This window comes from Hemicordylus capensis, chromosome 1 (assembly GCF_027244095.1).
Source record: "Hemicordylus capensis ecotype Gifberg chromosome 1, rHemCap1.1.pri, whole genome shotgun sequence".
In the NCBI taxonomy this organism is placed as follows: Eukaryota; Metazoa; Chordata; class Lepidosauria; order Squamata; family Cordylidae; genus Hemicordylus; species Hemicordylus capensis.
In genome coordinates, this window is record NC_069657.1 from 30,525,178 (window position 1) to 30,813,535 (window position 288,358).

General features: G+C 46.2%; 2 protein-coding genes, 2 long non-coding RNA genes and 1 other non-coding gene across 10 annotated transcripts; 4 read left to right on the forward strand and 1 right to left on the reverse strand.

Moving 5' to 3' along the window:
• The first annotated feature begins 31,440 nt into the window (after positions 1-31,440).
• On the forward strand, positions 31,441-52,992 carry LOC128339643 (uncharacterized). Its single transcript, XR_008313144.1, has 4 exons — positions 31,441-31,556; positions 49,546-49,716; positions 50,417-50,586; positions 52,524-52,992. It is a non-coding gene; the product is annotated as an uncharacterized LOC128339643 (long non-coding RNA).
• A 13,821-nt stretch (positions 52,993-66,813) lies between these two features.
• On the reverse strand, positions 66,814-73,642 carry GLRX5 (glutaredoxin 5). Its single transcript, XM_053283380.1, has 2 exons — positions 73,106-73,642; positions 66,814-69,669 (listed from the first exon to the last, which is right to left on the reverse strand). The coding sequence occupies exons 1-2, from the start codon at positions 73,398-73,400 to the stop codon at positions 69,491-69,493; spliced, it is 474 nt and encodes a 157-aa protein (XP_053139355.1). The 5' UTR covers positions 73,401-73,642; the 3' UTR covers positions 66,814-69,490.
• Positions 73,643-73,760: 118 nt separating this feature from the next.
• LOC128339446 (uncharacterized) lies at positions 73,761-80,434 on the forward strand. 4 transcript variants are annotated; one of them, XR_008313037.1, is made up of 5 exons: positions 73,762-74,099; positions 74,547-74,716; positions 74,828-74,916; positions 78,650-78,905; positions 80,223-80,434. It is a non-coding gene; the product is annotated as an uncharacterized LOC128339446 (long non-coding RNA). The 4 variants fall into 4 exon arrangements; XR_008313038.1 differs by having other exon boundaries at positions 73,765-74,099; positions 78,714-78,905; XR_008313035.1 differs by having other exon boundaries at positions 73,761-74,099; positions 74,547-74,916.
• LOC128341361 (small Cajal body-specific RNA 13) lies at positions 79,850-80,121 on the forward strand. Its single transcript, XR_008314370.1, has one exon. It is a non-coding gene; the product is annotated as a small Cajal body-specific RNA 13 (non-coding RNA).
• Positions 80,435-98,431: 17,997 nt separating the features above from the next.
• On the forward strand, positions 98,432-233,002 carry SYNE3 (spectrin repeat containing nuclear envelope family member 3). 3 transcript variants are annotated; one of them, XM_053285998.1, is made up of 19 exons: positions 98,432-98,716; positions 147,719-147,796; positions 160,680-160,837; positions 165,799-165,971; positions 168,833-169,142; positions 177,365-177,526; positions 178,955-179,299; positions 180,827-180,963; positions 184,301-184,475; positions 188,371-188,553; positions 188,741-188,884; positions 189,234-189,368; positions 193,262-193,423; positions 194,331-194,494; positions 198,694-198,817; positions 210,816-210,968; positions 212,072-212,221; positions 213,960-213,998; positions 232,566-233,002. In XM_053285998.1, exons 3-19 carry the CDS (start codon positions 160,694-160,696, stop codon positions 232,761-232,763), a joined length of 2,898 nt encoding a protein of 965 aa, XP_053141973.1. In that variant the 5' UTR covers positions 98,432-98,716; positions 147,719-147,796; positions 160,680-160,693; the 3' UTR covers positions 232,764-233,002. The 3 variants fall into 3 exon arrangements, with proteins under 3 accessions (XP_053141973.1, XP_053141976.1, XP_053141974.1); XM_053286001.1 differs by lacking the exons at positions 98,432-98,716; positions 147,719-147,796; positions 160,680-160,837; positions 165,799-165,971; positions 168,833-169,142 and adding an exon at positions 171,028-171,268; XM_053285999.1 differs by lacking the exons at positions 98,432-98,716; positions 147,719-147,796; positions 160,680-160,837; positions 165,799-165,971; positions 168,833-169,142 and adding an exon at positions 171,032-171,134.
• The last annotated feature ends 55,356 nt before the right edge of the window (positions 233,003-288,358 follow it).

Below are 288,358 nucleotides of genomic sequence, written 5' to 3' on the forward strand. Positions count from 1 at the left end.
TAGCAACATGGTTGCCACTTTGCCATGAGAGCTTCGTATGTTCAAAAGGATCTCTCCAAACTGGGTGAGTGGGTGACAAAATGGAGTTCAGTGTAAGGAAGAGTAAAGGGATGCATATTGGGACAAAAAACCCAACAACTTCACATATAGATTGATGGGGTCTGAGCTGTCAGTGAGTGACCAGGAGAGAGATCTTGGGGTCATGGTGGACAGCTTGTTGAAAGTTAGGACTCTGTGTGCACCAGCTGTCAAAAATGCAAATTCCATTCTAGGGATCATTTAGAAGGGGACTGAAAATAAAAACAATGCTAATATTATAATGCCTTTATCCAAATCGATGGTGCAGCCACATTTGGAGAACTGTGTACATTTCTGGTCACTGTATCTTAAGGACATTGTAGAACTGGAAAAGGTACATACAAGGGCAACCAAGATGATCAGGGGACTGGAGCAGCTGCCTTTCTTATGTGGCAAGGCTACAGCATCTGGGGCTCTTTCGTTTGGAAAAGAGGTTACTACAGGGAGTCATGACAGAGGTGTATACAATTATGCCTCGAGTAGAGAGAGTGGACAGAGAAATTTTTCTCCTTCTCTCACAACACTAAAACCAGTTGTCATCCCATGAAACTGAAGGCCAGGATGTTTAGGACCAACAAAAGAAAGTACATCTTCACACAGCGCATCATTAATCTATGGGATTCTCTGCCATGGAATGTAGTGAGGGCTACTAGCTTAGATGACTTTATAAGGGGCTTAGACAAATTCATGGAGGACAGCTCTTTCAATGGCTACTAGTCTGGTGGCTATAGGCCACCTCCAGCCTCAGAGGCAAGATGCCTCCAAATACCAGTTGCAGGGGAGCCACAGCAGGAGAGAGGGCTATTGCTTTGATGTCCCATTTCTGGAATTCCTGGAAGCATGTGATTCATTGCTATGGGAAACAGGATGTTGTACTTGATGGATTTTTGGCCTGATGCAGTTGGGCTCTCCTATTGTTATGTCAATACCTGACTATTGTCCTGATTGCACTACTGTCCTATTTGCCTAATGCAGCTAGGCTCTCCTGTTTCTAAGTCAGTACCTGACTATTTTTATGTCTGCCTGTGGGCTTCTCAGGGGCATCTGGTGGGCCACTGTGTGAAAGAGGATTCTGGACGAGATAGGCCTTGGTCCTGGCCCAGCAGGGCTGCTCTTATGTTCTTATGTAACTTCAATAGCATAAGAAATAAGGAAGCCACATAGGAGGGGCAGAGGACATAACGTCAGAACCGTCCTCTATGTGTTGAATCAAAGCATTCATCTTTCAATGAGCTGGGTTAGAGCCCTGCTCATTGAACACCTACATCGTTTTGCAAAGATGGAGGCAAGAGGGAGACTTCTTGAAAACATTATCCTGGAGGGTTAGCCTGGAATCCCCATGAAACCCCATCAATCTCTAGTTGATTACAGAAAACCATCCTGGAAAATTTAATGGCTTGATAAATATATCAATATGGCTCGGGGAGGAAATTGAACAAAAACTCCAGGAACATCTTCAGACACTGATGGCAAGGGCATTCCTAGCTTGCACTGTGGGGGATGGAGGGAGAGGAAAGAAGTGCACTCCAGTGGGATGAGGAGGGGAAGTGGGGCAGCATGCATCAATGGGGTGAGAGAGTGCAGTGGCAGAAAGGCCTGTGGGGCAGCACACATGATGGCAGTGGGATGGTGTTTGCTGCTCCCAGCACCTCTCCTCACATCCCCACCTGAGGCAACCACATTACCCTGCCTCATAGAAGAACTATCCCTGTCAGCCCATTACACAAGATACCAAGGGGCCAGGTTTAGACTCACCAATGTGAGTTGAAACTAATTATGGGAGTTGTAGTGTAGGAATCCCTATTAAAGGGATTTAACAGGGATTCCCACACTACAACTCCCATAATCCCCAGTCAAAGGCCAATGCAGTGGGTATGTTGAGAGTTGTAGCGAACATCATCTGGGAATCCTTGTTACAGGGAACACTGCTTTTCACCCCACTGAGATCCCTGACAATCTCAGTGGTATTCCTTTCCTGTCTCCCACATGTGCATGACTGCCATTCACTCCGATGGTAAAAAAGAAAGTGAGGAATTTGGGAATTATTTTGCAGTGCAGACAAAAGCCACCCACCACCCCAATAGTGGTTGACTTAACTTCCACAAGTAGGCACTTCCTTCAAGGGACCCCTTCATACTGGTTTGTGTCCCCCGCGCAGGATCTCTCATTCCGACAGGCATATTGCTAGTTTTGCAACAGGAGGGTGAGAGATGTGCATAGAATGGAAATACTGTCACAAATGCCTCACAATAATAGGGAAACAATTCAGGACAAATGCTGTGAAGAGTTATTCTCTTATTCTCTTATTCCAATATCCTGCTACTCTACCAAAGCATGCTTCTAGGATGTATTTATATACTTTTTTCAGTTCCTCCGAAGACATTTGTTGCTGCTGATGTTCTGCTCGATAATAACAGTCATCCTCAATAATATACTGGAGATGGTTTGAAAGGAGTAATTATTGTGAGCAGTTTGATACATTGTAGTATTGCTTTCCATATTATTAGCCTGCTTCCTGCTTTGAAATCATCAGGCAAAGCTGTCAGACCATCCAAATGTATCTGGCGTCAGTCACATCTCCCTGGGTCAAAGCTTCATATATGCTATTGCAAAATTATTGTTTTCAGTAATGAAATGCAGATAATTTATAAGCACTACTTTTGTTGGGTTTTGTGGTGTTTTAATCAAATTTCAGATATCTTGTTTATACTAGAGACTTTCTGAATTTAAGTAGAAAAATTCTACTTAAAAACAGAGGCCAACATTCAGAGTGAGGTAGTGAGAGAGCAGCCCAACAAACTAACTGCAAACTAAGTGCAGCGGTTTCGGTTTACCACAGAAGGCGCAATTTTTGCTGCCCTCCCTCTTCCAGGAAGTGTGTTTTATAGCTGCTGCCCTCACAAACACAAAGTATTCTTATACAGATTTAACTACATGTTTATTCAGGAACAATTCAATTTTCTCCTTCTCCTTTTCCTCTCTTTTCCTTCCTGACTCCACTCCCCACACTCTCTACAGGATCCCCACTGGGACAAACTTCTAAACAACAAAACGTAAAAGATACTGGGTAGAATACAACAAAGTGCACTGTGCCACACACACACACAAATGTCCTCAAGGGCTATACAACTCTCAGGGACATATTTTCAGGTGGCACAGAGGACTTCTTGGGGAAGGAGTGAAAAATTGCCACTTCCCCACTGCACCAGTGCGTTAGTTGGGAAGCTCTGTTTGGTTGCTTTCTTGCTGTACCAGTGCTTCCTTGCTCCGAACATCAACAAGGGACTCGAACTAAAACAAACAGTGCCCTGTGCAATAGTGGAAGGCACTTCCACACAGACATGGGGAACACTTGCCAATCTCCCTCCTTGACTGCACTCCTCAATACATTTCACAGCTTTCTGGAGGACTGGCATTTCAGAGGGGATACAGGGATGTAGCAGGAATAGGGGAAGGATAAGCTTGAATGGTTTTCTCCATAGAACTGTTTGGATTCCTGCGAGTAAAGTGTTTTTTTTCCTTCAACCATACAGAGTGATTCTCCACACATGCATATATTTCTTCCCACATTTCTACCAAATTATATCTCTACCAATGAGCTAATGAATTTGCATGGGTTCATAAAATGCTTCGAGTGCACTCAATTTTAATTGAGCTGAGAAAAAGATTTTCTTCAATCAGACTGGGACAGTGTATATCTTTATCCCATAAACTATTATTACCCATGCTTCCTCATGCATTGATTTCTTTTTCTTCAGTATCTACCTTTTCTAAGCTCTACTAATTGGGTCCCAAAAGCCACTGTTGGTCTCTTAAAATTCATGATATTGGAGATAATGGTTCATATTTGCCACTAACAGCTTGAGCCTATCCTCCAGGCAGACCATGTGAGCAGAATACGACTTGTGCTCTTGTACCAAAGCAATGCAGTTAATCACTGTATTGTCTCTGGCTGGTCACACAGATCTATTGCATGGCCATGCAAATGGCCTCTGTACATGCACAGAGGTCACACAAATGGCCTATGTGCATCTGCATAGGCTGGAACCAGCCTGCCAGCCCACACTGCTGGGGGAAGCACTGGCGCGGCTTAGAAGACCCACCACTGCCCCACTACAGCAGAATCCAGTAAGCTGTCCTCTCGCCACTGGCCACTCTTATAAGACTTTTTAAAGGATTCCCCCACAATCCCTTTGCTTGTAAAGGGGAATCCTCGTAGGATTCCTCTTTATAAGCACAGCCCTCGAACTGAGTTAAATTGAGTCGAACCGGATTGACCCGGTTCAGCTGAATGGACCGGACTGCCAGTCACTTCAATCAAGCCAGCTCATGTACTGGCAGTTGGGTTCTAATTCAGTTCAAATTCAAACCAAACTGCCTGAACTGGTTCTGTGCACACACCCTAGCATCAGCACAACTAGAGGGCTCAAATGTTGTGCCAACTCACATTTGACTCCTCCATCTAGAACTTCCCAGGTTTGCTTACATCGGGTGTGGTCACTATTCATGAGTAAACTAAATGTCAGGCTGGGACGATCATTGACCCTTACAGGAGAACTTTCAGATTTTTTCTGGTCTGTTGGAGCAGATTTTGACCTTATATATGTGGTGTGCTGATTCATTTCAACCCTGAATTTGGTTGGCTAAGTCCATTTTGCATTGTATCCACACATATCCTGGCAAGTTTAGAAATAAGACATTGGTGCAGTAGCATTATGGATAGTGAAATAAAATCACCCCGTCTTTCCTTATTTTATTTGATTCAGCTCTGACCTAGCAAATAATGACCTACACCTCTTCACTTGAAACTTCATCTTTGTGTTTCAGAATGTTTGCAAATTTTCTAAAAGTTCATTATTCCAGTTTATGTATCTGTTTGCTCTTCTTAAATATAAGGATTAGTAAGAGGAGTTACTGTAAATCTACATTTAATTATAAAATTTGAGTTACAGTAAATATGTCTACATGACTACTATTTAGGAACATAGGAAGCTGCCTTATACCAAGTCAGACCATTGGTCCATCTTAAGGATGTGCATAATACACCAAGCTCTGAATGTTCCAGCTTGAAATAAGCCATTTTGAGTGTTCCAAGTTTGAAACAGAACACGCTTCAAATAAAGGGCCTGTTTCGAGCTCAGAATGAAACAACTCTGTTCTGAGTCAGAATGTTCCAAGTGTTCCAAGAGCCATTTTGCCAGGCTGTTTTTCTCTTGCTTCCTGTTTTTGGCACTGGCTTCTGACTGGCTTTTGATCTCCTTGCTCATGCTTGGCTTGTTATCATACAAGTCAATGTTCTGATGGAAGGTTTCGAGGATTTGCATTCAATTCCAAGTTCAGAATGGAACATAAATCCCGTTCCATGCACATCCCTAGTCCATCTAGCTCAGCATTGTCTACACATATTGGCAGTGGCTTCTCCAAGGTTGCAGGGAGGAGTCTCTCTCAACCCTACCTGGAGGTGCCAGGGAGGGAAATAGGAATCCTCTGCATACAAGTATGCTGGTGCTCTTCCCAGAGCGGCCCCATCCCCTGAGGAGATACCTTCCAGTGCTCACATGTAGTCTACCATTCAGTGCAAACCAAGGTGAACCCTGCTTAGCAAAGGAGACAATTCATGCTTGCTACCACAAGACCGGCTCTCCTCCTTGTCTTTAAGATTGAATGTTGACTATTTCTCTTAGAATTTTCAGCTAGCTCATGAGAAGTTTCAGGATAAAAAGGTGGAATCGTTGACACACATATTAGTTGCCTTTGGGCTTCCTCAGTAACACTTTCTTATTCTACAGTTTGTAGCTAAGTATTAAGTTCCTTGAACTATGCTCCTTGAAATTATTTTTCATAACATACTATGTCAATATTTTAAGCGCTATCTGTGTTATACTATCTAAATATGCTGAACTAGAAGCTATATAAGTAAACAGAAACCTATTCTCTTGAGTACTTCTCTTTAATTATTGTCTGTACAGTACCTTTGTGAATATGAATCCATATGCTTTGAATGGGAGCCTTGCACTTTACAGTTTCCTGATAAAGCTTACAACTAATCTAAGTGAGACACAATCCATGAGAGTAGAGAAGCATGTTCATTCATTATAGGAAAATACTGAACAATGTATTACACTAAAATATGAAATATGAATACACACACACACAGTAGTGCGTGTAGTAGTACAGTAGTACAGTAGTGTAGTAGTACAGTAGTGCACCAAAGACTTATTTATGAAAATAGCAGCTTCAGGAGGCAGTTCACATTTTATTTTATTTTATTTTATTTTATTTTATTTAAAATATGTATACCTTGCCCCTCCAGTACACTATTGCTCGGCGCAGCTCACAACATTTATAAAATAGTTACAATATAAACGCAGACTAATAAAATTAACCAAATTAAACAAGTTAAAAATCCAAGCTAAAACCACAATCAGAATTAGCTTTTAAAATTTCAAAGTAAGTTATTTAAAAAGCTAAAAATGAAGAATGATAAAAACTAAAGACCAAAGAACCTACCAGATGTAAGCAACAGGTGAAACATTAAAAAGTGTCTTTAAAAAGATGTGTTTTTAGTTGGGGTTTTTTAAAACACCGAGAAAGGGTGTATGGCGAAGCTCTTCAGGGAGAGCGTTCCAAAGCCGAGGGGCCACAACTGAAAAAGCCCTGTCTCTAGTCCCCGCTGACTGGATTTCTTTTAGTGACGGAGCCATGAGCAGAGCCTGAGATAATAAGCAAAGGGCCCTGGCAAGTTCATATGGGCAAATGGTTTCCAACAGGTACCCCGTCCCCAAGCTATATACAGCTTTAAAGGTCAAGACCAGCACCTTGAATCTAGCCTGGAAGTAGACTGGTAACCAATGAAGCTGCCACAGGATGGGTGTGATACTAGTGAAGTGACTTGTGCCCACAAGCATCCTTGCGGCTGCATTCTAGACCAGCTGAAGCTTCCAAACCATCTTCAAGGGCAGCCCCATGTAGAGTCCATTGCAGTAGTCCAATCTGGATGTTACCAAAGCATTAGTGACTGAGGTCAGATCTGACTTTTTCAAGCAGGGTTGCATCTGGATCATCAGCCATAACTGGTAAAAGGCACTTCTGCACATCACCACCACCTGTGCCTCCAAGGACAGTGTTGGGTCCAAAAGCACCCCCAAGCTGCAGACTTTGTCTTTCAGAGGGAGTGTGACCCTGTCCAAGATCAGATTTACCTCGCTACTCAGATAATCAGTTTTACGTACCCAGAGACTTCCATCTTATCTGGATTAACTTTCAGTTTGTTTGCCCCCATCCAGTCTAGAACAGCCTCCAAGCCATGGTTGAAAGCATCCATTGTCTCCCTGGTGTCTGCTGACTTAAAAGATAGGTAGAGCTGGGTGTCATCAACATACTGATGGCACCGCAGCCCACACCTATGGATGACTTCTTCCAGAGGTTTCATGTAGATGTTAAAAAGCATGGGGGTCAGAATAGATCCCTGTGGCATCCCATAGGCCAAAAGCCAGGGGGTGGAGTAGGCATTCCCCAGCACCACCTTCTGAGTACGACCCTCAAGATAGAAGCGGAGCCACCATATAACCGTGCCCCCAAGTCCCAACCCAGAGAGACATCCCAGAAGGATATCATGGTCAATAGTATCAAAAGCAGCTGAGAAGTCCAGGAGAATCAATAGTCACGCTCCCTGTCTATCTCCCGGTGTAGGTACAATAGGCACATACAATACTCCAAAAGAAGGCTCAGGCAGCTTGCAAAATAAATAAATAATAAAATAATAGTACATGATATCACAAGCAGCCTAGAGCATGGGTCCCAGAGCATGGTCTAAGGACACACAATACAGTCACCTTGCTGGAACTAAGTAGGTTTTGGTGTGATCAGTGCCTTGATGGGAGATATTATGTCACCTTTGGGGATGGAGCCATAGCTCAGTGATAGTGTATTTGCTTTGCATGCAGGAGTTCCCAGGTTCAATTCTTGGCATCTCCAGGGTTGGAAAAGACTCCTGCCTGGAATTTTGGAGAAATCTCTGCCAGTCAGTGTAGACAATACTGAGCTATGGACCAATGATCTCGCTTGATATAAGGCAGATTCCTATGTCACTATGTTTTTTCATAGTACTATCCAGTACTACATTAGTGCTGCAGATCCAAATGCCTCTCCTTTTCCACTGTATTATCAGGCAGTGAAAATGGAGGACCTTCATTGGCAACTTCTCAGGTGGGACTGGAAATTTCAGAAGTTCCTCAGCCTAGTGGCAGCTGCCATTTTTGGTCCAGAATTCCCCTCCAAATAACACTACATCATGGCAATTACTGCCACCACTGCCATGTTGAATATCATGCTTAGTTAGACACTTAGTTAGAATATCATGCTTAGTTAGACACTTAGTTACAAACTGAAGAAGGGGGGGGGTTGCACAAAAAGAAGTCATCGTCATTATTTTTTTTAGATTTTTAAATGCTTTTATTAGTAGTATAAGTAAAAACAGAAAATGTTATATCTCTGAGATTCCAGCAAATGTACATGTTTACAAACAAGATCTTATCCATTAAAAAAACCAAAACCATTCATAAGAAAGGTACAAAACTATATATGTGTGTGTGTGTGTGTGTGTGTGTGTGTGTGTGTGTGTGTGTGTGTGTGTAGTAAGAGAAAGTCATCGTTATTTAATTTCTTCTTACATATCCAGAATCTACCTCTTACTTTCCTGGAAGTGAGCATGAGTAGTTTAACTAAGTAATAATGGAACAATACATGCAGGCTTAGAAAATAAAAACTGGCGACAATATCAACAATGCCAGGTTCCCAAGATTAGATGAAAATGCCAATTACAGCCAGCAGCTATTAAGACACAATTGGAAATCCCAGAGAAAGCAAAATTCCTGGCATTGATTACTGTTAGAACCAAAACACAAAGCCAATTGAACACTTCTGATGGTGTGGATAGATAGATAGATAGATAGATAGATAGATAGATAGATAGATAGATAGATAGATAGATAGATCTTGTTATAATCAAGCAACAATCCATTCCCAAATCTGCAGGAGTTGAGAGGAAAGTGGAGGTGTCAGAGAAACACAAAGATGAATATCTTTCTAACATTTATAGCGTAGCAACCAGAGCAGTCACAAGAGGGAGGGTTGTGTTGTTGACTGCAGACACTACCATATGTGCATTAGAGTCAGCATGTGAACAAAATACTCCTCCCATTCTGCCTCTGGACATTTGTTGCACTAAGCAAAGCAATGAATGGGTCCCTTTAAACAGCCTAATTAGTCCCTCATTGTGTCCTCCAGTAATTCTGTACATCAGAAATTCAAAGCCTTGGTTGTTCCTTTTCTGAGAGGCAGCTCTGAGGCCTGTTCACCACCAATTGCATGCTAATTTACCTAGGGCTCTGCAATCATTTGTACACTGCCTCAGTAGTGATGCTGGCTGACAGCCAGATTAAGTTTTTATTTATTTTATTTATTTATTGTTAAATTTATATACCGCTTTTCATTAAAACAATCCCAAGGCGGTTTACAGTAAAATTTAAAAAGTTGGTAAAAAAGACACAATTTAAAAAATAGGAAGTGAAAAATATTAAACAAATCTAATTAAAAATTTAAAACAAAAGCATAAAAGCAATACAGAGTACAAAGAGTAGCAGCAGAGAATCAAATAAATGCCTGGGCAAAAAGCCAAGATTTTACACTCTTTCTAAAAGCTGTAATGGAGACCGAGGAGCGAGTAGCCACCGGGAGAGCATTCCAGAGTCTGGGGGCAGCAACAGAGAAGGCCCTGTCCCACATGCATGACAACCAAGCCTCCCTCATTGTCAGCACCCGGAGCAGAGCCACATCAGATGACCTCGTCAAGTGGGCAGTAACCCTTGGGAGCAGGTGGTCCCTCAGGTAACCCGAGCCCAAACCGTTAAGAGCTTTAAAGGTCAAAATCAGCACCTTGAAATGGACCCAGAAACAAACTGGTAGCCAGTGCAGCTTTTTCAAAATGGGTGTGATGTGCTCCCACCGGGCAGCTCCAGATAAAACCCTAGCTGCCGCATTTTGCAAAAGTTGCAGTTTCCTGATATTCTTCAAGGGCAGCCCCACGTAGAGCACATTACAGTAATCCAGCTGTGACGTGACTAAGGCATGGGTAACTGTACCTGTGGGAAGGCTAAAGCCTATTGGGATATGATATATAATGAATTAAAGAAAATATTTAAAATGACATTTCCTAAGAAGCCAGAATCCTTCCTGCTGGGAATAATACAAGATATAATCTCTACAACTAATTTAACATTTTTTATGTATGCTTCTACGGCGGCCAGAATTATATATCCACAGAAATGGAAGAGTAATGAACTGCCTTCAAAAGAAGACTGGCTGATAAAAATTTTGGAATATGCGGAGATGGCAAAACTTACAGCACTATTAAGAGACCAAAACTTTGAATGTTTTAAAGAAGATTGGAAACCATTCTTGTTGTATCTAAAGAACTACTTTCCTACTATGGACTTTACAGCAGGGTTTGAAATTTAGCAAAAAACTGCAGGTTGGGTAGATTAGCTATGTTTGTAAGGGTTTGAATTTATGCTTTGAATTATTATTATAGCAAGGGTAAACTTTATAGCTGAAGATTCACTGAGAGATGTGTGCGGGAAGTCCACCTTTTTGTGTGTATTTGTAATGAATGACAATATTACTACTGTTAAAATTAATAAAAATTGAATTTGAAAAAAAAAAGGCATGGGTAACTGTAGCCAGATCAGCCTTCTCAAGAAAGGGACGCAGCTGGCGCACTAGCAAAAGCCATGCAAAGGCACCCCTGGCCACCGCCTCCAACTGAGCTTCCAAAAGCAGAGCTGGGTCCAGTAATACCCCCAAGCTGCATACTTGCTCCTTCAAGGGGAGTGCAACCCCATCCAGGACCAGTAAAATCTCCTCATGCTGATTGGCTCTCCTACTGACCAACATTACCTCCATCTTGCCCGGATTCAATTTCAGTTTATTAACCCACATCCAACCCATCACGGCCTCCAGCCCCCAATTCAGGACATCCACTGCCTCCCTAGGATCAGATGACAAGGAGAGATAGAGCTGAGTGTCATCCACATATTGCTGACAACTCAGTCCAAGTCCACGGATGACCTCTCCCAGAGGTTTCATGTAGATGTTAAAACAGCATGGGGGACAAGACTGAACCCTGTGGGACCCCACAGGCCAACGGCCACGGAGCCGAGCAGTAGTCCCCCAGCACCACCTTCTGGACCCTCCAGCCAAGAATGGACCGGAACCACTGCAACGCAGTACCTCCGATTCCCATACTCGAGAGGCGGCCCAGAAGGATACCATAGTCGATGGTATCGAACTCCACTGAGAGGTCCAGCAGAACCAACAGGGACACACTCCACTTGTCTAGTTCCCGGCATAGGTCATCCACTAGAGCGACCAAGGCAGTTTCAGTCCCATATCCAGGGCGGAAGCTAGATTGAAAAGGGTCCAGATAATCCATATCATCCAAGACCCTCTGCAGACCCTCTTTATCACCTTGCCCCAAAAGGGCAGGGTAGAGAGCTGTCTATAGTTGTCTGGGTTTGAGGAATCAAGGGAGGGCTTTTTTAATAATGGTCTTACCATCGCCTCCTTGAGGCACGATGGCATCCTGCCCTCCCTTAATGAGGCATTAATAATCACCTCCAACCATCTACCTGTCCCCTCCCTGGCAGTTTTTATTAGCCATGAAGGACAAGGGTCAAGAGCACACGATGTCGCCCGTACACTGCCCAGGATCTTGTCCACATCCTCAGGCTGCACCAACTGAAAAATATGCAACACAACATTTCTTCACCCCACACACCGCCACGGAGTAGTCCCTAAAATGGGTTCTAACCCGTCTTCGGTTGGATTCGTCACAACTCTTCCTCCAGTGTCGTTCCAGCTGTCACCCAAGTTGTTTCATCGCCCTAAGCTCCAAGGAAAACCAAGGAGCCAAACGGACTCCACCAAGCTGGAGAGTGTGTTTAGGAGCAACAGTGTCAACAGCCCGGGCCGTCTCTCCATTCCGGAGATCAGGCAGGGCTTCTACAGGGTCACCAGCTCTGGACACTGGAAACTCCCCAAGGGCTGTCTGGAATCCAAGTGGATCCATAAGCCTCTGGGGGCGGACCATTCTAATCAGTCCACCACCCCTGCAGAGGGCAGACGGAGCAGTCAAACTAAGCCCCACCAAATGATGATCTGTCCATGACAAGAAAGTTATCTCAAACTGCCCCACCTCCAGATCACTTATTCCCCGGTCGGCAAAAACCAGATCCAGATTATGTCCTGCCATGTGGGTAGGGCCCGATATCAATTGAGACAGGCACATGGTTGCCATGGAGGCCATGAAATCCTGAGCCGCACCCACTAGGGGGGCCTCAGCGTGGACATTGAAATCTCCCAAAACAATAAGCTTGGGGGGACCCAAAGCCACCTCCAAGACCACCCCCGCCAGCCCAGGAAAGGAGACTGAAGTGCAGTGGGGTGGTTGGTACACCAACAGAATCCCCAGCCTATCTCGGAGGCCCACCCTCAAGGACAAACATTCGAAATTCTGAGATTGCCTGACCGGGCATCTGAAAATGGGGAGGATCTCTCGATAGATGACCACAATGCCCCATCCCCGACCCTCCAGGCGGGGCTGCTGCACAGTCAGGAAACCTGGAGGACAGAGCTGAGAGAGACCAACTCCACCCAGCTCATCCAACCATGTCTCTGTTACACATACCAGGTCAGCATGCTCATCCACAATCAAATCGTGCATGAGAGATGTTTTAACATTAGCTGACCTGGCATTCAGCAGCAGCACCCTAATCCTCAAGGGAGTGTTCTCAGAGCTCCCAGAGGTCTTAGGGCTGGGAGAACAGCTGGAAAATAGAAGAGGCCTCAGTTGCCTGGACCGTTTCCCACTGTAACAGCCTGCCCAATTCCCACCGCCATACCTCCCTCTGCCCACTACCAGTGATATTGCTGCCCCCACACCAACCCCACTTTCCTGCTCTCCCAGACACATCCCTCAGTCCAAACAACCACAGCTCCACTACTTAACAAAACCAGGAGTCAAACAGACTTATGCTGACTTCTGACCCCAGGTAACTCGCCCCAAGGCTGAGCGCCACAAGGAGAGAGCGCCAAGAGGATTGTGCCCATGGCCCAGGCTGAGCTTTAAAGCAGCCCCATAGTTGATATACAACTGGAAAAGGTGGGGCAGAGGCAAAAAGCACAACCAATGCCCTGCCAAAGATGTTCCCTCTTCTCTATAACAAACTATAAAACTCTTTCCTATTAGAACAGGGCAGTGCTTTAGCTGGTCTGGTAGGTTTTATGCTGCTGTGGCGGGGAAAGAAATAGAAAAAGAAGAAAATAGAGAAAGTGAGGGGGGGGAATCCAGGGAGGTATGCAGGGACTGTTGTCATCTGTACTCCTGCTCAGAAGTCCACCAAACTTGCTGGGACTCTTCAAGCCTCTGGCTACAGCAGTCCACCGGCTGTTCTCCACTCGGCTGAGAGCCCTTTTGCTTTCGCCCTTCGGCTCGCGCCAAGAGGCTCATGCCCCTGGCTCAGCTGGATCTTAAATGGCTCTTAAGATAGATAGATAGATAGATAGATAGATAGATAGATAGATAGATAGATAGATAGACAGACAGGGTTGTGCATGAACCAGTTTGGGGTGAACTGGTTTGCCTCAAACCAGGCTGGTTCGATGGTTTGATTGTGGACCGAACCAGAGGTGGTTCAGTCTACAATCGAAATGCACCCAGCCCAAGGCAGACTGGGTCAAACCGGTTCAGTGGTTTGAGGGGGCTATGCTTGTAGGCTATCCAATGAGGATTCCCCTTTACAAGCAAAGGGCTAGGGGAATCCTTAAAATTACCTTACCGATCTGGCGGAGGCCATACCGCCACTCCTAGAAGGTCCCCAGTGGTCCCCAGCAGCTCGCCTATGTGGTGAAGTTCCCATATTTACTGGCTTCCATAGTCCCTGGAATATCCAGGTAGAGTTGTGAAAAATTCCTGCCTGAAGCCCTGGGGAACCTCTGCCACTCAGAGTAGACAATATTAAGACAGATGGGCCAATGGTCTGACTCAGTAGACAGCAGCTTCCTATGTTCCTATGTTCATCACTGAAAACAATCAATATAATAAAGCTACATTCAACAAAACTCAGCATCAGCTGCATGATCAAAACATAGCTGAAACAGCAGCATTTAAAAGAGCAAAGATATATCATCATTGCCCAAGAAAAATTGCAGTCCTATTTCTGCATTTGTTATCAGCTTCTGTAAGGCACTGATGATGGGGTGAGAAAGGTCCCAAAATGGATCTCCCCATAGACAGTCTAGAAACACAGGAAGCTGCTTATACCAAGTCAGAACATGGGTCCATGTAGTTCAGTATTGTCTCTACACTAATTGATAGTGGTTCTCCAAAATCTCAGGAAGATGCAATGTCTTTCTGAGCCCTATTTGGAGATGCCAGGGATTGAACCTGGGAAACTCTGCATGCAAAGCAATGCTTCACCATTGAGCTACAGTACCACTCCCATACTATAAGTTATATAAGAATCCAGTTCCAGGTTGGCTGGAGCCCAGAACAAGAGCAGACCTGTTAGCAGCTAAATACACTGGATGACAGACACACCAAAAATGTGCCAGTGCAGTGAGAGAGCAGCCTAATAAAACTTCACAGTTAACTGCACTGTGCCAGAGGAGAAGTGGCAATTTATGACACTCTCTCCTTCCCCCAGAAGCCCTCTGTGCCACTTGAAAATATGTCCCTGAGGGCTAAATAATCATCAGGGGCATGTTTTTGTGTGACACAGAGGGCTTCCTAGGGAAGGGGAGGGTGTCAAAAATTGTTGCTTCCCTCTTGCACTGATGCAGTTAGTAGGGAAGGCTGCTCTCTCTCTTGGCTGAACTGCTGCATCCTTGTCTGTATGTTGTGCCATCGAGTCGGTGTCGACTCCTGGCGACCACAGAGCCATGTGCTTTGCTTTGGTAGAATACGGGAGGGGTTTACCACTGCCATCTCCCACACAGTATGAGATGGTGCCTTTCCTCTGGTGCCTTAGACCTCTGCTAATATAGCTGTTTCCCATAGTCTGGGAAACAGAGCAGTGGTGATTCGAACCAACAACCTCTTGCTCCCTAGTCAAGTTACTTCCATGCTGCGCCATTAGGTGGCTGTCTGTATGTTAGGCTGTAACATTTTGTTGTGACTCTTGAGTTGAAATAATAATAATTTAAAATTGTTAGGGTAGCCAGGCACTTGAGATGTTTGCATCCGAAGTGCCTTACTGGGCCCTGGTAAACGGTTGCCATTAACTAAATAAAAGTTCAGTAATAGTGGGATGAGCTGAGGCAGTACCCAGAGAAACCCCTTCTGTCTGTCTTCCTAACAAGCCGCTGCTTGCTTAGCTGCGCCGTGTTCCGCCACCCACGTTGCTACCTGAGAATGCTGATGCCAAACGGCTCAGGTGCCATGCAGCAGCTTGGCTTTGTTTTCGACATTAAGCCCCACTCTGGGATCTGCCACTGGGTACACTGAACTGTCATTCTTCAAAGGGCTTTGGTTGTATAATCAGTCCAAGGGAATCATTAAAGTGAAGACAATGAAAACAAACTTTAAATGAGACGCTAAACAAAGGGAAAAGAAAGAAGTCGTCAACATGTCAAGGTTAATGTTTTCATAAAACTAACCAGGGGGATGGCGAGACAAGAGGAACCGTTGTGCTGAAACTCTGCAAAAACTTTTAAACTGTCAACACAAAACTTTACCCTAGACAGCCAGGAAAACAATTCTTTCTTTTTCTGCTAGATCAGGGGTAGGCAACATTGGCTCTCCAGCTGTTGTCAAACTACAACTCCCATCATCCCCAGCCACAATAAATTGTGGAGAGCCTGGAGAGCCAACATCGCCTACCCCTATGCTACCTTTTGTTAGAGGTTGTTAATTTTTGCCCTCAATAGGTAAAACTAAGGAATGAGCACCCACTCCAGCTCTAAGGAATGAGCACACACTCCAGTTACAGAGTAGGTAGCAGAGGAAGGTGTAATTGTTGCAGCTTTTTAGAGAAAACACATGGAGATCCTTGTAGAACTAAATACTAAGTATTTGTTGGTTAAGTACACTTGGATAGGAAAGACCTAAACCTAATCTAAAGGACTACATAGTGGATAGGTAAGGAGAGAGAGAGAGATGTTTCCATCTGCTCTCTAGGAGGAAAGGAAGGATTGTGACTCAGTACAGGAAGTGCGGAAGAGTCAGATCAGGGGTCATAGAGTAGAGACAGGTAGAACAGCTAGGGAGACCCTTACTCACTATCTCTACTCCCAATGTCCCTAGTGGTCATTAGGATAGTTGGTGCAAAAGATCGATGCACTGGAAGTCCATCTCCAACAGCTTTTACTTTCCAGCTGTAACCACTTCATGAGTCAGTGACAGCACAGTTCAGAGCCATAAGGTGTCATGGATCCCATGGTGTGATTAGGAAGTTAGTGGTTGCTTTCACTTCAGGCCTTTGCTCTAGAAATGCTATCCACTCTCTTTTTATTCTGAAATCCAGACAATGCTGTTGTCCAATCTGGGTTGTCCTGCCCCCCCCCCCGAGCTGATTTGTGATTTTCCCTCCTTTCCCCCCTCACCCCCCTCCTTTTTTGGGCTATAAAATGCAGTTGCAGCAACAGCCTGTTCAGTGTGGACATGCAAGGTGTTATTAGGCTTTTAAAAGGAAACTACTCCTTTAAAGAAGGAGGAGGTGCAGAAAAAGGCAGTCAAATTTATCAGGGAACTAGAACACCTTGCTTATGACGCAAGGCTACAACATCTGGGGCTTTTTGGTTTAGAAAAAAGGCTATTAAGGGAAGACAGGATAGAGACATATACAATTATGCATGGAGTGGAGAGAAATATTTTCCTCTCCCTCTCTCACAATACTAGAACCAGGGGTCATCTCATGAAACTGATTCCCAGGAAATTTAGGACCAACAAAAAGAAGTACTTTTTCACACAGCACATAATCTATAGAATTGTCTGCCATGAATTGTGGTGATGGCCATCAACTTGGATTTAAAAGGGCCTTACACAAATTCATGGAGGACAGGTCTATCAATGGCTACTCGTCTGAGGGCTATAGGCCACCTCCAATTGAAGAGGCAAGTTGCTTCTTAATAACAGTTGTGAGAGGCAACAGCAGGAGAGATGGAATGCCCACACCCCTTGCCTATGGGCTTCCCAGAGGCATCTGGTGGGCCACTGTATGAAACAGGATGCTGTACTAGATGGGCCTTGGGCCTCATCCCGAGAGCTGTTCTGATATTCATATGTAAATTAAAAGCTTCCTGTTTACAGGTTCAGCCAATGTCATTGCTTTATTGAGCACAGATAGGCAATTAGTGCAGAACTCCACCTTACGTTTCCTTTATTTAGTCAGCTACTGTCCCGCACCAGGAAGACATTAAATTTTTGTTTCTATCCATCATCATCATCTCTCTCTCTCTCTTTATTTCTATTATATAAAAATGATGCCATTAGGAAGCTTACAAGAATGGAAGAATAATCATTGGCAAGGCAAACAGAGCTGAATTCAGTGAGGGCTAGAAGCTAATAATTAAACTTCTTCACCTGGTGCCACCCACTCTGGCTCTAAGCCAACAGGAGAAAGAGGGTGTAGCACAGTGATTTAAAAAAAAAATCATTATGGGGCCATAGCTCGGTAGAAGAGTATCTGCTTGCAGAAGGTCACAGGTTCAATCCCTGTCATCTCCAAGTATGACTGGGAAAGACTCCTGCCTGAAATCTTGAAGAAACCTCAGTAGATTTATTTATTGTTCAATTTTTATACCGCTTTTCATAAGACATTAATAAATGTTAAAATACAATAAAACTCCATTTAAAAAATCACACTTAAAACCTTAAAACCAGTTAAACAGTAAAAACCATTTTTAAAAGATAACCAGGCCCTTCACAAAATAGCCAAGTCACACTTTATATACATTTGAGCCCAGGAAGGAAGAGCAGCAGCATAAGAGTACATGGTTTTGATCCCTGCTATTATACTGCATGAGAGAAGGCAATGGTAAACCCTAAAGACAACGACAGAGCTCTGTGGGCGCCGGGAGTCAACACCGACTCGGCGGCACACTTTACCTTTATTATGAATTCAAGAGGCATCCTCCTGTTCCAGGAGAGATGACAACTCTTCTATTTCTCCCTCAAAAGACTGTAGCTGCTCTAGGGAGTTCTTGCTTCCATTTTAGTTTTGTGTTCTGAAGATTCTCCTTTTGCTCTTTAACCAGCTGGTTAAACAGTTCATGGTCAGCGTTCAGCCCCTCTGTCAAAACCATTATCTCATTCCTCATGGTTTGTTTGTTTATACAGATTATACTGTGCTAGATCAGGGGCAGCCCCGGTATTGTGGTGACTGAGGTGAGATGTCAAATATTGCCTTATCCCACACCTGCATGGAGGCCAGCTTCTCTTCAAAACCGACCTTTGTAAGCTTTGCAAGTGACACAGAGGCAGCAGGGAAGGGAAGGTTGCTAGCAGTCTCCCCCCCTTCTCTCCTCGTGCTTCTTGCAGGCTTTGCAAGGAGTACGAGGAGAGACGCTCCTCAAAAAGCTTGTAGGGGTCAGATGGGTCCCCAAAAGCTGCTCTGATTACAGGGGCAAGGGCATTTTGCCACCCTTCTGGTGGCCCAGTAATCTGCCACCTGAAGTGGCCACCTCACCTTGCCTTATGAAAGAGCCACCCCTGAGCTAAATTGACCAATGGTCTGACTTGGTATAAGGCAGTTTCCCAACCTGTAATACTCCAGATGTTGCTGAAATACAACTCACACCATCTCCAGCCACAATACATTGGAGTACCACCTGGAGGTACACCTGTGGTACAACTGGAGTACCACAGGTTGGGAACCCTTGTCTTATAGGAATGTAGGAAGCTGCCTTATACCATTGTTCCAACTAGCTCAGTATTGTCTACACTGACTGTCAGTGGCTTTCAGTCAGAAGACCTTCCTGGCCCTACCCGGAGATGCCAGGGAGTGAACCTGGGACCTTCTGCATGCTCTTTCATTGACCTATGACCCCATCTCCTAAGGAGAACATCTTACAGCACTCATATGTTGGCTCTCATCCAAATGCAAAACAAGGCAGATCCTGCTTAGCAAAGAGGGCAATTCATGCCCGCTAACCACAAGACCAGATCCCCTCCCCTTTCCACTGGCAGATTGGAATACTATTTGCAGCCATTGGTGTGGCTGCAGCTTCTGAAGACGGCAGTAAGGACTGCCAAAGCTGGGTAATAAGATAAGACAGAGTCCTGGGACCACAGAACAGGAACCTGGCTCTCCAAAGCTTTTATGGAGCTCCTATGTATCATATAAGCCTCTGTGGTTCTTTTGTGAAATATCTCCATATATGTATTTTTACACACACACACACACACACACACACACACACACACACACACACACACACACATTAACTTGCTGTAAAAAATATATAATGTTTGCTGCACTGCTGGGACATTGTATGGCAACTTTCACCCTGGATCAAACTGACATTAGTAGAGTTATTAAAGCCTTGAAAAATGAGAGTTATAGAAAGGAAAGCTTTACCAGACCCCTCAGCTATAGCAGGGCTGTCAGTGTGTTACAATAATAGACGGCTGGTGGGCAGGAGTGGGAGATGTGTTGTTCCAAGGAGCCGATCACATACTTGGTCTGAATTCTTTCCTGCTCTTATTTGTGATGATGATCACCTGAGGGCGCACTCAGTTTACGAGGTAAAAATGGCATGCAAGGCTGAATAAGCGGATACCACACGAGATGGGGAAGATTAGTCTAGCTGCAAACTGACAGAAAGAGCCCTCAAGATATTTCTGTCATTTAGATCATCTGGAGAGGTTCGTCTGCAGTTGCCACCGGCTCATCTGGTGGCTACTCAGGGAAGGGCCTTCTCCATTACTGCTCTGAAGCTTTGGCATGCTCTCCCTGTTGAAATAAGAGCCTCTCCTGCTCTGATAACTTTAAAGAAGGCAGTTAAGACACATTTGTTCACATTGTGTTGAGTTTTAAATTATTTTAATGTTTTAAACTTTTGATTTTGTTTTAATTTGTACTGTTTTATTGTAAACCAGCCAGAGAGACATACGTTTTGGGTGGTGTGACAGAACAAAGCCTAAACTCCTGCTAACTTGGCAAAGAGGCACCTTTTAATGTGGTGATTCTCTTTTATTTAGCAGGGGGAGAGTAACTGGCCCTATCCACCCACAGCACAGTACCTCCAGTGACTGTTGCTGGTGTCCATCTTATGTTTCTTTTTAGATGGTGAGCCTTTTGGGGCAGGGATCCATCTTATTTATTTGTTATTTCTCTGTAAACCACCCTGAACCATTTTTGGAAAGGCGGTAGAGAAATCAAACAAACAAACAAACAAACAAACAAACAAACAAACAAACCTCTTCTTTTAGTATATAAGAGTTTATTTTTCAATTGCCTTGCTTATTCCCTTTGAAGAAAGCTGTGCAAGGGGTTGAAAGCTCACCAACTCTGGTACTACAGTTTGGTTTTAGAGGGAGATGAATTGAACTGGTTTGATTTTGGAGGGAAGAGAGGGTTTGATTTTATTGGGTATGTTTATAAAAATGGAGGGAACTTGAGTTGTATTGATTGATGGTTTGGAAAAATGGGAGGGAAGTTAGAGAATATAAGTAGGCTGCCTTCAGCAGAGTTTTAGTACAGTTAAGAATATAAGAACAGCCCTGCTGTTCAAGGCCTATCTAGTCCAGAATCCTGTTTCACAAAGCAGTCCACCAGATATCTCTTGGAAGCCCACAGGCAAGAGCTGAGGGCATGCCCTACTGTTACTTCCCTGCAACAGGCATTTAGAGGCTAGAGTTCAGACTGGAGAACTGAAGAGTCCAATGAAGAGGCAGTACAAGTTGGAGAACCAAAGAGTAGGGATGTGCATAAAACCGGTTCTCCCGGTTCGGTTCGGGTCCGGACCGGGTCCGGACCGGACCGGGGAGGTTCGGTTCTGGTTTTGCCGGACCACCCCCCGGTCCGGTTCGGTTTTGAACCGGTTCGGATCCGAACCGAACCGGTTCGGATCACAAAAAGTGGCTGGTTTTGAAGGGGACATTGTGTTCTACCTGCCACCCAAATTTCAAGTCGATTGGACCTTCCTCTGATTTTTTACAAATTTTTTTTAAAAAATTAATTCTTGCCCATAACTCGCAATGTGGAGCCCTTAGGGGCAAAAAAGCTGGGGTGGGTGGTAGCCACCCATGGGTGTCCTCCACCCCAAAAATCCCAAGGCAATTGGTTGCTCCTAGTATTATTGGTGAATTTTTGAAGAAATTTTTTTTCCATTGCCTAGAATGGGGGTTTGGGGCTGCCCCAGACCCGCCTCTGTGGGGTGGCAGCACCCCCAAAGTGGGTCCGGGGCCATGGCAAAAATGCCCTCAGTCCCTCCCTGCAATCCCCGTAGAGATAGGAGTGATGGTTCTGTTGTTTTTCTGAGGTGTTCTGAGTGTAGATTCTATGATAGCTAATGAGATTTCCAATGAGACACCATGAATCCACTCTCATTTGCTATCACAGAATCCACACTCACTCAGAACACCTCAGAAAAACAACAGAACCATCACTCCTATCTCTACGGGGATTGCTGGGAGGGACTGAGGGCATTTTTGCCATGGCCCCGGACCCACTTTGGCGGTGCTGCCACCCCACAGAGGCGGGTCTGGGGCAGCCCCGAACCCCCATTCTAGCCAATGGGGAAAAAAATTTCTTCAGAAATTCACCAATAATACTAGGAGCAACCCAACAATTGCCACCCCATCTTTTTGGCCCCTCTCTCTGGGCGCCCTAACACGTAACACCTAGTCAGTCCATCTTAATGCCTACCTACTACCACCACTCCTATCCAAGCAAGTAAGAGGAGGACACTCAGAGAGACAACACCCACTCTCTGATCTAACAAAAAGGCCACTGCTGTGCTGCCTGCCAGCACAGCAGCAGCAGCGGAGCAGCACACTAAGCACAAGAGCAGCATACACAGAGAAGAAGCAGGAGGCGGAGCAGCAGAGCAGCAGACCTGCCGCTCTGCATGATGGGTGACGTGATGCCCAAAGAAACCACCGCCTCACTCAGTGCCTGCCACTGACTAGGCCCGACAGACAGAAGCCAGCCAACCTGCTCTGCTCTGCTCTGATGCTCCCCATGGATGATGCACACACACCCTACATCTGCATCCCAATGACCAGACCAGACCAGACCAAGTGCGCAGAGTCAGCACAGGCCAGCAGCCACCAGCCCAGAAACAACAACAGCTACTACTGCTACCACCACAACCAGTGTTGCCGCTACAATAACATTCCCAGTCCAGTCACGCGCGCCACAGCCTGAGCCTAGCACACAGCCAACAGCTGCTGCCAGCCAGTGCCTGGCAAGCCCAGCCAACATGAGGAGGAGAGAGCTAACAAGTAGACGGCGCACGCACATCACCAACCCATCACGACGGCGCAACTGCAAGGGGAGAGGGCACAATTACAGGCAGGAGGAAGAGGAGGAGGCAAGGCAATCCTAGCACAGATTTGAAAGTTTAGAATCCACCAGGACATCTTCTAGAATCTAGACTTCTGTTTTTTCTACCACCAGCTGTAGTGTCTAGTTAGTCAGTGTGCTGTGCAGCTGAGCTGAGCTGAGCTGAGCTGCGTGTGAGGAAGGGTGATTGTAGCTAGTTCTTCAGTTTCAGCAGACTGAGCATTGAGCATGGGCAGTGGCCTTGGGAAGCAACACAATTACACGACACTCACCTGCTGGTGGTGGTCCTAGAAGTTGCCTCTTCTCGTCTTCACCTCTTCGTGTGTGTGTGTGTGTGTGTGTGTGTGTGTGTGTGTGTGTGTGCAGTGAGTGCATGCCTTTTGCCTTGCTGGAAAGAAATGCTTCTCTGGTCCACCACCACATATCTGCTCAAGGACACAGAGGCCCAAGGCAGAGGTGGTGGTGGCACCAGTGTGAGTGCATGTGTGCTGGTGGTGTTTGCCACCACAGGTGTTTTGTGTGTGTATGTGTGCGCTGCTAGCTAGGAGGGGGGAGGGAGGCAGGGAGGGAGGCAGGGAGGCAGGGGGGAGGAAAGGGGAGGGGGAGAGGGATGTAGAGGGGATTGAAGGGGGGAGGGTCCGGCTCAGAGTTGGTCAGCCACATATTTGTGCACACACGTGCTCACGTGTGTGCTTCGGTGGGAGAGACCAGACTCTCATCATCTGCCAGACGATTGGGGGCAGGTGAGGCGGTGGTGGGCTGGAAGGGAGGGAGGATGGAAGGTGGTGAAGAGGAAGGGGAGAGGATGAGAGGGGAAGGATGGAGGGAGGCATGGGGGGGAGGAAAAAAAACATGTAGACAGACACACACCAGAAAGCATCCACACACAGAGACAGTGCTAGGCATCCATTCACACAGACAGACAGACAGACAGACAGACAGACACACAACAGGAAGAGACAGACTGAGCCTGCACCACACACACACACACAGACCCGATTCCCCCCCTGCACAGTTATCAATCAATATGTTGTGTTGGCAGCCAGTTCATTGCTATTCTGATGGTTTTGGGTTTTTTGCCATCAGCCAACATCAACAGTGACCACAATCAAGATGAACATAAGATGATAATAATTCATTCGTTTCATTTCAAAAAATCAACCAATCATTTTCTCCATGTAAACCAAGCCCCCCACACATGATTTCTGGTGACATTTTCAATAAAATCAATTCATTTGGCATTCATCATTTTGTTCTCCCTTTGTCACCTTTTTTTCTTTCTTTTGCATAATTTTGAGGCTTGATTTTGACATGGGGTTTTTAAAGAAAAAATTATTTACATGTTTATTTACTAGTATTTACATATCTACACTGCATTTTTGAACGTATACCCGCCGCTGCCGCTAAGTCTAGTACTCCGTGGGCTGTGCTACTTTGGGGGGGTGTGCCGTGCCCACGCCAGGTCCCCAAATGCTGACAGGTGGATAGATAAAGGGCCTGTGCTGGTCAGCATTGGGTTTCTTTTTAGGTGGGCGTGGGCATTGTAAACATCTGGCCAGTCGCAGCACTACAACTACTACTACAACTGCATCTCTGTGTGGGCACACTACACGCTGCGACTGGCTGGCACGGCTCAGCATCTGTCACGTCAGCTCAGCTAGAGGTGGAAGGGGGGAGGGTAGGGATAAGCAGAGGTCGAGCCAGGCAGGTGACCAACCATGGGGCAACCCACGGTAATCACTCGCCCGTCTCAAACTGCAGCTTGGGGTAGCCCAACAGGGGGAGGTTCACCTTAAGGAAGACCAGCTGCTCCACCAGACCAGGGTCCAAGCGGGAGCGAGAGGGTGTCACCACGTCCCCGGCACGTGAAAACACCCGCTCGCTCTGGACACTGGTTGGGGGGCAGGAGAGGAGGCGCACAGCCACCACCGCCAGGTCCGGCCAGACTTGGCGGCGGCTCGCCCAGAACTGTGCGCAGTCCACGCCGTCTCCCTCCACAGGCTCCTCCAAGTACTGCGCAACGCATTGCTCAGCACTGGAGGGGGGCCTGGCAGGTCGAGCCTCCCGCATACCAGGCATGGCGCCATAGCAGAACCGCTGAAACCACTGGGCGGATCTCGAGTCGGTAGCAAATGGCTGCTGCGATGGCGCCGCCTGGGATGCCGCGCTGCTGGACTGGGAAGAGGGAGGGGAAGGGGAAGCTGACGCCGGCTGGCCGCCCATGCTGCTGCTGGGTGCGGGTTGGGCCGCGAGGGCTGCCCCCGCACCACCACCAACACCCTGGTCTCTGCGGGCCCTAGCGGCCTCCTCCTCCCTAACCTTCTCGACCAGGATGCCCTTCCACCTGGGCAAGTCGTCGGCACTCACGGCATTGCCCTTGAGGGCTGGGTGACAGAGACAAGCGAGGACATACTCCTCCCTGTCTCCCAGCACATCAACGAGCCGCTTGTCAACCCCAGACCTCAGCCTCCCAGCCAGAGCACGACCCTCTGGCGTGGTCAGAGAGATATGGAGTCCACCCATCAGCTTCTCGAGACCAACAGCTGTGGGCAGCGCCTGGCTCAAGGGAGTGGTGTCGCCACACAAGCCCTTCGTGGCAAGCTGGAAGGGCTCGAGTGCCGACACCGCCTCGGACATCTGCTTCCACTCTGCGTTCGAGAAGTCGCAGACATCCAAGGACTCGTCCCTCGCCAGGGCGACAAGGGCTCTCTCCTGCTCCAACAGGCGCTGGAACAGGAGGAAGGTGGAGTTCCACCGCGTCTCCACATCCGTAGGGATGAGATGGCGAGGAAGGCCAAGGTCATCCTGCTTCTGGCGAAGCAGTCTCCTGGACTTCTCGCTGCGGTGGAAGTGGGCGGCCAGCTTGCGGGACTTATCCACAAGCGTGGCCGTGGCAGCAACAGCAGCTGCGATGGGGCGGGCCCCCTTCTCCTGGGACGCCTTCAGCTCCTTAAGGCCAAGGGCGTCCCTGACGGTCAGATGGAGCGTGTGTGCCATACACCGTATGTTCACACAGTCCATGACTGTCTCGACAGCGGCGGTAACGTTGGCTCCATTGTCGGTGACAATGAAGCCGCGGGAGAGGTGTGGACACCCGCCAATCCACTCCTCTATCTGGCGGTCGAGTACGGCCGCCACCTCCTCCGCGGTGTGCCTCGTGTCCATCGTCTCCACGTGCAGGACGGCCCACCTGTGCCGTAGTGCAGCGGGAGCCGCGCCGGACCCGGAAGCATTGCCTGCGGAGGTCCCCTCACTCTCCGGTCCCCACCAGTGGGCAGTGAGGGCCAGGAAAGAAGCGTGCATCCCACTGACACTGGTCCAGAGGTCAGTCGTGAAATGCACGCTTGTCCCGGCCGGAGCTGCACGCAGCTCGGCCGACACGAGCTCCCTGCACCGGCGGTACAGGGAGGGGACCACGTTCCGGCTGAACGTCGTCCTTGAGGGGATGACGTATTCGGGAGCCAGGTATTGGAGAATACGGCGGAAGCCGTTGTTCTCGACCACCTGAAACGGCTGGTCATCGGTGGAAATCATCTCCCCTATGAGGCGGGTGAGGTGATGATGGTCCACGCGAACAATATGCTGGCTGCCCGAGGACTGCGTCCACCGCTGGACGGGCAGTGTAGCCTGCCTGCTGGCTGGCACACTGCCGCTGCCCACCCTAGTGGCAGATGCACAAGGCGCACTAGCGCTGCCAGCCTGTCCCCTGAGACCTGGGTGGTGACGCTCTAGGTGTCTCCACATAGGCGTCGTACCCAGGTGCGCAGGGTCCCTTCCACGGCTGACAAGCATCCTGCAGTGGACACAGCGGGCGTGGAATGGGTCATCTTGAGGGACCTCAAAATGCACCCATACACCACTGCCCTTGGCCTCCTGCGCCCTGGGCGCCCTCCTAGGCCGTTTCTCGCAGGGTGGCTGCAGTCCTAGGGGGGGGCGGCCGCCGCTGCCTGCCCACTGCTGCCACCCAACCCGCCCCTTCCGCCCTCCACAGCGGAGGAAGGGCCCGGCTCAACTGGCATCGGAGAGGCAGGCCTCTCCTCCACCACCTCGCCAGACCGCTCCCCACCAGAGTGTCGGGCTTCACGAGGGGGGGCCCCACTGAGCGGCGAAAGGATAGGGGGAAGGGGCCCCAGAGGGAGGGAGAACCTGGCTGCATCGCTGCCAGCCGCACGGTCCTCACCGCCCTCTACCTGCTCTTCCAACTCCACAGTCTCCTCCACCTCAACAACTGGTGGTAGCTCAGCAGCACCTGGTGCCGCCGGCGAGGAGGGACCCGCCACAGCCCTAACGGTGCCTCTGCCTCTGCCGCGATTGGCGGCAGCAGGCGTGGGGAACTGAATCCTGCGCACCAAAGATGGGGCCGGAGCAAAGAATTCTCCAATGGGGAGAACTGGGGTGTCCTCAGGCTCCCCGCGTCCTCTCCCTCCCCGTGCCGCAGGCGCACCCCGCACCTGGCCTCTCCCACCTCTGCCTGCCAGCCTTGAGCGAGCCCTGCCCGCCACACGGCGCTCAGACATGCTGCTAGGTCAGAAGGAGGGAGACTTTAGGAGGAAGGCCAGAGAGGGTCAGAAAAATAATTTGGAGGGGCTTAGGGGCCAAAAAAAAGGCAGCTGATTTGGAGGTGGCGGGGGGGAAGTTTGTTTTCAAAAAAGGAAGCCAATTGGGGGGAAAGGAAGACTTTTTGATATGGGGGGGGAAGCCAATCGAAGTGAGGGGGAGGGTGTCCTTTTTGAATTTGGGAGTCAACCACCAAGCCAATTGGGGAGATGGGTCTGGGAGGGTTTTTTTTTAGAAAAATAGGGGGTTAAAGGGTGGAACCCCGGTGTGGGAGGGTGGCACGGGCAGTTGGGTGGAGTAGTTGTGGTGTATGTGGCAAGTTTTTAGCTTTTTTGGGGGGGGGAGTGGATGGGGGGAGGGCACAGCACCTACCGGGGGTGGGGGAGGGATGCAGTCAACGCTTGGGAACCTGCAGATCAAAGGAGGAAACCCTTATTTAGTGAACTGGAACACAAAGTGTGGGTTCTGGGGGGTGGTTCTCAAGTAATGCTCCTGTGGGGGGAGCATCAAACTCAATGCAGCCTATTTAGTGACTCTGAATTGCACACAACCAAAACCAGAACCCAGTCACACCAACACAGAGGTTGAACCCACCCACTCTGTGACTCTGCCCGCCCAATGCCATGGCAAGCAAGCAGCAGCAAACACTTGATGGCAGCCTCATGGATTGAACATCATGATCATCATCATACGTGTGTATTGGCCCAGCATGTAGTGGCAGCATCAGAGCCCAGCCAGGACCCCACTCAGACTGCCCCAGAGGCAAGGAAGCACTCTGGAAGGCACCTGTTCAAAAACCACCTGCAAGACACATGCAATGCAACGCAACACACAGCAGCAATTTCTTTACTGGGCATGGGCATGAAGACACAAGTTTTACAACAGTACATCTCCTCTCCAAGGTTCCCTCCCTCCTCCCCACACCCAAATGCATTTCAGAATAGGGGTGTCCCTATTTAAAACCGCCAGCTAGGGAGAGAAAGGGGCAACAAAAGGTGCACAATCGCACACGCACTAACCCCTCTTCTTCCGGTCCTTCTCCTGCCGCTCACTGCTGGTCACGGATTTGCCGCCGCCAGCCAGCCACCCTGGGCTGAGACACAGCAGGGCGGCCGCACGAGGCACACAGGCAACCGGGGTAGTTCAACAACGATGGAGGGGCAGAAGTGAGGAGACAACACTATTTGTGTCGCTCAACTCACCCCCAAGCAGAGACAAAATCAACCAAAAACTATAAAAAGAAAAAAACAACGATGGCAGCCGCCAGGTGGGTAGGCTACTGTGTGCGGCTGCAGCTGTGGGAGAGGAGGTGGAAAGTGAAGGGGAGCAGAGAGAGAAAAGACTAAGAGAGAGAGAAAAGAGAGGGGGGGCAGGGACAAAGAGAAAGAGAGGAGAGAGAGAGAAAAGAAAGAGAGAGAGAGGAGAAAGAGAGATGATAGAGAGAAAGAGGAGAGAGGAGAAGCGCAGCGCAGCAGGGAGGGGGGATTCAGGTGTGGGGGGAGGACACAGCAGTAGCAGCGGTCCAAAGAGGTGGGGGGAGCAGAGAGGGTGTGTGTGGTTGGGGGCTAGTGTGTGGCAGGGGGCCTGGGGTAAGTGGAGAGAGTCGGGGGCAAGGAGGAAAAGAGGTGGGGTGGGGGGAGCAGAGAGGGTGTGTGTGGTTGGGGCTAGTGTGTGGTAGGGGGCCTGGGGTAAGTGGAGAGAGTCAGAGGCAAGGAGGAAAAGAGGTGGGGTGGGGGGAGCAGAGAGGGTGTGTGTGGTTGGGGCTAGTGTGTGGCAGGGGGCCTGGGGTAAGTGGAGAGAGTCGGGGGCAAGGAGAAAAAGAGGTGGGGTGGGGGGAGCAGAGAGGGTGTGTGTGGTTGGGGCTAGTGTGTGGCAGGGGGCCTGGGGTAAGTGGAGAGAGTCGGGGGCAAGGAGAAAAAGAGGTGGGGTGGGGGGAGCAGAGAGGGTGTGTGTGGTTGGGGCTAGTGTGTGGCAGGGGGCCTGGGGTAAGTGGAGAGAGTCAGGGGCAAGGAGGAAAAGAGAAGGGGTGGGGGGAGCAGAGAGGGTGTGTGTGGTTGGGGGCTAGTGTGTGGCAGAGGGGTGTTGGGGGGATGGGGAGGGGGCAACAACAAACAGCAAAGGAGAAACTGGAACAACTCGGGCAGCAGCAGCGATTAGGCTGGATGGGGTGGTTGGGGGAGGAGCTGGGCCTGGGCTAGGGTCTGGGAGGAGGGAGGGTGGGGGGGGCAGGCAGGGGGGAGGAGGAGGAGGAGGGTAGCAAAATATATAAAGCAATATATATCAAGAGAACACAAGCCAGAAGTTTAAAAAAAAAATGAAAAGAAAGACTATAACCAGCAGAAAAAACTTGGGGGTGGGGGTGTGGTGAGGGGGAACCAAACACAGACTCTGAGGGGGGCCACTAAGTGAACAGAGACAATGAAACCACAATTGCTGCAAATTAATAATAGCAAATGAATAAGTGGAACTGCAAGCAAAGAAAACTGGACTCTGTTTGGCAGCAGCAAACTTGGGAGAAGGCTGGATGGGGTGGGGTTGGGGTGGGGTGTGGTTGGACTTGGAGGGGCAAGTTTGGAGCAGGGAACCAAAACTGATTATATGGGACAACAAGAAACAACAACAGAATCCTCTGGGGGTGGGGGGGAGGGATTCAGGGAACCAACTCGCAGGGCAGCAGCAGTCAGCAGAAACAAACAAAATGGTACAATTTAAGCAAAACCAGCAAGCAATATATAAATGAAACCAATGGAATGCAATGTGAAAATCAAAAAGTTGGACAAAAACAAGGCAGGACAAAGAGCAATAATTAATGGAAGAAGATTTAAAGCAATGAGGATGCAGTGGGTGGGAGTGGGGGAGGGGGGGAGAAAAGCAGACAGACAAGGAACAGGGAAAATTGGGGGAAATTAAGAAGAAAGTAAAGTGAAGTAACACACAGTATACAGACAAGAGACAGACAGAGAGAGGAGACACACAGAGAGTCACAAAGGGCAGGTGGACAAAGGATTAGACAGAGCACACACAGAGAGACACAGGACACAGTCAGGACTCACAGAGACACCAGAGCAGCCAGCAAAGGGCAAGCAGGTCTCAGAGATGATCCCACAACTGCAGCCAAGAGAAGTTTCCAGAGAAGAGGCTTGGGTTTATATAGGTTTGAAATTCCCTCCTTTGGGAGCCCCCACCTTTGCACTCCCCCCACGGCCAACAGGGTGCCAGCTCTCAACAGTGCAACAGCCAAGCAGCCTACCAGACCAAAGGACTCATTCTGGCCAATCAAGGATCAATAGCGCAGCCAATACAATGCCTGGAAATAGCATCACAAAATGGATGCAAGGAGGAGCAAAAGTTTCGGGAAGGAGACACAAAATGGAGGACACACTTGGAACTTTAAAGAGACACTCCAGAGACTCAATTTCGTTCCCGAACCGGTTCGGGAAACCCGAGCCGGTTCGGTACCGAACCGGCTCGAATTCGGTCCGGCTCGGTCCCCAGAACGGCCCGATTCGGTCCGGGATCGAGCCGCCGGATCCGGACCGGTTCGGACGAACCGGTCCGGATCCGAACCGAACCGCACATCCCTACCAAAGAGTCAGAAGGAGTCAGAGTGAAAATCAAGTGTAGATCAGAGCTGGAAAGAGTTGCAGAGCTGGAGTGAGAGAGAAGAACTGAAAAGAGTTGCTGATAAAGAGAGCTGAAAAATCACTAGGAGAGAGTCAATCTCTCTGGAGAGCTGAATCACTCATCAGCAGTCTGGGGTTGAAACCCCAGAACTGTGAAGTGAGAGCAGGACCTAAAGCTAAACAATGGACAAACCGGGTTTGCTGGAGAAGCTGAAATGATTGAAGAAGACTCTGGGTAAAGACTCTGAAGTTAAGGCCCAGTGTTAGAAAGCTCAGTTTGGATGCATTTTGATCACATTTTATTTCTTCCTTGTGCTCATATGATTGCTTTTGTGGTACTAAATTTTCCAAAGGAACTACTATTTTAAATTGAACTGTTTTCAAAGTAAAATTTCTTGTTTGTATTTAAAAATCTTTAGCTTCTGTCTGTTTTCTCCACCCCATGCCTAAAGCCTTTATCACACAACTTAACTTTTAATACAACAGAAGTTGGAATGGGATGTTAACAATAGCCTAGGGATGTGCAGAATGCTCAAGCTCAGAATGTTCACACTTGAAACAGGTTGTTGCGAGTGTTCCATTCTGAGCTCGACCGGTTGTTCCAATGGAACGAGCTTTTATTTGAAGGGTGTTCCATTTCAGAACAAAACACTTGCAACAACTCGTTTCAAGTGAGAACGTTCCAAGCTTGAGTGTTCTGCACATCCTTATAATAGCCCTATTCAGATATCAGGTATCTGTAGATTTGGACATGTATTTGTGTGAAGGACTGTACCTGCATTCGTTTTAAAAGTGAGCCTGGATACAGGCCTCTAAAATGCACAGTATGATAGGAAGTGCACTGCTGTACCTGTTTTGAACATGTGTGAATAGCTCTACCTTTGTACAGATCTGTACCTGTGTACACTGTACACTCTTTGGAAGAGTTCTGGAAATAATGTGTGAATAAGGCTAATAGCGAAATCTGATTGGATATACAACATTATGTCATCCCATTCACAACATAATCCCTGACCTGATGGGATTACACATATGACTAATCTGATTGACTGATGTTTGATTAAGTGCTGTCAAGTCGGTGTCGACTCTTAGTGACCACATAGATAGATTCTCTCCAGGATGATCTGTCTTCAACTTGGCCTTTAAGGTCTCTCAGTGGTACATTCATTGCTGTCATAATCGAGTCCATCCACCTTGCTGCTGGTCCTCCTCTTCTCTTCTTTCCTTCAACTTTCCCCAGAATTATGGAATTCTCAAGGGAGCTGGATCTTCACATAATGTGTCCAGAATATGATAGTTTGAGCCTGGTCATTTGTGCCTCGAGTGAAGATTCTGGATTGATTTGTTCTATGATTCATTTGTTTGTTTTCCTGGCTGTCCATGGTATCCTCAGAAGTCTTCTCCAGCACAAAGTTCAAAAGCATCAATGCTTTTTCTATCTTGCTTCTTCAAAGTCCAGCTTTTGCATCCATCGAGTGTCACAGGGAAAACCATAGTCCGAACGATTCTAATCTTTGTAGGTGTAGACACATCATGGCATCTAAATATCCTTTCCAAGGCCTTCATTGCAACCCTACCAAGTGCCTAATGATGACTAATCTGGGAAGGAGGAAAAGGTCCAGAGGGTTGGTAACACTGAAGTAGTGGTAACCAAGAGAATAAGACCGGGAAAAGGAAAAGAAACCAAATATTTGTACAGTCTAAGTATTTGGGTGGCAAAGATGTGTACCCCACCAAAATGAAATGGCTAGTTAGCTGAAAACTGAATGTGTAGGATCTGTTACAGTCTAGTTCAATGCAGATTGGCTGAAAGATGTGGAATGAAAACTGAAAAGCAGAAAAGCATATACGGAATCCCCAAATTTGTGCAAGAGAACTTCACAGAGCAACACCATTGTGCATATTTGCAACATTTGAGGTTTTTCGGAAGAAAAACAAGCCAATAGAAAGACAGGGAAACAGAGTAGTCTCATACTACCTATTATAAAAGACAGTAACTTAGTCAGAGAATTGCCTCCCTCCCTAAGGAATTGTGTCAGCTGTATTAAGTCGATAACCTCTGCATCCTCTTTTCAAGCAGTAGGATGATTTAGGGCTGGTGTTAGCAGATCCTCACATCTGTCTGTCTAATGATGCTCTGGGCATCTTTTTCTGCCAGGAATGATTGTAGCCCAGTTCAGAGCATCTTTTCCCACCTTCGCTCCTGTCCCACTTCCCAAAAAAGAGGCCCTGTGCTCCACAGCATAGCATCCTAAGCACTCCACACCGCAACACTTGTCCCACCACTGACACACTGAGAAGCTTCATGTTGCCATGCCCTCCACAATTATGGTGTTTCTCTGAAGAGGCAAACACATGCATGATGGTGAGCATTTAGGTGATTGGAAGACTGGGGTGCCCCAGCCTTCTGATCACAGAAATGCCCACAGTCTCACGGGTGGCATTTGCCTCTTCAGACAGATGTCGTTAAGTGTGAGAATATCAGTGCCAGTGGCATGGCAGTAGCCTGTATCTACAATTTTTGGTGGTGAAGCCTCACCCACCTCCTGTCACTTGTGGGAGATACAAATCCAGGAGCATCAACTTGTTACAACTGCTATCCTAGTGACCACTAGGGGCATTGGGAATAGAGATGGTAAGCAAGGGTCTAACTCTTTCTTTTCTTACTCTTGTTCTCTCTCTCTCTGCTCTGGCTTCTGATTGGTAGACTGATACTCTCAGGTCTCCCCCTCCTCTTTATATCAGCTTGTTGCCTTTTTCCTTCCTTCCTTCCTTCCTTCCTTCCTTCCTTCCTTCCTTCCTTCCTTCCTTCCTTCCTTTTTCTGCTCTCCCACTATGAAGACATTACACTCAGGGGCACAGGCTTGCTGTCCAAGTATGTAACTTCCTTAATAAACTTTATAAAGTATTTGGACCTTAAATGTCTGCCTTAAGGGCTCTTAATGGGCTTGGTTCTTCTCACATATGCTTGCTCTGTTCTAGTTGGGGTCACTGGAATCCCTTCCCTATATCACTACTGGCCTCCATGGGCCCAGATCACCCACTTCCTTTTTCCCCTTCCTTTTTTTTTTTTTTTGTAAATCATTTTTGTTTATTAAAAAATAAAAATAGCATGTATACAGTACATCTCTTGAACTTCCAGAAATTATAAGTAACAATCCAAATATAAGTAACAGTCCAAAAATTATAAATAAAGTTCCAAGATTCAACTTCCCTCCCTTACCAACTTGCCCCCAACTCTCCCCCTCTCATCAGATATTGCAGAGAACGAAGAACAATGAATTAATCAATCTCATACTCAAGAAAAACCAAATCTTGGGATTGGATGTTGACCAGATGCTGTATTAAAAATTATAAAAGGTTCCCAAGCTAGAGCAAATAATTCATCTGAATTGTTCCTTAAGTAAGCTGTAATCTTAGCCATGGAGGCATATTCGCACTTCCATCTGCCTGCCACAGGTCTGTGCAGCACTGCTCAGCACCACTGTCACAGCCAGCTTGCTTAGCACATAAGGACATAAGAACAGCCCTGCTGGATCAGGCTCAAGGCCCATCTAGTCCAGCATTCTTTTTTATACAATGGCCCCACTGAGAAGCTCACAGGAAGAGGTGAGGGCATGCCCTCGCTCCTGCTGTTGCTCCCCTGCAACTGGTATTCAGAGGCATCTTGCCTCTGATGCCAGAGGTGGCCTTTAGTCACCAGACTAGTAGCTGTTGATAGACCTGTCCACCATGAATTTGTCTAAGCCCCTTTTAAAGCCACCCAAGCTAGTGATCATTGCCACATCCTGTGGCACAGAATTCCCATAATTATTTATGCGCTGTGTGGAAAAGTAATTCCTGTTGTTTGTCCTAAATTACCTGGCCTTCAGTTTCATGGGATGACCCCTGGTTCTAGTGTTGTAAGGGAGGGAGATAAATTTCTCTCTGTCTACTCTCTCTGCTCCATGCATAATTTCATACTCCTATCATGTCTCTCCATAATTGCCACTTTCCCAAACTAAAAAGCCCTAGATACTGTAGCCTTGCCCCAAGCAAGGTGCTCCAGGCCACTGATCATCTTGGTTGCCCTCTTCTGCACATTTCCCAGTTCAAAATGTCCCTCTTAAGACACAGTGACCAGAACTGTATGCAATACTCCAAATGTGGCCACACCATAGATTTGTATAAGGGCATTATAGTATTAGCATTTTGATTTTCAGTCTCCTTCCTAATGATCCCTAGCATGGAATGTGCCTTTTTTCACAGCTGCCTCACGCTGAGTTGACACTTTCAACGAGCTGTCCACCAGGATCCCAAGATCTCTTTCCTAGTCAGTCATCAACAGCTCAGACCCCATCAGTGTATATGTGAAGTTGGGGTTTTTTGCCCCAATATGCATCACTTTACACTTGCTTACACTGACCCGCATTTGCCATTTTGTTGCCCACTCACCCAGTTTGGAGAGATCCTTTTGGAGCTCCTCATTTCACTACCCTCAATAGTTTCGTGTCATCTGCAAATTGGGGCACTTTTCTGCTTACCCCAACTTTTAGGTCATTTATGAGCAAGTTAAAGAGCACTGGTCCCAGTACAAATCCCTGGGCGGGCCCACTTCTTCCTTGTACTGTGAAAACTGTGAAAACTGTCCATTTATGCTTCCCTTTGCCAACCACAATAGTGTGTAATCAATTCACTGCTCCAACACAAGCCCATCACAGCTGCCAGGCAGTGACATTGTTATACTGCATCTGGGCTAGCGAACAGAAGAAAGCTGGCCTCAGTGGCAGCGGGGGGCAGATCTAGCAGAGGCCAGCAGCAGGTGAATGGGGGAGGCTGTGGTGAAGGTGAATGGCAGGTGAGTGTGGCGTTTCCCCTTGGTGGCTCCTGCACAGCCTCCCTCCTGGCATCCCGTGTGCAGAGCACACGATCACTCAGTGGTAGATCCATCCCTGCATGGTGTGTCAGTGTTAGAGTGGGACTTCCGGGCAGAGGTGTAAGTGGAAGGGGGACGTGCCGGGACAGAGTGCCAGTACTTTTTGGCATCTATGGCTGTTGGGGTGGGCAAGGCCATGGCCATGGCAGCTGTCATGGAGAGTGCCTGCATTTCTGAATCTGCAACTACATCACTGCTTCCGGGCATGCTCTGAAGACACCATACATGATTACAGGCCCTTCTTTGCATGTCTGAACAGAACAGGGCTTCTGCCAAACTGCTGTTTCTTCTTCTTCTTCTTCTTCTTCTTCTTCTTCTTCTTCTTCTTCTTCTTCTTCTTCTTCTTCTTCTTTCCTGCTGTTTCTTCACACACACTTTACATCAGCTCCTTCTCCCTCCTGGGAGGATGGGGTGTGTCTGCTTCCCCAAGCTCCAGTGATGCCTTCTTGCCAACACTCAAGGGATATCTCCAGGTATCTCCCAACCATTCGTTCCCATTGAGGAAACCACACTCCAGCATCTTGGAGTATTAACCAATAGTCTAGCTAAGGGAAGGAATGGCCACCTGGCAGCCATAAGAGATTGCACTGATATGCCACAAGTTGATAAACAGGACTTTGATATATGATAAAAAGTGCACTTTGGGCCAACAGAATAGTACCCCACTGCTGCAGGACCCAACTGCTACCCACAGGCCTGGAAACACAAAACTTTTCATTTAATTATAGATTCTATGCCATAACTTAGGTAGACTTTGTAGTCTAATCTACTGAATGTTGGATGGAACAGTAGCATCCGCAGGGGCTGGCTTTGATCAATATTTCACTGAGTAAGGTGCTCTGAACAAACTGAGCACCCTTCAGGTTTCAAGAAAGCCATGGCTAGCCAGGCATGCTTTAAGTAAGGTTTTGGGGGGAAGATCTCATGGCAGCTATCCAATAAATTTCCTAGTAGGTTCACTGTTATCAGTGTCACTCAATGCTATCCTCAAAATCAACATTTTTGGGTCCATTATGAATGCAGAAAGCTGAACAATAATTTTCCATTGCTTTTGTTTTTTGTTCATTTGGTAATTTTTTTAAAATGAATTTATTAGTGCTGTCATCCTTTCTGACCAGTGTCAGGGCTGCATTCCTATTCTGCAGTAGCCCCGGGTTGCAAGGCTAAGGAGTGATAATGCTGCCCATCATGTGGGCCACTGTAAGACAGTTTCATATGATCACATCCTTTGCATGTGCCAAGAGACAATATCATTAATGAGGTAGTCCCTTAAGCAAAAGGGAACGGAGTTTTTAAGAAGTTTAGTGGCACCTTGCCCTAGCAATGAAGTTCTAGGATGTCAGTGGCATACATACCGCGCAGCACGCTACTCATGGAAGGGAGAGGCATGCACTGACATGGACGGCAGTAGGTTTAAATCAAATTAAATCCTTGCTCTCGAGTACAATTGCAGGGGTTATTTTTTTGGGGGGGGATTGGTTGTTTTTTTTACATTTTTTATCCCGCTCTTCCTCCAAGGAGCCCAGAGTACTACATACTTGAGTTTCTCCTCACAGCAACCCTGTGAAGTAGGTTAGGCTGAGAGAGAAGTGACTGGCCCAGAGTCACCCAGCAAGTATCATGGCTGAAAGGGGATTTGAACTCGGGTCTCCTTGGTCCTAGTCCAGCACTCTAACCACTACACTCGCTGCCCCAAGACTCTGGAATGCACTCCCTTTTGAGATAAGAGCTTCCCTATCTCTTTTAAAAGTCCCCACAGATTTAAATTTTCACCCAAGCTTTTTAATTTAACTGTGTTTTAACTTGTTTTGAGGTTTTTACTTTTGTGTTTTAACTTGTTTTATGTTGTTGTAAACTGCCCAGAGATATAAGTTTGGGGTGGTAGACAAATTAGATAGATAGATAGATAGATAGATAGATAGATAGATAGATAGATAGGAACATAGAACATAGGAACATAGGAAGCTGCCGTATACTGAGTCAGACCATAGGTCCATCTCGCTTAGTATTGTCTACACAGACTGGCAGCGGCTTCTCCAAGGTTTCAGGCCGGAATCTCTCTCAGCCCTATCTTGGAGATGCTAGGGAGGGAACTTGGAACCTAAATGCTCCTCCCAGAGCGGCTCCATCTTCTGAGGGGATTATCTTATGGTGCTCACACATCAAGTCTCCCATTCATATGCAACCAGGGCAGACCCTGCTTAGTTAAGGGGACAAGTCCTGCTTGCTACCACAAGACCAGCTCTCCTCTCCACTAGATAGATAGATAGATAGATACTTATTCACCTATTGGGAATAATGGCAGGAGCAACACAGGAGTGAAGATACACAGTTTAAAGAGCACACAGCAGCCCCCATCCTCTGGCTAGGAGAGCTGGTCTTGTGGTAAGTAAGAAAAGTAAGTAAAGTGTGCCATCAAGTCAGTGTCAACTCCTGGTGACCACAGAGCTCTGTCGTTGTCTTTGGTAGAATACAGGAGGGGTTTGGCATTGCCTCCTCACGCACAGTATGAGATGTTGCCTTTCAGCATCTTCCTATATTGCTGCTGCCCAATATAGGCGTTTCTCATAGTCTGGGAAACATATTCTGGGAAACATACCAGGGAGGATTCAAACCAGCAACCTCTTGCTCGCTAGGCAAATCATTTCCCCGCTGCTCCATTAGTTGGTAGCAAGCATTAATTTGCCAAGCATTAATTTGTCCCCTTTGCCAAGCAAGGTCCACCGTGGTTTGCATTTGGGTGGGAGACTACATATGAGTGATGTAAAACAGGGTTTCTTAACCTTGAGCCCCCAGATGTTGTTGGACTACAACTCCCAGAATCCCCAGACATGGCCTTTGTGGCTGGGGATTCTGGGAGTTGTAGTCCAACAACATCTGGGGGCCCAAGGTTAAGAACCCCTGATGTAAGATATTCCCCTTAAGGGGTGGAGTCAAAACTCAGTGGAAGAGCATCTGCATACTTGCATGCAGAGGGTCTCGGGTTCATTCCCTGGCATCCCTAGGTAGGGCTAAGATAAATTCCTTGGACCTTGGAGAGCTGCTGCCAGTCACTGCAGGCCATAGTCAGCTAAATGGCTCAGTGGTCTGACTCGGTATAAGAGCTTCCTATATTCCACTAGCAGCAGGGACAGGATCTTGGCTGTTGAAGAAGCCACATGCCTGCATTCCCCTTAGGGGATGGAGCCACTCTGGGAAGAGAAGGTCCCTGCATGTTAAGTGTCCACATGGCCTAGATTTTCCATAGAGGCAGATTTTCCTATTGGCAGAAAAGCCAAAGAGCTGAGAGTGCTATCAGTCCTACTACACCTAATTAAGCATCTCTCCTGTATTAACTGCAATCATGAGCAAATCATTTAGGAGAATAGCCGAGTGCTCATCAATGACACTCAGCAAACGCAAGCCCCTGGCAAGATTTATTTTGCTAACAGCCCCGCAATTTCAGCAGATCCTGTACCTGAATATTAGAGTCTTGGACTTGGACAGCTTTAGGTTTAAATCAAATTAAAACTTTGCTCTGGGGTATGATTATGCCTCTTAGTCTTTTAGAGCTGTCTTATTATTACTGCCTTCACATGGGAAAAAGAGAAGTTTTATGTACCTCTACACCTTTTTTTAAAAATCCAATATGAAAAGGCGTGCTCATTTGCATCATAGGATGGCTTTCCGCTATGGATTTGATGCCCTCCAGAAATCTTTCAGGTTAGAACTATTGTACTTTTAAAGTGGATTTTGCAGCCCCCACCAACCTACAGCTAACATAATGGGGGTGGGGGGTGGGAGGGGAAGCGATAGAAATTTCTGAAAGGCTGAACAAGACAATGTCTTGAATAGGCCCATCAGTATATGTTCCACCTAAGATAAGATGGTTCCTACATCCCGGAATTACAATGGCATTGTTTGGGGATGTGGAAGCAAATTTAAATTCTCGGGGATGAAGATGGATTGATAGGCCAAGCATAAACCTTTCTGAAAAAGAAAGGAAAAAAGCTCAAAACTGTAGCCACCTAGTGGTGAGAAACAGACACTACCGGCTGAACTGACTGCCCATTTGATTTTCATAATATAGGGGTAGTGGGAGCTAGTTAGATGCTTTATGAGAGATTTTTGAAATTTAGGGAAAGGACTGTACATTGGCAATTTCTGTTGTAACACTTTTGGCTCTGCCTAAACTCTCAGAGGAAGAAATTCCAAAGCACAGCTTGCTTTAGCTTCCACCCTCCCTGTCGGAAAGAACAGTGGCTGGCATCCTGAAGCCCCTGTGCTTCTGAAAAGTTCAACTAATTCGGCTCCACTTCTGGATCAGTGGTGGGGGCAAATTTTGACAATCTCCCCTTCCCTAGAATGCACTCTGAGCCACCGAAAAATATGTCCCTGAGGGTCACACAGTCCTTGGGGACAAATTTTTGGGTGGCAGAGAAGGCTTCCTGGGGAAGAGGAGTTTGTTGAAATTACATACACACAAAAACACAGACTAGCATTGGTGCAGCATTAATCTGGAACTCTTAAGAAGCACTGCTATTTCTTCTGTACCACTTGTTCTTGGTTAATCAGGATGTCAGCCACTATTCAGCTTCCCATTGCCTTAAGGACTTCAGAAATGAAGGGTGTGTATCCTAATCAAAGATGGATTTGCACTCATCTTTAATGGGCAGGCTGTTAGAGGGGGAAACAGTCCAGGCAACTGAGGACATTTTCCAGCTCTTCTCCCAACCCTGTGGCCCCAGGGAGCTCCGAGAACACTCCCTCAAGGATTAGGGTGCTGCTGTTGAATGCCAGGTTGGTTAACGCTAAAACGTCTCTCATCCACAATTTGATTGTGGATGAGCATGCTGACCTGGTATGTGTGACAGAGACCTGGTTGGATGATCTGGGTGGGGTTGGTCTCTCTCAGCTCTGTCCTCCAGCTCTGTCCTCTGATCATGCAGCAAACTTGCCTGGAGAGTCGGGGAGGAGGCATTGCAGTCATCTATCGAGAGATCCTCCCCATTTCCAGATGCCCGGTCAGGCAGTCTCAGAATTTCGAATGTTTGTCCTTGAGGGTGGGCCTCCGAGATAGGCTGGGGATTCTGTTGGTCTACCAACCACCCCGCTGCACTTCAGTCTCCCTACCTGAGCTGGCGGGGGTGATCTCGGAGATGGCCTTGGGTTCTCCCAAACTTATTGTCTTGGGGGATTTCAATGTCCATGCTGAGGCCCCCTAGTAGGTGCAGCTCAGGATTTCATGGCCTGCATGGCAACCATGGGCCTGTTTCAGCTGGTATCGCGCCCTACCCACATGGCAGGACATACTCTGGATCTGGTTTTTGCCGACCAGGGAATAAATGATCTGGAGGTGGGAGAGTTTGAGACAACTCCCTTGTCATGGACAGATCATCATCTGGTGGGGCTTAGTTTGACTGCTCCGTCTGCCCTCTGCAGGGGAGGTGGGCTGATTAGAATGGTCTGCCCCTGAAGGCTTATGGATCCACTTGGTTTCAAGATGGCCCTCAGGGAGTTTCCAGTGTCCAGAGCTGGTGACTCTGTTGAGGCCCTGGTGAATCTCTGGAATGGAGAGACAGCTCAGGCTGTTGACATGGTTGCTCCTAAACTCCCTCTCTGGCTTGGTGGAGCCCATTCTGCTCCTTGGTTTTCTTTGGAGCTTAGGGTGATGAAACAACTCAGGCGACAGCTGGAACAACGCTGGAGAAAGAGTCGTGATGAATCTGACCACACAAGGTCTACAGTCCATTTCGGGTCTGCTCCGTGACGGTGGGGGCAGAGAAGAAACGCTTTTTCACTGCCTCCTTTGCATCTGCTCAGTGCAGACCAGCAGAGCTGTTTCGTGTAGCAAAGACATTGCTCCACACATCCCCCCAGGTAGTGGGGGATGAATAATCTACAGCCCGCTGTGATCAGTTTGCGTGTCAATTTGCGGATAAAGTTGCTCGCATCCGTGCTGATTTGGACTCCAGAGTTTTCGCAGCTCCGGCAGACATGCCTCTGGTACCATCTGGTCCTATTGTGTTGGATTCTTTTCAGTTGTTGCAGCCTGAGGATGTGGACAAGATCCTGGGCAGTGTGTGGGCGACAGCGTGTGCTCTTGACCCTTGCCCTTCATGGCTAATAAAAGCTGCCAAGGAGGGTACAGGCAGATGGTTAGAGGTGATTATTAATGCTTCATTAATAAGGGAGGGTAGGATGCCATCGTGCCTCAAGGAGCAATGGTAAGGCCATTATTAAATAAGCCCTCCCTTGATCCCTCCAACCCAGACAACTATTGACCTGTTCCTAACCTTCCATTTTTGGGCAAGGTGATAGAGCGTGTGGTGGCGTCCCAGCTGCAGAGGGATGATTTGGATTATCTGTACCGTTTTCAATCTGGCTCCCGCCCCAGATATGGGACTGAAACTGCCTTGGCCACACTAGTGGATGACCTGCCTTGGTCGCTCTAGTGGGTGACCTATGCCGGGAACTAGACAAGGGGAGTGTGTCCCTGTTGGTTCTGCTGGACCTCCCAGTGGTGTTCGATACCATTGACCATGATATCCTTCTGGGCCACCTCTCAAGTATGAGAATCGGAGGTACTGCTTTGGAGTGGCTCCGGTACTTTCTTGGGTGGAGGGTCCAGAAGGTGGTGCTGGGGGACAATTACTTCGCTCCTTAGCCATTGGCCTGTGTGGTCCCACAGGGTTAGGTTTTGCCCACCATGCTGTTTAACATCTACATGAAACCACTGGGAGAGGTGATCCGGGGACTTGGACTGAGTTGTCAGCAATATGCAGATGACACTCAGCTCTATTTCTCCTTGTCACCTGATCCTAGGGAGGCAGTGGATGTCCTGAATGGGGGCTGGAGGCCATGATGGGTTGGATGTGGGCTAATAAACTGAGACTGAATCCAGACAAGATGGAGGTAATGTTGGTCAGTAGGAGAGCTAATCGAGATGAAGAGATTTTAGTGGTTCTGGAGGAGGTTGCACTCCCCTTGAAGGAGCAAGCTTGGGGGTATTGCTGGACCCGGCTCTGCTTTTGGAAGCTCAGGTGGAGGCAGTGGCCAGGGGTGCCTTTGTACGGCTTCAGCTACTGCGCCAGGCTGCTACACCATGGAAGCAGGAGTGAACTTATGAATGTATGAAGATGAGTCCTGAGCAGATGGTAAACAAAGCAGGCACGCAGCTCTAAACCATGGTTTGCCTGTTGGATGTCCAGAAGCTGTGGTGGCTGGTGGACATTGGGTCAGGGGGCAGAGTGGAAGGTAGAATATAACTTTAATGATAGATAAACATTCCTGCCACTGCTGCCTGGCATCCCACATAGACAACCCGACATGTGCCCTGCCCCTGCTGCTCAACTGGCCACCATGCAGGCTCATTGGCCAGCTGTGTGGCAGGGACGGGATGTGTGGTGGATTGCCCGTACAAGATGCTGGGCAGTGGCAGAACCTTTTTCTGATGAATAAAGGTATACTTCACCTTCCATTCCACCCCTCCGCCCCGCCCCAGCTCCCACTCTGCCCACAGACACCTGACTGCTTAGAGGCAACAGAGGAAACCTAATTGTGGGTTCCACGGGCCACAGACAACACGTGGCTAAATTAAACAGCCCTTGCATGTAGATGTGCTTTAGGACTTCGAATGACATTTTGCTGGCACTCATTGGCTGAATGATCTTGGAACCATTCACAGGAATATTTGCCGCCTATAAGACAGGATGATGCCCATAATGCTTTGATTCTTGAGATTTATAGTGCTTGACAATTCTTCTGATAGTGATGTATGCATAAGACAAATGACTCTTCTCTTTTTTCTTTTTGCTTGACTGCAGAGAAACATAATTAGTAAACAAATGAAACCTGGTCAAAAATTTTAATTAGCCTCATAAAATGCCTCAGTCTGAGAGGAGTAGCTGAGCAGGACTATGAAGACTTCAGAAGGAGTGGCATTCTCACCCAGACCGGATATAAGAGAGGCTAGCAGATTCATCCGATAGGTGCCTGTAAAATGACCACTACACAGCCATTTCTTCCAGCACCATCTAGTTGGCATTATCATCTCCATGGGCTGCATTCGCATGTAACGTGGAACCACAGGTCCCACGGACCCACCATGCTGTGCCCCCTCCCTCCGCTCTCCCGTCCAAATTCGGGTGTACAGGAGAGCAATCTCTCTGCTGACAGTGAGACTGCAGAGAGGCAGGGGAGCTGGCTGTGCAGGCTTCCTTCTTTACTGAAGGACAGCCCTCACAGCCAATCACGCTGGAGTTCAGGGAGGAGCTTCCTCCCTCAACTCTGGTTCCAGGGCCTAGGGGTGTGCACAAAACCGGTGTTCGGTTTTGTGCCCCCAAACTAGAACCCCGGCTCAGCTTGAATTTTAGCCAGTTCAGAGATCTAAACATCAGAGAGAGAGAGAGAGAGAGAGAGAGAGAGAGAGAGAGAGAGAGAGAGAGAGAGAGAGAGAGAGATTACTCAGGGCGGTTATATATGTTGTGTGTGCGTGTGTAAAAATTATACTTACTATATATAGATTTAATGCCTCTTCTAATGCTAACCTGTCCAAGTGTCTCGCCATTGATTGTTAACTGTGTACTCCACATGCTCATTGCTTTTTTTGTAAATACCTGAATGTTTTTGCTGACACCAGTTGTTTCTAAACATTTTAGTATCCATGTGTGAGGCAATGAATCGAAGGCTTTCTTGTAGTCAATCCATGCAACACTTAGATTGGTTTTTCTTCTCTTGCAGTATTCTAAAATCATTTTGTCAATCAGCAGCTGGTCTTTTGTGCCTCTGGTGTTGGGGCAATTTCCTTTCTGTTCAACTGGAAGCTGTTTGTTAGTTAATACGTGTTGCATCACTTCATCTGCAATTATTCCAGTTAACAATTTGAACATGGTTGGCAGGCAGGTGATCGTCTATAATTACTTGGAACTGCACCTTTTGCTGGGTCTTTCATGATGAGATGAGTTTTCCCAGTTGTTAGCCATTGTTCAATATCACCTCCTTGCAAAATGTGATTGAACTGTTTTGATAGTTGTTTATGAAGGCTTGTTAGGTGTTTAAGCCAAAAGCCATGCAGTTCATCGTCGCCTGGCGCAGTCCAATTTTTAATTTTCTTTGCTCTTTCACTTATTAATTCTGTTGTTGTTGTTGTTGTTGTTGTTGTTGTTATTTCTTGTTTACACAGTCAGACATGTGTTATTGACTGGTTTGTTTTATCCAGACATCGAGTCCTTCCCAAGGACCTGGGATGCCAGAATTTTATTTTCAATGGTTATAGATATCGTCGCAGAATATAGGCTGTTCCCAGTAAAGCTGCTTTTTGTAATTGGCTGATGGTGATTTCTGTGGCCCCTATGGTGTTGAGGTGCTCTTCAAGGTCTTTTGGAACTGCACCCAGGGCACCTATTTTTTATTATTATTATTATTATTATTATTATTATTATTATTATTATTATTAGCAAAGGATTGAGCCTGGGTCTCCCTGCTCCAAGTCCAGCACTTTATTACACCAGCTGGGTTTCTGCCATCTTTTTCTTCTTAATTTTGCTGTGTTTCCTTTTTGAGCCGTGCTATTTTATTTCTGCTGATTGCTTGTTAGTACTGCGAGTTGTTTTATGCTGCTTTTATTGCTGCCTTTGAAAATGCTATGATGATTATGGGGTTTTTTTAAATTAGGTTTTTCTTCTTGAACTACTTGAAATTATTTTTAAGAAAAGCAGGTGTGAGCAGGCTTTAGGGGACAGCATAGAGTTTCCTTCACCTTCACCTAGGACACCCGCAAGGCTGGGCTGTGGGTGGTCACTCACTGCAGGATAGTTAAAGTCCAATGTCAAGGCAGAGAGGCCCAAGAAGTGAACCAGGAGTGGAGGGAACAGGCCAGGAACTGGGAGCTAGAAGCAAATTCAGTCACAGCAAGGAGTCAAGCTGAGCAGACAAACTAGAAACGGGTACCAGGAAGCAAGCCAAGAGTCAGAGGCAAAGCCAGGGGACAAAGCCAAGCAGAAAAACTGGGAATTGTAGGCACTAGGACCAAGACTAGGGGCTTTTTGGTTTAGGGGAAAAGCCAACTAAGGGGAGACAGGATAGAGGTTTACAAAATTATGCACAGTGTGGAGAGAGTAGAGAGAGAAAGAAAGAAATTTCTCCCGCTCTCACAATACAAGAACCAGGGGTTCCCAGGGCCAATCCACAAGAACAAAATGCCAGGCCACGCAGAGGCCCTTTGTACAGGCATGTCGGCCCCCAAAATGGCCGCCGAACTGGGGGGGAAAGCTCAAACATGCTGAAGAACGGCTGAATGGGCCGGTTTTGGAAGCAAGGGAGGCCAGTGGGGGGAGAGGGAACCTCCACGGACACACACACACCACCGCCTTGGAGAAACCCCACCGAAGAGGGGATAAGTTTGAAAAAAGTAAAAACATATTTAAAAAAGCTTGTGAACCAACTGAACCAAGGGGGTGCCAGGCCGAACTGGCCCAGTCTGGTTCGGGTCCAGTTCAGCCACGAACTGAACTGGACCAGCCGGTTCCATGCACACCCCTAATGGCGATAGGCTACCTCCAGGTCAAAGGTGGGATACCTCCAAATACCAGCTGCCGGTGAGCAATGGCAAGAGAGGGGACACATCTTATTGCAGGCTTCCCAGAGGCAGGCATCTGGTGGGCCATTGTGGGAAACAAGGTTCTGGCCTAGATAGACCTTGGGCCTGCTCCAGCAGGGCTGTTGTCAGGTTCTTAAGAAGACCTTGATACTAAAGAAAACGCTTAATCCAAACAGGATGCTTTTTGTAAACAAGAAGACCTCGATGTTCTAGAAGCACCCAATAGTTAACTTGGGCAGAGCCAGTCCAGGCCCTGAGAGCTCTGCGTCCTAGTAAGGTCATTGCAGTTCAGCAGTCTGCCACATGGGGCAGCTGTATGTAGTGTCCATGGCTCTCATCCGCAAGCCCAGAAGCTGCTGACATACAGGCCGCCTCTGCGCATAATGGCAAACAGCGGGTCCAGTGGACCCACAGTTTGCCTCCATTCCACCCCACCACCACCCCATGAGCTCCTAGATGATCCAATATGCAGCCAGGGAGACTGCAAAGGGGGAGGCACTGACAACAGGGGTGGCATGATAGACAGCTGTGGCAGCCAATTCATTCGGAGTGGGGAGGAGCTTCCTACCCTCAACCCCGGGATTCAGATGAGACGATGCTGCCTTCAAACATGAGGACTCGGTGGTGAAACTCCCTACAGACCTAAGGTATAAATTAAGGTCTGAGGGCTAAAACTGACCCATAGTTCAGCAATGAAACTGACAAACACAATTTGTAACCTCTGGCACATTTGCCTCTGATTTGCCGTTATGTCCAAAGGCAGCCGGAGAGTTTTCACATGATCAATCTAATGTTGGCTCCATGGGAATCTAGAAATTCCCACAGTGCACATACTGCTTTAGTGTGTGAGCTCAGAACCTCTCCCAATCTCTGGTTGGCAACGCACTGACCCAACATGAAGCCAAGATCCATAATCTTAAATTTGAACTTGGCTTGACGATGTTGGCTTCATGTGGAGTGAGTGGATTGCCAACTGGAAATTGGGGGAAAGTTCTCAGGATTGCTCTACAGCAGGCCTGCTCAACTTTGGCCCTCCTGCAGACATTGACCTACAACTCCCATAATCTTTGGCTATTGGCCACAGCTACTGGGGATTATGGGAGTTGTAGTCTAGAAATAGCTGGGGGGAGGGACAAAGTTGAGCAGGCCTGCTCTGCAAGAATGCATGCACCATGGAAATTTCTTCTAGATTGCTGTGGAGCTGACATTAGCTCAATTGTGCAAAGATCCCCAGAGTCGGAGTTCCTTTCACCCATTGTCCTGTTCCTGGAATGCTGATCTCTTCATACCAGTGACTCTCTGGCACAGGTGTCCAGAGGGTGGCAAAGGGAGGCACCCTCCCCCCCACACATTGAGCCAGTCCCACTGAATTCAATGGGAATAAGATTGTAGCCTTTGCCCACCCCCTCACCCACCATCAGTCTGCCGTCTTTCAGATCCACCATCAGATCCTCCTCTTTCAACAGGTGCCGACACTCCCAGCATGCTGGTTTCAGGGCAGAGCCTGACTCATCAGACCAGTGTGTCTGTTGCTGGTCCTCCTCTCATGTTTCTGCCCTGACCATATATCTGTTTTCTCAGCAATAGATCTGCAGCCAATCTGATTCCTGGCAGGTGATGGCTCCACCCCTTCCTTCTCCCTGCTGAGTAGCTTATCAGTCATTTGTGGCTGCCACTATCCCACTGTCTCATCGGCTCAAATCCAATGGGGCATGGCCACCCATCTCTCTGGGTGCTAGCATCACAATGGGAAGTGATCCCACAGGCAGACAGTAGATAAAGCTTTTATTTATTTATTTATTATTTTAAGTGAAATACATAATTTCATGGAGGACAGGTCTATCAATGGCTATTAGTCTGGTGGCTATAGGCCACCTCCAGCCTCAGAGGCAGGATGCCACTAAATACCCATTGCAGTGGAGCAACAGTAGGAGAGAGAGGGCATGCCCTCAGCCCTTGTCTGTGGGCTTCTCAGAGGCATCTGATGGGCTACTCTGTGAAACAGGATGCTGGACTAGATAGGCCTTGGGCCGGATCCAGCAGGGCTATTCTTATGTTCCTAAGTGAAACCTTGTTTCTGTTTCCTGTCGTAAAGATAAGCTTACAGCCTGCTGGGACCAGCCTCAGTTTCTCAGTCTCTGGCTGGCTATCGAATCCAGGGGTAGCCATAAGTTTAGGTCAGCCACTGGAGCTGGCTGAATCAAAGATTCTCAAGCCTGGGTCTCCAGATGCTGTTAGACTACAGCTCCCATCATCCTCAGCCACAATGGTAGGTATTGTGGCTGGGAGTGATGGGTGCTGTAATCTAGCAATATCTGGGAACCCAGGTTTGAGAACCCCTGGGCTAGATCATGATAGTTATAGAGGCAAGTGGGCTCAACCTCTAGAAAGAGCCGGTCTTGTGCCAGCAAGCATGACTCATCCCCTTTGTTAAGCAGGGTCCACCCTGGTTTGCATTTGCATGGGAGATTCCATGTGTGAGCACTGGAAGGGATTCCCCTTACAGTGTGGAGCCGCTTTGGGAAAAGGATCTGCATACATGCATGCAAAAGGTTCCAAATATTCCCTCCTTGGCATCTCCAAGATAGGGCTGAGAGAGATTCCTGCCTGCAGCCTTGGAGAAGCCACTGCCAGTCTGTGTAGACAATACTGAGCTAGATAGACCAATGGTCTAACTCAGTATTCCCAAAGAGAGTAATTACAGAGATGTCCAGTTAAAAGCAAAGTGACTCTTCCCTTTCCCTAACACTACCTGCATCTTGCTTAGAGATCGTCACCCTAAAAACTGTCCCTCACAATGAACTACCTGCAGTTCCAGAAGCCAAGTTAAACTAATCTGTGCATCTCAGGATCAGAGTATTCTTGCCCTTTGGCCCAGGCCTCCCCAGCCAAAGACCTTTGCAGATGGGGATGATGGGAGTTGTAGTCCAACAACATCTGGGGACCCAGGTTTAAGAACCCCTGCAGTTCAAAGGAGAATGAGCTACTTTTCAACCATTCATTACCTGAAGAATATCCATGCATGCTCTCTCCTTCCTTGACCTCTCTCAATCCAGATAGGGATGCTTTTTGTAAAGACAATGCAAAATCCTTTGATCCCTCTGCTCTCCTCACAGCTAGGTTTTTATTCTTGCCAATAAAGCAACCTTCACTTCCTCATCAGTTTTAATCACTTTTCATAATTCACGGGCCCTTTCCCTCCCCTTGTCATTGTGTTCTCCATTTCAGTCACAGATTTCAACCAACATCAAAGAGCTGCAACCATTTGATCAGCCCCATTATTCATCTTGCTCCAGGGCAGCGAGGTCAATACGTGGCGTTCTTTGCTGAGGCAAGAGATTTCTTTAGCTTGAAGATGAGAGAGGCAGGACGTAGAACAGTCCTAATTCCAGGATAGAGGTACGCCCTGTGCAGGCATGTACAGAAGCCACTGGGGGAATTCCATTTTTCAACTCTTTTGCTTGATCTTGAGCAGATGATTTCCACAGTTTCCAACTGTGTGTTAGTTTGCTCACTGTTAGTCATAAATGGCATTGTATCAGGGTTCCCAGCCTATGGTCAATGTGGCTGGGTATTATGGGGATTGTAGTCCAGCAACATCCGGTGAACCAAGGTCAAGCACCCCAGCTTTATATAAAGTCACCAGATTTTTCACATGCACATACTACTTTTTCAGAAGTCTCTTGGATTATCTGCTGCTTAAAGAAAATATGCTTTTAATTGCCCTCTTAATTGGTGTTCTTATTTGCTGTGATTTATTTCGTTTGTTTTATTGTGATGTTGATTGCTCTTACTACTACTACTATGAATATTTATGTACCACTTTTCAACAAAAATTCTCAAAGCAGTTCACATAGAATATATATATATATATATATATATATCCCCCTGCTTTATTGCAATAACATTACAGTACATAAACATGATCAAGGATAATAATAATAATACATGTGAATATAACTGAGGGCGGAAGGCAGTGTAATCTGTATGAGGGTACAATTACACATATGTTTGGTCCTGTCTGGTTATTGTGCATCTTAGCTTGAAATTCATAAGGTAGCTAACATGATGTTCACGTTTTATTGGGGTACATCGCCAGCATATGGAATCTAGCACTATATCAAGAATTGTGGATTCTTCACACTTCGGGTGTTGCCAAAAAGATTATAATACAATACTGGAAGGACAAATTCACTCCTGAATTGCAACTTTGGATTCCTGATAAGTGCTCCCTGTCAGCATTTGAACTGTTCTTTTTTCGTCGGCAAGGTAAAGAAGAGGAATTTTCCGCTATCTGTTCAAACTTTAATAACTGTATATGCTTTGAAATATAAGATATCTATCTATCTTTGGAAAAGGTGTTTTTTTCCCTTTTTTTTCTTTTCCTCACTTTGTCTCCTATGTTGGCTATATGTTATTATGTTTAAACTATATTTACATAGAAAAATAAATAATAAATACGTTTCCCCTGTCTCAAGAGGACCCACAGTCTAAGAAGCAATATAAGTCCTTTCAGATGTAATGTGGTTCTGCGCTCCCACCGCCCAATGTCTCGTCCAAATTCGGACATAACAGAGAGCTCCCTCTTTGCAGTCTCACTGACTGTAAAGACTAGCGGGAAGTGGCTGCACAGGCTTCCTTCTTTCATGAAGGACAGCCCACACAGCCAATAGGAGCTGGAGCAAGGGAGGAGCTTCCTCCTCAACTCCAGTTTCAGAGGGGTGAAACTTCGGTGCCAGCATTCAGATGTGACATTGGCACCATGTAACCAGAGTTGGGGGGCAGTGAAACCATATGATTATTGAAGGTTCATTTCAGAGTTTGGAGAGGGAAACCACAGGTTCTTTTTGGGGGTCCAAACTGTGGTTGCACACATGCAGACATAAAGCTTCGGAAACCAGAGGTGAAGGGACTTCCAGTTTTGTGTTATGTGCAAATGTGGCCATAAGCTAGACACCAGCAACAGCCATTGGAAGGATGTTGTGCTGGGGTTCGGACAGTTGCTCTCCCCTTGCTAAATAGAAGTTCAGTTCTCTTGAATTGTGTAAGCCACATTGAATGCTTCTGTCTTGAAATGAAAAGGTGAGATAACATTTTTCTCATAAATAGGTGAAATAAAATTTTAATAGTAACACGTTACTTGATCTTATGCATTAGTATTTCCTTCAGTCATGCTGCATCATTGATTTTATAGTCTTAAAGCTGCATATGCTGAATATATGAAACTGCCTTATTCTAAGTCAGACCATCGGTCCAACTTGCTCAGTATAGGGGTGGGTGAGCCAGCTCGAAACTGAGCCAGCTTGGCTTTGAGCCAGTTTGGTTTGAAGGCGCAACCTCAGACTGAACCTGACCAGCTTCGGTTCGAAGTTGAGTGGAACCAGGCCGGCCAGTATGGAACCGGCTTGAAGACGTACCAGCAGAGGGGAATCCTCAGCAGATTCCCCTTAACCAGTGAAGGGGTGGGGAGGGCTTCCCTAAGCATTGAGTGGGGAGTAAGCATTGGGGGGGGGAGTAAAACTGTGTACTTATGAGTCCCCTCCCAACGCTTAGGGAAGCCTCCCCACTCCTTTACTGGTAAAGTGGAATCCTCACTGGCAAATCCCCTTCGCCGCCAGGTCTTTGAGTCGGTTCTGAACCAATTCAACCTCGAACCAAACCGAGGGGGCCGGCTCGAAGAGCCAAAATTGAGCCAGTCCAGTCCAGTTCAAATCCGGTTTGGATTTGAACTGAACTGGGAAGCCAGTTTTGTGCACATCCCTAGTTCAGTATCATCTGCACTGACTGGCAGCAGCTTTCCAAAGTTTCTGATAGGGGCCAGCCTACCCAGAGATGCCCAGGATTGGACCTGAGACCTGCATACAAAGCATGTGCTCTACCACTGAGCCACAACCCCCCATTTCCCTAGGATCTCACTGCAGCCTGAGCTTGGTTGCCATAACCAAAGAGTCATTCTTGAGCAAGCATATTTTACTTGGATGCAAAAGGTGCTATGGCAGGATTGATTGAAACTGTAAGAGATGTGGAAGGATTCAACCTTGAAAAGAAAATGTGTATATATCAATGTTAACCACTGAAGCTGTTGGTGGTACTGCATTCCCAACTTGTGATCAATTTTATAAATAAATGATTAAAACCTGAAATAAGCAGCAGGGCGGAAACTATAATGCAGGATTTTGCTCACTCTGCCCCTGCTTTTTTTGCAGATTACGATGCAAAATATGACATGTGCTTCTCACAAAGAGAGGTGTGTTTTCCATACTTGTGCACCTCCTATTTTTCTACACATGTGGACGGACCTGAAGGCTCTGTGTCTCTAGTGACTCCCAACTGGGGTTATCGACCCAAGAACAAAGAGTGGTTTCTTCCATCTTGTGAAAAGCACCTCTGAGAAGTAAGAAAGCAAAACAAATGAAAAGGAAATATGAAAACTGTTTAGGCTGGACAATCAACCTTATACAAGCATGTAATAGGAACCAGAATGGTGTTTCAAACAGAGAAGAGGAAAGAAAAAGAAAGTCACCTTGCCACAGGAGAGAGATTGAACAAAGAGGAGGTGATAGCTTGGAGAATGATAGAGTCATCTAATATATTCTAGCAGTAAAAGGGATCTTAGTTCAAAGAATAAAAGGGCTGTGCCAGTGTTCTTCATTGTAAGACCCGAGTTCAGTGGTGGCCCCCATTAACCCTAAGTGTGGCTTCCTAATTGTTTATTGGACCTCTGCATGAGCATGGATTGTCCCCTCTGCTAAGCAGGGTCTGCCTTAGTTTGCAATTGGATGGGGGCTAAGATATTCCTTTTGCGGGGGGAGGGGAGCCATAGCTCAGTGGAAGAGCAGGCTTGGCAAGCAGAAGGTCCCAGGTTCACTCCCTGGCATCTGAAGGTGGGAAAGACTCCTGCCTGAAACCTTGGAGAGCCACCACCAGTAAGCCTAGACTAGGGGTATGCACGGAACCACTCCAGGCAGTTCGGTTCAAGTTCAAACCAAACTCGAACCAAACTGCCCGGCCTGCGAACCGGTTCTAACAAACTGGCTGGCAGTTCATTTCGTGCCTAGAACTGGGTCAAATTGATTTGACCCAGTGCAACCCAGTCCTAGTGCTTGCAAAGGGGAATCTGGTAAGGATTCCCCTTTACAAGAATTGGGGGAACCCTACAGGTTTGGGAACAGGTGGGCAGGGGGCTGGGCAGGAGGTTACCTTATGTGTGGTAGTTGTGCGGCTCCTCATCGGTCATGGGCCACCGGTGGCTCCCCTAGGCCCCACCAGCACTCCCCCCCCCATCACTACGAGCCAGCAGGGGCCCGGTTTGGGCATCCATGCAAGCATAGAGGTCGTTAGAGTGACCTCCACACATGCATGGAGGCCACTTGGGTCACCACGCAAATTTGGTGGTGATACAAAAACGTGGTAACACAAATGGCCTTCACGCATGTACAGAGGTCACTCTAATGGTCTCTGCATTTGCATGGAGGCCCGAACCAGGCCCCTGCCAGTCCGTGCTGAAGGGGGGGCATACCAGCAAGACCTGGGGAATCCCCACAGGCCTGTCACCGCCAAGGAGCTGCACCGCCACCATAGTACTTAAGGTTACTTCCTCCCAGCCACCCTTTTTCAACCCTGTAGGGTTCTCCAATGCTTGTAATGGGGAATCCTTACTCCCCCGCCCCCACAAGTGTAAGATTATATCAGAGTGGAACCTACATGTGTGAAGAGGTGGATGTGGCGGCTGTGGTGGTGGCTGAGCAGCAGGGGCAGGGCAGCCTACCCCAGGCTGTTCTTTTAGAGAGGATGCTGCTGTCACCACCCCTACCATGAGTGAAGGTACATATGTGGACATATGTACCGAGAGAAAGCAGATTATGCAAGCACACCCAAGAGTCAGCAAGGGATGGGTATGTGCAATGCACAGATCCCATGTGCATGCCGGCACCACACACAGGTACTTGGGGCAGTGCCATTGCAGCAAGAAGTGCCAATCCCCTCCCCATGACGCCGAACCAGTTCTGACCTCATCCAAACCAGTACGGTGCCAAACCACTTCGTGAACCTTGAATCGTGCACATCCCTAGCTTCTACACCATGCTGCTTCCATACATTGTGTTGGTTTGGAGTTCAAGTCCATCATCAGGAAGATGGCAGGGAGATGTAGTATAGAGGGCTCTTAGGTGTGTGTAGGTGAGTGCCTGCTAAGGAGGTCAAATGTTAGGAACCTAAGATTTGGCTTGTTAGATAGGAGCAAGCTCCATCAAGTTTGGCATCCTAGATGCTACAGTTCAGAAGGAAGGCAGAAAAGGGATCGTCCTTCCCTATTCTTTGTACCTAATATTTCTGATCCCAAGGTTTACTACCTCTGCATAAGGAAGTTAGTGACAGAGCTACTCTGGTGGAAGAACAGTCAGAGTTACAAGTATTTTAAAATTATGAACACTTTCCTTTTCTGCACTTTTTAGAACTTTTTTGAACTTTATATTGATTGATGGTTTTTTTAAAAAAACAAAACCCTCACTGAGTAAAATAGTGCCAAATAAACAATATGGCATATAAATATAAGTAACGTTTCTCTTCGTCTACCTTGAACCCTAGGGTTTTCCAGCTGCACTTTAAGACACGGTCAGGTGGAGTAAATAGATAGCTGCCCATTAAGCTCGAGCTTATATTCATTCTTTTAGCTGCCAGAGGGAAAATGACAGGAACTACTGAAAATATAGAGAGGCAAGCAAGGGCTATTTAATCTCATGAGCCAATCTAAATTTAAGTAGTGTGGAACTCTCAGTTACAGTCTGCTAATAAGGGGAGTAAATCAACGCTGGGAAACCAATTATAGTCACATAACTGCAGCTGCTACAACCAGAACTTGCAGTCAAGTATGCCCACAGGATTTGGTTTCTGGATGTCTCTCTGTGCATTGTGCATGACCTAGGACTGTAAACTGGTTTGGAGAAGGCCCAGTATTGAAAGCAAGTAGTAGCACACTGGCAAAGAAATAGGATGCCGAAGGTGAAAAACATCTAGAAGTAGAGATGATGAATTAGGGTTGCCAGCTAGAGACTTTGACAGAGGATATGCAAGTATTTGGGTGACCAAACAATGTTTTCTGCATGAGGAGGAACAGAGACTATTTGGGGGACCAAATAACTTTTTTTTTTTTTGGCATGTGTTGTGGTGTCCGAAGTTCTGGGGAGCAGCTGGAACATTTTGTTCACCCGGAACCCTTTGCTCTCACGAGCAGCTTCTCTTCCTCCGTCTCCTTCCCCTTCCTACTGACCATCCATCCAATGAGGAAGCCAGAGAGGAGGTTCTGCTTCAGTGGCAGGTTGCAGAGTCACATGATGCAGGAGCACACGGCGAGGGGGCGGGGGCTGGCAGGTGCGGCTTGCTTCCTTCATGCGGTAGTGGTAGTCGTGGCTGTGAGAAGTTAGCAGTTAGCTAACTAACTTTACTCAATTAGCAGCTACCCCTGCTAACTGATTAAAAAGGCACATTTTAGAGTGATGAATGTCTTCTGTTTATCAGGGGGAGAGCAACTGGCCCTATCCAACCCCAGCACAGCATCCCTTCAGTGGCTGATGCGGGTGTTACCTTGCGTTTCATTTTAGATGGTGAGCCCTGTGGGGACAGAGGATCATCTTATTTATTTTCTTTGAAAACCACTGTGAAACCTTCTGTTGAAAAGTGGTCGATAAATGTTTGTACTACTACTATGATGAATATTAATATACTGCTCTTCAACAAAATTCTCAAAGCGGTTTTCATAGAAAAATACAGAAATAGGGTGGTTTCCTGTCCCCAAAGGGCTCACAGTCTAAAAAGAAACATAAGGTGGACACCAGCAACAGCCACTGGGAGGGATGCTGTGCTGGGGTTGGATAGGGCCAGTTGCTCTCCCCCTGCTAAATGTAAGACGCACCTTGAATTGGACGTGGAAACGAACTGGCAGCCAGGGCAACTCTTTCAGAATGGGTGTGATGTGCTCCCATCGGGCAGCTCTGGATAAAATCCTAGCTGCTGTGTTTTGTACTAGCTGCAGTTTCCAGATATTCTTCAAGAGCAGCCTTACATAGAGCGTGTTACAGTAATCTAGCCGCGACGTGACTAAGGCATGGGTAACTGTGGCCAGATCTGCCTTCTCAAGAAAGGGACGCAGCTGGCGCACTAGCCAAAGCCATGCAAGGGCACCCCTGGCCACCGCCTCCACCTGAGCTTCCAAAAGCAGTGCCGGGTCCAGTAGTACCCCCAAGCTGCGTACTTGCTCTTCAAGGGGAATGCAACCCCATCCATAACCGGTAAAATCTCCTCATCTCCATTGGCTCTCCTACTGACCAACAGTACCTCCGTCTTGTCCGGATTCAATTTCAGTTTATTAGCCCACATCCAACCCATCACGGCCTCCAGCCCCCGATTCAGGACATCCATTGCCTCCCTAGGATCAGGTGACAAGGAGAGATAGTGTCATCCGCATATTGCTGACAACTCAGTCTAAGGCCCTGGATGACCTCTCCCAGCAGTTTCATGTAGATGTTAAACAGCATGGAGGACAAGACTGAACGCTGCGGGACTCCACAGGCCAATGGCCACGGAGCCGAGCAATAGTCCCCTGGCACCACCTTCTGGACCCTCCACCCAAGAAAGGACCGGAACCACTGCAACGCAGTACCTCCGACTCCCATACTTGAGAGGCAACCCAGAAGGATACCATGGTCGATGGTATCGAACACCACCGAGAGGTCCAGCAGAACCAACAGGGACGCACTCCCCGTGTCTAGTTCCCGGCATATGTCATCCACTGGAGCGACCAAGGCAGTCTCAGTCCCATACCCAGGGCGGAAGCCAGATTGAAAAGTGTCCAGATAATCCGTATCATCCAAGACCCTCTGCAGCTGGGACACCACCACACGCTCTATCACCTTGCCCAAAAAGGGCCGGTTAGAGACTGGTCTATAATTGTCCAGGTTGGAGGAATCAAGGGAGGGCTTTTTTAATAATGGTCTTACCACCGCCTCCTTGAGGCACTATGGCATCCTGCCCTCCCTTAATGAGGCATTAATAATCACCTCCAACCATCTACCTGTACCCTCCCTGGCAGCTTTTATTAGCCATGAAGGGCAAGGGTCAAGAGCACAAGATGTCGCCCGTACACTGCCCAGGATCTTGTCCACATCCTCAGGCCGCACCAACTGAAAAGAATCCAGCACAACGGAACCAGATGGTACCAAAGACACATCTGCTGGAACTGCCAAAACTCTGGAGTCCAAATTGGCACAGATGCGAGCAACTTTATCTGCAAACTGATCACAACAGGTTGTAGATTATTCCTCCCCCAAAGTGCCAGGGGGCTGTGTTGAGTCTTCCCCTTCCGCTGGATTTTTGCATAGGCCTAGTAAACAATTAGTCAGGCAAATACACGTCAGGTTGGTGGGAGCTGGCCCTGGTTCCTGAGCCTTGCACGGGGGTAATGCACTGGGGTAATGCACAGAAATGCTCTGAAACTGCTGGGCCCAGCCAGATGCCACTTTAAAACACATTTGCCCTCCATGTTTTCTTTCTGTTTTGAAATGAATAGCCAGAGGGGTGGGGCATGGTAGATAGGAAGCTGCCTCACTCTGAGTCAGGACCTCAGTCTTGTCTACACTGACTGGCAGCAGCTCTCAGACGTTTCAGGCAGAAGTCTTTCCCAGCCCTACCTGGAGACGCTGCCAGGGAGTGAATCTTCTTCATGCAAAACAGACGCTCTACCACTGAGCTATGGCCCCACTCTTTATCCTTATCCCCTCTCCACTTGATCCCCCTTTCTCTCTGTTGTGCTGTCCTCTCAATATAATTGTCCTGCAGCTGCTATTTAGCTCAGGAGGGAAGTTGCTAGCTTCTTTCCTGGGGCAAATCATTTTGTCGATTTGTTTGTCAGGGCTGCAGTTTAGGGGAGAGAAGGCCAGTGATCCCCTGGGGTGGGGCTTGCTCAGAGTTTCAGAAGCTTGCAATACAGCAGGCTGCCACAAGGGGCACCAAGGGGCAGGACTTCCAAGCAGGCAGGGTGTGTGCATGGGTGTGTGGGATGTGTGTATAAATACACACGAAGGAATGGAAAGTGTGAGAGAAATTGGTGGAGAAAACTTTAGCTACGCTTGGCCCACTGTGGGATTAGGCAGTATATTGCTCCCCTGCCTCAGGTGCCACAGGGGCTTGGGTCATGACTGGGTATGTGTGTGTGTGTCTGCAGCACTCAAAGGGCACAATATGTGTGCTCTGTTCCTGCAAATGTTTCCCTCCTTGCAGAAGAAAGGTCACAAGAATGAATACGGTGGTTGCACCCTCTATACGGAACAGCCTCCCCAGCGAGGTTTGCCTGGCTTCATCACTTTGTCCTTTTAGGTGCCAGGTAAAGATCTTTTTGTTCACTCGGGCTTTTTAAATTTTGATTTTTAAATTTGATTTTTAAAACTCATTTTTTAAAAAGAGTTTTGAATTGTTTTGAATATATCCCTGCTAACTGAGCAAAGAGACACCTTTTAAAGTGGCAATTCTCTTATATTTAGCGGGGGGACAGGGAGCAACTGGCCCTATCCAGCCCCACACAGCATCCCTCCAGTGGCTGTTGCTGGTATCTGCCTTGTGTTTCTTTTTAGATTGTGAGCCTTTGGGGACAGGGGACCATCTTTTTTATGTATTATTTATTTTTCTATGTAAACTGCTGTGTGAACTTTGGTTGAAGAGCGGTATATAAACATTAGTAGTAGTATGTTGTATCCCCACCCCACCTCCAGTGTGCTGAGATTTTATGTGTTTTTATTTGATGCTTTAATGCTGTGTTGTGAGCCAGAGGACATTTGGGTATGGGGTGGCCAACAAATAAAGTAAAATTATTAATTAATTAATCAGTCATTATTAAGAATAAAGCAGGCCTGCTCAACTTTGGCCCTCCTGCAGATGTTGGCCTACAACTCCCATAATCCCTGGCTATTGGCCACTGTGTCTGGAGATTATGGAAGTTGTAGTCCAAAAACAGCTGGAGGGCCAAAGCTGAGCAGGCCTCAACTTTAATAATGTGTGTATGTTTATAGTATCCCCTTATCCAGGACCGGTTTCCTAAGGAACTGCCTTTCACTGTATGAATCTGCTTGAACTGTCAGGTCTGCTTTGGAAGGCCTTCTCAGTGTTCCATTATAATGGCTAGTGTGGAGAATGGGCCGGAGAGAAGCAAGACTTCTCCATGGTGACACTTAGTGTCTGAATCTCTTATTTTAATTGTTGCAGCATTAATTAATTTTATTATTATTATTATTATTATTATTTGCTTGCTGTTATCTGCTTTTATTATAATTGATAGAAAAATATAAATATAGCAAGTAAATACATACATACATACATACCCTGTTTCCCCGAAAGTAAGACCTACCCCGAAAGTAAGACCTAGCAGTAATTTCTGATGTACCGCTAATTGCCCTAGTGCATTTTTGGGGGCTAAAATTAATATAAGACACTGTCTTATTTTCGGGGAAACACGGGTACATACATACATACATACATACATACATGTTCTATCATATGTGCCCTTCAGTAGGAAAGGTCAAGTTTGGTTCCAATGCCACATCACACATGCAGAATTTCTTCTTGGGAATTGTGTGAATGAGCCTCCAGAGTGGTTATCTAGAAGAAGAGGCCCGTGAATCTCCCCCAAAATGTATTCCACCCCACTTCTCTTCATGATCTTTGCAACTACTTTTTGCAGTTGGCGAAACCTTTGGCCTCAACACAGATTTGGCACTGCCTTGACCAGCTATGAGAAATCTTATTAATGCAAGCCACACCATGGGGAACAAACATTAGCTATACTGTAGTCTGCAAATGTATCAGGGATTCTTTTTCAGTTAAGCAGCACCCTCTACTGGTTACTGACAACTTATTCGAAATACAGACCCCAAGCCTGGCTCCAGAAGGTGCAGGTATACCTGAGAAGGGCCTCCAAAGATCTTAATTGATGGGCAGTTTCATGTGGGAGAAAGCTGTCTTTTAGATTACATGTCTAACTCAGCCAGACATGACAGAAAGGACCCATCATCTATCACTGCAAAGAGCAGCAGACCAGAGGCTTGGGCATAATTCTGCTTTTATGCACCTCAGATGATAAGTTACATTTACCTTTATTAATTCACACACTCCAGCAGTTTCTGTTAACCAGTGGCAGGCCATATTTTCTAGTCCCTATCTCTACTAGAACACTGAACTATTTACTTATATATGTTTCCATTTACATCCTGCTCTTCCTCCGACAAGCCCAGAATGGTGAACATGGTTATGTTTATCCTCACAACAACCCTGTGAGGTAGGTTCAGCTGAAAGATAAGTGACTGGCCCAGAGTCACCCAGTGAGTTTCACGGCTGAATGGAGATTTGCAGTCACTCCTAATCCAATGCTCTAACCACTAACCCACACTGGATTTTTTTCACCGTGCTGGTTATTCTGCCTTTGGGGGAGATGCTGGATCTTAAGAAGAGAGCTGGTCATCTAATGCCATGCATATAAATGCACAAAGACACAAAATGCAACTAGGCGGTTTCTGTCTTTTCTTCGGCTCCATAATAGCTTATTTAGAAAGGAAATGTTGAACATAATTCGATCTGAAGCTATTCAAGAACATGTCTAACCAGTACCGTGGGGAGAATACTGGAAAGTATTCTCAAGCCTTTAAAAGATATAAGAACATAAGAACAGCCCTTCTGGATCAGGTCCAGGCCTATCTAGTCCAGCATCCTGTTCCACACAGTGGCCCAGCAGATGCCTCTGGAAAACCCACAGGCAAGAGGCAAGGGCATGCCCTCTCTCCTGCTGTTGCTCCCCTGCAACTGGTATTGAGAGGTATCTTGCCTCTGAGGCTGGAGGTGGCCTACAGCCACCAAACTAATAATAATAATAATAATAATAATAATATTTACATTTATATCCGACTCTTCCTCCAAGGAGCCCAGAGCGGTGTACTACATACTTAAGTTTCTCCTCACAACAACCCTGTGAAAGTAGGTTAGGCTGAGAGAGAAGTGACTGGCCCAGAGTCACCCAGCAAGTATCATGGCTGAATGGGGATTTGAACCTGGGGGTCTCCCTGGTCCTAGTCCAGCACTCTAACCACTACACCACGCTGACTCTCTAACTAATAGCTTTTGATAGACCTGTCTTCCATGAATTCGTCTAAGCTTCTTTTAAAGCCATCCAAGCTGGTGGTCATCACCACATCCCATGGCAAAGATAAGAATTCCATAGATTAATTATGCGCTGTGTGGAATGTTGGACCTAAATTTCCTGGCCTTCAGTTTCATGGGATGACCCCTGGTTCTAGAGTTGTGAGAGGGAGAAAAAATTATTTCTCTCCACTTTCTCTACTCCATGCATAATTTTATACACCTCTAACACGTCTCCCCATAGTCGCCTCTTTTCCAAACCCAAAGGCCCAGATACCGTAGCCTTGCCTCATAAGCAAGGTGCTCCAGGCCCCTGATCATCTTGGTTGCCCTCTTCTGCACTTTTTCTAGTTCTACAATGTCCTCCTTAAGATATGGTGAACAGAACTGTATGCAGTATTCCAAATGTGGCCACCATAGATTTAAATAAGGACATTATAATATTAGCATTTTTATTTTCACTCTCTTTCCTAATGATTTTTATTCCTCCTTTTTATTTTCAGTCTCCTTCCTAATGATCCCTATCATGGAATTTGCTTTTCTCCACAGCTGTCGCGCAATGAGTCAATACTTTCAATGAGCTGCCCACTCAGAGGAGCTCTTACCCCCGGACCTTGGGGACCCAATCCGTGTCCTCCAAAGTGGCTTCCAAAGGCCCCACCGCCATGGTGGTAGTGGTAGTGGGGTGTGTGTGTGAGAGAGCAGCCGCTGAGGCTGAATGTTCGGCTCAGCGGCCCTTGCAAACTGCGAGGCATTCCAGCGTGCCTGCACAGTTAGAATAGAGTGTTGCAAGCCTGTGGCATCGGGGCTTGCGACACTCTATTCCAACTGCATAGGCACACTGGAGCGCCTCGCAGTTCTCAAGGGCCACTTAGCCAAACGGTGAGGCCCAACGGCTGCTCCCACTCCAGCTTAGGGGCTTTTGCTTGCTGAACCAGATACCACCCAGTTCTGTCAGCAATCCTCCAGGCAGCCTAAATTTGGCTTCCAGGATGCCCCCCCCGACTGCATTTCCCAACAAAGTTAGTGCAGACATGCACCGCAACAGCTGTCTCCTCCCCAGCACTGCCTCACAATCTATCTAGAGGCTGCGTGACATCTGCAACCTTCACATCAGGCAGGCAAGTCACCATGCAGTCTACATGAAGGTCACAAACCCATCTCTCTATGCCCCTAATGATCAATTCACCCACTACTAGGAGGCCCACAATCCCTGGAGGAGTATCCTCTGTGCAAGAGGATATCAGCGCATCACCCAAGGAAGGGGTTCCTTCTAAGGGAGCATTGCCATCTTCCTCAGGCTGATGCCCTCTTTCCCTGGGACCTTCTTTTTCCATGACAGCAGAGGAGCTTTCAGCCTGGGAGTGGGATGCCTCTATCATATCCCTGAGGATCGTGAGGTATCCACATACCTCTCTGCCTCCCTGAGCTTCTCCAGGTCAGCCACCTTGGCTTTGAGGGAACAAACCTGTTCCCTGAGAGCCAGGAGCTCTTTGCACCAAGCGCACACCCACAACTTCTACTCCTCAGGCAGAGAGTCATCATAACTGGTTTTATTAGCTACTTAGAATATACAGAAAGCTAAGTCAGCAGTTGTCAGCTAATTAAAGGTTTTAAGCTCAGTCTTCTAAGAAAATTACAAAAGTGGGGTAGTACACACCTTCTCATCATGCTGGGTGGCTCCTTTGTGATAAAGGGAGGCCACTTGTGTTCCTCTCTGCAGACTTCCCCCTCTAAACCCCATACAAACCCTGTTTGATATCTCATTGCACACCTCTTGGTAGCGAAGCTCCTTTGGTCTGAGCCTTATCTTATCAAGTGCTGCTTCTGAATTGAGCCACCTCAGGAATGTGGCCCTTCCCACAAGTTGCGAGATTCACCTGTTGTTGTAAATCTTTATTTCGGTCGTAGACCAGCAATATTCACCTGTTGCTAATCTCCATCCACTCTCTTTCTAGGTACAACTGAATCTCCCGTCAAAAATAGGGATGTGCACGGAACCGCGGTCTGGCGGTCCGGCACTTGTGTGTGGGGCTCTTTAAGGGCGGGGGAGGGTGTACTTACACACACACCCCGCCGCGTTTCCCCCGCCAGCGCGTTCATTTAGTAAAGCTTTTGGGGCGGCAGGATACTTCGCTGCCGCCCCTTCCCCCGGTCGTCGGCAAAAGGCTTCACAAAGCCTTTTGCACGTGCGCACGTCGCGCGCGCATGTCACATCTCCGCGACACACGCGCACACGTGACACGGAGACATGACGTGCGCGTGCGACGTGCACACGCGCAAAAGGCTTTGTGAAGCCTTTTGCCGACGACTGGGGGAAGGGGCGGCAGGGAGGTTTCCTGCCGCCCCAAAAGCTTTACTAAACGAACGCGCCGGCAGGGGAAACGCGGTGGGGGGGGGGAAGTACACCCTCCCTCACCCTTAAAGAGCCCCACACACAAGTGCTGGACCGCTGGACCGCCCTCATGTCCGGACCAGTTCGGAGGCCTTCAAAATGGCCTCCGGAGCGGTCCGGGCTCATCTCTAGTCAAAAACAGGAGCCAGCATGGTGTAGTGGCTAGAGCGCTGGACTAGGACTGGGAAGACCCGAGTTCCAATCCCCATTCAGCCATGATACTAGCTGGGTAATTCTGGGCCAGTCACTTCTCTCTCAGTCTAACCTACTTCACAGGGTAGTTGTGAGGAGAAACTTTAAGTATGTAGTACACTGCTCTGGGCTCCTTGGAGGAAGAGCGGGATACAAAATGTTAAAAACCAACCAACCAAACAAACCCCTAGCGAGTCAGAAATCAAATCCTAGAAAAGACTAGCCCTAACAAACTTACCTTGTCTTTTCCCTCTTGTTTTCTTGTTGCTTTATTTATTTGCTTGCTTGCTTCTTTAGGAAAGAAAACAAAGGTTGGCTGCCTCCCCTGAGCATTGTCTTCTCAAGAGCTGCTTCCAAACTGAGCCACCTCAGGAATGATGGATCAGTGACTTTAGCAACGTAAGAAAGAAGTTCAGTGAGTAATTTTTGCTGGAAGCATGCAAGTTAGAGTTCTCTGGTACAGCTCCCAGTGAAATATTGGAAGGCATGCCATATATTATTGTTGTTGTTGTTACATTTATATCCTGCTCTTCCTCCAAGGAGCCCAGTACTACATACTGAGTTTCTCTTTCACAACAACCCTGTGAAGTAGGTTAGGCTGAGAGAGATATAGCAGGCCTGCTCAACTTAGGCTCACCTCTGCCCGCTGTTTTCGAACTACAACTCCCATAATCCTCAGCCACAGTGGCCAATAACCAGAGATAATGGGAATTGTAGGCCAACATCTGCAGGAGGGCTAAGGTTGAGCAGCCCTGCTGTATCGGAAAAGGGACTTAGGAAACTGACTTATAGTGAGTCAGACCCATTGGTCCATTTAGCTCAGTCTTGTCTACACTGACTGGCAGCAGCTCTCCAAGGTTTCAGGCAGGAGCCTTTTCCAGCCCTACCTGGAGATGCCAGGGATTGAACCTGGAACATTCTGTATGCAAAGCAAATACCCATCCCTAAACATATTAACCACAAAGGAACTCAAATTCTCAATCTACTGATCTGAAGTCAGATGCCTTATCCAGGCAGCAGGATGGGAATAAGGCAGCTGAATGTAGCATTTCAGCCTGCAAGCAGAGGAATTTGTTCTGAATGCTCTCTTTATTTATTATGATTATTCTCACTGGGTGACTGAGTCAGTCTATTATCCCTCAGCCTAAGCTACCTTACAGGGTTGTTGTAGGATAAACATGTACACCATTCTGGGCTCTCTTAAGTGTGGGATATAAATGTAAAAATAAATAAGTAAACCTCTATGCGACTAACACAGCAAGAAGTGAGTTGGGCTAGATTCTCCCTGCTGTGCTAAGTTTTGCTATTATTATTTGCACGGAGGGTTAAGTTGGGAATGCATTCACAGTGAACATAGGAACCACAGGCACCTGCCTTATACCAAGTCAGACCTTTGATCCATCTAACTCACTATTTGTCTACTCCGACTGGCAGCAGCTCTGAGGTTTTAGGCAGGAGTTTTTCCTAGGCATACCTGGAAATCCCAGGTATTGAAACTGGGACTATCTACATACGGCCCCATCCCCAAAAGTGAAATGCCCCACTCAAAGCTTGAAGTGTTACAGTCCACTCTACCCCATCAGGGTTCTCCTCTAGGGATGTGCATGATTAATTTTGCAATTTGAGCTCAGGACTGATTTCCAAGAAAATGTTTTTAGAACAGATTGCAAACAGCGTTACAATTAAGCAAAGGGTGGACTTTCCAAGATTCATAGAATCAACCTCAGGAAAACTTGAGATGGAAGGCCTCTTACCATTTTAAAGGCATAGATTAGGAAATGGCTAGCATGTAAAAACAAAAACAAAAACATTTATTAGTAATGTTTGAATGTTTTGACAAAGCCTGAGCAACATGAATGATAGATGGAACTCCTAGGAGCACTGCCATATATCTTGCATCTTGACTTTTCACACAAAGTGTGCATTGCCCACTATTTCTGGTCACTTTCCTATACCAGTTTTAAAAATATGAGTGGGGAAAGATCACAGGATAGGCAGCCGTGAACCACTACTAGCATGAGTTATTTGTACAACGCTTCAGCTTAAAGGAGGTATATAAAGGGGCGATTCTCACGATCAACAAAAATCGGGCTAGGAGAGCCTAGCCCGATTTTTGTTGATCGTAAGAACCACCGGGCTCGCAGCTGAGCCCGGTGGTTCTTGAGCGGGTAACCCACTCGAGAACCCCTGCTAAAAAGCAGGTTTGCAGAGCGAGCGCTCCAACACACATGCTTTTTAGGATCGTGAGTAGCTGCAGCACAGCTTCGCACCGCGGCTACTCACGTGTAGACCCAGAGCATACTGGGGCTTACTGGGGCTTGCAGGGGCCGCGCGGCCCTCGCTCACCCCACCCCCCGCCAGCTCCGTCACGGAGCTGGCCATCGTGTGGCCGGCCGATCCGGCTGCCCAGGGCTCCCTCCCCGCTCGTGAGCAGGGAGAGCGGGCTTAGCCCGCTCTTCCCGCTCACTGCCCCAAACCGAGTCTCACTGATCACGAGACCCGGTCCAAAGTCTTAGTTCTCTGTATGATGAAGCCCTATACAAAAGCCCATTTAACAAACAGTAAAATTCATGGGCAACATACCTTGCCCAGTGTCCCAACATTCCTCAAGTATGCACCTGAGTTAACATAATAATGTGCAGTCTAGGTAACTATGCATGTAGCTGGAAACAACATTTACCTTTTTTAGTTTGTGCAAATGTTTGGACTGAAGAAATGACTGGATTGAGACAGGGTTATAGTTTCAAAATCAAAACAAGTTATTTATTGTAGGAGGAGATACAAAAAGAAAGAAATGTGGTTAGAGCAATATTACTATCAAAAATATATTACCTGCAATGAGGCATTTTAGCTTAGAGTCCTAATTGTGTAAGGTTCCCAGATGAGCAAGAGAAAGAGGCTTACGAGATGGACATAGCTTGGATTTAGGAAGTAGATAGATGGCTGGGGGGGGGAAGGGGCGGGCAGCAAGAGTGGGGAAAGCATTCACCTTCACCTGATCTGGACGATGGGACTTCTAGGCTTCAGAGTCTTGCTCCTCTACGATGACAGGATTTGAAGCAGGAGCGTTGCAGAGATTAGTGGAGGGAGGGATGCCCATGAGGTGGGTTTCTCCGTGGGTCCAGCTTCCTATGGGTGTGAGGCAAGCTGGATGGATTGGCACACACACTGATTGAGAGGTGCCAGGATGGACCTGCACAGAATGCACTGTGTCTGATAGCTCTTTCCTGGGTGTAACAATGTGGGAATCTCCTTCTGTGTACAAGGCTGATTGTGATGAAAATCAAGAGTATGCAGGTGCGCAAAAGAATATCGGTGCCTGGATGGGCTCTCTAGTAATCCTATCAATAATTTAAATAGATACACCTCTAGGTCTACGACACTGACTCGTCCTCTTTGTGATGGGGAGACCATTGCCTCACTACCTTATTTACTTTTCTTCTTGCTTGGCATAATGCTCGTTAGCATGTTGTTATCTCTTGCAAGAGGATGAGGGAAGTTGAGAGGATGAGGGAAGTTAAGGCAGTTCACTCTGCGTTCAGAGTGGCCTTGGATGCCAGTTAACTAGTTGTAGTTCTCTCTAGAGTCTACTTAGCTAGGCCTCACACACGGGGGTAGAGGGTGCATTTTGATTCCCATTCCAATTTGCTTTGTTTGCAGCCAAATCTAGGGGCAACTAGCCCATTACCAACTAAGTGACCTGTCCCCCATGTGTACCATAAGATGAGAAGCTATTGCTACTGACCAGTTATATTGCACAAAACATAATTTGGCCACACATGTATCAGGAGAAGGCCCTAATTGCTGGTGTGGACAAGTTCCTACATGAAAAGTTCTAAATATCAGATTGAAAGACAGTCTTTATGGTCTTTACCACTTGCTGTTTTCAAAAGGTTTTCCATTGTACTGAGAACTGGGAGCGGGGACTCAAGAAGTCATTATTGAGACACACAGTTTTAAATTCATCACATATGCCCTTTATTTCAAAGGAAAACTGATATAATCACAGATCACAAAGCTAATGCAGTTCCTCGGATAATTTGCTCATATTCAATGGAGCACACTGCTCCCAAATTTTAAAAGGAACCTAATATTATGCTGCTATTACTACAGTTGCACAGTACAAGCTGTTTTCCTGCTGAGAGGGAGAAGTATCAAGGAGTCCAATAAACAGCAATTTTCAAAAGACATGCCAACAAATATTCTGCCACCTCTAAATTTACCAGACTTCCCTGAAATGCTACCTGCTTATTTCAGTATCTGAAGATAATGGGCAATATACAGATTAGTTTCATTTGCAAAGGTCTATCCCATATGCACAAGGTGGGGGACCATTTTTACCAAGCCATCCTTTCCCCTGTGCCCCCTGGAAATCTGTTACTGAGAATGCCCCAGTCCTCAGGGTCATATTTTCTGGGAGCATGGGGGCAGCAGAGCAAAGCGGAAAGTGGCTAAAATCATTCTTCCCCACTTGCACAAGTGGAATATGCTACAGTGAATCGACAGGTAGTATGGATTCTGCTCAATGTTTTTCACTGAACAAATACCCAGCCTTCCTGTATTGACACCCATGTACATATAAACGTTGACAATCATCTAAAGAGATTATTTAGAGACCCAGTAACTGCTTTCAAGATCAGTGTCCCCAGTGGTTTGTGCATTTACATAAAAGTTACAACAGCAAGAAGTGACATGTATTCAACTTTTTAAAAATATATATGAAAGCAGTGACCTTAGACATGGTGAAGTGTAATATATATCAATAGAGGCAGTCTTTTGGGCAGAGGTAGAAGTAGTGATTTTCTAGCTTTGAATCCAAACTTTGTACTGTTCTCCTAAAGCCATTAACAGATTTGATAAACAAAAGTAATAATGACTATTGTGGTCTTTGCAACCAAGAAATCAATATTTTGATGTATTTACTGCACTGTTAGTGTGTGTCTAATGGATTTATAGGTTCCATAAATATCAACTTATTGTTTGCTAAAAAGCATATGTAAATGAAAGCCATTATTTATTTAGACTTTCACCAAGAGGCACAAGAAAACAAATATGATCTGCCTAGACTATACTTTGAACACAATTTGCATGATACAAAGAAGATTTGGGAAAAGGTTTCTACAAACTTTGGGTTGACTCATGCCTCAAACAAAATGAACAAAGTAATGCAAAAATTGAAGTGAACTGCTTATCTACTTTGATTTTAAACATCTGATTCACAACGGTGTGGTTATAAAAAATTTCAAGACAGAATACACATCAGTATCAAACATACTGTATGGTGGAGAACAGAATGTTCAGATAAACCTCACTGTTAGTTCAAAAAGCTCGCTTTTTGAGCTAAATCACATAAGGCTTTTTCTGGCAACAAGTTATCAAAAGCTGTCTGTGTCAAAAGTCATGGCAACTTGCTTATTTTTTGCCTTGGTCCTTCTCTGAATCCAAGAGTGCAGAGCGAATCCCTAATTTCTTAAGCTCTTCCACTAGGTCTCCACTCTGATGCATCTGGAGAAGTATGTCACAGCCTCCCACAAATTCACCATTGAGGAAGACTTGTGGAATAGTAGGCCAGTTGGAATAGTTCTTAATCCCTGATAATAAAAAAGACAGACAAGTTTAATGTGTTGGAAACATTTAGTTTGACAACTTAACAGTGTTCTGAAGAGGGGTGGGCACAGGCAGTTGGGCTGAATTGTAGTAAAGGTAATAATCTACCCTTTCCTCTCATTTTCCTTTCCTGGGGGTGGGGGAGAGCCTGTCTCTTTGGCTACTATGTAAAGAACCATTTATGCAGATAACACTGTATGGAAGAACATTCAAAGATTAATGGGGGAGCAATTCCAAAAGCAATGCTGCAGGCCCAGTTACTTCAGGCTAAAAATGGAAATACCACAGGGAATAGGAAAAAGGAAGAAAACACAGGAGCTGAGAAAAGAGAGTGAAGCATCAAAGGGACATGCATTTAGGAGTCAGACAAGTAGGAATGCATTTGCACAGGGGCTACTTCTTTAAAGATCAGAGCACCATTTTAGACCAACAGTTCCATAGGTTAAAGGGAGAGGGAGCAGTTTGCCCAGTGAGCTTCATGGTCATTTGACTGAGGTTTATTTATTTATTGTTAAATTTATATACCACCTTTCATTAAATCAATCCCAAGGCAGTTTACAGGAAAATTTAAAAACAAGATTGTTAAAACTTCCTAACCACTATATAGTTTTAAAGTTTTTAGAGTTTTTAATTGCATTTTAAATTGTTTTAATTATGTTAATGTTTTAATAGTTTTTATATTGTGAACCCCAGGAACTTTTTGTGTAGAGCAATATATGTCTGAATGTATAATTAAAAATATATATATTTGTAATACTATATCTGTTTTTTTAGCTGGGTGGCAACTCCGCTCTCTTGCCCATGGATTCACAGAAAACTACGTATAAAGTTCTCCAGTGGAGGAATCAAAACATGGAAGCTTAGCACTTCTTAGACCCCAAGCTTAAACATCTCCATGCTTTAGACACTTTGCTGTAATGCCTTAATGCTTTTTTAGTACTCTGATTCTGCTTGGTAACTGTCTTTCCAAAATTCCTTATCTTGTCTTAACAGACCTGGGAGTTCAGGGAGGGGTTACAGGCTGTTGCACATATGCCCGAGAAGTACCCGACGCATGCTGCAGTTCTAAGCCATAACTAAATTTCAAGGGCATAGTTTTGTAAATGTCAGAGTTGAAATGAGCCAAATAGTACTGCTATGCCAGTTATGCCCCACAAAGCGCCTGGCCTTGTGTTACTCCACAAACTCTCACAACTCCTGGTACAGAAATTCTGCCAGAGATTCTTCAATAGTCTTTGGGCCATATTAACCTGAACTACAAAAAGGACCAGCAACAAAATGTTATTGTATATTCTCAGCGTTTAAGAGTGCTCCTGTTCAGAACTCCAACCAGCTGAGAACAAAGGCTTTATGCTGTCAGGCACCACTGGGGCCCGAGAAGCACAGCAAAAGGAGAGGAGAGCTGGTCTTGTGGTAGCAAGCATGCCTTGTCCCCTTAGCTAAGCAGGGTCCACCCGCCCGCCCCCCCCACCCACCCACCCAGTCGCTCACCCGGTCGGTAGATACTAAGCGAGAGGAGCTCCGGCACAGAGCTCCTCTCGCTAGGAAGGCCTCCGGGAGAATGGTGGTTTGCGCGCGCATGCGCGCGCCACAAACCACGCCGTTCTCCGGAGGCCCGGTCTACCCGGCCCTTTCCCGGCGGGTAGACCGGGCCTCCGGAGAATGGCGTGGTTTGCGGCACACGCATGCGCGCGTGCGCAAGCCACCATTCTCCCGGAGGCCTTCCTAGCGAGAGGAGCTCTGTGCCGGAGCTCCTCTCGCTTAGTATCTACCGACCGGGTGAGCGACTGGGTGGGTGGGTGGGGCGGGCGGGCAGCTAGCTGGGAGGGAGGGAGGGCTGGATGTTTTTAAGAGTGATTTCGCGGCGGCGGTGGCGGCGGCGGGGGGGGGCGGCTGGTTTCCAGCGCCCCTATAATGTTAAATACGGGCGCTGGCGGGGGCAAGGAGGCAGGAGGGCTAAGCAAGCCCTCCCCGCCCTTAAAGATATACCCCCCACCCGGACCCGAACCAGCCCAGTCCGAACCGGTCCGGCAGTTCGGCCATTCTTTGGAATGGCCGCCGGACCGGTTCGGGCACACCACTAGTAGAGATGAGATTCAGATGATCACCCCTCACATGAGATTAAAGAATGCACTGTGAATGCATTGGCACCTCCTTTAATGACATGGAAGTGGATGCATTCTCAACATGTCCACACCATCACATATAGGGGGCCGTGTTGGAGTGAGCCAGCCCTACGAAGAGATGTTTAGAGAGGGTGCAGGTGGAAGCAATAATATTACTTGTGGATTCCATCAGTGTGGGCCCCCACCAATTCTTTGTGGAGATTTTTTTGGTAGAGGGATATTTTTGTGGAAGGGAGAAAGAGAAAAAGAAGAGGGACCAGTAACAAAAAGGACAGAACTCTACCATTAAAAAGAGAGAATTTTAGTAGGCAAGGCTGCTTATTCTGCTCAGCTGCAGCTACCCAAAATTCCCTCTATTAAAAAGGCACAAAAGCTCTACTCTCTTCCTTTTATTTGAACACTCTAGAGAGAGAAAGCTAGAAAAGGCAGCAGGGGGAAAGTGGATCTCACATACTGCAGGTTGGAGTTGGAGGTGGCTCTTCAGTCTGAAAAAGTTTCAGATTACTGCTCTATAGCAACAACCTAGTTAGGCAGGTAGAGCCCCTGGGATGCAGTGGTTAAAGGGCTTAAGACTGGAGACCTAGGCTTAAAGCCCCGCTCCGTCACTCATCTGGCTGGGTGACCTTGGACAAGTAGTTGTTTTGCAACCCGATCCTACCTCATAGTTGTTGCGAGGAAGAAAGAAAAATATGGGGAGAAAAGCATACCACCCTGGGCTCCTCGGAGCAGAGCAAAGACAGGGCGGGATGAGCGTGAAATAGCCGGAGTAAAGATCAAAAGAGAACTATAATACGGATGAGATCGGCGGGAGAGACTGCATAGAGGTGTACTGGGGAAGAAGCAGAGCTCAGTGGTGGAGCATCTGCTTTGCACGCAAAGAGCCCCAGGTACAACCACCCGCGAGAGACTCGTGCCTGAAACCTCAAACTGACACTGCCAGTCAGGGTAGACCACACCGAGCTAGACGGAGCAATGGCCTAGCCCCATAAGGCAGCGTCGTGTGGCATTTTTAAGAAAGAAAAGTAGTACAATGTTTGAAAGGAATGGCAGGTTGGGGAACCTGGGAAGCGCGGAGAACAGCAGCGCGGCCCAGGACCCGGTCCAAGGAAGGGAGGGAAGAACCAGACAGAACGACAGGGGAGGCAGGGCTGCAGGCCAGTGTTCCCTGTAAGAGGGATTCCCAGATGTGGTCGACTACAACTCCCAGCATTCCCAGCTGCAAAGGCCTTTGGATGGGGATTATGGGATTTGTAGTCTGGGGAGCCCTCTGCTGCTGGCGGGAGGGGGGGCTGACCTTGCCGGAGATCGGGGTCCTGGAGAACGTCGTAGGCGCGGTAGTCGCTGACCCCGTGCAGGCGCAGGATCTGCACCACCGCGTTGCTGAAGCCGCACTGGGGCTGGGCCGGGTTGCCCTTCATGAACACCACCACCGGGTGGGCGCGCACCAGCCGCTCCACCGCCTCCTTCGAAGAGCCGCCCTCGCCGCCTTCTCCGGCCTGGCTCAGCGGCCGCCGCACAGCGAAACCCAACGGCCGCGAACCTCCCAGCAGCCGCAGGGCTGCTGGCAGACGGCAAAAGGAGCCGCTCATGGCCGCTGCTGCTGCTGCTGCCACCGCCGCCTTACGAAACTTCTTCTCGGGTAACCCTGCCGGCGTAGCTACGTTCTTTCCTACTCGTCAACGAACCTTTCCCCGTGCATGTGAGCATGCTCAGTATGGTCAAATGAAGCTCCTTTTCATTTCTGCCCAAAACCCATCTCACATTTCCATTCCTGCTTAAAATATCGAAGAACCCTTTCCTATTGGCGCAGGCCGCAGGGCCTCAGCAAATGCCACTCGATAATGCCCGCCCCTTAGTAAATGCTGCTCCATGAGGGGTGGGCGATTCTATCAATCGCTTTCAAGCTACCAATGATGCGAGCCTACCCTTTCAAGCCCTTGGTTCTCGGGCCAAGGCTTGCCCTGCCGGAGAACTCATCTGGGCTCGGATTGGGTTACAGTGTCCACCCCGCTGCCCAATTGTAACGCGTCGCCTTGAGCCTTTAAAACTCCTCCTACAGACAAGCGCTGTTCTTCTCATGTTGATTAGGTTCAATGGTATGGCATCGTGAAGTGATTGGTCAATCCAGCCTGACAGGCGGAGGAAGTTACAACCTGGTGAAGAGGAGTGAAAAAGAAATGGTAAGAGTGTCTGTTGAGCGTCACCTTCCGTTTCCGGTATATGCTTAAAGGGTTGTGATCGATACTTCACCGGCTTTGCACTGGCCAAGCACAAGGACGGGGAACAGCGTGAGTTGAATAAAATTGGATTGTTATGCTTTCAAATTACTCTCCCCCCCCATTTCTGGCGCTCTGGTTGACATCCTACGTGGCTCAATAGTCCTACTTGGGAGTTACATTAAAAACCTATTCAATTTTAATAAGATTATTTAAGAGTCCTGTAGTTTAATTTCAGTGTCAGCCTGTGTCCTAATTACTGCCTGATTCACAGAAAGATCTAATATGTATGGGAGTGCTTCACCAGATGAATTTGTGCCTGTTAGGAAGGATGCTCTAACCTATTTCTCACATATTCCTTCTTCATGCCCTTGCAACCTCTCCAAACTAAAGTCAAGGGTAGCTAGAAACTGAGGAATACGGTCATTTGCCTCGCAGACCTTAAGAAAATGTTTAATACTGTATTTGTAAAGTCTATGGATGCCTTCTTAGAGGAAATACTTCTCTTTTTTTATGCAGGAGGGAATCCATCTTCTCGAACTGTGCCTGTCCTGATAGACATAGCCCCTTCGCTCCAGGAAGAATAGTGTCCTCTTGCCTCCATTTCTGCTGAGCTGTGGCAGAGGATGCAGCAAATGGCAAAAGTTCTCCATCAGTCTGAAGAGGATGAACTTTAATCTGGCCCAGTGGTTCACAAACTGGGAGCCTCCAGATGTTGCTGAACTACAACTCCCATCAACCCCAGCCATAATTTATTGTGCCTGGGGATGATGGGAGCTGTAGCTCAACAACATCTGGAGGCTCTCAGTTTGGGAACCACCGATCTGGCCCTTTCCCTCCAAGAAGAACTGTGTTCTCTGCAACCATTTCCCATAAGCTGTTATAGAGGGTGAGTTAAACAGAGAGGCTTAAAAAAAAAAGCTGTATGCTGCTCTGAAACTTTGGGATAGAGTGGGATATAAATCACACAAATGTGGCTGTAATGGGAAAACAAAGTACAGGCAAACCTCGTTATTTGTGGGCTCAACTCTTGTGGTTTCGTGTATCTGTGGTTGGGGGATAGGCACCCAGTTTGGTGCCTCAGAATACGCAGTGGTGAGGGGGGACCTCATGGAACTCTCATATCTGTGGGTCGGAGACGATGGCAGCGGCGGTATCTTTTAAAACCGCTGTGGTGGGGATGGCAGCAGAGGTGGCTGCAACATGGCAGATGGGGAGGGAGAAGGAGTCCCCACTGCTACTCCGCTGCCATCACTGCCACTGTGGCACCTTCATGGCCATCACCAGCCATCTCTGCAGTTCTAAAAGGTACTGCCATGGTCATTTGGGAGGCAGATGGGGAGGGAGGAGGAGGCACTGCTGCTGCCTCTGCCACCATCCCCATCGCTGTGGCCGTCTCTGCAGCCGTCCCTGCCGCACAGTGGTGGTTCCAAAAGGTGCCTCCGCCATCATCCCTGCCGCCGCTACCGTCATTCCTGCTGCACAGCGGCAGTTTTATAAGGTGCCGCTGCCGCCAACTCCGGGAACCTAACACACACACACACCCAATCCCCATTGCCCCTCTGGATTGATATTTACGGATTCCATATCCGCAGTTGTAAGGCAGAACGGAACCCCTGCATAACAAGTTTTTCCTCTGGTGGTAGGAGATCCTCAGGAAGGGTTAGGAACTGAGCATGCTCGAGACAGAACTGGACCATGTGATTCTTGTGGGCGTAGCTAGCTCCCCAGTTCCAGTTCTGTCTCGCTCGGGACTAGACGTTTTGTGAGAGAGCTCCTGTACTCTACATTCTGGAATTCTGCTTTCTGGTCTGTGGCTATTGCCTTTAATTCTGTGAACTGCCTTTCCGTGACTTCTATATTTAGTGTGTGCGAGGGGGGGAAGAGAGCTCGAGCTCCATTCGGCTTCATAACAAAACTTTCAAAAACTTACTTTTTCCTTTAAATTTGGACTCAATTGGTTACTCAAAAGTTTTTCGCTTTGATTTTATATCGTTTTCTGCAGTTGTAAAGCAGAACAGAACCCCTGCATAACAAGTTTTCCTGTAATAATGCTTCCCCCCCCCGTCTGAACCAATGCCTTATTCCAATGCAAACCTGTGCCGATGTGAGTGATTGATTAATCTGCTGAGAGTTATATGATTAATTGACTTCCTTTTTGCTGAGTGACAGTCCTACCATTTCTTTGCTGGAAGAAAAGAGAGGAAGGTTGTCATATGTTCAGCAATGCTGAACTAGTATGCTTTCCCCATCCTTTCCACCAGATTGTATCATATGTAGTAAGTCTAAGCCAGGGGTTCTCAAACCTTTTGATAAGAGCCGGATATAAATGTAATAAATAAATAATATATGGTATGATCTTGAAACATCAGCTTGGAGCCAAATGGCAGTGCTTTCACACTACAACTGAGTGAAATGGCCCCATTTTGAGGCTCTTGCTATAGTAGTCTGCATTGAGAATTACATTGACAAGCTGTACGAGCATTGTGCTTTATTGCCATCATGAGAACAGATTGTCTCAAAATGATATGAGATAGATCAGAAGTGCGTGGAGGTCCAGACAAATGCCAGAAGGTGGTAGCAGCCAAATGTTGAAATTTCACACTTTCTGTTCCTGTATTCTGTACATACTGAAGAATGTTTTCAGTTGCTCACAACTGTAGATCAAGAACAGAAACAGACTGAGTGATAACGTTAAAAGCAGCGCTGCAGGCAGGTGCAGCTGAACTTCAATATGCCATGCTTTGTCAAAAGCTTTTTGGAAGTCCAGGTATACTATGTCAGCTGGATCACCTTGATCCTCACACTTATTGACACTCTCAAAGAACTCCAAAAGCTTATGAGGCAAGATTTCGCTTTGCAGAAGTCATGCTGGTTCTCTCCCAGCAGGGCCTGTTGTATGTGCTTTACAATTTTATCCTTGAGGATGTTTCCCATCAATTTGCCTGGAATGGACGTTAGGCTAACCAGCCTGTAATTTTGCGGATCGCGCTTGGATCCCTTTTTGAAAATTGTTGTTACACTTGCTACTTTCCAGTCCTCCGGTACAGAGCCCGATTTCAGGGATAATTTATATATTTTAGCATGGAGGTCGGCAATTTCACTTTTGAGTTCTTTGAGGACTCTTGGATGGATGCCATCTGGCCCTGGCAGTTTACTCGTTTTCAGTTTTTCCAGACAGTTTAGAACATCATCTCTTGCAACTTCTATCTGACTCATTTCTTTAGCCTCCATCCCCAAAATACCTAGTTCAACCCAATGTGATCGTCCACAGTAGACATCGGGTGTAGGGCAAGAGTCTAGAGTGGAAGATGTGTATGTGGAAGTCTGACACTGCCCCTGCTGATGAACTTGATTCAAATAGGTTTGTAAGATGCCTCTAAGACCTTTAAAAGGCTGTATTTTTGTGGACCTTCTGGTTGCAGGACATTGGTGAAGAATGTTCATTTTCTCTCATTTTGTCATCTGAAGAAACTTTCAGTTTGTAAAATGAAGAAGAGATGAAGCTTTAGAGAAGATAAGCTCATCTCAGGCATGTTTTAGAAGACTAGCCCCTCTGTTGTTTTGGGAAAGCAAGAGATATTGCTTCTCGACCTGCGTGTGTGCTTATATAATATAGATAGAGGGAGGGAGAGAGATGCATGTTTGCCTTCCACATTCCTTGATTAGGCAAACAAGTAGGTTAAACCAATGGATTTGTATAAGTAATCCTCTTAAGTACACTATGACTTTCAGAAAATGGCTCTTCTTAATCATACCAGCATGCTGGCCCACTTGACCATATCTGTTTACCTGTGGAAATCATTGCAGATGATGTTAATATTAAGCATAATTGCAGGTGATGTGAATGCATAATGCTTTGGTTTTGAAGAACTCTTGAAAAAGTTTGTCTTTCCATCCTTGAGCCAAAACATAAAAATGTAGGTTTCACCAGCCTTTACAAAATATTTTTACATCCTCCTCAGTCTCATGCAAGATATTTTTGGGTGGTTAGCTTTGTCTTAGCCCATTTGCCATCTAAATAGTATTTAGGCAAAGTGTAAGTAATCCAGAAATTTCTCATGAATCCTTCATTTTTATTCTATTTCAGCTGTATAATATATGATATATGGCAAAGAAGAGGAAAATAAGTCATGAAAATGGGGAATTCAGAGATTAGAAAGCAGAATGCTTCCTTAATAAGTAGACTTCAAGATATGTCTGTCTTATCTGTCATGATAAAGTTGCTGTTCCCAAACAGTGCTGTTTAAGATGCCACAAGGTGAAAAGCTGTATTTGATGGCCTTTCTGGGAGTGGAGGGCTTAAGGCAGAGCCCATGAAATGTGATTTTGGTGTGAAGCAGAAGCATAGAGCAGCTAAATTTTAATGAAGGCTGGTTTTCAAGTGACTCAGAAAATTATTTTTGATTGCCTCCCTTTCTGGTGGAAAAATCATTGAGTGCTAATTGGTGGTCTCTGAAGAAGTCTGTCCAGAAAAGAGTATCTTCATTGACCAAACCTTCCAAAAACTACAACAGCCTAAAGAGTACATGATATTGCTATTAACCTTGGTGAGCAGCCACATAAATGTATAGTACTGACTTCATTTTAGTATTCTCTGGCTTTTGACACTGATTGGATAGATGCTGAATGGAAATTGAGGAATTTGGTTCAACATGTCCTTGCATCATCTCCTGGCTTTGGCAGCATATCTCTGTGTGAACAAACATCCCTGCTGTTGAACAAAAGACCGTCAAAGCCTGTGTGGTGACCATCTCCAAGATTAAGAATTCCTACCATTCCTGTGATGTAGTCTTCATGAGTTGAACATAGTCTGCAAGTCGCAGCTGTTCTGAGTAAAAGGTTATCGTCAAGCTGTCTACGTACATAGAATAGAAGGTAGGGATGCATTTTAACTCTGCAAAGAAAGATGCTTGTGGATATTGATGGGAATACCATTTGGATTTGGTAGAACTAGGATCTCTTGGGATGTACAGGTGTAATGTGAAACTAGTGAGGAAAGATCAGCAGCATTTGCTGATCCACTCATTATGATAGCTAAATGGAATCTTTATGATCAGAGTGGAGGGAGCATTCCTCTGAATATCAGTTGCTGGGGTTGGAAGACATACAGCAGAAGAGGGTTACTACCTTTGTATCCTGCTGTGGGATTCCCAGAAACTTCTGACTGGCATTATTTGGAAGCAGGATATTGGACTCAATGAGCCCTCAGTTTTATCCAGCAGGGCTTTTCTTGTACACTCTTATTTGTGTAAATCCTGTGGGCAGGTTCACACATAGCGCTGAACCTGAGGTTTGGTGGAGCTGCTGCAGCAGTCTCAGAATGTACATGCGCCCTACTTCAGGTCTCAGAAAGGATGTGCCAAGATTGGGCATGCCATTGGAACTCGCCGATCTCGGTGTGTTCTGCCCTACTTGGGGTACAGAACCCAACATTTGCACTTAAGGACAGATGTCTGGTTCTGTACCGCAAGTAGGACAGAATATGCCGAGACTGGGGAGTTTGGACGGCATGCCCAATCTTGGTATAGCCTTCCGAAGACCAAACGTAGGATGCCTGCATATTCTCAGGGTTTGGCACTACTTGTGAACCTACCCTATAAGGGGCAGCCATGTTTGTCTGCTGCAGGAAAAAGCAACATAAAGATTCATGTGATGCTTTTAAAAAAGATTAACCTATATATTGTGATACATGCTTCATTAGGAAAGAGTCTCTTCATAAGCATCTCTAGAACCTTCCTTACTCCACAACGCATGACTTAATCACCAAGTGTCGTGAAACATTGTGCAGTGTTTGTGTGGCTGATCAGTCCATGGCCATATGTCTGCAGCCGTGGAACTGCCCTTAGTTGACTTTGTACTCTGGGCAGATGGGCTTGCAGCGAGAGCATTTCCTTGAGGAAGCCGAGGCAGGACTGTAAAAGCAGCAGCAGCTCCTTGTGCTATGTTCCTCTGACAAACCTAACACTGTTGCCACGGAGATAATGATTGTCCCAGTGTCATTATCCATCTATCAACAGTGAGACTAAAGTTGCTGTGTGATATTGTTCAGCAAATGGAGCACTCTTGCTGAACACTATGAACTGCTACATACCTAACTTTCGGTATGATCTCCCAGACGTGTTCGCAACTCTGTACAGTTGATGCTCTGAATGTATCAAAATTGATCACAGTTCCCCTCTCTCCCTCCTACAGGTGAAATGAGACGGAAGTCTTCCTCTTCCGCAACTGAAGGCCATGTGCCGCAATTTTACTGGTCAGGAACAATGTTGGATATTTAAGATGTCTGCAGATGTTGCCTTTCCCCTGTTTTGAAAATCCAGCATATGAGTCAGGGGAGGAATTGCAATACCTGTCCTTGTAAATCTCTTAAACCTGAACTATTAAAAGCACGTACAAAAACCCCACCCCTGTCTCAAAGTCATGATTTTAAAAAATAAATAAATCCCAAGAATAAAAGCATCTCCACACTTCTCCGACCATACATGATTGCCATAGCTATGGTGGTGTTTCTCGCAGCAATTACATATTGTGTGGGCTCATATGTCTTTAGGGTATACAAGTTGGCATTCTGAGATGTGTGTATTCAGGTATTTCATCCACAGGTGTATTCCCACAACAATATTTCTGTTTAAAGTGTAAAGAATTAGGTCATTATAATAAGAACCTTGTAGTTGCTTTCTGTAGCAGCCAGGGGCTGCTGTGCTACAGGACACGCATACCGGAAGGGTGTGTGTTTATTCAGCACATCTCTGTACCACCAAAAGCCTGCATCTCTTCGAGTTTTACACAAAAAATAAAACAATAAAACCAGCAGTTAAAAACAGTGTAGAATGACTATTTTATGTTGTCTTGGGGGAAGAGCAGGAATGCAGAAGTTGGTTGATTGTATGAGCTGCAGTGTTCTTCATTGTAAGGCCTGGGGCCAGTGGCAGCCCCCATCAACTTAGCCCCTGCTAACTGAGCAAAGAGGCATCTTTAAAAAGTGGCGATTCTCTTTATTTAGCAGGGGGAGAGCAACTGGCCCTATCCACCCCCAGCACAGTACCTCCAGTGACTGTTGCTGGTGTGTATCTTGTGTTTTTTTTAGCATGTGAGCCCTTTGGGGGTCAAGGAGCCATTTTATCTATTTATATCTATGTACACTACTTTGAGATCTTTTGTTGAAAAACAGTATATAAATATTTGTTGTATTTGTATCACCCCTAAGCACAGCCCTTTGACTATTTATTGGGAAGCCACCTAATGGCGCAGCAGGGAAATGCTTAACTAACAAGCAGAAGGTTGCTGGTTCAAATCCCCGCTGGTACTATATCAGACAGCAGTGATATAGGAAGATGCTGAAAGGCATCATCTCATACTGTGTGGGAGGAGCCAATGGTAAATCCCTCCTGTATTCTACCAAAAGAAAACCACAGGGCTCTGTGGGCACCAGGAGCCGAAACTGACTTGACGACACACTTTACCTTTTACTTTAGGAGGCTTTGGCAGAAGCAGAATACTCTGCACAGTTCCCCTAGCACCATGCAGAGTCTCCATTCACACCATCTACTGCTATGCTTTGCCCAGCGCTGGAGGGGGGCTCTCAAGGGAAACTGAACTCTCTTAAATGGCCCTCACAGTACCGAGAAAAGTGCAGTATTATGCAGTGGTCAGTGCAGAGGGAAATGACTCTCGCATTGTTTTGCTAAAGTGGCCCCTACTTGAATAACAGTGAAGATCACTGTCTTGTATGGACTTGAAACTAGAGATGATAGAAAAGTATGTAATGCATATCTTTTCTATCCATAGTGCTATCCATATCCCCCTAGTGCAAGGATTCTGGAGGGAAGTTATTACGTGTATTAATTTAGTGATGGATTCATCCCTTGCACTAAAAGATCTGAATGCAGTACTGGGGTCAAGGTAAAGTGTGCCGTCATGTTGAGTTTGACTGCTTGCGCCCACAGAGCCCTGTGGTTGTCTTTGGTAGAGTACAGGAGGGGTTTACCATTGCCTCCTCCTGCACAGTATGAGATAATGCCTTTCAACATCTTCCTATATTGCTGCTGCCTGATATAGTACCAGCGGGGATTCAAACTAGCAACCACCTGCTTGTTAGTCAACCATTTCCCTGCTGCGCCACTAAAATCAGGTCCTAAACAATGGCTATGGAGAAGCTTACTGATAGCCAGAGATTAATATTGCGGCGATGGAAATCTCCCACTCTTCCCAGGAGGGAGGAATGGGTGCATGACTTGCTCGGGTTAGCGACACATGAAAAATGGGCCCTCATAAAAGTAAATAAACTGCATAAATGGTCCAGAAATCCGGGACAACTTTATTGAACTATTCTTAGAATAATTAAAAAACACACACAAAACAGCCCCAAACACCCTCTCTGATTTACCCCCATCTATTGGTGCAACGGTGTGTATCTCCTCCTCTCCTTCTCCCCCTTCCCCTCTTGCTTCTCTCTCTCTCTCCTCCCATCTCTCCTTTCTTTTCCCACCTCCACCCGCCAGCACAACATGCAAAGGCTAGTTGGGGCAGGGGAAAGGGGGGGAACAGGGAAAGATATTTTTTTTACATTTTGTATTTTACGTATATTAAATAATTTTTTTAAGTATGTAACCCATGGGTTCTAGTTCTTCAAGTCTGACTTCATTATTGTTGCTTTTAAATGTTGATATGCCTCTTTTCAACTTTAGAGTCCTCAAAGCAGCTCCCAGCTAAAATCAAGACAAAATAATAATTAAAAATTAAAAATAGCTGCAAAACTAGAAGGAGTCGAGATGTTTGTATCCAATAAGAAACGAATGGAGAACAGGCACAAGTAGCAGACATGATCACTGAGGCCATAGGTCAGTGTCGTAACATCTGCTTAGCATGCCAGAGGGTCCCAGGTTGAATCCCTGGCATCTCCAGGTAGGGCTGAGAAAAATGCTTGCCTGAAGCCCCTGTCAGTCAGAGTAGACAATACTGAGCTAGATAGACCAATAGTCTGACTCAGCTGGCAGCTTCCTATGTTCCAAACACAGCATGAAACAGCAGCCACTGAAACCAGCAGTAAAATAATAAAGCAGTGGGACGATGAGATATTTAAGAGCTAGAGTGTAAGAATTAAAAGACTTGGATGAGGATGATGCTAATAATAAAGTCATAACTTGGCACCTGTATGGTGGTGATGTGGGTGCCTCATGAATATGTTTGGGGAGTGTATTTCAAAGATAGGGTGCCACTGCTGACAAGCCCTACTCCCTAATTGCCTCTTTTTTCCACCATCGGAGGAAAATCCATCGGAGCCCATCCTTTAGATAGGGTATTTCCTTCATGCTATCAGAATCGACAGGAAGTTATCACAGCAGAATTTTCCTGGAGGCTAGGTTTATCGCTAATGCCCAGTTCCTTTCCTGTCACCTTCAGGATCGGCAGCAGAGAGAGAGCTCCTCTAAACTTTGCTTCTTTTGTTTCTTTGTTTTCTTTGTTTCTTTCTTTACCAGGCATTGAAATCAACTTGACTGCGTACTTCACCTTACCAGAGTGTCTTAGTGGAGACCTGCCTTCTGCTCTTTCAGTGTGATCCTGTGCATGTTTGCTCAGAAGTACATCATAATCAGTTTAATAGGACTTAACTCTAGTAAATGGCAGTTCTGGCTCATCTCTTTTGCATGTGAGATGCTCCTTGTCACAGATAGGCAAAGCTTAGACTAGACCTAGTTTAGAGTCGGTTAACAAAAATTATCCTAGATGCTCCATAGAGCAAAGTTCGTAAAGAGTTGTTATGAAACATCAGGTGCTAAAAGACATACTAAATTTCCTGTAATGTTAAGCTTTATAGCTAATTCTTGTACATACTTGCACGGAGCCTACTTAATCTGGCCATGAATTGGTGCTGGTTGAGACAGGTGCTACACCAACCTAATGATTTAACTTGGATTTAATTTCAGTGCTGTAGCAAAGAAAACCACAAGGCTCTGTGGGCGCCAGGAGTCGAAATCGACTTGACGGCACACTTTACCTTTACCTTTAGTAACCAGTAGCTTGCATGCCTTCAAGGCGGTGTGTGCTAATCCCTTTTGGTTTAGATTTTGGTGGTTCATCTTGTCTAATCTTGCATGTGTATATTGCACATTGATGGTGGTGTCTTTTGCCTTTTTTGGCCTACATTCCTTAAGGAAAGTAAGCTTACGAGATCACCTAGGGAAAGAAAGTGTTGTGTGTGTATGTGTGTCCCCTCACCCTATCAACTTCACAATGCCTGGACCAAGATGAAACAAATTGGGTACAGTTGTAGGTACACATAAAGTTGTGCCATCGAGTCGGTGTCGACTCCTGGCAACCACAGAGCCATGTAGTTTTCTTTGGTAGAATACTGGAGTGGTTTACCATTGCCATCTCCCATGCAGTATGAGATGATGCATCTCAGCATCTTCCCATATTGCTGCTGTCTGATATAGGTGTTTCCCATAGTCTGGGAAACATACCAGATCCAAGATGGTGGACGTGTGAACATCTGAGGAGCAAACGGGGTAATCTGTGGACTGTCTAACCCATTTGAACCAAATTAGGTACAGCTGCAGTGAGTGACACACAGAGTCACCTCAACGGTGTAGTGTGTGATGATGTCATCCACCCCAATTCAAAATGGCAGCCATGTGAACATCTGAGGCACAAGTGATTTGAACCAAATTGGGTACAGTTGCAGTGAGTGACACACAGGAACACCTCAGTGGCATAGTCTGTGATGATGTCTTCTGCACCAATTCAAGATAGACACGTAAACTTTGAAGGCGTAAGTGGGCTAATTTGTGAACCGCTTAACCGATTTGAACTAAATTTGCTACAGCTGTAAAGATACCACAGCATAGATTGTGACTATGTCATCCAACCCAATTCAAGATGGTGGACATAAACTTTTGAGGTGCAAGTGTACTAACTTGTGGACAGTCTAACCAATTTGAACCAAATTTGCTACAGCTGTATGGACACATAGGGATGCCCCCAATGGTGTATTTTGTTATGTCATCCACCCTGATCTGAGGGGACATGTGAACTTTTGAGGACTGTCTAACTGGTTTGAACCAAATTTGGTACAGTTGTAGTGAGTGACACACAGGGACACCTCAATGGTGCAGTTTGTAATGTTGTTGTCCACCCCAATCCAAGATGGTAGACACATAAACATTTGAGGCACAAGAGAGCTAACTTTTGGACCTCGATTTGAATCAAATTTAGTTCAGTTGTAGAGACAGTGAAAGGAAAGTAGGCTTATTAGTTCTTAATAGAACAATTTGTTTAATTTGTTGATCACCACCTTGGGGTCCTAGGATGAAGGGTGGTGTACAAATGTAAGTAAGTAAATACTTTGGGGCTGTTTCTGCTGCTCTAATGGAATAGAAAGAACAATTCATAGCTGTTGGTAGAGGTGTCTTCCAGAATGTGTCGAATCCTTCAAGTAATCTATGATAGTGTTGATCACATCTTATGATAACAAATTATGCATTGTGTGAAGAAGCACTTCTTGTCGGCCCTAAATTTACTGTTCATCAACTCCATGGGGTTACACCATGTTCTAATATTCTATCTGCTTTCTCCATACCCTTCACTGTGGAGACTGTGAGAGCCACTGTTTGTTCTTAATAAGGAAGAAATTGGTTCAAATCCCCACTCAGCCATAAGTCTCACTGGGTGATCTTGAGCCAGTTCCAGCATATCCTATCTTGCAGGTTTGTTGTGAAGATAAATTGGGCATGGGGAAAACCATTTATGCCACCTTGTGCTGCTTGGTGGGATAACAATATAAGAAACATTCAGACTATGAGGCTATTCTCACGATCAGCCAAAAGTGGGCTAAGGAAGCCTAGCTCACTTTTGGGCGAGCATGAGAACCACCATGCGGGTAACCTGCTTAAGTAGCCCTCACCTAAAATGAGGTTAACTGAGCGAGTGATCCATTAACTGCGTTTTACTGATTGTGTATTGCTGTGGCGTGGCTCCATGCCGTGGAAACGCATGGGGAGACCCCTGCCGGGAGGCTGCAAACAGTCTCCCTGGCTCAGGGGTCTCCAGCATGCCCCGCACACTCATGTGGGGCATCCTGGAATTTCCAGGGGCTGCATGGCCCCCAATCCCTGCAGCCCCCACCGGCTCTGTGACGGAGTTGGCAGTCGCGTGGGTGGCCGATCCAGCCGCCCAGGGCTGCTTCCTTGATCATCCGTGTGGAGAGCGGGCTCCATTCAGGCTCTTTGCATTGATCGTGTGAAGAGCCTCTGTGTGTTTTGAGGATTTGTGGGCTCCAAAGAGCTCCAGTCAAGGCTTTGTCAGTGAGATTGTTAGTAATGCTGCACAAGCTTCCTTAAGACTTGTTACCTATCTCCTCCTGCAAGTAGGTGGCTAGAAGGAAGTGCTGGGTGTGTGAGAATGTATGCTCCGTTCATGCAGATGATAGGGGGGACACAAATGCTTTGATTAGCATGATGTGCAAGCTAGTTCTGGTTCCTAGAACATGCCCCGGAACTCTGCAGTGTGTTGGGATTCCTTGTCAGACAAGCTCAGATGGAAAGGGTTCTTTAATGGTGGAAAATTTGAAAACCACTGTTTTAGTCTGCCATCCTGCACATGCTTTCTTGGGAGCAAACCCAGCTGAACCCGATAAAGACTCAGAAACAACATGCAAAGGATTGCTCAGCTTGGAATACTATAAGCCAGGGTGGGCATTAGGTAGTTCAGGAGCTACTGAGAGCTCCCAGGCTTGTCTGAAGTGGCTCTCCAGGACTTTGGGCTGGCTTCTTTCTTTCCCTTCCCTTCTAGCCAATATTGCAAATAGGATTGACTGGCTGAGGGGAAGCTATGATGGTGCCATTTTCAATCTCTTCAAGTGATCAGGGTTGTTTTTACTTTCTCTCCCAAAGGCAGATCTGGCCACGGTTACCCATGCCTTAATGTCCCATTAATTTCTCTTGGGTTTCTTCTCCAACAAAGCAGCCTCTCCTGCTCCTGTCCTGTCCTGCAATGAAATTCTCTGGGAATTCGTGGTTTTGATGTTAAAATTCCTTGTTCTGTCAATGAAAATTTTTGTCCGATTTCCCATTCTGTGCTGTCCTCCCCAAACCCCCATTTTGTGACTGCCTCTACCTTCCCAAGGTAGGTATCCAGTTAGCGACTATGCAGGAAGTTTGCACTGTTTACTTTGCACACCTGAACAAACTTTTCATCACAATAAAAACAGTGAACAAAGCCATTTCTGTCACCAGATCTCTCAAAGATGTAACCTACTTTCCTTGTGAATCACGCTCTGTTTGACAATACAGTGGATGTGAAAGTGTTAAGATGCATATGCCAAGAAGGAAAATGGAAACAAGTATTTCTTTCAGACGCCATGGAAATGAAATGTGATCTTGCAAATGCCATATGCCCTTGCACCTGTTTTCTACTAATAAAATACTGCATACAACCATTTTAAGGGTACTATGCGAAGTCTGAATGCATATACTTTTTTGTTTTGTTTTCTATTGCAGCCTTCCCCCTTCCACACATCTGTCTGTATTAGTGGGCAGCTGATATGGTAGCTACTGAATGAGGTGTGTATGTGTGTGTATGAGAGAGAGAGTTAGTTAGTTAGTTATCCTTACCCTCTCACAAATAGAATAAAGCTTGGTCCTCCTCTGCGGTCATTTCTGGCCACCTCTGACCTGCGGATACATGAAGTTGGCATGGTTCTCCCTCCACTTTCCCCCCTGCGTATGCCAGAGTTGGGTGTCTTTTTCCTGACCGTGGATACGCGGATCCGTGGCTATGGATAACAAGGTCCACCTGTATATCCTTAATTAGGGGTAAAATTAACTACTCTCACGAGTCTCTATAAAAATGGCAATAAAATAAAACATGACCCACATCCTCTATGGCCTGTATATCACATGGACAGTAGCATTCAGAATAAAGAACCTTACCATAAAGAAGCGCCGAGGGCAATACCTCAAATGCATCAAATACATACAATGGATTGCTGAGGCAATACATCAAAGCGAGCCAGCGCAAATGCACTACGGGACATATCACCCTGCCTTGGTATAATAGTAAGATAGGATAGCCGAGGCACTCCTCTGTGCTACTCGTGAGGCATAATTTTAAGTATGCATCTCTCTGTCTAGATGAATGGAAGGTTATTCCTAAATAGTTAAAACAATCAACCTGGTAGGTAGAATCATGTGTGTCACAGCTGATTCCAACTGGCACTGGTGGATGCTCTTATCCAGGGAAGGAGGGATGTGTGAATTTATACATAAAGCAAAAGTGTTGCATATGTGCCCCTTGTTGGATTAAAGATCATGTGTGTAAAAGGATGCTATGTTTTACCTATGGTACTTGGTTTCCTCCACAGAGTGAAATTCATATACAGCTCACATATCGAAGCTATTCTCACAACCCGAAGGAACTGGGATAAGGGAGCCCAGCCCAGTTTCTGCCGCTCATGAGAACCGCCAGGAGCTGCGAGGCTCCCACTGGTGGCAAGCCCACTTATGGAGCCCACCACTTAACCCAGGTTTTGGGCGCAAGTGTGGCCCCCCCCAAAGGGTTAAATGATCATGTGTCTGCCATGGTTGCGGGGGAATGCTCTGCACACTTGCACGGTAAGGCTCCGGGGGAGGGGTGTCAAGTGAAAGGAAGCACTGCCATGTGGTGCCCCGCCCACTGGAGTGCCTGAACAAGCTGGGCACAGGAGCATCTGGGTGAGAGGCCCGCCCACCCAAGGAGGGATGAGTGCTCATTTGCTGGGAGAGCAGGTCAAGTCTGCTCTCCCTGCGGAACCCCTTTTGGCTCTACGCACAGATCGTGTGTAGAGCCTTACCCTCCCTCTGCTTGTGCACTAGTCCTCTTCTAGGAGCTGGTGCTGTGCTGTCTTGTTTACTTAACCAGTGGTTTTGTGTCATTACATTTTTGGAGCAATGTTTTTGAAATAGATTCAGGGTAAAAACCAGGGGAAACTGCCTAAGTAAAAGCCTGTAAATTTTCTAACATTCCCTTTTCTAAGTGGAGTTCTTTTATTCATGTGTCATTTTAGCACTTAATGTTATTGAGGGGTGGTTTGTGTGTGTGTGGAGGGGATGATGGTCTATCTAATTTTAAATACTAATTTTCAAGAAGTACGATGGATTATTTGGGAGAGGGATGTTTTTCTTCACGTTTGGGAGAGGGTTGTTTTTCTAACACTATTTGTAGATTTCCTGTTAACACCAACAGAAACAACGCCCATATGCAAATAGGCTTGTGCTAACCATCTGAAGAAAGACAGAGGGCTTACTGCAAAAACTGCAGAAATGACAGTGCTTTCTTCTAAAACGGATGCCCTGGTTCTGTCTAAAGGTTACATTGTGCCAAAACAACTCTTACAACTGCATGCCAGCAATTGTTTAGTCATTCCCATCTATTCTCTTGGGCACTCTTATCAGAGGCAATACATGAAACGGGTACACCCACCCATCCCAAAGCAGCCGGCCAGCAGAGAAGATAAAGCATTCAGCAGCAACCACCCCTAGGCACCGCAGAAGGAGAAATGTGCCTACCTAGTGATGGAAACTTCTACATTATCATCCTAATAATAAATTGACTTAAATCTCCCAATGAACGAAAAGGTGCATCATGAAACCCAATGAGGTCATCTCTGCATTTTTTGTTTGCTGAGTGAAGTGTGGCTTCTGATTTAGCTCTGAGCTCGTTTGGGATTCTGTTAATCAGTCCTTCTGTTTGCTTTTAAGGTGATAACTCTGAACGGTGACACATTAGAACCAAATGTGGTTACCACTTACAATTCTGTTTAAAATTTGAATGGCAGCTCAGCTCCTACACCCATTTCCAAAGTGATACAAGTATGATACAACACACAATGCAATATCGCCCTTGGCCAGTGAGACATTGGAATGAAAGTGGGTGTATCTCAGTTCAGAGAAACGTTCTCTATTTGAAGGACAAATCCTACCTCAGCTCATTTTCAAGAGAGAAGAGCAAATATGTGCAATGCAATGCAATCTCTCTAGAAGAGTGAGACAGAAGAGAGAATACATGTAATATGTTGTCCCCCTCTGGTAACTAGTGTTCACATTTATCTATCATAGCTAATAGCCGGCACCATCCCCTACATTTGACTAAAACCCTTTTTTAAGCCATCTAAGCTAGTGGTCATTATCATTCTCGTGGTGACCACACCTTTCTTGTAGCAATGAATGAAGAAGAAGAAGTAGTAGTAGTAGTAAAATGCCATAAATTAATTATGCATTGCATGAAGTACTTTCTTTTGCCCATCTTGAATCTACTGCCAAACATTTTCATTGGATGACCTCTGAGTTGTACCACAATGAGAGAAACAGAAAAAGTTCTCTTCCCCCCCCCACCATCTCCATGTTCCTCCCCCATGCATAAGTGTATAAACCTCTTGTTTCTCCCATTAGTTGTCTCCCCCACCCACCCCGCTCAAACTAAAATGCCCCAATGCATTTTCCTTCCCCTGTAAGGAAGTTGATCTAGCCCCCTGATCATTTTGGTCACCCTTTTCTGCACCTTTTCCAGCTCTAGAACCTTATTTTGGGGATGCATTCAGTAGCCTTTCTACATCTGGAAGATATAGAAAATTCAGGGAAAATTCAACTAGTACATAGGCAGATCATCATGCAATCCAGTACACTCGCCTGAGGAGGCACAAGCTTTTATCAGAGGGCTGGTTTAAAGGGGAACCGTACAAGCAAAACACTAATTTTATTTTATTACTGGCTCAGACAGTGCTCTCTGTTCATAGGTAACTGAACATCTTTAATCTCTATATAGCAAAGCATGTCATTCATTCATTCATTCATTCATTCTTTTGATTTCTATACCACCCTTCCAAAAATGGCTCAGGGCAGCTTGATCAAAATCAACTTCCTTACAGGGGAAGGAAAATACATTGGGGCATTTTAGTTGGGGGGGGGGAAGACAACTAATGGGAGAAACAAGAGGTTTATAACTTCTAAGAGTACCGATCAAATAATAAAGACTTCCGGGGTTGTGAATTGTTTAAGGTTGCTTCCTCTAGCTGCTTAGCAACATCCTCCTAGGAGAGCACTTTGCAAATGAGATGGTTAAGCCAATTCCTATTTCTGAAGAGTACTCTCTTATCAGAAGACCTCTATACCTCCAGTTCTGCAGCTAGAACAAATTTAGCACACAGCCACCATTTACTTATTCAAAGTGCACAGTGGTGGGGGTGGGATTCCACACTGGCTGGTAACGTAGTATTTTATCTATGTGCACCCTTCTATTTTGACAATTGGGCTATTTAAAGGCTAGGCAGCTGCTGAAGGGGATTAAAACTGGCAAACAGTCAGACTCCAAAAAAGGAGGGGGTAAGTCCCAGGGGAAGTCAAGTGTTATATGTCACTCATTCTTTTAATGCAAGAAATATGCTTTAAGAATCTGTGCCTCAGAACACTGGAAGAGGTAAGTGTGTGCTTAATCAATGGGATTAAAGAGTGTTTAGTCGTGGCTGCTTGGACCTCTTCTTTTTAAGGCAGGGGTTTCCAACCTGTTGGACTACAGCTCCCATCACTCCCAGCCTCAAATTATAGCTGGGGATGATGGGAGTTGTAGTTCATCAACATCTGGCGTACATCTGGTTGAATTGTTCCTTAGGGCTGCTTCATGCAGCCTTCTTTGTTTAAAATAAGAGAAACTTCCTAGAGATACATATCGGGCACTATATAAATATGATTGATTGATTGATTGATTGATCATAAATGTGATTGAATGATTGATTGATTAAGTGCCGTCAAGTCGGTGTCAACTCTTATTTATGTAGTCTTTATTTATTTAAAGTATTTCTATACCGCCCAAAACTTGCACATCTGGGCAGTTTAAAATTAAAATCATTTAAAACATTAAATCAATTAACAATTAAAATCATTTAAAACATTTAAAACCCAGTATTAAAAATATAAAAACTATAAATCTAATTAAAAGCCTGGGTGAATAAATGTGTCTTCAGTGCCTTTTTTAAAAGTTGCCAGAGATGGGGAGGCTCTTATCTCAACAGGGAATGCATTCCAAAGTCCAGGGGCTGCAACGGAGAAAGCCCGTTCCCGAAGAGCCGCCAACTGCAGAGGAGCCTCTCCAGATGATCTTAACAGGCGGTGGGGCTCATGGAGAAGAAGATCTTCTCTTAAATAGCCAGGGCCTAAGCTGTTTAGGGCTTTATAGGTAATAACCAGCACCTTGTATTTTGCCCAGAATTGTATTGGCAGCCAGTGGAGTTCCTTCAACACAGGAGTAATACGGTCTCTCCTAGATGACCCAGAGACCAACCTGGCCACCGCATTCTGGACCAACTGCAATTGTCAGACTACGTACAAAGGCAGCCCCACATAGAGCGCTTTGCAGCAATCTATTAAATATGATAGATTCATAAATATAAACTGTTCTCCAGTGCTCAAAGCAATGAACAAGCCACTACCGAAACAAGTTGTTCTGGTAAGAACTAATCTGCCTATTTTATTTTCACTATAATTGATAATTACCATCTTCACAAGTTAGCCCACTTCAGCCTTAAGTGTTCACACATCTGCCATCTTGAATTGGGGTGGATGACATCATCACAAACTATGCTGTTGAGGTGTCCCTATGTGTTCCTACAACTGTACCCAATTTGGTTCATATTGGTCCAGGCACTGAGAAGTTGAAGAGCAGGGGGCACACACATGCACAAACTGCCACATGATCTCACAAGCTTACTTTCCTTAAGGAAAGTAGGCTAAAAAGCATAATGCAAAAGATAGCCACTTCATAAAATCGACCAAGTGCTTGCTGAAAAGGTTTTGCAGCTTTCCCTCAATTCCAGCTCGCTGAGCAAAGAGGCACCTTTTAAAGTAGTGACACTCTTATATTTAATAGTGGGGGTGGTGGGGGGAGTGAAACTGTTCCTATCTAACCTCAGCACAACATCCTTCCATAGGAACATAGGAAGCTGCCATATACTGAGTCAGACCATTGGTCTATCTAGCTCAGTATTGTCTTCACAGACTGGCAGCAGCTTCTCCAAGGTTGCAGGCAGGAATCTCTCTCAGCCCTATCTTGGAGAAGCCAGGGAGGGAACTTGGAAGCTTCTGCTCTTCCCAGAGCGGCTCCATCCCCTGAGGGGAAGATCTCATAGTGCTCACACTTCTAGTCTCCCTTTTATATGCAACCAGGGCAGACCCTGCTTAGCTAAGGGGACAAGTCATGCTTGCTACCACAAGACCAGCTCTCCTCTCTTCTCTCCTGTGGATGTTTCTTTTTAGATGGTGAGCCCTTTGGGGACAGGGAACCATTTTATGTATTATTTTATTTTTCTAGGTAAACTGCACTGAGAATGTTGTTGAAAAGCATGTATAAATATTTGTAGTCAGCGGAGATGGAGATAAGATTTTTACATCTTCTTTGGCAAAACTTTCCAGTTAGAACGAAGCCACTATTGTAAAAGGCCCTTCTTCTGGCTGCTGCTGCTCTTCTTTATATGGCTTATTCCAGGGGTTCCCTAAACTTCAGTCTCCATTATCCCCAGCTAAAGGCAATTGTTGCAAGAGGATTTGTAGTCTAACAACATCTGGAGACCCACGGCTGGGAACCCCTGGTTTACTCCATGATAGATGTAGCAGCGGTCACAGGACTGCTTGGAAGGCCATCTCTATTGCCAGAGTAATAGGACATGGGCCTTAGATACAGAAGGTCTCTGGTTCAGTCCCAGGTACCTCCAAGTAGGCCTGGGAAAGACCCCTGCCTGAAATTGGAAGCTGGAGGTCTGAGGGACCAGGGATCTGACTTGGTATAAGTGAGCATCTTATAGTACCACTCATCAGCCCATATTGAACTTTCATATCACATAAATGCAGCAATTACCAACAGAGACCAGTGTTCTCCCTAATTTTCTTCATCTCTGTGCGGAATGAATTTTGTTCTGGGCAGCAGTATCACGGCAGTGTGTGCACACATGCATTCAGAGTGGGGCCTTCCTGATTCAACCTGAGCGGGATCTAAATTGAACTGAGCCAACATAAAAAAAAACTTGTGAGCACACGCACATGCGCAAGCCTTAGAGGGAACACTGACAGAGACAAGTGCTAAATTCACTTGGAAACTATCACCACAGAAGTTCATATTAATTTCCCCCTGGCTAGGAATTTTAATAAGATGCAAAATTAGTCATGAGGCCAGCTTCAGGGGTGTAGCTATAATTGAGTGAAAGTGTTCAGAGAACACGGCCCCCAGCTCCTGAGGGCCCTCCAGCTCCACCCCTCCCTATTTTCCTCATTATCTCCCACACTCTGGGCGGCCGTGGGCCCCCTCTTCCCTAACATGGGCCCCCTCTCCTCTAGCTATGCCCCTGGCTAGCTTCTTGACATTTTGAAGAGTGCTTGCAGGGCTAAAAACCCACCACCACCACCCCAACACACACACACTCACACTCCAGAATACCTGTTGTTGGGAGGCATGCCAAAGCATCTTTAAGAAGAACTTTATGTGGGCTGCCATTCATTCAGCAGCTGGGGATAAGCCAACAAGCAGATGGCATTTTAGCACTAATGATTTGTCTGCATTAATCTGATTGTAACAGGGTATTTAATTTATTATCACTCTTCCTGAGCCTTTGGGACAGGGCAGCTAGACACTTGAATGTTGGAAGCAAACTGGATGAAAGGGGCAAAATTTCTTTCTTTGCAAAATCCCTTTTTCGCTTGATCCCAGAGTAAAGACACAAATATACCTGGATGCTACAACATCCAGGGTTTTGTTAATACTATGTGTCTGAAGCTAAAATGCGGCATCAGAGATGTAAGGCGTATATGTGCAAGAAGCAGAGGTGCACCTAGGTAATTTTGGAGCCTGGACCTAAAGGCCTTTGGAGCCCCCTGCCCCACAGGCTGAAAGTTAAGCATCACCCTGCTATACACATGCATGCACGCATGCGCGCCCGCGCACACGCACACACACACACACACACACACTGAGGCTATTCTCATTACTAAGAGAGACTAAGGAAAGACTAAGGGAGACTAAGGAAAGTGGGCTGGGCTAAGGGAGCCCAGCCCACTTTCCTGAGGTCGTGGGAACCACTGGGAATGATGCGGCTCCCAGTGGTAAACCTGCTTAAGTCCCCCCTGCCACTTAAACGAGGTTAGTGGAGCGAGCGCTCCACTAACCCCATTTTACTGATTGTGTGCTGCTGCAACGACACACGAGTAGACTCCCGACCAGGAGGCTACAAGCAGCCTCCTGGCCTCAGGGGTCTCCCCAGAATGCCGCACGCACTCGCGCAGGGCATCTTGGGACTTCTGGGGGCTGGGTGGGAACATGTAGGTTCTTGAGGACACAAACAGCAACTGAACTTACAAGCATGTAAGAATATTTAAAAGGTATATTTATGCAAACATGCATTAGCAGAAACATTCCAATACACAACAACGTACTCCAATCCCAAATATTTCTTTCCCGACCCACAGAAGTCCAGGAGTAAGAGCCCCTCTGACTAGAAGACTTCCAAGGTTCCTTCCCACACTAAAATTCTACTATCTTGATATCTGAAGGACCACTTTCTCCTCTACAAACCTGCCTGTCAACTGGGATCCTCAAATGTGGTCCAGTCCTACTGTGTGTTCAGTGGTTATGGAGGTCAGGGGTGGGCAGACACAGAATCGGGGGTTTTCACATCAAAATGGCTGAATTCCAGGTAAATCTGGCTGCATGGCAGTTGGGAAGCAAGAGAGGCTGCTTTGTGGGGGAAGAAACTGGCGAAAAAAATAATGGAAGAGAAAATAAAAACAACCCTGAGTGCCAAAAAAAAAAAAAAAAAGATGACAAGTGAAGCAGCCATGCTCCTACTCAGCCAGCCAATCAGATTTGCAGGATTGGCTGAGGGAGAAGGGAGGGAGAAGCAAGCCCAAATGCCCGGAGAGCTACTTCAGGGAAGCCTAGCCCACCAAGAGCAACCGTTACCTAATTATCTAATCAGGCAGGGCCCCTGATATAGGTGGTGAGCAGTGAGGACCTTTCCCCATGGTACTGCCTCCGATGTGGAACTCCCTCTGAAGGCAAAGTGTCACTGTTATTTTTTACAGTTCAAATCAGAAGTTTACCTAACCCCATCTTTCATTAATGAAAAACTGTAGAAGACTTGATCCTGATCATAATGTGCAGGGAGAGGAAGCATAACCCCTGCTAACTTGGCAAAGAGGCACCTTTTACCGTGATGATTCTCTTTATTTAGCAGAGGGAGAGTAACTGGCCCTATCCACCCCCAGCACAGCATCCCTCCAGTGACTGTACATTTCTTTTTAGATTGTGAGCCCTTTGGGGACAGGGATCCATCTTATTTATTATTTCTCTATGTAAAGCATGCCACTTTTTGGCGCCCCCCCCACGTGACCCACCAGAGTGGCGCCCAGGGCACGTGCCCTGCCTGCCCCCCCTATCGTTACGCCTCTGTGTGCCTCCACTTTTAAATATGCCTCTAGGGCACTTTCCAGATTACACACACTACAACAGGGGTAAAAAGCTTTGCCTTGGCAGGATCCTATTGAAAACGATCCCCAGAATCTCAAACTCCTACAATGGGAAAATACAATACAGCTATTTTTGTGCAACGGACTTGCAACGTAGTAGCACTATAACGCAAAAGTAAAATCCGAAAGAAGGTATCGGAAATGTGAACAGCATCTTGTCAGTGCAGAGACTGTGGTGTCACAACACAGGGAGTATGGAAGCACACTTAGCAGATCTGTAGTGACACTGTTGTAGGGTTTAATCTGGAAAGCGCCCTAGTGAATGTATAGTTGGATTACTGGGCAACAGGCAAAGTCCATCCTGCTTGCCTGAATCATATGATACTAGCAAATATTAACTGTCTGTGATTGTATTATGGGATTTGTCTTGCCATTTTAATGCTGCGTAGATGGACATCCAAAAAAGAAAGGTTTGAAGTGATACGTGGAGGGAGATGTGATTGGTGTAGTGCAGTCATTGTCAGTAGAAGCAAGGATGGCCTTTGCTTGTTGCCCAGCTATAAGGATAGGTTTCACACACAAGCACTATCTATGCTTGCATGATTTTCATGATCCTGATGCCTGGAGAATGGTAAGTTAGCCAATCATTGATGATGTGTCAATGTTTTCGTTGTCCCCAGTACGGGACTGACTGTTAGCAAGCCTAAGCCTGTAGGCCACCAGAACTACAGAGTACTCTGTGGGAGGGAGAAGGGAAAAGACTTGGAGCTCATGACCATGACTTTTTATTTAGTGTTTTATTTAGTGATCAAACAACTGGTTTGATCTGAGCAATAGGTTCTTCTCAATAACTGAGAAATGGCATCCTATTAGAGACAGGCACTTTGGGACTGAAATAAGGGACATCCCTGCTAATAAGGGACTGTTGGTAACCTTACCCACCAGATGCCTCTGGGAAGTCCACAGGCAAGAGATGAGGGCATGCTCTCTCTCCTGCAGTTGCTCCCCTGCAACCGGTATTTAGAGGCATATTGCCTCCGAGGGGGGAAGTGGCTTATAGACACTGGACTAGTAGCCACTGATAGACCTGTCCCATGAATTTGTTTAAGAGCTGACAAACCTTGTTCAATTGTAGCTGCCACCCCTGGGATGAGTGACAGTTTGCTCCTTGCCTCACCCCTAGGGGGCAGGGCCCAAATTCCATTTTTGTCGCTCTCCAACCTTGCTACACCCTTGAGCAGTGTTCCCTGTAACAGGGGTTCCCAGATGTTGTTGACTACAACCAGCTGCAATAGCCTTTTATTTATTTATTTTACATTTTATATCCCGCTCTTTCTCCAAGGAGCCCAGAGTGGTGTACTACATACTGAAGTTTCTCCTCACAACAACCTTGTGAAGTAGGCTAGGCTGAGAGAGAAGTGACTGGCCCAGAGTCACCCAGCAAGTCTCATGGCTGAATGGGGATTTGAACTCGGGTCTCCCAGGTCCTAGTCCAGCACTTCAACCACTAACCACGCTTGGCTGGGGTTTATGAGATTTGTAGTCAACAACATCTGGGAGTCGAATCCCTGTTACAAGGGAACATTGCCCCTTAGAGTGGTGCCAATGGAGACCATAGTCACGTGGGAAGGAGGAGGACAGGGTAGAAAAGGTTTCCACCGCTTCCCGTGCCACGACCCCCAGGGGCAGCTGCTGTGCCACCGACTTGGCCATTGCATAAGCCTTGCTCGCTCAGCTGCTAAGCGGCCCCTTCTGCAGCGGTTACATAACCAGCCACTTGCAGGCAATGCCCCCCTGCCAGCCCGCCCCCACTGCAGAGCTGATGAATGATTACGGGGAAATAGCTCTTCCTTCTTCCCGCCACCTTTATGAGTCTCAACTAGCGGATCCAGGCCAGAGGCGAGCAAAGCGAAAGTGCGCCCATCCAATCCACCCGCCCCCCCGCCTTCCGGGCCCACCATCTGCGCGCCGGAGCTTCCCAATGGTCTGCAGAGAGGAAGGCGAGCTGCGGCTCTGCTTTCCTGCAGGAGGGCAGAGGGCGGCGGCGGCGGCGGAGGAGGCGACAAGCGCAAGGCCGAGAAGGAGGAGTCCCGGCCAACGCCATTGATTCAAGTCCGGCAGCGGCATCCCCGGGTCCTGGAGCCCTCCATCTGCAAGCGGCTTTTCAGAAGCGTTTTTTCTCACTTTTGGAGCCTCTCCATGCGGAAGGTGAGTGGCAGCTTGCGCGCTCGCCCGCTCAAGCCAGGCTGGGGACTAGACAGGTGTCTGTCTGTGTGTGTGTGTGTCTCTGATGGGCTTCATCCCTCAAGCGATCGGGACTCCCCTTGCGCCGTCGAGTTCACATTCGTTGCCCTGCAAGAGAGTTTTGGTGGTGGCACCACCCTTTAGTTGGCATCGGCTGCCGGCAAGTTGGGACCTCCAAGCACCGCATCTTTGCGTCTCTCCCCCCCCCCACCTTTGCCATTAGTGGGCAAAACTTTTTTTTTTTTAATCCCCCGAGTCAGTCTTCCAAAATAAAGATCTCTGGGTGTTCGCGTTTGTGCGTGCGTGTGTCATCGTCCTTAAGCTGGAGACGAGGAAATGTCACCTACGCTGGCTCTTGGCCGGCCGATTTTATCCCGTTTCTGGCTTGTACTTAACTTTGGCATCAGTATCGCTGTCGACAGCAGCAGCAGTAGCAGCGCGTTTCTCCAGTTTGCGACGTCGTTGCAAACGGCAGTGTTATCCCAGAGTGCGTTTTATGCGTTCCTAGCAAATGATTTATTATAGGCGATCTCCGCCGTTTTGCTTGATTTTGTTTTTAAAGTGACGTTGAAGTCGCCTTTTAGCCCGGAATGCGGCGCTTGCGGATGCTTGTGGTGCGGGATAAAACGGCAAAGGCAGAAGCTTTGCGCAATCGGGTGCGTAAATTTCAGCCAGTGTAGATCTGCGTAGAAATAAACATAATAATTTTTAAAAACTGTGTGCGCCGTGGGGAGGCGAGGGGTGGATGGCCTGAGCAATCTCATGGCTGTGCTGAACACATAGTGTCGCGGTTTATTTATAGTACATGGAAAGAGGCATCTGCAGGGATACTTTTAGAGAAAGTATAGTTGTTGTCTTTGGAGCACGTTAAAAAAACAAACAAAAAACGAAAGCAGCCCGCCACTGCGGGGCTGGAAGAACAATACTGTAACAAATGCGAGATTTTAGAAGGGATTGGCCAACTTTTCCTTACAACTTGAAACCTAGTAAAGACAGATACAGACTGACTTTGACTGATGCCTGTGAAACTGAGGGGGAGCAGTGGGGGTCTCGTAAACACTATTCAGCGTGCTATGGATACAGTATTGCTGTCGGTTCCCAACAGGGAGCATCCAGATGCTGCTGGAATACAACTCCCATCATCCCCAACCACAACGGCCATTGTGGCAGGCTGAGGATGATGGGAGTTCTAGTCCAACAACATCGGGGGGACCCAAGGGGGGACCCAAGGTTGGGAACGCCTGCAGTAATGAACTTGGGCTGAGGAGAGGAAAAGATCCAGGAGTAAATCTCCATTCAACCATCAGCCACTGGATCTCAGGGCACTTCCAGATGTGCCCCACCCAGTCCCTGGTTTCTCCCCACGATGAGTCACAAACAGAATCATCTCACTACTTCCACACTGCAGTGTAGATTGTGTATCTGGAGGATACGGCATATTGGCACCAGCACCCCCCCGTTGTAAAGTAAAAGCAGGGCTGTCTTTAGGGCATGTCAAGTAGGGTGACCACCCCAACCCGCTCTTTTAACCCCCATTAGAATTAAATGGAAGGGCCCCCCTCCCACACTGGCTGATTTGCCCTGGGCCCCGCAACCCTCCAGGACTCTCTAAGGACAGCCCTGAAAAGTAAAGTTGTGCCGTCAAGTTGACTCCTGGCAACCACAGAGCCCTGTGGTTTTCTTTGGTAGAATACTGGAGGGGTTTACCATTGCCTTCTCCCACGCAGTGTGTGATGATGCCTTTTAGCATCTTCCTGTATTGCTGCTGCCCGATATAGGTGTTGCCCATAGTCTGGAACTCCCAGGCGTCCTTTGCGCCCAAAGCCCCAGTTCTGGCCGAGACTTTGCAGAGAGAGGAGCTCTGTTTGCAAGCTCCTCTCCTTCTTGGATTGTGGGGCCCTGATCGGCCCGACTGACGCGGGCCTTCTTGGGGTGAGGACTCGGGCGGCTGGAAGGGCGGGCGGGCAGGCGGGGGCGGCTGTAGTTTGGGCCGATTTGGCCCCTAATCAGGTCACGGGGGGCGGCGGGGGCGGTTGGTGTCCTGCTGCCCCAATTAATCGAAAAATTATGGCGGCAAGTGAGAGAGCGGCGGGAGGGGTAAGTAAACCCTCCCGCCGCTCTTAAAGGTACATCCCCACCCAGTGCCGGACCGCAGTTGGTGGTTCCGTGCACACCCCTACTTCTCAGCTGCTGCCCCGAAATTGTGGAATGCGCTCCCTGCTGAGATACGATCCTCCCCATCTCTGGCAATTTTCAAAAAACACCTGAAAACACATCTCTTCAACCAGGCTTTCTCAGCTTTTAAAAACTTGTTTTTAAATTGTTCTGATTATTTAATAGTTGTTTTATGGTGTTTTTAATTGTTAGTCATTGTTTTTATGCTTTATATTTTTTGTTTTAATTATTAACTGATTTTAATGGTGTTTTAATGTAAACCGCCCTGAGCCTTTTGGAAGGGCGGTATAAAAGTTTTATTAATAATAATATTAATGATGATGATGATGATGATGATGATGATGATGTCCCAGCATCTTCTGCAACAGAACCTAGGGTACATGATTTGGGTTGTACAGTTGTGATTTAATGGGGGGAGGGTGTCAGAGTTGACCTAACCCCTTTACTTTTAGAAATTGTCCCCCTTTACTGACTGGCTGCCATCCAGGATAAATTATGCATCAGTAGTCCAACTGAAATCAATGGGCCAAGTTAACTTGGCCCATTAATTTCAATTGGACTACTGATGAGTGATTTGGCCTGGATGGCAGCCATTGTTTTTAGAGGGCTATGGGGTATTTTTTGGCTAAAATTGGGAGAAGTCAAGTGTTGGGGCTTGTGGCTCTCTTTAAGGCCCCCCCCCAACTTTCCCCCATCATTCAAGCACTATTGTGCCCTGCTTCACTGATGCTTTATTTAGCCCTGGACCATCCTGGATGTCCAGCATGCTAGAACAATGTTTCCCAACCTTTTTCATCCTGAGGCACACTTACATTTAAAGGGTACACAGCGGGCACAGCTCACACAGCCTTTTTTGTGGCAGCAAAGATGCTGCACATTTTTTTTTTAAAATTTTAGCATCTGTCTCTATCTTTATCCTTATATACTTTTTTATTCTTATTGATAGCTACTTCTTGCATTCCTCCTGGAGCTGATTTACCTCATAATGTACCAGAAAGGATGCAACACTTCCAGGGCATAATGGGTCAAGTCATATCTTAATGCACTGAATGCAGGTAGTGTAATATTGCTCTCTTATGCACTGGGAAAGACATGTTCTTCCTAGTGCATTATAGGACAAGTCAGCTTCAAAAGCGGGGAGTTTAAACTCCCCGCTTTTGGAGCTGACTCAGAGTTAGTCAGTGCATCACACCTGCCAGTGTCACGTGGCACACTAGTGTGACATGGTGCACTGGTTGGGAGAGGAGTCAGCCCTAAGGAGAGTGCATTTACCCCTCCCCTCCATTTACTTTTGATTTCCAGAGGCAGAGGGCCCCCATTTCTGAAGAGGAGCCACCCTCACAAATAACAGCTTGCAATACCCATCAATGATGCACTGTGCCTAAGCCTCTTCATAGTTTAAAATTATATTAATCACATTTTAATCCCATATTTCTTCCAAGGAGCATATACACTACTGGAATATATGTCCTCCCCCCCACCCACCCAAGTTATCTCATGTTATGTTATTTCTTTCTTTCTATCTATTTGTCATATGTACAAGTCTAGGCGGTGTACAAAATTTAAAACAATATTAAAAAGTAAAAACAGATTAAAAATCCACAAAACACAATAAAACAATTTCATAAAACAAGTTATTAGAACAAATGATAAAAATTAATTCCACTTAAAAGACTGTGAGAACAGGTGTGTCTCGAGGCTCTTTCTGAAAACAAACAGAGAAGGAGATGCTCTTATTTCAACAGGGAGCATGTTACAAAGCCCTGGGGCCACCACAGAGAAAGCCCGGTCCCCAGTCGCCACCAAACGAGCCCGGCACAACCAGAAGATCGAAATAGGTGGCAGGGTCCATGACAAAGAAGGCGCCCTCTTAAATACCCTGTTATAAACATTATAACATGTTTATCCTGTTTTTTCTCCAAAGAGCCCAGAAGAGCACATATAGTTTTATCCCCATCTCATTTTATCCTCATGACAACCCTGTGAGGTAGGAACACAGGAAGGTGCCATATACTGAGTCAGACCACTGGTCCATCTAACTCAGGAGTGTCTACACAGACTGGCAGCAGCTCCTCTAAGGTTGCAGGCAGGAGTCTCTCTAAGCCCTATCTTGGAGATGCCAGGGAGGGAACTTGGAACCTAGATGTTCTTCCCAGAGCGGCTCCATCCCCTAAGGTGAATATCTTATAGTGCTCACATATGTGGTCACCCATTCATATGCAACCAGGGTGGACCCTGCTTAGCTAACGGGACAAGTCATGCTTGCTACCACAAGACGAGCTCTCTCCCTTACCCCGAGAGAGAGTGACTGGCCTAAGCCCTGTCCATGGTATGGAGAGTGACCGAGATTTTAACCAGGGTCTCTCCAGATCTAGTCCAACACTGTAACTCAGGGAGTTCTCATACACTGCTAGTTTGAAAATCTGTTTGGCTATTGTGGATGAAGGGAGTTGCAGTCCAGCAAGGTCTGAGACCCAATTTTGAAAAACCCTGCTCTAACCATAATACCACATTAGCTTTTAGTTTGGCTGAGGGTTCTTCCAGACAGGACATTTAGTCCCAGGTTGTCTCATCTTGTGCACTCACTCTTTGCAGTGATTCACAGATCATTTATCCACTATCAACCTGCACTCCTACCCACCCCTTAAATAGTCACTCACATTTATTAACACAGGGGAAAAGTTCAGCATTTTTCTACTACTACTACTACTGCTACTACTACGGATATTTATATACCGCTCTTCAACCAAAGTTCTCAAAGCGGTTTACATAGAAAAATAAATGATATATTATTAAGATGGTCTCCTGACGGCGCACTGTACCTTACCCCTGTCCCCAGAAGACTCACAATCAAAAAAATAAAAAATAAACATGAGATAGACACCAACAACAGCCACTGGAAGGCGTTCTGTGCTGGGGATGGATAGGGTCAGTTGCTCTCCCCTTGCTAAATATAAGAGAATCACCACTTTAAAAGGTGTCTCTTTGCTCAGTTAGCGGAGGTAACTGAGCAGAGTTTCCCTGTTGCCCATTGATTGTTGCCCTGCCCTGCATCACTGACCAGATCTCCCCTCTCTTACATTATTGTTCTGAAGGTTGGCTCTTTCCTACATTCTGCTCTGCCTTCCTTCCAATTGAATTTGGAGATTTTCTTAAATTAATTGGGTAATTGGTGCCAATCTAGTTCACTGCAGCTGTCAGTTCCTTCTCATCATTCTCCCTCGTTCTTGCTTGCTCTCTTTTCCTTTTATTGATGGAACAGCACAAAAAGGGAAATTGAAGAAATTGCACCGGGTTCCCCTTTTTGTGCTGTATTTCATCACTGCACATACATGCTTGGGTGCATCGGTAACCTGGGTGTAGAAAAAGAAAACCTGAATGAACATAAGGAACTGAAAAAAACATAAGGAACTGAAAGCAATGGCAAATTATGTTGGCTGACATGATTTGTGAGGGGCGGGGGTGAGTACAGTCAGCTAATGTCTTCAATGCCTAACTTAGCCTCTTGAACAAAATGGGACAACTCGGAGTAATTTTCCTCCTCGTGTCAGCCATTTTCACACTTACACTTCAATAAAACATTTCAGCATATTTTTATTTATTGTGTAATGTTTGTTGAATATTTCATTACAATGGACTTCTAAAGGTTCAGACCCGTCCACAGCCGTCTGCACAAAGCCTGTAACCTGGAAAATGAGGAATAGCTGATTGCTAAGGACTACTAAAGTAAAGGTAAAGTGTGCCATCAAGTCGATTTCAACTCCTGACACCCACAAAGCCCTGTGGTTTTCTTTGGTAGAATACAGGAGGAGTTTACCATTGCCTCCTCCCACACAGTATGAGAAAATGCCTTTCAGGATCTTCTTCTATTGCTGCTCTCTGAGATAGGTGTTTTGAACCAGCAACCTTCTGCTTGTTCGTCAAGCATTTCCCTGCTGCGCCGCTTAAGGCTGCACTGCACTACAAAGATTTATATGCCATTTTTCAACAAAAGTGCTCAAAGCAGTTTACACAGAAATAAATGAATAAATAAGTACATGTTATATTAAACACATAGTTCAACTTTTAAAAAGCTCAAATAGCAGCAGCGGTCAGGCAAGGATGGAAATCAAGATCAGGACTGCAACACTTAAGGAGGTTGCTCTTTTTCCTCCCACCTTCCTCCCAGTGAAGATGTCCCTTCAAGCTGCTATTTGTCAGTTTCCTTAGGGACCAGTGGGCAATGGGAATTTCCCTGCCAGTCAGCCAATAGCAGCTTCTAGGAGGGCTATTTCAGTGGGATCACAGCACGAGAGAGAAGGCTTCATTACCCCTTCCCCATACACTGTGGCTCCAATTTGGATCCCTTCTCCTGCCCCTGTGGCTCTCTGTTGGTGTGGCTGTTATTTGAGTTTTAGGAGTAAAACAGAGGGGCAATACGCATTCCATATAACATAGCACCTGGGCCAAAGGAATTTCCTTGTACTGAACAGGTCAAGGTAATTCAGAATTTGAGACATTCAGAGGGGAAACATTTTGTAATAATTCCTCCTCAAAATTCTTGATTCTTATTACGTCAAAGAGCCTTTCTGTATGTTTTTAAGCCAAAGACTCTTTCTATTCATTCATTCATTCATTCATTCAAATCATGTCTTTCCTTATTTAAAATATTTACACCCCACCCCTCCAGTACACTACTGCTTAGAGTGGCCCATAAAATCAGTAGAAACAGATACAATATAAAAACAATATAAAACTAATTAAATTAATTAAAGTAGCTAATCGACCAATAAGAAATTAACTAAAACAAGGCTCAGTTAAAACCAAATTTGAAATGGCAAGTTAAAAAGTTAAAACCCACCAGATAGATAATGCAGATAAAATATTCAAAGCAAAATACTCTTACACTGCTGTGTTTAACTCCTAAAATAAGAGGCAGGCCAGAAAGCTGCCTACAGCATGTACTGCATGGGGAGGGGAGAGCCTCGTGCTCTGAGGAAGGGCAGGATAAAAATATAAGACATAAATAAAAAGCAGTTCACTTTAGAAGCACTACTGAGTTCTACACTTTATCGCAGGGATTCTTAATCTTGGGTCCAGTGTTCCCTCTAACAGCGATTTCCAGATGTTATTGACAACAACTCCCATAATTCCCAGCCAAAGGCCACTGCAGCTGGAGATGCTGGGAGTTGTAGTGAACACCATCTGGGAATCCCTGTTAGAGGGAACAGTGCTTGGGTCCCCAGATGTTGTTGGACTACAACTCCCATCATTCCTGTGATCGGGATGATAAGAACTGTAGTCCAACAGCATCTAGGGACCTAAGTTTGATAACTCCTGGTTTACCGGTTCATTTTGTAGAAATGTTCAATAGACATTAAACAACAAATAACAACTTACTGCAATGGTTTTTTGAATGTAAAAATGACACGTTGATGAAAATCAAAGTAGTTCTGTTGAAACTAAAAGAACAAGTTAGGAAATGTTGGACTACAACTCCCATCATCCCCAGCCACTGGGATGATGGGAGTTGTAGTCCAACAACATCTGGGGTGGGGAAAAGGTTGAGAAACCCTGCTTTACAGGTTCATTTTAATGTAATGTTCAATAAACATTACACAACAAATAACATGTTGAAATGTTTTATTTAAATGTAAGAATGGCTGACCTGATGAGAAAAATTACTCAGAGTTGTCCCACTGGATTCAGAAGCATATTAGACATTGCCTACCTCTATAAGAGACATTGGCTGAGCATACTTTCTTTTCTCATCATGTCAACCAATGTCTTTTACTGAAGGATGTAATAAACATCTATATTATTAATTTTAAAAACCATTGCAATAGGGACATAGAAACATACTCACATATTACATTCATTAGATGAGTGTAACTTTTTGGCCTCCCCCCGGCCCCAGCATGTAATGCATTCATTATTAACCCCTCAGTACTGTGGACAAGTCTTGCCTTGTGGCTCTGAAGAGTTAACATGCAAAAGAGCTGTTCTCTAGGGTATAATTACGGCCTGGCACATGATTCCCCTTGCATTGTAGACATGTGTTGTTGGCACACTTCATGCAGGGAATCCTGCCCACATAGCTGAACTGGCAATTGCGTGGGCCTGTTCAGAATAAACAACCTGCCTGTCCAAAAAGGGAGGAGCTTCTTCTAAAGAGGCTGAGAGTGGGAGACCGTTTGAAAATAGTTGGCTGGGTGACGGGCGAGGGAAATCGTAGACAACTGGAGAGTGAGAGACATTGTTTGTCCTTGGCCGGCTTAAAAAATGTTCCCACCAAACCGTGCTGATCTCTGCTGCTCTTTATCCAGCAGCGAAGACAAACGGTCTTTGTGTGTGTGTGTGTGTGTGTGTGTGTGTGTTGATTATATTAACATTTACATCGTGCATAACTTTTAAAAAAATTATTTGACTTAATTTTATTCTATCTATCTATCTATCTATCAATGCAAATTAGAAAATACAACAAATATAAAAATAGTATAAAACAGAATTCACAAAACATGTCAAACAAGGTCACAGATAAAAACACATGAAATAATAAAAGAAATTCCAGTTAAAAGCCTGAGAGACCAGGTACGTCCTGAGAGTCCTCCTGAGAGCCAACAGAGGGGGGGAAGCTCTTATTTCAACAGGGCGCATATTCCAAAGCCCTGGGGCAGCTACAGAGAAGGCCTGGTCCTGAGCTGCCACCAAACTAGCTGGCGGCAACCGTAACTAGACCTCTCTTTTTCACGACAAGAAAAAGATGGTGGCTGATGTTCTCTGTAGGGAAACGTGTGTGGTTTGGCACTGCCACGCCAACGTTGTACAATGTGATATATCCATTTTGTCCAGTGGGCATCGTGCAACTGTGACTGTGAAAGCGGAACAGGGCTTTCCTGCAACACCATGAGTGGTGTTTTAGACACACACGGGGCATGGGCAATGCTGAACTGTCTGCGTTACCCTGCAGAGAATGTCAGCCATTGGGTTGCCAACATTGTGTTGGCCGAAATAGGGACACCGGGGGGTGGGGGGGCACCTAGGGGCGGGGCCACCTAGGGGCGGGACTTGGCCCCAGGTGACAAGGGCGCAGCCAGGCCCTCTGGAGCCAGCTGCCGCTGGGCACGCTTACCTGGTGGTGGTGGGTGGCAGTTGCTGCTGCTCAGTGGCGGAGAGGAGACAGCGGCAAGAGCTTCACCCACCTCCCCAGCTATGACAGGTGAAATTGGGGCTGGTGTCTGGAGACAGGCAGGCTGGAGGCAGGCAGGAGAGAAGGCGATGAAAGAGCTCCTCACCTGGACCCGCCTTCCTCCCAAATGAGGCAGACTGGGCTGATTTCAGGCCTCTGCAGGAAATAGGGACATCTTGCACAATTCTGGACAGTTGGCAACCCTAGTCAGCCATTATCACTTTGTAAGATGTTGCAATGTTACATCACACAACAGGAATTCTGTTGGAGCAAAGAGGTGACAATCCTTTGCTTAACTGGATTCCTCACAAATGGACAGTGGTAGTGTGTTGATGTCTCTAGCTAGCCAAGGAAGTTTGCTCAATGGCTTTTGGTAGTTATTGTTGGCCGAGGTACTCTTACACTCCAGGCAGAAGTCCTGGGCCTCCACACCTCCTGGGGCTCCACAAATTCTCTTTAGTCTCTCCTGAATGATGTAGTCGCCGTGCCACTGGCACGCTCTGCGTCAGGTGGCTGAGTGTGACTGTGACTTGCACCAGGCAGCCAAGTGTGATCTCTGCTTCAGAGACAGAGGGGGGAGAGGAGAAAGAAATATGTGGGATGGGAATATGTTAAGTTGCATGTTGAGATGTTTCTGTGAATGCATATTTGCATAAATACACCTGTTTTATATTCTTACATTCTTGTGAGTTCAGTTGCTGTTTGAGGCTTCAAGAACCACATGTTAAAAATACTGCATGCGTCACGGGGTGTGTGTGTGTAGGGGGATGATGCTTAACTTGCAGTGATGGTGGGTGGGGCTCCAAATGTCTTCAGGTCCAGGCTCCAAAATCACCTAGGTACACCTCTGATTTTTGATTACTTTGTTCATTGGGAGGGCAAGGCTAGAGTGGAGACACTTGTGGGCTGGCTTGTAGCCAGTTGTTAAAACTGGAGGAAGAGAAAATGTGTGGAAGGGAGATGGGGATCTGCTCAGAGATCCCTGAGGATGAGGCAGCAGCTCAGTGGTAGAGTATTTGCTTTGCATGCATAAGCTCTCAGGTTCAGTCCCTGGCATCTCCTAGGAGTTATTCACACATGCCTTCATGCAGTGGGGTATCTGAGGAGCGAATCTGCTTCGCAGCAGATTCACAAGATGTTTGATTTGGGGTATTAAATGGACAGTTCACATAGGGTCGACTCCTTTCCGCAATCCCTCGCAGATCTTTTTCCTGTGCATTCGCACTGGCTTACTCTGGGTTTTTCCTCCAACCAATCACAAATCACATCAGAGAGGAGGAGAGCGAGAGAGCTTATTTGTTGGTGTTAGTTTGACAGCTAAGAACGGAAGCGCAGCATGAGGAGTTGCCAAGGAGGCAGATCAAACAGCAGAACGCTTAACCCAAGCCTGCCGAATCTGACCCAAATCTTTGCTGATTTTTATAATGAACTTACCTTTGTGAATGAATGCCTTCATCACCTCTTGTTCCCTCTCCCCACCCCACACACCCCAGACCATCTTAAGAGGCAGGGAAGTTTCAGGCAAATCAGCTCAGACAAAAAGGTCTCAGGTTACATTAAGCTGTAGTCTCCATTCTGCATATCTAAAGCCTATGTTAAGACCCACATTTTGCAGTTTGTGCTTGTGTTTAACTCAGGAATTTCTCCCTCCCCCTCCCCTTCTGGACTCCCTTCACAGAATTTCACCAATCTGCTAAAACCCTCCTCACCCCCAGCACTTGCAATTGCAAATACTCAGAGCAGACCATACCAAACACAGCTGTTTTTAAAGCCGGACTTACTTCAGGCTAAGTCAGAATGCGCAACCTTGATTTGGGGAGAAACAGAGTCCTGTCTGTACTGGTCCCTGATAGCCTGCAGGGACTAGGGGGTAAATGCAGCCAATATATGGACTGGCACACTCCCTTCCAGAGGAGATTTGAAGTAAAAGCCATGTGTGTAAAGCCTCCAGGTAGGATTGGGAAAGGTTCCTGCCTGAAACCCCGGAGAGCCGCTGCCAGAGAGGGCAGACAATTCTGAGCTTGACGGATCAAGGGGTGATTGGTGTAAGGCAGCTTCCTGTGTTCCTGTGCCCTGGGTGATGTGCAACAGATTGGTTTCTGACTCTGAATTATTTAACAATAGCAACAAGGAAAAGGCTTTTGGAGGGGGCGGGGTCTACATTGGGCTGCTGAAAAGAAGACCGTCTAGGGGAAATGAGGATTCATTCATTGGTGTAAATGACTGAGCCTAGTTCTTCTACTGAACACACATTCCTGTGCTGAACATGTCCTCAGAGGTTCCCTCTTCCTTAATTATATGATCATCTTATTGAGCCATTATTTTGCATCTAGCTCCAGCCAGTAGACTTCTGGGTTCTACTAAAAAGCAAACTAGACCCCAGGAGTTCTACTTTGAGCGGATGGGTCAAAGAACCCGGGACCCCCAGCTCCTGAGGGGCCCCCAGCTCCACCCTTCCCTATTTTCTTCATTATCTCCCTCATTCTGAGGGGCCACCAGGGAGACAGGCAAACATGGGCCCCCTCTCCCCTAGCTACGCCCCTAGTAGACCCCACACGCTTGAAGTTTGCCCACCTCTTACGTAATCAATTATTAAAAGTATTGAGCAGCACCCAGACTACAACCCAGGAATTACTCTAGAGGACTACTTAATTTCAATAGGTCTACTGTCATGGTTGACCCATAGTCCAGCTGACCTCACTGTACTGTCAAGCTCTGTTTTATCCCTATCATTAATGCTGCCCCCACTCTCTTATGGGAGAGGTTCCTTCTTTAGCAGGAAAACAGGGACAACTTCAAAATTATATCAAAAAATCTTCCCAAGTGGAAATGGGTAAGGCAAAACTGAGCAATCCCAGCAAGTAAGTTTAAAACAATTAAAACAGCTAGTTTATTTAAGTAAGTATAAAAGAGAGGCAATTTACAGGATTACCAAAAGTACAGTATAGGAACAAGTGTTCATAAAGGTAGAAACATATTACCTTTCATCTTACCTGATGTTGTGCAGGAAGCTAAAAGTTGTTAGACTGAAGTTCAGAAACTAAAGTTTGCATCATGAGCAGAGCTTTTCTTCACCCAGCTGGGCAGAGTAACTCTATTCACACTCTCTGGAGCTATGCAGCCTGGACTCAGCCGAGAGCCCAACAAAGGTGAAAGCTAAACTATGGAGATACAGAAGTCATAACTCTAGATGCAGGAACTCAGAGCAACTTACAACCCCAGACAAAAGCTGGCCTTAGCTTTTATGAGAAATAAACTTATGAATTTCCTGTCTGACACAGGAAAGATTGTAGCTTGGTCACAGTGATAATTCAAAAAGTCATCCTTTTAATTTGAGCAGACATCCATTCAGGATGTTGGTCGATGGCTCTGAAGACCAAATTTAAAGACTTAATGCTTCCCCTGATAGTGGTAGATCCTTAGACAGCAGGGGAATCCATTTGCATGATAGCTTGGCCATTTTTGCACCGTTCAGGTCTTTTCTAACACAAGAAAACAGACAAAAGTTACCTGATTGATAGCCGGCTGTTACATGAGGCAGAGAAGGCTCAAAAGTAGAGTTTAGAACAAATAAAAGGTGAATTTTGGCCTTTGGGCTGACTAAAGGACAGTTTTATGACAACTACTCAAGAGGAGTTTAGTCTGTATACTGCCCAGTATTAGGGTTGCCATATTCAAGCTTCCCAAATCCAGGTGGCCTAATTTGCATATTATGCTGCAACTAATTTGCATTTTATTTATTTATTTATTTATTTATTTATTTATTTATTTATTTATTTATTTATTTGGCAGATTTGTATACTTTCCCTCCTTCTCTGCCCTCCCATGTGATCGGATCCAAAGTAAAATCTGGGCAATCCAGGCAGCACATTTGAAATCCTTGTAAATCCAGGTGGAATTTATCAGCCAGGAGGAGGAGCCAAAATCTGGGGGCTACCCTAAATTCTGGGGGACATGGCAACCCTACCAAGTATTTGGGGGGCCAATAAAAGAAGGGAGAACACAAGGTAGGCTGTATTCCTTTCATGGATGCTCATTGGGTGCAACCACATGCATCAAACACAAAACCCCTTTGTCCTTCCCAATGGGCAAGCCTGTGCAGGTTGCTTTTTTGATGTATCAATTGCGCATGCAGCTTCTGTGGCAGTGCATTCATCTGCTGCCCACACTAGATTAGTCCACCACGCAGAAAGGAGGCATCTGCATGAACAACAGGGTGGCATACAGCTTCCAGAGGTGCAAGAGAGGCTGCCTTCTGGTTCTTCTGTGCCTGCTTGCTTCTCAAGGGCAATACCTTCTCATACTCTTGTTCCTAGCATTCAGAACCAAAGCAGAAGCACTGCAAGCTTCCTTGTAGCCACATCCTGAATCCCTTTTTGCCCCATCTCCTTATTTTCTTTCCCAGTTATGAACTTAAGTGGTTGTGCTGGTGTGTAAAGGTACAATATTATCCTTCACTTTTCTGTGGGACACCTGTGCTAACCTTTTTTCATCTTCAGTCTGTTTGTTGTTGCATTTTCACTTCAAAAGCCATTCTGTCTCTCCTGGAATTAGCGGCATCCTTTCCCCAACTTTTCTCTCTTCTCTTGTGTTTCATTCTTGTGATACCATCTGTTCTGCTCTTTTAATTGCTGCCAAAAAAGAAGCAAGCCCTCTGTTTACCCAGCAGCGTCCCGGCCCATCCTTGCCAAGCTTCCCTCAAGTTTTGGAGGTGTGGTTTGCTCTCCTCTCTGGGCTGTGCGCTGCTCCTAGTTTTGCCCTCCTGGTCAGGCATAGAATCATTCTCCTGTTGCAAACAAAAATGACCCATGTTGGTGCTTGCACTGTGGCAGCATCAGATGCTCAAGATACCAGTGGCCCGCATCAGCATGAGTTTGTTGCATTCTTTTAAAAAGTGTGTTTATTGCTCATTTCATGTGCACATTCTGTACATCTTACCTCAAGGGTGCACTTTTGGTGTGGAGGTGCTGCCTTTTCTTGGTATGCAAATTGCATTTTTTAGCCTACTTTCCTTATGAGATCACCCGGCATCCTTTGAGGCTGTTCTCACGGGCAGCCAAGCCCAGACCTAAGTAGCCAATCCTGGGCTTGGCTGCCTGTGAGAATTGCTGGGATCCGCGTGGAGAGCCAGCACCAAAGTCTGGCTCCCTTAATTGCTCCCTTAATCGCTCCCTTAACCTCAGTTCTGGGATCATGTGTCAGCGCGAGCTGCAAGACATAGAGACAAGTGCCTAGAGTGCCCGTCAACTAGGACTTCCTCCTCCAATCCCAGCTTTGGCCTCTGCTGTGCCGCCGCTCATGTAGGCAGCCCGCACAGCGGAGGCCACAACAGCTGCCTCCCACACCAGGCCTCCCAAGCGTCAGCTTGAGTCATGAGAGCGACTTCTATGAATTTGTCTACACCTCTTTTAAAACCATCTAAGCTTGTGGCCATTGCCACATCTGGTGACATGCGTGCATTCCACATATTAGTTATGCAATGTGTGAAGAAGGACTTTCAAATTCACTGAAAGACCTCACGTCCATCTTTTATGAGAGAGCTGTTATTCTCCTCGAACAGGATGAGGAAATTCCTTAAAGGAGTCCACTGAAAAGAAAAGGACGTTAGGCAATGCCTAGCTTGTCCTTTTAATTTCAATGGGACTACTTTGAGGAATTTTCCTCATCATGTCAGCTAATATGTATATACCACTTTTTAGCAAAACAAAAATACAAACAAAAAACCAAACACACACCCCAGTTCTCAATGTTGTTTACATAGCAAAAAAAATATGAGGAAATGGTTCCCTGTCTCCAAAGGGCTCACAGTCTAAACAAAACCACAAAGGAATCACTGGAGATGCCTGGCCAGGGGTGGTGGTGAGGGCGGTGGTGGTGGGGAGCACACATTTTTTTCGGGAGAAAATGAAAAAAAACAAACTGGTTTGTTCCAGGTTTCCTCCTCAATTTTTTTTTCCAGCTTCCCCTCAGGCCTTCACATCTCTAGGAATTACCAGAAACACCTACTGAATGAGACACAAGAGAGAAACCCTTCACTCTCTATCATGTTGCCCCTTGGATTCCCCCCCCCCCACTGCCGCCGCCCCACCCCCAGCTAAATGTATAAAGTCACAAACATTGTAGCTTTTTCTCTTAGGGAAGATACTCCAGCCCCTTGATTGCTGTTTTCAACATCTTTTTTAGCTCTGTGACATCCTATTTGAAATGGGGTGAACAGCACTGTATACAGTATTCCAAATGAGATTGTGCCATAGATGTATATAAAGGAATTCCCATACTGTGTGGGAACCGGCTTTTTGGTTCTTCTGTAGTACATCCATCTCACAGGATGGTGACTAAATCATGATGTGTCCCATAGAAAGCCCCAAAGAAGGATTTGAACAATGAAACAGCACCAGCAGTTATTTTAAATGGCTTTCAGCTTTTGGGTGGCAAACATACACCTCAGGCCAAGTGCTTCTTGGAAGCTCTTTGTTGTGAAGTGTGTGAGCTACATGGCTCTTGAGGGAAACACACTTTTATTTCCTCAGGGACTTGAATCTCCAAAGGAAACCTTCCTTTTCAGCAAATCACAGGAAAACACTGAAACTGTTCTGATGATCAGCCAAAACCAGGCTAAGACAGCCAAGCCTGGTCTTGGCTGATCGTCAGAACTGCTGGGAGCTGTGTGACTCCTAGTGGCAAACCCTCCTCCGGCACCTGCCCTTAAAATGAGGTTAAGGGAGAAAGCGCTCTCTTAGCCCCATTTTTCTGATCATCTGCCAGCCCTGGCTGCTTGCTGATTGGGGGAATCTCAATGCACTGCACTTGTGCAGTGCATTATGGGAGTCCCCAACCCCCACGCTGCTTATCCAGGGAGACATGAGGGATCGTCTGTGGGGAGGTAAGTAGGGATGTGCATGAACCTGTTCATAGGCCCTTTTATGGGCCTTGGAACAGGTTTGACAGATTGGCGGTTTGGCCAGTTTGAAGGCAAGGGGGGTAACTTTAAGGACTGGGGAGGATACACTCCCTGCTGCCGCATTTTCCCTGCCAGCGCTCTCTTTTAAAAGCAGTCCGGTGGGGCGGCAGAGTACCTCTCTGCTGCCCCATTGCCTCTTCAGACCGGAAGTGACTAGAAGTTCCTGTCGCATGTGTGCATGTCAGGTGTGTGCACGTGCAAGTTGCACTCTGATGTGCGTGCGCATGCGCCTGATGTGTGCATGCGTGCCGGGTACTTCCGGTCACTTCCGGTCCAAAAAGGCAATGGGGTGGCAGGGAAGTACGCTGCCGCCCTGCTGGATTGTTTTTAAACAGAGCGCTGGTGCGGGGGACACGGCAGGGTGGCGGGGTAAGTGAATGAATGTCCTTAAAGTTATCTCCCCCGCCCCCGTCCGCTGCCTTTGAACTGGCAGGTGCCGGTTTCATGCACACCACAATCTCACTGATTGTGAGAAAGGGCTCACTGTTTACTTTGTTCATCAGCATAAACTGAGCACAGCAAGCAACTTCTCAAAATTAAAAACAATAAGGTGTCTGCTTTTCTTCTGCATAAGCTCCTACTGATGTCTGCACAGTCTGCTGTAGTGCATCTTGCATCTGTCACTGTTTGCTTTTTTAATGCAAAATCAATAGAGCCAGAAGCTCTTGCATGATTTGTCGAGACCCAAGTTTTTACTCTCCTGCCTTTCAGTGATGCTTTCCTCATTTTCTTCCTCTTTTATTATTACAGACTTCCTCTCCTTTAAAATTGAGAATTTTCACCAGTGCACCTGAGTTTATGCTTACCTAGGTGACATCACCTGGGAGTTATTTGCACATGGTTTCATTCTTTCGGGGTAAATTTGAGTGAAGCCACTTCAGACTACACTCACAGCATTGAGGGAAGCAGCCCCTCCCCTCTGCTCTCAGGTTTTGTTTTGAAACAAGTTCACATGGCATATTCCATGTTTTCCTTCTAGCCTGTGGGGGCGGGGAGAATGAAAGCTTCTTTAAGAGCGATATCTGCATTTCTAAAGAGATTATCACTCTTATCATGCTAATGATTCTATGTCAGTGCCTCTCCCTTTTGCTTTTGTTTTCTGAAAAAGTAGCTTAAAACCAGCATTTTATGAATACGGAAATACTTTGAGATAAGCTAGAATTTGCATCACAAAGCTCGATTTGTGTGTGGAGTGGGTCCAAGAATCTCGAAGGGACTTCAGGGTAAGTTTTGCTGGTGTGTGAATGCACATACTCTCCTCTGAAGTAGATTCAGGGTAGAAGCCCTGTGTGTAAAGCCTCCTGCTCATTTCACAAAGGCTAAACTAGATTATTTATTATCTAAGAACCTAGCTACTTCACAATTCCACCTCAAAGTCCTTTTCCTTCCTTCCACACTCATCACTGTCAAAGCACTTCAAACTTAAGATATGTATGTAGACATATGGGTGAAATCCCAAAATATCCACATTTATTAATAAAACAAGAAAAGAGAGCTGGGTAATCTCATGAGCTTACTTTCCTTAAGAAAAGTAGGCTAAAAAGCGAGAGAAATCTACAATTCTGGGAACAGCAAGCATGTAGGTACCTGAGACAAACAGGCCATTCACACAACCAAAAACTGTATTTCTACCCGGGTTTGGGAGTTGTGTATGCTCCCAATTTTCGGTTGTGTGGAATTAAGGTTTGAGGAAAACCTGGTTAGCTTTTCATCCTACCTTGCTTCCACTCAACTGAAAACTGGGAGTACACACAGCTCTCAAACCCAGACAGAACACAGATTTTGGTTGTGTGAATGACCTCAAAGATTTATTGCAGGTAATGAGGGACAAAGGTGAAATGCAATGAAATGCAATTTATCATATTCATTCATTCATTTATTAGATTTCTATACTGCCCTTCCAAAAATGGCTCAGGGCGGTTTAAACAGAGAAATAATAAATAAGATGGATCCCTGTCCCCAAAGGGCTCACATTCTAAAAAGAAACATAAGATAGACACCAGCAACAGTCATTGGAGGTACTGTGCTGGGAGTGAATAGGGCCAGTTACTCTCCCCTTACTAAATAAAAGAGAATCACCATATTAAAAGGTGCCTCTTTGCCAAGTTAGCAGGGGTTATCACATGGAAGATCAGGCCAAAGGTCTGTCATGTTCCACAGGCTGTTTCCCACTGTGGTGAACCAGATGCTTCCAAGAAGCCCACAGGCAGGTCTTGAAGATAATAAACCTCTTCTGATTTCAGTAAGGTTGACCTTACAAGGAAGCAGATTTAGGATAAGCATTAGGAAGAACTTCTTAATTGTAAGAGCTCTTCAACCGTGAAACGAATCTGCCTCATGCAGTGGTTGGCTCTCCTTCTCTGCAGGTTTGCAGCGCCGAGCAGAGGCTGGACCTCCATCTGTTAGGGATGCTGATGCAGTTCCCTTCACTAAACAGGGGGTTGGACTAGAAGGTCCCTTCCAGCTCTGAAATCTTATGATTCTTTGATTCTATTATTCCTACTTTTGTTCCCCAGCACCTGACATTCAGTGGCATACTGCTTCTAGATAAGAAGGTCCCACACAGAATTCTCCTCCTCCACAAATCTGACTGGTAGGGCTCTGCACGGAGCGAATTATAGGCATCAGAACTGGTTCCAATCCACTACCGGCACTTATTGCATCATGTTGACAACTCAGATGGGCAGATGCATCAAATCAATCCATATATAAGATCGGTTTGATGTGTCGGTGTGGAGGGCAGAGCTTACCTGAAGCCAAGAAGTGGGCTCCCTTTTATCTTCCACTTGGAACTCAAATGTCTTCCATGTGGCAGCACTGCTTTAAATTGCATCAAAAGAAAAAGGAAAGATTGTGCCGTCAGGTTGGTGTCGACTCCTGGTGACCACGGAGCCATGTGTTTTCATGGTAGAATACGGGAATGGTTTACCATTGCCTTCCTCCCGTGCAGTGTGAGTTGGTGCCTTTGCTGTTGTCACTGAAGTGAGCATCTGCCTCCAGCACCTTCCTATATCGCTGCTGCCCGATGTAGGTGCATCAAGGCAGGCTCTAAATTGAATCATGTCTACTTTGCACACACCCATAGTGCAGATACATACCTCCTGCCAAATCCCTCATTTGTTTTGGATCCACTCTTGGCACACATTCACTCAGCACTTTTTTCAAGAGTTACATATCTGGTCCCCCAACATGGGCTATACCCAAATGAGAGTAGGAAGGAAGAAGAAGTTCATGGGAAATTGGATGTCAGATAATACAGACCTGAGTGGCAATGCTAGAATTCTGCTTGCTGATAAACAGGGCAGGGACCTTTTGTCAAGGGAGCAGTCTTCAGGCCCAGAAGTCAGTTGAATAGGCAGGAGAGCTGGAGCAAGTCTGTGAGGCCTGGTAAGGCCTAGGGCCTCGCAGGGACCGTTTGAGCATGTGCGGTGGCCATTTTTTAATTTTTTTTTTAAAAAATGGCCGCCAAAAACAAAATGGCCACAGCACATGCTTAAATGGCTTCTGTGAGGCCTGGCAAGGCCTAGGGCCTCACAGAGGCCATTTGAGCATGTGCGGTGGCCATTTTGTTTTCGGCAGCCATTTTTTTAAAAAAATTAATTTTAAAAAATGGCGCCCCCCCTTCAAGTGGCACCCGGGGCACGTGTCCTGCCTGCCCTTCCCTAGATATGCCCCTGCCAGGCATAAACAAATCAGCTTGCCAGTGGTGAGTGCCCCCAGCCCTCTGGCGAGCAGGACACCCAGCACCACACAAATCTCCTCCCCAGAGGCCCCATTTCTACAGCCATTTCTGAGCAGGCAAGAAACAACAGGAATCCTTTCTGAGCAGTAGGAGGGAGCTCCCGCTGTTTCTCACCATCTCCACAACTCAGTGCCAATGACAGAAGACCGGCTTTTCTCCTAAGCCCTCTGCCGGAAAAGGATCTGAGGGAAGAGAGGAGACCGATGGTGACTTCAAATAATGGTTGGCAAGTGAGCCAATCCTGGATTTCTGGATCCCTGCTGAGGACCCTACTGCTATTGCTGGGCTGCCTTCTACAGTGCCTGCACATGGTGTGTGAAAATGGAACTTGACCAGTGATTAGTTAAACTGGCATGGTAGTGCCAGTGTAGTTAATGTGAGGAGTTCTTTCAATATTCTGCTATTATTAGAGGTCATTCTGAGCCAATTTACAGACAAGCTTCACAGAGGTATTACTTTTACAAGGTGCTGCTTTTCATCTTTGCAAAGCCTATGAAAAGAACAGACATGTAATTTGCTAAGGATGGGCTTGGCAGGCGTGAATCACGGCTTTAGATCAGCATTTCCCAACTGGGGTGCCATGGGACACAGGCTGGCGTACCACATTGACTTACTCTGAGTCAGCTCCAGAAGTGGGGAGCTAACGTGCCCCATAATGCACTGGGAAGGATGCATCCCTTGTCCATAATGTTGGGAATTCTCTCTGGTAAGAGAAACCCTTTTTCATTATAGCAGAGTGCACAGAGGGACAACACAGCGGAGTTTAGTTAGGCATGCGTGTATGCTGAGAGTAAAGTAACTTGGAGCCAGTTCATAGTTTCAAATCAATATAAATGATATTTATTAGAGAACTCCATTCTAATAGGAAAGTGAGGAGATGGGATCTCTAATCTAGCTAGCTAGCTGGATGCAGATAGATTCTGCATCTCTGCACACATGGTGCAGGGGAGAGGAGCTTGCATGTTGCATGGCAGAAGGAAGGGAAGAAGAAGGAAGAGGAAGGAAGTGGCTGGAAGGAAGGAAGTTAGTCCCTAAGAGTAGCAATCTACATTCCAAAGGGATAGCGTCAGAGCAGTAGAGAAGGGATGACCAATGTCTTGACTCTCTAGCCCTCTGACTCACTAGTCTGTCCTCCACTGTCATTGAATGAAGAGACAGCGCAAAGTCCTTCACTTCCAACACGTAAGTGAGTCAGCTCCAAAACTTGGAAGTTTGAACTTCCTGCTTTTGCTGCTGTCTTGCTCCTTTTGCTGCCATCATGCTCCTGCTTTTTGTGACCAGCAGCAGTGTATGTTGCTGAGCTGGAGGAGGAAAGAAGCAAAAATGAATGAATGAATGAATGTTGTGAATCGCCATCACACACACACACATACACACCCTGCCAAAGTGTGTCTGTGGTGGTGGGTGGGGGTGTGTGTGCCCCATTTTTTAAAAAAAAAAAGTCTAAGTGTGTCTCAGAATGAAAAAGGTTCAGAAACACTGCTTTAGACGAGTAAAACACTGCTCTAGATCCAGCATCTTCTTCACTCATTGAAACCCATCTGGAGATGAAAAAACCCGAACTGCGTGCCTCCCAGGAAGCTATGTCGCCAGTCTGCTTACAGTGAAGGTGACTCACAGAGGCTTGAGCTCTCCGCTTCTTCTATAGTAAGCAGCCCTGCCCCATTTAATGATGGGAGCTCCTACTCTAGCCTAATATACACAATGGAGGAGTGAAACATATTTATTTTTCGGGGTGTGGATTTTGTAACATGGATGGTTGCACCTCTGGCAGTGGCTAATATACAAGCTCTGATGGGTGGGTTTTGCTCAAGTTGTGTTTAGGTCTTAATTACTCTGAACAGGAAAGGGCAGTGCATTCTGAGGCTGATACAACAGCAGTAAACCCTTTTGATCACAGTTTTAAAATGTGATTGTTATCATTATCATCAACATAGTAGGTGAGGATATCCATCCACAGTTCCTTCTGCCTCATGCTTCTGGAGGGAAGAGCCTGCAACCTTGAGGATGATATTATTATGTACGCCCAGTAGGGTTGCTGAGTCCAGATGGTAGGAAAATGTCAAAATCCATCACCAAAAAAGTGGAAAAAAGAGGACACTTTTCACCATAAAAAGTCTCCACTTTGCATAAACTTTGCATATATTTATTGGTATTATATATGCATATTTTGATACAAATGGGATCATTTGAGAATAAATACAGCTCACCACTGTGAAGCTGATGGCCAGGTGAACTGTATGTCTGCTCAGCCTGCTATCTAGGTGCAGGCCTGTAGCCAGCTGGTGGCATGGTGTGTACCTGCCACACCAAAAAAAAACTCTTTCTCAGCCTCACTGACTGTTTTCACTGAACATTTTATAGCCTGCCTCCCCTCACTTCTGCAATCCCTCCCCCACCAAATTTGGAGGCTGGTTACAGACCTGTCTAGGGGCAGAGTTCTCAAGGCCCCTGCTTCTTAACGGTAAATTCATCTCCTGATGAGGTTCACCCCACACAGCCCTCTGTCCTCCTCCCCACGCGTCACCCAGCCTGCCCTCCCCAGCCAGGCCAGCATCTTCACCTCTTGGTTCGAGGCAGGGTAGCCTACTGAGTCAGCCTCTTGGCATGCCGGCACAGTGGTACCTGCACAGTCTCCCACTCACCTGCTGTTCTCTACGACTACAGCATTTATAGGCCGCTTTTCAACAGCAGGTTTCACAGTGGTTTTCAAAAGATAAAGAAATACTAAGATGCTCCCCTGTCCCCAAAGGGCTCAGTCACAATCTAAAAAGAAATGCAAGGTAACACCCGCATCAGCCACTGAAGGGATGTTGTGCTGGGGTTGGATAGGGCCAGTTGCTCTCCCCATGATACAAAAGATTCACCACTTTTAAAAGGTGCTTTTTTAATCAGTTAGCAGGGGTAGCTGCTGAGTAAAGTTAGTTAGCTAGCTGCTGACTTCTCACTGCCACGGCCACCACCACCACATGAAGGAAGCAAGCTGCACCTGCTGGGCCCACTATCTGTGCTCCTGCATCATGTGACTCTGCAATCCGCCATTGAAACAGAACCTCCCCTCCGGCTTCCCCATTGGATGGATGGTCAGTAGGAAGGGGAAGGAGACGGAGGAAGAGAAGCTGCTCATGAGAGCAAAGGGTTCTGGGCGAACAAAGTGTTCTAGCTGCTCCCCAGAACTTTGGACACCACAACACATGCCAGAAGAAGAAGCAGAAGCAGAAGCAGAAGAAGAAGAAGAAGAAGAAGAAGAAGAAGAAGAAGAAGAAGAAGAAGAAGAAGAAGAAGAAGAAGAAGTTGTTTGGTCCCCCAAATAGTCTCTGTTCCTCCTAATGCAAGAACTGTTGTTTATGTTGGGGTTTGTTATTTTTACCCCCAGATTAATTAGCAGAGCACTAAAGAAGCTACCCACACCAGTTACAGAGTAATTTGCAGAGTTTAGTTGTTGCAACTATTTAGAGAAGACACATGGAGATTCTTGTAGAATAAAATACTAAGTAGATTTATTGGTGAAATTCACTTTGGATAGGAAAGACCTAATCCTAATCTGTAGAACTACATAATGAATAGCTAGGGAGAGAGAGAGATGTTTCCATCTGCTCTCTACGAGGAAAGGAAGAGATTCTGACTCTCACAGGAAATACCTGAAGAGTCATATCAGGGGTCATAGAGTAGAGACAGTTAGAACAGCTAGGGAGACCCTTACTCACCATCTCTACTCCCAATTCCCCTAGTGGTCATTAGGATAGTTGGTGCAAAATGTCAGTGCACTGGAACTCCAACAGTTTGGACCCCAAAATAGTCACATGTCCTCTATAAAAGTCCCTAGTTCTAAAAGTCCCCTAAGCCCCAGCTCCACTTGTCTGAGCAGGAAGATGTTCTAGGGGTGCAGCACTGCTTTGGGTTCTGGCTTTCCTTCAGAGGAGAAATCACTGGAGGCTTATGGTGTCTTTTTGATATTAGGTTTATTTACAAATAAACAAGTTAGATGGAGTTGAAAATAGCAGAGGACTCCTATAAGTACAGCAGCAGGTTCTATCAGTTCCCTAGGGAACAGATCTTGCACCCCAGAGACTTCAGCTCTCCTGGCCCACCCTTTCCATTTTCTAGGGCTCTCCCTCAAATTCCCGGCCTCCTAAAAATCCTTGGTGTCTCTGTGACATGCACTTTGCTTGCTTGCTCTTTTTGACTCTGACAAACAAAAGGGGATAAATGCAAAAAGCTTGTCCCAGGAAACAATTCTCTGTTAAGCCACAACCAATCCAATTTACCCCAGCATAAATGTTCATGGGCACCAGCCTGATATGATGAAACTGGCTGTCACGTATGCCAAGCTGATTCCTTGCTAAATCGTTTTGGCTGAAGGTTTTTCTAGAGATCTTTGTCTCCTTATTTTAAGGACGTGCCTGGCTGGGAACAGCCTGTGCAACTGATTTAGTACTTTCGTACCAAACTGGATGGACAGGAAGCAGTTCTCTCATTAAAGTACCTTGTTGCGTGGGAATATTGTGTCTGCTTCCCCTTTTTCTTTCCAGACAACAGCTCTGCTGGATCAGGCCCAAGGCCTATCTAGTCCAGCATCCTATTTAATACACTGGCCTACCAGATGCTTCTGGGAAGCCCACAGTAGGGATGTGCATGGACCACAGTTCAAGCACAGTTTGGGATTGCAGTTTGGAAGCTTTAAGAAAGAGGAGAGCAGGAGACCTGCTCTCCACTGCCACATGGTGCTTCCTGCTGGGGCGGTGTGCGTCCCCAAAAACTCTGCACGGTGCCAGCACACACATGGCGGCGGTGCATGTGCGGGCACCATTCGCGTGGTCAGCATGCCCCAGCACGAAGCTGTATGGGATGGCAGAGGGCAGGTAAGCACCTGTTGTCCTCTCTCTTAAAGCTCCCAAACTGCAATCCTGAATTGTGCTTGAACTGCAGTTTGTGCACATCCCTAGCCCACAGTCAAGAGCTGAGGGCATGTCTCTATAGGCTGGAGATGGCCCATAGTCTTCAGACTAGTAGCCATCGACAGACTTGTCTTCCATGAATTTATCAAACCTTTCTTAAAACCATCCAGGCTGGTGACTGTGACCACATCTTGTGGCAGAGAATTCCATAGGTTAATGATGCGTTGTTGAAAAACTACTTCCTTTTGTCAGTCCTAAATTTCTTGGCAATCAGTTTCATGGGATGATCCTGGGTTCTAGTGTTGTGAAAGAGCTGCTGGAGCATATGAAGCAGAACTTGCTTCAGTCCATTTGGAGTGCAAATGCAAAACCCACATGGGCTAGTATGCTCATTCACATTACAAAAGCCACTTCTTCACTTATGTTTCCAGGTGGACAGCACAGTCAAACAGATGGTGAGAGAGACGCTCAGAGGCCATGTGTGTAAACATCCTGTTGGTCTTAGCTTATCTTTAATGTAAACACCATGCCCCTATAGGGTTTGTTTATTTATTTAGATTTAACCTTGTAAAACTGTCTTTCACCCCTAGTTCCCAAGGTGGCTTGCAATAAAAAGTTGCACAAATCAGATACAATTTAAAATACCATTATTTGACAGTAGATTTGACAGCAGATTCAGTATTTCTCTCAGTGTTCCCACGCCACTGACTGCATAATCCTCTACCTGTTTATTCAGAAGTAAGTCTCACTGTGGGGCTTACTTCCTAGTAAATGTATTGAGAATTGCAGCCTGAATTCCGTAAGTAGGCCTTGCTGGCACTTCTACAGAATCTCGTTTCCATTTCCTTAAAAAAAAAAACCCCACAACCCCCCCACAATTTCTCAAATTTTTAGACTGCCCCAAACTTCCATCTCTGGGGGATTTACAGCAAGATAAAACAAATTAAACATGAGAACTTTAAAGCAATTTAAAACCACATTCAAGTTAAAAAGTTTGGATGAAAAAGTGAGACTTTAGGGAGTTTTTAAATGCTCAAAGGACATTTTTGTGCCTAAAGGACAACAGCATCCCAAGTTAGTTCCTGGAGTTCCCTTAGAGAAGAGTAATGTGGGGGGAAAGAAGAAATCTCCCAGTCCCAGAGGCAGGGGTGGTCCTTTCTTGAGGCAAGAAATGCAGTCACCTCAGTCACCTTGAGGCAGTCACCTCAGTGATTATTATTGAGGCACCATCAAGGTGGCACATTGCCTCCTGCCGTTGCCATCGGAGCAGCTCTTTGGAACCATCTTTTACATTTTGCACGGAGCCCCTTCCCCCCGCCCCACTCCCTGCAAAGCTTGCAAGAAGGAGCACAAAGCAAGAAGATGAGGCTGTTTGGAACCTTCCCTCCTCTTTGCCACCCCCATTCACTTTCAAATCTTGTCTTTGAAAGGGACTGGCTCCCACCAGGACCATGGGGCCAGGCAGCATTTTGCACCTCACCTCATGCACCTCCATACCTTTGTTCGGCCCTGCCCTCTCGCCCCGGAAGCATGGCTGGCTGTACGAATGCGAATATATGAATACGGTGAATATTCATATACTGCTCTTCAACCAAAGTTCCTAAAGTGGTTGACATAGATAGGAACATAGGAAGCTGCCATATACTGAGTCAGACCATTGGTCTATCTAGCTCAGTATTGTCTTCACAGACTGGCAGCAGCTTCTCTAATGTTGGAGATGCTGCCAAGGAGGGAACTTGGAACCTTCTGCTCTTCCCAGAGTGGCTCCATCCCCTGAGGGGAATATCTTATGTTAGATAGATAGATAGATAGATAGATAGATAGATAGATAGATAGATAGATAGATAGATAGATAGATAGATGGCTCCCTGTCCCCAAAGGGCTCACATTCTAAAAAAGAAACCTAAGATAGACACCAGCAAAAGACTCTGGAGGGATGCTGTGCTGGGGATGGATAGGGCCAGTTGCTCTCCCCCCTGTTAAGTAAAGAGAATCACCACATTGAATTGGTGCCTCTTTGCTCAGTTAGCAGGAGTAGTTCCTTACCCCCGTGATTCCTTAGTAATGAGGGAAGGGAACTCTGCCTGTGCACAGAGGCCCACTTCTTTGCTCCAGATCGAAAACAAGCACACACTCTCGTCCAAACGATGGAAGTTTCAGTTCATAACATCCAAAGCAAGCCCCAACAGGCACTAAGGGGAGGTTGTGGGCAGTAGGGATGTGCGAACCGGTTCGGAGGTTCGGATCGAACCGAACCACCCCCGGTTCGGTTCGAATCCGAACCGAACTGGGGGTGGTTCGTTTTGAACTGGTTTGGACCGGTTCGGAAAGCTGAAAATTGGTCAGATGGTAGCTGGCACCCAGGGGTACCTGTCACCCAAACCCCAAAGCAATCGGACACTCGTATGATTTTTTATGAATTTTTGAAAAATATTTTTATTTTTTTCTCATAGGATATAATGGGACCCGAACCAGGCCATTATTTCTTATTGTGGAGCACTCATGGGTGCCAACAACCATGCAAACCCTGAAGCAATCAGACACCCCTATGATTTTTTATGAATATTTGAAATATTTTTAATTATTTTTCTCATTGAGTATAATGGGACCCGAACCAGTCCATATACCCTGTTGTGGAGGACTTAGGAACACAAAAGCAGGGTGGGTGGTAGACAGGCATGGGTGCCTACCACCCAAAAAATCTCAAGGCAATTGGACACTCCTCTGATTATTGGTGAATTGTTAAGTATTTTTGAATTCCTCATAGAGAATAATTAGGATTGCAGCAAATGTATAGCTTCACGTCGGGGGGAAAGGGGTGTCATAGAGTGCAGTGTGGTGGGTGGTAGTTCCTAGGGTGGGCAAGGAATCTATCAGAATTATTTGAAAGGAATTGGGCAAAGAGGTGATTTTTAAGTGATTTTTGAAGTTTACGCGTCTTTAAGGTTTTTCCTCATAATAAGTTATAATGGAGCTTTCAGCAGCCCTATAAGTGCACATGGGGGTGCTGGGGTGGCCCAGAGCAAGTGGTGGTATAGTGCACATAGGGTGCCAACCACCCCCATGGGTTTCTAACCCATGGGGTACAGAGATCTCTGGTAGGGGCACCCCCATGGGTACAGGGTTCTCTTGTTTCTGAGGTATTGAGTAGGGGTGTGCAATTTGGGATTTTGGGTGATTCGGCTCGGACCCGAACCGAATCACCCCTGTTCTGTTTTGTGCCCGAATCTGGGTCACCCGAATCACCCTTGATTCGGTTCGGATTTGGATTTAATCCGAATCCAAATCGATTCGGGGGGGTAAAAAGGGGCCCAGGGGCAAAATTTTGGGGTGGGGTGGTAGTGCCCAATGGGTAGAGTCTATCACCCCAATTTCAGGGGGATTGGGCAAAATCCTGATTTTTGGTGAATTTTTAAAGTTTTAGTGACTTTGGGGCAGTTCGGGGGAATAGCATGGGATCTGGGCAAAAGGAGTGGGGTGGGGTGATAGTGCCTAATGGGTGCAGGCTACCACCCCAATTTCAGGGGGATTGGGCCAAGGGCTGATTTTTGGTAAATTTCTGAAAATTTCATGTCTTTGGGGCAGATTGGGGCATATTGGGGCAGAAAGTGGGGCCTGGGGCAGAATAGTGGGGTGGGGTGGTAGTGCCTAATGGGTGGAGGCTACCACCCCAATTTCAGGGGGTTTGGACAAAGGGCTGATTTTTTGAGATTTTTTGAAGTTTTAGTGACTTTGGGGCAGTTTGGGGGCAGAAAGTGGATCTGCCCCAAAATAGTGGGGTGGGGTGGTAGTGCCTCATGGGTGGAGGCTACCACCCCCATTTCAGGGGGATTGGGCAGAGGGCTGATTTTTTGAGAATTTTTGAAGTTTGGGTGTCTTTGGGGCAGATTGGGGGCAGAAAGTGGATCTGCCCCAAAGGAGTGGGGTGGGCTGGTAGATAGTGCCTAATGGGTGGAGGCTACCACCCATCCCCAATTTAAGAGTGATTGGGCAGAGGGGTGAATTATGGTGAATTTATTTGTATGAGGTTTGTCTTCATAAGGTGAAGTGTGCTAAATTGATTACTTCCTCATATTATTCATAGTAAAGGAAAGTGTGAAAAAGTGAAAGTGGGGTCATGAGAGTTGTTTAATTGAAAAAAAATCTCATTTGCTATGATAGAATGAGAATTCACACCTCAGAAAAAACTTCTGAGGTGTGAATTCTCATTCTATCATAGCAAATGAGATATTTTTCAATTAAACAACTCTCATGACCCCACTTTCACTTTTTCACACTTACTATGAATATGAGGAAGTAATCAATTTAGCACACTTCACCTTATGAAGACAAACCTCATACAAATAAATTCACCATAATTCACCCCTCTGCCCAATCACTCTTAAATTGGGGATGGGTGGTAGCCTCCACCCATTAGGCACTATCTACCAGCCCACCCCACTCCTTTGGGGCAGATCCACTTTCTGCCCCCAATCTGCCCCAAAGACACCCAAACTTCAAAAATTCTCAAAAAATCAGCCCTCTGCCCAATCCCCCTGAAATGGGGGTGGTAGCCTCCACCCATGAGGCACTACCACCCCACCCCACTATTTTGGGGCAGATCCACTTTCTGCCCCCAAACTGCCCCAAAGTCACTAAAACTTCAAAAAATCTCAAAAAATCAGCCCTTTGTCCAAACCCCCTGAAATTGGGGTGGTAGCCTCCACCCATTAGGCACTACCACCCCACCCCACTATTCTGCCCCAGGCCCCACTTTCTGCCCCAATATGCCCCAATCTGCCCCAAAGACATGAAATTTTCAGAAATTTACCAAAAATCAGCCCTTGGCCCAATCCCCCTGAAATTGGGGTGGTAGTCTGCACCCATTAGGCATCACCACCCCACCCCACTCCTTTTGCCCAGATCCCATGCTATGCCCCCGAACTGCCCCAAAGTCACTAAAACTTTAAAAATTCACCAAAAATCAACCGTGAACCGAATCACCCGAATTTTTCATGCCCGAAATTCGGGTGATTCGGCTCATGCCCGAAAAATATCGGGGGACATCGGGGGTGATTCGGTTCGGCCCCGAATCACCCAAAATTTTTCATTTCGGGCACAGATCGTTCTGTGCCCGAAATTTTTTGCACATCCCTAGTATTGAGTGTGGATTCTATGATAGCAAATGAGATTTTCAATGAGACATCATCAATCCACTCTAATATGCTATCATAGAATCCACACTCCGCCTCCTGCTTCTTCTCTGTGTGTGTGCTTAGTGTGCTGCTCCACTGCTGGCAGGCAGCAGCAGCAGTGGCCTTTTTGTTAGATCAGAGAGTTGGTGTGTTGTCTCTCTGAGTGTCATCTTGCTTGGGTAGGTGGTAGGTACTAGGTGTTAAGTGTTAGGGCGCCCAGAGAGAGGGGCAAAAAGGCTGGGGTGGCAATTGATGGGTGCCCCTAGCATTGTTGGTGGGTTTCTTGAAAAGAAGAGAAAAAATCCCATTGGCTAGATTGGGTTTTTTTGGGGGGCAGCCCCGGACCCGCCTCTGTGGGGTGGCAGCACCCCCAAAGTGGGTCTGGGGCCATGGCAAAAATGGCCTCAGTCCCTCCCGGCAATCCCCGGAGAGATAGGAGTGATGGTTTTTTTATTAGGATTTCCTAAGGCATTAAATGAATAACTGTCTCTCTATGTGGCTTTTTATCACCTTTCACCCAGTGACACACATTCTATTCTTTCCAATTAGATATTATTTAATGCCTTAGAAAATCTTAATAAAAAAAACCATCACTCCTATCTCTCCGGGGATTGCTGGGAAGGACTGAGGCCATTTTTGCCATGGCCCCGGACCCACTTTGGTGGTGATGCTGCCCCACAGAGCCGGGTCTGGGGCAGCCCCAAACCCCCATTCTAGTCAATGGGAATTTTTTTTTCCAAAAATTCACCAATAATACTAGGAGCAACCAATTGCCTTGGGATTGTTGGGGTGGAGGACACCCATTGGTGGCTACCACCCACCCCAGCTTTTTGCCCCTAAGTGCTCCACATAGGGAGTTATGGGCAAAAATTGAAATTTTTTTTTAAAAATTGTAAAAAATCAGAGGAAGGTCCAATTGACTTGAAATTTGGGTGGCAGGTAGAACACAAGGTCCCCTTTCAAACCAGCTATTTTTTGAGATCCGAACCGGTTCGGTTCGGATCCGAACCGAACCGGGGTGGTGGTTCGGCAAAACGAAAACCGAACCACCCTGGTCCGGTTCGGACCCGGTTCGGATCCGAACCGAACCGGGAGAACCGGTTTTATGCACATCCCTAGTGGGCAGGCGGGCAGCGAAGGCAAATGGAGGAGGCAGGAGGCAGGCAGGCAAGCTTGTGGGTGGCAAAGGCAGGCAATGTGCCCCATCTTCAAAGCTTGCCCCAGGGCTGCCTCTGGAGCTAGAGAAAAGCCCCCCCCAACAAAAAATGGGGGAGGGCCTGTGTTGCAGTTCTTGCAGAAGGGCCCCCTTCTGAGCTTGCTGTGCCGCTGCTCCAGTCAGTTGCTTGGCCTGCTGGGCTGGCTTGGAGACCAGGGCTTTTTAGGGTACAGACATCAGCTGACCACGTCCAGGCTGAGGCCAGCTGGCAATGCTCAGTCTGCCATTGCACCCTGGAGGGCATGCTTGCTTCAGGAGGGTTCCCTTGGCCCGGCTTGCTGAAGGGCCAGGAGGTGAGTGACGCAGGAGTGAGACGTCAGAGACGATCCATCGGGAGACGACCTTGGCCAGAGCCTGCAGTACATAGATCCCCTTTCCCCTCTCTCACAACACTAGAAGCAAGGGTCATCCCATGAAACTGAAGGCTGGGAAACTCAGGGCCGACCAGAGGAATTACTTTTTCACACAGCTTATAATTAATCTGAGGAATTCTTTGCCATGGGATGTGGTGGTGGCCACCAGTTTGGATGGCTTTAAAAGGGGATTAGACAAATTCGTAGAGGCAGAGGCACTCTTACTCCCGGACCTTGGGACCCCGGTCTGTGGCCTCCAAGGTCCCAGGGGGGCTCTAAAGAGCCAAGGGGACTTCCTGGAGCCAACCCCACCCCTGCCACAGTGAACCTCCAGTTCTCCTCCACCAATTTTGGCCGCCATGTGCAGTGCACAACCAAGAGGTCGTGGCCAGCGGGTGGGGGGTGAGCCGAGCGGGCTCCTCGCAAGACTGATCTATTTCAACTGCACAGGCATGCTGGAGTACCTCACAGTTATCAAGAGCCACTGGGCCGGCCGGACAGGCCCAGAGGTTGCTCTGGCCACCACTGTGGGGTGGGGGAGGCCTGCTCAGCTCACCCCCAGGTTGCCACCCCTCAGCTGCGTGCTACACATGAAAATCTAGTGTAGTGCGGCTGAAATCTTGAAGAGGAAAAAAATGGAGGTTCAGCGCGGTAGGCATGGGGTAGCTGCAGGAGGCTCCCTAAAGTAGGTTTTCATGGGGGCCTCGCAGCAGGGGGGCATCCTGCAGTGGGTGGTCCAGGTGCCAAAATTACCTAGGTGCACTCTTGCATGGAGGACAGGTCTATCAATGGCTACTATTTGTGATGGCTATAGGCCACCTCCAGCCTCAGAGGCACGGCGCCTAAAAAAACCAGTTGCAGGGGAGCAACAGCAGGAGAGAGGGCATGCATATACCTCTTGCCTGTGGGCTCCCCAGAGGCATCTGGTGGGCCACTATGTGAAACAGGATGCTGGACTAGATAGGCCTTGGGCCTGATCCAGCAGGGCGGTTCTTATTATGATGAAAGTGTAAGGGATGGGGCCAGGGCTGCGATCACTCTGTGTCTCCATGCCCTGATTCTACACAGATTAAACACATCTGATGAGAGCTTGAGACTATTTTTGTTTCCTGAGTGAGTGTTTTCCTGTGAGGATTTGATCGCTGTACCACAGCAATCACAAGGAATGATTTATCACATAGGCTCTGGAGAAGAAGACCGAACAAAATTTTCCTCAAATTTAATCAGGTTTCTCTGGGAATGTTGCAATAATCCTTTAATTATCTCGCTGGTTTGGTTCTCACTGGAGAAACCAGGAAGTTGCAATTAAATGGCACATTCTGCTCTCCAGTAATCAGAACTGCAATTTGTAATTTGGGATGTGTTTAGAGAGTATGTTCTCTGGGTAAATCTTTGCATTGAAGCCCAGAACATCTGGGTAGGTTTCATTTCAGCTGCACATAGTTCTAGGCATCTGCAGGCAAACCTACAAGTTTTAAATATAAGTATTGTGGGGCGCTTATTTTAGCTCTGTACTGAAAATTCAAGGATAGGGGCTTGCTTCTTTTAGGGCAGGGGTTCCCAGCACTGGGTCCTTGGAAGCCGAACAACAACTCCCATCATCCCCAGCCATAATGGTGGCCTTGTGGCAAGGGATGAGAGTTGGGAACGTAGGGACATAGGAAGCTGCCTTATACTGAGTCAGACCCTTGGTCCATCTAACTCAGTATTGTTAATGTCTACACTGACTGGCAGTAGCTCTCCAACGTTCCAGGCAGAAGTCTTTCCCAGCCCTACCTGGAGATGCCAGGAAGTGAACCTGAGACCTTCTGCATGCAAGCAGAATGTTCTCCCACTGAGCTATGGCCCAATCTCCTCTAATATCGTACACTGCTCCCATGTAGTCACCCATCCAACCATCTCTCCTCCCTAGTCCAACAGCACCTGGAGACTCAAGGTTAGGAGCCGTTGCTGCAGGGTTCTTCCAGATGGAGTGCGTTAGTTCAGAATTGTCACATTTTGTTTCCCTCATTCTTTATGCAGGATTCTTACAAAGTTGTCATCCATCCTTTGTCAACCTCTGCTTTCCCTGTATATAGGTTATCACATGTATTAACTGAGAAAAATGTGACTTTTAAAGAAATAAAGGGGTACAGCAGTACGATGACTTCATGTGTGAATTGTTGGTGCTACTGTTCCATCTTTGTTTAGAGATGTGTGCCCAGAAACAATAGGCTGCCACTACAACAGGAGGGATAAAAGGGAGAGAATTCGTCTATTGTGGCCCTAAAACTAGGGATGTGATCGAAACGTAATTCGGGGTCCAAATCGCAGCACAATCCCTTTAAAACCGAGGGCTTACACAGCCTCTTTGACATGGAAGAGAACATGTGCGGAGGTTGTGTACGTGCTGGCATTTCACAAGGGCAGCTGGGAGACGCCCCACTGGCACACAATCATAGCTGGGAGGAGCACCGTGTTTACGGGAGTGGCAGCAATTGGAGGAGGAGCAGAGATGGACCTCTCTTAAAGGGACTGGGTAAGCTCTCAGTTTTAAAGTGATTGTGCTGCAATTCGGACACGGAATCATGTTTCAATCACATCCCTGCCTAAAACATAGATGTCTTATCTACTGCAACATGGAAAAACAATTCCCTTCTGCTTGCAGTTTATAGCAAAAAATCTGCAATAGGGTAACACTACAAACAAGACATTACTGGAAGTTTCATTGATTTCAGTTCTGTAGCACAATCCTATGTGTATTTACTCAGATGTAAATCCCACCGAGCCACCTAATGGCAGAGCGGGGAAGTAACTTGCCTAGGGAGCAAGAGGTTTCTGGTTCAAATCCTCACTGGTTTGTTTCCCAGACTATGGGAAACACCTATATCGGGCAGCAGCGATATAGGAAGCTGCTGAAAGGCATCATCTCATACTGTGCAGGAGATGGCAATGGTAGACCCCTCCTGTGTTCTACCAAAGACAACCACAGGGCTCTGTGGTCGCCAGGAGTCGACACCGACTCGACGGCACAACTTTACCTTTAAATCCCACCAAAGTCAATGGGATTTATTCCCAAGTTATTGTGTTTCAGACTGAAGCCTTAATTTTATTCCTTCGGGGTCCCTTTTCCCCTGTCTGCTATGTGAGAATATAAATATCTTCTTGCCCTACAAGGCTAAGGATTTGCTCTCATTTCACCGTTCCTGTTCACAAGATATGGAAATAGGTTTTCCAGGTGCTCCTGATTAGGCCTTTGGTGGGTGCATTCAAATAGGATACAACAGGCATCATTTATTCTGTGAAATACAATCCAGAACAAAGAGCCACATGCAGATTAAGCCCTGTTAGCACAAGAGCAGGGCTTAATTGTGCTACATATTGGAATTTGAGCAATATGGTGTTTGAGCACACTGACACAAAAGTTCCCATCAAAACAAATGAGGCATGCCAAAGTTGTGCAGCTGTTGTGCAGCCACAAGCAGGCTTGCGGTGGCACAACGCTAGTCTGGAAGGCAAGCTCCAGACTTCGTGCCACTAGCTAGTGCGACTGCTTTACACTAGTTCAGCATCTTCCCGCATGTGGCTTATTGTCAGCCATCATTTTTCATTAAATAAATAAATAAATAAATAAAATGCTCATTATCAGCTAGAGAAGAAAAGGATCTGTTTTTTGCAACCCGTGGAAGAGACTGTTCATCTAGCACTCATGAACCATAATTGATATTTGGCATGGCTGACGAAAGCATCATTAGTTGATGAATAACCCTGCCTTTAACCAATTAATTGATTGCATTGTTTTTTAAACATTGCCTATTTCACAAATATCAATATAATTTTATTTATTACGGTATATATCCTGCCTTTTCTTCCATGGAGCTCAGACAGGGATATATGGTTCTCGTATTTTCCTCCTCTCAGCAATCCTGTGAGGTAGATTAGGCTGAGAGATTGTGACTATTCCAAGGTCACCCAATAAACAGTTTATGGCTGAGTGGAGATTTGAACTCAGATCTGAGCCCAGTCTACCACTATACCACCCTGGCAGGCATCTTTTTAGGATATTGAGAGAAGTATAATAATATTCGTAGAAGAAAAGGCCATCTTTCATATTTTCCTTTTCATTTCCTCTTACAGTAAGATACCAGAACTAAAGTTATAAAAAAAATTAAGTGTGCTTGACTATCAGACCTTCTGATTAAAATTTGCCCTCCCTGATTAAAAATTGTCCTCGTCAATTAATGAACCAGTGCTTGAGTTGATTAATTTAGTGATTAAAATTATTAAAGCTTCCAGCTCCAATAGTCAGGGGGAAAGAACAAGGAGCAAAGGGCAACTTCTGACAAGCGTGTTTTACAAAATTAGGCGCAGATATGTGGGATGGAAAACTTTGCAGGAAAACACCCATACTTTATTTTTCTGTGGAAAATTTTCCATTTCTAAAATTTCTGCTTGTCTACTTGAAAAACTTTAGCAATACAGTGAAGGGAAATTAATACGGTGCAGCTCTTTTTTAACTGTAAAAGTAGGCCACGGTAAAAGGTAAAGTGCTCCATCAGTTCGATTTCTACTCCTGGCGCCCACAGAGCCAAATCAGATCAGTCTATTTAGGGCATCAGGGAAATTTGTATAGTGCAATTTTTGTAGAAATGGTTTTTTTTAAAAATGAATTATTTTTATGCAAATGAAGGGGAGATTTGCATGGGAAATTTCCCCAGAAATTATCCCAATTCACAATTTTCCAGAATACCCACATCTCTGATGAGGCCGTAATTCATCAATGTGGTGCCCATATAAACAGCAAGGATGTTTCTGCTGACCAGCAAGCCGTAGCTTTAATACAGAGATCCGTGGCCTCTGTGTAGTTGGCATCGCTCCAGATCAGGGCAGCAGTGATTGAAAGTCATTACTATCTGGTCAGCATCTGGCAGCTTATGTGAAGCAGAGCTGGCCTCCTTCCCATATTTAATGGAGAGCTTAACTATCTTTCTGGGTACTTCAACGGAGAGGAACATGGCATGTGGAGGAACAAATCATGCCACTGCTGTAGGCCACATTTGTGACAGGTTAATGTGAGGCAAGTTGCTTACATTGTACACAGGCCACAACACGTTTCCCTTGGGCTCTGGGAAGGCTCTGGACAAACATCTTCAACGCACGACTGCCTCTGAGTCCTTGAAGGAATGCGGTGGAAAGTTGAATATGACGGTCTATGCCATGTTTTTGGTTATGCAAGTCAGCAAAAAATGCTGTGAAGCTGGGGAGGCAGCAGCTTAGTTTCTGGCATGCTCTTCAGTGCAGAGGGCTTGGCATGGGAGTTGCAGTGAGACCTCGTCGCCTGTCAGGCCTGGCCTTTGTGTGCAGCACAGGGAGGCAGTAATGTGGCAGAAAGGTCCTGAGATGTTTGAATGGGCTTTGTTGTCAGCAGACTGTGGGTGGAAGACAGTATTTTTGAATACTTCTCTGCAGAAACAAAACACTCCGTAATCAGAAGACTATCAAAGCAGAAAGTTGAGGTAGAACATTCCTCCCTGAGATGTGGCTTCAACTCATCTTAATATGAGTCGCTTTGTGGCTTAAAAAAAAGAAAGAAAAACACTTCTAGGAAGTTTGCTACATGGGAGAGCAATCCAGAAATAGCACCCTTCACCTACAGTCGAAAGTGGTACCACCCATTCTACCAGCTGCGGACTCTACCACCTCATTCTGCTGCAGGTGTAGACCAGGCCTTCCAGGAAGACGAGGTAGACCATCTTCCAGGTAGACTAGGTCTTCCAGGAAGTTTGCTACATGGTAGATCAATCCAAAAATGGCACCCTTCACCTACAGTCGAAAGTGGAACCACCTATTCTACCAGCTGAGAACTCTACCACCTCATTCTGCTGCAAGTGTAGACCAGGTCTTGGGCTATCTCAGGGAAGGAACACACATGCATATCCACCACTTGATGACTGCAGACATTAGAACCAGGGGTTGTCCAATGAAATTGATTGGCAAGACCTGTAGGGCAGACAAAAGGAAGTATATGTTCACATAGCACGTAATTAGTCTATGGCAGTGGTTCCCAGCCTGTGGAACCCCAGATGTTGCTGAACTAAAACTCCCAGCATCCCAAGCCACAATTTATAAATTGTGGCAGGGGGTGATAGGACTTGTAGTTCGGCAACATCTGGAGTACCACAGGTTGGGAACCGCTTGTGTATGGAATTTGTTGCCGCAGGATGTAGTGATGGCCATTAGTTTTGAAAGCTTTAAAAGGCAATTAGACAAATTCATGGAGGATGCATCTATTAATGGCTACTAGTTTTGATGGCTATAGGCTACCTCCAGGTTTATTTCATGCCTCCCATCATACATCATCTTGAAGACTGTTGTGGCTGGGGATGCTGGGAGTGGTAGTCCCAACATGTGGGACTTAGGTTTGAGAACCCCTGCTCCAGATCAGGCATGGACAGCCTTTTGGCTTTTAGGGGCTAGCTTGTTTTTGTTTTTGTTTTATTAAAACCTCATGATCTACCAACAGGAGCCAGGAGCATAACAGTGGCCGGAAAGAAGTGCATCATCAGATGAAAAATGGTGCTTCAAGGTGCAAAGCCAATTGTTATGTTTTTTTAAAAAATGAATATTGATATGCTAACTGATGTACTGCACAAACTTCTGTTTGCTTGGTAACAAAGCATGAGTGTAGCTGCACAGGAATGTGGAAAATTGTGCAGAGTTGTGCAACGAGCAGCCATTATTCCCAATGGCTGTTCTCTGTGCAATTCCATTTAGGCAAGCATGCTCCTGCGCAATTGTGCACACACTTCGTTAAAAGGCACACAGAAGCTGGAGCAATATGTCAGCCGCTGATTTCAACAAAAAGTTTACAAAGCAGTTTACATAGCAGAGGGCATAAGTCAATGGTCCCCTTTCCCAAAGGGACTCTCAGTCTAAGAAACTCAAGGAAGACATAGCAACAGCCCCTGGAAGGGATACAATGCTGGGGAGAATAGGAACAACTGCTCTCCTCCAGTTAGCAGGGATTTATTATCCAGCGCATTCCATGAGCCAAATACTAGGATGAACTGCATATTTTAAAAATGAATATTGATATGCTAACTGCCCTGAGCCATTTTTGGAAGGGCAGTATAGAAATCAAATAAACAAACACATACATAAGATAATATGATAAACTTTATTGCAGTCTTTGACCAGTACAGAAGCATGAAGAAAAAACACAGTGTCATACACGTACAGTATAACAACAGCCTAGCTTTACGAATATACAGTGGCATGATGAATTATTCTACTACAGTAATCATTAGTTGTTGTATATTCATTGCTACTAAACAAAATTTAGCCACGTTATGGGTGAAAAATGGGCTTGATGATCTGATAAAAGAAATAAAACATATGCTTCCTCTCTTCATCCTGGTAGATCCTTAAGGGTAAAATGAATGATTCACGCAAATCCCTGTAAAAGTTACAATATAATAAAGCATGACTCACATCCTCTATGGCCTGTGTACTACAGGGGCAGTAGCATTCAGCGTAGGGATAGGGAATCCCACCATATCTGCCATATAGCACTGCTGAGGGCAACACATCAAAGCGGGCCAACACAAATGCTCTACGATATTTAGAAACCTTTAAGGCTTGACTGTAATCAGCTGGCTTGGTGCTAAAGGCATGTCTCCATAATTTTAGTCGTTTGGGGGCCTTGCTTAACTCCTGTTGCTATTCCATGTCCAATATTCTTTGTTTAATAGCCTTTTTTGCTTGCCCATGGCACACGGATTGTTTGTTTGTTTGTTTGATTTTTATACCGCCCTTCCAAAATGGCTCAGGGCGGTTTGCAATTAAAACAAACCATTAAAACAGTAAAGAGCTAAAACAAAAATTAAAAAACAATATAACAACAATTAACAATATAAAAACACTTTAAAACAACAATTAAACAATCGCAGTAATTAAAAACCCTGAAACCGGGTTAAAATATTAAAACCGATTTAAAAACCCTGGAAAGCCAGGCCAAACAGATACATTTTAAGGGCTCTCCTGAAGGCTAATAGAGAATTCAAATTACGGATTTCCACAGGGAGCGCATTCCACAGCCCCGGAGCAGCTATAGAGAAGGCCCGCCTTTGAGTCGCCACCAGACGAGCTGGTGGTAACTGCAGACGAACGTCCTCAGATGACCTAATGTGCGGTGGGGATCACACAGAAGAAGGCGCTCTTTGAGGTAACTTGGGCCTAAGCCATTCAGGGCTTTAAAGGTTATAACCAGCACTTTGTTTTTTGCCCGGAAACATATTGGAAGCCAGTGCAATTGTTTCAAAACAGGCGTAATATGGTCTCTCCAGGTTACCCCAGAGACCAGTCTGGCTGCCGCATTCTGAACTAATTGAAGTTCCCAAACTACGTACAAAGGCAGCCCCACATAGAGCACATTGCAGTAGTCAAGCCAGGAGGTTACCAGCTGGTGCACCACTGTTTTGAGGTCATCCTCTTCAAGGAATGGACGCAGCTGTCAAATCAGCCAAAGCTGATAGAAAGCACTCCTGGCCATGGCCTCCACCTGAGATATCAGGGTGAGGCCTGGGTCCAGGAGTACTCCCAAGCTGTGCACCTGCTCCTTCTGGGGGAGTGTAACCCCATCCAGCACAGGAAGATCTAACTCGCCCCTCAGTTTCTGAGCCCCCACAATGAGCGCCTCCGTCTTGCTTGGATTCAGCTTCAATTTGTTATCCCTCATCCAGCCCATTACTGCCTGTAGGCAGACATTTAGAGAATGAGTGCCATTTCCTGAAAATGAAAGGGAGAAGTAGATTTGGGTGTCATCAGCATACTGATAACACCTAGCACCAAATCTCCTGATGACCTCACCCAGCGGTTTCATGTAGATATTGAAAAGCATTGGTGACAGAATGGAGCCCTGGGGGACTCCATATAACAGCTCGTGCTTTGAGGAGTGACCGTCACCAAGTTCCACCATCTGGGATCTACCCGAGAGATAGGAACGGAACCACTGCAAAGCAGTGCCTCCTATCCTCCAGGCGACCCAGAAGGATACCACGGTCAATGATATCGAACGCCTCCAAGAGGACCAACAGAGTCACACTCCCTCTGTCGATTCCTCGGTAAAGGTCATCCATCAGGCCAATCAAGGCTTGCAGCACTTCAGGCGAAAAGCCGCAAGAGGCTAGTTTTTCTTTAACAGCTGACTTAACAAATAATATATCAGTGCAAATCTTCACCTGTGTTACTGCAGATCAGACATTCTAATTGCCTGATTTGGGGCGGGGGGGGGAGTCTTTTTGCTGTGTCCATTGTTAAGCAATTGGGAGTCAGAAGCCCTTGCCAATCCACCGCAGATCTTTTGTTTAGCTAAGCAAACCAGGGTGTCCTATTACACCTGAACTCAGCCAGTGTGCTTCAAAAAAGAAAGTTTCAAGTCCTGCTGTCTATGCAATGAATGCCACATGTATCTCTGGCTTGATGCTCCATCAGGAGCATGTCCGATGCTCTGCAGAGCATCAAGTGACAGGCATCCATTTTCAGTGGGGATGGAGTCACTTCAAAATAATGAACAGCTGCCAACGCTACAGAAGCCAAGACGGCTGGCTGCAGCCACTGTGCTTTTTCTTACGCTGTACATCCAGAAAGGTAAATCTCTTCATTACATTCTCCAAAGCCATCAAATCCTCTTTTAAACAAATCCCTCTTTAAATCTGCCTTTGTTATGGTATTTACAAATCTCTCCCATCAGACCCTGGACATGCTGACAGCCACCTGGAGATAGCACAATAATTCCTAAGGCGAATGAATGCTAATGTCTGCCCACCCCAAGCAGCATCCTGTAACTGGAACCAGAAGCTTGTTTTCTCATAGAGTGCCAAATCCCAGTTCAATCAGGGAGATGAACAGGGCTAAAGCTGTGATTCAGACAGCCTGCAGAGAGGAAATGCTTGTATCTGGGCAGCTGCAAGGTTATTGCCACCCTGAAATGGTTCGGCAATGGAGATATTCCTAGATTGCTTCCTTAATCCTCGTAGATTTGGAGGGTTCTTGACATCTCACACAAGAGGCCTCAGAGAGGGCTCTATCTAGCCTGCCTGGAAGCCCCACCCTCCCAATTTGGTTGCTCTTGGGCAGGGTTGCTAGTCAGTGTGTGCACTACAACTCCCATCATCCCCAGCAACAGTGGCCAATAGTCAGGGATGATGGCAGGAGTGTAGGGAGGCTGGCGGTGGCCCGTGTGTGGCTGCCGAAGCGGCCCCCTGGCCCCGCCCCTCTACGTCTGATGTCAGATGCGGGAGTGTGCTCTCTGAGACAGGGGCCCCATTTGGAAGGGAGATCAGCCCGTGCTGCCAACACAGTGCAGGCTGATTTTGGTTCCAAATTGGGCTGCGTGGCCCTGTTTGGGACCAAAATAACGCCTCCCCCCGTGTCTGACGTCAGACGCAGGGGGCGGATCTGGGGCCGCACTCATGGCCCCTTATTGGTGGCGACCCAGGTGCTTTGAACCCGTTCACCAAATGGTAGCTCCGCCCCCTGAATGATGGGAGTTGTAGTACAACAGCTGGAAGGATGAAGTAGTGCAGCCCTGCTCTTGGGTAAAGGGAAAGGCACTCTGTTGATGCTCATAGACACTCCTTTATCACTAGTACCTGTGTTCCAGGGCTGAGCCTGAAACATGAGAAGTAGTGATAGGATTCATGACAGGTTCTGCAGTCCAGGGTAACTTCTTGTTTTGGGGCTATAACTCCCATAATACTTGGTCTTTGACCATTGTGGCTGGGGATGATGGAAGTTGTTGTCCAAAACCAAGGTACCCAGGACTATGTTCTAGTGTTGAACCCTGACTCAAATGAAGCACTGAGCCCTAATTCATAGTTATTGCAGCATAGTGGTTAAAAACATGAGCCGGAGGTAGGTGACTGTAAGCCAGAGTTGGGCAGAAGGTAGATCAGGTCCCCTAGTGAAACACCTTTCAGTTTCTGGAGGACCAACTAATACTGGAATTTCTGCAAAGCATGCTGGACTAGGCGAGTCTAACCTAGCAAGACACTCCATATGTCCCCTTATGTGGTGTATTCTCAGATTATTCAACACTGATTTGTTGTAGAAGAAGTGCTCTTTGGCAATCTGACATTGGTGTGTTTGGAGAGCTGGTCTTGTGGTAGCAAGCATGACTTGTCTGTTTAGCTAAGCAGGGTCTGCCTTGGTTGCATATGAAAGGGAGACTAGAAGTGTGAGCACTGTAAGATATTCCCCTCAGGGGATGGAGCTGCTCTGGGAAGAGCAGAAAGTTCTAAGTTCCCTCCCTGGCTTCTCCAAGATAAGGCTGAGAGATTCCTGCCTGCAACCTTGGAGAAGCCGCTGCCAGTCTGTGAAGACAATACTGAGCTAGATGGACCAATGGTCTGACTCAGTATATGGCAGCTTCCTATGTTCCTTTGGAGGTTACGGAAATGGGGAACTAGCACTCATGCCGGGAGTGCAGGCTCGCCAGGAACTAGCCATTTCTAGCACCTTGCTGGACGCCGTTATGTGTGAAGCCACCCTCAAGAATGCTTAAAAGTAAAGTAAAGTGAAAGCTCTTGTGCAAATGAAAAAAAGGCAAACAAGCCGCATTTTGCACGCATGCACGCACACACAAATCCCGTAGTAACGAATGTCAGGTCAGGATTCCATGGTTAATAAAACTGGAAAGCTGAGTAAGACAGAAACTGGGAGAGGTCAGTTTCATGTAGAGCAAGAGAGCGGCGTTTTTCCTGCCAGTCCCACAAATCTTTTCTGATGATCCAGGGAGGCAGGCCAGCCGTGATCTAAACTCGTGATCTAAACCTGGTTGGCTGAAACAAAAGGCCACCACACAGCAGGATGCCTCTGTTGAAAAGTGAATAAGATTTAAATAGCGATAATCCCCAAGAAACACTGTGAAGTGCAGGTCAGCATCTAATGAACAGGTTACCTTGCGCGGGGATTAATGTTACAGATTACTCTATCTGACAGATGTCTGCCGAACAGGAAGAAGTTGACAATATTAAAATAGTATGAGGAAGTCACATAACAGAGGGTTGGTTTTAATAGCTGTTAGGGTTAATCTCCAGAAAGTCATCATGGATGTTACAGTTCAGCTGTAATTTGTGTGTTTGTTTTGTTTTGTTCGTTCAGTTTATAAATAAATGAGAGGTGCGGTCTGGGGAGTTTGGCTTAAAAGGACTGAGGTGTGCCCCCAGCTCAGGTGCCAGTGAGGCTAGCCTTTGGTGCCAGGCCTTTGGTGTGGGACGGAGGGGAAACTGTGCTCAAGGTCCTCCAGTTATAGTTTTTTTGGTTTTGTTTTGGTGGTTTGTGCCAGGCTGTTCACAAGGATGTGTTTGGACTCTCTTGTGAAGGATGTATCAGGGGGTGCGTTTGATGAGATTGAAGTTCGATGGTATTTCGGTGGTGGTAGGGAACAGAGGATCGGGTTTTGGCAGGCCAGCATGACGTTACAGGGGAAGGGAGTCCCGTAATTCAATTACGGCTTACCCTTCCAGCTGCCCTGTCAGCTCTCAGGCCTCAGGGAGTCGTTCCAACACTCCACTAAACCTAACCATAAAGTAAAAGTAAAGTTGTGCCCTCGAGTCGGTGTCGACTCCTGGCGACCCAAGAGCCCTGTGGTTTTCTTTGGTAGAATACAGGAGAGGTTTACTATTGCCATTTCCCGTGCAGTATGAGATGATGCCTTTCAGCATCTTCCTATATTGCTGCTGCCCAATATAGGAGTTTCCCATATTTTGGGAAACATACCAGCGGGGATTCGAATTGGCAACCTCTTGCTCGCTAGGCAAGTCAGTTCCCCACTGCGCCATTAGGTGGTATGCTCCTTTTTAATACTAGCTCAGTTCAAAATAAGATCGAAACCATCCATTATTTGATCGTAGATGGAGCCAACCTGGCCTCTATAACTGAGTCCTGGTTGGGAGGGGGGGTAGTGGTCCTGTGCGGGCCCAACTTCTTTCCCCCATGGTACTCTGTTGTTGAGCAGGTTAGGGGAAGTGAGCGGGTGAAGGGCGGAGTGGCTGTGGGCCATGAGAATAACATCTCCCTTACCAGGATCCCTGTGAGATAATTGACTTATATTGAGTGAGTGTACCTTAGGTTCGGGACTTCAGATAGATTGGAGATTCTGTTGGTGTACCACGCTCCTTGTGGCTATAAGAGGATTATCTTCCTTGGCCTTAAAGAACCATCTTTTTAGCCTGGCTTTTAATGATACTTAGTTTTAATTTTAATCTGGTTTAAATGTTTTCTGATTTTAATCATTTTATTATGTGTTTTTTATTTTAATGTAAACCTCCCTGAACCACTTTAAGAAGTGGTTTACTTAATAAACTGAATATAAACTGAATAAATGAATGAATGAATGAATGAATATGCTGCCCTTCCTAAAGTGGCCCAGGGTGGTTTACATTAAAATAAAAAACATGCAACTGTTTAAGAACAGGCATAATGTGGTCTCTCTGGGATACCCCAGAGACCAATCTGGCTGCCACATTTTGGACTAACTGAAGATTCTGAACTATGTACAAAGGCAGCCCTACACAGAATGCATTACAGTAGTCCAGCCTGGAGGATACCAGCTGGTGTACCACTGTTTTCAGGTCATTCTCCTCAAGAAACAAGCAGAGCTGTCAAATCAATTGCAGCTGGTAAAAAGCACTCCTGACCACAGCCTCAGCCTCAGCCTGAGGCACCAGGGTGAGACCCATCCCCAAGAGCACTCCCAAGCTACAAACCTGCACCTCCGTCTTGCTTGGATTCAACTTCCGTTTATTATCCCTCGTCCAGCCCATTATAGTACTGCTTTTAGGCAGACATTTAAGGGGCTAATGCCATTAAATGAAGTTGCCTTATATGGATGAAGTTCCACTGGTCCATTTAGCTCAGTATTGTATCTCAGCTGCTTTCCAAGATTTCAGGCAGAAAGAAGACAACTTTCTCAAGTTTGCTCCCAAGGGACCTTGGGATCTTCTGCAGGCAAAGCATGTGTTCTACCACTGAGCTGAGGCCCCTCCCCAAATGCAACCTTTTCTTTTAACAACAATTCTATAAACTGATCTTTTTCTTGGTAGAATCTTTTGGGTTTTGTTTCCTCTTTATGACTCACAATTTCCTGACTGATGCTTTTCTCTCTCTTCTTCAGATGTCACGTGGAGCTAGGACTGAATCCTGGCTCCATGCAATGTCCTTTATCCACAAGTGAGTTCCCCCAACCCTACACATGTGAGTGCAGGAAGGATTCTGCTTCTGATCCTGGCTTAGCAAAAGAAAAAGAAACACTAGCAATATTTGCCTGCTAATGCTCTTCTTCTTAAAAAACCCAAAAAAACAAAAAACCCAAACCCCATCATATTTATTGCAATTTTTGGAGGAAAAATTGCAGCATTACCTACAGATATTGCATAAAACCAAGTAAAATAGACAAAACAACAACATAATCAAAATGCTTATCAAAGTTTAATATAATGCAATACATTAATAGTAATAAGGTCTCTCCTTCTCTCTATCTTTCCAGACAGGGGAAAAATGGGGAACTATATTAAAATTATCTTGAGCTGTCAATATTTTTTCCTTTCACCGATTGGAGATGTGAGTCTGGCCATAATAATTTCCCAAATTTTATTAACCTGGTCTATGTAAGAAGGTAAAACTGAATTTTTCCATTTTCTTGCCCATATAATGTGTTTGCCAGAAGTAAACTGCAAAGCAAAACCTGTTGTTTCTGACCGTCTCTCCAAAAAATCACCCTAGATGTTTGAAATGGAAGTGAACTTTTGATGGGGGAAAATCTCCACTGAGTCATTTCTCTCTGCCATTGAACATAATGGCAAAATGGGTAACAGCATCTTTGGTGAGGCTGTGTGCATATCTGCCGTCCGTTGGCCAGCTTGAGTGTGTGTGCTTTACAGGATATGAGTGTTACTTCCCCAGTGGAAGGGTGTTCTTAGCAGTGATTGGTTGTCCAAGTGGTCGAGTTGCAAAGAACGGAACACTGAATTGCTGCATTTTCAGTCTCCTTGCAGAACTGAATGTACCAAGTGGCCAACAGAAATCCTCTTTGGGATTGAAAGCAGATGTTGGCTCTGCTGTCGGCCCACAATGCCTGGCATATATGCACAGTAGGAGGGTGGGTGACTAATTTATGGAAAACTGCAAAAGTCCAGGCAAAAATGAGTCACAAGAAAAGAGCCTATTTTACTCAACTCCAGAAATGTATTCAGTGGTTCAAACTATCTGTGCAATGAAGGTTTGTAAATGTTGATTTGGCTTCTGAAGAAGACACATGGGGTCAGTGTGGCTGGTTTGTCCAAAGAGGTGGATCTCCTGAGGTTCAGGCAAGTCTTTGCGTAACTGGTGTTTGTTTTTATCAGCACTGTTTTGCAACATGAAGCATTCACATTATTGGCCTAGGGCATATACTGTTATGAAAAGTGGTTGAATGGCTGGATTGTTTAGAGGCAAATCTTAATTATCCTGGAGTATGTAGCTTTGAGATAGTTCCAAACGTTTGGGGCCTGTAGCAATTTGAACAGATCGTGTTCTTTGCTTACAGTGCATTTGGAGTGTAAATGAGGGCACATTAGAATATTTATGACCTCGCACTTTGATCCTACGCTTACTTTTGCTTTCTACGATGACATTAAGACAAGACTTTGCTTGCCAACTTCCTTCATCACGGGACACCTCCATCCCTACAGGGCTCATGATTAAGTTCTGACTTCAAAAATAATTAAGCTTTACAAGGCAGGTCTCTGCCGATTTTCAAGGTGATCTGGTTTGAAGGGTTGTGAAAAGATGTGAGCAGTCCTAAAAGAGGGGGGAAATGCCTACATTTTACAGGTGGAAAGGTGCAGGGGAGGGCTGAAAGACCTATTCGGCCACAGAATGTTTCTCCACATGACTGTGGACATAAAGGCATGGTGAAAATAAAATGGATATACATGTTCAAACCAACCTAAATGACTCACATTATACATGTTTGGATTGCAGTATCGTGTGAGGTTAATGTTATCAGTTTTCTAAACTCTGAATATTAAATCCAGCCCAGCATAATTTCTGTGATGAGTACTAATAATTATTCAGTCCAGATCTTGGAGGTGAACTCCAAGGTCTTCACAGAACGTATGGTAGGAAAAAGGGGATGTGTGCAGCAGTAGCCCTTAACTCTCCAAATAGCAATTCGTATGACAGAAACATTATCACATTACTATTGGTTCCACTTCCAATTTTGCCAGGATTGCTCAAATAATGAGTTGGTGGGAAATGTATGGGAAGGATAAACAGTACATGCCCTATAAGCTGTAACAACTGCAGAAGTAATGATTGCTCTTTGACATCGTAACTCACAAACAGCTAATGAAGTGGCAAACCTGTGCCTTAGTTTTACCACTTTAGGCTGCAGGAGGCTTTTCCCCTGAAGGGACGGAGTGCATTCTGGCTTAGCCTGAAGTATGTCAGGCTTTAAAATATCCTCTAGTTTCAGAGGATTGTGCGGTGGGATGGGGCTTCTGTTATGCCCTGCAGTTTCTCTTCCCCACTCTGTGGGGTGGTCCTGCCAGTAAATTGGTCTTTTTCAAAACCCAGTGAAGAGGAGTTTGACACCTGTTTGGGGTATGGTCTGCTGTAATTGATTTGCAATGGCAAGTGCTGGGGCGTGTGTGTGGTTGCAGATTTGTGATACTCTGTTGAGGGAGTCCAGAAGGGGAGGGGGAGGGAGAAATTCCTGAGTTAAACAGAAGTGTAAACTGCAAAATGTGTGTCTTCATGGGCTCTAGATATGCAGAATGGATGTAACCTGAGCCCTTTTTTGTCTAAGCTGATTCCATTAGATGTGTGTGTGGCAGGGGAGGAGGGCATGAGGTGATGAAGGCAGTCACTCACAAAGGCAAGGGTTAAGTGGACATTTAGTGGACAGCAGTGACACTGTTGTAGCGTGTAATCTGGAAAGTGCCCAGCAACAGTCACTGGAGGGGTACTGTGCTGGGGGGTGGATGGAGCCAGACGAGCCGGTGGCAACTACAGATGAACCTCTCCAGATGATCTCAACGGGTGGTGTGGTTCATAGCAAAGAAGGCGTTCTCTTAAATACCCAGGGCCGAAGCTGTTTAGGGCTTTATAGGTTATAACCAAAACCTTGTATTTTGCCTGGAAACTTATCGGCAAACAGTGGAGATCTTTTATATGTAGAGGATAGGTCAGTGGGCCCAGAAACTATGAATATAAGAGCTCTTCTGTTCTGTGGTGGACTAATGTAATTTTTGTTTTAGGGAACTGAACAGAAGCTGGGTTCATAATTTGGGACATTTCGCTACGCTGGTACCAAGGTTACAACCTGAAGGTTGAAGGTAAGTTACATACAATAGGATTTTACTGGCAGTCCGGTAAGAACTCCAAAATAGCCATCATTTTATTTAATTACTTATTTATCACATTTATATATTGGCCATGTAAAATCTCTGGGCGGTTTACAAATTAAAACACAATTAAAACCTTAAATCATACAAAGCAGATTAAGATAACCATCAATAAAACTTTAAAGCATTATAAACTTTAAAGCCTGATAATCAATAGTGCATTTTCAAAAGTCACTTAAAAAACAACCAGAGATGGCGACGTTCTGATTTCATTTGGGAGCACATTCCAGAGGCCTGGGGCAACCCTAGGGAAAGGCCAGTTTGCGGGCACCAACTAATGTTGAGCCAGTGGTAACCACAACTGGATCTCCCCCTCAGGTCTTAATAGGCAGTGGGGTTTATTAAGAAGAACTTTTGATGTATTGGATGTGTGTAGAGCTTTGATGACATGTGATAACTCTTAATTTCAGTTTTAGAACCTGTTATTTTAATTGTGGTTTTAGCTTGGTCTTTTAAATTTTAACATTAATTTTTTATCCTATATTGTATCTATTTTATTAGTGTTGTAAGCCTTCCCTAGCAGTTGTGTACTGACTGAAAGGGTGGAGTATTAATATGGTGGTGGTGGTGGTGATGGTTGTTGTTGTTAATAATGGAGTATTGGAAATGCATTGTCATCAGCCAGCGTGGTGTAGTGGTTAGAGTGCTAGACAAGGACCGGGGAGACCCGAGTTCAAATCCCCATTCAGCCATGATACTAGCTGGGTGACTCTGGGCCAGTCACTTCTTGCTCAGCCTAACCTACTTCACAGGGTTGTTCTGAGGAGAAACTGAAGCATGTAGTACACTGCTCTGGGCTCCTTGAAGGAAGAGCGGGATATAAAATGTTAATAATAATAATAATCGTCCCCTCTCCTCTGCCCACAGCTAGGACCTTACCTTAAAATATATATATATAGAAAACAGCTATGGAGCTAAATAGAATGTCATGCAGGATGATATTTTGTTATCACTAAGAACCCTTTCCACCACAAAGGTACATTTGGAACCCTGCAGGAGGGAAAGCAACATGGGAGGAGCCACTTGGCATGGAGAAGCAGCAGGCAGGGAAAGAGTAAATGCCCCTCCCGCCATTGGGTAACAAAAACCTCCTGGGCTGCCCAGTGCTGATATCTTTGCCATCTGTTGACAGTGGGCCAGTTTGGAAAATACAGCCCCTGGCACATGTGTTGATGAAGGGGATGTGCTGATGCCCTCCCAGCTTTATTGCATGGGGGACTATCAATCTGAATGGCCCCTATAGACGCACTCCTTGTTTAAACAAATACTTGGAATGTATTATAGGGGTCATTCAGATGAACAGTCCCCCCCACCGCCAGTGATAACAGGCACAATCTCAGTGCGTCTTCTTCATAATCATGTGCAGGGGTGGGGGGCTGTATTGTCCAAACCGGCCCATTGGTAAAGAAAAAGAGGGCAAAAGTAGTCTAGGGTGAAGATTGCATACCCTGCCATCGAAATGCCACAATGGCCAGCCCCAGTGTAGCATCTCCTTGCCCATGCCTGCTTTAATCACTGGCGTTTCAGAAGGAGAAGTGCTGGTGATGAAAGCAAGTTGGTGCACACGGGGCATCTCCGTTTCCCCAGTGGCTGGCCCCAACAAGGTGTCTAGCTTCGGAGCAAGGGGCTGTGGCAAGGCCAGATGGGGCAATTAAAATGGCAGCAGCTGAATTCTCTGTGTTTGCCCGTTTATGCCATTGCTGCTCCTTTTGCTTCATAAGAACAGCCCTACTGGATCACCATGCCCAAGACCTATCTAGTCCAGCATCCTGTTTCACACAGTGGCCCACCAGATGCCTCTGAGAAGCCCACAAGCAGGAGATGCAGATATGCCCCCTCTCTTGCCATTGCTTCTCTGCAACTGGTATTTAGAGGCATCTTGCCTCTGAGGCTGGAGGTGGCCTCTAGCCACTAGACTGGTAGCCAAAAAAAGCCAAATTCTGGGTTGCGGCCCATTTGACCCACAAGTATACCCCTTAGGTTCTGGCAACAAGACCTGTCCTCCATGAATTTAGGGGCTTCCTCTGTCTCTTCCCTCTGCCTCTGTTCCTTCCACACCATTGCCCTCAGGCTCTCACCTCAGCCTGGGGACCCAACCAGTATACTGGCCCACTGTGGTACTTTGCCAGAACCTCTTCAAACTTGGAGCAAGCTCTGGTGGACAAAGATTCCTGAAAGACAATTTGCGCAGCACTGCTTGTCTTCACCTGAAATGTGCAGCCAACGGGAAATTTGGGGTGTGCTCACAAAGGTGCCCTGGCAGTTCAATCAGGACATATGAGGCTCAACAGGCCTGGCCGGTGCCCCAGGCGAACCAAATATGCACTCTAAAATTTGTCCCAGGATCTTTTACCATGGGCAGCAGTTCCTTGGCAGAGAGTTCAGTGTGGGAGGGCTCCCTCAAGGCAAAAGAGTTTGAAAAGCACGGCTCTGAATGAAGGATGTTTTAAGCAGGAAGCTGCAAATTTAGTTATAAATGAAAGAATGACCAGTTATACAAATATGACAAATATTTATATACTGCTTTTCAACAAAAGTTCCCAAAGCAGTTTAGATAGATAAAAATAAATAAACATAATGGCTCCCTGGAACAAGCGCTCACAATCTAAAAGAGAAACTTAAGATAGACACCAGCAACAGCCACTGGAGGGATGCTGTGCTGGGGGTGGATAGGGCCAGTTGCTCTCCCCCTGCTAAATAAAGAGGATCACCACATTTTAAAGGTGCCTCTTTTGTTCAGTTAGCAGGGGTCTAGTTTATGAAAAACTAGAGATTGGTGTGTCTGCTAATTGCATTTCCAATAAGAAAGAACGGTATTCCTGTGTCTTTCAATCAGGCCAAGCAGAACTCACCTCTTATCTCCTGTCTGAAGTGTCTTTAGTTAAGTGTAGTATTAACAGTTATGAAAATTTACCTCAGAACATTAGAACCAGACAGTCCCCTGGGCTGCAACCACTTCCACGGCATTGCCAGCATGTAAAATGTAACATACAGTACTCCAGAGTTTTTAAAGTACATTTTTCAGAAGTAAATCTGGAACCCTGATTGTTTCCAAATGGAGCGAGCTATTAAAAGGTAGTAGCACTGTGGTAATTGGAAAATACTGTCTGTAAAAGAGCAATTTCAGGTTTCTGCAGCACATTTTTATTTCCAACTTTTTTACATTTCTGCAAGAATTTGGTTCTGGATGGAAGTCAAGCAAGGGCAGTGGGATCATCTGAGACATATTGAAGCTGTTTAGGAGCCTGTATAGTATAGACATGTTGAAATGTTTATTTAAGAAAGGGTATGGTGAATTTTTGTAAGAAGTCAGGTTAAAAAAAAATCAGAATTGCTGTGGGCTGCAGGAATGGATTGGAAAATTGATTTTGAATCATGAAAGGATAATACTGTTTATCCCTCTCCCCTCCCTTAGACGTGGGAAATTTAAGGCACCCTTTACAGACTAAAGAATTATAAGCCCTTTTCATACTTTGTGTTCAGCTCACATACAATCTGTGTACAATATACTCATGTACAGATCTGTATGCATGTACAGTTGTTCAGACATTATGTTGTTAATGAAACGGCCTTTGGGTATTGGCAAACCCAAGGAGTTACTTTGCATGCAAAAGGTCCCAGGTTCCATCTCTGTTATCTCCCAGTTAAAGAGCCCGGTAGCAATGACCTCTACCTGAGACACAGGAAAATGGCTTGCTGTCAGTACTGGGCTAAATGAACATAGGAAGCTGCCTTCTATGGAGCCAAACCACTGGTCCATCAAGCTCAGTGTTGTCTATACTAAGAGGCAGTAGTTCTCAAGGATTTCAGACAAGACTCTTTCACAGCCCTACATGGAGATGCCCTGGATTGAACCTAGGACCTTCTGTTGGACCAGTGGTCTGGCTTGGTTCTGCTGTACAGCTCTTAATGTTAGGAACATAGGAACTTAGGAAACTGCCATATACCGAGGCAGACCATTGGTCTATCTAGCTCAGTATTGTCTTCACAGACTGGAAGCGGCTTCTCCAAGGTTGCAGGCAGGAATCTCTCTCAGCCCTATCTTGGAGAAGCCAGGGAGGGAACTTGAAACCTTCTGCTCTTCCCAGAGAGGCTCCACCCCCTGAGGGGAATATCTTGCAGTGCTCACACATCAAGTCTCCCATTCATATGCAACCAAGGCAGACCCTGCTTAGCTATGGGGACAAGTCATGCTTGCTACCACAAGACCAGCTCTCCTCTCCCAAATGTTTGAGGTGCAAAGATACAGCTCCAGTAACACCAGTATATAGTTAAGGTGGAGTGGTCAAACATTGTTCCACCATTATAAGCTCTGAACATAATGAGGAAGCATGAGCTCTAAACAGTAGGGAGGTGGTGTATGTGTCCTTTGCATGCATAAGGTCCCAGTTCAATTCCCAGTATCTCTAGATAGGGCATGGATCTCTCTCTGAAACCCTGGAGAGTCAGTGCCAGTCAATGTGGATGATGCTGAGCTAGAAAAACCAATGGTCTGACTCAGGATGTGGCAGCTTCCTTTGTTCCTAACATTCTGTTTGTAATAAAATTTGACCTCTTCATCCAAACTGACTGAAATTTGGCATGGGATAACTAGGTGTTAAGCACCACAACCTTTCCAAACTTCATGCAGATCCGTTAAGGTTAGAGTTAAAACCTAACTCTAACTGCTGCAGTTTAAAAAGTGCCCTTTGTGAAGGAAAACTCACATGTATTACTTTTTAAAGGCAAGGAATAATGTATCTTCCTTTTCCCGCCTGTCCCTTTAAATGTAACTTAAAATGCAGATCAATAGCCAGGTACATGGTTTTCCTGGTTTGTTTTTTAAAATATTTCTCCAGTTATAGCTTTAATGTAATAATGCAATAGGGGATAGTTGGTGCTATATTTTGACGAGGGAAGGGGAAATGGCTCTGATACTGTCTCCGCAGTTCTCAGAAAGGAAGAAAAGCCAGCTGCAATGAGAATGGGCTTGCATCTGTCTGAGCAGCACAGTCACAGAGAGCTAAAAATAGGTGCCACTGCGACAGGAAATAAAAAGCCAGAACTTGAAGTAGAAAGCCAAACAGGCTACTGCTTGTTTTTTAAAAAGTGGTTATGTATAGCAGAACCGGAAAAATGAAACAAGCAAAAAGACATTTTAAAGGTTCTGTATACCCCATAGTATACCATAGTAAAATTTAGTGATCATCCTATAGATGCGTATATTTATGATCTAACTTGTGATAGTGGACCTTCCTATAGAAAGAGCAACAATTCAATCCTTTCCCTCACCTTTGACAAAGATATTAAGGAACTGTTCTGTTCAGATGTCACCCCTGGGAGGGGTTGCCATATTCTCGCTTTCCAAATCTGGGTGTCTAATCTGCATATTATGTAAATTGGCTTAAAAATTTTTTTTGAGCAGAATAGTGACTGCACATTTTGCTCCATAATTCCATTTCTATAAGGACTAGAATTTAGCTTTTTTTAAAAAAAGAAATGAAAGCAAAAATCCGGGTGAATCTGGGTGGGCTAAGCCAGGGATTCTCAATGTTGAGTCCCCATATGTTATTGGACTTCAGCTCACATAATCCCCAGCCAAAGGCCACTGGGCCTGGAGATTATGGGAGTTGAAGTCCAATAACATCAGGAGATCCAACATTGAGAATCCCTGGGCTAAGCAATCCGGGTGAGATGCTTAAAATCCGGGTGAAACCCAGAATTCCAGAGCGGGGCATGGCAACTCTAACCCAGGGGGAATTTGGGAAGAGACTACTTTCTTGGGAAGGACTTTTGTCCTTCCCTCTTCATCACTTGCTGTCCCCCTGGGAGAAGAAGTTGCAAAAGATAGCAGCTGACATCCAGACCAAGTTACTCAATAGCAAACCTGTGCACACTGGAAAACATTGGTTCTAATCCAACCCGATCCAACAGGGAAATTGTCAGGAGGGGCCACAATTGGCCCACCAAAATTGTCGGATGGGGTCAGAACTCCAACCATTTTTTGACACTGTCAGATTCTTCCTGCCCTTCCTCCCCTCCCCACTTACCTGGGGACTGGGTGAGGGCCATGGAACAGGCTTTGCACCATTCTCTTGCTCTCTACCTAGGGAGAGCACTCAGCAAACAGCCACCTGCCTGCGTGTGGCTTGTGTTTTTAACCTCCTCCCCCCATTTTGAGTTAGATCTAGATCTCCAAGAAGCACAGGGGATTGCGGAATTATGCCCTTCGGGCCGCCACGTATGTACAGCCCTAGTCAGTAGTGCTACTCAGGAGTAACTTTAAAAGACTACTTAATTTCCACGGAACTCTGCAGAATGCAAGCCTCTGTGTTTATTTAAAACCCCCACAAAAGAGGAAGCCTTTTCTTTTTTAACATGGTGGATTTTAACCTCAGTTGATGAGTCCTGCACTCACTTGATATACAAGCTTTTTCTGCAGCCTCCTGCTTATTAGCTCTTTTGTGCCACAGAATACTCATATGAGACTGTGGAAGAACCGCCCCTCTGCGCTACCAGGGCTGACGGATCCCACCACTGCCACCACATGTGGAGGAACAGCCCTCTCTCTATTCCTCGTAACCTTTTTACCACTGCCACCAAGTGGACTTTTGGTATGGCTGGGTCCACTGCAACAGTGCTTCCCTTTATCAAATATTACAACAAAACAAAACACACCTCAGTAGTGTAGAAAGGCTTATAGGCGTAGGGTGGAGACAAATCAACAGGCTTCTAATTTTTTTATAAGAAATTTTACTTTTAGAAAAGTTGGTTCAATTAAAACATTACTTTTGCAGCAAAAAATACAAATTCAAAACTGCTATTAATGAAGCAGGACAGGGGGAAATAAAGACTGGAAAAACACCATCACTACCTGACTCTATATTGGTTCCTACTCAGAGTCCTCTTGTGTTTTCTTTTCAGCTTCTGGGCTTGCTGGGTAGTCTCTTTTTGTAATTACAGCGCAGGTCTGGGGCTCAGTCTAGCTTGGCTCTTCCTTTTCTTCTAGTGATTTAAGCTCAGCTTCTCTTCTTGCTGACTGCTCACTCTCTGCTTTCCTGGACTCCCTCTAGCAGACTCTGTTCTTTCTTCTGCAACCTCCAGCTCTGACTTGCTCCAACAGACTCTTCTGACTTCTCCCTCCAGGACTCTCTCTTGCTCCAGCAGAGACTCTCTTGACCTCACTCCCAATATATACAGTTCCTCTGGCCCATCAGTTCCTCAGCCCAGCCATTCAGAACAAAAAAATCCTACCATTTTGTAAAATCTTGTTTCTCCCCCACAAAGTCAGCTGTCAAAATGCTAAACCAAATGTGAAACAAGAATGGACTTTTGACCCCACACAGAGACCAGCCAACATTCTATACATGTTTACAATGGAGAAGAGGTTTGTGCCTCATTCCTTCACAGAGACAATAAAAATGCTTGGGAATCATTTCTGATGATGGAAAGACAGATCTTCAGCATTCTGCTGCAAACTGTGAGGCCTGCTGGATGAAGGCCAACACAGCAGGCAGGCAAATCCTTCAAATGTGCTTGTTTATCCGTCAGTCCCCTTTTCCTGGTCTCTGTCCTTGGTACATCACTGTCCTGTTAGGAACATAGGAAGCTGCCATATACTGAGTCAGACCACTGGTCCATCTCACTCATTATTGTCTACACAGACTGGCAGAGTCTTCTCCACGGTTGCAGGCAGGAATCTCTCTCAGCCCTGTCTTGGAGATGCAAGGGAGGAAACTGGGAACCTAGATGCTCTTCCCAGAGTGGCTCTATCCCCTAAGAAGAATATCTTACAGTGCAAAAACTTCTAGTCTCCCTTTCGTATGCAACCAGGGCATACCCTGCTTAGCTAAGGGGACAAGTCATGCTTGCTACCACAAGGCCATCTTATTTCAATAGTGTGGAGGGCTTGGGTTATAAGTTCTAGAGCTATCATGGCAGGAGCTGTGCAAGTTCAGATTTCCATACTTTATTCCCTGGAGGCTTCTTATAGGCTGGTTAAATTTTCACCACATAAAATCCTGCTTTTTAACTTCAGAAACACACCCAGTCCCTAGATGAACCCTGCCTCTTAAAGAAGTTAGCTTGCAATTGGTTTCAAAATTTATTGCGTACATTGCCTAGGGATTATTTATGCAATGAAGTCTTTCAGCAGAATGGGAGCAAAGTTGAGTTAAGGGCCAATTCTCATGAACTTTGTGTGTATGACATCCCTAGCCCCAAACAGGACAGTGACATGCAATTGGGCAAGGAGTCCAGCTATCCTAACCACAGCATTTCACTTGCTTGGATACACAAAGCAACATGTAAATTGCCCCTTGACACACTCCCATTCTGTTGCTATACTGAAGAGTGTGAGACTGTAAAGCAGGCATCCCCAAACTGCAGCCCTCCAGATGTTGCTGAACTACAACTTCCAGCATACCCAGCCACAAAAAATTGTGTCTAGGGATGCTGGGAGTTGTAGTTCAGCAACATCTGGAGGGCCGCAGTTTGGGGATGCCTGCTGTAAAGCTACTGAAGCCAAAAAGGCAGGGCCAGCTCACACTCTTTTGTAGCTGCATCTGAGGTCTGCTGGGATGGGGCCATAGTTAAGTGAAGAGCATCTGCTTTGCATGCAGAAGGTTCCAGGTTCAATCTGTGGCATCTCCAGGTAGGGATTGGAGATTTATTGTACTGTAGACAACACTGAGCTAGATGGACAAATGGTTTGACTCAGTATAAGGCAGCTTCCTATGTTGTCTTCTCTGTGTAGAGAAGGAGAAGAGGACACACCCTTCTTCCCACAATGAATAATGTGTGGTGTAGGTGCTCCATGTAAAGACCCATATGCACTTTAGCTTGGTTTGTGCAATCTTGCTTCTGTTTCTGCTTCTTTTGCTTCTTCTTTGAAAGAGATGCATTAATTGTGATTTTGTATGAGTCTCTATATGGCGTGATTGATTGATTGATTGATTGATTAAGTGCCATCAAGTGGGTGTCGACTCTTAGTGACTACATAGATAGATTCTCTTCAGGATGATCTGTCTTCGACTTGGCCTTTAAGGTCTCTCAGTGGTGCATTCATTGCTGTCGTAGTGGAGTCCATCCACCTTGCTGCTGGTCATTCTCTTCTTCTCTTTCCTTCAACTTTCCTCAGCTTTATGGACTTTTATGTAGTGCCTGCCTTATAGTTATGTTGCCTGTGGTGGAGGAAAAGTGTGCTTTAGTCTTCTACCACACAAAGAGGATTACCAGCCGTATAAGTGTGAACTGGCCCTAAGAAGTGTATGAAGCAGCCATGTTGTGTGTGTGTGTGTCAACAACAATTAATTATTTTTACGGGCAGCCTCCTTCTTGTCTGTGAATAGTCCTGCTATAGGAGTGGAGGATGGATGAAATGGCCATTTGATCCCCACCAACACTGCTCCCAGGGGACGGGGCTGGGGCTCAGTGGAAGAGCAGCTGCTTTGCATGTAGAACAGGAGTAGGCAATCTTGGCCCTCCAGCTGCTGTTGAACTACATTTCCCATCATCCCCTGCCACAATAAATGGGAGTTGTAGTTCAACAGCAGCTGGAGGGATTGCCTACCCCGATGTAGAATGTCTCTGGTTCAACTTCTGGTATCTCTAGTTAGAGCTGGATAGCAAAGTCCCTGCCTGTAACTCTAGAATCTGCTACCAGTCAGCGTGGACAATACCGAACTAGATGGAACAATGCGCTGACTCGGGATAAGGCAGCTACCTGTGTTCTTTGGATATGTCTACATGGGCCTGAGCTTGCTGGCGTTCAGCCCTAGAAGCGGCTTCCAACGCTAGAGTTCAGTCCAGGAATATATTAAGTAATAAATACAGAAGTAATGGATCCTTATGTAGTGCCTTAATAGGACTACAGAAGCACAGAAATAAACAGTACCCTTAAGGGCCCAGCAGCTCTTTGTTCTGTGTTGACTTCATCATCCACTCTGACCCCGTGAACCAAGTTCCTGATCGGCCATACCAGAGGTCCCAAACGTTAACAACTCCCTTGCTACAAGACTAGCTTGGCCCCAGAGCATAGTCTTAGGGCACACAGTACAGCCGCCTTGCTGAAGCTAAGCAGATCTTGGTGTGGTCAGTGCCTGGATGGGAGATCCATGTATGCCACCTTTGGAGATGGGGCTGTAACTCAGTCGTAGTAGAACATCTGCTTTGCATGGGGAAGGTCCCAGGTTTAATCCTCAGCATCTCCAGGTAGTGCTGAGAGAGACCCCTGCCTGAAACCTGGGAGGAGCCTGCTGCCAGCCAGTGTAGGCAGTACTGAGCTAGATGAACCAATGGCCTTTGGTGTAGTTGGTGTAAGGCAACTTCCTATGATCCCATGCCCCTAACATCTGAGGACCTTAGGCTGGGGAACCCCTCTTATAGGAGGGGAGGAGATCCACACAGGGGAAGCACCAATGCTAAGCCCTCCTGCGATCTCCCCACTCCATGCATACTGAACCTGTGAACAGATTCTAGTGTGTTTCTGTGCACATGTGGATGCCAGAGAATGCAGACTGGTTTTAATGTTACACCTAATGACCTCCTTCCTTATACAGAAGATGCACGTGACAGAGAGTAATGTTTAAATGCCCCTCCTACTTACACCATGTGAAAGTTTGCAGCATTCATATGCTAGGGTCACACTAGCCTGGGGGCTACTAATGCTAGTGTGTTATATCAGTGCATGTAATAGGAGCATGTAAGCATTAACCTATGTGGATTACTGACGGGAGGCGGGATGGGATGCTTTTGATGGCAGCCAGGAACAGGGTACAGATGGTAACCCCGTGGCTGCACCACTTCAGTCTGTAAGTGGGGTCTTGGGCCAGGTGTGGGGGGAAGTCCCTGCAGTGCATTCTACCTGACATACTCGGTGTCCAGGTGCAGGCATTTTACTGTTTTGTAACGAGGAGCATTCAGACGTGTGAGCCTTCACCTGCAGCCTAGATCAACGGCAGCCAGTATCGGCAGATCAGGTGTGGTGGAGGTGTTGGTAGATGAGCCTCAGGTGAGGCTTGCTCTCACTTCTCTTGCACCCTCTGGGCTGCCTTGCTCTCCCTTGCCACACCTGACTGTAGCATTAACCCCTTGTGCACAAGCTGGTCATATCCGTGATTGGGAAACTGGGCAAATGACCAGCCCGTGCATAAAGGGTTAACGACGCTGCAGCCAGGTGTGGCAAGGGAGAGTGAGGCAGCTGGGAGGGGCGAGAGGAGTGAGAACAAGCCTCACCTGAGACTCATCTCCCCCCCCTCCCCGATCCACCCATACCAGCCAGCACTGGCCCAGATACCGGTTTACCACTTCAGTGAGAACTAGACTTCAGTCACTCAGATGACTGGGCAAATGGCTTCGGTGCCTGTCTCTGATATTGAGTCCTTTTTCCTTGCACTGGGCTCTTTCCATTCAGACTGGACTTGGACTTGCACTTCTTCATCTGCATCGTTACGGGCCTTCAAGCCTCTACTCAGAGCCAGGGACAGGACAGTTCTTTGTCCTCCTCCAGATCACCTGCTGCAATAGAACTTTCACATTTGCTCTTAATTGAAGACATCCCCCTGCTAACTGAGCAAAGAGATGCCTTTTAAAGTGGTGAGTCTCCAATATTTAGCAGGGGAAGAGCTTTCCCAGGGCTTTACTGAAGGTTTTTTGTGAGCCAATTCCATGCTAGAGATCATTAGGAAGGGGATTGAAAATAAAATGGCTAATATTATAAAGCCCTTACACAAAACTGTGGTGCGGCCACACCTGGAGTACTGCATACAGTCCTGGTCACCACATCTAAAAAAGGACATTGTAGAACTGGAAAAGTTGCAGAAGAGGGCAACCAAGATGATCAGGGGCCTAGAGTACCTTAATTATGAGGCAAGGCTACAACACCTGGGGCTATTTAGTTTAGAAAAAAGTAGACTGCAGGGAGACATGATAGAGATCTATAAAATCATGCATTGTGTGGAGAAAGTGGATAGAGAAAAATTCTTCTCCCTCTCCCATAACACTAGAACCAAGGGTCATCCCATGAAATTGATTGCCAGGAAATTTAGGACCAGCAAACGGTAGTATTTTTTCACATAACGCATAATCAACTTGTGGAATTCTCTGCTCCAAGATGTGGTGACAGCCAACACCCTGGATGGCTTTAAGAGGGGTTTGGATAACTTCATGGAGGTCTATCATCAGCTACTAGTCGGAGGGCTATAGGCCACCTCCAGCCTCAAAAGTAGGATGCCTCTGAGTACCAGTTGCGGGGGAGTAACAGCAGGAGAGAGGGCATGCCCTGCCTGTGGCTTCCAGCGGCATCTGGTTGGCCACTGTGTGAAACAGAATGCTGGACTAGATGGGCCTTGGGCCTGATCCAGCAGGGCTGTTCTTATGTTCTTATGTTCTTTATTTTTCTATGTAAACTGCTTTGAGAACTTTAATTGAAAAGTGTTGTATAAATATTCATACGTGCATCTCTCCTCAGTGAGCGCTACTGAAATTCTCATTTGGATAATATTTTGGAAGAGCAAGGGAAATGAAATGCACATACATATGAAGCTGTATGAGAAGGTCGTTCATTCACAAGTTCTCCCATGGATATGTGGCACTAGCTGTGTTATACTATTTCGCTCAGTTATTGCTTACCCTGAAGGGCGTTGGCTCTCCCGGGTTTTAAGCAGTGAGTTTTCCCAGATTGTAACTGGGATGCCAGTGATTGAACCTAGGACCTTCTGCTGCTCTACCAGTGAGTCACTCCACATTCCATAATGTCCAAAGCCACTCTGAGTTAGATGACTCAGGGAAATGTCTTTGTTGAATGCCTCTTTCCTTTCCTTCCCTCCCTCTTCAGTTTCTTCTAATGCAATGACCCAGCAGCCACAGGATGAATTTGACAGCAGTGTGGAGAAGGCAGTAGATTGGATGAAGACCATCCAGGAGAGACTGCGGATCAATGACAACACCAAGGGGCCTCGGTCTGCCTTGGAGGCCAGGCTGAGAGAAACAGAGGTAAAGAAAGACAGAGGCTGCTCGTCTTCAGACATGTTTTCAGAAATACTGTTTTGTCTTTAAATATAATGCATACATTATTGCCGTTGCATGATGACCATAGCTCGATTCAGACATTATGTTGTACGAGTGTACAGATGTCTGTATACTAGTACATGTATATGTATGAATGACTGTACTTGTGTTCATTTTAAAAATGAACCTGAATGCAGGTCCTTAAAATTCATGATACCGATGGGAAGTTTGCTTCTGTACCTGCGTTCAGCATAACATGAGAATGACTGTACTGTACCTGTGTACAATGTACGCTAATTGTATGAGTGTTGAACATGAGGTGTGAATGGGCCTCATACAAATCTTCCTGCACATTAAGATCTTCCCTGGAGAACTGTTCCAGGAGCCGCCACCATTAAAGGTGTATGGGCTGAAGTCTCAAAACAGGGCCTTGTTAATGGTGGCACCCAACCATTACTCTCTCTTCTGGTGAAGATTTGCCTCACTTCTTCCTTTAGGCCAGGAATTGGCAACTTTTGGCACTCCAGCTGTTTCTGAACTACAACTCCCATAATCCCCAGCCACTAAATTTTCTCCCTTTCCCAGCCAGCCAGCACATTGTTTGCTGGCTGGGTGCTTCTTTCCTCTCTCTTGCTTGGAGCGAGGAAGAGAAAGGAAGCACCCAGCTGGAGAACAAAGTGCTTGTTGGCTGGGGAATGGGCTAGGGGCCACACATCCAACCGTCACCTGGTGAGTGCTTCATTTGCTGGCTGGGTGGAGCAGGGTGCGGGGGCCCTGGCAGCCCCTGGACATTGGCAGCCCCGGGACATGTGCCCCCCCCCCCCCCATCCAATGGTGGCTAAGCCACTGAGCTGAACCTTTGATACCAACCTGATTGTTGTTTCTCATCCCCTTCCCTGTGCTTCTTCTCCTATTAATGTTTAATCACCATTTTAAGGTTAATAGGAGAAAAAGCACACAAATTGCCATTAGCTAATTTAATCTAATTTATATAGTTAATGTCGATTTGTACTCTCTGTCATCACAGCATTCAGAAATTAGACTACTTAATGACTCCTCCAGGACATTTTAAATAATAATAATAACTAGCTTAACCTGCACAGAGCATCTGTGCGCTAGTACTTGATTGCTCCCCTCACCCCCTGCCACAGTCCCCCTCACCTCAGAGATCTCTTCAACCTCATCTGAGCTGCACTGCTGCTCCTTCATCCAGATGCTTCCATCGCCCTCACCGCTTTTGGTCACTCCTCCATCCCTTTACTCCAGGGATCCTCAACGTTGGGCCCCCAGATGTTCTTGGACTTCAACTCCCATAATCCCCAGGCCCAGTGGCCTTTGGCTGGGGATTATGGGAGTTGAAGTCCAAGAACATCTGGGGGCCCAACGTTGAGGATCCCTGCTTTACTCCATCCCCCTCATCTCTTTTGGTCATAGCTGCAGCGTTGTGGTGCCTATTGGCCAAGCTGCAGCCCGCTATCCCCAGAGAACTCCCCACCTTCACCCGAACCACACTCCTGCTCTTTACCACAGGAGCAGCAGCAGCGCCGGTTGACCGGGCCCTTCCTCGCTGCCTCCACCACCGTGGCAACTCGTTCCCCACAAGCTGCTGACAGGCCCGGGCTCATCCCTTGCCTGCTTGCCTCCCTGTGCCAATGGCTTTGGTAACCCCCAAAGCAGCAGTGGTTTTCTGGGCCCTTCCTTGCTGCCGCTGCCACTGCCATCGCCCCTCATTCCCCTCAGGCTGCTGACAGGCTTGGGTCCATCCTTCACCCTTCCGTCTTTCTCTCTTCTTCTTCTTTCTTTTTCTCTCTTTCTCTCTCCTCCACTCGCTCTTCCCCTGTTTTTCTTCCCTTCCCTTCTCTCTCTCTCCCCCCACTCCCTTCTTGAGTTAACAGATCTTGTTTATCTTGTTTCCTCATCTAATTCACACAACAGCAGCCTCCTTCTCCTGAAGGGGCTCTTTCCTCCCTCACAACCCCTCTCTTTGCAGACCCCTACCCACTATTCTTTATATATATAGATAGATAGATAGATAGACAGACATACATACACACACACACACATCTCCTCTACAATCAAGAACATCTTCCAACCAGTAACAGCTGCATTCCAACTGACCTTAACCATCACAGGCTCCTCCTTCCTATCTTCATATGGAATCCCCACTGCCCAATCACCATGGTGCTTCTGTTTGCAAACTCTTGCGAGAGCTGCCACACACAGGATTAGCCACAGGTGTGCCTTGTGCCTAGAGAATTATATATAGAGATAATTTGACTTCAAAATTGGTCTTTCCAATCTGGGTGTTTTATACACATCCCTGCTTTCTATTCTTTATTTTCCCTTAATCTGCTGTGAAAGTCTCAGCCAAGGAAAGCAGCAATTAAAAAACAAATCTGAAAAACCAAACTGTCAGCACTGCAAAAGAATTTCTCAATAATGCTTGAGATACTCCCATCACCGTTCCCATCAGTGTGAACTCTAATGAGCTTTGAAACCTGGGTGCTAGTTTTATTTATAGATCTTCCTTTTGTTGCCTAGTGCAGTTTGTATTTGGTGCCAGGCTCAGTGATTGAGTTTTACTTAGCTTTACTGACCAGTGGTGTAGTGCTGCAGGGACGGGCAGGGATGCAGTCCCAGTAGTTCCCCCCCCCAAAAAAAAACAGGTTATCAGCATGGACACAAAGCCCTTTGATTTCTAAAAGGAAATAATACGCTGCTCTTGCTATTCCAACTGTTTGTTACAAAACTGAATATCAGACTACAATTGATTTTATTACCATTCTTCCCGTCTTCTGTAACAAGGAGTATCCTCCACATTTTGTGGTTGACAATCCAGACTGCTCTTCTGAGTAAATAACCACATGAGGCTCAAGCTCTATAGGATTAGGAAACTATCCCTGACTCCTTGTAACAGAACCCCACTATTCATTATGTAGCTGGTAGATAAGATAGTTCTTTCCTATCACAAATGTAATTCACCAATAAATCAATTTAGTTTAGACTCCACAGTGATCTCCATGTGTGTTCCTTAAGTAGCTGCAACAACTAGCCTCTGCACTCTGTAACTGGAGTAGTAGCTTCTTTGGCACTTCGCTAAATAATTGCAAACCCCAACATGGTTGAAATCAGGGCATTCTCTACGGCCCCTCACCCTTTCCCAGCTAGCCAGCCAACATTTTGTTTCGAGCAACCATGCATCCATCTGTCCCAACCAGCGAGTGTTCATTCTCTGGTTAAGTGTGGGAGTGAAGCGAGGAGGTGCCGTGTGTGTGTGTGTGTGTGTGTGTGTGTGTATGTGTGTGTGTGTGTCGGGGTGGTGGTGTCCCAGCTGACTCTGGATGGCCCAGCAGCCAAGCTGACCCAGTGGCCCAAAGATATTTGTCCCACCTCATCTAATGGTGGCTACACCACAGTGGAAATTGATTTCCAGTTCTGGTTTGGAGGCAAGCTGCAATTAGTGGTGACCACAGTTTAGCTGATTTAGCCTAATTATTAAGAGAGAGATAACATTTGTACAGCAGTAGGGCCAGCTTGAAAGTGCCCTCCTTGCATGTAATCCAAAGGTACCTTCTCCTCTCTAGGGATAAGCTATAGAAAAAAGAAAAGAAAACATTTTTGCACATTTGCAGCAAAAGACAGCTAACTGGGCAAAGAGGCACCTTTTTAACATGGTGAGTCTCTTTATTTAGCAGGGGGAGAGTAACTGGCCCTATCCACCCTCAGCACAGTGCCTCCAGTGACTGTTGCTGGTGTGTGTCTTATGTTTCTTTTTAGATTGTGAGGCCGTTGGGGACAGGGACCCATCTTAACTATTTATTATTTCTCTATGTAAACCGCTTTGGAAACTTTTGCTGAAAAGCAGTATATACATTGTTGTTTTTGTTGTTATGAATGGCACAAATTGGCTAACACCTGTGCCATCAGAATGACAGCACTCACAAACCCTAAGCAGTTTTGCAATTTTTTTTAATTGTTTCATTTTTTAAAAAGGGAGGGGATGAAGGACCATATAAGCACCTGTTCAAACAAAAATGTAGCCAGACCACTTAAACGATGTGAAACCCAGTATTCAACGCATATCTGTCATGAAGACTGCAAAGCCTAGAAAAAGCCAGGATTTTTCTTTTCTTTTCTGCAAGCGAAAAATGCACTTAGGAGAAGGGCTGTTGTTCAGTATATAGGAAACTGCCTTCTGAGTTGGTCCACCTAGCTTTGTCTGCTCTGACTGACAGCAGTGTTTCTGAGGCCTTTCCCAGCCCGACCTTGAGATGCAGGGATTGAATCCTCTATAAACAAAGCATGTGCTGTACCCCCGGGAGGTAGATGACATGTTTTGTATGTAGAAGGTCCTAGAGGGAGCCCTCTTCTACTTACATATACCCCTAGAGGGATCAGGGGCTTAATGGACTGTGATTCATCTTCCAGCTAAATGTTGAAGCTAAAATTCAGCTCTGAAGGAACTAAATTATTTTATACAAATACATATTAAATTACATTAAAATACCAACATTAGAAAATGGCAATACAAATACGATGAACATGGCAAATATTTATATACTGCTTTTCAACCAAGGTTCCCAAAGCAGCTTACATAGGGATGAATGAATGAATGCATGCATTTAATTAATTAAAATGGTTCCCTGTCTGCAAAGGACTCACAGTCTAAAAAAGAAACATAAGACAGACCCCAGCAACAGCCACTGGAGGTATGCTGTGCTGGGGATGGATAGGGCCAGTTGCTCTCCCCCTGCTCAATAAAGAGAATCACCACTTTTAAACAGTGCCTCTTTGCTCAGTCAGCAATATTACACATCCTTATATTTCCAGCTTTCAAAATATTAAGGTCTGAAAGTAAAAAAGAAAAATAAAGTACATTTCCCATGAAATCCCATATTAAAAAATCTAGCCATGTTTTAATTTTAGTGTGTAATTCTTTCTCACAGAAAATCTGTGCATCAGAACCTGAAGGCCGTTTGAAGATTGACTTGGTTCTAATGAAGGCTGATGCACTCCTTCAGTGCATCGATGAGGAGAAAAAGCATGAGATACTCTCCAAACTAAAAGATATCAAAGCCATGTGGGAGGAAACAGCCATATACATTACTCATTGCCACAGGTAAGATTGCCATGTGTTGCCTCCTGAAACCCCTTTGTCTCTGGGGAATAAATCTTAGCCAGTTGACCAGCCTGAGAACTTTATTTGTTTATTTTTACATTTCTGTCCTGCTCTTCCTCCTAGGAGTCCAGAGCAGTGTACATGGTACAGCAACCCTGCAAGGTAGGCTAGACCAGGAGATAACTGACTGGCCCAGGGTCACTCAGTCAGTTTCATGGCTGAATGGAGATTTCAGGCTCCCTGGTCATTTCCTTCACCAGTGGTACATTTTCTTGGCCATTTTGCAGGTCATCCCAAACTCAGGTTGGTTTCTATTGGAATGGACAAAGACACACACACACACACAAAGGTCCCTGTCCAAACCCAGGTTAGGCGAGGCAGGCCAGGCTACAAGGCTGGTAATGGGAGACATGCTCTGAGAGAGAAGATGTTGGATCAACAGAAGGGCAGGTGAGAAATGGTGAATTCTGGTCACCATATCTCAAAAAGGATGTCATAGAACTGGAAAAGGTGCCGTAGAGGGCAACCAAGATGATCAGGGGCCCAGAGCACCTTCCTTATGAACCAAGGCTACAACACCTGGGGCGTTTTAGTTTAGGGAAAAAGTGACTAAGGGCAGACAAGACAGAGGCCTATAAAATCATGCATGGTGTGGACAGAGTTCCCCCCCACTCTTTCTTACAACACTAGAGCCAGGGGTCCTCCCACTGGCATAGAGAGGGCAAGGCGGCTCATGTTCTCATGGGCAGCCCCACCTTGTGGCGATGGTGTGCTCCCTATGCTGGTGATGGTGGTGGCGGCAACACCTCCCCCCCCCCGCCCCAGGGTCAACATGCTCTTACGAGCCATGAAAATTACTGCTGGGGATGGACAGGAAGCAGCGGTGGGCTACATTGCTGGACAGCTGGTGCACTGTGCTGGGCTCGGCCATTACACCACACTGCAGGGAGGAGGAAAGCGAACGAGGCGGCCCCAGAGATAAGCGAGGCCGCCTCAGAGGCAGGGCAGCACGGGTTCTTGGGACCCGTGCACTCGGTTATAGCTCCGCCCATGGGTCACCCCATGAAAGTGATTGCCAGGAAACTTCGGACCGATGAAAGTACTTCCCCACACAGTGCATAATGGCCCTAGGGACTTTTTTGCCACGGGGTGTAGTGATCGCCAGCAGCCTAGATGGCTCACAAAAGTTCATGGAGGACAGGTCAGTCAATGGCTACTAGTATTGATGGCCACAGGCTTCCTCCAGGCTCAGAGGCAGGATGCCTCTGGGTTTTCTGGCAGGATGCCTCTGAAAACCCATTCCAGGGGAGCAGCAGCAAGAGAGGATGCATGCCTTCATCGCCTGCTTGTGGGCTTCCCAGAGGCATCTGGTGGGCCACTGTAGGAAACAGGATGATGGACTAGATCAACCTTGGGTCTGATCCAGCAGGGCTGTTCTTATGAGAACTCAGGGCTTATCTGACTGCCACTTGCTGAATTCCTAGGGCTGCCCTCCTCCTGAGGAGACATTCTGGCATCCCTCTCCTCCTGTGGACATCCCTCTCCTCCTGTGGAGGCCCACCAGGAAGGAGACCCTGGCTGCCAAGCATGTGTTCTGCCTTCAGTCCAGGCCTGGCATTGCATCTGCTCCTGAGGACCTGGAAGTGCTCGAGGGTCTTTCAGGGAAAGAGTCAGCCCCACCTCCTCTGTGGGGGTGGCCTGCTCTGGCTGCCCTGGCTCTGTGGATTCCAGTGGGCTGTCATCAGGGGCAGGGATCTGGACTGGGGTGGTCTCCTCTCCCCCACCAACCCTCTCCTCAGGGTTGCTGTTAGGGCATCAGTGAGCAGTTGCATAACTGGGCAGATGCTCTGAGTTGCTCCATTTCTCGCGCTCTTGGTCTGCATTCTCTGCAACCAACCCCCACAAACAGAAGAAGAGGTTGCATAGTAGGAGAAACATCACAGTTTTCTCAAATGCATCCTGTTGCACCCGTGTAGCACGAGTCTGGAACACCAACTCCCAATTTAGTGGAACTAGTTTACAGCACAACATTCTTGCAGTAGGCAACCTTGGCGCTCCAGCTGCTGTTGAACTACAAGGCCCATCATCCCCAGCCACAATAAATTGTTCCCCAGCGTAGGAACATAGTAAGCTGCCCTATACCAAGTCAGACCATTGGTAGTTTCCAGATTGTGAGATGTTCCACTCATGTTCTGCACTGGTCAGACTTCACTTGGAATACTGTGAAAATACCAGCCAACATGATTTGCAGCAGTAGGTTGACTTAAGAAGCGCCGTGGTTCTGTGGGGAGCCTCGAGTGTTCCTGTGGAGATGGCCCATTACACAACCAAGCGGGCGTGAAAGGAGAGGGAGGAGCAATTTCTGCTTCTCTCCCCTCTCTCCAAAAGCCCTTTCCAGTTGCATGAAAGGAAGATAGGAAGCTGCTTTATACTGAGTCAGACCATTGCTCCATCTAGCTCTGTCTGGTCTACACATACTGGCAGTGGCTTCTCCAAGGCTGCAGGCAAGAGTCTCTCTCAGCCCTATCTGGAGATTCCAGGGAAGGAACTTGGAACATTCTGCATGCAAGCGTGCAGGTGCTCTTCCCAGAGCAGCCCCATTCCCTGAGGGGAATCCCTTACAGTGCTCACACGTAGTCTCCCATTCAAATGCAAATCATGGTGGACCTTGCTTAGCAAAGGGGACAGCTCATGCTTCCTGCCCCAAGACCAGCTCTCCTAGTGTTAGTGTGGATGTCTGCACATAAACTACATTATCGGGGGCCTCCATTTCCGCCGTCTGGGTCTGCTGTCCCTGGGTGAGGATTCCTTTGGCAAGGACTACTGCCCACATCCCTCTCTGCCCCTCTTTCCCCCAACAGCCGTATCGAGTGGGTGTGGCTGCACTGGAGTGAATACTTGAAAGCCCGAGACGAGTTCTATGTCTGGATTCACAACATGAAGGTGACCTTGGAGCCCGACATCGAGCTGCAGCTTGGCCTAAAAGAGAAGCAGTGGCAGCTTAGCCACGCCCAGGTCCTGCTGAACGATGTTCTCAATCAATCTGTCCTGCTGGAAAGGCTCCTGGAGGAAGCGGCTTCCTTGTATAGCCGGATCGGAGACCCCAGTGTTGACGAAGATGTCCAGAAAAAGATGAAGGAGGAATATGAAGAAGTCAAGAATGAAGCACAGGTGAGAAGAGCTAAGGTAGCTAACCCAAGATCTAACATTAGGCCTATTCAGCCATTGTGTTTTATGTGCGCACAGCTGTCTATACACATTTGCATACGTTTGTGTGGACTGTACACGTATTCACTTTAAAAGTGGGGAGATATGATAGAGGTCTATAGAATCATGCATGCTGTGGAGAAAATTTGACAGCAAGCAATTTTTCTCCCCCTCGCATAACACTAGAACCAGGGGTCATTCCATGAAACTGATTGCCAAGAAATTTAGGACCGACAAAAGGAAGTACCTTTTCACACAATGCACAGCTCTTGCGATGGGCATCGTGAGGCTATTGTATAAGTATAGTTTATCGTTTTAAAGTTTTGGGTTTTAGAGTTTTTATTTGTACTAGCTGACCGGGCGCATAGCATCTGCGCCGCCAGTGCGGCCGGGCCCGAGAGTGGCCCGCCGACCGCGGCCAGACCAGGGCTGCACAACTTCTACCCTCCAGCTGTTTTTGGACTACAACTCCCATCATCCCTGATGAGAGCTAGATGGACCAATGGTCTGGCTTATTATAAGGCAGCTTCTTTTGTAACCTATAGGTCAATAGGGTTAATTACTGTATGTGCATTGCATGTAGCATGTGAATAACTGTATTTGTGTACAGATCTATATTTGCATACACGGTACACAGATGGCACATGCATTGAACATAACATGTGAATCAGGCTATCTAAGCAGACCTTGTAGTTGGTTCTTCACTCCTGGTTTGAAATTGGCTTTGTAATTTACTTAACAGATGTACATGCCAGCAAATCTTGGCTTATCCAAGAGGCCACAGACGCAATGAAGGAACATATGAACTGGCTTCCGCTGAATCAGACCATTGGTTCTCATAGTTCAGTGTTGTCAACACTGACTGGAAGTATCTCTCCATTGTTTCGGACAGAACTCTTTCCGAGCCCTACCTGGAGATGCCGGGGATTGGACCAGGAAACTTCTGCACCCAAAGCATATACTCTGCCCCATCCCTACTGTACAACCCCATCCCTACTTCTAGCTTCCAATGAAACATAGCCATATGAGTGCTTCCCGGTCCTTCATAATACTCCTGCTCAGCACATGGCCGTGTTCAGTTGGGAACTGAAAGTGTTGGTTATAGCTCCATTCATCAGTGACCCACTCTTTCTATTTCCATTCCCTGCCTTGAGTAGACATAGCCTAAAAGGTTTATTGGCAGCTGGCTCTTAAAATAATGTAAATATAATCACTGTGGACATCCTGTTTTTCCAGCTTAGCAGAAAGAATTCTGCTGTTTCGACACTTGCTCAGTTTAGATTGGTGGGAAACATTATTGGTATTTGTTCTGTATAACTTGAATCTGATTTGATGAGTTCCTTCACGTCCAGCAAAGCAATCACGGAGGGTGGTAACTTGATTAGGCCCTATCTAGGCCCAGCACAGCATCCCTCCAGTGGCTGTTGCTGGTGTCTACCTTATGTTTCTTTTTATATTGTGAGCCCTTTGGGGACAGGGGACTATCTTATTTATTTACTCTTTCTATGTAGACTGCTTTGAGAATCTCTGCTGAAAAATCTATCTATATTATTAATTCCTGTAGATGGACCAGGGGGATGTGTGTGGATGTGGCAAGCCACACCCCCACTGAAGCACCTGATTGGGCAGTGGGGATTCCATATGCAGATAGGGAGAAGGACCCTGTGAGAGCAGGAGCACCATGGTGATTGGGCAGTGGGGATTCCATATGCAGCTAGGGAGGAGGAGCCTCTGGCACTGTGGTGATTGGGCAGTGGAGATTCCATATGCAGATAATGAGGAGGAGCTTGTGATGGCTAAGGTCAGTTGGAATGCAACTGTTACTGGTCGGAAGATGCTCTGTCAGCAGCCTGAGGGGAATGAGCAGCCATGGCAGCACTGGCTGCAAGGAAGGGCCCAGTCAACCACTGCTGCTGTTTGGGAGAACCAAGGCCATTGTCAGAGGGAGGCAGGCATGTAAGGGATGGGCCCAGGCCTGTCAGCAACCTGAGGGGAACGAGCAGCCATGGTGGTGGCAGCAGCAGTAGCGATGAATGGCCCAATCAACCACTGCTGCTGCTCCTGTGGGGAGGAACAGGAGTGGGGCTCAGGTAAGGGTGGGGAGGTCTCTGGGGCTGCAGCTTGGCAAATAGGTGGCAGGAATGCTGCAGCCATGACCAAGAGGGGTGAGGGGGATGGAAGCAATGGGATGGAGGAGGAGGAGCAGGACTGTAGTTCAGGTGAGGGTAGGGAGATCTCTGAGGTGAGGGGGTTGTGGCAGGGGGTGAAGGGAGCAATCAAGTACTAGCACGCAGATGCTCTACAGCACGAGAGAGTTCCAGCATTGAAGCGGAGAGAAATAATGGCGGCGGCCAGGAGGCGGAGGGCCAGCAGCTGAAGCCCCCGCTGGCCAGAAGAGGTGGGTGGATAACGGGCAATGCACCGCCGGCTGGGAGGAGGAGACGGGAGGCGGCGGCAGGACGTCCTGTTCCTGGCCTGCCTGCTGGGGTGAGATGGTGGCGGGCCCTGACCTGGCCTCATGGAGGAAGTGGCGGCGGGCTAGCCTAGCCTGGCCAGTGACAGTGGGATGGCCTGGCCCGGGGGGATGACGAGGGGGGAGAAGCCAGTCGGCCAGCCAGAAAGCTGGGCATGCCAGCGTGGGGGATGGGGACGGCTGGGCCCAACTAGAGGCGCAGATGCTCTGCGCCTGGGCCAACTAGTTGTATATAAATATTTGCAGAACAGGAGAACCCCATTATTCGTGGGGGTTCTGTTCCGGGGGGGGGAGGGATAGCGAATGCGGATAACGGAGCATTAAAGTCAATTAAAGTCATTAAAGTAAATTGTGGGATTAGGTTCCGGGACTATTTAAAAATTGCCATAAATTGCTCCCAGAATGAGAAAACGGGCCAAATCAAGTGCCCTACCATGCTCCACTATCCTTCAGGAGTCCAAGGGTGCCCCCCATGAGTCAAAACATTGCCGAAATTAGGCCAAAAATTGCAGGGAGTTTTGCCTTAAGAAAAAAGCCATAAAATGGCTCCTAAAATCAAAATCATGGCCGGAAATAACCTCCAAGGTCATTTCCGGCCCCCCTGACCCGCGGATACACGTTTAACTCTTTTTTTTGCCAATTTGTTTTACGTATACCAAGGTTGGTTGTCCATTACCCAACTGCGGATACGCGAAACCGTGGATGCGTGCAACCGCAGATGTTGAGTCCGCGATTAACAAGCTTCTCCTGTATATAAAAATAGTTTCAGGAGGTGTGTGCTTTCCCAATTTTTGATCGCCTGTAAAGGAAAAACAAGGTAGTAGATGCTGAGAGTGATTGCCAGCTAGCCTCCCACTGGGTAGGAGGTCTTTTCTCCCGACCTCATTCAGCAGCTAGGTACTGTACAGCTGCTAGGTAGGATGGAGCCCTTGCTAGTTAGCTGCCTTATGCTCATCTGACAAGGAAAGGTGGAGTAAAAATTAAAACAAATACTGTACATACAAATAGTAAAGTAAACTGAACTCAAACAATAAAAAGCATATTGATTTTACCATATACAGTATGCTGGTGGTGGGGATTGACTCTCTTTTCAACACAGGTACTTGGCCAAAAGCTCTCGGTCCCATGGTGGAGGAGTGAGCACCACCCCTCACCTTAATACCAGTTCAGAATCTGGCCTGTTACATTCAAACTCGTGCAAAATACACAGAGACATCACTGTAATCTGAGTGATTAGTCCAGGATTTAAACCAGTTCAGGTTTAAGGCTGAATGGTTAATTTCCATTTATAATTGGGGATCCCTTTTGTCACATTAATTGTGACAGCTACTTTTCAAGCTGTCTTTATAATTATAATCTTTGCTATTGGCAAACCCTTTACTGTACATGATTAGACTCTATTTGCAACACAGATACTTGGCCAAAAACTCTTGTCCCCATGTTGGAGGAGTGAGCACCACCCCTCCCAGTAGTGATTATAACATCAACAACAACAACAGATATTTATATACTGCTTTTCAACAAAGGTTTCCAAAGTGGTTTACAAATAGAAATAATAAATAAATGAGATGGATCCCTGTCCCCAAAGGGCTCACAATCTAAAAAGAAACATAAGATAGACACCAGCAACAGTCACTGGAGGTACTGTGCTGGGGGTGGATAGGGCCAGTTACTCTCCCCCTGCTAAATAAAGAGAAATAAGTGTAAAAGGTGCCTCTTTGCCAAGTTAGCAAGTATGATGCAGCCACCAGGGTCCAAAGTGCATCATTATTTTCCCTCCAAAAATGATGAGATATTTAGCCTTCCACATGTATATGGCCAACTAGGTGAAGCATCACCATCACATTTTAGGTTATGAGCCTAGTGCAATGGGTGTATATGCATGCTCCACCACAAGGAACAGGTTCTCTGCTTCCCCAGGGAAGCATCTGAACTGGGCCCCAGTGGAAGAGATGGAAGTAAGTTTACTTAGTAGTAAGTTTAGTAAGATATGGAAGTAAGTTTACTTAGTAGTAAGTTTATCGAGTCAGACCATTGGTCCGTCTAGCTCAATATTGTCTACATAGCCTGGGAGCGGCTTCTCCAAAGTTGCAGGCAGGAGTCTATCTCAGCCCTTTCTCCAGATGCCAGGGAGGCAACATGGAACCGTCTCTTCCCAGAGTGGCCCCACCCCCTAAGGGAAATATTCACATGTAGTCTCCCATTCAAATACAAATCAGGGTGGGCCCTGCTTAGCAAATGGGACAATTCATGCTTGCTACCACAAGACCACCTCTCCTCCCTGTGAGAACCCAGAATTTCCAGGCTATTCTGGTTAAGTCACTGGAGTTAACAGGGATCATTTAACCAGGATCCAATCTTACAATCCACTCGGGAACGCATGAGACTTGCTAATCATGGTTAACCATTTAACAGTGATCATTGTCCTCATGAGAATGTGGCCTTCCCCTTCAGAATCTGGTCTATTACATTCAAACTAGTGCAAAATACACAGAGGCCTCACTGTAATCTGAGTGATTTGTCCAGGATTTAAACCAGGTTTAAGGCTGAATGGTTAATTTCCATTTATAATTGGGGATTCCTTTTGTCACATTAATTGTGACAGCTACTTTTCAAGCTGTCTTTATAATTATAACCTTTGTTATCTGCAAACCCATTACTGTACACGATGTTCCAGATGAAAATGGTTTCCATGAACCACCAGGCACAAATGATGCAGACACAATATTTTAAATCATTCTAAATTAGGTGACTCATAATTATTTGGATGTTGCCTTTTTGTATGCCATGTGTGTCACATTCACTTTGGGTTGGTTCTGCAAGTCAGACCATAGGCTGGATTCTCCTGATTGATGTGGTAATTAATTAAATGGACACGATCTTCCCCTGCAGTGCACAAAGACTGAAAATAAAATGGCCAGTCTCATGATACCTTTATAGAAATTGATGGTGCAGCCGTATTTGCAGTACTGTGTCCAGTTCTGGCCATCCCACTCCCCCAAATATGTGGGAAGTATGAAGAAAAGAGCAACCCAAATACCCAGGGGACTGGAGCATTTTCCCTATGAAGAAAGGCTTAAGTATTTGGGGCTTTTCCATGCATCCCCAGATGTAGACAAAGGAGGTTACCACTATTATTATCATTTATTATTTATTCGATTTCTATACCGCCCTTCCCAAAATGGCTCAGGGCGGTTTACAGAGAGAAATAATAAATAAATAAGATGGATCCCTGTCCCCAGAGGGATCACAATCTAAAAGAAACAGAAGATAGACACCAGCAACAGTCACTGGAAGTACTGTGCTGGGGGTGGATAGGGCCAGTTGCTCTCCCCCTGCTAAATAGAGAGAATCACCACATTAAAAGGTGCCTCTTTGCAAAGTTAGCAGGGGTATGATGGAGATGTAGAAAATGATAAGAACAGCCCTGCTGGATCAGGCCCAAGGCCTATCTAGTGCAGCATCCTATTTCACACAGTGGGTTTGGATAACTTCATGGAGGAGAGGTCTATCATCGGCTACTAGTTGGAGGGCTATAGGCCACCTCTAGCCTCAGAGGCAGGATGCCTCTGAGTACCAGTTGCAGGGGAGTAACAGCAGGAGAGAGGGCATGCCCTCAACTCCCGCCTGTGGCTTCCAGCAGCATCTGGTGGGCCACTGTGTGAAACAGGATGCTGGACTAGATGGGCCTTGGGCCTGATCCAGCAGGGCTGTTCTTATGTTCTTACAGTGGTCCACCAGATGCTTCCCAGAAACCCACAGGTGAGGGGGGGAATGCCCCCTTTCCTGCTGTTGCTCCCCTGCAACTGGTATTTAGCGGCCTCTTGTTTCTGAAGCTGGAGGTGGCCTGTATCCACCAGACTAGTAGCCATTGATAGACCTGTCCTCCATGACAGATGACTGATGCAGAGAAAGACAACAGAGAAACGTATCCCTTTCTCAGTACTAGAACTCAGAGCCTCCCAATGGAATTGATGGGCAATAAATTAAAGGCGGACACAATAAAGTGCTCCTTCACACAAAGCATGATTAGTCTCTGGGGATGGCTGCTGGGCTTAGATGGGCTTAGGCCAGAGATTCCCAAATTGTTATTTGTTTCCACAGACCACCTGAAAATTGTGTTGGGTCTTGGTGGACCACCTAATAAACGGGTTTTGCTGCAAATCAAAGTACAGAAACATTTAAACTAAAAAATCAAAGACAAGTGTGGGGCAAATCCCAGAGGTTCTCAACTGTTCTGCAGTCTTCCATGAACCCCCTGGATGAAGCTCACGGGTCACAGTTTGAGAACCTCTAGCTTAGACCAATTTAGGGAGAGAGGTCTTTCGGAAGCGTTTTGTCATGAGCACTATCTGGAACCTCCATGTTCAGAGGCAGTATACCAGTGGGCAACAGCAAGGGAGAGTGGCTGATGTCAGGCTCTGCTTTTGAGCTTCCAGTAGGCCACTATGGGAGACAGGGTGGGTGCTGGCATGGATGGGCCCATTGAACCAGTAGGGCTTTTCTGATGGAAAAAATGGCTCGGGGGGGGGGGGGGTCAACTGATGCTGTAGCTCCTCCAGTGCTGGTTTGCAGCTTCCTATTCCCATCTCTCCCCTGGAGCAATGGTGCAAAGCAGAAACTCTCTTGCTTTTTGAATGTTTTCTATTCTGCTCTGGGCTGCTGCTTTGACTGCAGTGATATTTGTACCAGGGGTGTAGCAAGGTTAGAATGGGTCCTGGGACAAAATGTGAAGATGAGCCCTTCCCCACCCTCCCGCCCACTTCTTCAGAGACGCAGGAGGGGGGTAGCAAAAGCAACCTGTCATCCAGCCAGAGGGTGCCCGCCCCCCCACTCAGGGGCCCAGGGCATTTGTGGCCTTCCCCCATTCAATTTCAGCTGCATCTCTGATTTGCACTTTTGTTTTTAGTCCTTATAAGCTGCCTTGAGCTCTTCTAGGAAGCTGAAAGGCAGGATATAATACAGTACCTTTGATAGTAATAAACAGCTGCACATTTCCCCATATATATTTACAAGAAAAGGTTCTGGAGACCTGGAAGGCTCACACAGGCCCTCTGGTGGTTGTGACCTGTGAAAGCATAATAAGGTAAAGGGTGCCGTCAAGTCGATTTTGACTCCTGGGGACCACAGAGTCCTGTGGCTTTCTTGGTAGAATACAGGAGGGGTTTACCATTGCCTCCTCCCATGCAGTATGAGATGATGCCTTTCAGCATCTTCCTATATCACTACTGCCCATTATAGGTGTTTCACCAGCGGGGATTTGAACCGGCAGCCTTCTGCTTTTTAGTCAAGCATTTCCCTGATGCGCCACTTATCGGAGTACAAATTTTTGTTTTTAGCACAGATATTTTGCAAAAAAATGTGGCATGCTGGACCAATTTCTTCCCTCCTTTCTTTCTTTCTTTCTTTCTTTCTTTCTTTCTTTCTTTCTTTCTTTCTTTCTTTCTTTCTTTCTAAATGAAGGATGTGACTTTACAGGACTTTGTATTCATTAAGTGAAATGCTGAATAATTATAGCACAGTCAGAGCCAGGACATGTTGTTTCATCTTCATGGTGGAGGGACAAACTGCACATTCCTGAAAAGGCCAAGCAGACATGTGAGCGGAATCAAGGAGGAGAACAGGCTCTTTGTATTCTTGGTTTTTAAAAATGTGAAGAATGAGACAAATGCTGAGTTTCACTGTCCTCTTTTTCTGATGTTCCTCCTGTTAGAGACGAGTACAGCTGCTTGAAAAGATAACAAAAGAACACGAGGCGTACAAGGGCAAGGTTGACCAGTTTCAGCTGTGGCTGACCCATGTGACGGAGATATTAAATTGCTGCCTTGGCCAAGAAGCAAAATTGCCATCAGAAAACAGAATTAAGCCATTGAAGGTATCTGCATGTTGCTGAAGGTTTTGTTGTGAGAAGGAAAACTGGTCTCCTTGCTCATATTTCCTAAGCAAGACCAGTTCCAGATTTGGAGGTCCTTGGACAAGATTCCCTTAAGGCAGGATGGGCAAACTTGCCCCGCCAGCTGTTGTTGGACTACAACTCCCATCATCCCCAGCTGCACTGTGCCTGGGAATGATGTGAGTGGTAGTTCAACAACAGCTGGAGGGCCAAGTTTGCCCATCCTGCCTTACAGCAAGGTTTCTCAAACTTGGGTCCCCGGGTGTTGCTGGACTACAACTCCCATCATCCCCAGTCCCAATGGTCGAAAGGGCTTGTGCGTGAAAGTCACGTGTCACCGTGTGCATAACATTGTGCAGTATGTCAGCCACTGACTGGCAGCAGCTCTTCAGAATTTCAGGCAGGGGTCTTGCCCAGCCCTCCTGGAGATGCCAGGGATTGAAGCTGGGACCTTCTGCAAGCAAAACACATGCTTTACCTCCGAGCTTCAACTCCATCCTCATGTGTGATGGGGTGTGTGTGTGTTTGTGTGTATGTGAGGGGCAGTGTTTAATTTTCCTTCCTTGGTAGGCAGGAAAGGAAACCTTCCTTTCCTGCCTCCCAAGCATGCCTGACCCATTTTCAACATTGCCCAGATGTCCATCCAACACGCTTATGTCCAGATTATAGGGTTGATTCCTGGACTGTGTCTATTTGAATGTGATTCCTCTGTGTGGGTGCCGGATGACACTGGAGGCAGAGTAGGTGTGCCAGATGCAGGGGGGAGAAGGCAGTCTCACCCCCCACCACACACTTGGGATGGATCTCAGGACAGGTATCATCCAATCTGGGACCAAGTCTGGTAGTTCAAGAGCCAATGGTCTTGACTTGTCAGTGTCCGAAGAGCCTGGAGTCTAGCCCACAAAACAATACCGAGAGGAGTTTGGCTTCCCATATATGTGTAGGCAACAGAACATCAGAGCTCTTTTTAAAAAATGTGCAACCAGACACAAAATGTGCTGCTAAAGATGCTTCCTGCAGACTCCATTGCTATTCCCCACAGAGTCGTCCCCAGTGACTATCACACACTTTGCTAATAGTGCTGACAAATTCTCAGGTCTGGTTATTTGCTCCCACTCCATGTAGGCTCCAAAATGTCATGGAATGTGACTCTAGGCAAGAAAGACAAGGGGAATGCACAGGTGTATATTGTAGCAGCACATGCTGCATGCACAAATCTAGCTTGCATGCAGCTTTGTGAGTTCTACATTTTCCTTTAAAAGAGCCCTGCGGAAAATGATGGACCAACCGCATTTGCCTTGCGCTGATATCACTGTAAATGATGGACCTGTGCTAACTAACACAAGCTGCTCTCAGCATTATCCACCTGCAAAGCTGGGATGTAATGTGCTCTAAAACTCCTTCCAATAGGACCTTGTCAAAGAGGTGAAGAGCGGCGAAAAGAAACTGAGACATCTTGAAGCTCAGTCCACAGGTGTGATGCAAAACACCTCCCCGCTAGGTGCAGAGAAGTTAAAAGGTGAGCTTGAGGATCTGAGAAAAGCCCTGGAGAAGCTGAAATTGGTGTGCCATGAGGAAGAGCAGCGACTGCTGAAGACCCTCAAATCTGAAAACGCCTATCACTCACAAGCCAGGCAGTTAGAAGCTGAGGTTCAGGAGTTCCGGGAAATCCTGCAAAGGCTAGGAAACGACTTTGAACTGGATGACCGAGTGAGAAGTGAAGAGGATTTAATCGCTCGGTGGAGAAAGTACATGGTAAGTGTGTCCGTATTAGATACGGCAGCTGTGGAGCCGGCCAAACGGTGGCCTGCGTCCGGCCCCGCTCAGTGACCCCCTCCACATATGCCCATGTGTGTGATTTCATGTGCAGGGGGGCGTGGCTCAGAGAGCGAACTCTCCCCTCCCACACCCGGGCTGCTGAGAACCTGGGCAAACTCTCTGTTGGTGTGCATGACGCGTCAAGGAGGCGTGGCCCAGGCTGCCAAGAACCGGAGTGAGCTCTCAGCCCGTCATTTCAGGCAGCGCCGGCTGCCTGATAGGACATTTCCCCCAGAAAACGTCCTATTGGGCAGCTGGTGCTGCCTGAAATAACTGACGGAGAGTTTGTTCAGGCTCTCAGCAGAAAGTTTCAAACAAATGTTGAAACTCCCGGGCGTGGGAGGGGCGGAGTTCGCTCTGGGCTCCTCCAGAGCCCGAGCCATGGGGCTTTGGTAGGCCTTTTCATTGGCAGCCTGGGTTCTTTCAACCCATTGGCACAAGGGCGTCTACGCCCCTGAGATACGGAATGAAGAAAGCTAAACAAGTATTGATGTTCAGTAAAGAACCAGCTTCCTTATGCTAGCCATGGCAAACACTGACAATACACTGTGCTTGTTCACATGACTGCTTCTTTATTTATTTAGCACATTTGTATACTGTCCAAAACATACGTCTCTGGGCGGTTGACAACAAAACAATACAAATTAAAACAAAATTATAAATGTTATGACATTAAGATAATTTAAAATTTAACACAGTGTTAAACTATTAAAAAGTGTAAATCTAGTTAAAAGCCTGGGTGAACAGATGCTTCTTAACTGCCTTTTAAAACATTGTTAGAGATGGGGAGGCTCTTATTTCAGCAGGGAGTGCATTCCAAAGCCTTGGGGCAGCAACGGAGAAGGCCCATCCCTGAGTAGCCACCAGACAAGCCGGTGACAACTGCAGGCAAACCTCTCCTGATTATCTCAATGGGTGGTGTGGCTCATGGCGAAGAAAAAGACGTTCTCTTAAATACCCAGGGCTGTTAAGTGATTGTTAAAGGGGAAATGGTCCTGCGAGAGGTGGGTGCAGGCTCCAACGGCATCATCCTACTCAGCACTTTTACCCAGCATATAATCAAGGCAAGAGGCAATGGCATCAGAGCTTGTGCCTGCCTTCCATGCTATTACTTTCCCCTCCTCCAATCTAGCTTTTAACTCATGTATAAATGGAAATTGGAGTGGGCACAGCTCGCAAAGGTGGGTAGGATGCTTGTCCAACCCACTTCATGGTCCTGTGAACAAGCCTACTTACTAAACTGAGATACGGAGTGTCTATAAGCAAGTTCAACATTAACATTGTGCTTCTGTGTATACATAATTGTCTTAAACTATTTGGTTTAAGTTCATAAACTATTTTGCTTGCAGAATGTTAAGAGGCAGGTCCATTGGTAAAGTAGTTTGTAACAAGGAAACTATCTGGTTCTAGACACAGTATGAAACCCAGACTATTAATCTAATTATTCTATGTTTTGTGTGTAAGGCAATGAGAGCAACTCTTACAGCTGAGGAATCGAAGGTCGAGAGGCTAAAGGCTCAGCTCCGGGAGTTGTTCAGGTTTTCGCAGGACATGCAGCCTCTTTCGGAGAGTGTGATATGTGCAATACGGGAATATCAAAGGTATTTTCTGGCAGGGAGGGGTAGTGGTTTCAAATAAGCTGCAGCAGGGGATTAGGTGTCTCTAGTAATATGGAAACAATGCAAGCAACAGACTAATTTAGATTTTTTTTTGACAGCTATCAAAATAACGACAAAATAGCGTGGTTGCAAATATGAAATCTGATGGCCGACAGCCTGATGGTCCACTTGCACAATAATCAAAGATGCACTAGTGCAAGAAATATTCGTAGCTGCATGAAAGCACAGGGATTTTTGACGCTGCACAATTGCGCGATTCCCTTTAAAACATATAGGCCTCGGTCACACAACTGTTTTAATGTGGGTTACCAACATTTGTGTGATTGTGTGAACCCATATCAAGGTGGGAATCTTGGGGTATAAACCACCTTGGCATGGGACCACACAACTGTGCCAATGTTGGTATCCCACATTAAACTTAAATTTGAACAATTGTGTGAATCAGCCCATCAAGTTTACAGTGTGAAGTTCCCTTTGCACAACCTTACACTGCAGTGGAGCTGCCCTGTGGAGCAACTCTTGATGCTGTTTGCACACATGCAGCTGTTAGAGGTTGTTGATTTTTACCCACAATAGGTAAAACAGCAGAGCACTAAGGAATGAGCACACACTCAAGTTACAGAGTAGGTAGCAGAGGATGGTTTGGATATTGCAGCTATTTAGAGATAACACATGGAGATCCTTGTATGACTAAACACTAAACATTTATTGGTTAAATACCCTTAGATAGGAAAGACCTATCTCTAATCTAAAAGGACTACATAGTGGATAGGTAAGGAGAGAGAGAGATGTTTCCATCTGCTCTTTAGGAGGAAAGGAAGGATTGTTGCTCAGCACAGGAAGTGCTGCAGGGTCAGTTCAGGGGTCATAGAATAGGGACAGATAGGGAGACCCTCACTCACTGTCTCTACTCCCAATGCCCCTAGTGGTCATTAGGAGGACAGTTGGTGCAAAAGTTCGATGCACTGGAAGTTCATCTCCAACAGCAGCAGTGTGGGCGAGGCTCCTGCTGCCCGCATTGCCTTGCACTGTATGTCAGCCACTGTTTGTGCTTCTGCACATAAAACTCATCTCTAGGGCTGGGCTGCTTGTTTGTGCTTGCATTGTTTGAAACTTTCTGTTATTTGGTTCTGTGCATGTCATGTTTGGACCCAAACATTATGCAAGTAGCAGCAGTGTGGGGAATGAACTATTACATGCCTGCACACTGATCTTTTCTCCATTTTTTGTTTTCCTGGTTTCACTTCCTTGTGGTTTTCTGGGTGGGCTTCTACTCCCTCCTTCAAATTATGAACTTCCTCTTTCCTGGGTATGTTCAGCTGGGATAGGCAGGCAACAAATCCAGCCTGCCAGTCTCTTTCTTTCTCTCTCTCCCCCTCTGAGCTTTGGCAAAGGATTTCCGCTTCCAGGCTAACTAGAATCAGGAAGCAAAGAGCCATTGCTCAACTCCTGCATAGCTAGAGAAAGGGGGACCATCTGGGCAAAGGCAAGTGTGTGTTCTGATTGCATCTGAAGAGCTGGCTTTCTTATGTCAATTGCAGAGCATGTTGGCAAGCTGAAAGAGGTTGGTGTGAATTAAATTGTTTCAGGGAAATCAGCAGTTCAGACTTTAGAAGCAATCTGGGATTCTTTCCAGTGTGAAATGGCAAGAATGGAAAGTTTGAAAAATTGCCACGGCAGAGACGAGAAAGTGTTGCTAACTTGTTCCAAAAGCTTTGCTTCTTTTCAGGGTGTGGTAATCTCATAGTCATGCCGTTGGAATTGAAGAGAGATCTGCAAAGGGCCCCTTTCCCCCTCAAATTGCCTTAAGCATAAAGTAATTTGTGTGTTATTTTATAAATATTGAAACAAGAACGCCATTGCATAGAGCAGGGGTTCTCAAATATGGGTCCCCAGATGTTGTTGGACTACAACTCCCATCATCCTCAGCCACAATGGCTAGGGATGACGGAATTTGCCGTCCAACATCTGGGGGAGCTAAGTTTGAGAATCCCTGGCATAGAAGATTATCTTTGCTCTAGCCACTCGTTTAGCTAACAGCGAAAGATGTTTCTGCAATGAACATTAATGACTAGATGATGTTTCACAAAAGGCCCTTTAAGGATAGTAGCTCCTGCCAGCCAGAGCTTATCTAGTGCCAGGGAAGGCTGAGAAAAGTGTTCTGCCACTGGAGCAGAGAGATAAGCAGCCCGGAGTAGCAAAACCGTCTGGAGTAGCCACCAAGGGAGAAACAGGTTTGCCTTTTACAGCTAGCTGGAAGAAGAATCCTAGGGCTCAGGTAGAGGGCTCCAGACGGATGCTGCATTCTTGGGGGGGAATGGATGCTCTTTTACAGATGGAAGGCCAAACCACACAAGCATGCATCTGCATGCTTTAGAAGTAAGATGTGGCCACAGCTCAGTGGCAGAGGACCTACCTTGCATGCAGATGGTCCCAGGTTCCTTCCCTGGCAGCTTGTCCAGGGAGGCCTGGGAAAGACTCCTGCCTGAAACCTTAGAGAACTGCTGCCAGTCTGTGCAGACAATAATGAGCTAGAGAGACCAATAGGCTGACCTTCTGTAAGGCAGCTTTTTCTGTTCCTAGGTGAGCTTCCTTGTAGGAATGCTTTTTGCATGCTTGAATGCTTCCCTGTAGGAATGTTTTGTCACAGCTGTGGGGTTGGGTAGAACCTAGTCGTAATGGTGGAGGAGGCCTCACACTGTGTCCCAGTTTCCCACTGAAAACCACCCCACTGAAGTGCCTGGTTGTTGTTGTTTTTAAATTGCTGCTTTATATTTTTGTGTTGTGTTTAATTTCCAGTTTGTGTCCTGTTTTGAGAATCCCGATTGGGTTAAAAATCATCTAAATACACAAAGCTCACGCGAGAACAGTTTCTTTCCGGACTGTGCTCGAAGAGCTGCGTTGTTGCTTGTGACAGGGCTTACTCGTGGCCAGCATTTGCTGGATTATGCCCTTGTATCCGCTACGTCTGCTACAGTTAATCTTATAGCTGATGGATGCATAAATCATGAGCATGCTTGAGAGGTCGTTTGAGAAGCCCAGTTCCAGGGCCAGCCTTGGGTAATTCTCCATGGCAGGTGCAGTAGAAAGGAACGTGTGTCTTGGTATCTAAAAAAGGGGGTTGTTGATCATTTGACGAGCAGAGGCAGCTGCCTAAGGGAAAGAAGATGGGGATGTATGAAAGGAACACTGAGATATGTTGTGTTAGAAGAGCAAAATAAAGAGGCAGAGACAATATGCCCTTCATTGAAAAGGAGAAGTGGGTTTCCCCCCCTCCGGTTTAAAGCCCCATGGCGTTGTCCTTTGCTTATTTTTGCAGCCTGAAGGGGAAGACTTTTAAAATGAGCACGGAGGCTGAAACAGAACTGAGGCAGCGCTTTCAGAACCCACTGAGGGAGTTCCAGCTGTGGAAGCCATCCGTGCAGAGGTTCCTGGACACCACAGCAAATGTTTCTGACCCTGCCCTGACAGATGCTTTCTTGCTTCAGACTGAGGTGACAGCGAGTCGCTGAGATGTTGGGAAGCTTCATGCTTATCCGCCCACACGCACGCACGCACGCACCCAGAGCTGTGCTGACTTCTTTGCATTTCTCCAGCTGCCAAACCGCCCCAGTTTAGAAGGGGGCTCTCTGTTTCAACAGGAAATAATATGCGTGTTTAACTAGCAAAGTAATTGTGACAGTTGAATTTGCGGACTGTGAAGACCCCTGGCAGGAGAGTGCATCTCTCTGGGCTCTCCGTGTGCAGCTTGGACGGCATAAAAATGCCCCTCCAACTTACCGCTTCGTATGGAAACTGCACATTTGGAGCAGCCATTTGGGGGAGCATTTGGGGAGGGAGCGAAGATATCTGAAAGGTTTTGGGGGACTTAGCAGAGTGGCAACCAGTGTTCCTCTAATCTTTTTCATCAGTGTGCGGCATGAGTTTTGTTCTGGGTGGCAGCAGTATCAAGGCAGTGTGTGCTCACGTGCATTCAAAATGGGGCCTTCCTGATTCAATCTGAGTGGGATCCAAAACTAACTAAGCAGACCTCAAAAAACTTGTGAGCACATGCACACCTTAGAGGGAACACTGTTTTTTTGTTTTGTTTTTACCTTTTTTAAATTGCCACTGCCACCAGCCATGACAGCAGAGCTCCTCTTGCGGCAGCCATTTTTCACCCAGAATGCCCCAGAATGAGACTACATCCAGGGCCTACTTGGGGAGGATAAATGACAGCCACCAGGAGGGGCACTGCTGTTGCCAACATTAAGCCTTGCCATAGACCTTTCAAAGAGAGGTTTGCTTTCCCTGAAAATTCACATCCCCCAATTTCGAACTTAAAGTTGCCACTGGAGATCATTTACTTCAGCCCTGATTAAGACTTTGATTGAGTGATTGATTGAAGTATTTATACCCTGCCTCTCCAGTGCAATACTGCTCAGGGTGGTTCACCAAATTAATAAAACAAATAAAGCAATATAAAAGTAATAGCACTGATAGGGCTGAGAGAAACTCCTGCCTACAACCTTGGAGAAGCCACTGCCAGTCTGTGTAGACAATACTAAGCTAGATGGACCAATGGTCTGACTCAGTACAAGCTTCCTATGTCCCTATGAAATTAACTAAGCACCCATAGAAATTAACTAGCTCTTTCATGCCATTGTCCTCTTGCTCTTCTTAATAGTTGGCTTTGAGGGTATCGATATTGAGGGCACGCTGAGTGGTGGAACTGTCTCAGGATCACTGATCTCCAGCAAGTTTTTGTCCAATTTTTCCTTCTCTAGTTCTTCATGTTCAACCATGGGTTCATCCTCATCAAACTCTCTACCGGTTCCTACAGGTTTTGAGATAGCTATTGAAATTCCGTCTGCTAATTCCTGCTGTTCTGCAGTGTCTTGCCTTAGTTCATCTGCTTTTCTAGTGTCCATGGTGCATGTATCCCTCTCTTCCCTCAGCCACCCAAGAATCCCCATCACCAATGCCTGGGCCAGGTTTTACCTTTACTGCTGCAATGTCCCTAAGTGCAGCACTTTACTGTTCCCCAAACAGCTGCCATTCACTTGTATGGGACAGAGTAAGGGGTTGCACTCAGAAACACCAGCAAGGTAGAGGCCACCTCTGTTCCCTATCCCTGGGGATCCTAATAACTACAACTATTAAGAATTGAACTAGTCATTGAGCCCATTCTGACGACCCTATGGGTTTGGGCTGGAGAGGCGGCATGCTCAAACCTCATGCCTCCCTGATGACCCAAGCCCCCAGTTGGGTTTACTTACAATTGGATTGCTGCATGCTCCATGAGGGAAGAAAACCCGAGCTGGGTTCTCCAGTATCCCACAATGCAATGCACGAGCAGTGGAGAGGCAGCCCTCAGTACTGCAGCAGCTCCACTCTGCCTGGCCCTGCAAGCCACAACACTCTTTGGTAAACATGGCCACCCGCTTCTGGGAGTACTGTAAAACACAGACAAACAAAAGAAAAATGTCAGATGGCTCTCTTTGTGTCCTACTTCACTTTTAATCCAAGTAGCGGATCTGGGCTACCCAGGTACGGAGCTGCTGAGTTGGGAAGATTCCTGGTGCCTCGGACGACCACGGATCCCTGGACTAACCCCCCTTCTGTCCAGGAATCTGTGGTTATGAGAACAGGCTTGTTATCTGTGTAGTTCTCTTTCTCGGTCACACAAGAGAGCAGGCTGGCTTTGGATGATACATTGTCCATTGACACCGCCCCATGTGACAAGGAAGTGTGTGTGTGTTGTTCTCCCTTCTGAGGTCACCAGTCTTGGATCCTGTGGGGGTATGTTTCACCTGAATCATCTCTTTATATGCACTGCCAGTACTGCAAAGTATCTGTAGCGTGCATAGAGGTGGCAATATAAATGAACAGCATCCCCATATGATTACAGAACAGTGCCTTAGCACTAGTCAGAGGGGAGGCTGGGTAGCATTCCCATGGAATGCTCACTACCTTTGTCACATGGTGCGGAGATGGAGGACAAAGTATCTTCCAAACCAGCCAAAGGATGGAATGTCGGGAGTGTGGAATGGAGTGTTGGAAACTGGCATGGCTAGGAAGAGAGGAGGTTGAAAGAAGGGGAGGACTATATCATTGCACAGCACATCAGAACACATTTTACGTTTTTCATTTTCATGTGTGAGGCAGATCTTTTGGATTAAAACATGTTTATTTGTTCTGCTCCCAACATATCTTCAGTCCTGTCAGATATGATACACTGGCTGGGTCTCAACACACTTGCTCTCTTGTTTGTATCTGTGCGCTGACACACACACAATTTATCTAAAAGGTAATTGCAATTCATGTCACTCTTCAGCACGAGATCTGTATTTTGTTGCTGCTTGAGGTAGCACTTTGCTTTGGTGCCAGACCGTGACTTTTTCTAACCTCAGTGCAGATTTCAATGGGAAAGGTGATGAGCCAAATTCTTAGCGCCATCTGCTGGCAATCTATGTTTTTTCCCAGTACTTCCCTTGGTCTTACTTGAAAAAGCCATGGCTTTTTCACCCACTGGCCGCCCATAGGACTAAGAACTTATGGGATGTATTTGGATATAATATGGATGACTCATTACATCTCCCATCAACATTTGCACTGAAGTTGAAATAAATTACCATCTGGAAGAGCCTATGATTGCCTTACAACTGCAGGACATGCTACCAGATTGTTGACTCCCAAGTAGACCTGGAAGAGGATGTCCTGCATACATTTCACCTGTGGGAATAAGACTCATCGGGGAAGATTCCATAGTGTGGAGAAGGCCATTATCTCACATCTCCCACTGATGCACTTAGTTGGAGTGGCTATAGATGGCGATAGTTCTGACAGGGAAGAATCCAAAGGGGTCTGGCCAGTTTGATAGGAGGGCTTCATTCTCTCTTGTTTCTTCCTCTGAAAGAGCCAGTTTCCATCAACAGCTATTGATGGAGACAGTTTCCCATATATCTGTGGTTTTGATTGCTCGTGCTTAGCCTTTGTTATTGTAGTAGTAGTAGATCTGTGAGTTTTGCACGATCTCCAGATAAACCTTTCCACGTCTGCTTTAGGAGGATCTCCTGGGGTCTACCACAAAATCACTGCAAGTTGTAGAGGATTCTGGGGTAATGTTCCAGGACGCACACTAAATTCACATGGGGATGCTGGCCTTTTGGGCTTCAATGTGGATACACATAAACTCAACATATCCTTCAGAACACACCCTACATACCACAGGACCTGTGCATTTCAAGGGAAAATCAATCATCGTGGCCAACACATCCTGCGGGGAGACTTTATCTGCCATTATTGACTTTTTCGTTGACGAACCCCTGATAAATTTCCAAGAAACTCTTGTGTTCTGCAGAACACAGCTTGAGAACCAATGCAATGGATAATGTGTCCTTCCCACAGGCATTTCTGGCTGAGAGCTCCCGCTTTAAGGAACAGCTCCTGATGTTACAGTTGAAAAAGGATTTCCTGAATAGCATCTTTGATGAGGATAGAACAAAGTCTTTCTTGGCTGAGGTAGCTGATGCTGCAAAGGAAACAGAGCGCCTACACAAAGATCTACTTCAAAGGAAAAGCAGGTTACAGGTGAGGAGGTTAACAGTAGTCAACCAGTGGATTAGCTGTGGATTTTCAGACCCAACATCTTTTGTTGTTTGAATGTGGATTCACTCAACCAGTTGTGTTGTGAATTCTGCTGAATGAAGGAGGAAGACAATCAGTGCCAATAGGATTTGCATGAAAATGTCTTTCCCCCCTCTCTCTTTGTGTTTAGGCTTTGGTCTCCCAGCACAAAGACTTTGATGCAATCTTTGAACCTTTGCAGAAGAAACTGTCTGCGATCAGAGCCAAATTAGATGCAGAAAAGGAGCCACTGCCTGATCTGGTGGGTAAAGAAGCCCGCCTGCAAAGGCTACAGGTCAGTGGCATATTTAGGAGATTCCATTTCCAGGTATGTCATCATAACCAGATTGTAGTAATATAGCACCATGGTACTGTAAAGCAGGAGTTCTCAAACTTGGGCCCCCCAATGTTGTTGACCATTGTGGTTTGACCAAAGACCATTGTGGTTTGGGATAATGGGAGTTGTAGTCCAACAACATCGGGGGACCCAAGTTTGAGAACTTCTGCCTGATAACTTCTCCTACTCCCTATCACATGGTACACATATCACATGGTGTTCCCCTTTGGTGTCTTGGTGTGCATTGTTGACTCCTTGGGTGGCATCTTGCCCAGTACATTGCTCAATGTTTTGTTTTCTTCGATAGAACATCCAAGAAGACCTGGCAGAGTGTGGACTTCAACTGGAAGAACTGGAAAAACTTGTTCATTCTGACCCTGGACGGATACACAGAATAAAGCAGCTTTCCTCCGACTACCAGATGCTGAAGAGGTCTCTGGAGGTAACTTGAGATTTGCACTAATGTTTGGCGGTCACTTTGAACATAAGGGCTGGCATGATGGGCAGGCCTACATTGGCATTTGGGAGCTGCTGCACAACTTTAAAGGAACATAGGAAGCTGCCTTCTCCTGAGTCAGATTATTGGTCCATCTAGCTCAGTGTTGTCTACACCAGTGCTGCTCAACTTCGGCCCTCCTGCAGATGTTGGCCTACAGTTCCCATAATCCCTGGCTATTGGCCCCTGTGGCTGGGGCTTATGGGAGTGGTAGTTCAGGAGGCCTGATCTTCATAGACTGGCAGTGGCTTCTCTGAGGTTGCAGGCAGGCGCCTCTTTCAGCCCTATCTTGGAGGTGCCAGGGAGGGAACTTGGAACCTTTGGCATGCAAACCTGCAGATGTTCTTCCACTGAGCTGTTTCCCCAACCCCTAGGGCTGGGGGATGGCCCTAATGGTGTAACATGACAGAGCAGCTGCAGAATGACTTGAACCCGTGCCTGAGCAATTATGCATTGTTCTTTCCATCATTTCCAAGTCATTCTGCAAGTTTAAGTTTGGACTGCCTTTCAAGAGAGCCAGCGTAGTGTAGTAGTTAGAGTGCTGGACTAGGACCGGGGAGACCCGAGTTCAAATCCCCATTAAGCCATGAAACTAGCTGGGTGACTCTGGGCCAGTCACTTCTCTCTCAGCCTAGCCTACTTCACAGGGTTGTTGTGAAAGAGAAACTCAAGTATGTAGTACACTGCTCTGGGCTCCTTGGACGAAGAGCGGGAGATAAATGTAACAATAAACAATAAATAAATAAATAAAGTTGTGCAGGAGCCCCAATGGGTCCCTAATTTAGACACAGGGCTGTCCATCATGTTGGCCAAGATCTGCGCGCGCGCACACACACACACACACACACACACACACACTCACTCTCTTTGCCAGGCTCCGGTTTAAGGGCAGAGGACACCACATGTTTCCCTTCCGCTCTGCAATTCCAAGGCAACTGGTAGTTGGAGCAGAAGGTTCTTATGAAAGACCCTTTGAAAAATGAACACTTCTTGTTATAAGTTGCCAACAGGTGCTGTGAGGCTGAGGGCGCAAACTCCATCTTTGTGTTTCCATGCGTTTTTCAGTCCTCATTGCTTCGGGGATCAATCTGTCAGTTTGCACATTATGGTGCAGAGGATCTTGGGGCTAGATCATCACAACAGTTTATTGCAGCATTATGACAACTAAAAATGAATTTAGTTGCCCTCATGCAAGCAAAGTTACTCCAGGAATTGATTTGTTCATGAATAACACTACACACACACTATCACAAGACACACAGCAATAAACTGGCAATGTTGCTTTCAAATCTAAAGACAATAAACTTTTGTGCTGGAATATGGGCCAGGCTTTAAAGAAGGACTAATGTGGCACAGTGGGGAAATGCTTGACTAACAAGCTGAAGGTTGCTGGTTCAAATCCCCACTGGTATGTTTCAGGCAGCAGCGATATAGGAAGATGCTGAAAGGCATCATCTCAGACTGTGCGGGAGGAGGCAATGGTAACCACCCCCACCCGTGATTCTACCAAAAGACAACCACAGGGCACTCTGGGCGCCAGGCGTCGAAATTGACTTGACAGCACACTTTACCTTAATGTGGCTGTAAACATCAAACATCTTTGTTGGGGAAGGCAGCTCTGAACACACCACCATATACAGTGCATGCTGGTTTGGCAGTGTATGACCCTTAAAATGGAGGTCCCAGCAGCGGCTACCAGCCTGTGTGATGCTGCACGAGGCAGTCACCACACTGGAGGGTCCAGTGCTGGTGCTGAGATGCTGCGGGGTGCCTCTTGCAGAGACAAAATTATGATCTCCAGGCACCACACACTGGTAGACCTCTCTGCACAAGCAATCTGGGTCCGCTTTCCTTTCTTGGGCAGCTCTGAATTTAAGACAGCCCCTTTAAAAATACAGGTTAGATACAGGTTATACTGTATTTACCTGAAAGGAAGAGGACTCTGAATTTAACACGACCCCCTGATTACTAACATCAAAGAACTTGGGAAAAACCTAGCCTTGGATTCTGGTAAATACAGTTCTGCACACCATGACATGAGGGTGGCAACAAAGCATTTGTGCAGTTGTACTAAATGCAGCCGTGCTTGTTGGAGATGGAATTCCAGTGCAGCGACCTTTTGCACCAACTATCCTAATGACCACTAAGGGGATTGGGAGTAGAGGTAGCTAGTGAGGGTCTCCTTACCTGTCCCTGCTTTGCCTCTTCTCTATGACCCCTGCCTTGACTCCTCAGGTACTTCCTGCAGTGAGTCAGTCGTCTTCTTTTTCCTCCTAGAGAGAAGATGGAAACCTCTCTCCCTCCCTATTCATTATGTAGCCTTTAGACAGAGATAGGTCTTTTCTATCCTAACGTATTTCACTAGTAAACTAGTTAAGTAACTAGACTCCCAACACAGCTAAACATAGCAGAAGTGATCAAGCAATGCATGGACTGACCCCTACTCACTAATCAGAAGAGCAGCGGAGTGTGCTGCTGAGGCATGTCAGGCAATGATGAGAAGCATCACACAGCTCAGGGATTGGACAACATTTCCTCTTGTGGATTGTACTACCTACCCTGAAGCCATGATTCCCCTTGTCTGCTCCATGGAGTAGGCGGAAACCATAAAAGGGCCACATGTCTTATGAGTATCCCTTGAACTGAATGAAGACATCCAAGTCTCAATAAAGACCTTGCACAGATGTGGTTGCAATTCGGTATGTTATAAGGGAATTGGGTTGTCGTCATAAAGCATAGATGAGGATTAGTATTTGTTTTCATTCCCAGGAAAAGCAAGCCCTGCAGCACAAAATAAATAAGGGTGTTTAAAAGCATTTATCTTTCATAGCCTGCACCTTAATTTATCAGATGCAGAAGGAACTAGACATTCTCATTGTGTATTTTCATTCATAAGGTGCCACCATGTGGCCAGGTTTAGATATGCAATGTTTAGGAGTGTTTTCTGCTAATAAAATAGAAATAGTAGCCTTGTTCAGTCATTAAGGGATCTGGGGACATTGTACTTACGTACAGCAGTCTTTGGTAACCTTGTTTTTTTAACTACAGTTCCCATCATCCCTGGCCTTTGGCCATTGTGACTGGGGATGATGGAAGTTGTAGTCCAAAACCAGTAAGTTACACAAGACTGGAACCATCACCACAATGGCTGTCCGCAATTACAGCACTTGCCAGCAGAGACATCTCTCTGGGATGTGGAATGCTGGAGGTCCCAAGTGTTCCGATCACAGGAAGAATCTCTCCAGGGGTACAGTACTCGTCTCCACAGATAAACACTGTAACCATGGACAGTGCGGCCTGAGGCCTTACTGGCTGGCATCTTGATTTCCTGCCAAAGGATGCATTCCCATAGAGGTAGCACCCCCACATCTGAAGCATGGGTACTTGCGCGGGGGGGGGGGGGGCACAATTTTTGCTGCTGTCCTCTTCCTCCAAAAGCAATTTGAGGAGTGTGCAGTTATGACCTTGAGGGTTGCACAGCCCTCAGGGACATAATTGTGCGCCGTTCAGAGTACTGCTGGGGCAAGGGAAGATCAACAAAAATTGCCTTCCCCGTGCGCAGGCACCCGTGCTTAAGAAGCAGGGATACTACCGCTGTGAGCATGGACCCTTTGGGAACACGTGCAGCTTTCATCAAGATAATTGGAGTCTCCTTTTGTGTATTGGTAGGGAAGGGTTTCCTCAGCAGACGAGCGAAGTGGAAATGGTTCCCTGAAGTTAGAAAGTTTGAAAACTGCTATCTACTGTGGCATTTACTGCTGATATCTAAATAAGACAACTGCTGATCGATCATGTTCCATTGCTGATGTCCCTTGGTTCTTCTGCGTTTTGTGTTTCAGAACATGAGAGCACAGAGTAAGCAGCACGTTCAAAAACACTGGACATTTAATGACCAATTGTCAGACCTCCAGCAGTGGCTTCTGGTGACCAGGCAGAAGCTGGAATCCTATCGGGATGCCAATGGGGGATGGAAAACGAACAACAGGTCTTCGGATTTGGAGGTGAGGGATATTTCTTCCCCGGTGATGCCATTATGGAATTGTGCAGTGGATGAATATTGAAAGGGCTCCCAACTGTCACTTCTCGTGGTCATTCTGAGGGTGGAAACGTCCAGGTCACTCAGTTGTTATTGGACAATAATAGTTTTATTTTTCATTCTCTTACAAAACCTGGTCTTCTGGTAGCAAGCATGAATTGTCTCCTTTGCTAAGCAGGGTCCACCCTGGTTGCATTTGAATGGGAGACTACATGTGTGAGCACTGTAAGGGATTCCCCTCAGGAGATGTGGTCACTCTGGGAAGAGCACCTGCATGCTTGCATGCAGAAGGTTCCAAGTTCCTTCCCTGGCAACTCCAAGATCGGGCTGAGAGAGATTCCTGCCTGCAACCTTAGAGAAGCTGCTGCCAATCTGTGTAGACAATACTGAGCTAGATGGACCAATGGTCTGACTCAGTATATGGCAGCTTCCCATGTTTCTATGGGGATGGGGCCAGGGTGGAGCCATGGCTCAGTGGTAAAGCATCCACTTTGCATGCAGAAGGTGCCGGGTTCAATTCCTGGCATCTCCAAGTAGGGGAAAGACCCCTGCCTGAAACCCTGGAGAGCCGCTGCCAGTCAGTGTAGACCAGGGCTGCTCAACTTTGGCTCTCCTGCAGATGTTGGCCTACAACTCCCATAAACCCTGGCTATTGGCCACTGTGGCTGGGGATTCTGGGAGTTGTAGTCCAAAAACAGCTGGGAGGCCTAAGTTGAGCAGGCCTGGTGTAGACAGTACTGAGCTGGATGGATCGTTAGTCTGACTCGGTATATGGCAGCTTCCTGTGTTCTTATGGATCTGCTCCCAAACAGTTTTCAGAAATGAGAGGTGTCTCATGTGTCTCTGTGCCTGTTGGTCTGTTTGCATTTCAGAGGCTGCAAACTGAGTTCCCAGACAGAGAGATTCAGTTACAACTTGTGGAAGCCAATGGACAATTGGTTGTGGAAAATACTTCTCCGGAAGGGGCTGTGCATATCCAGACTCAACTGAAGAAGCTGAAGGAATCTTTCACGTCACTCGAAGACATGATGTCAGGGTAAGTGGTTGTGCAGGTTCCTTCCTGGGCTTCTCCCAGTTTTGTCCTACAGCTGACTTGGAGGAGGAGAGATGGAAGATGGGGGAGGAACGTGGCAGGGGAACCCTTGACTGCATTGCTGTTCCTCTATTCCTCAGTTCTTGGGGGGGAGGGGGAGAGCTGGTCTTGTGGTAGCAAACACGAATTGTCCTCTTTGCTAAGTAGGGTCTAGGGATGTGCACAGAACCAGGTCGGAGGCCCTTTATGGGCCTCCGAACCGGTTCAAAAGACTGGTGGTTCGTCCGGTTCAAAGGTGTGTGTGGGGTCTCTTTAAGGATGGGAGAGGCTGCTCTTACCCCTCCCGCTGCATTTTCCCCCCACCAACGCAGAGTACCTCTTTGCTGCCCCGGCGACATGCGCATGCAAATCACGACGCACAGCGGCAACTTCTGGTCACTTCCGGTCCGAGGAGGCACCGGGGCGGCAAGGAAGTACGCTGCTGCCCCACCGGACAATTTAAAAAGGCAGCACCAGCGGGGGAAATGCAGCTGGAGGGATAAGAGCACCCTACCCTTGTCCTTAAAGAGATCCCCCCACCTTCGAACTGGCAAGCGCCGGTTCTGTGCACACCACTAATAGGGTCCACATTGGTTTGCATTTGGATGGGCAACTACACGTGAACATGGTAAGTTATTCCCTTTAGGGGATGGGATTGTAGCTCAGGGGGAATAACTATCTATCACTGCTAGCACTACCACCAATTCTCTACAGCAACGTCACTGCTTCTGGGTTTGCAGCAGTGGCCCCCCATATTCTAAAGGAGGTGTTAGAAGTGGGCATCATGTCGGCCAGTTGGACTACGCTGAGTAATTTTCCTATCAGCCAGCATCTCTGGTTGATGGCCTGCCAACTCTACCACCCACCCTTTCAGCACTCCGTAAATTAGCTGTGGCATACAAAACGGCCGAAGGGGATTCCTTTATAAAGAACTGCTCCACAATAAGTTCACACAGCAATATTTCTAGTGTGGGGAAACTCTTTATAGACATCCCAATTTTTTTTAAAGGACCCAATAATAAGCTCATTTCATTTTTCCAGGCCGACAATTGAAACAATTCCTCTTCGGTAGACCCTCTTCTTTTCCTGAGTGGAAATACGTTTCCATTCTCGTACACCTGAATGATCTTTCCAGACCCAACGCTTTTTGCTTCAGCTCCAAGATTTATCCATATGATGCTAAATATTATTCTTCTGGCTACAGCTGCTGCCGTTGCTGTGGGCAGGGGTGGGAGTGAGCCAAATCATACCTTTAAGTCTTGGTGTATCACTGAGGGGTTCTGTGATTTTGACCTTTTTTCCTTTATTCATAACTTTCCTGGCAGTTGTAGGCTTTCTTCTTTTGCCCAAACTCTCCCCTTCTGAACTAAGTAGCTCTTTCTCTAGAAGCAACTGGTGGGGAAATCCATCCCCACTGCCTGAGTCTGTCAGGTTTCCTCATCAGTTGAGAAACCAGCCACGGGTTGCAGCCGTTTCCTCATCACAGCTACAAACTCTCTGTCAGAACAATCCCCCAGAAAGTAACAATCCATTAAAAATGACCTTAAATGGCAAGACCGCGTCCAGGGAAAGTGAATAAAATCCGCTGGCAGGAACCCCTTTCTCCTTGTCACAGTATCTTTTACAACTGTGCTTGTCCCATGATGCCACTGAACTAAAGTTACAGGGTATGGCTTGGAATCTGGTGCATCATTTTGAAGGAATCTAAAGAAACCCTGTCAAAACCGGCCTAGCTGAGGTGAAGTCCCCCATCTCAGCTGGTAAATTTGGAGGAAGGACAGACAGTGCTGGCTGCAGTATATGTGGGCGGGGGTGTGTGTGTGTCGGGGCTTGGGCAAGATTAGGGTTACCACATTCATCAGAGAGAATTCCCAGAAACAGCTATCAAAGGTGGGGAGCGGGGTGGGGGTGGGGCACAGATTTAAAAACCCTAACTACTTTAACCAGGATTGGAAAGAGTACTTGACAGTGGAGCCTGGAGGATGTTTTGCACATTTTCCCCCATAGTGGCTTTTGCACAAGAGATGGTTCACGAGCATTTCACCTCATTAAACACAAGCAAATATGCAAAAGAAAAATTACCAACAGTAAAACAAGTGCAGGTTAGAAATGAAAGAAACATCTCTTAAGTGGGCCGTGATGCAAAGGGGCCATCACTGATCTTTCTGCGCAGTGGGTTGTGTTCTGAAAGGGGCCATCATAGACCTTCCTATGCAGTAGGCTATGTTCCTACTGCATAGGAAGAGGCCACATATTCTTGTGAATATGCTAAACTATTGTTTGGTTAAGTCAGTGCATCGCCACCAGAAAACAAGTCACGTAGTAACATGGAAGAAGTGAAAAGGTGTCACATTACTACTTGCTCCCATCTAAACTGCAAAGGTTAAAGAGGGAGAAATGGTCTGGTAGGATTGGTTACTCAAGCCAGTACCAATTCCAGAGCAATTAGGTTGCCTGCTTAGCTCCATGACTGTAATTTTTATTTATTGTTAGATTTATATATCGCCTTTCATTAAAAACAATCCCAAGGTGGTTATTTATTTATTTATTTATTATTTAACATATTTTTATACTGCCTATAACATGCGTCTCTGGGCAGTTTACAATTAAAATCATTTAAAACATTGGATAGGGCTTGCGCTGAGGGGGGTGGGATAGGATTGGGATAGGGCATGCAGTGAGGGTGGGGGATGGAAGAAAATAGCAGCAAGAACCAAAGTTCCAAACTAAGCCCCTGGAAGAGTCTGTGTTTAGCTCCATTCTCTTTTATGCTCAGGCAGACTAAAATCCAAAAAGCTTGTGCATGCTTTAAAAAGTCTGATCCGATCCAAATCTGACCTGATCTGATTCTGAAATTTTCAGAATCTGATTCTTTGCCCGCTGGGTATGTCAGATATCAGGATGCCAGAGCATCCTGATATCTTGGGACGTTCTGGTTGGAAATCCACTTAAAATTTGATTGGATTTTCCTCCATAGAGGTGAATGCGGGGGGGGGGGAGAAAATAACTAACATTCACCAGTTGGGCCTAGAGCCTTGAAACTCCCCACACATGCAAGGAAGGAGGTCAGGCCCGCCGTAGTCAATTTGAAGAGAATTTGGGTAATTTTCTGATTTTTGGTGAATTTTTGAAATTTGTTTAAAATGTTGAAATCTGGATTGTTTCAAGCCAGAACTTTACAAAAACTTCTGAAACTGGAGATCCCCCTTGGATCATCATTCCATCAGCATGCGGAGGAATCTGCCCTTATTGCTCCATGAAACAATCCCAAGGCAGTTATTGCTCCAATTAGCTCCATGAATTAGCTGGTGTGCCAAACCAGTTCAAATTGAGCCGGGTTCGATTAGAACTTGCCCAATTTGACCAGTTTGAACTCAAACTGGACCAGCCCCCACCCTGCCCTCCAAAGGCAGCCAGTCCGAGTTTGAACTGGACCTGACCCAGTCTGAAATGGACCAATACAGACCGCTTCGACTCGGTTCAGGAATCCAGTGAGGATTCCCCTTTACAAGCAAAGGAGTGGGGGAACCCTTTAAAAATGTTCTAAGGGGAGGGCAGCAAGAGGGCACTTTACTGGCTCGTGCAGCAGTGGCGGCGTGGCAGCTCCTCTAAGCCTCGCCAGCGCTTCCCCCCGCCCCAGCAGTGTGGGCTGGCAGCGGCCTGGTTCTGGCTTCTGCAGATCTAACCAGCTCGTGGACAGGCGGTTCAGTTCAAATTTGGTTTGAATTCGAACTGAACCGCCTCAACCGGTTCCATGCGCACCCCTCATTAGTTCCATGACTGTAATTAGCTCCATGATTTAGCACTTAGGATGCCTGCTTAGCTCCATGACTGAACAGGAAAGTGCGGCTTCTGGACAGTAGCAACTAGTAATGTGACACCCTTTAACTTGTTCCATGTTACTACCTGACTTGTTTTCTGGTGGAGATTCACTGACTTAACCAAACAATATTTAGCATATCCACAAGATAGATCTAGCACAGAGTAAAACCCTTTGAAAGCCCATTAAAATCTCAAGTGCCCTTAATCTGCTTGGGTTTGTGGCTACAGAATGAAATAGTGAAGCTGTGTATTTACCAGTGTGAGGTGTGTTAACTTAAATGTTCATTTCCCCTCACCCCACCCCACTCCACCCTGCCACCCTGATTTTGGTTATCTTAAAGCTTCCTCAAAAAAATCCACCCGAACCGGACAGCAACATACGTGAGCAAGAAAGTGACCCTGACAGACAATGTGCCCTCACACAGGCTTGTCTTTCGTCCTGTAGATGATTCCAGCTACTCCCAGGTAAGAAAACCATTTGAGTCATGTGCATGCTGTAACTCACAGCCACAGCTGTTGGCGGAATATAGACTGAGCCTCTGCGGTAGCTGCAAAATTGGGAACTTAAAGATATATGAGCTTCATGGGAATGATGAGAGAACCCACTTACCATGGAAAAGCTTCCCTGAAGGACAGTGTACCCAGCCCTCCCCATTTTCCTGGTACCGTGTTTTCCCGAAAATAAGACAGTGTCTTATATTAATTTTAGCCCCAAAAAATGCACTAGGGCAATTAGCGGTACATCAGAAATTACTGCTAGGTCTTACTTTCGGGGTAGGTCTTACTTTCGGGGAAACAGGGTAATGCACGGCTGTAGGAGAGGGTCACAGTAGGTGATCTGGATTGTGATCCATTGTATCCATAAGAACTGGGTTTCTGCGCCTGCGCAGGGACCTCCCAGGCTGACTAGCTAGCTCCTCTTCGCACCCCGCCCGTCTGCACGTGCCTTGCAGCTTCCGTTAGAATCGACGGTTGGGGCGCCTCTCCTTCAGTTTTCTCTTGACCGCCAAAGCGCTTACACCTCTTGGCTGTTGCTCCTCAATTGTTATCAAAAATTTGACTTCGGACTGTTTGACTATTCTCTACTGAGCGAACGGACTTGATTTTGAACGAACAACGGACTTGATTTTGGGACTCTGATTCTAACTTCGAAGTTTGTACAGGACAGTTTTGACTCGGAACGGCGAACGGACTTGATTACGGACTCTGCTTTGTTTGTTCCTAAGATTGTTTACTGAATTTGACTCGGAACGGCATTTGGACAATGGAAGCTAAGAAGACATTCAAACGGTGTGAAAAGTGTCGAGCAAAGTTGCCTTCGACTGATTATCACGACGCCTGTTTGATGTGCCTAGGAGAGAATCATAACACGGCGGCGTGTAAGATATGCTGCTCGTTTTCAAAACAAACTAGACAAAATAGAGCTCTCAGGCTTCGAGCTGCGTTATACGAGGAAGCACTTCGACCGCCAACGCCTCGTCCGTCGGCGTCGATGAGTTCCGGATCGACATCGGGAGCTTCGATGTCGAAGGAGTGCGGTGCGCCAAGCTCCCCGGGATTGGGTTCCAGTGGGTCTGCTGATACGCAGTCTAAAACCGCTGTTGACACTCTGTTTAAGAAACCAAAGGAGGTTTCCAAAAGACGGAAGCATAAGGATAGAGATCGTCATGCTTCTGAGAGGGAAGGTCGCCATCGTGAGGAGTCTCGCCATCGAACTCCCTCACCGACGGCAGCACAGATTTACGACGTGGACTTGGCTGAGTCCCCTACAGCCTCGACGTCGACACCTTCGGTATCGACGGTCAGGATGATTTCGGCTTCGACATCGACTTTAGTCTCGACATCGACACCAGCGTCGACATCGAGATTGGACCAAGGCAGTCTGGGACAGGCGTCGACATTGGAATCGACATCGACATCGATATCGGCGTCGAGGCATTTGCAAGTCTCGGCATCGGAGCCTCCCATAACTGCCCAGGCGGTGTATGCCATTCCTCCGTCAGCGTCCACGGTGCCAGAGCAGATATTGAATGTGAGCACTACTCCTTCGTCGGTGTTGACGGCTTCGACATTGAGGAGGATTCCTCATCTTTTGTCACCGGCATTGACGCTGGCACAGTCCCCCTCGACGCCGAGGACTCCAAGTCTGGCTACACACAGGGACGGACTTAGAGAACTGCTGGAGTCGAGTTCGAGTACCCCCTCGGGTGCGACGTTTCGCGGCTTCCTGTCGACAGGCTTAGACGAGGGTCCTGGAGGTGGAGAGCTGGCTGATCTGCCTCATGTTGCCTCACTGACACCAGCAGTGGTCCAGGATCCAAGAACCAATGTCGGATGCTCTACGATGCTGCAGCCAACTCATTCCTGCGGTTTCCGCCATGGTGTGCCGGATGATTATGCAGAGTTCTTGCGTTGGAAAGCGGCACAGGTAGAAATGCAACCAGTGCAAGGGCTGCGGAATTTTGTGCAGGCTGGACAACTTGCTCAGCCGCTGCTGCAGTCAGAGCATGCAGACCATCAGGGGCCGTCTGTGAACTTGCCTATACAAACACCATTGGTGCAAGTTCAAACCTACCTTCCAGAGAATTCACAGTTACCTGTGGTCCAGACGAGGATGCCAGAAAAACCTGCTGGGAAAAGAAAGAGGAAAGCAACACCTCCTCCTTCTGAACCATCATCTTCACCCTCTGATGACAGTGAGGACGATGAGTCGGGACCGGCCTCTGACAGAGATGATATCAGTCGTAGGTCGGACCCCCCTTCAGATGTGCCACCAAAACTATCCACCTCGCCAACTGAGGAATTGAAAGCTTACCATATCCTCATAAGGGACATCGCTGAAGCCCTGGGCATGGACGTAAGCTCTCCGGATGCGGACGTTGCTGACCCGGTCTATAATATGATGAAGCAGTCTAAGACTTCGCATCCTGTTGCCCTCACCATGATTCCTGGGATAGACAAGGCTGCGAAGGTGGCATGGGACTCAGTGGGGGTCGGGGCTCCGACTTCCAAGCGCATTGAGAATCTGTATAGGGTGACTGAAGGAGAGAACTCTTACCTGTTACGTCATCCTATACCGAACTCCTTGGTTGTCAGTTGCGCTTCATCCACCAAGAGTGGACACCGTCATTCCACGCCTGCTGACAAAGAGGGGAGGAAAATGGACGTTATGGGTCGAAAGATCTATAGCACCTCCAGTTTAGCAATTCGTATTGCTAATTATGCGGCGTGTATGGCACGCTATAACCATTTACTTTGGGATGCGCTCTTACAGGATTCATCCTCTTTATCTCCGGAGGACTTCCAATGGAGATTTAATGATGTGTACGAAAGAACAACGGCAATAACGCGCCAACAACTGAGCGCATTCAAACACTTGTCGGAGACGGAATCGAGAGCAATGGTGACGGCAGTGAGCTTGCGCAGGCATGCGTGGCTTCGCTCAGCAACCCTGCAGACAGACATGAAGGAGAAAGTCGAGTCCTTGCCATTTGACGGCAAAGGCTTATTCCATGAGGACACGGACACGTCAGTGGAGACGTTGAAAAAATCTAAATTCACTGCCCGCACCTTTATGGTGCCTTCGAGCGGTTCCAGCTCAACTGCAAGGAGCCGCACTTATTATCAGAGAAAGAGTGATCGGTATCGGGACTGCAAAGAATACCGAAAACAATTCAGACCTTACCAACGCGGTAAGGGCTTTAACCAAAAACAAAAAGGAAAAACAGCTCGTCAAGGCGACAAGGACGCTTCCAGCAAGAGCTTTTGACGGGACTGTTCGTCCACTGCATCAGTTTTGCAGCAGCCAATTAAGTCCAACGCTACAATCCAGGACCCACTACATCGGCCCTGTAGTTGCCAGGATCAACATCAAACTGGCAAGCCGTCCGCCAGCATGGCACAACATAACATCCGACCGGTGGGTACTGAGAATAGTGCAGACTGGATATGCGTTGGAGTTCGAGACAAGGCCTCCCTTCTCTGGACTGGTCTATACGCCGGCCACAGAGGTGTTGCGGGAGGAGGTCAAGGTGCTGCTGGAGAAACAGGCGATCACGCGGGTGCAATGGGCGAACAGACTGACCAGCTACTATTCCCGGTATTTTCAGATACCAAAGAGAGACGGTGGAATAAGAGCCATAATGGACCTGAGGGGGCTCAACCTCTTCATTCGGACCAGGAAATTCAGAATGGTGACGCTGCAGGGAATTCTGCCTCTGCTGGTGAACGAACAGTGGGCAGTTACTCTGGATCTCAAGGACGCTTATTTTCATATCGGGATACAGGAGAGTCACCGCAAGTTCCTCCGGTTTACAGTAGGGGCACAGATCTATCAATATGTGGTGCTTCCATTTGGACTTTCTACTGCGCCCAGAGTGTTCATAAAGGTGATGGCGGTGGTTGTAGCCCACCTATGAACTCAGGGCTTGAGGCTGTATCCGTATTTAGACGATTGGCTCGTGGTGAGCCACGACAGGAGTTTACTTACCCGCCAAGTGCAGATGCTGCTAGCCTTATTGGAGTGCCTCGGCATCAATGTGAATTGGAAGAAGTCGAGACTCGAACCCATGACTCGAGTGAACTTCATCGGAGCGGTGCTGGACTTGGAATTGGCCAGGGCGTTCTTACCTGCGGAAAGAATTACCCAAATGCACGAACTCATACATCACTTTCAGAGGACTCCACGGCAGCCAGCGGTTCAAATCCAGCGGATGTTGGGTTTGATGGCATCATGCACCGCAACGGTGTCACACACACGCCTCCGCATGCGCACATTGCAGCATTGGTTTCTCCACAACTTCCGACCCAATGTGGATGGCCAGAATATGCACTTGACATTACCACAACATGTCCTCGCCAGCCTGGGGTGGTGGCTAGACATGGGCAATTTGGGCAAAGGAGTCGAGTTTGTGTCCAAGGAGCCCACCTCCCGGATAACGACAGATGCCTCGATGGCGGGCTGGGGTGCGCATTGCGCTAGCGTATGCGTGCAGGGGACATGGACCCAGTTGCAGAGACTTCAGCATATAAATTACTTGGAGCTATTGGCTGTGTTCCAGGGCCTAAGGGCATTTGAACCTATGATAAGGGGACGAGCAGTACAGCTGGAGTTAGACAACACAACGGCGATTGCCTACCTCAACCATCAAGGGGGGACAGTGTCACTGTCTCTTTGCCTACTTGCGAGAAAAATATGGGACTGGTGCATTCAACATTCAATTCACCCGGTGGCAATACACATAAAGGGTGTAGACAACTGCTTGGCCGACAGGCTCAGCAGGGACATCAGTTTCAACCAAAGACACGAGTGGGAAATCAACCCGATGTATCTCGACAGGGTGTTCGAGATCTGGGGGGTCCCATCGACAGACTTATTTGCCACGGTTGCCAACAAAAAGTGTGTCAATTATTGTTCGCGTGCGGGCATAGGCCAAGGATCCCTGGGGGATGCTTTTCAACGGGCCTGGAAGACGGGACTGTTATATCTTTTTCCCCCGCTGCCGTTAATGGGCCGTGTGGTTGCGCAGATATTGCGGGACCAAACGAAATGCATACTTCTGGCCCCATGGTGGCCGCGCCAGCCGTGGTTTGCCACACTTCTGGGAATGTCTCATTCAGTGTTCCACAAGTTCCCCAAGGCTCCAAACCTGTTGCAAAGAGAACACGGAAAGGTGTTACACCCCGATGTGCACTCTCTCAAGCTGACCGCTTGGAGAATCAACTATTAAACAACATCTTACTAAACAGTAGGCGTGCGTCGACAAGACGCAGTTATGCCTGCAAGTGGAACCCCTTCAAGAGTTATATGAGGGGGAAGGGTGTCACGCCATTGCGTGCGACCCCTCGGGATGTGCTACGTTACCTGACATCGCTCAAACTGAGTGGATTGGCGAATGTCTCCATTAAGCTGCATTTGGCTGCAATCTCGTCAAAGCACAGGGGATGGGATGGGTCCACGGTTTTCTCCCACCCGGAATGTAAACGTTTCCTGAAAGGTGTTAATAACCTTTACCCGCCTGTGCGCAGCCCAATGGAGCAATGGAGTCTGTCTTTAGTACTCTCTGCCCTAACGGAGGCACCTTTTGAGCCACTGGCGACTGTTCCACTGAAGTTTCTGACCTTGAAGGTGGCATTCTTGGTAGCCATTACATTGGCTAAGAGAGTGAGCGAGATGACGGCCCTGCGGATGGATAGACCCTACACTCAGTTCTATCCACACAAGGTTGTGATGCGTCTCGATCCGAGATTCCTGCCGAAGGTGGTAACAGATTTCCACTTAAATCAAGACATAGTGCTACCAACTTTTTTCAGTAGTCCGGAGACGGACTTAGAGAAGGCCCTCCACACGTTGGACGTGTGTAGATCACTCCTATACTATTTGGAGAGAACTCATGACTTTAGGAAGAGTAAAAAGCTTTTTCTCTCCTTCCGGGGGCGTAGCAAGGGCCGTCCAATCTCTCGCCAGAGACTTGCTCACTGGCTAGTGGAACTGATTTTCCTCGCCTATAAAAGCCAGAAGATAACACCGCCAAAGACGGTTCGGGCTCACTCTACTAGGGCCTACGCAACGTCTGCGGCACATCTGTCAGGCATTAAAATGGCAGATGTCTGCCTGGCGGCGACATGGTCATCGCATCTACCATTCGTAAAGCATTATGCTTTAGATCTGCGGATGGCTAGGGAGGCGAATTTTGGAAGATCAGTGTTGAAACGTGTGTTGGCATAGCTGGGGGTCATCTGCACCCGCCTCCTTATGGGGTAGCTTGCTAAACACCCAGTTCTTATGGATACAATGGATCACAATCCAGATAAACAGGTTGCTTACCTGTAACTTATGATCTGGATGTGATCCGTTGTATTCATAAGTCCCTCCCAGCCGGCCCCGCTGCAGAATGCCTGGACTAGTGGATGCTGGTGTACGGATCGTCACTTATATGGCGGTCTGCGAGAAATCTGAAGGAGAGGCGCCCCAACCGTCGATTCTAATGGAAGCTGCAAGGCACGTGCAGACGGGCGGGGCGCGAAGAGGAGCTAGCTAGTCAGCCCGGGAGGTCCCTGCACAGGCGCAGAAACCCAGTTCTTATGAATACAACGGATCACATCCAGATCATAAGTTACAGGTAAGCAACCTGTTTTTCTTGGTCGTGATACATGGTGATGGTGAGGTCCAGCAGGCCTGACTACCAGCATGTGTGAAAACCTTTCCTCCATGTGTGATTACCCTCCCTCCCTCCCTCTTTCTTCTAAATTTTCTATCTCATTCATTGGTCCTTAAGGCAGTGCACAATATTATTATTAATTATTCACATTTATTTATTTATTTTTACTTTATTTGTCAAATTTGTAGGCTGCCCCAAACTTCTATAGAGGTGTAGCTATAATTGAGTGGATGGGTTCAAAGAACCTGGGCCCCCATCTCCTGAGTGCCCCCCAGCTCCATCCCTCCCTATTTTCTTCATTTTCTCCCTCACCCCAAGGGGCTGTCGGGGAGAGGGGTGAACACAGGCCCCCTCTGCCCTAGCTACGCCCATTATACTTTATATTATGTATTTATAACTTACCTTTCTTTGCAGTTCAGGGCACCATACATGGGTGGGGATTAGAATCCAAATCTCCCGGCTTCTGGTCTGACGTTCCCACTACTACACTGCAATAGTAAAGGCATACAGTGTAAAAACCATATATTTAAAATGTTTAAATATGCACTTAAAATGTTGAAACCAAACATTTCAGGTATCCCAAACTATCCCAAAATTTCAGGTATCCCAAACTGAAATTGCTGTCATCTTCTTCATCGTTGATATTATTATTATTGTTTACACAGTCAGACAGGTGTTATTGACTGGTTTGTTTTATCCAGACATCGAGTCCTTCCCAAGGACATGGGATTTTTTATTATCAATATTGTTGCTGTTATTATTATAGATATCATCGCATAATATAGGCTATTCCCAGTAAAGTTGCTGGGATTTTTGTAATTGGCTGATGGTGATTTCTGTGGTCCCTATGGTGTTGAGGTGCTCTTCAAGGTGTTTTGGAATTGCACCTAGGGCACCAATTACTACTGGGATTATTTTGCCTTCTTCTGCCACAGCCTTTCAATTCCAATTTGTAGATCTTTGTATTTGGTGATTTTTTTCTATTTCTTTTTCTTCTATTCTGCTATCCCCTGGTATTGCTATGTGGATTATTTTGACTTGTTTTTCTTTCTTCTTGACTAAGTTATATCTGGTGTATTGTGTGGCAGATGTTTGTCTGTTTGTAGTCGGAGGTCCCATAATATTTTTGCATCTTCATTTTCGACAACTTGTTCAATTTTATGGTCCCACCAATCTTTGGCTACAGGTAGCTTGTATTTTTTGCAGATGTCCCAGTGTATCATCCCTGCTACCTTGTCATGCCTTTGTTTGTAGTCAGTCTGTGCAGTCTTTTTACAACAGCTGATGAGGTGGTCCACTGTTTCATCTGCTTCTTTACAAAGGCGGCACTTGCTGTTTGTGGTGGATTTTTCGACTTTTGCTCTTATTGCATTTGTTCTTAGTGCCTGTTCTTGTGCAGCCAGAATTAAACCCTCTGTTTCTTTCTTCAAGTTGCCATTCTTAAGCCATTGCCAGGTCTTGGTGATGTCTGATTTTCCACTTATATTGTGCAAATATTGACCATGCAGTGGCTTCTTTTTCCATTTTTCTGCTCGGTTCTTGACTTGTTCTTTCTTGTAGGCCTGCTTTCTTTCATTGGTGTTGAATAGTTTCTCGTTATTGACCATTTTCAGTTCATCTTCTTCACTGTCCTTGATATATTCTTCAAGGCCTCTTTTCTCCTCCTCTACTGTTTGATGGACTTGCAGCATTCCTCTTCCACCTGAGCTGCGAGGGAGGTAGAGCCTATCGACATCACTGCGGGGGTGCAGAGCATGATTGATGGTCATGATTTTCCTGGTCTTACGATCTAGCGTCTCTAGCTCTGCCTGGGTCCAGTCTTATTATTCCTGCAGTGTATCTGATAACAGGTATAGTCCAGGTGTTTATGGCTTGTATGGTGTTCCCGCCATTGAGTTTGGACTTGAGGATTTTTCTAACTCTCCTGATGTATTCACTTCCAATTTTTCTTTTAACTTCAGTGTGTGCGATGTTATCAGCCTGGAGAATGCCCAAGTATTTGTAAGGTTCTTTCTCTTCCAGGTTCTTGATGTTGCTTCCATTGGGCAGTCCTATTCCTTCTGTTATTATTATTAACAACAACAACATGTTTTCAACAAAGAAGTTCTCAGAGCAGTTTACGTAACAAAGGAATGAGATGACCACGGTTCCCATCCCAAAGGGGCCCACATTCTAAAAGGAAACACAAGGGCGACACCAACAACAGCAGCGCAAAGACGATGTGCTGGGGTTGAATAGGGAATTCACTATGTCCCCTGCTAAGGGTGAGAGCTACTACTTCCAAAGGTGCCTCTTTGCCCACTTAGCAGGGTAAATATTTCATAATTCTTATTATGAACATAGGAAGCTGTCTTATACCACTTTATACCAAGTCAGACCATTGATCCATCTAGCTCAGTATTGTCTATGCCGACACAGCTGCTCTCTACATCGACACAAGTATCTCCTACCTGGAGATACCAAGGATGAAATATAGGACCTTCCACAAGCAAAGCATGGGCTCTGCCCCTGAGTTAATCCCAATGATCTAAAAAAAGGGGGGGAGCAATTTTCTGGATCAATGTGCCCCAAATGCTGGTCAAAAGAAGTTTTAACCAACCTTTGGATGGCTAAGAATGGATCAGGCCTGCCAGGAAGGCATCAGATGACATACAGAGTAAAGACACACTGGCGCAGTGAGAGAGCAGCCTAACAGAACTTACCAACTAACGGCACCAGTGTAGCAGCAGCAAAGCGGCAGTTTTTGATGTCTTTCTCTTCCCCAAGAACCCCCCCAATGCCACCCAAAAATATGTCCTTGTGAGTTGTACAACCCTTGTCAACATATTTTCAGGTGGCTTCCTGAGGCAGGGGAAGGCATCAAAAATTGTTGCTTCCCCGATGCACCATTGCAGTTAGTTGGAAGGTTGTGTTTGGCTGCTCTCTCACTGCACTGGTGCATGCTTGCTCTTTACGCTTGCCATCATCTATGCCAAGGCACACATTGACCTGCAGTCTGTACCCCTGCAATCTGCTAAAAGCACCTGTTCAGCTGTACAGGTTGAACTGTATTCAATTCCCCTTCCTCCACTCAGTTGCTGTTTGGTGGCGACAGCAGGGTGTATTAACCACGTTCATCCCTGCTAACTGAGCAAAGAGGCATCTTTTAAAAGTGGTGATTCTCTTTATTGAGCAGGGGGAGAGCAACTGGCCCTATCCAGCCCCAGCATAGCATCCCTCTAGTGGCTATTGCTAGCATCTATCTAATGTGTCTTTTTTAAGATTGTGAGCCCTTTGGACACAAGTAGCCTCTGTGTGTGTGTGTGTGTGTGTGTGTGTGTGTGTGTGTGTGTGTGTGTGAGAGAGAGAGAGAGAGAATGTAAACTGCTTTGGGAACTTTTGCTGAAAAGGAGTATATAAATATTGGTCATATTCATATTCCTCTCCCCCATAGTTGCAGCACTGGGGCCTTGGAGAGTTTAGTCCCTTCTAGGGGTGTTCCGTGCACACCCAGGAGGCAGGAGGGGGTCTCTTTAAGGTGCGGGGAGGATGTTCTTACCTCTCCCACCGCGCTTCCCCCTCTGGCACTGTGTTAAAAATTGCTGGTGTGGGGTGGCTGTATTCCCTCTTGCTGCGCCGGTCAGCATAATACCAGAAGTGGCATGCATGTGCACGTGTGTTGCGTGCGCACGCACACACGCCACTTCTGGTATTATGCTGACCAGGCAGCAAGAGGGAGTACAGCCGCCCAAGCCAGCAATTTTTAACGCGGCACCAGAGAAGAAAACACAGCAGGGGAAATAAGAACACCCACCCTGCACCTTAAAGAGACCCCCGCCCCCACATTTGAACCGGTTTGAATGCAGGCATTCTGAACCTGTTCAGGGGTCTGTGTATAGTCCATCAAATGCAGCGCTGGAGGGGGGAGTGTCGTGGGGAGGTACGAACACCCTGCGCCTCCAAGAGACCCCGTCCCCCGTGTTGGAACGCAGGCATCCCAAAATTGTTCGGCGGTCTGTATATAGACCGCCGGACAGGTTCATGCAGATTCCTAGCCCCTTCTCCAGGTTCAAAGGAGACAAAACCTTGTGAGTCTTAACAGCCTCATTGCAAATACTTCTGGTTAACCCTCTTCTCTTTTACCTTGCATTGGGTACAAACAGGTGGCTATTACTGTGCTCACAACTTAGTTTTAAAGTCCACTGATGGAACGCAAGCCTGTCTCGAAAGCACACCACCTGACCCAGAGGCTTTGCCCTTTTATCCCAGTTGCACTGGGACAAGCAATGATTACTCAGGGTGTGTGGAAATATACCCTACAGATGGAAGGAAGTGTTCCGCGTTTTATTGCGATTTCTTCACATGTTCCGGGACTGACACCATCATTGAAAAAGGGGGTCCTAGGCAGAGAGTACATATGCTGGGCTTGAACCCTGGTAAGCCCTGCCCCCGCTTCCATAAATCCTGATGCTGAAGCAAATCCTACATTAAAAAAAGGGGGGGAGCTGTACTGCTGGGACCCTGTTTTAATGCCAAGTGTGTTTTTCTGTGGTTTACAACTCTTCAGTCAGCTATCAAACTTTTTAATAGGAAACAGAGGGCCGTATTCACAGCAGGGGTAGATTGCCATTTGGAAGAATATCAGCATTACAGACACCTTGGGAATGAAGCCTGTACTCCGCTCTAACATGTTTTCAATGCTAAAAGTACCCTCCTCCTTAAAATCCTTCCTAGCATCTAGGAAACTGCCTTATATTGAGTCAGACCACTGGTCCATCTAGTTCAGTATTGTCTACACTGACTGGCAGAGGCATTCTCGAGTTTCAGATGGCTATTTCACAGATCTACCTGAAGATTCCAGGGACTGAGCACAAGTCAATTAAAAAGTAAATTAAGACACATTTGTTCACCCAGGCTTTTAATTAGATTTATGATTTTAATATCTTTAACTTAAAACAAGTTTTAAATTGTTTTTAATGTCTAAATTTTGCTTTGCTTTTGTTTTTATTGTGAACTGCCCAGAGATGCAAGTTTTGGGTGGTCTAGAAATGTGTTAAATAAATAAAAATAAATAAATACAAAAAAGATGCTTGTACACTGAACTGTAGTCCTGATATGGTCCCCACCCCCCACATACTACCCATGAAATGGTCCCCCTGCCTGTTAGAAGCCACTGACTTCTTGCACTTTTAATGATCGGCTCAGTTGGGCACAGAGTAAATCTGATTTTAAGTGGAGGAGAAAAGTGTAGCTCTTTGTCTACATGTATGTCTTCCTTTTCCTTTGGATTTTTGTTTCATTTTGTTTTTGGTTCTGTCATGCAGGAGGACATGGCTGAAGGGGAAGATTTCAGCAATCTTCAACTCATGAAGGACTTTGAGCAGTGGTTGCAAGGAGAAAATGCCAAACTAACCGGAATTCTTGCCATGAAATCGTCCAGTAGCGAAGACCTTAAAGCAAGACACAGCAAGCTAAAGGTTCGTTGCAGTTCACACCAAGTTAATTTCAGGTGGTTGTACCATATGTTAAGTCTTCTTAATAAGCTATGTTGATCTAGTCAAATATTATTTCAATGGAATTCGAAACAGCTTTTAAAAGAAATTCCATGTGAGAAGAAATAGAAAATGGACTATGTGATAGAGACTTCACAGGAAAGTTTAGCAATGGGAGAATGATAGGGGAAATGCCATTTGATTGATTGATTGATTGATCGATTGATTGATTGCATTTCTGTATTGTCCCATACAAAAAAGTCTCTGGGCGGTTCACAATCCAAAAAACAACATTAAAACAATTTAAAATACAAATAAAAACTCTAAAACCCAAAGCTTTAAAACTATAAACTAAAAACCTGGCTAAACAGGTATGTTTTGAGGTCCTTCTTAAAAACATTCAGAGAAGGGGAAACTTTAATTTCAATAGGAAGTGAGTTCCAGAGTCCCAGGGCAACTCTAGAAAAGGCCTGGTTTCGAGTTGCCACCAACTAAACTGGTGGCAACTGCAACCGGACCTCATCAGATGATCTTGATAGGCAGCAAGGTTGATGAAGAAGAAAGCATTTTCTTAATACCTCGGACCCAAGCTATTCAGGGCTTTATAGGAAATAACGAGCGCTTTGTATTTCACCGGGAAACATATTGGCAGTCAGTGTAGCTCTTTTTAAATGGGTGTAATGTGATCTCTTTGGGCAACCCTGGAGACCAACCTGGCTGATGCATTCTGCACTAGCTGCAGTTTCTGAACTATGTACAAAGGCAGCCCAACGTAGAGTGCATTGCAGCAGTCAAGTCACAGCTGATAAAATGCACTCCTGGCCACTGCCTCAACCTGAGAGATCAGGAAGAGGTTTGGGTCCAGAAGTACTTCTAGAGTACATACCTGCTCTTTTCAGGGGGAAAGTGCAACCCCATCCAGAACAGGTACTTTTCCAGTTCAAAATATTTCCATAAAATTCCTTCTAATATATGTATTTGTAAAAAGTATTATTCCAATATTAATTGGAAGCTGCTCATTAAGGTGATATATGTCTTCCCCCAGTGTTGGTGTGACCAAGCTGTAATTGATCTCCCTCTTCCTACAGGAGCTTCAGGATCGTGTTCCTGAGGGTCAGCATCTGCTTGAAGATCTCCTACGCCTTCCGCCAATGTTCAGGAACTCTGATGAACTGGAGGAGTTGCGCTATCAATGGATGCTCTACAAGTCTAAACTGAATGATTCCAGCAATTCTTTGGTAGGTTTTAGGATTTGAGAATGGCTTGTTACTGGAATTATTTTAATTTTTCTTCCATGTATCTGAGTATAAGGCTTGTGTGCCTCATTATTCACCATCCAATGGAGCAATTAAACATGAGCATAAATAAAAGGCTGTGCATCACATTGGACCAATAATCAGAATTGATGCAATGCAAGTCTTATTGGACAATTTTTCCAGTTAAAAAATGTGTCTGATAAAAAGAAACAATTTGATACAATGCAATATTGCATCAGTGGGGGCTTATCTAAGTTCAAGAAGTAGGCTCCCTTCTAACTGGGAAATTGACTGCCTTCTAGGCAGCTGCAGCAGTGGCACTTTAAAATTCTGCCTTCACCCGCCCTGTGATCACCCTTCTGTGCTTTGGGGAAGAAAGCAGTGTCATGACATTGGGTCCAATGGCGTAACAAGCTTAAAGGGGCCTGTGTGCAAGAATTGAACTTAGGCCCCGTCAAATAATTTTCCCGTAGGGATCAAAGGGAAACTCAAAAGTATTAATACTTCCTGAATGGCTCAGAGGAAAGCCCTGAAATTCCACGCGCAATTCCTACATGATGATAGTGTTAAATGTCTGAATGTTCAGGGAAATCAGTCCACCTGTCGATTTTTAATGAATTTTTAAGTTTTTTAAACTTTTTAAAAGAATTCATTAAAAATCAGTGAGTGAACTGATCTTGAACATCCACACATTTGATACTGTTATCATGTAGAGCCATCCGGGAGGTATTCATACTTTTGAGTTTCCTATTGATCCCTATGGGGAAATTATAATTTGTTGAAAATTCAGGTGCAACTCTCCCTAGTGGCATCCTGTGTTCACTGCACACATTTGCTCAACTGTAGATCCACCCCTGGTTGTGTCCTTTCCCTGGAGCATTACTGAGCAATTGAAAGCCAGTGCAAGAAAACCAATCAAGGATCCTATGAGGGTTTGGGGGAAAGGTTAAACATTTGTTTAGAATTGCCCTTTTGCCAATTTCTTTTGTGGGTTGGGTGGTAGGTAGCACGCATCATGCCACACCAATCAACCCACTTTGGTGTCCCTAGGAGGTATCCATGGGGAACAACGGGGTGTTTCGAGTTTACCCATTGTTCCCTATGGCCAAAACACCCAAAATGTTACAAGGTTTGTTCCATCGAAACAACCGGGTCGGCCGCTATTTCAATGAAACATTTCAGCCATCTGCATTTTGTTTCAAGCTCAAAACAAAATGCAAAATCTGTTTCATACAGATCCCTATTATTAACTTTTTGGTGCAGTAACCATGATTGCGGTGGGATTTTGAACATATGAACGGGACTTTGATGTTGCTCTTTTCAACACCCTAATTTCTGAACGTAGCCACATCCTTTTCTATTGGAGTGCAGAGATCCCATAAGAAAAAACAGGAGAAATAATTAAAGCCTGATTCTGCTCAGATAGTTCTTGCAAAACTGCAGTTAGTCAGCAGGTGTCAGTAAAACCATAGTCATTTCTGTCGTAATCCTACATCTGATTTAAATTGTTAGGAAACAAAACCCATTTGGAATTCAAACTGGATGTGTGCTATAAAGCTCATTTAATACAAATCACCTGCTGCTTTAGCTTGTCCAGATGATAAGTTTTAAAGCAACACTCCCCTGCGAAATAAACATTGGCTTATGGGTTCCAGTGGGGTTGTGATTCATGTTTTTTAAAAAACAAAACAAAAAAACTAATTTTGGTCTTTGTAAACAGATGACAAGTTCTTTGGAGAAGCCAGCCATATTCAGAAAGGTAGAGTATGTTGTTATTTGCTAACAAAAAATAAAGGAGGGTGGGGGAATTTGATACTACAGATTTTACTACAGATTTTAACAGTATTCTCTTAAGTGTAGTAGTAGTAATATGGACCCGCAGCAAAATGTTACAGTATATCCTTGGTGTTCATGTATTACCCGAGCCTGTTACTGAGCATGGTGAAAGTTTTAGGCAATTGTGATTGTCCTGAGGGAGTATTCTTCAAGCTGATAAATTTCTGACTCTATTTGCCACTCTCCTTCCTTGCCACTGTGTTCCATTAACTCCACCCTTTTGGTTATCTGTTAACTGTCCTCTGAGTCTGTGAACATTCCTCTCTAATGAGTTACATTGGAGCAGTTTGGTGGGGGGTTGCCACCTTTGGTTTTTTCCCCTTCAGATTCTGGTGAACCCAACATATCTGTGGGTTACCCAGAGTCTGCCAATATCTCCATCTTGCCCTCGGGTGCTTCGGTTATGAGTCCATAAAGATCATAATATTTTGAGCTTTTTCAGAAATAAATATGAGAAAAGCTCCCCTGCCCTCCACAGAGCTCTGTGCCTCATGAAAATGTATTCCTGAGATCTGCAAGACTCACTTAGATGTTTTCCAGTTGCACTGACTCTATTCACATGTTATGTTCAACACTTGTACAATCTGTGTACAGTGCATACAGGTGCATCTGTATACAGGTACAGTCACTCACACTTTATGTTGAACACAGATATAGCAGTACACTTCCTGCCTACACCCTGTATTTGAGAGGCCTGCACTCAGGTTCACTTTTAAAATGAATACAGGCACAGTTATTCAAACAGTCACATGTATATGTGCTGTACAAGTGTGTGGACATCTGTATGCAGGTACAACATCATATCTGAATAGGGCTACTGTTGGCTGCCAAAGGAAAGGGAGATTGGTGAAAATCACCCTTCCCTCACTGCACTCACAAAACATATTTCCATGTGTGCAATGTTAGGCTGGATGTCAGCCACTAATCTTAACTATCTGGTCAGAGGTTATCGCCAAATACCTTTGGTACAGGCACCACACAATACAGTAAGCCCAAATGGCTTTTGCATGTCTGAATCCACTGAACAGGCAGGCAGTTGAGACTGGTGGTCTTTTCTATATTTCAGAGTATTTTCTTGGGACTCTTTCTCTCCCTTTCACCAGATGCTGTAATTCCCAAAACTAATCTTGGACTTCAAGTTCATTTCCTAAATATAAGACAGATTTTTTTTCCCCCATATCCAACCAGATTTTTTTCTGAAATTGTTTCAGAAAGCGGGTTTTGAAAATCATTTTATAAATTAGTACCACTTTGCATTACTTAGAACGTGTCCTGCGAACTGGCTTGGGAAACAGTTTCATGGGTTAAAACAGCTGACCTAAGTCCATCATGAAATTCTGAAACTACTTTATCTTGGAACTATCCTCAGAAATACTTCCCACGATATTGTAGGAAACCCTCATATAGTTGTGAGGAGATTCTTGTTTTTCCGTCTGCTTTAATAGAGAAGGAATCAGCCCACCTCCCCCAATACATTTCCCAGAACTCTCTGCTTGTGCATGATTTGTAGTTTCCACGGCATGCCAATAAACTTCTAAGGGTGGAGTTCAAGTCCACAAGGACATGTTCTCCACCCGTCCTAAGAACTGTAACTTTTTGCCTTCAGGAAACATTTTCCACATTGACTTCTCTGTTGGAGGGACCCTTGTGCGTTGCAGAAGATTCTGGGGCATGTTTTAGCACACACTCTCACTTCATTCAGGACACTGAGTGGACATGTTGGGCCTCATTATCACCCTTCACGAACTGAAGATGCAACCTAGATTGTGGCCAACCCTCCCATAAGAATGTAAGGAGAGCCCTCCTGGATCAAGTTAAAGCCTACCTAGTTCAGCATTCTGTCCCCACAGTGGTCAACCAAGTGCCTCTGAAAAGCCCACAATCAGGAGATAAAAGTATACTCCCTCTCCTACCATTGCTCCCCTGCATCTGGTATTCAATGGCATCCTGCTTATTGTGGGAGAAAGAGAAAGACTTCTCTCTGGGCCAGTAAGGATGATGTATTCCGTACACACATGATTAGAAAGGGGACATTGAGGATGCGCCTGCCATGACATCCATGTCATGCATGCCATGACAGCTGGGTGACTCTGGGCCAGTCACTTCTCTCTCAGCCTAACCTACTTCACAGGGTTGTTGTGAAAGAGAAACTCAAGTATGTAGTACACTGCTCTGGGCTCCTGGGAAGAAGAGTGGGATATAAATGTAATAATAATAATAATAATAATCTTCCACAGAATGGAGTGCAAGTGGCGTGGCCATCTGAATGAACATCAAACCCCCACCCCCCTTATGATAAAGGACGTGCTGGGAGGGTGTTGGGACATCCACCTAAGATGTCACAATGTGTGTGTTGTGCTCTTGGCATGACATTCTTTTAATCGCACCCGCCACTTCCGGTATGATGCTGACCGGGGCGGCAAGAGAGTCTACGGCCACCCTGCAACAGCAGTTTTGGAAGCAACGCCACAGGGAGAAACGCAGTAGGGGAGGTAAGGACGCCCTCCCCGCTGCTTAAAGCAACCCCTCCCCGTCACGCGGGTGTTCACGGAACCCGTTCTGAGCACATCCTTAATCATGGGTGCTCAGCATTCTCAGACCATACTGGGGCCGCACCCAAGACTACTGAGACCGTGGCTGGCATTCAGATCAGCAATCTGGAGTTGCAGAGGAATTGCTTCCCCATGCAGAGAGGCCGCTCTTAACTTAGATAGCTTCTCTATAAATGCTCTTTGCCTTTCAGAAATATATCCCTGAATCACACATGATGGCATTTGCAGTCCAATAGCATCTGCAGACCCAAGTTTGAGAACTTCTGGATTGAGCAATGTTGTAGCCTCAAATGCTTTCCCACAATTTCCTGGGTCCTTATAGCCCAGTTCTTTGGACTCTGGCCCTCTGTAAAGTTGGGGAACCAAACACAAGATCATATTATTGTCAGACTCCTAAAACAGTCACTTGACTGTTTTGCTGTCTTGTTTCATTCTGGCAGCTCCAGTGGCAGGAATGTTTCCCTAAGTATCTATATACCCCTAGGAAAACAATATGCTGTACTAATTCTTGATGGGAAGCCCATGAGATATTTAGACAAAAATAACATTTTCTTCAAGGACAGATAGTTCAACGGACTTATTAAAAGGTCACCTCCTTTTAAAATGTTATGTAAATGTTTGTTTCATTTTGAGATTTCGGCTAACTATCCCCGGTGGCTCAAGGGTGACGACAGTATCTACTAACATATTATCATAATTTTTAAAAATTAAAATAATTTATTTTAAAGACTTAAAAAATAAAATAAAAACCCACTACTCTAAGATGGTCATCCCTGTCCACAAATATTTATCCTTGCCTGAATAAATAGGGTGCAGAAGAAGAAAAATCAAATCCAAATGAAAGAAGAATATGCAAGACTACAATTTTATCTGTAAACAAGAAACTAGACAATTTAAAAAGAGAAAGTTAATGAAACTGTAGCTTTCCAGCAGGTTGACAGTGATGGAATAGCTTATTTGCCCTAGCGTACTTCAGAGCATTATAAAAACAAATATTAAAAAATAATGATGACAAATGTTTCTTCAAAGGTTGGCTTCCAAGTTGTCGAAAGTATTGCAGGAGCATACTTAGCATCAATTGAAAAACCAAAGCAGGTTATTTATGGGGTTCAGTAGTTCTGTTTGATTTATTTTCTGCAGTGCTCAACCTAATTAAAGCTCCTCGCTGCGCAGATGATTCAGGTTTCATTGTTTGTACAAACAAAATAATTAGGATTTATTAAATTCATGACTGCCTAATTGCTTCCTCTTTGAGCTACTGCGGGATGCAATCTCATGGAGTAGATGGATAGAAAGGATGTGCAATTTAATCTCATTTGGGAGTTGCTATTGATCTTCAGACCAAATCAGTTCAGCTGTCCAGGAAGTCAGGAGCAATCTTTTGCACTCTCTCCCTGAGGGACATCTAGCTTTTAGTTCATGCTTCCACATTAAATGTTCCAAAAGCAATGCAGGAAATAAAATACTAATATTGCATTTAGGGCACCTCCAGACAGAACTATGAGTCTGCATCATGGCTCCAGGCAAACACTCTATAAGGTTCAATCCCTTGCTTTTCCAGTTAACAGGATCTCTGGTAGCCAGATCGGGACAGACCTCTGTTTGAAACCTTGAAAAATCGCTGCTGGGATCGCAGGCTAGATGGACCAATGATATGATTTGGTGTAAGGCAGTTGGGTTATTGATGGTTGGGAATGACTGATCACAGGATGGGGTTGTAGCTCAGTGGCTGAACATCTGCTTTGGATGCAGCAGGTCCCAGGTCCAATCCCTGGCAGCATCTCCAGCTGCAGAAGAGGGCAACCAAGATGATCAGGAGCCTAGAGCACCTTCCTTATGAGGCAAGGCTACAACACCTGGGGCTATTTAGTTTAGAAAAAAGACGACTGCAGGGAGACATGATAGAGGTCTATAAAATCATGCATGGTGTGGAGAAAGTGGAGAGAGAGAAATTCTTCTCCCTCTCCCATAACACTAGAACCAGGGGTCATCCCATGAAATTGATTGCCAGGAAATTTAGGACCAGCAAACGGTAGTATTTTTTCACATAACGCATAATCGACTTGTGGAATTCTCTGCCCCAAGATGTGGTGACAGCCAACACCCTAGATGGCTTTAAGAGGGGTTTGGATAACTTCATGGAGGAGAGGTCTATGAACAGCTACTAGTCGGAGGGCTATAGGCCACCTCCAGCCTCAAAGGCAGGATGCCTCTGAGTACCAGTTGCAGGGGAGTAACAGCAGTAGAGAGGGCATGCCCTCTAATCGTGCTGTAGGCTTCCAGTGGCATCTGGTGGGCCACTGTGTGAAACAGGATGCTGGACTAGATGGGCCTTGGGCCTGATCCAGCAGGGCTGTTCTTATGTTCTGTTCTTACATAAGTACAGCCCTGCTGGATCAGGCACAAGGCCCATCTAGCCCAGCATCCTGTTTCATGCAGTGGCCCACCAGATGCCTCTGGGGAGCCCACAGGCAAGAGGTATGTGCATGCCCTCTCTCTTGCTGTTGCTCCCCTGCAACTGGTATCGAGAGGCACCGTGCCTCTGAGGCTGGAGATGGCCCACAGCCTCCAGACTAGTAGCCATTGATAGGCCTGTCCTCCATGAATCTGTCTAAGCCCCTTTTAAAGCCATCCAAGCTGGTGGCCATCACCACAGCCCATGGCAGGGAATTCCATAGATTAATTATGCACTGTGTGAAAGGTAGAACCGGGAAGGTCTCCTGCCTGGAACTTTGGGGAGCTGCTGCCAGTCAGAGTAAACCATACTGGCTTAGACAGACCAATCATCTCATTTGGTTTAAGGCAACTTCCTGTGTCTCTATGCCTCTGATAGCAGCTGCTCCCAGGTGAGGCACTGCAGGGTCTCTTGCAGTGTCACCAGGGGCATAGCAAGGCTGGAGTGGGCCCTAAGAGAAAATGTGGAGATGGGGACCTGCCCCCCTTCTTCTTGAGAGAGGCGTGAGGTGGAGAGCAAAGAACATGCTGCCACCCAGCCCGTGGGCCCTGGCCTTCAGGGGCCCAGGGATATCTCTCTCCCCGCCCCCGTCCAATGGTAGCTATATCCCTGAGTGTATTAGAGGTTGCTGGGCAGAACCCATGGATCAGAAGCTGTTGCTTCAGAGGATTCTGGCTGCAGAATCACAGATTTCTCTAGAGCCCATACAATTATTACCTTCCCATGCAAGCACTGCCACACCACCTGTTCCAAACACAGACCCAGATCCCATGAATCAAAGTTTGGGAGCCCCAGCATGGAACAGCCTATACTATTTGTTATGGCACATAATGGAATGAGCAAGGTGGTGAGCAGCTGCTGGAGAGGAGACAGAAATAACATTTATAGAGTGGAGGAGCTGGATTGGAACTGCCCTCTTTGAATTCAGTTCAGTGATACCTATTCCCCTCCAAGGATGTGGTCTGAAAAAAGCACTTCTGACGTTTTGCTGCAAAGGCATACGGGTATCGATTGGCTAATTTATGTATTATTTATTTTTCTATGCAAACCGCTTTGAGAATTTTGTTAAAGAGCGGTATATAAATATTCGTAGTAGGAGTAATGTTTGTGATGCATACTGGTGCTGATTGGCTAGTGCCTGCAAAGTTACCCATACTTTCCCCAATCCCCAGAGGATTGTTTCACTTGTTATGTTTTAAGGTTTCCATGTTTAAAATAAGACAACAAATGAATCGATTAGTTCCAGGGTATTGTCTGAAGAGACATAATAGAGCAACCTTGCTGAAGCTAAGCAGGTCTGCATCTGACCAGTGACTGGAAAGGAGATTGCCTGAGAATTGTCTGTGCACCACCTTGAGTTCCATCATGGAAGGAAAATGGGTGCAAATATAATAAAGAAATAAAAGCACGTGCTGTGCCTTAATTTTATTTATTCATTTATTTGCATAGTCCCAATGCTGAGAAGAAGCCAAACTCACTAGGAACTTAGGGAGCGGCCATATACTGAGTCAGACCATTGGTCCATCTAGCTCAGTATTGTCTACACCAGGGTTTCTCAGTGTGTGGGTCCCCAGATGTTTTTGGACTTCAACTCCCATAATCCCCTGCCCCAGTGGCCTTTGGTTGGGAATTATGGGAGTTGAAGTCCAGTTACATCTGGGGACCCACACGTTGAGAATCCCTGGTCTACACATTATGGCAGCTCAGCCCTCTCTTGGAGATGCCAGGGAGGGAATTTGGAACCTTCTGCATGCTCTTCCTAGAGTGGTCCCATCCCCTAAGGGGAATATCTAACTGCCAGTCTTAGAGTGCTCACATGTAGTCTCCCATTCAAATGCAACCAGGGTGGACTCTGCTTAGCAAAGGGGATAGTTCATGCTTGCTCCCACAAGACTGAGGGAGATGGCAATGGTAAACTCCTCCTGTATTCTACCAAAGACAACCACAGGGCTCTGTAGTCACCAGGAGTCGACACCTTTACCTTTACCACAAGACCAGCTCTCCAGTTGTTAGTTTTCTTTTTATGTGATGTCTGTCTTCACCCTGGTCTCTGTGTTCAAAGACCTCAGCTGCCTAGGTGCCTTTTCCCTGCTGCCCTCACCAACGTTAGGAAACGCATTTCACGTTCTGCAGAAATGTGAGCCCTGCATTTTGATCATGCCCTGAGTCGCAATCCCCTGTGCTTCCCAGTTCCAAAAATGCCGGTTTTGTGACAGCCTGGGCATTTCCATGACAACCAGCTGAGTCATTAGCAAGATAACAGCCTCCGCTGCCTGATCAGGCAAAAACAAGGGGAAAGGGTGGGAGGCAACGCGCTGCAGGGCAACGAAATTTGCACAAGTTCTCTTATGGTTGTTCAGCTCAGAGAACAGTGGAGATGGGTTCCAGGGGACAATCGTGTTGCATTCTCCCACGTGGCCCATAGCTCAGTGGTAGAACATTTGCTTTGTATGCAGAAGGTCCCCAGTTCAATCTCTGGCAGCTCCAGGTAGGGCTGGGAAAGACTCCTGCCTGATACCTTGGAGACCCACTGCCAGTCAGTGTAGACAGTTCTGAGCTAGATGGACCAATGGTCTGACTCAGTATAAGGCAGCTTCCTATGTTTCTTGTGAAAATAGTGCAGCAGAACTGTGGCGGAGAGAGCTCTGGAGGCTTAAGGTATTTTGTAATATTTCATCCATCCATCCATCCATTTGGTTTCTATACTGTCCTTTACACAGAGAAATAAAAAATAAATAAGATGGATCCCTGTCCCCAAAGGGCTCACAATCTAAAAAGAAACATAAGATAGACACCAGCAACAATCACTGGAGGTACTGTGCTGGGGGTGGATAGGGTCAGTTACTCTCCCCCTGCTAAATAAAGAGAATCACCACGTTAACAGGTGCCCTTTTGTCCAGTTAGCAGGGGTATATTTACCTAGGAGAGGAGAGTTGGCCTTGTGGTAGCAAGCATGACTTGTCCCCTTAGCTAAGCAGGGTCTGCCCTGCTTAGTGTGAGCACTGTAAGATCTTCCCCTCAGGGCATGGAGCTGCGACTCTGGGAAGAGGAGAAGGTTCCACATTCCCTCTCTGGCGTCTCCAAGATAGGGCTGAGAGAGACTCCTGCTGGCATCCTTGGAGAAGCCGCTGCCAGTCTGTGAAGACAATACTGACCTAGATGGACCTATGGTCTGACTCAGTATATGGCAGCTTCCTATGTTCCTAATTTACTAATGTACATCAGAGGGATCAGTTCAAAGGCCTATATCTAATTCAGGATTCTGTTCCCACAGTGGCCAACCAGTAGGGATTGGCCTGGAGTCTCCGGACACCAGCATCAATCTCCAGGTGCTGGTTAAAGCAATCCTGGAGATATTAACGGCTTGATCTTGTAACAAATATTGGGGCAGGGGTGGGAGGTTCTCCAGGATCAGCTGCAGTTAGAGTCGGCAGCATCCCTACCAACCTGATACCTCTGGAAAGCCCGCAAGCAGGAGATAAAGGCAACACCCCTCTTCTGCCGTTGCTCCCCTGCCACTGATATTTGGAGGCATCCTTTCTCTGAACCTGGAGGTCACTTACAGCCATCATTACCATTAGCCATTGATCAAGTTGTCCTCCGTGGGTTTGTCCAAGCCCCTTTGAAGTCCTGTTATGCTAGTGGGCATCATCACATCTTGTGGCAATGAATCCCACAGATTGATTATGTGCTGTCTAAAAACAGGTAGAGCGTTGGTGGAAGCAGGCAGCATGTGCGCTTTCTAGACAGCACATCAGACCCCTGGAGAGAGGTGCCTGCACTGCCTGTGTTACTTCCTTCCAGCTCTGTCTATATATTTTCATACTTCAAACTGCTGCTTATTCTCTCACACACACCAGCCACCTCCCTTTAGCTGGAAGAGGGTGGGATACCTTATCCAACCCCTGATGGCTTTTGCAATCCCTACAGTCCAGAGATGTCTCTGTATCAAGAAAGCATCCTCTAACAATCAGCTCCTGCCAAGAAAACGCTAGCCAACCACTCTGGGCCACTAACAAGGGGAACATCTGGCCAGTCATACAAAGGAACACCTGGCTAGCCAGAACACCAAGAACTAAGGAGAGGAGAGCTGGGCTTGTGGTAGCAAGCATGACTTGTCCCCTTAGCTAAGCAGGGTCTGCCCTGGTTGCATCTGAATGGGAGACTTGATGTGTGAGCACTGCAAAATATTCCCTTCAGGAGATGGAGCCACTCTGGGAAGAGCATCTAGGTTCCAATTTCCCTCCCTGGCTTCTCCAAGAGAGGGCTGAGAGAGGTTCCTGCCTGCAATCTTGGAGAAGCTGCTGCCAGTCTGTGAAGATGATACTGTGCTAGATAGACCAATGGTCTGACTCAGTATATGGCAGCTTCCTATGTGCCTATGTTCCTAAGCTGTACTGCATGCTTATGGCACTTATGTATGCTAAATGGCACTTTATTTTTTCCAAGTGCTTTGCAGCCTTAAGAGGTTCCTCCGCACAACGCCCCTGTGAGCTAGGTCAGTATTTCCACATCTTACAAGGTAGGAAAGGTTGTGCCGTCGAGGCGGTGTTGATTCCTGGCGACCACAGAGCGATGTGGTTTTCTTGGTAGAATACAGGAGTGGTTTACCATTGCCATCTCCCATGCAGTATGAGATTATGCCTTTCAGCACCTTCCTATATCACTGCTACCCAATATAGGAGTTTCCCACATTCTAGGAAACACACCAGTGGGGATTTGAACCAACAGCCTCCTGCTCTCTAGGCAGGTTGCTTCCATGCTGCGCCATTAGGTGGCTCTACAAGGTAGGAAGCACGTCTGAAAGGTAGTGACTTATTTAGCAGTAGCAGCAACAAAACAGTAAAGAAGCTGGCAACCCTGCCTGACTCACAGAAGCCTAGGTGGGCTACCTGTTGAGAGTTTAGAGGCCTTTCCTCTGGTGAAACCCCAATGAGAGCTCTAGGATATTGCTGAAAAGAAATCATGGAGGATTCCTACAAGGACATAATAGCCCTGTTCAGACATTATGCTGTACGAGTGTAAAGATGTCTGTACACTCGTACATGTTTTTGTGTGAATGACTGTTTAATGACTGATGCGTTTTAAAAGTGAACATGGGTACAGGCCTCTCAAATGTATGGTACAGATAGGGAGGGTACTGCTGTACATGTGTTTAACATAACGTGTGAATAACTACCTGTGCGTGGATCTGTACCTGTGCACACTGTACATCTGTCATGCCAGTGTTGAACATACATGTGAATTGGACTCTCGTTAGGTTCGACGTTCCCTATAACAGGGATTTCCGAATGTCGGAACTACAGCTCCCATCATCCTCCACCAAAGGCCAGATGCAGTTGGAGATGATGGGCGTTGTAGGCAACAACATCTGGAAATCTCTGCTACAGGGAACGCTGGTTGGGTCTAATATTGAAGATTAGTTCAGCCATAAGAGTAATTGCCTCTACTTTTACTGGTAAGATTAAGAATGCTTTGATTCACTATTCAGATGTCATACATACAAGGGAACAGTAGTTTCCCCAAGAGATGGTTTAATTTATGCACCCACCCAGGGCTGGACTGGGGGCACTGAGAGGGCGGTGGCATGTATGTGGGGAAGGCGCCGGGTTTTGAGCAGAATGGCTACTTAAGGGTGGGAGTATTCACTGCTGCTGAGTGTGGCAGGGCGCAACTGGAAAATGCCCATTGGGCTAGTCCAAGCCTGCACCCACCCTTTCCAAAATTTTATCCAGAATAGTTTTTTTGTTGTTGTCAAAAGTGTGGGATACTAGTGATGTGCAGAATGTTCCACAGTCAGAACGTTCTGCCTTGAAACAGGCTGTTCCAAGCGTTCTAGGCTCAAAACAGAACACCCCTTAAAAAGGGACCTGTTTTGAGCTACAGAACAGAACGATCCGTTCCAAGGCAGAATGTCCCAATCCTTTCAGAGCGCCATTTCAGAATCCAAAATGGCACTCGGAACAGGTAGGGATGTTCCGATGTCCCGGGGTCAGAATGACCGGCTCGATCAGTTGTTCTGATGGAACCAGTAGCGGCCGGTGAGGGCAATGGTGGAGGGGCGGCAAGAGGCACCTTTAAGAGTAAAAGAATAGGTGCTTACCACCGCTCTCGCCACACCGGAACACTGCTTGGAGAAGCAGCGTGCCACCCAGCACCCCCTGTGGCAGGGGATCACCTCCACCACTCACCTGGCTTCCACGGAGCTGATCCCCCGCCCGTGGCCAGGTGAGTAGTGGAGGCGATCCCCCACCGCAGAGGGTGCTGAGTGGCACACTGTTTCTCCGAGCAGCGTTCACGTGCAGTGAGAGTGGAGGCAAGCACCTATTCTTTTACTCTTAAAGGTGCCTCTGGCTGCCCCTCCACCGGTGCCCTCACCGGCCGCTACTGGATGGAACGTCCTATGCATTTTGCGTTCTGTTCCAAGCTGTATCCCTATGGGATAAAGTGCCCAAAATAGCTCTAGCCTTTCAGAGCCTGGGAATGTCTCCGCTTTCTGCTAGTTCGCATGAGTGTAAGGGCTGTGAGTGCTGGTTCTGGAGGGATTATTCTTGCTTTGGCTGCTTTCCTTTGCTGTCCAAAAAAACTGGCCAACCCCAAAGGCATGATTTGGAATGTCTTTACAGTCATGGCCCTGCAGCCTCTGGAAACAGAAGCACTCAAGGGCTAGCAACCCAGCTCTCCTTGTGCATTGTGACATTGCTGCTTTTCCTTCCAGCTAAGAAACTCTGCTATGCAAGATATTGAAGAGTAGGTTGCTATGTTATTTCACAAGTCATTTGGTGGATGTTATTTAAGGCCACAAAGTGGTGGGGTGTGTGTGTGGAGAATCTAGCAGTCTTAAGCTCAATTCTTATCTAGTCTTAAGCTCAATTCCCCAACTATAACACAGACACAACTTTTTAAAAAAAAAGAAGAAGAAGAAGAATTGTGTCCCTCTGCAGCAAAGCAAATAGGAGAGAATTTCATTACAGGTTCGTGTAATGGTCATGGCCTTAAGTTTTGTGACCTCACGTCTCCTTCAGCCATGTTCATTAGTGGACAAGCTCCAAGTTGCCAACGTATTCTTTGGGGTTTTTTACCCTTTGTCAGCCACCTTAAAAATGGTCAGGTAGAACAGTCAACAAGAACTTGCTTAAATATATTTGGGACGTGCAAATGTACCAAGGGTGTGTGTGTGAGACAGGAACACTTATCAGGAGCTGTGATTGGCTGGAGCTCTCTGTTGAGGATACACTCCGGGGCAAGCCCAGATTTGCATAATGGCCCAGATTTGCATAATCTCTGCATAATGGCTTCTAGCTGCCTAGCTATGCTATGATCGCACACTAAAGTGAGTCATGAGGGTCTTCCCAGGTCTTCCCGAAGAAACGTCCGTGCCTTCGAAAGCTTTGAAAGCACTGGAACTGTGAGAGAACGCACAGCCACTGTGCTCCTTTTCACTCATTCTCCTCTCTCACCTCTGGTGGAAAGCAGATCCCTAGTGTTGCCCCACAGGGTAGGCATGGAAGTTGGCTGGAGGGGCCTGTGGAGCTGCAGGGTGGGAGGCAGAGTGGCTGAAGACTCTCTCAGTGCCTGGGAGGTCCGAAAGGGACAGCTGTGATTGGCAGGGCAAGACCTGTCCACTTTGTGAGGTGGCCCATGGTTACGTTAGAAGTGAAGAGGCGGGCTGGCCAACATTCTAACGCTGCACTTGCACAAGAACATTGTGCTGCTGCAAGGCTGCCATGATCGCGAGTTGCACTAAGTCTGGAGACTAGTGTTGCGCTAGTGCAACCAGTAGCAGAGCCAGGCCGGCGGTGGCCCTGTCTCCCCACTCCCTGTGTCTGACGTCAGATGGGGAAGTTAGCCACACACCCGCGTCCGATGTCAGACACGGAGGGGGCATGGTCTGGCTCCCGAACAGGGCTGTGTGACCCCCTTTGGGAGTTAGATCCAGGCCAGTGCTGCATGTGCAGCACTAGCCATTTAACTCATGAACGGGGCTATGCAGCCCCACTCGGGAGCTAAACCAGCCCCCTCCACACGTGTCTGAAATCAGACATGGGGGAGTGTTGGGGCCCCTGAGGGGCGGTGGCCCGGGTTCTTTGAACCTGGTCGCCCAATGATTGTTATGCCCCTGAGTATGTTTGCACTGACGCAGGAGGTGCACAACTTGTAGCATACCTCATATCCCACTCCAGACACATCTGAGTCTAGGAGATGGGGCCTTGCTCAATGGTAGAGCATCTGCTTTGCATGCAGAAGGTCCCAGGTTCAATCCCTACTATCTCCAAGTGGGGCTGGGAAAGAATCCTGCCTGAAACATTGGAGAAGCTGCTGCCGGTCAGTGTAGCCAATACTGAGCTAGAAACACCATGGTCTGGCTCATTATAAGGCAGCTTCTTTTGTTTTAAAGGGAACTTCTGAGAAATAGTGCAATATTTATTTATTTTATGTATTGCTCAGTTTCTGTACCGCCTTTCATAAGACATCCCAAGGTGGTTTACAAATATTAAAATACAATAAAACTCCATAAAAATCACAGTAAAAAATTAAAATCAGTTAAAAGAATATAACCATAATATTGAACAAATATATAAAACAATAAACACCATAATGTTGCAATTTCATATTATCAAAACCATAATATGAACATTCCCATGACTTCTCACAGCTATGCAATACTGTGCTAGCACAACCTTATTGCGCATGTGCAGTATTAGTCCGGATGTCAGCTGTTATTATCCCCTGACGCTGTGCTGGTCTTGTCCTTCACTGCTCTGGTGTTCTCAGAGAGAAAGCATGCATTTTTGTAAGCCCAGAATTTGACTCCTGCCTCACTTTTTTCCCTGGCGCTTATTATAATGAGCGATTGCTGAGCGGCAGACACAGTTGTAAAGGGCACTACTATATGCCGAACTCAGATTTCACCATCTGTTCCACTTCCCTTTTTATTCTCTGGCATCTTGTAAAATATGAGACTTGTACAGGAAGTCGTGAAAAGGAACGGGCTTAGTTGTGCTGGGGGTGCATTCTGCTGCCCTCTGCCCCACAGAGATTAAACAGAGAAGGCCCGTGGCTTGCTTCAGAGACTCAGTCGGCCCAAATGGTGGGTGCCCTGACCTCATATAGATGAACAAGAAGAAAAACCCCGTTCCCCCTGAGGGAGGCATCTGGAACTTCCTCTTTGCTGTAACTGAATAGCTACCAAAGCCAGCCTTTTCTCCCCAGCAACTGCTTGTCTGGCGGGCAAACCGTTTGGAAAATGTGTAACCCGTGCTTGGAAATCACAACGTTAATACGAAAGGCAACTGTGTTCCCCCTCGAGTAAGCGGAGACTGAGAAATGGTCTGGAAAAATTCCTTGGTAACACTGAGCCCTTTCTTAGAGAGGAATGCCTGGCAGATTGTCATGCCTAGGTTGAGCCAGTTTCATGGCTCACGAAGGCCCTTTCGATGGTACCCAGAGATCCCTGTTCATCACCAACACTCTAAGACTGTGCAGTCAGGTTGGTCTGACAGACATGTAGGCCCCAACATGCCCACTGCTGGGCACTATTGGAATGAGTTCAGCCATGACAGCCATGAGCCTCAACCGTTGAAACTTCTGACTGAGCTCCATGCTATCTTGTCTGAACTTTATTGGAACCCAGGAACATAGGAAGTTGCCTTATGCCGAGTCAGACCATTGGTCCATCTAGCTCAGTATTGTCTACTTCGACTGACAGGGGCATCTCCAAGGTTGCAGGCAGGAGTCTCTCTCAGCCCTGCCTTAGAGATGCTGGGGAGGGAACTCGAAACCTTCTGCATGCAAGCATGCAGATGCTCTTCCCAGAGCAGCTCCATCCCCTAAGGGGAATATCTTCCCGTGCTCACATGTAGTCTTCCATTCAAATGCAAACCAGGGTGGACCCAGCTTAGCAAAGGGGACAGTTCATGCTTGCTACCACAAGACCGGCTCTCTTCCCAGTTAGAGTTCTGACATTCCTGTTGGAACAACTCCCTCCCTGCCCGCCCCTCGCTCCACTTTTATAATCCATATGAATAATTATATAATTAAATGAAGAAGAAGAAATATGGACAAAAAGGAAACAAAAAAAACCCCTCTCAGTTATTTACAGAGTGTTTACGTAATGCTAATTTTAGTACTAGTGTGGCGGCGGGGAGGAAAAAAACCTTCCCTGAATTCCCCCCCACCTCATTAAAGCGCAAACAGTTCATTAAAAATCGACCAGATTTCTAAGAACTTCTCCATTTTGTCATTCCAGCAATAAAAATAACAGTTCAAATGCCATCAGAGAACACATATCAGATATCCAAAGCTGGAGCTCAGGAGTAAATCTGTCCTTCCAATGTTGTTTCATAATCCTCTTTGCTACTCCCCATGCTCAAAGTATCCATAATTCTTGATGTAGGGAAAAAATCAGTATACTAGGAGTATACACTCTAAGGAGTATACCCCTGAAAATATTTTTTAAAACCCCATATACTAGGAGTATACCCCAAGTTGTTAACATCCTTAACAAACAGTGATCGCTGTAAAGTTAAATGGCTACTCTGCCACCTTTCAGCTGATGAGCCCCTGGTGGCGCAGTGGTAAAACTGCCGCCCTGTAACCAGAAGGTTACAAGTTCGATCCTGACCAGGGGCTCAAGGTTGACTCAGCCTTCCATCCTTCCGAGGTCGGTAAAATGAGTGCCCAGAATGTTGGGGGGCAATATGCTAAATCATTGTAAACCGCTTAGAGAGCTTCTAGCTATAGAGTGGTATATAAATGTAAGTGCTATTGCTATTGCTAAGTGCTATATGTCTTGCTGGCCATTTAACAGTCCAAAAGAAATGTTGGGAAATGGCAGATTTCCTATTGGACAGAAGTTACGACCCAACCCAAAAATGTTTGGGGTTCGTGTTAGCCTCCCAACAGTTTCCCTGTTTGGATCAGATCTAACATTTTTTTACACTGCATAGGTCTAATACTACTACAAGCAGTAGTAGACACACACTCAACAGTGCAAATCAGGCCTTAATGGAAACAAGCACAGCTTGGTCATATTACTTAAGCTGTGAGGGAGTATTGTCCTGATTGACTAATTGATTAAGTGCCATCAATTCAGTGTCCACATAGATAGATTCTCTCCAGAATGATCTGTCTTCAGCTTGACCTTTAAGGTCTTTCAGTGGTACATTCATTGCTGACATAATCGAGTCCATCCACTTTGCTGCTGGTCTTCCTCTTCTCTTTCCTTCTACTTTTCCTATCATTATGGACTTCTCAAGGGAGCTGGGTCTTCACATAACGTGTCCGAAGTATGATAGTTTGAGCCTGTTCATTTGTGCCTTGAGTGAAAATTCTGGATTGATTTGTTCTATGATCCATTTGTTTGTTTTGCTGGCTGTCCATGGTATCCTCAAAAGTCTTCTCCAGCACCAAAGTTCAAAAGCGTCAGTGCTTTTTCTATCTTGCTTCTTCAAAGTCCAGCTTTCACATCCATAGAGTGTCTTGGGAAAAACCATGGTACGAACGATTCTAATCTTTGTAGATGTAGACACATCACGGCATCTAAATATCCTTTCCAAAGCCTTCATTGCAACCCTGCCAAGTGCTAGTCTGTGGCATATTTCTCGACTGCTGGATCCTTTACTGTTGATGGTCAATCTTAAAAGGCAGAAGCTATCCACCACTTCAGTGTCTTCATTATCAATTCTGAGGCTCGTTGCTGTACCCGTTGTCATTAGTTTAGTCTTCTTTACATTTAGCTGTAGTCCCATTTTTTCACTGTGCTCCTTGACTTTCATTACTAGAGCTTGCAGATCATCTGCATTCTCAGCTATCAGAGTGGTGTCATCAGCGTAGCGCAGGTTATTGATGTATCTTCCTCCAGCTTTAAAGCCACGCTCATCATCTTCTAATCCAGCTTCTCTCAGTATATGTTCAGCATATAAATTGAATAAAGAAAGAGAAAGTATACAGCCTTGTCTTACTCCTTTGCTGATCTGGACTGTGGCTTCCTGGCCTGTGTATAGGTTTCTCATGAGAACAATAAGGTGTTCTGGGATGCCTATTTGCCTAAGGATATTCCACAACTTGACATGGTTGAAGCAGTCGAAGGCTTTTCTGTAGCCAATAAAGCACATATTGACTTCTTTCTGGTATTCTTTGGCTTTCTCAGTTATCCAGTGTGCATCAGCAGTGATGTCTCTTGTTCCTCTCTCTGAAATATCTGAAGGGCTGTCACGTAGGCGGAGGAGATGGACTTGTTCCCTGTTACTCCTGAGGCAAATTATAAATTTCACTGTCATCTACGGAGGCACAGCAGAGGAACAGTAACTAGTTAGTCTAATCAATTAGTCCTAACAGTAATTAATCATTAGTCTCACTATATTACCTGCTTTCCCAGGCTTTTAACGAAAATCTAATTTTTAAATTGTAATGTGTTTTTAACTATTATGATTTTTATCTTTTTATGTGTTTTGAATGTTTCTATTTTGTATTATGTTTTAAATTGTGTACACCGCCTAGAGATTTTATATTAGGCGGTATATAAATTCAAGCAAGCAAGCAACAGCCATCTGCACTGCTGTAGCAGTTTCCTGCACTGAGCAGGGGGTGGGGTGGACCAGAAGACCTCCAGGGTCCCTTCCAACTCATTATCTTATGATTCTACAAATTAAAAAATAATAAAGTCGTTCACGCAACCGCTTTGGATGGGGCTGGGGAGGGTGGGGAGGAAAGCAGGATCGTCCCTATCTCCCCACCACCACACCACCATGATCTCTGCTCTGCAAGCAATGCTGCTCGTGTCCCCACACGATCTCCACTGCAGTGAGTAGTACAGCAGTCTGGAGGCTGGGAGAACGAAGCCCAGCTTCCAGTAATCCCACAATGCACTGCACGAGCAGTGCAGGGCATTATGGAAATCCCAGAGGCTGGGTCTCTCCTTCCCCCGGTCTCTGTATTCACCGTGGCTGCCGGCAGCCTAAACAGAGCTGCCAGTAGCCCATGCGCCCATGTGACCAGGCGGTGGGGTAGGAGGGCGCATGCACACTCTGGTCAAGGAGCACCAGGATTGGGAACGATCCTGGCAGTTCTCACGACCAGCTTTACCCAGGCAGGGCTGCATGCTAGCCCAGGTAGAGGCAGTCGTGAGAATGACCTCAATGTGGGTGGGGTTTTTTAAGTTGACCAGGAAGCAACTTTTGAATTCATCAAAAGGGTTGTTTTGTTTTGTTTTGTTTTATTGGATAATCATATGGATTAAACATTGTAGCCCTAGCACTACAAATGTAAGCCTTTGGCCGTTGTGGCTGGGAATGATGGGAGTTGTAGTCCAACAACATCTGGAGGCCCAAGGATGAAAACTTTGGTCTATAGTCTATAAGCTCTGTGGTCTATAAGCCTCCCCAGCCTGGAGAAATCCTGATGGCATTCAGATTAACACTAGAGCAAGCCTGGGACCATGTGCAATGTAACCTTTTCCTCCCATCTGACTTGTGTCTTTCAGGGACGACCAACGGGAGCATGCGCTTTCCTACGCCGCGTATGCTGCGCAGCGCTACCCCTCCAGCTGCTCCTGTTACTTCTTCTGCTCCTCGCCTTCTTGCTCCCTCTAGTGGAAGAGACACACAGCTGCAAGCTTGCCAACAACTTTGCACGCTCCTTCAACCTGATGCTGAGATACGAAGGCCCACCACCAACTTAAATCCTCTGCGCATACAGGTGCAGCTGAGGTGACCAATGGAGTTTTCTAGGTGGCTTTTCCCCTGGGATGTCTTATCTACTGCAGGACCCCTGGAATCCAGGGCAGCTAGGGAGGGACCCATGCAAACTGGAAACTTAGTCAGACAACATTGTCCATATATGCTCATTCTATAGAAATGAAGTATTCCTATTTAGGGATAAAATTATTTTTTATAAATATATTACTATATTTATACTGTATATATATCTATATATCTATATATGTTGAATTTTTATACTTCTCTCAGTGACAGACGTCCTGAAATCAGTGTTTTCAACCGAATCCTGCCAATTATTATTATTTTGCCTGTGACTTTGTTGAATCACAATAGGATTTTAAACTAAGTCCTTGTTAAGCACAGAAGCTAGACTGAAGGTGTGAGTAGATGTAGTAAAAAATGTGGGCTTTCCAAACAAAAAACAGCATAATAAGAGCCCCGTTGGGTCAATTGGACCAAAGTCCATCTAGTCCAGTATCTTGCTTCTCACAGTTGCCAGCCAGAAGCTCCAATGAAACCCACAAGGTTTCATTGGCAACCCTTGTGAGTTATTGCTTCCCAGAAAATGCTGTTTACTGGGGTATTCTACCCCTGAACATGGAGGTTCCATATATGCATCATGACAAACAGCCACTGAGACCTAGCCTCCATGAATTTGTCTGGTTCCCTTTCGAAGTCCATCTAAGCTAATTGACATTATCACATCATGTGACAATGAATCCCACATATTATTGAAACCTGCGAAGAAGTATGTTATTTGATCCGTCCCGAATCTTACTGAATCCCATTAGAGAACCCGGAATTGTCCTACTAGTATGAGAAAGGGAGAAAAATATCTCTCTATCCACTTCCTTGAGTTCTCTTTCTTTTGCCCATAGCATACAGTTATGAAAACCCACTTCACGTGATTGGCTACCATCTAGGCAGGTCGTTTTGGTAGGGAGACACTTTTGCTCAGTTTTCTCTCTCTCTAGAACTTTTGTTCTCCATCACATCTCTGGCAAGAAATGGAGAAATACACTTCCCATGTCTGGCAGTTGAGATCATAATAGAAAAGTGAGTAGACCTGCTAAAATGTGTGACTATTCATAATTTTCACTTCCATGACCTACAAGATCTCCATCTTTCTTCTTGCTTCCCCATTCTCTCTCCCTGGAATTATTTTAGTTTGTCACTTTGGTATCTAGGTTGCAAGTGGAAAGGAGCTCAGCAGAAAATCACTCCGCTAATACCACTATTATAGTGGTAAAACCACTATTTTTAGAAGCAATATAGAATGCCATAGAAGAGGATGAAGGGGGAGCCTGTCTCCAAACAATTCAGGTGTGCTTTTGTGATGCATTTATGCCACTGCAGAAACAGAAGGAAACCAGGGATCCAAGAGTACTGGGAGGAGAAAGATTCAGAGAATCCTACTGTGGGCAGAGAAGGGCACCACTTAAAGGACCCTTATATATTTTGCCTTCTATATTCTGACTGTAGGGTTGGCCAGGAAGGAAGGACAGACTAATCAGAAGGGAAGATCTCTTTCTTTAAGACTCATTAACACTAACCTGAAGGGAAGATCTGCCTTCTGTTGGCAAGATTTCCCCAAACCTATGATTACCAAGGTAACCTAAATTCAGAATTGGGAGATTTGTAGCAGTGAATCAGTGGGAGGCTTAACCCTTCCCTTATCTAATGCTTTCCCATTAGCTGGACATATTTCTGGTCTTAGAGCCTGTCTAATAGAAATAAATAGAAAAATGGAGAGGAAACAGCCTGGATATGTTGCATCTTTTCTACGTTCTGCTTGCAGCTCCATATAGGTGGTAGTGTAACAGGTTTATTAACAGGGTTACAAGCAGCTCACTTGGCAGGGCTTCTAACATAGGTGTGCAGCAGGGTTTCTTCTAGTGCAAGCAGAGGGGGCATATTCTGGAGTCCAGACTGTATTTAAAGAGACAGTGTTAGATGATTTCCCTATGCCAGCATACAACATAGTAGAGGAGAAATGTTAAGGGATGAAAGCAGCAGCAGCATGTGGGGGAAAGGGTTAAGTAACTTTTCTTGCCTACTGATTCTCCACTGCAAATCCTCTCAAGCTTTAGTGTTATGAGTAGTTATGGGATTGGAAACAAGAGGTAATGGGGTTTGCAGAGGTAAAGTGTAGTTGACCAGAACCACAGATTAGAGGAAGACAAAACATGTACTTTGCAAGTCATGTTTTAACCAGGAATAGGCAGAAAAGGAAAGCAACGGGGTCGATTCTCTTCCATGAAGTAGTCGGATGGAAAGAAGCCATAATGCACAAGTCATGCAGTCATATCCATTAGATAATTATAGTCCTATTATTTCTAGCGGAGGGTACTGCGTTTTCTTGCTCTCCCCGATTAAGTGGCTTGGGAGCTATGCAGATCTGCTCCGCATTCCTTCTCAGCTGTTAGCAAGCGATCCTGAAGGGAAGGACTCTGTGGCTGCACAGCATAGATCTAATCATGCAGGCTTTGAACTGTGCACTTCTGCTGCCTCCACTTCACATGAAAGAGTCCAGCATGTTTGTTTGTTTTTAAGAAGAGAAAGAAAAGGTTGGTTATTGTGTCTGATTGGCCCCTGTGGCAGAGCTAGATCTGGGTTGCCACCTTGCAATCCAGACGGCTGCAAGAAAGAAACCCTGAGCCACATTCCAAATTGACAGAGGTGGTTAGGATGTCCCAGTATTGCCAGGAGTTGAAGAAAGTGGGCATGAAAGGTAAGGAAGAGAAAGAACCGTGAGGAGGCAGGAGGGAAGGTTGGAAGGGAGAAAAAACATAAAGCATCTCTTATCTGCTTCTCTGCATGAAAACTGCCAACCCTTGCTGAGTGTAGGGTTGCCAACTTCTCGGCAGATGACTGTAACTGTGCCTTTAGCAAGAGCTTGATGAGCCAGTGATCATGTTAATCTCTGTGCTGTAAAAAGCTTCACCTTTTGATGTGTGCTGATCCTCAGCGTTGGCTTAAGCACCGATGCCGCTGGCCACACCTCCTGATGCAGACACCAGCGTCACCACAGCTCCACCCGCACTTCCCCCTACCCACACCACTGTAGCTTCTGAGTTAAAATCCTATCCATCGCTGCACATGCTCAGAAGCTACAGCAGCACGAGAAAGGGAAGGCGGTGGGGATCATGAGGAGCTGAAGGGGGTGAGGTGATGCCCAAGCGGGAAAGAATGCCCATACTTCTTGTCCCCAGATGCAGGCATCGCCTGAGGCCACCAGCTCACCTTGCCTCATTAGGGAGCTGCCCCTGTTGATTCTAGATCTGAAGTGGCAGCTAAAAGGCCAGGCTGGATTTTTTTTTCCTGGCCAGCTGGTAATCCTAGCTGAGAACTAGTCCTGGGAGCACCATTTAAAGAGGGCAGGAAGCAGCCCTGTTCCTCTTTCCCCTCTGAGTTTCAGACTGGGAAGGATTGTTCCTTGAGAGCACCTTTCTCACTGGCATTTTGAGATATTCAAAAGTCACCGCCACAAATACTTTTTAAAAAATACACCTCCCTTTTGCCCGCTGCTGTGCAATCTTGGGCAGGTTTACTTGGGAGTAAGTTTCATTGCGCTCAATGCGGCTTAGTCCCTAAGGAAGTGTGTATAGGATTGCAGCCTTCATCTTGCCACAGATCCGAAAGCAAGCCTCTGAACTTCACTGTGCTTCTTGTCCTCGTCCACCGTTCATAATCTCTTCCTCTCTCCGTCTCCCTTCCGGAAACTTGAAACGCTGCCCCAAGTAGCCCTCTCTGTTGCTTTCCTTCTTACCAACCAACCCAAGACCCTGCTGTCTTTGATATGACAACAGAAGCCAGCAGAGACTTGGACAGAAGACTTTGATATGCTGTCCCACAGAAGACTGTTGGATGGAGGACTGTAGGGCAACTGTAGGAGCAGGCAGAACAGACAGTGAGCCGGGTCTCACAATCAGTGAGACCCAGTTGAAAGAGCTAAGCAGGCTAAGCCCGCTCTTCCTGCACACAAGCAGGGCAGGAGCCCTGGGCGACCGGCCGAATTGGCCGCCCACACGATTGCCGGCTCCGTGATGGGGAGTTTGGGGGCCGTGTGGCCCCCGGAAGCTCCAGTATGCCCTACACGAGCGCTCAGGGCATACTGGAGAGACCCCCGGAGCTGGGAGGTGGCTTTTCGCCTCCCCTCCGGGGGTCTACTCATAAGTAGCCACAATGCAGAGCCGCACTGCGGCTACTCACGATTTTGAAAACCAGGTTTGTGGAGCGCTCGCTCTGCAAACCCGATTTAAGGGGAGGGGTACAGGCAGGTTAACCATCTGGGAGCCACCGGGCTCGCCTACGAGCTGGGTGGCTCACACGGTCAGTTGAAATCGGGCTAGGCTCCCCTAGCCCGATTTCGGCTGGTCGTCAGAATAGCCTCAACCTTTCCATGCACAAGGGTCAGGGCAAAATAATTGCAGCGTCACCTCCACATTTCAGTGTTGTGGGAATCTCCCCACCCCCTCCTTTTTACAAAAGAGGGGAGGAAGCTAAACTGAAAACACTTTGACGTTTGTTCATTGGGCCTGTGCGAAGCTTCAGCCAAAGCTGAATACTCTGCACAGTCCCTCAGTCCCATTGGCACCGCGAGGAAATGGCCAGCACCAGTGGGGTTCTTTTAAGGGAAGCTGAGCCTTCTTGAGCCCCTGTATCATCTTAGAAGGCATGCACAGAGTGCTGGGAAACATAACCCTTCCCATCACTTTCCTCATGAAAGGGTCCTCCCAGCACCAAGAAAAGCACAGTACTGTGTGGAGGTCAGCACAGTGGGAAATGGCTCCCACACTGAAGGCATTTGGCCAAAACGGCCCCCACTTGAGAAATAGTGACGATAGTTGCCCTGTAAGCCCCCTCAAGTCAAGAAACAGGTCCGGGGTGTAGCTATCATTGAGCAGATGGGGGTTAAAGAACCCGGAGCCCCCAGCTCTCCTTCTCCCTATTTTCTTCATTATTTCCCTCACTCCTAGGGTCCCCCAATGAGAGGAGTGCACACATGCCCTCTCTCCCCTAGCGACGCCCCTGAACAGGCCCCCTCAAGTCAAGCCTCCCCTATTTAGGGATGATGGGAGTTGTACTCCAACTACCTCTGGCAACCTGAAGTTGGGAACCCTGGAACTAAGTGCACATGTACGGTGTTAAAAACAAAACTCAGACCCAGTTTGGCCATTTACAAGCTAAATGGAAAGCAGGCCACCTCTAATTTGCAGGTGGAATTGACCACTGAGACCCAAAAGCAAGGCCGTCGTGGTGATACATGTCGAGTGTATGATAACAGACAGACACTATATACAGATGTTCAGGGCTCCTCACTTTGCTGCTCAGGACTCACTTGCTCACAGAGAGGCTTTTGCCCTTGTGTAACGGTGATAGACCTGTCCTGGCAAAGCATTCACATGGAATCCGAGACTCTCTCTCCCCCTCAGCATGCAAATTCGCCTCCCTTTCCTAGCCCAGAATATTTACGCAAGTGAAATTGCATGGCCTGAGGCTGATAGGAATGCGAAACGTGAGATCTGAAAGACAACATTTGAGCGGCTTGAATGACCGCGTCCTCCGCTACGATGCCTGCTAGTTGAAATGAACAAATTCCACGGAACGTCCAAGAGAGAAACCAATCCCGTTCTTTGAAAGGCCTTGATCTAATTTAGGAGTTGTAATTGACCGTGGCGCAATGAAGTAGAAAATCGTTACTATATTGTGCTTCATACCTATTTATAGGCGATACTTTGATTCCAGCCAGCCATTTTGATTGTATTAAGTTCTATTGAAAGCAGGGCTCTCGGTGGAGAAAATAGGTTGTTTTATATGGAAACACTCACGCCAGGCCATGATCCCTCCATGTGCTCTCCAGCAGATGTTGGGCTACAGCTCCCACAATCCCGCAAGGCCATTGTGGCCGGGGGTGATGGGAGTTGTAGTCCAAAACCAGCTGGGAGGCTGACGTTGTGCAGCCCTGGCATAGGGCTTACTAGTGCCTTGTTACCTTCCCGGTGTAGCCTTACCTCTCTGCGTGGGTACAGGTTACTTGACCTCTGTAAGTGCACCCAGACCCCCGATTCTCTAGAATGGCCTAGGGATGTGCATGGAACACACATGGGGAAGTTCGAGGGGGGGTGACTTTAAGGGCGAGGGAGGGTGCACTTACCCCTCCCACCACTCTTCCTCCACTGGCGCTCCATTGTAAACCAGTCTGGCGGAGTAGCAGCGTACCTCCCTGCCGCCCCGTCCCTTCGTCGGACCAGTAGTAAGCGGAAGTACCTGTTGAATGTGCACATGTCGGGTGCGTGCATGTGTGTGTGCACATTGCGCTAGCTCATGTGCATATCAGGCATGCGCACAATGTATGTACGCACATACCCCGACATGCGCATGCGCACCAGGTACTTCAGCTTACTTCTGGTCTGACAAGGGGACGGAGCAGCAGGGAGGTATGCTGATGCCCCGCCAGACCACTCACTCCTCTAACCTTGTTTTAGGGGAGGGGCATTTAGGTGGGCTAGCCACTGCTGAGCCACCGCCAGGCTCGCCCATGAGCCCGGTCGTTCTCACAACTGCCAGAAAGTGAGCTGGCCTCCCATAGCCTGATTTCCATTGGTCATGAGAATAGCCTCCTTATGTGATCACCTGGCAGGTGGTAGGACTAATTAATTTTGCCACAAGAATTGCCAAAGTGAAAAAATTGTCAACACGGTGTCACAACCTTTCCCCAGTCTGTGATGCCAAATAAATTACTTAGAAGAAAATCGGTTTGTTTTGGCAGCATGTGCTTTTATTTAATCATGCCTAGGATAACTGCCTTTTGCTGCTGTAGATTAGGGCAGGCAGTTCCACACTCTCCAACATTTCGCAAATGAAAATACAGAGACGCTTAAAATGCTGGGTTATCATCTCAAGGATTGCTGTCCCAACACACCCAGTACTGCTGAAGGCTGCACTCTGTATTCAATTACTCTGCAAAAAAGCTTGTTCTACTCTGTTTTAAAAGCCAAGAAGGGCTTGTCCTTTGGGGTTAAGAGATGCTGGGAAAACATAATTGGCTTACAATCAGTTGTCAGAATGGAGCATGTGAAATGACAGGCTGTACACGGCATGTTGCCTTAGTGCTCATCTGCATGTCTTTGCATGGATGGACACTAGAAAGATGCTGCACCCACTCACCTTCCCCTTTGATATAATTTCTAGAGATGTTGGGTGGAGAGAGCTGAACCCATTTTTTAAAAACCCCAAAATCTCCCCCAAAGCAAGCACAGGAATAAAATAGGCATACTGGTGCGTGCATGAGGAGCAGGTTTCAGAAAACAGGGGATTTTGGACCGGCATACCCAGTTCTGCACATCTAATTTATTTTTATTTTATTTATTTTTACATTGACATCCCACTCTTCCTCCAAAGAGCCCAGAGTGGTGTCCATGGTTATGTTTATCCTCACAACAACCCTGTGAGGTAGGCTAGGCTGAAAGATAAGCGACTGGCCCAGAGTCACCCAGTGAGTTTCATGGCTGGATGAGGATTTGAACTTGGGTCTTCCCAGTCTTAGTCCCGCACTCTAACCACCTGCTTCTGATGCATGTTTACTCGGAAGTGAGTCCCACTGTGTTCAGGGAGGCTACTCTCGGGCAAGAGTGCACAGGAGTGCAACTGGGAACTTCTGCAGTCTCGTGTGCTGAGTTTGTTTTAGAGGCTGCCCTGTGCCTTGCTCCAGCCAGCAATCTGTTTGTTGCAAAAGTCCCATTAGCCCAGTGAACTGCAAGAAGAGGGCTTCGCGTGGGGTTGCCTGAGGCCGGCAGGCAAGTCCTGCTTGGTGCTCAGCATATCAACCTTCTCGGAGACATTTTGGCTTTACGGCATTAATCCGGCAGCTGCTGTTCAGCTTCTCTCTCCGTCTGCCTGCTCAAAACCTAGAGATAGTTTGCCCAGACTCCGATCACTTTAACAGCTGCTTTAGCCTTTAATCCCCCCCACCCCAACTCCACCACTGATGTGGCAGTTTTCAAATGCTGCACTCGCCATCTCCATCGTTTATTTCCCTTTTGGAAAATAAATGTGGAATTGCGTACTTTGCATATGTGTGTCTCTGTGTTGGTATAATGCAAAGACACAAAAATGTACACAAACACACTCCTTTTTCTGCTCTGTAAAAATAAGACATTTCTCTTGCACTCTTCATGTTTCTTTGGGGGGGGGCATGCAATCTAGCATCCAATCTCCCTTAAAAAAAAAAATCTGTTCTGTTTAGTTTAAAACTTGAGCATGTGTTTACGAAAGCATTATCAGAAGTCCCCAAAGGAAAAGACTTATCTTGGAAATGCTGAGCCTGACCTGTAGTCTGAACGGCACCATCTTAATTGCAGTGGGATTCACAAGCAACCCATTGTTACTTTCTCTGACTTGGCAACTGCAAAGGCTTACCGGTCATATGGCTGTGCAGGCTGCCTCCTGTACAGCGTCCACATGCTACTAGTGAGGCTGGGTATACTGGGAGAGAAAAAGCAGGTGGACCTTATTGGAGTTGAAGCGGCAGCTCAGAAAGAGGCTTTGCTTCATGCGCTGGACCTGCTTCTTTTGTCCTGCTGCCACGTCTGGTCAAACAGGTTCTGCGGGCTTTTGAAATGGTATAGAGCAGGGGTTCTCAACATTGGGTCCCCAAATGTTATTAGACTTCAACTCCCATAATCCCCAACCCCAGTGGCCTTTGGTTGGGGATTATGGGAGTTGAAGGCCAATAACATCTGGAGACCCAATGTTGAGAATCCCTGGTATAGAAACCTGCAGAACCTGTTTGCCAGAGACAAAAGTAAGTGTACACACTGTGAGGAACATAGGGAGCTGCCTTATTCCAGGTCAGAGCATTGTTCCCTCTAGCTCAGTAGACCCTATACCAGTGATTCTCAAACTTGGGTCCTCAGGTGTTATTGGACTTCAACTCCCATAATCCCCAACCAAAGGCCACTGAGGCTGGAGATTATGGGAGTTGAAGTCCAATAACACCTGAGGACCCAAGTTTGAGAATCACTGCCCTATACTGACTGGCAGCAGCGCTCCGAGGTTTCAGGCAAGAGCCTTTGCCAGCCCTACCAAGGGATGCCAGAAACTAAATCTGGAACCTTATTAGAGGATGAATCGAACCAGTTCAGTTTGATGGCTCAATATTGGACCAACCCCCACCCCCACCTTCGTTATCAAGCCAAACCTCTCAGCCTGTTTGGGGGCGGTTGTGAGTTAAAAATGTTTTGAAGCACCCGGCCACGCAAAGGCCCATTGGGTATGCACAGCGGCCTCCAAAATGGCTGCTGCCACAGGGGTGAGGCCCAGAATGGGCCGAAAACCGCTGAACCCTGAAATTTGGCAAATAATGGAGGCTGGTGGGCAGGAGGGAGACTTCTGGAAGAACACACACACACCCGTGCGGCCTCGGAGAAGCCCCTGGAGCAGTGGCGGCAAGTTCTGTTCCTGAAAATAAATAAATACATACATTTTTTTAAACTCACGGATCCCGTGAACCCGAACTGAACCGGGGGGCGGGTTTCAAGGTGCACAAAACCAAACTGGCGGCGGTCTACTTGTGTGTTGCCGCAGCACAGAGCCGCACCGCGGCAGCACACGATCAACCAAATGGGGTTAGCGGAGCGCTCGCTCTGCTAACCTCGTTTAAGGGGAGGGGTACTTTTGGTAGGTTGCTGGCAGAAGCCACGCAGCTCCCATGGCAGCAGACGGCCGGGAGAAATCGGGCTTGGCTCCCTTAGCCCAATTTCTCCTGGTCATGAGAATAGCTTCAGTGACTGTCCATCATGCAACTGCATTTGGGCAGTTTCTGCATTCTCTGCAAGAACGCTCTGGTGAAATTGTGTGCATCTTTGGTTGCAAGGTAGATAGAACATTGCACAGTACGTCAGCCAGGAGTGGAATGGAGTGTGTATGTGTGTATTATATACTGTATACACACACACACACACACAAACACCTGTGATGGATTTCAGGAGCAAATGGGGTTCATTCTGAACCCCCCTTCCCTGCAATGATAGGGAGACTTGATGGAGACCCTATTCAACCCTGTCTGCTGCCTAGACCCACAGGATTTTCACACCTGGACATCCCACTGTAGAAATATAGAGAGTGATCCCTGAGTAATTTGCTGCTGCCGAGAAAGAAAGGGTAGTGATTTGTTACGCCAACTTCCTCATGTGCCTTTACACACCCTGTCTTTTGAACTGTAGGGACCCACTTTCCTCAGAGCTGCTGGAAATGCTTGAACATCACAATTATGCATCACAGTACAGCAGGGGAATTTTTGAAAATGAAAGAACAATGGTGACTCTTAGCAGGCTGTATGAAAAAAGCTGCTATCAGCAAGCTTTTTGTCAAGCAGTGATCCACATCTCCTTCTGCTGAGCGTGTTGGTTCTAGAAAGGCATAATTATAACTCCTAGAGGAGGAGGAGACAAAGCACCTTTGTCCACACCTACCTGCCCTCCGCTTTTGCCACTGGAGCCAGTGTTTTCCTGTACCCACAGTTCTTACCTCAGGGATTTATTTTTCATGAAGCAGAGCCTGACAAAAATCTAGGCATACCCTTTGTCAAATCCAATAAGAGTAAAACACCACAGGCTTTGGATTTCACAACAGATATATGCATCCCTTTGCTCTTTAAGCAGAACTTAACCACTACTGTGATCTGTGATAGGAAATGCCATAATTGCACTATTTAAAGAGAGGTGACATTCCACATCTGTTGATTTATTTTTTTTAAGGGAAGAATGCTTTTTAAGGAAGAAAGGAGAGCATGGGGCTGTTTGTGATGCTAACTTTCCCCTTCTGCTCGGGGTTAATGTTGTCCATTTCGAAGAATACCGAGTTCTCCTTCATTTTACCTTACAATTGGGATTTTGTGGGACATTACCCTTATCAGAGTACAGGTAGCCCTTGTTATTTGCTGGGGTTCTATTCCCACCAATTAGCACGAATATAAACACTGTGAATAATGAAACCTTAACTCTGTGGGGATTGGGGGGGTTGGGTTCCAAGGGGGGGACCTTAAAATGCCTAAAAATTGGGAAGGGGGAGAAATAAGAGTGGAATTGCTCTCCATGGCTGCAGGGCTCCCAAAATGCCCCCGAAAACCCCCAAATCAGCCAAATTTTTGGCCCCCCAAATATGTGTTATTTTAAAAGAAAGAGCCTCAAAATAGACCTGTGCTCTAAAATGGCAGTCGGAAGTGACACCAGAAGTCATTTCTGGCCACTCTGCTTCTGTGAATAGGTGCATTTTAGCTTATTTTCTCACTGTTGATAAAGAAACTGGGTCTCTAGGACCCGTCCATAGATATGCAAAACTGCGGCTATCAGAACCACGGGTGACAAGGGCTACCTGTAGAAGTTATGAGTGTCTGATCTTTTCATCTTTTCATTATATATTTCTGAAATTCTATAGATAGATGGATTTGTGTTTTAATTATTGGGGCCTTTGCCCCATACTACAGAGGTGCCAAGCAAATTGTGAATGTGATGTTTATCTGAGGACATATCTGCACTGCAAATCTGTTTCAGTTTTATACCAGTTTTGCTATCAAGGATTCCTCCAAATGATTCTCTGGTGGATAAAAAGAAGCTTTTCTCCTTCTCCCATAATTTTAGTTAAACTATGGAATTTACTGCTGCCAGATGTAATGATGGCCACTAATCCAGACAGTTTTAAGGAGGAACTAGACAAATTATTGCAGGACAGTACTACCAATGGTTACCAGCCTTGATAGCTATATACTTCCATCAGGATCAGAGGTGCCATGCCCCTGAATACTAGGGGCTAGGTTAAACCAATGGGAGGGGGCGCTTGCCCTCTTCTCTCTGCTTGTGGGCTTTCCCAGTTGCACCTGGTTGGCTACTACATGAGGCAAGATGCTGGGCTAAATGGGCCTTTAGATTATTCCTTTCAGAAAGTTCAGCTCCAAATGCTTGGAACATTCTAAACAGAACATCCCAAACATTCTGAAATGAACATTCTGAATTGCAGGGCTTTTCTTATGTTGTTTGGGGAGCGGGCTGAGGTTTTTTTGCGGCCACCATCTAAAAAACTGAGCCTGGCCAAGACCTGAAGGAGTGACTGCCTACGGACTCCGTGGAAATTATGTGGGAAGCTTTCATAGGTTATGAGAGAGGCCATCCAGATTAACACTGCACTAATGCAATGAATAAAGATGCTCCCACACAAGAAGACCACATAGCTGAGCGGATGCTCAACGTCATTAGATCTCTTGTGGTCTTGGTCCCCTGCTGCACATTATGCACTTGTGCAGTAAAGATGGTGGATATCTTGGCATCATTCTTTGTGACATTTATGAACCAGGAAGAGGTTTCACAGCCACAGGTTGTTCATGCACGGCAAGGCGCATCGGTGCAATATGTGTCTGGGATACAAATCCCCAACTTAGCAGAACTAGCTAGCGCAACATCCTTGCACTACTGCAACATGTTTGCACTAAATCAACAGTCTGGAAGTTAGCCAAGAAATACATGTGTGTAACCATGACTATCATTTCTGGAATTTAATTTCTCCTTTGTCAGGACTAGTTTGCACATTAGGTTTCTCCCCAAGGGATTCTTACTGGACGGTAGCTTTCCCCTTTCATTTTTCCACACACATTCACAGGCATTTGCTGGATTTTCTGCCAATATCTGCAACATAGCTGGCGGCAGATGGCAACCAAAACAATTCCATGAAAAATCATCCAAATGCCCTCTGCAAAAGACACTGGAATATGATGGTGGAATCGTTAGGACAAAGGTCTTTGAGAGAGAACCTCCTTGTGCGGGGATATTTTGACGAGAATTTGCCCACAAGCTCACTCTTGGGATTTTTCTCACATCTAACATCCTGCCCAACATTTTACCCTTGTTTGGTATCCCAAGGTGTAAAAACCTAGAAACTCCAGCAAAAATACCTAAGAAACAAACCTTTAGTCATTCACATCACATAAAAGCTTTTTTAAAAAAACTTCCAATTTCTTTGTAACTTTTTAAACTTGTTTTTCCTCACATTTATTTGTTTGTGTTAGCATTTCTCCAGCAAGCAGGTATCTGCACAGTGATGCTTGAAACATGTTTCTGAAGTTAAAAGACCCAAGAGTCCCTTTAAAGACTATGGCCTAGCTGAGACATAACAGGAAACCATGGTTTCCCACTATGTGTGTGAGCATTGGACAGTGTGGATACCAGGGGCGGCTCATGAATTCTCCTCCGGGGGTGGGGCGGCGGGCGGCTTCTTTAATGTAAATGGAGCCGGTGCTCCATGCTGCCCAGAATCGCCTCCGCCACTCACCTGGCTGCTGGCGGGGGCTCACTTTCGCAGGAGCCAGGTGAGTAGCGAAGGAGATTCCCCACCGCGGGGGCTGCTGGGCAGCACGGAGCACCGGCTCCGTTTACCTTAAAGAAGCCACACGCCGCCACCCCCGGAGGAGAGTTCACGAGCCGCCCCTGGTGGATGCCTTGCATCTTGCCTCTCCTCCCCCTTTACGCGCTGAAGGAGGAGACCAAAAGCTGCTGCTTTCCCTTTTAAACTTACGTTTTATCATTAGACCACATTACCATTAGGCTACCCCTGCTAACTTGGCAAAGGGGCACCTTTTACCATGGTGATTCTCTTTATTGAGCAGGGGAAGATTAACTGGCCCTATCCACCCCCAGCACTGTACCTCCAGTGACTGTTGCTGGTGTCTATCTTGCGTTTCTTTTTCGAGTGTGAGCCCTTTGGGGACAGGGTTCCATCTTATTTGTTTGTTATTTCTCTGTGTAAACCACCCTGAGCCATTTTTGGAAGGGTGGTATAGAAATCAGATTACTACTACTACTACTAATAATAATAATAATAATAATAATTATTATTATTATTATTATTATTATTATTATTATTATTATCCAGCCATCCCAGGTCCTTGGGAAGGACTTTATGTCTGGATAAAATAAACCAGTCAATAACACCTGTCGGACTGTGTAAACAACAACAATAATAAAATTTAACCAGTCAATAACACCTGTCTGACTGGGTAAATTATTTTTATTATTATTTCAATTTAGGTCCAGCGTTTTAACTAAATAGGCTGGTTCACACAATCTGAACTGGGGTAGGAGAAGCCTCGTATCCTTTTTGGAGAGCTGTGAGCACTCTCATTTGCCAAACTTCTGCTAAAGACAAGGTTCAAGGCACCGTCAGTGTGGTAAGTGGCAGCTGGGTAGGAGGGCTTTTCGTCCTACCTTGTTAAAGATCTGGGTAAACTGCTGGGTAGGATTGAGTCCTTTGACCCAGCTGCTGCTTATCACACAATGGGGCGATTCTCACGATCACTGAGAATGGATGGGCGGGGGGGAGGCTCCAAAAATCTTACCTTCCCCACAGACAATCAAGGGATTGGTTATGGGAGTGCACTCTGTGCTTCCACACAAGCAGACGTGCTCCATGAAGCACAGAGTAGGTCTGAGGCATTTGGGGCCAGAACTACTTGTTCCGGCCTCTGTGAATCCCACAATGCAATGCGTGGCATGTGCGTTGCATTGGGGGACTCCCCCAAGAGACACTACTGAAGTTAAAACATAGCCCCAGCGAAGACATGTGCAGTTCGCCCTGGGGTAAAGGAGCACTCGCTCCTTTACCCTTGGCTAACAGCCAGGTTGAACAGCGGGGCTAGGCGGTGCTGCCACGCCAAGATCGGGCACAATCCTGGCAGTTCTCATGCGCAGCCTAACCCAGACTGGGCATCCCTAGCCCAGTTTAGGCTATGCATGAAAACAGCCTCAACCACTTCAGCCTCCATCTCTCCCGCCTTGTTTTTAACTGAAAGCTGATCAAATAGTGGGAAAGCCCCCAAACTAGGATAGGAGGCTTCTCCCACCCTCTTAATGAGAACATCCCTGGTGTTTTTTATAGTCTGTGGGCAGAAAGAATCTATTTGCATTTTAAACTAACCACAGCTTCGCACATCATCCAGATTCAGGGAACTGTAGTTCATTTTAACTATGGCTTGTTCACAAATCAATAACCAGAACTAGAGTTTGCTCTTGCTTTGTCTGAATAAACCTTAGTTAAAAAATAACTACAGGACCCTGGATTTGGAGAATATGGGAAGCTGTGATTAGTTTAAAGCTGAGAACAAAAGCTTTTGATCTCCTCATTCAGCACGAGGAGGAGTGGGGGGAGGGTTGGAGGGGCACAAACCTATAGCCTATAGATACATATTCTGAATTTTATGGTTTGTATTGTTGGTTGTTTTAATGTGATTTTATGGATTTTACTGGTGTAGTTTAACTTTGTAAACTGCCTTGGGAGAAGTCTTTGAAGGGCAGTATAGAAGGCAAAATTAAATTTAGAACTATACAGAACTTTAGTATAGAACTATAAATTAAATTAAAATCAAAAGCTCTCCAACAGGGCTAGTTCCAGGTTTCAGGAGGCCCTAAGAAGCAAATTGCCCTCCATGGGGCCCTTCTACCTGGGTCTCTGTGTTTCATAATGAGGCTTACCTGGGGCGAGAGAAGCAGATGGGTGAGAAAGCAACAATGGAGTGACTCTTTTGGCCAAGAGAGTTGCGCCATCACCATTGCACAAAAGCTATGGAGTGGGCTTGGAGATTGGCAGTGGACCCTTCTGGAGCACCAGCAGCTGTCCAATGATGCTGGCCTCTGCTGCCAGCCCTAGTCTCCAGGGATTGTTGGTTTCCTGTTTTGCCTGAACCAGGCCATTGTGTAATAAGCTCCACTGCCTGCATCTGTCCAAATTGCCGACAAAACTCATGGCTGACAAAAAAATAATAATGGAGGTCATTCACACAATCAGCAACTGTGTTCTATCTGGGTTTGGGAGCTGTGTGAGCTCCCAGTTTTTGGTTGTGTGGAAGCAAGGTAGGAGAAAAAGCTACCCAGGTTTTCCTCCTACCTTGCTTCCACACAACCGAAAATTGGGAGCACAAACAGCTCCCAAACCTGGGTAGAACAGTTTTTGATTGTGTGAATGACCTCATGACATTTATTCTTTCAAGTGTCATAGGATGCTTTGCTGGTTTACAGACTAACATAGCTACCCTTCTGGAGTTTCTGGAATTAGTAATCATGAAGCTGTATGAAGATTTTTATGAACTGGATCACAATGCCAAAAACTGTGGAAACCCGTTATGCAAAACATCTCATTTACATAGTACAGTATGGTGCCCATCAATCCAGTTGGCATGCTATCAGTCATCTCAAAGTGTAGCAGCCATGTTTCACTAAGATGCACACCACTGGAAATTGTACTTACAGAAGTTCCATTGAAATGAGTGGGGTCTTGAGTGTGCGCAGTGCCCCAGTCCACAGAAATAGGGTTGTGCTTTAAGATGCAGGTTACTATTGGTCATGCTGCAGCTTTAGCCAGTTCATCAGGTTTTCTGTCTTTGCTTGTTTTGCTCAATGCAACAAACAGGAAGTGCTTTTTAGTGTCAAATGAAAACAATTTGCTGGAACTTTTCTGTTATGCTGCTGTGACTGCATCATCTCAGGAAGAAAAGAGGCGGACGGGGGGTGGGGGTCATTATGGCTTAGCCCAGGAAGGATATTCTCTCCCACTGCCATCTGTGTATTAAACTATATTATGAATTCAACATCAACGATAAGGAATTGTGTTATATTGAAAAATTCTGATGTTCCACCTACTGCCGGCAGATTTCTGTCTACTGCCAGGGTGTGTGTGTGTGTACACACACACACATATATATAATGAAAAGAGGCAGCCAGGACAGGGAGAGGAGAGCAGGAAGGAGCTCTCCCAGTATACCGGCCGCTCCTGGTCCTGGGGGTCATGTTGTTGAGAGTGATGAGAAGAATCCTTTGTCAGCAATCCTGAGTCCATTTGCAGGACAGAAGTGCTTGGGTTGCAGCCCATGGCAGTGAAACAAGTTTCAATCTGGTTTAACTCTGTAGTATAGACAGACTTCTAGCACACGGTGAGCAGACAGGCGGAGCAAACGAGCAGCCTGATGCTTCGGGGCCTGCGTGGTTCAAGGAACAGTTGCGTAAAAGCATGCAGATGGTGGAAGCAAGTGTACACGCAGCCCCCGAGCTTTGCCCTAGCGGGCCTGATGGCTCTGGTAATAAAAGGGCTACCGGGACAGACAGCTCCAAGCTCCTCCTGCCATTTTCAAATTTTTGCTCTGGATGTGCCTATACACACACAAAAACCACATTCGTACTGCAGGGACCACTTCCATGTCTGTCATATGGTGTATGGTTTTGAAATACATTTGTAGTAAATCAGGCTCATTTTAAGGTAAACAGTAGCGGAGCCAAACAGCTGTCTCTGTACATATGCAAGCTATCACTGTTTCTATCAGCTCCTAGACAGACATTGTGTCTTGGACCTTTCCTTAACCTTTCTGGCTTGATGCAGAGAAATCCGGACCAGCCTATTTTCTTATGAAAACTGTAGGGTTATGTGTGGTTGTTTGTTTGTTTGTTTTTGAAACGCTGCACTTTTTAAAGAAAAAAAGACTAATAATGAAGAAGTGGTATCTTCTTTACTTGCATTTAATGCAAGAAGACAGTAATCCTGGTATTTTTGTAAACTGCCAATTGCTTTATGTTTGGGAAGTTTAAAAATGCATCTATTTTTATTCTAATAAATACCTGGCACTTGTACTCTGCTGTTGTTGTGTATCCTGTACAGGAGGTTTCATACTTGGAAGGGTGCTCCCGAGGATATGTGGGGGTTTTTTTTCAAATGAACAAGTGATGCTAAATTTGTAGCAATGATGAAACATCCATTTTTTAAACAAAAAGTTCATACTGTTGATTATGGAGGAATACTAACTAGGCATTGTAGGCAAATATTTTTACCACGTTTATATACCGCCTTTCTGCCAAAGTACCCAATATGGCTTTGAGATTATAAAAAAAAATTAAAAGACATGGTCCAAAAGGAAATATATTCTTTTGGATGTAAGATACCCTGCTAAATGAGCAAAGAGGCACCTCTAAAAGCGGTGATTCCCTTACACTATAAAGCTCTTCTCACGATCGGTGAGATGAGCTTCAGGCATGTCTGCAGGGAGAGGGGGTTAACTTACCCCTCCCCACAGACGATTACCGGACCATCCCTAGGCGGCCAGATCAGCCTCCAATACGATTACCAGCTCCATCACAGACGCAGTCGGGGCGAAGAGGATTGTCAACGGAGCCAGTTGGGGTGCCAGAGATCGGAGGCTGCCTGGCCCCCAGAAGTTCCAGAATTCCCCACATGAGTGTGCAGGGCATTCTGGGGAGACCCCAGAGGCTGGGAGGCTTATTGTAGCCTTCCAGTCAGGGGTCTCCTCGTGAGTCACCACAGAGCCACACCACGACGACTAACGGTTTTTAAAAATGGGATTAGGGGAGCGCTTGCTCTGCTAACCTCATTTAAGGGGAGGGCTACTTTGGTGGACTAGCCGCCATTGAACACCCGGCAAGCCCGGTGCTTCTCACAATGGAGGAAAACCGGGCTGGGCTCCCTTAGCCCAGTTTTCCTCCATCATTTGAATAGCCTCAGTATTGAATAGCCTCAGAATAGTATTTAGCAGGAGAAGAGCACCTGGCTCTGTGCAAGCCCAGCACAGCATCCTCCAGTGGCTGTCGCGCTGGTGTCTACTTTATGTTTCTTTTTAGATTGTGAGCCCTTTTGGAACAGAGAACCATCTTATTTATTATTTATTGATTTTGCCACTTTGAGAATCTTTGATGAAAAGCGGTATATACAGTAAATAATAGCAATAGTAGAGAAAAAGCAATAAGGATGGAAGCAGAAAACAAGCGAAGGTAATTTGATTTCCTATTGTTCATTGGTTTAAATAATGACTCAGTGGAATAGTCATGGCGGCAGGAATTTCTGGAGTGGGAGGAGCCAACTGGTGGTTGGTCTCAGTTGAACTAACTGAGGGTTTGGGTTTTTTAAAAAAATATCTCGCCTCTCCCTCAGATGCAACCAGGTGTTAGGACCTCTAGCTCCCAGAGCTGAAATTAGAAAAAAACTTCCTTGTCAGAGGAAGACCCCACTTCAAGCTGTAGCATGAACCAGGATCAGAGGAGATGGCACCCCACCCCCGAGGAAGCCTTTGTGACCACACCACAAGGGGGAGCTCTTCTTAACTCTAGGTCTTCAAGCAGAAGATGGACACAACCACTTGTTAGAGTGGGACTAAATGTCCCCGTCCAACTCTTTTGCGGACATCAAGACTAATGCTCCACTAGTGCCATGAATAAAGTTGCACCCACTCAAGGAGGTCATGTCACTGAGCAGATGCTCAGATTTGTTCAGTCTCTTTCACTCTTACAAGTGTTATATTTGTACAAGGATGGTGGATACCTTTGCATCATTCCCTGCAACATATATGGACCAGGAAGAGGTTTCATAGCAGGAGGTGTGCCACAGGTGCACAGTCACACCCTGTTGATGATGATTTTGTGTATAGGAAAGTCCACTTTTAAAATAAATAACACCTCTCATATGAGAATGAGAAAGAGGTGTTCTATCCATAATGCTACCTTAATCATGCCCAGTTATTTATATTCATTAAAACATTTTAACCTCATTTTTCTGATCACACACACAAGGGGGCTTACAACATAACAAAATACCCAAAACATAAATCATTATGTAATCCAGTGTTTCCAACATTTTTGACAGATATATGCTTTCTTCATCAGCTCCCAAAATGATGGGCTGACATCTTTCTGCCAATTGCAAACTCTTTCTGCCAAGGAGAAATTGAAATTCTCTGGATTTCAGGGTTCTTGCCAAAAAGAGGCAAGAAGAGGTCAAAGAATTTCACAATCTAAAAAAGAAACAATCTAAAAAGAAACATAAGGCAGATACCGGCAACTGCCACTGGAGGGATGCTGTGCTGGGGTTGGATAGGGCCAGTTGCTCTCATGCTGCTAAATATAAGAGAATCACCCCTTTTAAAAAGTGTCTCTTTGCTCAGCAGGGATGTGTAGTCACACATCCGAATTCAATCAAGGCAACCCCTGCTTAGCAAAGGGGATAATTCATACTCACTACCACAAAACTGATATAGTCCTTTTTTTATTTGGGGGGCGGGGGTGGAACTGCCACAGGTTTTTCCCCCCTGTTGCCGCAGGACTAGTTCAAGGATTTAAAAAATAATCTTCCTATTTAACCCAAATCTTTTCTCTTTTAGTGCCAAGCCAGGGCAGGCACTTAGAACAAATGGTTACTGTTCAGATGATGGCTGTACTCAGCCATTTTTTTTTTACCTTCAGGCTAAGAATGTCCAGTTCCTTCAGTCTTTTCTCATTAGTTTAACTGTCTTACCCCAGGTGAATAAACATGACAGAATAGCCTTTTGCTGTCCATTTTGACTGCACTGTGAATTTCTGCTCATATACCGGCTTCCTTGTGAAGCTGGAAGGTCCATGCAGTTCCAGCCATAAAGATGAGGACCAAATGGCCAGGAAATGGGAGTTCAACAGTACCGAGCAGTTCCAATTTCCACTGAATTAAACTGGAGTGCTGGATCTATAGCAAAATACTCAGACCTCAGGTTTTCAGGATCTACTTTGCTTTTATTAGAACTCTGAAGTTAACTAACAGGAGTCAAATGCAAAATAGTAGCTTAGGGGTGGAGCTAATTGCAAATGGCAGCTCAGCGGGTGGAGCCAATTAGTGATTGCATGTTGTGAACCATATACTATGATCACCTATGTATTCGAGTACAAATCTACATCTGAGAGCCAAACTAGATATGATATTAATTACTTCATTTGACCGTTCATATTTGCTTTTAATAGGGGAGATGGTGGATGTCCTGAACCAGGGGCTAAAGGCAGTGAATGGGCTCAATGTAGGCTAGTAAACTGAGACTGAATCCAGACAAGACAGAGATGCTGTTGGTCTGCTGGAAAGCCAGTCAGGATGGGGATTTCCAGCTTGAATAGGTGCACTCCCTTTGAAAGAGCAGGAGCAAGCTTACCCATCCTCCCAAGTAAATCCCCAGAGGACAAACCACAAACTCCCTGTCATGCACCCCTTCATCTGCATTGGACTTCTTCTGTGAAATGATGGCGTCTCCTTTCTTAGAGGCGAGGGGGTGAGTCTGGAGATCGCCCCTTGAGGAAGTCTGGCCTTGGGAGATGGCATGACGTTTGTGGGAGGAGACAGGTCTGCTGGTACCTCCTTGTCAGCTGAGATGGAAGGTGGTGGTTTGGGATCTCTGAGGTCCGAGAGCCTTCGGAGTACCATGTCCTCCTCTGGAGGGGAACATAGTGGGGTTTCCAGTGGGGTTTCCTGTTCTGGGGTTTCTGGAGGGCAGGGCTCTGCTGCAGCTTTTTCCCCTGGGGCATTTTCAGACAGCAGGCTTTACAATGAATTTACTGTGAGGCTTTACTGTGAATTTGAAGTTGTCCCCCTAAAAAACGACGCAAGAAGTGGACTTTTTTATTCCAGATATAAATCGGGCTACATTCTAATGTGCAATGAAAAACCCAAAGTGTCTATAAAGTGCTCCCTGATAGTTCTCAGGGATTTCGGGATGAATCTGGCCAATACGTGAACACCTCCCATCTGGAGAAGATGCAAACTAAAAGCCAGGTGTACAAAACCCCCTGGCATCTCCTCCTCCCCTTTGGAGTAGCTTGACTCAGACCCTGAGTCGGGATTGATTCTTTGAAGTACTACTAGATTTCAGCAGGATCTCCTCTAGTAAATTGAGTCAAGATATCAGCCACCTATTCTAACACAAAACCTTAAAAGTGGCCAATAGAACTGCACAAAGTACACCCAGTGCTCATATTTACAGATGAGACAGGCTGAGGCTGCGAGCAGCAGAAGGCCAGCTCTGGCAGAAATGTTTTACTTAATTTTACTTGGTATTCTTAAACTATTGGGAGACTGTTGGTCAATCTGCTGCCAATATCACCCAAAGATCTGCTACTAGATCCCCATCTACCTTCTGTCTGACCATGATCTATACCTTTTCTGGAAACAAGCCCACACATAACAAAGTAATTCAGAGCCTAATGAAGCATCCAGGCAACCGTGCATCCCAAGGAAACATAAAATGGAATGGAAAGTGTTTTTGGTCTGTTAACGTAAAGGCACAACGCAACTGGGAACTCAATGCTCAGTGTCCTTACCATTCAAGAATGTCAATACCCATTGGACTGGTTGGAAAAACTGGATTGTTTATCCAGTTCTAAAGATTATCCATTTAAAGATTTGGTTATTTAAATGGAGAAATAGCATCCATATTGCTTCAGTTTCAACACTGTGAATTATAAATGTATTTCCCTAAGTGGTAATAGCCTACTTGGGCAAAGCCTTTATTTGATGCATATGCCATACATGACAGCTGAAAACAGTTCTCATCCCTTTTATACAAGTGCTCCATTTCATAAGAATCCCTTATTGGGCAGCTTGAGAAGCTGTGAGCACCAACCACAAAGTAGCTGGAGAAGTCCGCACTTGATTGACTCACATTCTAAGGTTCCCTTTATTGGCCCTTCATCCTGGGCCTCTCTCCAGCTGGTTGGGTTGTCCATTGCCCCTCTACTGGGGGAAGCCGATTCATCTGCCGTCCTGCTTCATTCTTTTATGAACATGAGCCTCCAGAGTCCCCTACAGTGGTGGGCTATCTGAGAAATGTCTAGCTCCATGGGTTCCTTCTGTTCCTCTCCTTTCATGGGCTTCTTTGGACCTTTGACCCCCACTACCCAGGAATTCTCAAACCCACCACCACCCATAACCCACCGGTCCACTAGTCTGGCCTCAGTGCTGGCCCAAGACTTTTTTTTTTTTGCCAGAGGTGGAGTGCCAAATTCCATTCATTTCATGCCTTCCCCTTTCCCTTCCTTTCTACTAAAATCATCCCTGCTTCCTTCCCGCTTTCATAGGAACACAGGAAGCTGCCAGACCACTGGTCCATCTAGTTCAGTATTGTCTTCACAGACTGGCAGTGGCTTCTGCAAGGTTGCAGGCAGGAATCTCTCTCAGCCCTATCTTGGAGATGCTGCCAGGGAGGGACCCTGGAACCTTCCATCCCCCTGAGGGTAATATCTTCCAGTGCTCACTCTTCTAGTCTCCCATTCAAATGCAACCAGAGCAAACCCTGCTTAGCTAAGGGGACAAGTCCTGCTTGCTACCACCAGACCAGCTCTCCTCTTCTGTTGTTACTCCCCTGCAACTGGTACTCAGAGGCATCCTGCCTCTGAGGCTAGACGTGGCTTATAGCCCTCCGACTAGTAGCCGTTGATAGACCTCTCCTCCATGAAATTATCCAAACCCCTCTTAAAGCCATCCAGGTTGTTGGCTGTCACCACATCTTGTGGCAGAGAATTCCACAAGTGTATTATGCCTTTCATATATCTCCCTTTGCTATTAAATCTCCCCCTTTTCCTTTATATTTGGTTAGCAAATGTGAAATTAAGGATTCCCATTTGCTTCTCTCGATGCACATGTAAGGATTCTAAGCAACTTCACTTACAAGCAAGCAAGCGAGACAAATGCCCACAAATCTATTCCCGGAAGAAGCTCGATTCACCCTGCTTCATGGCCGGGCTGGCTGGGCTGGCCTGACTGCCCCCTCTTCTAGGTCAACCTTGCCTTGTGGCCAGTGAGTCTCAGTGAGGTCATTTTGGGGTGCCTACAGCCATAGCCAAGATGTCACGAATACGAAAATGAATATGGCAAATATTTATATACCGCTTTTCAACAAAAGTCCCCAAAGCCGTTTACATAGAGAAATAAAAACAAATAAAGATGGATCCCTCTCCCCAAAGGGCTCACAATCTAAAAAGAAACATGATAGACACCAGCAACCGTCACTGGAGGCACTAGAGGTACTAGGAGTGGATAGGGCCAGTTACTCTCCCCCTGCTAAATAAAGAGAATCACCATGAAGTTTTCCACACCTGGCTTTTACTCTGCATCTCCTCCAGAATGAATTGGGTGCATTCACATATTGGGCAGATTTACCCCAAAAATCCCTGAGAATGAGGGAGCACTTCACACACGATTCGGGTTTTTCACTGCTCATTAGAGTGCAACCCAATTTATATCCGGGGTTAAAAAAAGCCACTTTTTGCATTGGGTTTTGGGGATAGTGTTAAGTTTGCAGAAAAGCCTTGTAGAAAACTCACAGTAAAGCCTACTGTGTGGAGAACTCCCATGTTAAAAAGGTGCCCCTTTGCCCAGTTAGCAGGGGACTGACTAACTGGTCCATATGGGAATAGATAGATTGTGTTAGGGCAAATACTGTAGGTCTCTTTCGGGGCATAGTATGGTACTGATCCATCTGTGCATGTGTGCAGCAGCCAGGGCTGTTCTCTCTCTCAGCTGTCTGGAGGGGGAATCGGTTGGGGGTGCTAATTCAGCCTCCCGCTTTTCCTGCTGAACAACTGATTTTTTGGAGGGGAATACACATGCTCAATCCTAGTCCATGCACTGGACTGGAGAAGTGCACACACAACACCTATTTGCACAAGGGATTTCCCACGCACCTAGGGACATGCGTGTTTCTGCTTGCGAAAGATCCTTAGCTAGATCAGGGCATTCGAGACTAGGAATGTACTGAATCTATTTCACTTGATTTGCGATTTTGCTTCTCTTTTGGAACCCTAAAGTGGCCCAGCCTTGCCAGAATAATATAGCAATTTCAGGTGTTGAGCCATTAAGTTCATGCTTCACATTTTTTCCCCTCATTCCAAGTCGACATAATTTATACTTCTATAAAAGTGAATAGAAAGGGACAAGCCTGCCAGAGGAGAAGTGATAGTAACAAAATGAGCACGAATTGACGGTTGTAGGATGGGAGCCATTACTGGCCCAATCAGAATAATCTAGCAGTAAAACCTGTCAGTTCTAGAAGGTTTGGCTGAGTGTGACATCCAGGAGAGATTTAAGACGGGAGAGTTAGATCTTTTGCCCCCTTTAGGTCAACCTTTCAAGCTTTCTGAGTTTTATTTCTTGTAATGCCACGATGGCGAGTGAGTCCCACCTTCATCTGTGGAAAACCAATCAACCCTTATCACCAGAGCACAATAAAAGTGAGGTTACACTCCAGTTTTACTGTAGGGCTCATGGCATTACCAAGGATTGTAATATAATCTTCTTCACTGAATACACCAAACAGATGGTATCAGCACGCTGCACTGTACTGGCTATAGACCTCTTGATACAGCTCCCTCAGTGGACACCCTGTTCATAAATTGTCCTAATGGGCTGTTTAATTCTCTCCTCCCCACCCACCCCCACCTGCACAAAAAGTGTGCATGCACTCCATCAGAGTAATGTGGGAGAGATGTGGTTAACAGTGTCCATAAATATGTATTATTCACATCTGCTGTGCATTACAAATGCACTAAGCATTTCATGCTCTTTTTAATTTTTTTACTGTACGAGCAAATAAAAGGAGAACTAATCCTTTTGCTGCATGTTCCCTGACTGGCAGTTTGAATGTATAATGTAAAAACTGTTTAGCTATCCCTCCCCCACTTTTTTGGTGAGTTCCCCTAAGGCTATTAGGTGAACAGAAGAAAGTCCCCATGAACTTTTAAAGTGTGTTCCCACAAACAGTTTTCCATCGTAGGTTTCCTCAACCATTGATCAAAAGGGGAGAGAGAGAGAAAGAGATGATGATGAATAGTCTGTTCAGCCTGCTGGGATTTCCTGACATCCAAACAGATAACATGATGAAGTGAAAATGGAGACAGGGAGCAGAGCCGGGCTGCTTATCAGCTGTGGATCATTTGGGAGAGCTGGGAACTACCTAAGGGTGTTACTCCTTCCCAGCAGCAGCCTTTTTTTGTTACTACCGACTTCAAGCTATTTTATCATCATAGATTAGTTAAGCATTGCAAGTACATGGTGCAGCTCCACATTTTAGTGCCGCACAGTGGTTGCAAACCATGCAGAGGGTGTGTCTATCTATCTCTCTCTCTTTGAAAATTGTTAGCTTTGCAAGAAATGGAGTGTGTATGTCTAATGTATTCCTAGGCAAACTTCTCTATATTTTTACTATGTCAAAATATGTCTATGCTGCCCTTCAGTTGAAGGTGGCGGGGGTGGGGAACAGACCATGCAGGGTGCAGAATCCAGAGGAAAGAGTTGTGGTGGAGTTGAATCAGGAATATTAAGACAGATATTGTTTACAGAGAGGCAGAGCTGGTCTTGTGGTAGCAAGCATGACTTGTCCCCTTAGCTAAGCAGGGTCCGCCCTGGTTGCATATGAATGGGAGACTTGATGTGTGAGCACTGCAAGATATTCCTCTTAGGGGATGGGGCCATGCTGGGAAGAGCAGAAGGTTTCAAGTTCCCTCTCCGGCTTCTTCAAGATAGGGCTGAGAGAGATTCCTGCCTGCAACCTTGGAGAAACCGCTGCCGGTCTGTGAAGACAATACTAGATAGACCAATGGTCTGACTCAGTATATGGCAGCTTCCTATGTTCCTATGAGGCAAGTGCAGTCTGCCTTCTTGCTGCTGGCTGGGGTTTTTTTAGTCCCACCTCTACTCCAAGACTGGACTAAAAGTAACTAAAGCACCATTTAAAAGCCAGCCTGGATCAAGGAATGGATTAACCAAAAACACCACACAGGACAGTGCACCACCATTTATAAGTCACTGGCAGACATTCAAAGCAAGGAAGCACCAGTACCGCAAGACAGCAACCTAACAGCACTTCGAAACGAACTACATTGGTGAAGGAGCAATTTTGGATGTCCTCTCTTTCCTTGGGACGCCCTCTGTGCCATCCAAAACAATGTCCCTGAGGACTATGCAGCCCTCAGGGACATATTTTCAGATGGCACAGAGGGCTTCCAGGGGAAGGGGAGGGCATTAAAAAATCACTCCTTTTCTGATGCACCATTGCAGGTAGTTTGCAAGTTCTGTTGCTCTGCTCCTCTCACTGCACCAGTGGCTCCTTGCTCTGCACATCAGCCACACTATTAAGTAAAAATATGTAACACACCAAAACAAGGAAAATCAGCAGGAACAAATACAAATAAGAGGCAGCAAGTTAAAACAAACAAAAGACTCCGCCTTTTTGAGTTGCCCTGCCCTTAGCTGCCAAGGGTAGAAAGTTGTGCTGAACCAGTCACTTCCATCACACTAAGAATCTTGATCTTCACAATCTTGCAGGTGATTGCTAGGAATGTGGATCAGGGCCAGCCAATGCATGTAGAATACTTGCTCTTACCTTTCGGTTTTCTTGATTATATCTGTACCACACCCTCCCTTCAAGGAGCTTTGGGCAGCAGACCACCTTGTTCTAGGCTGAACCAGGGACTCCATCACGACAAGGATCCAGGAGCAACACAGACCTCTCTGAGGGCAAAGGAGCCTCTTCTGTAGTGAATTGGCTCCGCCTCTTCCATCGTGAAAGTCTTTTTCTTAAGGGGCTTTGCCTGGTTTCTTAAGCTCTGGCTCCAGCAATGCAGAGGGGACTATATTAGGACTGGCAGTGGAAGGAAGGCTCAAGGAAGTCATCTGAGTCGGGTGATGTCATGGTGCAGATGCTGACTTGGTTCTCCTGGTTTGGGGGCCCTGGGGCACAGGGTCACCGAGAGTCTGGGTCACAGGGTCTTCCCTCCCTGTCTTATCCCATCCACCTCATCCCCCAGTTGGAGTCATGACATAAACAAGGTTCCCACCACCACCACCGAGTTATCCGCAGAGCACTCCTACGAGGTAAGTTGAAGTAGCTTATACATTTTGTAAACAAGGAAGTGCGGCTAAGAAATAGTCACAAACATGATGGGCAGTACTATGGTGCCACAACACTAAATCAGCAGCTGCCAAGTTGGAACACTTAAGAACATTCTTAGCAGTGCCCAGACTGCATTCCAACTCTGCAGCAGCCCCAGGGCCATGGGAGTCCAGAGGGAGAGGCGGGGGTGAGTTGTCCCCCTGAATTCAGCCATTCCCATTGAATTAAATTGGACTTACTCCCAGGCAAGTGAGTATCAGATTGCAGTCTTTGCCCCTGCCACCAGAAAATGTCCTGCAGACACCCATGATGGAGACATAATGCCGAGCATGATATGGACCAGGGATTTTCAATGTTGGGTCCCTAGATGTTATTGGACTTCAACTCCCATAATCCCCAGCCAAAGGCCACTGGGCCTGGGGATTATGGGAGCTGAAGTCCAATAACATCTGGAGACCCAATGTTGAGAATCCCTGATATAGACTACTGGCTGGGCAGTGAGCTGACACCTGAGCTTATGGATCTGAACCCAATTTGTCCGAATTCTGGTCTAACCATTCCTCCGTACTGTCTCTCATGAACCATTTGATAATGTACAGTGGCTAAGGTTTAGGGTTCCCAAATCGGACTGGAGCAATTCTTGGATATATCCCTGCTCCCCCACCCCACTATATTTTTTTAAAGTACTTTTTCATATGATGAAGTTATAAAATCTCCAGGATTGCAATCAGTAGTGACCTGGAGATTGATGCCAATTCCTGGAGGCTCCAGGCCATTCCTGGGGAGTTGGCAATCCTTCCAGAGTTTGCACAGCTTGCCTCTTTCTAAGGCTCTCGCTGCCGCTGTGCCTTTAGCAGCAGCCCCACACACAGAAATCCTGGCCTGGAGGCAAAGCAACAGGGGGAAGACGGAGCCCTTGCAGAGGGAAAATCATTATCCATCAAGCAGTTCACAGCAACAGTTCATAACTGGAGTCTAAAAAGGGATTGTAACCCGAGGTCATATCAGTAAATTCTTATGTGCCATGGAGCTTAATGTGCTACTTTTTAACGTCCAGGAATGGTAAATGATGAGTCATGCAAATTTAGGAAATAGTACGGTGCAGAATCCAAATGAACCCGGCAGTGTCTGATCTGCTGTCACTGATAATACCCACACGAGACAAGAGTTATGAGTTCCCCCCCTTTTATTCCTGTACAAATGAACTGCAGCATGTATGAAATCTCTCCAGACCATCTGTGGCAGTAATTCATTTAGCAGCCGTTTTACAAAGCAGATCTCTCTCCCCACCAACTGCCTCAGAACTGGAGGGAAAGGGGGCGGGGAAGAGCGGAATAATGTGAGGAGAAAAATCTGTGACCCATGTCTAAAAATAAAAATTAAAAATATATATATTATTCAATTGTCATTTTTGATGGATCAAGTGTTTGACGCACAAGGGGGGAAGCCATAGCAACTAGATAAATACGTTCTAAAACATTTAATTTTGATACATTCACGCAAACTGCGACAAGGCTGGCTGAGATTGAAATTAAGCAGGCCTTCCAGTTCTTCTGAAACTGTTTAGCTTGGAGGAAATGTTCCTGGAGATAACTTGGAAGCGCGAAAGGAAGTTTCTCTTCATACCCAACAAAGCACTTCGGATGGGTCATGATTACCTTTCTTCATCATCTGCTGCTCTCCAAATGCCAGAACAAGTTAAAGCCTGATTTGCATTAGGCCAGACAAGGCCTCTGGCCAAATAAACAGCAGACACTTGGCTTCAGCCTTTAAAAAGAAACAAGCGCATGAGTTTATGACCTTAGAAGAAGCACACTGAAATGTTATATGTTCTCAGTTCAATTTTTTTTTTAATTTAGGTTTTTTTTTAAAAAAAAACAACACACACACACAGTCTCCATCTGATTCAAGGTCGGCATTTTCAGTACTTTTTCAGCATCTGGTTATGGCGCAGTTGTTATTATTGGTGGCCAACATCCAGCGCAGCATTGTGTCTGCGCTGCAGACTGAATCAGCAACCTATTCATTGGTATTATTCACAAGTTATTACTTTATTTATCAACAGGACCAGAGAATTAACACATCAAAATATTAAGAGGTTGATTGGTCAATGCATCTCTTACGAATTCTGAGGGAACTACACAGGATCTAGCAACATTAAGAGAAATTTCAGGTTTTCGATCTGAAAGGTCAAAATCTGCTGTGCAAGCATATTTCCCCACTGTCCCAAATTCTTGGTACAACAATTGTCATGTAGCCCCCCAGGAACATGAGGAGGAATATAGAGGGGAGGAGAGCTGGTCTTGTGGTAGCAAGCATGAATTGTCCCCTTTGCTAAGCAGGGTCTACCCTGGTTTACATTTGAATGGGAGACTACATGTGAGTACTGTAAACTATTTCCTTTAGGGGGTGGGGCCACTCTGGGAAGAGCATGTTCCATGTTTGCTCCCTGGCATCTCCAAGATAAGGCTGAGTAAGACTCCTGCCTGCAACTTTGGAGAAGTCACTGCCACTCTGTGTAGACAGTACTGAACTAGATGGGCCAGTGGTTTGACTTGGTATAAGGCAGCTTCCTATCTTCCTTTTATGAAACTGGGAAGGGCTTTTGGAGAGAGGGGAGAGAAGCAGAAATTGCTCCTCCCTTTCCCTCCTTGCTTGCTTGGCTGCTCAATGGGCCATCTCCACAGGGACACTTGAGGCTCCCCACAGAACCATAGCCCTTAAGCCAACCTACTGCTGTGCATCATGTTGGCCGGTATTTCACAGTGTTCCAAGAGAAGTCTGACCTCCGCAGAACAAGAGTGGAACATCTCATGATCTGGAAACTATGCCTCTGCAAATGCAGCCAAAAATTGCATTGGTGGTTTTAGTAGTTGCAGCACATTGCTGGCTCATAGATAAGAAAAGGAAGCCTACTTTCCCCTTATTGTGCTATTTATGTTAGAGAAATGTGTGAAACGGGGACAGTGGTTGGCTAACAACTTCCCTAGAGCACCCATCTCCTCTTTAGCTACCTGACACAGTCTCCCATGTATTGTAAGCTTCTGCTCGAGGTTCACCCACCATGCTAGTTTCTTGTCTGTGTTTTCATTTATCTGTGCTTTCCTGCCTCAGCCCTGGAATGTATAAACAGCATAACAGAAGGGGCACTTGTAGGGATGAGGATAATCCTTAACATTATGGAATTCGTGTCTGCTGGATTCATCCCTTCCTGGACTTTGAGATTCTGCTTTACTGGATATGTTTACCAGAGCAGAACTGATTAATGTCAGAATCAGTGGTTCTTCTGCTTTTGTATTTCTAGAGTGTATGCTTAGTTTAAAGATGTTTTTAACCTTTAAAAAAGTTTTTTTAAAATTTAATCTGTGTTTTATAGCTGCTCCTCTCATAAACACAAAGTAATCTTATGTCTGTTTTACTAAGACTTTATTCCAGTAATGACTCCATGTTCTCTTTTCCCTTTCCCTCCCTTTTTGTTCTGACTCCACCCCCCACAATCTCTACAGGATCCCCACTGGGACAAAGTTCTAATCAATAAAACATAAAGGAGTACTAGAGAGAATACAACAATCTGCCTTTTAAAAAAACACCAGTCTATAGGAGTGTGATTGCAAGTGGAAAATAAAATAAAATCCTGGGTTTGGGCATTTTAAACAAGGCACTAGAGGAACACCCTGTGTCCAATTTAAAATGGCCCCAGAAAGCAGATATTTCAGCCATTAAGAGCTCCATCTCCTTTGCCTTGTGTGTGGGGTGGGGAGGGGGGGCGGGATACATTTTCAGTTTTTTTTTTCTTTAAATGTACCCAGGATTTTATTTGGTTGGTTGGTTTTTTCCTTCCTGCTCTTATGCAATTATGTATTTGCAAATGTCATTAGCAGCAGCAGCAGCAACCCTACTCTCATCTCACACAATTTAGTTAAAAAAAACCCTAGTAAGCTGAAAGCCATTTGAGCATTCAGTGGAACACTGCTGATCACACTGCCAGGGCTACAGGTGGGTCAGAAGTCCTGCCCCTATCCTGTCACTCACCCTCCTGGTCTGGCCCCACTCTTCAGGCTTACCACAGCTGCTGCAGTAAGCATGAAGAGCAGGACTGGGAGGGTGAGTTATAGGCCGGGGGCGGGGGCAGACTTCCAACCCACTTGTAGCCCTGAAAGCACATTCAAGCCACCTAATGGGGCAGCGGGGAAATGACTTGATTAGCAAGCCAGAGGTTGCCAGTTCAAATCCCTGCTGGTATGTTTCCCAGACTATGGGAAACACCTATATCGGGCAGCAATGATATAGAAAGTTGCTAAAAGGCATCCGCTCATGCTTTGCAGGAGATGACAATGGTAACCCCCTCCTATATTCTACCAAAGACAACCACAGAGCTCTGTGGTCGCCAGGAGTCAACACCGACTCAACGGCACACTTTACTTTAAGCACATTCAGCAGTGTTCTGCTGAATGCCTGAATAGGGCTATACACACCCATAAAGCAAGGCTTACCTTAATCTTATTGAGATATCACTGCCAGCTGATTGTGCTAGCGCTATTTTCATATTATTTCACTTTAACCATCTTCCATCACCACTCCCAACCCTACCTCATTGAAAAGGGCTTGACAACCTCTCTCTGTTAGCTCAAAAGTTTGCATATTTCACTCACAGATGACAGCTCAGTAAAAAGCATTGTATTTCCTATTTTGCATCTCATTGCTCTCGCACCCACACAGCAGCACTAACCACAGAAGGGAAAGAAATAAATCCCCCAAATGCCAATGTTGGCCATGTGCAGTGATTGTTTGACATACATGGTATTTTCCAGTTGTCAGCTTCTTTCTGTCTCATTCTCTCAACATTCCTTCCCACTCTAGCATTACGGAGAAACCAGTGGACAGGGGCGTATCTAGGGTGGGGCAGGCAGGGCACGTGCCCCGGGCGCCACTTGAAGGGGGGCACCATTTCTTAAAATTATTTTTTTTAAAAAGGCTGCCGAAAACAAAATGGCTGCCGTGCATGCTCAAATGGCCTCTGTGAGGCCCTAGGCCATACCAGGCCTCACAGAGGCCATTTGAGCATTCGTGGTGGCCATTTTGTTTTAAGCTGCCATTTAAAAAAATTTTTTTTTTTTTAAATGGCCACCGCACATGCTTAAATGGTCCCGGTGAGGCCCTAGAGGCCAGCAGCGGGGAGGGGGAACCTTTACAGACCCCCCAGCCTTTAGGAGGCCCCCCGAAGGGGCTACAGATATATATATTTAAAAAAATAATATAATATAAGTCACTGTACACATATTCAGATATGTGACTTGTATGTGACCTTCAGACTTGTATTTTTCCACTGATATTATGGTAAAGTTATCTGAAAGATGGGTGTCAGATGTTTGGACAGGGGGCGCAATTTCAGTGCTTGCCCTAGGCGCTTTCCCCCCTAGATACGCCTCTGCCAGTGGAGGTCAAGGCTATGTGGACAGGGGCCTTGGTTTCCAGTGGCTCAAAACCCTTCTCCACACAATCCTACCTTGAACACAGATTTTGAGCTAGAAGTGGGGGAAGAATTCTTTTTCTCCTCCTCAAGACATGCACACTATACCCTGCAACATTTCAGCAACTGAAATAGTGACATGTTTGTAACATCTCTATTAGTATACCAAGCACAACCTCAATTATTATTATTAAATTATTTATAATTTATTATGCTATTTACACACAGTCTACCAGATGTTATTGACTGGATTTGGTACTTTAATTATCGGGCCCTTTCCAAGGGTCTAGGATAGATTCTTTAAACTAGAAAAATTAAAGATAGCGCTGTAGTATTCGTGCTGTCCCGAGTAGTATGGTCTTCTGTAGCTGATGTGTTGTAACTTTATCGATGCCCAAGGTGTCAAGATGGTGTTCAAGTTCTTTTGGTACTGCACCAAGGGCATCAACAACTATTAGCACCACTATTGTTTTCTTTTTCCAGAGCCACTAAATTTCAATCTGAAGGTCCTTGTATTTAGTTCTTTTCTCCAATTGTTTTTTGTTCATTTGTCTATCCCCTGGGGTTGCAATATCAATTATCAGAATCTGATTCTTCTTGATGACTGTCAGATCCAGCATATTGTGCACCAAATGCCTATCAGTTTGTATTCTAAAATCCCAAAGGATTTTTGCCTCCTCATTTTCTGTGACCTTCTCAATCGGATGATTCTATCAATTCTTGCTTGCTAGCAATTTGTAATTCTTGCAAAAGTTCCAGTGGATCGCTGCAGCAACTTTATTGTGTCTTTCCTTATAATCAGTCTGCACGATTTTCTTACAACAACATACAAGGTGCTCAACCATCTCATCAGCTTCCTTGCATAACCGACACTTACTGTCTTTCTGGGTCTTCCCAATTTTTGCTTTTATAACATTTGTTCGTAGTGATTGTTACTGGACTGCAAAAATGAGACTTTCAATTTCTTTCTTCAGTGTCCCCTTCTTTAACCACTGCCATGTTGTGCTATTGTTGACTTTCGATTGTATGTCATTAAAGAACTGACAGTGCAATGGTTTGTTGTGCCATTTTTCTCGTTGGTTCCTCATCTGCTGTTTTTTGTATTCATCCTTTGATTCCTTTGTTTTCAACAGTCCCGTCTTACTCACTTCCTGTAGCATTTCTTCTTGGCTTTCATTGATGTATTCTGCCCCTGCTTGTTTTTCTTCGTCAACAGACTGACCTGCAACATTCCACGTCCAGCTTCATTTCTTGGCAGGTACAACCTGTCAATATCACTTCTTGGGTGCAAGGCATGGTTGATGGTCATTATTTTCCTTGTTTTCCGATCCAGCGCATCCAATTCTGCTTGTGTCCACTCACCAATACCTGCTGTATATCGGATTACAGGAATTGCCCGTGTGTTGCTTGCTTTGATAGTGTTACCACTATTAAGTTTGTATTTCCGTGTCTTTCTTACTCAACTGATATATTCCTTACTAACTTTGATCTTGTCACTTTGGAGAATGCCCAAATACTTAATAATTTTCCTCAGGTGACAGACTCTTTATGTTGTTTCCGTTTAGCATCTCAATTCCTTCACTAGTGGTCATTTTCCCATTAATTATTAATTATTATTATTATTGCCTGACATATTGAGCACAAACAAGTCAGCCTAGTAATGCGATCGTGTAATTGTGCAAGGAAATAAGGAAATTATTTTCAATGGGTTTACTCTTGTGCAACATAATTTCCCCAAAGGGCTCATAATCTAAAAAGAAACACAAAGTAAAAACCAGCAATAGCAGCTATAGGGTCACAGTGCTATGATTGAATATGGCATAGTGGGCAGCATCCTGGCTAACAGCTCCATGAGTGGAAGATGTTTTGCTCATGGAAGGGGAATGACATGTTTCCAGTCTAACTAGCACTTCTGGAAGATGGGGATGCCTACTTCAAGCATTTGCACTGTTGAGCAAGACTGCCATCACTTCTCTAGGAGCTTGGAGCAGTGCCTGAGGATCCACTGTGGGCCCACAATGGCATGAGGGGATCACCTTCTGTGCTGCCTCAGTAGGGGCAACTTTCTCCTCTCTGCCGTGGCCCTCACTGCTTCCCTCCTGCCAGGCCTTCTCCTGAGGAGGGAGGATGGTGGCGGCACGCCTCCAGAGAAATAAATAAATAAATAAATAAATAAATAGGAGGAAAGAGGCAGAGGAGAGGGGAGCGTTCCTCCAATGAGGCTTGTGGGATTCCACAGAAGTAAATGAATCATGATTCAGTTCAATGGGCTTCCTTTTAAGTAAGTGACTGTTCTCTCTCTGCCATGTAGTAAGCAAGTGGGATTGCACAGAAGTAATTGATTTAGTCCAATGGGCTTCCTCTTCAGTAAAAAGTGCACGAGAAAGGGTTGGATTCAGAAATCTGCTCATCTGCTCTCCCTTCCACTTCTGTGTTGACAAGCTCAAGTTATATTGGAAGCAAGTGGAGGAGGAGGGAGGTGTGTGGTTTGGGATCTGTGGGGAGGAAAGGAGGGGAAAGCCAAGATTTCTCCCTGCCTGTTTCTCTCTCCATGATGAGGGAGTGGAGGAAGCAAGCACAGGTGGCGGGGGGAGAACTGTCCATACTGCCACATGCTGCAACGGATAAAATGCGGGGCAAGGCTCCCTACAACAGGAAAAAACAGCTACTTTCAATGCTGTAGGGCAAAAATGCATCATTAAAATTTGACTCAAGGCATGGGATATTTGAACGGCAGCCTGCTGAAAATGCAGCAACACTGATGTGGAAACACAGGCAATACGGAGCAACACTTAGCGGATACGTTGTGAGTACGTTGCAGCGTGTAATCTGGAAAACACCCAGGAGAATTATTTAGTCTATGTGACAGAATTAACTAGAAGCTACTCTGTGTAAGCAGAGAATAGCTAGTAGAGCCTATTTAGAATCAATATATAGGGGATAGTTTATCCAAGTCTGTCTCAATCTGAGCTAATGAAAATGCTGATGCCTTTTTGCCTTTGTATTTGTCTTCTCCCTGGCTATCTGATCGGTAGCAGGGGGAAATGCCTTCTTTAAGAGAGAGTGAAAGAGACCTTTATTCCCCAGCTGAATGATGATCCTTTTACCGAATGAGTACAACCTCCAGCCTTCATCAGTCTGAGAGAATCTTACAAGCTTTACCATCTATTCCAGTTCAACAGATTTTGTCTCACACTCTGAAATAGCACCACTGATATGTGAATTGTCTTGCATGTCAGAAGTTAATAAAATGTTTGGTCTTATTCAAGTCATACTGACTGAAATTGTATGATGTCCAGCACATCTTCTTCCTCATTAGCCTGTGCAACATGTGGCCCAGTGATCTTACTCAGGACAGATACCAGGAAACAGGAACTGACTGTCCCTAGCAAATAGGGATGGTTGGTGGGCATAGGAACGCACCAAACAAATAGCGTAAAGGATCTGATACGTAAAAATAAACCAACAGATCTGATAATATAACAACAAAAAATACAACTAAATAAATACAACTAAATCTTGTGTTTCTTTTTAGATTGTGAGGACAGGGATCCAACTTATTTATTTATTATTTCTCTGTGTAAACCACCCTGAGCCATTTTTGGAAGGGCGGTATAGAAATCAAATAAATAAATAAATAAATAAATAAATAGTATATTCAAGGTGAAACGAACATATGTGTATAATAATATAAATAATAATTCATACGAGTAAATAAGATATAACATTCAATCAACAACAGAAGTATGAATGTAGAACAAAAGAACAGTGTAATATTTACAAAATATGTAAACACAACAGCTTTCTGGTAATGTTTGCTGTTTCGATCGCCTTTTTCAAGTGCTCATAAAAGTTCAAATTTTTCGTCATAAGAAATAATGTCTCCCTTATACTTCTGTGCTGAATAATAGAGCCTTTTTCATGGGAGTCCACAAGTTTTCTCCCACCATATGTCCATTCAATATAAGGTTCTCATCTAATGTAAACAGTATTCCCCCTGGTTTATCCAGAACCTGTCTCCGCAAAGATTTTTAACAGGTGGGTATAGGAAGCCATTTTCAGTTTGTGGATGCAGAAAGAACAGCTAGGTTTGGGAAAGCAAGGCCTGATTCCACCACCCCTTGCTCTGCTTAAGGTAATGGCCTCAGTGATAAATAGAAGGGTAATGGCTGGGTAATGGACAGGAACTATACACCCTCCCACACACACTTCTGTCCTCTTTTATGGGTGTTTAGAAAATAAAAACCACAATAGTAGTGACTCGGACCAGATTCGTCCTAGTCCAGCACTCTCAAAGACCTAGAAACATAGGAAGCTGCCATGTTTTTCTATTATTTATATATTTATTTAAAATATTTATACCCTAAATCTAGGTTTAAACCTAGATACAGATGATTGCTTGAACAAGCCTGTTTTCTTCCCTCATCCTTGGCAAGTAGCCCTTGAAGCAGCCCTCAGAAGACGAAGGGCAAGAGGAAAAGGGTGTGGCGAACAGGTTATTAGAGAACAGGGAGAAGGACGTACTAGTGGAATAAAAAGGGAAGGAAGGACCTAGCCTGTCTTGGCACATGCTACTTAGGTACTGGTAACAACCTTCAAAGCAAATAAAACTCTCTTTACTTGGCTGAGAAGCAAGTCTGTTGTTCTATCACCCTGGAAGAGAACAAGGGAGAAACCAAGGTGGGATGTAGCCCATTGTTCTAGCCACCAAGACAACAACAACTTGGGATCTGGCTATGTGAAGGACCATCTTATTCAACATGACCCTGCCAAAACCCTTTATTCTTCATTGGAGGCCCTGCTTCTGGGGCCCCATCATTTGAGGAGAGGCAGGTAGCAATACAGCTAAGTCATATCAAGCAACACAACGACATCACAAAACAATACAGTCACAGAAGTAGCAGCAAAAAACATTACACTCTTATAGAGTCACTAAATCTTACTATGTTGTTTTAAATCATATGCTGCCCTTCTCTTGTTGATCAAGGATGTCTTATTAACTTACTAAAGAAATAAAATAAATGAAATTGGCATGTTAACTTCATACCCACCAAAATGCTATCAAAATAATATAATACTATTAAATAGGAGAGATGTGAAGGAAGCTTTGGTGGAAATCTGCATTGCCTTGTAAGGGATTTATAATTGCCTGGCTTCTACCTGTTAATTGGCTTTCATTATTGCCTGGAAGTTTTTCACACCCAGCTTTTAGTTTGCATCTCCTCTGGAATGGAGATGTATGTTCACGTATCTGCCAAATTTACCCCCAAATCCCTGTGAGCTATCAGGGAGCATTTAACACACAATTTGGGTTTTTCATTGAGCATTAGAGTGTAGCCCAATTTATAACTGGGGTAAAAAAATCCACTTTTTGTGTTGGTTTTTTGATGCAACTTCATACTCGCAGTAAAGCCTTGCAGAAAACATGCGGTAAAGCCTGTTGTCTGGTAAACCTCCTGGTTGTTTTTTCTTGTTTGCTGCTGTTTTTATATTGGCTTTTAAAAAATAGCTGATATCCTGCCGTGCTCTGGCCATGTAGTGGGTAGAAGCATCCGCACTGCAGAGAGCTTCCAGAGCACCATGATATCTATTGTGTGGATGGGGGGAGATTTCCGCTGATCTCTCCTTTCCCCTGGAAATGCTCTGCAGCACCACCTGGATACATATCCTTGAGGGATTCAGCACAATGGACACTGTGGAGTTCCACAAGCAATCCACAGTGGGAATGCTGCTACCCACTGCATGGTCACAGTTAGTCAAGATGTCAGCTGCTGTTTTTAGATTTTTGTATACTGCCCTGGGGTCATAGGACAAAGGACAGTTTACAAATGTATGCATGTATACATACATACATACATACATACATACATACATACAATTTGGGGCTCAGATCTGAATTTTATTGGATTTCCTCACAGCATGGTGATGAGAAGTTGGACTCTGCTGATCCCTTTCCTCCTCCTCCCCTGTTCCAGTGAGGCAAATCTACTGGGTACATTATCGTGCCATACAATAGCAGGAATTCAGAACTGATGTATTAAGAGGGTAGCTTTTTACTGGTCTTCAGATCAGGGGAGGCAACATAGCAAATATCCTAAGGAAAACAGGGTAATGGAATACCTGAACTCTGAGCAGAGATAAATATATCACCTCTGGTACACAAAGCCCTGATAAACATCAGGAAGAGGAAGAAGCAAAAACCAGTTAGGGCATTCCATGAAAGAGCTAAGTACTGTAGCTAATGTTGCAGAGTGATTCCTTGATTTCTAAGGAATTAAGCAAGAGGCTTAACTTCAGTTGCAGAACCGTCTTAATAATTTATTATTTCTTCACACTAGCTAACAAGATAACAGTCACTTCTGTAAGGAGAGAGCAAAAACCAACTGAAGTGATAAAACAGCCAATCAACAGAACTGAAGACTGACTCCAGCCCAAGGAACCAACATAGATACATACATACATACAGAGGTAAGTATGCCTTAGGCAAGAAGAGAGACAACACTTGGTTGCACAGTAAAATTCCAGGACAAGTTAAGGTTAAAATAATAGCATTTACACACGGAGAGTTAAAAGGGGCTTGTGTGAAAAATGAAATGACAGCTTTGTAGCAGAACTAAAGAGAACGGGAAGCAAAAACAGATGGGAATTCTGCAGCAGAACAAAAACGGAACAAACAAAGAATAATCCAGGAGGAGGTGGGAGTTAAACCAGACGGAAGAACTTAAAAAATTATCAAAGCAAAGAGATGATGCATGGGGCGAATGATGCAGAGGTAATAGCATGAGCCAGAGAGGCATATAAGGTCCAGGATTGAATTTCAGGGCCACTGTAAAGTGTGAATGTGACAAACTTGTGTTTGCCAACATGTGCCCTCGTACAGGTATATTTGTTAGGGCGCCAAGAATGGTGGTAGTTCCATCTGTCAGCAGCAAACCTGAGCTTGCCACTGCAAATGTGTGAAACAGCTCTAAAATAAACTTGGGTTCTACCCAGGAATCTTCTGATAAAGTCTTTTTCTAACTCTCAGTTACAGGGGGTGGATTCAGTTTTTCTCCCCTCATGTGACAATTTTAGAGGTAACCCGATGGTCAGATTCCTATGGAACTCAGTCTTGAGATCAACATTATCTACATTATTATCTACATTTTATATCCCACTCTTCTTCCAAGGAGCCCAGAGCAGTGTACTACATACTTAAGTTTCTCCTCACAACAACCCTGTGAAGTAGGTTAGGCTGAGAGAGAAGTGACTGGCCCAGAGTCACCCAGCAAGTATCATGGCTGAATGGGGATTTGAACTCGGGTCTCCCCAGTCCCAGTCCAGCACTCTAACCACTGCACCACGCTGGCTCTCGTGAGAAGATTCAGATTAGAAGTGAGTGAAAACTAGGAGCTGACATTTAGATGGACACAGCTGCACAATTACGTCGCCCTAGGACTAGCTAATCCTGCTAAGCCAAGAACTTGTGTTCTAGACTGGTGTTGCACTGGTCTTACAGAATGCTCTTGCTCAACCTGTGGTGTGCCTTCTGCTGTGAATCCTCTTCCTCAGTCCATATATGTTGCAGGGGATAATACAAAGCTTGCCGCTATCCTTATTGTGCACATGCAACACTTATGCATGAGGACCAAGAGCACAAGAGCAGTGGTGTAGTGCTGCAGGGATGCAGTCCTGGTGCTTTTTTCCCCTCCAGGGAAGGGATGCAACTCTCTTTGCTTTCTAAATGGAAATAATACTCTGCTCTTGCTATTCCAACAGTTTATTACATAATTGAATATCGGACTACAATTGATTTCATTACCATTCTTCCTGTCTTCAGTTACAAGGTGTATCCTCCACCCAGCGTGGCTGCCAATCCAGACTGCTCTTCTGGGTGGAATATCCACATGAGGTTCAAGCTCTGTAGAATTAGGAAACTTTGACTTCTTGCAAATAGAACAGAAATTATTGCATCTATCTAAGCAATGTGTGGTGGTATTGGGTTGCGCGTATCACTATCTCTACAACTGGAATAAATATGGTTCAAATTGAGGTCCACATGTTAGACCTCTTGTGCCTCAAATGTTCATGTGTCCACCATTGTGGATTAGGGAGGACGACATCATCACAAATGACACCATTGAGGTGTCCCTGTATGTCTACACTATAACTGTACCAAACTTGTTTCAAATTGGTTAGACAGTCCACAAGTTAGCACACTTGTGCCTCAAATGTTCATGTGTCCACCACCTTGGATTGGAGTGGATGACATCATCACAAATGACACCATTGGGGCATCCCTATGTGTCCCTACAGCTGTAGCAAACTTGGTTCAAATCAGTGAGGTGGTTCACAAGTTAGCCCACTTGCACCTCAAATGTTTATGCATCCACCATCTTGAATTGGGGTGGATGACATCATCACAAACGCCGCGGTTGAGGTGTCCCTATGTTTTCCTACAACTCTACCTGATTTGGTTCATATTGGTCCAGGCATTGCGAAGTTGATAGAGGGGGACACTCACACGGACACATGATATGCCCAGTGATCTCATAAGCCTACTGGAAAGTAGGTTAACAATAACATCTAAGGTAAAGTGTGCCATCGAGTTGGTGTCGACTCCTGGTGACCACAGAGATCTGTGGTTGTCTTTGGTAGACTACAGGAGGGGTTTATCATTGCCATCTCCCGCGCATTATGAGATGATGCCTTTCAGCACCTTCCTGTATCGCTGCTGCCCAGTATAGGTGCTTCCTATAGTCTGGGAAACATACACAACAGTAATGACAGTGACAGGCAGACTTCTCTAGAGACAGAGTTCCAGAGCCAGGGTGCCACCACTGGAAAGGCCCTTTCTAAGTTTTATGAAAGGCGGTATATAAGCAGAAAAATAAATTAAATAAATAAATAAAACCATGTGATGGCATTGAAACCCATAAAAGGCACTCAGCCATTGGTATTGACTGACAGGCAGGTGAGCATAGGAGAAGATGGTCCTTCAGATTTCTTGGTCCCAGACTAGATGTGCAATTCTTTGGATCATGGTTTCCCAGTTTTCTAACAGAACATTTTAATCTGATTCAGTGCCTGTTTATAAATAAGCTTTTAAAACTGTGTCACGCTGCCTCGGTCGTCCTGAGAAGTGCTGAGAAGTTAGGAACATAGGGAGCTGCCTTCTATTGAGTCAGGCTATTAGTCCGTCTAGTTCAGTATTGTCTTCACAGACTGGCAGCGGCTTCTCCAAGGTTCCAGGCAGGAGTCTCTCTCAGCCCTATCTTGGGAGATGTCGGGGAGGGGGCTTGAAACTATCTGCTCTTCCCAGATGGCTCCATCCCCTAAGGGCAAGATCTTACAGTGCTCACATGTAGTCTCCCATTCAAGGGCAAGCTAGTGCAGACCCTGCTTAGCAAAGGGGACAATTCATGCTTACTACCACAAGACCAGCTCTCCTGCTATTCCAGGTGTTTGCAACATGCCTTGGATATTTGGAAAGAGAGTCCCAGCAGATTGATGTCTCTGATACATTTGGTTTATTTTCACAAATATACAGATGGTGCATTGGACTAAGTTGGGAAGACAGTGGATTCCTCTAGGGGCCATTGCTGGTGTCTACCTAGTGCAGTAGTTCCCAACCAGGGTTCCTCTAGATGTTGCTGAACTACAATTCCCAGCATCCCCAGCTACAATGTATGGTGTCTGGGGATTTGTAGGAGTTGTAGTTTAGCAACATTTTGAGGAACCCTGGTTGGAAACCACTGACCCAATGTTTCTTTTTAGAGCTTGAGCCTTTTGAGGACAGGGAAGTGACTATCCATCTTTCCCTCTCCCAAAGAGCGAAGGGGGGGGGGAGATGGAGATGATCCTTACGAGTCAGCCACAGATTGCATCAGTTTCCCATCCAGAAACTCCCATCAGTTTCCCATCCCATCCCATCCCATCCCAGTGTCCCTTGCATCCAGAGGTGCACTAACCCCCGGACCTTGAGGACCAGGTCCGGTCCTCCAAGATCTGGGGAGAGCCTCCAAATGGCCAGGGCACCTCGGCATCCACCCCGCGCCCACCGAACCTCCAGTTTTTTGTTTTGTTTTTACTTTTTTTTCCCCTTACCGCAGCCGAGGGGTACCTGTGGTGGGGGAGTGGAGCAGGCGGCAGAGAGACTGGAGATATGATGGCCGCATCCGTTCGGGCCAGTGTGTTTAACAAAGTGCGAGGAGTGCCTGCGCAGTCGATGATCTCTAAACTGTGCAGGCGCGCCTCACACTTTGTTATAGACACTGGCACAAATGGACGTGGGCAGCGCCCCTCCAGTCTCTCCGCCACTGGGGGAAGAGGGGAGAAGGACTGCTCTGCCACCACCACCCCCCACAGGCACCCTTTGGCCGCAGTAAGGGGGGGGGAGTTTGGTTTAAAAAAACTCCAAAGGTTTGGCAGGGTGGGCCACCCAAAGGAGGTTTCGGGGGCCCTCGTATGGGGGGCAGGGCTCGCGGCTGGGGGGTCCGGGCACTAAATCATCTAGGTGCGCCCCTGCTTGCATCCTAAGATGTTGCTGCTAGTGGCATACATACCGCACAGCACCCTGCCTACCCAAGAGCAGAACTCTGGCTCTGGTTCTGTCCAATTCTAAGTTGCAGCCATGCTGTCGACAAGCCTGCAGAGCCTCGGTGGTGACTAAGGATGGCCAGGGCTGGCCCTAGCGTTTCTGGCGCACGAGGCTAAGTTTGACTTTGCACCCCACCCCCAGCTGAAAAGTGCAGAGCTCTGGCTTTAATGTGAGCTGCAGAGGCTGTTCGTTTAAGGGGTCAAATGACCAGCCTGCGCAGATAACCAGCAAATGAATAGGCCTCACTGGTTTGGGGATACAGTGGGCAGGAGTTTCCAGTCTATTATGGGGACAAAGCTTTAACACCTCAGAGATGAAAATATGCTGCTGTTAATTTGGAAATCCAATCTGAGACCACTTCTTTTGGAAATGGATGCAGAAGCAGGCAATTCATATTCAAGAGAGGGAATGCAGCTTATGAGACTAGCTGTTTGCTGAGGTGCAGTAAGCAAAGAAGATGGTTTGTTTGGGGGTGCAGAGTGTGCAGGTCCTTTGGGGAAGAGGGTGCAGTATTACATCTTTCTTTCTTACACCGCTGCAGGGCTTTAGGGGTACAATACAAAGAGGGACAGAGAGAATAATTGGCAGTGCTATATTCTGTTGTTGTTTATGCTCCCCCCCACCCCAAAATTTGTGTTCTAGGTGACTGCCTAAGTCAGTCTAGCGGATGGGCCAGATTTGAGAATTGCATCACCGCTGAAGCAACACTGCACCAATTATTCCCAATGGGAGCAGCTCTGCTACTTCCACTCCAGCCTACGATCTCTGGTCTCTGTCCCACAGCAGCTTGCCTGCTCTGTTCACACTGGCTTAATGCATTCCACCAGGGAAGGAGGGAAAGAGATATCAAGTAACCTTATACCTGCCCATGAGTCTCTGCCATGAGGCAGGTGAGAGGGGAAGAGCGCTGGTTTTGTGGTAGCAAGCATGATTTGTCCCCTTAGCTAAGCAGGATTCACCCTGGCTGCATGGGAGACTAGAAGTGTGAGCACTGCAAGATATTCCCCTTAGGGGATGGAGCCACTCTGGGAAGAGCATCTAGGTTCCAAGTTCCCTCCCTGGCTTCTCCAAGATAGGGCTGAGAGAGGTTCCTGCCTGCAACCTTGGAGAAGCCGCTGCCAGTCTGTGAAGACAATACTGAGCTAGATGCACCAATGGTCTGACTCAGTATATGGCAGCTTCCTATGTTCCTATGAGACTTGGATGTTCCCAATGACAGCTGCTTTCAAAGGTGATAGTAACCATTTATTTATTACTATTTGTTTATTTATTTAATTTATACACCGCCTGACTCCAAGGTTCTAGGCGGTTCACAACAATAAAGACAAAATAAAACAAACGGTTAAAACAGCAATAATTTAAAACAATTCAAAACATTCAAAGATTACTAAAAGCCAGGCTAAAAAAATGAGTCTTAAGGGATCTTTTCAAGGCTGATAAAGATGTTAAGCCACAGATGTCCCTAACTATGAAGAGACTTCAGACAGTGATTAAATTACAGAATAATGGCCAGGCATCTAAGGACCGGCTGTCTTGTAACACTTGCATCTGTTTAAATGCTGGGACTGAATTAAGAAAGTTTTTTAAATTGCTTATACCCACTGGGTGATCAATAGCTGACGTTGTGGGTGCTTGTTATAAAAGCCTTTTTATATGTCTACGCAGTATTTATATATGTCTGAGGACTTGGTATTGCTTGGGTGTTTGTGGAGTTGTTGCCACACCTTAAATATCTGGGCAGTTGCAAAATAGGAGCTTTAGCCTGAAAGGAAAACTTCACTATCACTCTCAAACATGTCACTTTGGGGGGAGAAAGAAAATCTTGCATAATCCACCGTGGGCTGGGGTGTTCTTGGTTTTTCGTGGTGGGGCAGGGGGAGAAATATATCTGCAAGCAGGCTGCCAAAGTACCTCATCATTTCATTCCCAGTTCCGATAACCAGACAGCTGGCAAACGTTTTTCGGGGATTTCCCTATTCATCCAGCAGGATCTTGAGGATTTAGAGCTAGTGCAACACAGTCACCTATGAGCGTGAGCTCTGGTTTCCTCTAGCCAAAATCTCACCTCAGACGTGGCTGAAGCTGCCAGATTCCATTCAAGGCGCAGATCGTTTATTCCGTGAATAGTTTCACTGAAGGGAACTGTTGGCAAGAAGAGCCTGGCTCAGTGGGAGGTTTCAGTGCCAGGAGGAATTCACAGAGAAGTAATCCTCCCAATCGATTCTGCACTGGACAGACCTTACCTGGAAGACTGGCTGACATGTTCCACAGTGAAATGTTGGCGTTAGGGGCCTACTGAGGTTGCTGGACACCGGAAAGTCAGCTCCACAGATTCTGGGCAACAGGAGAGCTGCCAATGACCTCAGAACAGTGGTACATACACTGGTCACCTCCAGACTGGACTACTGCAATGTGCTCTATGTGGGGCTGCCTTTGTATGTAGTCCGGAAACTACACTTGGTCCAGAATGCGACGGCCAGGTTTGGGTCATCTTGGAGAGACCATATCACTCCTGTGTTGAAAGAGCTACACTGGTTGCCGATAGGTTTCTGGGCAAAATGCAAGGTGCTGGTTATAACCTAGAGAGCCCTAAACAGCTTAAAGCCCTGGGTATTTAAGAGAACATCTTCGCCATGAACCTGACCACCCATTGAAATCATCAGGAGAAGTTCATCTGCAGTTACCACTGGCCCGTCTGGTGGCTACTCAGGGATAGGCCTTCTCCATTGCTGCCTCAAGGCTTTGGAATATACTCCCTGCTGAAATAAAAGCCTCCCCATCGCTGACAACATTTTAAAAGTCCTTAAAGCCACATCTGTTCACCCAGGCTTTTAATTAAATAATTAATTAAAATTAAATAGTTTTTAACATTGTTTTAAAATTTTAAATTGTTGTAACATTTTAATTTTTTTCTGTTGGACTTTGTATTGTTTTATTGCAAACTGCCCAGAGACATAGGTTTGGGTGGTGTAAAGTTGTGCCGTCGAGTCAATGTCAACTCCTGGTGACCACAGAGCCCTGTGGTCGTCTTTGGTAGAATACAGGAGGGGTTTACCATTGCCATCTTCCGCGCAGTATGTGATGATGCCTTTCCACATCTTCTTATATCACTGCTGCCCGATATAGGTGTTTACTAGCGTGGATTCGAACCAGCAACCTCTTGCTCCCTAGGCAAGTTACTTCCCTGCTGCGCCATGGGCGGTATACAAATATGTTAAATAAACAAATATATAAATGAAATTAAACTCCTTAAAACAGGGGTTCCCAACCTGTGGTCCTCCGGATGTTGCTGAACTACAATTCCCATCACCCCCAGCCACAATACATTGTAGCTGGGGATGATGGTAGTTCAACAACATCTGGAGGACCACAGGTTGGGAACCCCTGCCTTAAAACAACATGCAGACACTTGCATTGCACTACTTCCAGAAGGTTCCAAGTTCCCTCCTGAACCTGAAACTTTCAGAAGGTTTCAAGTTTCTCCAAGATAGGGCTGAGAGAGATTCCTGTCTGCAACCTTGGAGAAGCCACTGCCAGTCTGTGAAGACGATTCTGAGCTAGATAGAGGCTTCCCCAACCTGGGGAAGATGTTGCTGAACTACAGCTATTGCTGAACTACAACTCCCGGAAGCAGAGCAGCTGACTAAGATAGATGAATCCCAAGTTCGAAGCCTTGAGCAGCTGACTGAGGCAGATATGTTCAGATTTCCAGAGTTCCAAAATGCATAAGAGTAGTCCTTATGGGGCAAAATGTGGCTAGGAATGCTAGGAGTTGTAGTTCAGCAACATCTGGGGGGCCGCAGGTCGGAAAAGCCTGAGATAGACCAATGGTCGGACTCAGTATATGGCAGCTTCCTATGTTCCGTTGTTTCCAATGGAACTATGGAAGTGGCACGGTAGAAGTGCCCAGGCACGGCTTTTAAAGTGTTTCAAAACTGCACTGTTGCACACGGTGCAGCCCAGCAAAGGGAAGCCAGCTGGGCAAAGCATCAGCAGCAGGCAAGTGGTGATGGCAGCAACGTTGCCACCCCACATAGCATTGCATGGCCACCCTCCTCGTTGCTAGGTGCCTGCTTGAGATCCCAGATGTTGAGCGACTGCCACTCCCATCACTTTCCAATGGCCTTCAGCGACACTTCCCCTAATTCCCAGCCACCACCACGGCTTTCGGCCATTGTGGCCGAGGAAGAGGATGGCAGTTGTAGCCCAACAACATCTGAGGACCCAAGGCTGGGAACTTCTGCTCTAGTCCAAGGAAGGAAAGGGAGGTGGGAATCTGAGCTGTACTCAAGGGGACAGTGCCTAGTCAATTCACTTTGCCTCAATACAACACCGTCGAGAATGAACTTATATCTTCAGGGATGAGGGGGTGGAAAATAGATGTTGAGGGCAGCCCCCGCTCCCATTTTCCTCCTTCGCTACAGCCTTTGTAACAAACAAGTCGCTTCCTGTATAACGTCTCTGCTCCCACATCCACTGAAGTGTATTCTAGACACCTAACTGGGGTGCCAATATAAGCTGGTTGTCACTTCAGTGACTCATCAGGGCTCTGAGGGTTTGCTGTGGTGTGCCAAACCTCAGGGAAGGAAAATGGTGAAGTTCATTTTTTCCTAACGGGAAGGGAGGGAATTAATATCTCCCATCACAAGTATATTAAACAATGAGTTGGAGATTCAAGTGCCTTTTCCCAGGGGGACATCGGCCATCCTTGTTATAGAACAGAAAGGAAAGACATGTGGTAGGTTGAGTCCCTGCTGGTTCTTCTGCTCCTTACTTCCTCCTCTTTCTGTATGTCCTTCTGTAAAGTAAAGTGAGTGATCCCAAGTCGATTTCGACTCCTAGCGCCCACAGAGCCCTGTGGTTTTCTTTGGTGGAATACAGGAGGGGTTTACCATTGCCGCCTCCCTCACAGTATGAAATCTTCATACTGAGATCTTTCAGCATCTTCCTATATCACTGCTGCCCGATATAGGTGTTTCCCATAGTTTGGGAAACACACCAGCGGGGATTCGAACCGGCAACATTCTGCTTGTTAGTCAAGCATTTCCCCACTGTGCCACTTAAGGCGGTGTACTCTACCTCTCTCTTTTGTCTGGGAAATTCAGGAGAAGGCTACAAGAACCAATTATGCAGAGCAGCCAGAGAAGTCAGTAGATGCGGAAAGACAGGCCGAGAAAGAAAAAGTTATGCAGACCAAAGAGTGAGGCCAGCCTTAGAATAAATAGCACCCTGGGCAAGGGGTGTGAGCTTGTGTGTGTGTGTGCGTGCACACACACACACACACACACACACACACACACACACACACACACACACACCCTGTCTTATAGTGAGTCAGACCATTGGTCCATCTAGCTCAGTATTGTCTACACACGCTGGCAGCAGCTTCTCCAAGGTTAAAGGCAGGCGTCTCCCTCAGCGCTAACTGGAGATGCCGAGGAGGGAACTTGGAACCTTCTGCATGCAAACATGCAGATGCTCTTGATTGTATCATGCTCAGATACGTGATTGTTTCTATTGCTGATTCAATGTGTTTTTACCCGTGTACAGTTTTTAGGCTTGTATTTTATAGATTTTAAATTAGATTTGTTTTATATTTTTAGCTTAATATTTTTATTGTCATTTTATTGAATGTTTTTTAACTTTTGTAAACTGCCGTGGGATTGTTTTTAATGGAAGGTGGTATATAAATTCAACAATAAATAAATACATTAAATTAAATAAATGCTCTTCCCAGAGCGGCCCCATCCTCTGAGGGGGATATCGTACAGTGCTCACATGTAGTCTAACACCATGTTTAGTTTATTAGTGCTGCCTCGTTCTGGGCAGGCTTACAAAACCTAGTGGTGTAAGAGACCCTCCTGTTCTCAGGCTTCCCCAGCAATGCCCATGAAAAGAGCTCAGAAGGAGCTACCTCTTAATTTGCTGCCAGCGCTCTCCTGCTCCAGTTCTAGGATTCACGGAAGTCTCACAGTCTTCTTCTCTCTTTCTTCCTAGCTCATTGCAGACAGCACAGTCAGCTAACTGCAAGCCACCAAGCTCAACTTCAAGTAGGTTCCCTGCCCCGGTGATCTCCTGGCTTGCCCACACCTAAGGCAGCTATGCTTGGCAAAAATCCAAATGGCAACTTGCACCCCACCCCACCCCCCAAACACAGACTGAGGCGGGTCTCACGATCCGTGAGACCCACTTTTGTAAAAACTGCGGGGAGAGTGGGCTAAGCCCACTCTCCCCGCAGACGAGCGGGCAGGGAGCCGGCTCCATGACGAAGCTGGCGGGGGGTGGGGGGAGCGGGGGCCATGTGGCCCCCGCAAGCCCCAATATGCCCTGTGCGAGCACACAGGGCATATTGGGGAGACCCCCGGAGCCTGGAGGTGGCTTTTCGCCTCCTGGCCAGGGGTCTACTCATGAGTAGGCGCGGCGCAAAGCTGCACCGCGGCTACTCACAAGCCTAAAAAGCAGGTTTGCTGGAGCACTCGCTCCGCAAACCTGCTTTTTAGCAGGGGTTCTCAAGCCCGGTGGTTCTTACACCCAACAAAAATCGGGCTAGGCTCTCCTAGCCTGATTTTTGTTGATCGTGAGAATCACCCCACTAATTGCCAGGGGCATGATTAACCATAAATTTCTCCTGCACAACCATAATTAAAATGAATGTCCAAGAGCACTCCCTCTATTCACTTGGGTGGGGGCTCAAGCGGGAAAACTTCCCAGTGTATAAATGGCCCATGCATCCAATGTCTCCACTTCCCAATCTGCAGACCATAATGGCATGCAATATCCATTATCTCGCTTTGCTTCAAAGTAGGACCACTTTGGGGGTGTGTGGAGAACATCTCTCTCCCCCAAAGGGATTATCTTTCAGAAGCAAGCCAGAATAAACAAACCAAGCTCCCTTAAGGATCAACTCATTACAGCTGTGAGCACAGAAGATGAAAAATGGGTTCAAATTTAGGTCACAGATTATTTGAGTTAGAGAAGTGTTCATTCTAGGCCCATTCACATGCTATGTTCAACACTCGTATGAGTGTAGAGTGTATACAGGTACAGATCTCCACACAGGTACAGTCATTCACATGTTATGCTGAATGCAGGTACAGAAGTACACTTCCTATCGGTACCATGCATTTGAAGGGCCTGTATCCAGATTCACTTTTAAATGAACACAGGTTCACACAATTCATTCACACAAACACACGTACAGACATCTATACATACATTCACAATGTACATACAAACACGTGTACAGACATCTATCAAACACATCATACAAACATGTGTACAGACATCTATACATACATTCACACAAACACATGTACAGACATCTATATACACTCATTCAGCATAACATCTTAATCAGGTTTCTCTTTCTTGACGGTCTCTTCTCATAACTTGGCCATAGCCCAGGGTTTCTTAACCTTGGGGGCCCAGATGTTGTTGGACTACAGCTCCCATCATCGCCATACATGGCCTTTGTGGCTGAGGATGATGGGAGTTGTAGTCCAACAACATCTGGGGGCCCAAGGTTAAGAAACCCTGCCATAGACCAAGGCCTCCTGCTGCCACCTCCTGGGGCAGGGAAAATATTTTGCTGCCGGAGGCAAAGAACAATATCATGTCCCCTCCCATCTGCAGGAAAGGGGTTCATCATTTTCAGGCCATGTTGCTGAGGCAGTGAAGGATGCTTTTCTCCTCCTGCGGCAAGCAGTGAGGAGAGGAAAATGAGCAGCCTGTCCCAGAGGGGTGAGGAAGGGCATTGGCAGCGGGTGGCAGAGAAGCCCATGGGGTAGGGCCAATTCTCATGGGATGCTGCTGCCTGCCCCCCTCCTCACATGCACACCTGAGGTAACCACCTCATCCCACCTTACGGAAGTGCCACCCTGGCCACCTCCCATATCCTCCTAGCCCCCTAGGTCTCCTGGCCTTTTGCCATTGCTTCCCTCACATTGTTGCTATTTCCTTATGGTGTCAATGGCTGCAGTGTGAAAGAAAACAGGGCAGCACGCGTTAGAATGCTGTATTTCCCTGAATCCAAGACTAGTTTTCCCTCAAGTTCTTTGATGTTAGAAATTAGGAGTCGTCTTACATTTAGGGTTCTCTTCTTTTGGGTTAAATTGTATTTATTTATTTATTTAACAAATTTCTGTACTGCCCAAAACTTGTGTCTCTGGGTAGTTTACAACAAAAATACCGCATTTTGGGCGGTATAAAAATGTGATAAATAAATAAATAAATAAATAAATAAATAAATAAATAAATAAAATTTATACATTAAAACAATTTAAAACTTAAAACAAGTATTAAAACAGTAAATCTAACAGTAAATCTAATTAAAAGCCTGGGTGAACAGATGTGTCTTTTTTTCCCCTTCTTTTTTTTGCTTTTTAAAATTTTTATTGGTTTTTACAATATCTTAACAATCTCATTACATCTAATTAAGTAAATATAGACTTCCCGCTCATCAATCTGTGCGATTCATTAACTATACAAATCAACCATTGCTATAGTAATTCAAAACATATATCCTACACATTGCAAACTCGATTTTGCTCTACTCAACCTGCTATTATTATTAAATTTCAAACTCTGCTGAGGGTGAACAGATGTGTCTTGAATGACTTTTTAAAAGTTGTCAGAGATGGGGAGGCTAGTTCCACAGGGAACACATTCCAAAGCCTCAGGGCAGCGACGGAGAAGACCCATTGCTGAATAGCCACCAGATGAGCCGGTGGCATCTGTAGACGAACCTATATAGATATAACCTATATTTAATCCATATTTTTAAAGAGGGGTGCCTTAAATTTAGGGTTATCTTCTATTCAGGTATATACAGTAACAAGAAGTCTTGTAACCCTGGTATACAGCCCTTCAAGTTTGTAAGGGGAAGCAGCATCCTGGAGTTGCACAAGATCAGTGGGGCTCTCTTTGTTCTATGCCTCCTGAGTTTCATTTTTGCACATGCTATCGATGGAGTTGCAGACCTGTTTCCTGAGAAACCACCTAATCAGAGAGAGAGAGAGAGAGAGAGAGAGAGAGAGAGAGAGAGAGTGTCCTATGTGAGAGCTGTTTTAAACCCTTTAAAAATTGGTTCGTATTTAGAAAATTAAAAAGGGAACATCCAATATTTTTGCCTGTTTTAGTTGGTATGTACTATCAGATATATTGGCTGGCATTCCACAGAACGCGCCAGCAACCGAAGCAGCCTTGCAGATATGCAAAGAGCTTGGAAACAAACCAGCTATGCTTCTTCCTTCTGCAGCCCAGCAGCAGTGGAGGGTTGGAAGATTTTTCTGCTTCCCCCTCCCTTCTAGAGGAGGTGGAGAGCTGGTCTTGAGGTGGTGAGCATGTATTGTCCCTTTGCTAAGGAGGTTCTCCTCCAGCTTGCATTTGGATGGGTGCCTACATGTGAGCGCAGTCTGGTGTAAGATATTCCCCTAAGGGAGTGGGGCCATAAACTCTGTGGTAGAGTATCTGCTTGCATGCAGAAGGTTCCAGTTTCACGCCACCTCCAGGCAGGTCTGGGAACAGCCCATGTCTGAAGCCTTGGAGTGCCACTGCCAATCCGTGCAGACGATTCTGAGCTAAATGAACCAAGAGTCTGACCAGGGTGGGGGCCCTTTCATGGGGCAAGGTGAGACAGTTGCCTCAGGCAACAGATTACTGGGGCATCCGCAGGGCAGCAAATTTATCCCAGCCATTGCCAGATCTTTGAGGCCAGTCTGATCCCTGCAAACTTTACTTCTCTCACACTGTATAAACACTGTAAGATATTCCCCTTAGGGGATGGAGCTGCTCTGGGAAGAGCACCTGCATGCTTGCATGCAGAAGGTTCCAAGTTCCCTCCCCAGCATCTCCAGATGGCGCTGAGGGAGACTCCTGCCTGTAATCTTGGAGAAGCTGCTGCCGGTCTGTGTGGACAATGCTGAGCTAGATGGACCAATGGTCTGACTCAGTATATGGCAGCTTCCTATATTCCTATGTTCCACTAGCAAACTTGGCAAGAAGCACAAGGAGAGAAGAGGAGGCTGCTAGCAACCTTCCCTCCTCTCTTCCCCCTGTGCACTTCCAAAACTTGCTGATGTTGGTTTTGAAAGGGAGCTAGTCCCCATCAGGGACATGGGGGTAAAGCAGCGTTTTGCACCTTGCTTCCAGTACTGCAGTATCTTGGGCCATGCCTGGGTCTCACTCTTTATAAGGCAGTTTCCTACTTCCAGTGAAGGAAGCACAATTAATGGGAAACTTCACCTTAATTGGTCAACCTGACCAATTGGTCCTGTAGAACATCTCTGCCACATGTTCAATTCAAAGCTGTTCATTAATTGGAGGAGGTGAGTTTCCACAAACACATTATTACCCGTTTTTTGTTTCCTGCCCACAACCTTGAGGTTTTCTGCCTGAGCTTTTTCAGTTCCACCTGCCACACGACGCAGGTCTCTTTGTGTTACAAGGTGAAATGGAAATGAGTCAGGGAAAAAGCACCTAGCCTATCTCTCAACAGCCAACAAATGACCTGAATGTAAGGGAAAGATGGTTTAAAAAGTAGATGTACCTCGGCCAACTAAAACATGTCACAAATCTTGAGAGGGTTCTGAAGAGAAACCAGATTGCTATCGAAATAGGTGCTTTACATTTCAGCTGGAAGCAAGGCTTCAATAAAAACAGGTAAGGAAACCAGCTAAGGACCCCCAATGGCATGCATATTTATTGAAAATCCAATAAAAGTCTAGGAACAAATAGACGGAAGGACCTGTAGACGAAGCCCCACTGTAATAAAAATGCAATACAAGGCATGAGGGAAATGCTAAGGGTGGAGGTGAGACTGGTCCATGAGAAAATCAAGCAAGAGTCCCACAGCATAAAAAACTGGAGACGCAGGCTGAGGATGCCATAAAATACCTGCCCTTGGGGAGAAAGTGCAAGAAAACCAACAGGTAACCAGGGGAAGAAGAAAAAAGCATACAAAGAAACCCCAGATCCATATAAATGTAGCTAGGAATTCTGCACAAGCTGCTATAAAAACACATGGGGAAAATAAGAGAATAATGACTTTGGAGAAAATAGCTCCTGCAGGTTCACCACAAAAGCACATGCTACAAGGTCCATAGCAGGGGCGTAACTATAATAGGGCAAGGGGAGACAATTGTCTGGGGGCCAACTGCCTTGCCCCCCCCGGAGGCAAGTCACATGACTGACTCCCCCAGTCGCGCACCCGCCCAGGCTTCCTTCTGTTGTATTCATCCTCCAAAATTGATGTGAGTGTTAAGACCTGGAGCTACCAGAACAGCATGTCTTTCTCTAGTACTATTAAATGACTTGCATAGTCCACAATTTACAAAGCCTTTAAAAAAATAATTTAGGATTATGTTCTATTGTGGCGCGCGCGCGCGCACACACACACACACACACACACACACATATGCTTTTTGTTACCACTATTCAGCCTCATTTAAGATTTCTTTACTTCATGAGCTGAGCTTCAGTGAGGGGGGGGGGCATTTTAAAATCTTGTCTCTGGCCCCACTCCAACCTTGCTATGCCCCTGATCCATAAGAAGCCAGGTCAGTCACAGTCAACTGATTGTACCGGCAAGACACACATGTATGAAGCAACCAGCCCAAGGTTGCAACCAGTCCAAGGAATGTAATTGGGCGTGGATGTTCCATTCATTGTCCAGGGCTTCAGAACCCTAAATTGCATGTACAATGTCTACACTGGCTTTCTGTTGCCTTCCAAACTCAATTTAAGGTGCTGGAGATGACCCAACAACAGCCTGGGCCCACATGCTTCAGAGACA

Coding starts and splice junctions, on each gene's coding strand:
- GLRX5 (XM_053283380.1), bottom strand. CDS start 73,400: ATGAGCGGCTCCTTTTGCCGTCTGCCAGCAGCCCTGCGGCTGCTGGGA. Junction 69,670..73,105: donor GGACCCCGATCTCCGGCAAG/GTCAGCCCCCCC, acceptor TTTTATTATCAG/GGATTAAGAACTATTCCAAC.
- SYNE3 (XM_053285998.1), top strand. CDS start 160,694: ATGACCCAGCAGCCACAGGATGAATTTGACAGCAGTGTGGAGAAGGCA. Junction 177,527..178,954: donor ACAGAATTAAGCCATTGAAG/GTATCTGCATGT, acceptor TCCTTCCAATAG/GACCTTGTCAAAGAGGTGAA. Junction 180,964..184,300: donor GCAATACGGGAATATCAAAG/GTATTTTCTGGC, acceptor TTATTTTTGCAG/CCTGAAGGGGAAGACTTTTA.